This window comes from Bufo gargarizans, chromosome 2, assembly GCF_014858855.1.
Source record: "Bufo gargarizans isolate SCDJY-AF-19 chromosome 2, ASM1485885v1, whole genome shotgun sequence".
NCBI classification, from domain to species: domain Eukaryota; kingdom Metazoa; phylum Chordata; class Amphibia; order Anura; family Bufonidae; genus Bufo; species Bufo gargarizans.
Window position 1 is genome coordinate 323,174,815 of NC_058081.1, and position 288,358 is coordinate 323,463,172.

Below are 288,358 nucleotides of genomic sequence, written 5' to 3' on the forward strand. Positions count from 1 at the left end.
GGGCACAGGTTCAAGCGATCCTGAAAAAGGCCCAGGAGTTTCAGCGTAGACATGCCAATAAGAAACGTTCCAAGGGAGTAAATTTCGTTCTCGGCGATAAAGTATGGTTGTCGACTACGAATCTTTCTTCGAAACATTGTTCTCGAAAATTCTCTCCGCGTTTCATAGGACCATATACCGTATTTTTCGCCCTATAAGACGCACTTTTCCCCCCCAAAAATTGTGGGGGGAAAGGCAGTGCGTCTTATGTGGCGAATACTTGACTTTGTATACCGCCGACCGCATGCTGCGCAGCGCGGTGGCGGGTGTATTAGTGGGCATGGATGAGGGAAGAGGGGCCGGCATCTAGGTCTGTAACTACAGCGGGCCCGGTGCAGTCACTGTATTCTGCTACACCGGGCCCGCTCACTGTAGGAATCCTAACTGCAGGCAATGCTAACAGTCTTTTATCCAGCCTATACTTACGATACTAACTTTCCAGCAGGCAGCGGGCAGGAGGCTGAACTGGTAGGCGGGCGCTTACAACGTAACTCACTATGTCACGCGCCGGCTCCGCCCACTTTATGAATGAAGAAGGGAGAGCCGGCGCGTGACATAGTGAGTTACGTTGTAAGCGCCCGCCCACCAGTTCAGCCTCCTGCCCGCTGCCTGCCGGAAAGTTAGTATCGTAAGTACAGGCTGGATAAAAGACTGTTAGCATTGCCTGCAGTTAGGATTCCTACAGTGAGCGGGCCCGGTGTAGCAGAATACAGTGACTGCACCGGGCCCGCTGTAATTACAGAGCTAGATGCCGGCCCCTCATCCCTATTGGGGGTCATTCTATGGATGGCACTGTTATGGGGGTCTGTGGACACATAGCGTAAAATGCTATTTATGTGTCATTAACAGATCCCCCATAACAGTGCCATCCACAGTGCCCCCCATAACCGTGCCATCCACAGTGCCCCCCATAACCGTGCCATCCACAGTGCCCCCCATTACCGTGCCATCCACAGATCCCCATAACCGTGCCATCCACAGATCCCCATAACCGTGCCATCCACAGATCCCCATAGCCGTGCCATCCACAGATCCCCATAACCGTGCCATCCACAGATCCCCATAACCGTGCCATCCACAGATCCCCATAACCGTGCCATCCACAGATCCCCATAACCGTGCCATCCACAGATCCCCATAACCGTGCCATCCACAGATCCCCATAACCGTGCCATCCACGGACCCCCCATAACAGTGCCATCCACAGACCCCTATAACAGTACCATCCACCGACCCCCCCATAACAGTGCCATCCCCAGATCCCACATAACACCATTAGGCACACCTTTTGGTTCAAATTTTTTTATTTTATTTTTTCCTCCTTAAAAACCTAGGTGCGTCTTATGGGCCGGTGCGTCTTATAGGGCGAAAAATACGGTAATATTATTGAGGTTATTAACCCGGTGTCACCGCCAGTTCTGTGAGAAGGTCTGACAGACATCCTTCTCTACCTCTTGCATGATGTTCTTTGTTTTGGTTTCACTTTCTCATCTCATTTCCTTCTCCCAGGTGTCACCTATTTAGACTAATCCTCTTTCCTTTATATTCCCTCCCATACTGCCTCACTTTGCCGTTTATACTACTTCCTGGATTGAAGTGTTCACTGCTGGAGGCTTCTGCTGCTGCTTGTTTAGATAAGTCCTTTCATGTATTGTGTTTCCTTGCTGGCTTGATTCTAAGCGACCCTGACTCCCTCCATATGAAGTGCAGGTAGTCGGTGGTCGTGTCCCCTCACTATTATAGGGTTTTCAGGTGTCACACAGTCTTAGGTACGTGGGCATACAATCGTCTACCTTTGAGACCCTTGTATGTGCTTAGCAGTCGGGGTGAGCTCTTAGGGTTTTATAGGGGTCACCTATATGCTCATTAGTTTGGGATATTTATTCATAACTTCCAGCTATCTGCAACATCATCCGTGACACCCGGTGTCTTTTAGAGTAAAACTATCCGACTCCCTTCAAATACATAATGTGTTTCATAAGTCTTTACTCAAGAAATATGTGTCGCCAGTGGTTCCTTCTAAAAAACCTCCCCCACCTGTGGAGGTTGAAGGTCAGGAGGAATTCGTCATTTCTAGAATCATGGATGTTAGAAAGGTTAGAAACTCGGTTCAATACCTCGTCCACTGGAAAGATTTTGTACCTGAGGAGAGGTCCTGGGTACCTGTGTCCAGGATGCATGCTTCCAGGTTAATTGCTAAGTTTTACCGGGAACATCATGAGAAGCCCTGTCCGCGATTGTTGGGTCCAGAGGCCCCTCGTGGAAGTGGGGGTACTGTCACGAGAGGCCGGCGGCGGGCTTCTGTTCCCCTGCGCTCTCGATGCTTCCCGATCTCTTTGCAGCCTGGACGCTCACGGCGTCCGGCTGCCCCTCCTGGTTCCCGGCATCTCCGTTGCAATGGTAACGGGGGACGCGGTACGTCCGGCCGCACTCCTCCTGCACGAGCATTCAGCGTTCATCGTCGCCATGGGAACCAGGAGGGGCTGAGCGCCGAGCTGGGCACTCAGTGCTTGGCTACAGTCAGGGAGGATGGGTCATGTGATGCTGGCCATGTCACATGATCCCTCTCCTCCATTATTGAAACAGGCACCCTGCTGGCCACAGGTTGCCTGTGATTTCGTCTCTTGGGCTGTGTGTATTATTATTATCATCCCACTTGACCTCTGGTATTGACCTTGTTCGTTTCCTGACCTTGCTTTTGCCCGTTCCCTCGGATTTGACCTCGGCTCATTCTCGGATTTGACCTTGGCTCATTCTCGGATTTGTCTCCTGCCTCATACCTTGTATTGACGTGACCGCCCGGACCGACCTCGGTTAGTTGACCTGCCATTGCCTTGCCCATCACTGGGTACATTTGTCTTGTCTACCTCCCTGTCTATTCATTGCCTACGTCTTGTGTATTGCCTTCTGCCTTGGTTGTCTGTTCCTCTCTGTCTCTGTTCGCTCTACTCTGCACTTACGTAGGTCAGGGAACGTCCAGTTGCACCTCGTCACCTAGGGCGGGTGGTGCAAGTAGGCAGGGACAGGGTTGAGGGTGGCAGTTAAGGGGGTGCACTTCCTCTCTACCTTCCTTACCCGCGACACGCTGAATGGAGCCTTAGACAAAGCCCCAGGTCCAGACGGCCTCATTTCCAACTATTTGTCACGCCTTGCCCTGTGAATGTGCGGAGGTCTGTCAGATTGGCTGCACATGTCTGGCTTCTCTGTTTTGGGTTTGAGCTGGATCCACCTTCCCTCAAGTGTACTGGGTTTGATTGTTAGTGAGGCTATTTATCCCTCCTTCCCCCAGTGGCCTGTGCAGGTTATAGTTCTTTCCTGTGAGCTCTGGATGTGTGGTGGATCGTCTGCTCCAGCTCTACTCTATATAAGTCCTCCCTGTCATTTTCCATTGTGTCTTTTATCAAGGCCTCTAGGGAGACCATTAGGGTATGCACATGGGCACAGCAGTTTAGGGAAAACTTTTAGGGATTGCTAGGAGGTGACCCTTTTCTCCCTAGCTTTTGGGCCTAGTCAGTTGTTCTGTTTGTTTTCCTGTGTTTGGTTATTTCCCCGCTTACCTACCTATCATGACACTATTATGAAACCTTCCATATACAATTAGCCCCTCATTTGGCCGCTCTGTATAACAGCTTTCTTACCTCAGGTACAATTCCCTCAGAAATGTTAAGGGCCACTGTTATCACACTTCCGAAACCAGGTAAACCCCCTGTTGAACCAGTAAACTTCCGTCCTATATCACTATTGAATACAGATTTAAAACTGTATGCCAAAATTCTGGCTTCTAGCATTAATGCTTTTCTACCCCTGTTAGTAGACCTAGGTTGATTTTGTCCCTGGAAGACAGTGTAGGGATGGTACTAGGCGTATGGTTAACCTTATTCAATTAGCGGATAGATCCAGGACTCCCACATTGTTCACTTCTCTAGATGCTGAAAAAGCGTTCGACAGGGTGCACTGGGGGTTCCTGCATCAGGTCCTTCGAAAGTTTGGCTTTTGTGGTCCCATATTTTCAGCTATTATGGGTTTAAACACCAAACCCTCTGCTAAAGTGTTGGCCTTAGGCTATCTCCAGTGGCGTACATAGAGAACTAAGGGCCCCATAGCAAGAATCAAACCAGGCCCCCCACACAGGACAGAGGGGTTTCTGCTTAAACCCTTTTCAATGAACCATGGGCCATTTTTCCAGTTCTTCATTTGCTAAAAATGTTCCTTTAGAAGGTAGAGTCCTCCAGTAGAAGAGCAGATAATCCTAACTAAGACTGGGCCCTCTTTTGCCCTGGGCCCCATAGCAGTCGCATGGTCTGCCGCTATGGTAGTTACGCCCCTGGCTATCTCTCAGACACCTTCCAAATCACCAATGGCACTCTGATTTTTGCACTGGTTATGGAGCCCTTAGCAGTAATGATTAGGAATTGTCCACAGGCTACAGAAATTTCAGTAGAGGATCTCTCTCATGTTGTTGGCCTCTATGCTGATGATGTAATCCTTGTCCTGACTGACCCAGAGAAGTCTTTAGATGCCGTAATGCTTATTCTCAATTTATATTCACTCTGTTCATATTATACGCTAAATGTTAGGAAGACCAAGGTTTTAGCCATCTATGTGTCAGACGATGCCAGAAACCGAATACAACAGAAACATCAATTCCAATGGGCTGAATCTTCTATCACTTATCTAGGGGTAGAACTAGCTCATTCTGTAGAAGAGACCATATCTATAAATCTGAATCATCTACATTTATCTTGGATAGCCCGCATTAATGCAGCTAAAATGTTATCCCACTCCAATTATCTAAAGGGTCGATTGCACGACTTCAGACTGATCTGGTGAGGTTTATATGGGGTGATAAATGCCCCAGAGTAGCAAAAACAGCTCTGCACCTCCAATAAGATGTGGAGGACTGGGAGTTCCTAATCTTTATAAATATTATTTAGCCAACCTAGCAGAACAGGCACTGGAATGGTGGTCACCAACCACTCCACAGAGATGGATTCAAATTGAGGAGACATACAGTACAGACCAAAAGTTTGGACACACCTTCTCATTCAAAGAGTTTTCTTTATTTTCATGACTATGAAAATTGTAGATTCACACTGAAGGCATCAAAACTATTAATTAACACATATGGAATTATATACATAACAAAAAAGTGTGAAACAACTGAAAATATGTCATATTCTAGGTTCTTCAAAGTAGCCACCTTTTGCTTTGATTACTGCTTTGCACACTCTTGGCATTCTCTTGATGAGCTTCAAGAGGTAGTCACCTGAAATGGTGTTCCAACAGTCTTGAAAGAGTTCCCAGAGATGCTTAGCACTTGTTGGCCCTTTTGCTTTCACTCTGCGGTCCATCTCACCCCAAACCATCTCAATTGGGTTCAGGTCCGGTGACTGTGGAGGCCAGGTCATCTGGAGAAGCACCCCATCACTCTCCTTCATGGTCAAATAGCCCTTACACAGCCTAGAGGTGTGTTTGGGGTCATTGTCCTGTTGAAAAATAAATGATGGTCCAACTAAACGCAAACCGGATGGAATAGCATGCCGCTGCAAGATGCTGTGGTAGCCATGCTGGTTCAGTATGCCTTCAGTTTTGAATAAATCCCCAACAGTGTCACCAGCAAAGCACCCCCACACCATCACTCCTCCATGCTTCACGGTGGGAACCAGGCATGTAGAGTCCATCCATTTACCTTTTCTGTGTCGCACAAAGACACGGTGGTTGGAACCAAAGATCTCAAATTTGGACTCATCAGACCAAAGCACAGATTTCCACTGGTCTAATGTCCATTCCTTGTGTTCTTTAGCCCAAACAAGTCTCTTCTGCTTGTTGTTTGTCCTTAGCAGTGGTTTCCTAGCAGATATTCTACCATGAAGGCCTGATTCACACAGTCTCCTCTTAACAGTTGTTCTAGAGATGTGTCTGCTGCTAGAACTCTGTGTGGCATTGACCTGGTCTCTAATCTGAGCTGCTGTTAACCTGCGATTTCTGAGGCTGGTGACTCGGATGAACATATCCTTCGCAGCAAAGGTGACTCTTGGTCTTCCTTTCCTGGGGCGGTCCGCATGTGAGTCAGTTTCTTTGTAGCGCTTGATGGTTTTTGTGACTGCACTTGGGGACACTTTCAAAGTTTTCCCAATTTTTCGGACTGACTGACCTTCATTTTTTAAAGTAATGATGGCCACTCGTTTTTATTTACTTAGCTGCTTTTTTCTTGCCATAATACAAATTCTAACAGTCTATCCAGTAGGACTATCAGCTGTGTATCCACCTGACTTCTCCACAACGCAACTGATGGTCCCAACCCCATTTATAAGGCAAGAAATCTCACTTATTAAACCTGACAGGGCACACCTGTGAAGTGAAAACCATTTCAGGTGACTACCTCTTGAAGCTCATCAAGAGAATGCCAAGAGTGTGCAAAGCAGTAATCAAAGCAAAAGGTGGCTACTTTGAAGAACCTAGAATATGACATATTTTCAGTTGTTTCACACTTTTTTGTTATGTATATAATTCCACATGTGTTAATTCATAGTTTTGATGCCTTCAGTGTGAATCTACAATTTTCATAGTCATGAAAATAAAGAAAACTCTTTGAATGAAAAGATGTGTCCAAACTTTTGGTCTGTACTGTATGTCAGAGACCAGTCTCTGAAAGCTGTGCTGGCAGCATATAGCATAAAGCACTTCCGGCACAATATGTCGTTACTCACCATGCAGGCCACAATGTTTATTTGGGCTTTATCTTATAGATACCCCAAAAATATCTCATTTTCCCCGTATTAATTTTCCTATCACTGCACTAGAATATCATATTCCTACCATATCTCTCGCAGCATGGGGAACCCATGGCATTCGTTTCATCGGATGCCTATATAACAATTCTACTCTGGTAGATTTTGAATTGTTGCATACTAGGTTCCTACTCCTAAATAAACAATTTTATCAATTTCTTAAGATCCGGCACCTTTTGAACTCCCTGTCACCATCGCCTTTATGTCAAGTAATCGAACCGCTCATTACCTTCCTTGTGGATGATAAGGCCCCTCACCCTAAGTTATCTACCTTTTACTCTACCATAATCCCATCTAACATGGAGTGTAAACAGCCATTTATGTTGAAGTGGGAACAGGAACTGGGGAAACCCTTCTCTGCCTATCAGTGGAGGAAGGCCTTCTTTTGGTCCTTTAAGAGTTCCAAATGTGTTAATCATATAGAGCAGGCAAGGAAGGTACAGCTCCATTGGTATCTGACCCCCAACAGACTAGCTCACCTAGTCTCCGACTATTCACCCTTTTGTTGGAGGGGTTGCGGTGAAATAGGTTCCCCTCTCCATATGTGGTGGTCATGCTCCTCAGTCAGTAAATTTTGGTCTGATATTAATTACCGTCCATTAAAGATGTAGCCACAGACGATTTTATTCTCTCAGCAGAACTAGTGATCTTGGGCATAGGGTTAACAGATGTACCTGCAAACATCCGATGGTCGGTTGCCCACATTCTAAGTGCAGCGCTTAACATTATCGCTCGTCAATGGAAGTTGGCACAAAGCCATTCAGTTGCTGAAGTTGTGCAATCGGTCAATTCACGGTAGCACTGTGAGTTAGTTTTTGCTCCCACTATGTCCTACAGGGTTACAGGGTTAAGGCTCACAACCATTGGATCCCTTGGTTTTACAGCCAATATGCCACCGCTCTACCTCATTATATCCTGTAATTTGCCTTATATATTTGTGCCTATCTGTAACATGTTACACTTGTGATATATTTGTGCCTATCTGTAACATGTTACATTGTGATATATTCGCATACCTTTGTACGTTCATCATAACCCACCTGCAGTATATGGCACAGCCACCTTGTTGTATTCATTTTAAATATGCTGTAATGTAGGCATCCATTCCTGTTCATGGACTAAGTACACCTGCTTTACTTTGTCTATACTGTTGATGTTTTAACTTTTTGAAAAATAATTAAACAATCTACTTTATATATATATATACATATATATATATATATATATATATATATATATATATGGAAGGTGGGGTTTTAGACATGGCGCCTGAACAGGAAGCCTAGCCAGCCAGTGACTATACACATTATTATACAGCAGACACCTGCTGGTAGTGTCCATGATCGGAGATAACCCTCATTACAATCATTTAACCTCTCAGATGGGAGCCTTGTAAAGGTTTATACTTAATCCTGCCCATGGCGACCAAAAAATGTTGAATCGCCCATTTAGATTTTCTTTTTCTGTTTCACCATTTGGGATACATATTTTTAGATTTTATGTTTTCACACATAGTGATGCCCATGATGTTTATTTTTTTTTATTGTTTATTTTGGGGAAGGGGGGTCATTTTAAAAAATATTTTTTTTTTAAATATCTTTAAAAACATATTTTTTTTTTACACTTGATCGCAAACATTAGACCTGGGTGTCTGCTACTTAAGGGTACTTTCACACTTGCGGCAGAGGATTCCGGCAATCCGGATGCAAAAGGATGCATTTGTGAGACGGAAGCGGATCCGTCTCACAAATGCATTGCAATACCGGATCCGTCTTTCCGGTTGTCATCCGGAAAAATTGATCCAGTATTTATTTTTTTCTCATTTTTAAAGGTCCAGAACACTTGGGGCTGGATCCGGCATTAATGCATTTCAATAGAAATTAATGCCGGATCCGGCATTCCCGCAAGTATTCAGTATTTTTGGCCAGAGAGAAAACTCCAGCATGCTGCGTTATTTTCTCCAGCCAAAAAACGTAAGAGGGACTGAACTGATGCATCCTGATGCATACTGAACGGAATGCTCTCCATTCAGAATGCATTAGGATAAAACTGATCAGTTATGTTCCGGTATTGAGCCCCTAGGACGGAACTCAATACCGGAAAACAAAAACTTTACTGTGAAAGTACCCTAAAACAGTAGGCATCCAGCGGCTAAGGCGCCTGCTGAACAGCTCACGAATCCATTGACTTTAATACGTGTATTCACACATCAGTGGTTTTCCACAGATTGGGGGACCGTAGTGCCACCACAGAAACATGTACTATTTCTTATATTGACAGTATCCACCATAACTGTGACCTCTACAGCATCCTGCCCCTTTAACGGGAAACTCCACAGTCCCCCACCCCTTAACACTGCCCCCCCACAGAGCCCCGCCACTTTAAAATGGGACCTTTACAGCAGCCCATCTCCTTAACCGCCTCCGGACCGCCTAACGCAGATCCGCGGTCCGGAGGCGGCAGCTCTGCGCAGAGTGACGCATATACGCGTCATCTCGCCAGAGCCGTGACTTCCTGTGAACGCGCGCACACAGGCGCGCGTGATCACAGGGACGGAAGGTAAGAGACAGGATCTCCAGCCTGCCAGCGGCGATCGTTCGCTGGCAGGCTGGAGATGCGATTTTTTTAACCCCTAACAGGTATATTAGACGCTGTTTTGATAACAGCGTCTAATATACCTGCTACCTGGTCCTCTGGTGGTCCCTTTTGTTTGGATCGACCACCAGAGGACACAGGTAGCTGTGTAAAGTACCACAAAACACCACTACACTACACTACACCCCCCCTGTCACTTATTAACCCCTTATGAACCACTGATCACCCCATATAGACTCCCTGATCACCCCCCTGTCATTGATCACCCCCCTGTCAGGCTCCGTTCAGACGTCCGTATGATTTTTACAGATCCACGGATACATGGATCGGATCCGCAAAACACATACAGACGTCTGAATGGAGCCTTACAGGGGGGTGATCAATGACAGGCAGGTGATTACCCATATAGATTCCCTGATCACCCCCCTGTCATTGATCACCCTCCTGTCATTGATCACCCCCCTGTAAGGCTCCATTCAGACGTCCGTATGATATTTACGGATACACGGATACATGGATCGGATCCGCAAAACACATACGGACGTCTGAATGGAGCCTTACAGGGGGGTGATCAATGACAGGGGGGGTGATCACCCATATAGATTCCCTGATCACCCCCCTGTCATTGATCACCCCCCTGTAAGGCTCCATTCAGACGTCCGTATGTTTTTTACGGATCCACGGATACATGGATCGGATCCGCAAAACACATACGGACGTCTGAATGGAGCCTTACAGGGGGGTGGGTGATCAATGACAGGGGGGTGATCACCCATATAGACTCCCTGATCACCCCCCTGTCATTGATCACCCCCGTCATTGATCACCCCCCTGTAAGGCTCCATTCAGACGTCCGTATGTTTTTTACGGATCCACGGATACATGGATCGGATCTGCAAAACACATACGGACGTCTGAATGGAGCCTTACAGGGGGGTGATCAATGACAGGGGGGTGATCACCCCATACAGACTCACTGATCACCCCCCCGTCATTGATCACCCCCTGTAAGGCTCCATTTAGACATTTTTTTGGCACAAGTTAGCGGAAATAGATATTTTATTTTTATTTAATTTTTTCTTACAAAGTCTCATATTCCACTGACTTGTGTCAAAAAATAAAATCTCACATGAACTCACCATATCCCTCACGGAATCCAAATGCATAAATTCTTTTAGACATTTATATTCCAGACTTCTTCTCACGCTTTAGGGCCCCTAAAATGCCAGGGCAGTATAAATACCCCACATGTGACCCCATTTCGGAAATAAGACACCCCAAGGTATTCCGTGAGGGGCATATTGAGTGCATGAAAGATTGAAATTTTTGTCCCAAGTTAGCGGAAAGGGAGACTTTGTGAGAAAATACAAAAAAAAAATCAATTTCCGCTAACTTGTGCCAAAAAAAAAAAAATTCTATGAACTCGCCATGCCCCTCATTGAATACCTTGGGGTGTCTTCTTTCCAAAATGGGGTCACATGTGGGGTATTTATACGGGATCCAAATGTCTAAAAATGCCCTCCTAAAAGGAATTTGGGCCGCTTTGCGCATCTAGGCTGCAAAAAAGTGTCACACATGTGGTATCGACGTACTCAGGAGAAGTTGTGCAATTTGGGGTGTCATTTTACATATACCCATGCTGGGTGAGATAAATATCTTGGTCAAATGCCAACTTTGTATAAAAAAATGGGAAAAGTTGTCTTTTGCCAAGATATTTCTCTCACCCAGCATGGGTATATGTAAAATAACACCCCAAAACACATTCCCCAACTTCTCCTGAGTACGGCGATACCACATGTGTGACTCTTTTTTGCCGCCTAGGTGGGCAAAGGGGCACACATTCCAAAGAGCACCTTTAGGATTTCACAGGTCATTTTTTACACATTTTGATTTCAAACTACTTAGAATTTTTTATTTTTTGTCACAAGTTAGCGGAAAATGATTTTTTTTTTTTTCTTACAAAGTCTCATATTCCACTAACTTGTGACAAAAAATAAAAATTCTAGGAACTCGCCATGCCCCTCATGGAATACCTTGGGGTGTCTTCTTTCCAAAATGGTGTTACTTGTGGGGTAGTTATACTTCCCTGGCAATTTAGGGGCCCTAATGTGTGTGAAGTAGTTTGAAATCAAAATCTGTAAATAATGGCTGGTGAAATCCTAAAGGTGCTCTTTGGAATATGTGCCCCTTTGCCCACCTAGGCTGCAAAAAAGTGTCACACATCTGGTATCGCCGTACTCAGGAGAAGTTGGGCAATGTGTTTTGGGGTGTCACTTTACATATACCCATGCTGGGTGAGATAAATATCTTGGTCAAATGCCAACTTTGTATAAAAATTTTTTGGAAAAGTTGTCTTTTGCCAAGATATTTCTCTCACCCAGCATGGGTATATGTAAAATAACACCCCAAAACACATTCCCCAACTTCTCCTGAGTACAGGGATACCACATGTGTGACACTTTTTTGCAGCCTAGGTGGGCAAACGGGCACACATTCCAAAGAGCACCTTTTGGATTTCACCGGTAATTTTTTACAGATTTTGATTTCAAACTACTTCTCACGCATCTGGGCCCCTAAAATGCCAGGGCAGTTTAACTACCCCACACGTGACCCCATTTTGGAAAGAAGACACCCCAAGGTATTTTGTGATGGGCATAGTGAGTTCATGGAAGTTTTTATTTTTTGTCACAAGTTAGTGGAATATGAGACTTTGTAAGAAAAAAAAAAAAATCATCATTTTCCGCTAACTTATGACAAAAAATAAAAAGTTCTAGGAACTCACTATGCCCATCAGTGAATACCGTAGGGTGTCTACTTTCTGAAATGGGGTCATTTGTGGGGTGTTTGTACTGTCTGGGCATTATAGAACCTCAGGGAACATGACAGGTGCTCAGAAAGTCAGAGCTGCTTCAAAAAGCGGAAATTCAAATTTTTGTACCATAGTTTGTAAACGCTATAACTTTTACCCAAACATTTTTTTTTAATCAAAGACATGTAGAACAATAAATTTAGTGAAAAATTTATATATGGATGTATTTTTTTTTGCAAAATTTTACAACTGAAAGTGAAAAATGTCATTTTTTTGCAAAAAAATCGTTAGATTTCGATTAATAACAAAAAAAGTAAAAATGTCAGCAGCAATGAAATACCACCAAATGAAAGCTCTATTAGTGAGAAGAAAAGGAGGTAAAATTCATTTGGGTGGTAAGTTGCATGACCGAGCAATAAATGGTGAAAGTAGTGTAGTGCAGAAGTGTAAAAAGTGGCCTGGTCATTAAGGGTGTTTCAGCTAGGGGGGTTGAAGTGGTTAAATTTGACCTTCACAGCAGCCGTCCCCTTTAACAGTGAGTTTCACAGCACCCCACTCCCTTGACAGTGACCTCCTAAGGGGCCCGTCCCCTTAACAGTGACCTCCACAGTACCCTGCTGCCTTAACAGTGACCTCCACAGCAGTTGTCCCTTTAACAGTGACCTCCACAGCGGCCTACCCCTTAAGGCCCCTTTCACACAGGCGTTGCGGGAACATGTGCGGGTGCATTGCGGGAACACCCACGATTTTTCCACGCGAGTGCAAAACATTGTAATGCGTTTTGCACTCGCGTGAGAAATATTGCGCGTGTTTGGTACCCAAACCCGAACTTCTTCACAGAAGTTCGGGCCTGGGATCGATGTTCTGTAGATTGTATTATTTTCCCTTATAACATGGTTATAAGGGAAAATAATAGCATTCTGAATACAGAATGCATAGTAAAATTGCGCTGGAAGGGTTAAAAAAATAAAATAAATTTAACTCATCTTAGTCCACTTGCTTGCGTAGCCGCAAGTGAACGTCTCTTTAACAGTGACCTCCACAGTGCCCGCCCCTTTAATGCTAGGGCTACACGAGGATGTGTCGTGTGACATTTTGTCTTAACAATTTTTATAATGATAGGCTATGGTGTTGCACTGCGACATGTGACATACTGCGACATGACAGATAGGATGCGGACCCATTCATTTTAATGGGTCCGCAAAAAACGCAGACAGCACACCGTGTGCTGTCCGCATCAGTATGTCCGTTCCATTGCCTCGTTTGCAGACAAGGATAGGCATTATTACAACGGATACACAAAAAAAAAAGGATGCCATACGGAACGTCATCCTTTTTTTTGTGAATCCGCAATTTGCGGACCGCAAAACACATACGGTCGTGTTCATGTAGCCTTAGTGGGCTGTTATTTATCAATTAACTCCAGTAATGCCACTCTGGGGTATTACATACCTACAAATCATCTCAGCCATCTAATGTATCTCTAATAATAAACTTGGTAGTTTGTTCAATATACAGTATCTACCCAGTTTTATATGGTCGCATAGGCTGGTTGGGATGCGGCCTATCTATATCTAGTGCAGTCAGCCTACTGTCACTTGTGCTACCCATGTAGGTGCCCACCTTGCTTAGATGCCCACCGGAGGATTCACCTGTTCCCCTGTGGGCCAATCCAAGCCTGAATGTGGTCCATTACAAAGAATGAGATTATGAAGGGTTATGAAGTCTACTCTCTATCTGACTCTATCACTCATTATCCTCATAGGTTGCATAGCTAGAAGAACTAGATGCACCAGATTGCATCAATTTGCACCAGATTTTGGCACAGTTTATGGCAGCGTCTAGGTGCACCAACATAAGTAAATGTTCCCATTGTGATGTAATAGCTTCCGCTATGTGTAACATGCTGCTGGCGTCATTCTCTGTGAAAGGGTGTGACCAGATGTTATGGTCGTGTCCTGACTGCGACATGGTCATGCCGTGGTCTCAGACTTCGTGGCAGTACAGGCCACAGCGGGCTCCTGTTAAACTAATCAGCACTGTTTAGTCGTTCTGCATTGTTAATGGCCATTTGGTATTGTGGGTGTCGTGTGGCCATTAACAGTTCAGACCTGCTACACAGTGCGTTCCTTATTAGTTTACCAGGCGCTCACTGTAGCCTGTACGGCCACGTGGTATGTGACCGCAGCGTACCAACTGCAACAATACCGCACTGTGTAGTTGAACCCTCAGGATACGTTCACACAGAGCTTTCTCGTTTGGATGGGAAGTTAAGATGTGGATTTGATGCAGAATCCGCACCAAGAATGAACGTTGCTTCTTTCTTCCACGCCACTATTTTTATCAAACTGCTTGAGGAGAAGAAAACATACCGTGTAAATTACCAGAAGGTTTTTCCCACTGATATTAATAGGAGATGGATTGCGTGCACTTTCTGTGCAGATTTTATGAGTTTGACGAAAAATCTACGTAGAAAAATCACAGTCTGAACATAATCTCACAGTGCCTTCGCCCTAAGAAAATTTCTGTGACTAAAAATCAGTTCCATTCATCTAAATGGGGTTGTTTAGATGAATGAAACTTCTCAAACAGCTGATCGGTGGGAATCCCGGGTCTCAGGCCCCCACTGATCAGATTCTGATGAGATGTACAGAGAATAGGTCATCAGTTAAAAAGTCTCATAAAAACCCCTTTAAGTAGGTGCAGAAATGCTGCAGTAAGATTTTATTTTATTTTTTTACTAGGAAGTAAGGAAAGAAAATGGGGAAGGAAATCTTTTTATTTTTTTGGGGGGGGGTTGCTGGCAGATGACAGCAGTATAGGACGGTGCTTGACTCTTTGCCTTTCTACTGGCTCTTTTTCCAGAGAATCTTTAGATTTCATGTTTTTCCTCCGGGATTCGAAGATGCTGAAATAATAAAAAAAGACGTATCAGTGATCTGGTTTCTTCTACTGACATGTCAGCCCCGGGTGGAGTTTGTACACAGATCCTATTATCAGTCTCCTGTCATTATAACCTGATGGTTTTTTAGATGCTTCTCTTAATCTATCCCCCACTGGTGACAGATGCCCCAGACCATGCCACTGCTATGAGGCTTAAAGGAGTATCTTGGTTTATTACAAGTTGTCCCCTATCCGGCTCAGCTCCCACAATGGATTGAGCCTTCCGTCCACTGTATAGCTTCTGGCATGGCTGGCCAAAACAGCTGATAATTGTGGATGTTGTTTGTCTCCCCCCCCATGATCTGATACTAATTACCTATCCCGAGGATAAACCCGCAATGTCTAAGTCCTGGAGCACCCCTTTAAGATTCAACATAGTACCAGTGATGATATGTCCTTACTTGCCAGATTGTAGATGATTTTGCTGACTGGCGCCTCAGAGTCCAGGATGGTGGTACACGTGTACTGGCCGTAGTCGTCCATCTGGATTCCCACTGATCTTTAGACAGGGTTCTGGGTGACTTTGGGTACATTTTGATGATGCTGAAGAGATAATATGGAAAATTGTTAGAATCTGATAGGTCAGGAAGATTTCTAATCTGGATTGTTTGCGTCATTGTCATAATCACTGAGGGGTTTTCTGGGATTACTATGGTGTTTAAAAGACATGTTCATATAGTTGCTTACCTCATGTACATCTTCACCATGCTCTCAATCTGGAGTCTCCAGACCCGTTTCCACCATGTAAACCAATCACTTTGGTTTCCATCCTGTATATAGTTCTTCCAGTTGCTATATCCAACCAAACCCATGATGCAGGTGCTTGATGGTTCACCTGTTCTACTATGATCTCCTCCACTGGGATCTTGTCTCTATGATGTAATATAGAGCATCTTCATATCAGGCCAGGCTTTTCATGATGTCTCTATGGCAGGTGATTGATGTTTCTCCACCTGTTCTGGCCATAAGTTTATTCCTCGAGAGGATGTTGTCTCTCCAGATATAACATTCGAAGAGCATGAAGGCATGTACAAGCTAACATGCCGAAGATCGCCAGTCCAATCTTTACAAAATTCAGCATTGACCTGCGATAGATGCCTTTCTCGCTGAAGTCTTTGTACATGATAATTTTGTCTTTCTGTTTGCTTGTTGGCGTCTTTTCAGGGGAAGCGGTGCTCCCTTCCATCTTTCTTCCCCTGGGTATATATGGAGGGTGGGTAAAGTATCCTCTGTCTCTGTTCTTCTTCCGATTCATGATGACTTTGAATCTTGGTCTTGACAGTGGAACTGTGGGGCCGTCCATATTTTCCTCCTCATATCCAGAGCTAAGCAGTTCCTGTGGCTCATCGTTCTCCTGCTTATTTGAAAGCGGCCTGGCCTCTAGGTGACCTCCGAGGAGCAGGCAGAGAACGAGCAGAAAGCAGGCAGTATACATATTGTCTATACTCTGCTCTAGGCAGGAACTGTTATGCACTCCGGAGAGTTTTCGTGCTTTAAGGCAGTAGCACGCAGACTGCAGCGGCAGTTGTGCCGAAATCCAAAAATTTGCTTGAAGATGCTGGACACTGGAACTCTAGAAGAGGCAGCGAACAACTGAGGAGATTATGGTGCAACTATATACTAGTTGTCTTGTGACATCACCTCATTATAATATGTCTATGACATCACCTCATTAGCATATCTCCATGACAGCACCTCAATATAATATTTCTATTGCTCCATCACTTACCTTCTGCTTGCCGGCTTTGACATCACAATGGCCCTATGGATATTACCTTTAGGCAGGGGAGGGCTGGCAGCCTTAGTCCTGGGGGGCAAATCCAGTCAAGTGGCCCATTTTAGCCCCGCCTATTATTTAAAGCCCTACATATAATAGGCCACTCCCAAAAAACACTGTACAGCTGAAATTCTATTGTTGAGGCCAGTCTCTACACATCATAGGGAGAGGGGAGGCCTGTACTATAAACAGCAGGCTACAGCCAGGAAGCTCCTCCCTCCCCAGATCCTGCTCAAGGCTTGTGGTTCCCCCCCCTACCATCTGACACCCACCCGTGGCCTGCTGTCCCCTTTCGCTGTCCTCACCCAGCTCTGAATCCTCCTTCTGCAAATGGCAGGGGAAGGAGCCGGAGCATCTCCTCTCCTACATAGCACCTCATACCTCTTACATCCAGTGATGTCACCTTTGTTGTAGACGTTCTCTTTCTTTATCTTCTCCATTCAGACCAGACCGCCATGATGATTTTTCTGCCATCTCCCGTCTCTGCAGAGATTGACAGACAGTTTCCCACATTTCCATCATCTTCATAACACCCTTTCCTGCCACCCCCAATACTATACTGCAGAAACAGTCCCTCTGGAAATTGCTCTAAAAAATAACTGCGCCCAGACACTAATAGTATGAAGATAATGTCCCCCAAAAATAATTGTGCTAAGCTGATACTATGCCAGGGTGCCCCCAAAAGTAACAGTGCTCCCCAAATTAGTGCCACCAGATGCCCCAATAATGCTCCACTCACCCATAGTGCCCCCAAATAATGCCACATAGTGCCGCTCTTCCCTATAGTGCCTCCCATAATGTGTCAGTAAAAAATGCCCCCTTAGTGCTACTAGATGCCATAGTGCCCCCCATAATGTGCCAATAAAAAAGGACCCTTTAGAGTCCCAACTTCCCAATAGTGCCCCCAAATAATGCCCCTATAGTGCCAACAGATGCCCCATAGTGCTCCTCTCCCCAAAGGTGCCCTTCCATAATGTGCCAGTAAGAAATTCCCCCATAGTGCTCTCCCAAAAAATGGGCAAGAAATAAATGCCCCCAGAGTGCCACCCAAAAAAAATGGGGCTGTAAGAAATGCCAGATGCCCCCATAGTGCCAGCTCCCCCCCGCAAAGAAAAACCAAAAAAACACAAATACTTACCTCCATCAGCAGTGATGTGATGCAGGCATCTTCCGGCCTGTGTCCCTGCTGTGTGCTGCCCGACTGAGCCGGCCTCTGATAAGCTGCAGGCATTAGTGCCTGCAGCCTATCAGAAGAACAGGGAAGGGAGACGCCTCTCCCTCCCCTGCCCCGCCGCAGCACAGCCATCTGTATCGCTGTCCTGAGGCCGGCGATACAGATGAATATGGGGATGAGCGCTTCCACAATGGAAGCACTTATCTCCTACTGCCCCCCAACCGCCGCCAGTAACTAGAACCAGGGCCGCGCTGCCTGTGGTGATCGGCGGTGCGGCCCTGAGGAATAAAAAAAATATAAAATTATTTGTTAAAGATGGCCCAGCAGCCGTTTTTAACATGCTTTAGAGCAGCCTGGGGGGCAATTGCCTCCCTGCCCCCCCTTCCCAGCCCTCCCCTGCCTTTAGGTCTACTAGGTCTGGATGAAATTGTTCAGATAAGCTAAATGTCAAAAGAACAACAGCCTGAAGGCCACCAATACGATTCCAGCTTTCATATTCTTCAGCCAGGAAAGAAAATTGAAGCTGGAATCTGATGAGGAAATACTGCGGTATTGTTTCTGGTAGATCTGATAAACGTGGCCAATGTCAGCCTGGGGTGCCTTCGGCCCACCAGTAAAAGTTGTTCTGGGTTCCCACTGTACAGTTACATGGAAAATCTAACCTGCTAACACAGTGGCAGGCAGCTGCAAGACGCTACATGATGAGTGATTATGGGGTCCCCAAAGAGACTTTGAGAAGATGGATCCCAGGGGAAAGAGCACGCTGACTGATCTGCCTCTGTACCTACAAATCATCTCAGCCATCTAATGTATCTCTAATAATAAACTTGGTAGTTTGTTCAATATATCTACCCAGTTTTATATGGATTCATAGGCTGGTTGGTAGGGATCGACCGATTATCGGTTTTACCGATATTATCGGCCGATATTCAAGATTTTGAACGTTATCGGTATCTATTTTGCCGATATTCCGATAACGAATCGGGAAAACGGATCGCGCTGCTGTCAGCGCTCTCCGTGTTCCCTCGGCAGCACAGGGGAGAAGGAAGCAGTGTCTCCCTCCCCCCTGTGCCGCTGCCACCAATGAGAGGAGGGAGGACAAGAAGAGGGGAGGGGCTGTGGCCACTGCGCCACCAATGAAGATACCTCTCTCATTAACTCATATGCAGGAGGCAGGAGCTGGCTGCAGGATCACATAGCCGGCTCCCGACCTCTATGACAAGTAGCTGCGATCTGCGGTAGTTAACCCCTCTGAGGTCGGGAGCCGGTTATGTGATTCTGCAGCCAGCTCCCACCTCCTGTATATGATTTAATGAGAGAGGTATCTTCATTGGTGGTGCAGTGCACCCCCCCCCCCCCAACCCCAGTATTAACCCTTTCATGACCAAGGGTCATTGATGCCCCAGTGTCCAGGTCAAAATTTACAAATCTGACATGCGTCACTTTATGTGGTAATTGCTTTGGAACACTTATTTATCCAAGCCATTCTGAGATTAATTTCTCGTGACATATTGTACTTCATGATAGTCATAAATTTGAGTCAATGTATTTCACCTTTATTTATGAAAAAATCAAAAATTTACCAAATATTTCGAAAAATTCACAATTTTAAAAATTTCAATTTCTCTGCTTCTAAAACAGAAAGTCATACCTAATAAAATATTTATTACTTAACATTTCCCATATGTCTACTTTATGTTGGCATCATTTTGGAAATATTATATTTTTTTAGAACGTTAGAAGGCTTAGAAGTTTAGAAGCACTATTTAAGGACCAGTTCAGGCCTAAAGTCACTTTGTGGGGCTTACAAAGTGGAAACCCCCCATAAATGACCCCATTGTAAAAACTACACCCCTAAAGCTACTCAAAACTGATTTTACAAACTTTGTTAACCCTTTAGGTGTTCCACAAGAATTAAAGGAAAATGGAGATGAAATTTCTAAATTTCACTTTTTTGGCAGACTTTCCATTTTATTACATTTTTTTTTCTTGAACACATTGAGGGTTAACAGCCAAAGAAAACTCAATATTTATTACCCTGATTCTGCGGTTTACAGAAACACCCCACATGTGGTCGTAAACTGATGTAAGGGTACACGGCAGGGTGCAGAAGGAAAGGAACGCCGTATGGTTTTTGGAAGGCAGATTTTGCTGGACTGGTTTTAGATGTCATGTCCCATTTAATAGTAAATATAAAAAATTACCATAAATCCCTCACGTGGGCACAATAGAACAAGACAACACATCAACATACATGGGCTGGATCAAGGACAGGTGGGAATGATGGTATGGCAAAGGAGCAGGCAGGCCAGAAGGGTCCCTAGTATAACCCTAAGGTGTCCCTTACTCGTGCTCAGCCCAGAGAGGCACCCGTACCTGCCCTGTCTGTCCTTAGCACAGCCCTAAAACACACAATAGACCCTTATGGATGCCCAGGTCATATAATATAACAAGATATATACCAAACAGATTGTCAAGACTTCCCATTTAAAGCCTCCCTGATGCACCCATACAGTAGAAACTCCCAAAAAGCTAGGGGATAAGGTGCCAGTTTTATTGGTACTATTTTGGGGTACATATGATTTTTAATTGCTCTATATTAAGTTTTTTGTGAGGCAAGGTAACTGAAAAATGGCTGTATTGGCACAGTTTTTTTTTTTTTTTTTACAAGATTCATCTGACAGGGTAGATCATGTGCTATTTTTATAAAGCAGGTTGTTTCGGACGCAATGATATCAAATATGTCTCCTTTCTTTGTTTGTTTGTTTCAGTTTTACATAATAAAGCATTTTTGAAAAATAAATTATGTTTTTGTGTGTCCATTTTCTGAACGCCATATGTTTTTTATTTTTCTGCCGATCGTCTTGTGCAGGGGCTCGTTTTTTGCAGAAAGCGTTGAGGTTTTTATTGGTACCATTTTTGGGTACATAGGATTTTTTGATCATTCATTATTACACTTTATGGGGCAAGGTGACCAAAAAATTGTCTGTTTTGGAACAGTTTTTATTTATTTATTTTGACAGTGTTTATCTGAGGGGTTAGCTCATGTGACAGTTTTATAGAGCAGATCGTTACAGACGTGGCAATACATAATATGTATACTTTTTCTTATTTATTTAAGTTTTACACAATAATAGCATTTCTGAAACCAAAAAAGTGATGTTTTAGTGTCTCCATAGTCTGAGAGCCATAGCTTTTTTATTTTTTGGGTGATTGTCTTAAATAGGGTATCGTTTTTTGAGGGATGAGGTGACGGTTTGGTTAATACTATTTTGGGAGTCATAAGCCTTTTTGATCGCTTGCTGTTGCACTTTTTGTGATGTAAGGTGACAAAAATGGCTTTTTTGGCACATTTTTATTATTATTATTTTTTACGGTGTTCACCTGAGGGGTTAGGTCATGTGATATTTTTATCGAGCAGGTTATTACGGATGCGGTGATACCTAATATGTACACTTTTTATTTTATTTCACTTTAACACAATAATAGCATATTTGAAATAAAAAAATGATGTCTTAGTGTCTGAATGTTCTAAGAACTATAGTTTTTTTTTATTTTTGAGTGATTTTCTTATGTAGGGTCAAATTTTTTGCGGGATGAGGTGACAGTTTTATTGGTACCATTTTGTTTGATATACACCTTTTTGATCGCTTGGTGTTGCACTTTTTGTGATGTAAGGTGACAAAAATAGCTTTTTTTACACATTTTTTATTTTTTATGGTGTTTATCGTACGGGGTCTATCATGTGATATATTTATAGAAACGGTCGTTAAGGACGCGGTGATACCTAATATGTGTATTTTTTTATTTATTTTACTTTTTTATTTTTACTTTTATTATTTTTTATTCTTTTTTACATTTTTTTTATCAAGTCCCTCTTGGATCATGAAGATCCAGTGGGGCTGATGGCTGTACTATACTTTGCAATGCTCTTGCATTGCAAAGCATAATACTATCAGATGCCCTGTAGGTGGCAACACTGGACGCTTCTGCCATGGCAACCATCGGGCGCTGCCATCGCAGCGCGGCAGCCCCGATAGTGGGGAGAGGGAGCCCCTTCCCTCTATTAACCCCATGGATGTGTAGTGTCCCACTACGTAAAGGAGGACACTACTAAGGGTCAATTGGATAATGTTGTCCCCCACCTCCTGTGGGAGATTGCTATTGTGTTTTGTATTGTATGACGGCATAATTCCATGTAAATACCTGGGTACCAGGCCTGCTTGGGGTGTAGTTTCTCCTCCTAAGCTGTAGAGGGAGCTAGGGAACCCCCTAGTACAGGGATGTCAAACTCGTGGCCCTCCAGCTGTTGCAAAACTACAACTCCCATCATGCCTGGGCATACTACAGCTATCAGGGAATGATGGGAGTTGTAGTTTTGCAACATCTGGAGGGCCATGAGTTTGACATCCATTCGCCTAGTATATATAGTTAGGCTCAGACAGGAAGGGTTAGTTCAGTCTAGTCCAGGAGGCTAAGTAGTTCAGTCTAGCCTGCCTGAAGTCCTGAGAAAGTGAAGCTCAGAGGTTAGCCCAGGAGAAGAAGTTTCCTCCTGAAGTTATCCTGCATCTTGCAAAGTACAGAGCAGTGCTAATCCTGTCCAGCCAAGTATAAAGCTGAAGGGCAGAAGTTTATTGTCAGCAAAAGGATTTATACCAGAGGAGGTTTCCCTACCCAAGGATAAAGCCAGCTATTAGGCATACGGGCCTTGGAAAAAGCCAGACAGGATTCTGCAGAGAATACAGCCTGATCTGTGAGTTTTATTTCCCTCTGAGTCACCTTGCTAGGATTTTACCTGCCATCTTTGTAAAGCCTGCCTGTTACCAAATAGTCTTCATATGGAACTGTCTGGAGTTTGTACATAGTTGAACTGTTCAGTAAAGAAGAAATCTAGTTCACTACAATCGTGTGTACCTCCATTATTACTCCTAACAATCGGTGTGCCATCGTTACTGGCACTGGCGTCACAAACAGTAAGGTATCTTGCCACAGGCACGCTAAACCTACAACACCTAGGGCACCTCACCTATCACCCGGCCTGGTCCCTATATCCGGAGAGTGCCCCAGAAGATCGATCTAGGTGCCAGCCTCTTCATCACTGCTGTACGCCTGCCCAGGGTATACTACAAACTGTGAGTACTAAGAGCAACCCTCGGTCTGCTAACATTCGCTCACCCTGAAGGACTGGCGTACTGCAGATGCCGCTGCCGCGGCATCTATGGGGTTACAGCAAAGTGTCAGCATAGAGCTGACACTCTCTGTTGATGGCCATCAAACACAGCAGGGGGACCGCATTGGAGGCAGGGGGCACCGTTGGAAGGGGTGGGGGGTGGGTACGGCCAGCATTGAGGGAGGCAGGAGGAATGTATGGGGAGGGGGCGGACTGCATCAGGGCAGGCTGCATGAATATGGAGATGAGCGGAGGAAACTGCTTCAGGGGCAGGCGGACACAAGGGGGGGCTTGGAGGTGCACAGATCGGGGGGCACGAGGACACTACCTGATTTCAGGCTCTGATCTGCAGAGTGCAGATCACAGCCTGAAACTGGCATTTTTTCACTGTCGCGATCCGATTGGTTAGTCTGCATGGACTAACCAATTGGATCGATTACCGTCAAGGGGCCACTCTGATTGGTCCCTTGCTGGCATTACTGCACTGTATGCCCTCCGTGACAGCAGCAGGACAGGGGCAGACTCTTTAATCCAAGCGCTTTTCAGCGCTTGGATTAAAGAGCTGGCTTGACGTTTATACACGTGATAGCTGCATGGGGAATGTGCTAATATCACGTATATAAACGGATTGCAGTCGGGAAGGGGTTAATCATTGGTGGCGCAGTGCGCCCCCCCTTACCCAAGCCCCCCAGTATTAATCATTGGTGGCAGTGGCCACAGGGTACCCTCTCCCCCCTCCTCAGTGGCAGTTCCGATCAGAGCCCCAGCAGTGTAATCCTGGGGCTCTGATCAGTTACCATGGCAGCCAGGACGCTGCTGAAGCCCTGGCTGCTATAGTAAGCTCCCTGCTTCTGTGTGCACTATGCAGGGAGAGTGTGAAGTCCTATTCACGCTAATAGAGATCTATCAGGGTGAATAGGACAAGGGTTCTAGTCCCTAAGGGGGCTAATAGTAAAAATAAAAAAAAACACACCAAAATATAAATTGAAAAAGAAAAGATTGACAAAAATAAACATAAACAATAAACATATTCATTTTCTGCAGATTTATGTAGGAATTTATTTATTTAAAAAAAATGAAAATTCACAGAAAATCTGTATAAATTATCAGCTATCGGCCTGAAAGTTCACAGTATCAGCTTGAAAAAACTGGTTGGGATGCGCCCTACCTATATCTAGTGCAGTCAGTCTACTGTCACTTGTGCTACCTGTGTATAGGGTGGGGATCTAGGGGCCCATCTTGCTTAGGGGCTCACCGGGGGAGTCACCTGTTCCCCTGTGGGACATTTCGAGCCTGGGTTAGGTCAAGAATTTGGCATAGGCGGTGCCGTTTCAATTTTTGCATGAAGGCAATGATATTTTAATTTCACTCCAAACCTGGGTCAAGTTAGGTTGGCTTTAATACATTATGTAACTCAGAACAGGCCACAATTGGATATGCCATAAATGTTTGAGATTGGAATAGCATCACAGCCATTTTTTTTTTTTTTAGATAAATTTGCTACAAATTCCTCATAATTTGGGGGTAAAACACCTTTCTTTTTAGTATATGACCCGCACTGTGGCAGCAGCCTAAAGGGTACTTTCACACTAGTGTTATTCTTTTCCGGCACCGAGTTCCGTCCTAGGGGCTGAATGCCGGAAAATAACTGATCAGGCATATCCCCATGCATTCTGAATGGAGAGTGAGGATGCATCAGGATGTCTTCAGTTCAGTCATTTTGCCTTTTCAGGACGGAGATAATACCCATCATCATGCTGCGGTTTTATCTCCGTCCAAAATCCCGGAACACTTGCTGGAATGCCGGGCATTTTTTCCCATTGAAATGCAATAATGCCGGATCCAGCCCCGAGTGTTCCGCCAAAACGGATCCAGCATTGCTGTCTGCGCATGCTTAGACCGCCAAAAAATTTGAAAAAAATAAATGCCGGATCCATTTTTCCAGATGACACCGGAGAGACGGATCAGGCATTTCAATGCATTTGTCATACAGATCAGGATCCTGATCCGTCTGACAAATGCCATCAGTTTGCATACATTTTGACGGATCCGGCGACGGAACTGCCTGCCGGAATTCTCTGCCCAAGTGTGAAGGAACCCTAAATGTAGGCCTGTGGGCTGTATTACACTAACAGATTATTTCACCAACTTCTGTCCAAATCAAACCAACAGTTGGTGTGTATAACAAAAGATCTGTGTGTAATAGGCCATCTGACCAGATAATCAGTTAGTGTAATATGGGATGCACAAGGTAGGTATAGACCTCTATGGACGGTAGGTCGTCACTAAAAGGAGTGCCCACCCAAGGCAGCCAACGTCCCAGCATTGAGCACTGACGTAACACTGCCATCCTCTATCTGTATCACTAGCAGGAGCGCCCAGCACAATAGACGTGCTCACGTTCTCTCCCCTGCTAGAGTACTCTACTAAGCAGCCTCCTCGCAGGAGCCGCGTTGCTCTCTGGGAAATGTAGTTCCCTGGCAGCCAGTTAGCGTGCTAGCTTCTGTGGTGACATCACTCGCTCAGGACTCCGTTTCCCAGAGTGCCGCGCTGTGTGGCATGGCGGACAGCAATGACTGCGGAGTTTGATGAAGAAGTGGTGTTTGAGGTGGGTGACAATAGCCTCTGTCTCGGTTGCAGTGTGCGGGTGTACTCTGTCCTTGTAGGAGCTGTGCAGTCTGAATGACAGGTGAATGATCTTTGTGTACCTTGTGGACTGCTCGTCACTCATCTGTCATTTCACATGTTAGCAGATCATTACTACAGAGGTCAGTATGTTCACCTATTACTATTGTATACGTGCAGTATACCTTCCTGCCCCACCTGCTAGATAAGTGGAAATCTAGAAATGGACAATTCCTTTAAGCTATGCAGTGATCACAACTGTATTGGGTATTGGAAAGTTCATCTGATGCACAACACATGCAAAATATAGACATGCAACCCCAAAATTGTAGCAGTCATGTCTCTGCATGGACTGATAGCACTAGGCATGGTCCAGTCCTATCAACTGTATGGATGTAGAAGTACCAGATGCTCTGGTTCCCATTGTGACCATAGCTGATGTACATTCTATGACAAGCATACATATGATAATCTCCATGCGGTTACAAAGGGTCAGATCCATGGAGGAAGCATGAGAGATCCTCCAGATCTTGCCCAGAGCCTCATTTGCCTGACAGTCTTCCTAAAGCTTGACGTCATGTTATAGTAGCATGCATAGACCTGTAAGCATGTGTATTGCAGCCTTTGTTAGAGTCTGGAGCTGCATTCAAAGTTCTGCTGAGTGTCATTGCTAACGTTGGATAAGCCTTCGAGCCGACACATCCCTAGCAGCAGCTTGGCCGGGCTCCTGCAATGCAGTGGACAGATTAGTGTTGCCCTAGATTACAGTAGAATGCACATCACCTGTGCAGACAGAGTACAGCTCTGAAGTCAGCAGAACTGTGAATACAACTGTAGACCATAAGGCAGGCTGTAAGATCAGCACAAGATAGGTAATTGTATAAGGTGAGACTTACAACAATTATTGATATTAAAGGGTTTTTCCGGGATTTTAATATTGATTTGATGACCCATCCTCAAGATAGGTCATCAATATCAGATCGGCGGAGGGTCCGACACCCGGTACACCCGCCGATCAGCTGTATGAAGGGAAGGTGCACACAGTGTGCACGCGCCGTCTTCCATCTCTCTTCCTGCTCGCTGCTGCCCTGCCATAGACAGCAGCGTTAAGAAGGGAGACGGCACATTCATACTGCACGCGCCGTCTCCTCATACAGCTGTTTGTGCAGGGTGGTGGACCCCCCGCCGATCTGATATTGATGACCTATCCTGGATAGGTAATCAATAATAAAAGCCGGAGAACCCCTTTAAGTCATTTTTATCTGTGCGCCCCTGTTGTAGCTCTATATCCCAGTATGCTGCAGGTTGTTGGAGAGTACTAAGCTACTTATTGTGACCCTAAAAATCCTATTGTGTACGCCCCCTCCCTCATAGCTCATTTCCAGACTATTGGAACATCTCTGCACACACAGCGCGGGGTACAAGGCCTGTCTTCCTAGCGCCATAGTACAAAGCAGGCAGGGCATTTCCATGGCATTTACATGCCTCAAACATCAGAGCAGGTTTGCGTAAGCTAATGCATTTTTTTTCTTGTGAATGCAAATCACCCTTGCGTACGTTGGGGGTCATTTACTAAGACTGCCTTTTTATGTGATCGATTTCCCCCCTACGCTGCCGTGAGATTTGGCTAATTTGACGGTGTTTGCACCTCGTCGTAAATTAGACGCATCTGTGGCATTCCGTACACCTGGCGCAATAACTACTCCAGGCCCTGCCAGTAGTAGTTCATCACCAACATTTATGTCTGTTTCAAAGTGTACATTGCAAGGACTCCGTTTTAGATGCCAGTCTTACTAAGGCCCTGGACTGGCAGTGGATCTGCAGCAATTACATAGAGGTGCCGGCCTCTCCTCCTCCTCCGCCACTTCTAAATGTAAGCCAGCTTCCAAGCGGTCTTACCTTTAAACCTTTTTCTACTCCTGAAACAGCCCGCCGACCCGTCCCCTTCCCCTTCCCCTTCCCCGCCCACTTTTCTTTAGACCTGGCTTGAGCGGGGAGAATTCGCAGATTGCTCCACACATATGCATAGACTTTTATGCCTCATTCACATGTCGGTGTTTGGTCAGTGATTTCTATCAGTGAATGTGAGCCCAAACCAGGTGCAACTCTAAACACAGAACAGGGGCAGATCTTTCCCTTAGGAACGGAACGGAAGCGGAAAAAAAATACGTTTGTGTGCATGAGCCCTTATAATTTATATCTGTGGAGGCTCTAATCCTGGTTTTGGCTCACAATCACTGATGGAAATCACTGACCAAACACTGAAGTGTGACTGAGGCCTCATGCACACGACCGTTGTGTGTTTTGCGGTACGCAAACCGCGGATCCGCAAAACACAGATGGCGTCCGCGTGCGTTCTGCAATTTGCGGAACGGCACGGACAGACATAAACATAACTGCCTATTCTTGTGCGTAAAATGCGGACAAGAATAGGACATGTTATATTTTTTTTTCGTGGACCACGGAACGGAGCAACGGATGCAGACAGTACACTGGAGTGCTGTCCGCATCTTTTGCGGCTTCATTGAAGTGAAAGGGTCTGCATCCAAGCAGCCAGAACTGCGGCTCAGATGCGGACCAAAACAACGGCCAAGTGCATGAGGCCTGAGGCCTTAGGCTACCTAAACACAATGTGGATTTGTGTGCACAAAATCCACCTGAAATGGGTTGGGTTACCTTAAACAGAAAATCTGCCAGAAAAAACACACCAAAACCTCAAAAAATAATGCGTATTTATGTGTGTTGTTTATGTGGTTTTAGTGCAGATTTTCTGCATACAAATCTTCACTTTGTGCAGGTACAGGTATGCTGAAAAAAACCTGCTGCAGAATCTGCATTACGTTTTTTAGGATGCAGTTTTTAGTTTTTTTCTTACTTAAGGTGTTTTTTTTTATGTCGTTTTTCTCCCGCCCATTTTCAATGGGAATTCTTTACGCAGAATCCGCATCAAGAATGGACAGGGGGGGAGAGAAGCTCTGTATGGTTTAATATGCAGTTTCCCCATTGAAGTCAATCGGGAAGTTCTTCATGTGTTGGTTGGCACAGATTTTAACTTGTGTTTGCTAAATGTCTGACCCAAGCAGAGCCTGAGAATCACAACTTATCTGAAAAACAATGGTGCAGGATGCGCAGTTTAGGCTACATGCACATGAACGTTGTTTGTTTCCATGTCCGTTTTTTTTTTGTTTTTTTTTTTTGCTGATAGGATGCGGACCCATTCATTTTAATGGGTCTGCAAAAAATTGGGACAGCACACTGTGTGCTATCCACATCCGTATGTCCGTTCCGTAGCCCTGCAAAAAAAAATAGAACATGTCCTATTCTTGTCCGTTTTAGGCATTGTTGCAATGGATCTGCAAAAAAATAAATAAACGGATGGCATACTGATGGCATCCGTTTTTTTTTTTTTTGCGGACCGCAAAACACATACGGTCGTGTGCATGTAGCCTGATTGAAATTAGAGAACAATTTATGAACACTTGATTTTTTTCAGAAATAATGTAATCTACATTGATCATCATTTGAAGGATTTTTGTAAGGGGTACACCATGTTTTCCAAAATAACCAAAGTATATCAACATAAAACCTTTATTTTTCAAAAAACCTGATGATGACAATTAGAGCACAGCAATGACTGTAGCACAGAGGACGATTCTGGAGGTTACACCAGTCACCCATCAGTAGAATGACTTGAGCACATCTGCGGCCACAGGACATCACTAGTCCTCACACTGCTCTGGTGGGATTTTGCTCCACTCTTCTTCCAGTCTCCAACAGTTCTGTGACTGTTGTGGGTTTCTTGACCATAACATTGTCACCAAGGATTCCCCAGAGGTTTTCTAATGGGTTTAGATCAGGACTCTGGGCCGGCTATTTAATTGTTTCAATGTTTTCAGTCTCAAGGAACTGCTTTACCCGTTTTGCTGTGTGATGCGGGCATTGTCCTGCATGACAATTTCTGGCTGATTGAGTGATGAACACAAGGAAGGAACCATGTGTGGTTGAAGAAGGTTCTGAGACACACGTGTATTCACTCTGCCATGTAGCTGGATGAGAGGTCCAATTCCTGCTGCAGAAAACATTGCCCACACCATGACCCTTCCTCCTCCACCTCACTTTTTTTTTTACACACTTTGGGTTCAGTCTTTTCCCAGTTTGTCGACAAACATAATGTTTCCTATCAGACCCAAATAAATGAAACTTGCTTTCATCACTAACATGAACTCTGGACCACTTCTTCTCTGTCCACACAACATGCTCCTCAGCAAAGGTGAGCCTAGCCTTCTGATTCTTTCCTCTAATGAGAGGTTTGGTCACCGCAGGGTGGGCTTTCAGTCCAAATGCTCCTGAACGTGGAGACCCTGTATGACGAGACAGATCCTTACCCTGGTCAGTGCTAAACTGGCTAGCAATTCCAACGATGACCCATGGAGATTCTCCGCATTATCCTGACCTCTCTTGCATTTGTCTTTCGAGGGCGACCAGCCTTCTTGGGGGACTTGAATGAGTTTGTGATGTTGTAAAGGGCAATATAGATACATGTTGTACCCTGCATGGTACCGCATCTGGATGTGGTAGGAGTGCCTCCACCAGTTTTAGCTTCTTTTAAATTGTAGTGCCACCTGTCTATGGAGGAGGCAAAACTGTGAAAAGGAACTGGGACGTACACCCTTCTTTAGAGGGCAATGTACTCAGCTGTGTATAGTGTACTATATAGGAGATGGATGTGACATTACTACCACCACCACCATCCTGAGATGTTTTCAATGGGATTACCACCTGTCCGTGGAAGGGATAGTATAGAGAGGGCAATGTACCCAGCTGTGTATAGTGTACTATATAGGAGATGGATGTGACATTACTACCACCACCACCATCCTGAGATGTTTTCAATGGGATTACCACCTGTCCGTGGAAGGGATAGTATAGAGAGGGCAATGTACCCAGCTGTGTATAGTGTACTATATAGGAGATGGATGTGACATTACTACCACCACCACCATCCTGAGATGTTTTCAATGGGATTGCCACCTGTCCGTGGAAGGGCTAACATAGTGTAAGAGAGCTGGGAGTACCACCCTTCTATAGAGGGCAATGTATAGTGTACCATATAGGAAATAGGCTGCTTACAGCTAGTGTTCCCAATGAGCTGCCAGATCATCTATACATGTAAAAGGACCCTTACACCAACCCTGATCACAACTGAAAATACATCATTGGCTGATTACAGAAAATGGATATTTAATTGAAAATTGTGTTATATCTACATCCTAATTGCATAAAAGGGGTTGTCCCCTATCCACAAAATAGGGGTCAAGTGTCTGATGGGTGGGGGTTCGATTGTCAGGGCCTCCATCAGTCCTAAAAGCTTTGGTACTTGTACTCTGTCCATGGCCACCCCACCGGGTTGATTGAAGTGGCAGACACACAGGCATATCTACTGCGTCATTCAGACAGGAACGCCGGACCCTGTTTTATTGATCAGCAGGGGCCACAGCGATAAAATGAGGAATGAAAGTGCTTCAGAACGCTAATGGGACTTGAGGAGAATCTGTAAGTCAGTGCTCATGCGATGCTGTACGCACGGACCTGTTCAGTAAAACATGGAGCAGAAGAAACCTGCTATATGTGAACATACCCTAAGGCCAGCTGTTGGGAAACTATAAATCCTAGCATGCTCCATCCATTTCTATGGGAGGTCCGAAGCCTTAGGGTATGTTCACACTGCTTCTTTTGCTACCCACTCTGAATTTTCACCGATGGTTTGTACCTCGCATTCATTTCAATGGGAGCCAGCCTAATGCCGTGGTCACGCCGAGAAGGGACATGCCACGTGCACACGAGGTGGATTTCACTTTTTCATTGCAAGGGTGAGATCTGCAGAAACTCTGCATCAAATCTGCACCAAAAACAGGTAACACATTGATACCCACACGAAAACACACACCTGTTCTGTTTTGTAACCCGCAGCCGTGTGCAGGTACCCTGCAGCTAGAGGGCTGGAGGTTGGTGATTCCTGCCCTAAGGGCTCATGCATACTGACCTGGGGCCTGTACAGCTGTGCGTACAGGCCATATTGCCATCTGCCACTTTATCTTTGGTTGTCGGTGGGACTTTGTACACTGGAAGCAGATGTTTACTGTTACATTCCTCACAGCCGTCCTAGATCCGGCAGGAAAGTCCTGGATTTCGGTGGCTGTCCCGTGGTCCCAGGAGGACTGGGTCTGTATCCTCAGAGATAGTTGAATGCCCCAGCCTCCTGCTTCACCATTTCCCAGCTTGTGCTTTCCCCCACAGCAGGTCCAATGCAGTGACATCATCGCGCCTGATGTGCTGGGCAGGAGACTGGAGAGTGCACAGACCAAGGATCATTCTCCAGCGCAATGACGTCAGCACATTGTGTCTGCTGCTGGGGGGAGCATGATGTTCTCCATTCACTGTGGGAACAGGACTAGATGAGTATTACATTTTTATTTCACTAACACTAAACTGTGTGGTGGCACTATGGTGGCATTTTACTGTGTGGTGGCACTATGGGGGCATTTTACTGTGTGGTGGCACTATGGGGGCATTTTACTGTGTGGTGGCACTATGGGGGCATTTTACTGTGTGGTGGCACTATGGGGGCATTTTACTGTGTGGTGGCACTATGGGGGCATTTTACTGTGTGGTGGCACTATGGGGACATTTTACTGTGTGGTGGCACTATGGGGGCATTTTACTGTGTGGTGGCACTATGGGGGCATTTTACTGTGTGGGGGCACTATGGGGGCATTTTACTGTGTGGGGGCACTATGGGGGCAGTTTACAGTGTAGGGACACTGTGGGGGCATTTTACTATGTGGGGCATAAGTACTGTGTGGGTCACTAAGGCGGCATAACTACTCTGTGAGGCCCTAACAGGGCATTCTCTCTGTGACGGGGGCACTAAGTGGGCATACCTTGTGTGTGGTGGCATAAGGGGCATTCTACAGTGTGGAAGCAGTAATGGGGCATGATTACTGTATGGGGACACAATGGAGGCATTTTACTGTATAGTGGCCATATGGACGGGATTGGCCGTGTATGGATGAGTATTGCGCAGAGTTAGAGGCATGCCTTAGTGTAAACAAAATGTGCTGGAGGGAGGGATTTTAGGGGGTGTTCTACTGGGCGATAAGTAGGAAAAGTATACTTGATCAAAATCTGGATATGTATAACTGGATTGTTGCTTGCTATACCTATGTGATCATTTGATATTGTATACTGTCTCATGATTGTAAATGCTTACAAAATCTCAATAAAAAGTATATTTAAAAAAAATGTGCTGCGCAGTTGCCCCTCCTTCAGCTTCTCAAGAGTTGGGAGGTATGCGGTTAGGCTAGCATAACACATAGCACACTGACCCATTAATTTCTATTGGGCTGTGCACACATATATATATATTTTTTTTGGGGGGGGGATCCATGGGCTGATCCACAAATCTCAGTTCTGGTCCTATTAGTGTCCATGTTTGTGGATGAGAATAACTCTTTCAATTGATGTAATAACATTTTTCCGCTTTTGCCATATTGATGGCCTATCCCCTGGAAAGGTCATCAATATCCGATTTTCGGGGCCCCTACTGCTGGCACCCCCGCCGATCAGCTCTATGAAGAGAAGGCAGTGCTCTTATGAGCGCTGCCTTCTCTTCATTGTTTGCCTGCTGGCTGGCGACATTGCAGTGATGAGCAGGCGTAATTACAACCCTGCCGTCCCTATTCACTTCAATGGGACAGCTCCTTCCTATTTAAGTGATCACCAGCTGTATGAGGGCAGACGTGCTGGGATCAGAGTAGGCTCGGATTCCAGCATTTACCCTTTCAGTCCTGCGATCATGCCTGATACTGATACATGCCATACTGTCCAATGTAGTATACCGTTTAGAGATTAAATTCTTTGTGAGGCATCGTTCAAGCCCTTGTGAACGCTAATGCCTGTGATTGGCTGCAGTGGTCATGGGACCAAGTCGCACCTTGGTCTTGCAGGATTGGGAGTAGCAAGGGACAGAGGACCTAGGACAGATTAGTGATGTTTTTTTTTTTTTGTTGAGGGGCACAGGTTAGGGCCATACCGGTTATCTGCTGCAAGAACGGACAATCCCTTTAATATTATGATTTTACAGTACAATATTTTAATGAGGACGATCTTTTTTCATCACAAATTAGTACGTAAAAAGTTCATAGAGGGTCCAAATACTGCTGGATGTGCAGATTAATCTGTGCAACCAAAACCAAGTTTAAACTTGCTTTGGGAAATTTCCCTCTATTAAGAGAGAAGTCTCATGCCAAGGAATGTGGCTCCTGGTGATTAATGCATGACGGTATGTAAAATATATACATGGATATTTCTGGGGAAAGGTGCAGAAACGTCTTACCTGTGTGTGAGTCATATAATAGACTGTAGGTTTCAGACTGTTGACTCCGGAAACGGCTCGTATTGCAGGGTAAACAGTGGGTGAGACCGGAGACAAAGAAAACTCTGTCTCTTTCTCTTTTTTTTTTTTTTTTTGGCTTACAAATTGAGCTGAACCTTGGTGAAGAGCAGTCCTGAGGATTTTTTTTACCTAGAAATACCTTTGTCTCTTGGGCACTTGTACATGGTGCAGATTTGTATGCAGGAAATCCACATGAAAAACCCGATAAAAAGCTCACGTACAGTGCCTTGACCTTTTTTTGGTGTTTTGTTACATTAAAGCCTTAAAGGGGTTCTGCACTTTGTTTAAACTGATGATCTATACTCTGGATAGATCATCAGCTTCTGATCGGCGGGGGTCCGCCCAGGCCAGTGATACTAGTCGTGACGTCACTTGGCCAGCGGTAAACAGTGAGAAGGCCACAGTGCTGCAGGAGCGCCGCTGCTTTCTGAAACAGCTAATCGTCGGAGGTCCCGGGTAGGGATTGACCGATTATCGGTTTTACCGATATTATCGGCCGATATGAAGTATTTTGAACGTTATCGGCATCTATTTTGCCGATATACCGATAACGGATGGCGAACACAGATCGCGCTTCTGTCAGCGCTCTCCATGTTCCCTCAGCAGCACAGGGGAGAAGGAAGCAGCTGTTTCCCTCCCCCCTGTACTGCTGCTGCCGCCAATGAGAGGAGGGAGGACAAGAAGAGGGGCGGAGCTGTGGCCACTGCGCCACCAATGAAGATAACTCTCTCTATAATTCATATACCCAAGCCCAGTATTAAATACATTGGTGGTTCAGTGCGCCCCCTCTCCCCCTAACCCCAGTATTAAAGACATTGGTGGTGCAGTGCGCCCCCCCACCCAAGCCCCCTAGTATTAATCATCGGTGGCAGTGGCCACAGGGTCCAAGCCTCCTCAGTGGAAGTTGTGATCGGAGCCCCAGCAGTGTAAGCCTGGGGCTCCGATCGGTTACCATTGCAGCCAGGACGCTATTGAAGCCCTGGCTGCCATGGTAAGCTCCATGCTGCTGTGTGCACAGAGCAACAGGGACAGTGTGATGTCCTATTCGCCCTGATAGAGATCTATCAGGGTGGATAGGACAAGGGTTCTAGTCCCTAAGGGGGCTAATAGTAAAACAAAAAACACACCAAAATATTAATTATAAATAAAAAAGGTTTACAAGAAAAACAACCTACACATTAACAATAAACATATTCATTTTCAGCAGATTTGTGTAGGAAATTGAACTTTTTTTCAAAAATGAAAATTCACAGACTATCGGCATAAATTATCGGCTATCGGCCTGAAAGTTCATAGATTATCGGTATCGGCCCTAAAAAAATCAATATCGGTTGATCCCTAGTCCCGGGTGTCGGACCCCCGCCGATCAGAAGTTGATGATCTATCCAGAGGATAGATCATCAGTTTAAACAAAGTGCAGAACCCCTTCTTCAATGTTTTGTTGATCTGAATTTTATGTGATGGATCAGAACACAATAGTCTAAGTTGGTGAAGTGAAATGAGAAAAATATATAAATAAAACTATTGTTCAGAAATAGAAAACACCCTTTGTTAGGAAGCCCATAAAAAGCTCTGGTGCAACCAATTACCTTCAGAAGTCACATAATTCGTGAAATGATGTCCACCTGTGTGCAATCTAAGTGTCACATGATCTGTAATTACATATACACACCTTTTTTAAAAGGCCCCAGAGGCTGCAACACCGAAGCAATAGGCATCACTAACCAAACACTGCCATGAAGACCAAGGAACACTCCAAACAAGTAAGGGACAATGCTGTTGAGAAGTACAAATCAGGGTTAGGTTATAAAAAAAATATCCAAATCTTTGATGATCCCCAGGAGCACCATAAAATCTATCCTAACCAAATGGAAAGAACATGGCACAACAGAAAACCTGCCAAGAGACGGCCGCCCACCAAAACTCATGGACCGGGCAAGGAGGGCATAAATCAGAGAGGCAGCGCAGAGACCTAAGGTAACCCTGGAGGACCTGCAGAGTTCCACAGCAGAGACTGGAGTATCTGTACATAGGACGACAATAAGCCGTACGCTCCATAGAGTTGGGCTTTATGGCAGAGTGGCCAGAAGAAAGCCATTACTTTCAGCAAAAAACAAAAAGGCCCGTTGTGAGTTTGCAAAAAGGCATGTGGGAGACTCCCAAAATGTATGGAGGAAGGTGCTGTGGTCTGATGAGACCATCAAAGAAAACGCAATGTCTGGCGCAAACCCAACCCATCACATCACCCAAAGAGCACCATCCCCACAGTGAAACATGGTGGTGGCAGCATCATGCTGGGGGGATGGGACTGGAAAACTGGTCAGAGTTGAGGGAAAGATGGATGGTGCTAAATACAGGGATATTCTTGAGCAAAACCTGTACCACTCTGTGCGTGATTTGAGGCTAGGACGGAGGTTCACCTTCCAGCAGGACAATGACCCCAAAAGCACTGCTAAAGCAACACTTGACTGGTTTAAGGAGGACCTTTCACCAATTTTTACTTTATAAAAGTGATGCCTCACACTGTAACTGTTCCCTAGATGTCCTATTGCTAACTTTTTTCATGATATGCTCCTCTATTTCGCCGCTGTGCCCCTTGTTCTGTTTAGGCGCCCTGTATGCTAATTAATAGCCTCGGAACAGGGAGGAGGAGACATCAGCTTTTCTCAGTGGGCGTCTCTTTTATCTGGCCGTGGTGCTGTCCAATCACAGTATTGACTTTAGGGGGGTGAATAGTTATGCACATTGACTTTTTCAGTTATTTTGTCCTATTTGTTGTTTGCTTCACAATAAAAAAAATCTTCAAAGTCGTGGTCATGTTCTGTAAATAAAATAATGCAAATCCCCAAACAATCCATGTTAATTCAAGGTTGTGAGGCACCAAACTACCCAAAAAGCCAAGGGGGGTGAATACTTTTGCAAGGCACTGTAAATCCGCACTGTTTATCTTTTTAGTGCAGATTTTTGGTGGATTTTAGCAATGGGGAAACCATTACATCCACACAAAACAATTGACATGCTGCGAATTTTAACCCTTTCTGGATCTCTACCATACACATAGTGCGGTCTTGGAATAAAAATGGCACCTGCTTACAAACCTAGCGGGCGCCATAGCCACCTGGTTTCTGCTGTTTTTAACAGCAGGCACCCCGGACAGCTGGGGGCCTCCGGTAGGTCAGCTAGAGGACAGTATAGAGTCATGTACGCTTCTATGGGGCATATATGACTGTATGTGGCATTTTGATAAATTGCATTAGAAATTAGCCAACCCCTTTAACAATCAGTTATAAAACCCCACCACTCTACGGTAAAAAAAAAAACGGAACGGACACTGAAAGAAAATACGTTCGTTTTGTATCCCTGTCCTGTCCCCCCCCCCCCCCCATTCATGTTGTTGTTTGTTGAATTTTCCTTTATTTTTATGCTGAGGCCATGTCTTCTTTGGCCCTTTGTTTTTTTTTTTTTGTTTGTTTTTATATGGTTCTTATCAGATGGATCAAGGTGCTTTATTGTCACCATAGGCTGCATATCCAACACAGACTTATGTGTTGTAATTGTTTGTGCATTGTTGGATTATGCTCCAGGATGTCGGTCGGCATAGGTCCGACTATTATTTTCTGATGTATGTGAGTCAGCATGCAATGATTTTGTTTCTTTTGCAAAATAGAAATAAAGAATAAAAAATAAAAAAAATAAGAAAATACATTTGTGTGCAAGAGTCACTGATAGATGTACATGGGGGAGGTGTTGTCAGTGATTAATAGCCTTCTCTAAGTGTGTCTACAGAGATGGGTATGTCACTGATAAGATGGCCCCAAATACAGCTGAACTCAGGAAGAGCAGAGATCTTAATAAATTACAAATTTTACTTAATCTTTTCCCACAAAACTAAATCTGCTCCACTCCGCTCCTCCTGCTTTATAGTGTGCTACATGCGGATTGCTCTTCATTTCATGGCGGTCGGTTTAAATACTTGTTTTTTTTTGTGGTGTTTTCTGTCTCGCCATTACTGCTGCATATAGATTGTCTATATTGCTTGCTGCACCATATACGATAATGCCCATTCATACTTTAATATTTAATTTTTTCAGAATTCACCACTCTACCAGTACCTGCAGGATTTGGGGCACACAGACTTTGAAATATGTCCAGTGGTCTCACAAGAGGAAGAGAGCCTGCTCGAGAATGGCCGTCAATGGCAGGCTTCCAAAATGCCAAAGGTGGGCATGATTTTCTTTAGATCCTTTAGATGACATACTGTAACTTTCATTTGAGGTTGCGCCATTTGCATGCAGCATTTTGTGGTTATTACCATTTATATGGTTTTGTGATAATCTGATTATATCATATTGGATGTTCATACCTTTAATTCATTATTGTAGTAATGTATACAAACAAAACCAAAACCACCAAACCACAAGTCAAATGCCAGTGGTTTTAAGCTTCCGTTTTATGGGTTGTACTTTATGTTGTGTTATCCTTTTGTACAGCTATTCTTGGTACCTGACAAAACACTCTACAAAAGACTTATGTGGTTTCCATGTGCTGCATTTATATGTCAACGTTTGGACCCTTTTTCTTTATGATTTTAAGATTGTAGAATAGTAAAGTCCTTGAAAACCATATAAAAACACATGGAATTATGTAATGAGTCAAAAAATGTTGATTACATATCTTTTCGACGGCTCTACATAGGTGACCGTACACACAGAGACCACATTATGTGTCTGTCCATATAGCCTCCTTCCATTAGCCCAGCAGCTATCTCATGTCTATGGCAGCATTACTTCTCTGCAGAGAGAAAAACCTTAAAACCCATAGAAACATATATATATATATATAATATAGTGCCAGCTGAGTGAGGAAAACGAGTAAATAGGATCTAATTTGTACAACTTGGCTGTGGGATTAGGCGTCTCTTCCAGACCTTCTTTACATCTGGCAATCAATCACTCTGGGCTCAAATCCTAATTCCATGCTTCAGAAAAACTAGGTAGTGTCATCTAATACCTGCAGCATGAACGGAGACGAGCTCCTCTCAGTCAGAGCTTCATCTAGGTCCCTTAGACTTCATGATAAGAAAGCATGGCACAGGGCTTGTTTGCCTTTAATGTGACAACCTAGCTGCTAGGATTTTTCCATCCTTGTTTTATTGACCTAAAACATTTGGGATTATATAGTTTAATGGGGTTATCTAGGATTATGACCCATTTTAATTAGCCTCTATAGCATGTGGCACCTAATGATCATACTCACCTGCCCCCCGCTGCTCCATCCTGGCACCCTGGCTTCATTCAGCAATCTTCTGGTTCCCTGCTTGTGCACTTGTAATCAGGGTACAGACATGGTCACGTGTGCCAATGACTGGCCTCTAGCACATGACTCAGCAGTGGTGTGCTGCTTTGAGAGATGTCACCCCTGTATCCGCAGGCGCCGGAGGATTTACCCTTCACATGCTGCGGTCAGGGCTGACCGCTGCACATTTTGGGTTTACAGAGGAAGGAGCTCATCCTGACTCCTTCGGCCCCCGCTCTGCGGTGACAGGGGGCCAGGCGCTTTGGTGACAGTTACCCAGGCATCGGAACCCACCATCTATGGAAGCCTAGGAGATCCAGCCCTCAAGCTGGGTCTCCTAGGCAACTGTCGGTGTACTACACTGATAGTTCAGTGGAGTACAATACAGCATGTACTGCATTGAAACAGGGATCAAACCCTGAAAAGTTGAAGTCCCACAGTGGGACAAAATTATAATGTTTAAAAAGTGTTTTTTAATAATAAAAAAATGTAATTTTCAAGTAAAAAAATAAATAAAATGCCCTTTCACCTTAAAATCATGTACAATAAAAAATAAATAAAATAAATAAAGACATATTAGGTATTGCTGCGTCCATAACGACCCGCTCTATAAAAATGTCACATGATCTACCCGTCAGGTGAATGCCGTTAAAAATAATAAATAAAAACTGTGCCAAAATAACAATTTTTTTTGTCACCTTGCCTCATAAAAAGCATAATAGCGAAAGATCAAAAAGTCATATGGACCCCAAAATGGTACCAATGAAATGATCATCACATCCGGCAAAAAATAGGCCCCCACATAGGACAATCGCCATAAAAATTAAAAAAATATATGGCTTTCAGGAAATGGCAACGCAAAAACAAGATTTTTTTTTTTCTTTTCAAAAATGCTTTTACTGTGTAAAACAAAAAAAAATTACACATATTACACATCTCAGCGTCTATAACGACTAGCTCTATAAAAATGTCACATGGTCTACCTCATCAGGTGAACTCTGTTAAAAAAGATAAATTAAATCTGTGCCAAAATTGCCAATTTTTTTTGGTCACCTTGCCCCAAAAAAGTGTAAGCCACGAAAAATGAAAGAAATGTAGATTTCAGAAAATGAAGGCACAAAAACATGATTTAAATTTTTTTTTTCAAAAATGCTTTATGTAAAAAAAAAAAAAAAAGACTAATTGGGTATTGTTACGTCTGTATCAGGAGAACGCCGCAAAAAAACTGTGCCCGAACAGCCATTTTGTGATTACCTTGCCTCACAAAAAGCGTAATATCGAGCAATCAAAAATCATATGTACCCCAAAATAGTACCAATAAAACTGTCACCTTTTGGGAGTTTAAACTGTAGGGGTGCATCAGGGGGATTTCAAATGCGACATGGCGACTTACATTTTATCCCAGTGAAATCTGCCCTCCAAAATCCATATGGCGCTCTTTCCTTTCTGTGCCCTGCTGCGTGCCCATCCAACGGTTTACAATCACATATGAGGAGTGTCTGTAAATTGCAGAATCGGGGCAATAAATATTGAGTTTTGTTTGGTTGTTAACCCTTGCTGTATGACCGCCTTCGAAGAGCAGATTGTGAGGGTGTCTATAGTCAGACTCCTACTGATCTGATATTGGATAGGTCAACAATATCAAGTAACTGGACAACCCCTTTACCTTCTCTGTGTTTGACTTGTATCAGGAGCCAGACACCAATGCAGATGGAGAAAGTTCTCTGCTTGTGTCAGAACAGCAAAAGCACAGAACTTTTAGGACCGTCATATGGGTTCTGAAATAGGACTGTGTGCACTGTTCAAATGAAAAGTAGATTAATAAATTTCTTTATTTTACATTTGCAAAACAATAATGTTTTCTGCTGTTGGAAACTCCCAATTAATATTTTTTAAGGCAGGTGAAACTCCTAACTCTCCCATGTTTAGTTGAGATTTTCCTGGCACCAGAGAATTCATCAGGGTGGTGCAGCATGTTTGTCTTCCTATCTATTATCTGGAAAGTACTCGCGCTGTATTTATGCACCCTGTATGTTCCTCCTGCACCATCAGTACCTCCCTCTTGCTCTGAAATACAGGTTTTAACTGGAAAAAAAATACAGGTTTTAACTGGAAAAAAAAAACAAAAAACAGGTTGGAATAAACCAGCGAGTATCTGTGCTGCCATTAAATGGACTCATTTATTTACACGTATTATTCTAACGGCAACAGCATTTTATATGACATCGGAAGTAACATCATTCTTTTTCCTTTCGTATCCGTAGCTGTTTTTTTTGTTTCCCTCGGTAACAGACAACAGTTTGTTGTCCGATTTGGGATCCTAATGCTTGACTCTTGAGCCTCTATAATGCATTGTTTTCTAAAAACTGTTTTGTGCTCGAATGTAAGACAAATACGGTCTTACCCAAGATGCAAAATAAGCTAAGTATTCATAGAGTGACATACATTTGGACACTTCTCGCAAGTTCACACACCAGTACTCATCTGAGAAACTGGGCAACCCCTTTAATTAAAGAGGTTATCCAGTAATTATTGTTGATGACCTATCCTCAACACCAGGGACCCTGCTGATCAGCTGTTAGAAGAGGCCGGGGCTCCATGAGTGCCACAGCCTCTTCCTAGGCTATGATGTCACTGTACATCAGTCACATGGCCTAGTTGAAGCTCATCCCGATTAAAGTGAATAGGGCTGAGCCGCTATACAATGTATGGTGCTGTGCTTGGAGAGCTGCCGGGAGCCATCTGCACTCACCAGAGCTCCAGTGAGATTGGCGGCTCGCTTAAACTGATTGACAAGGGACCTGGGACTCGGACCCCCACCGATGTGATAATGATGACCTGTCCTGAGGATATGTCATCATCATCTTTACCTAGATAACCCCTTTAAATAGAAAATGATTTAAAATGATATTTTTCTGTGATCACTATTGAAAAGGAATTGTGGGTCAGTAACAGTGAATTGACACTATTGTATTATGTTCAGCCAGGCATATACAAGAGGGCACTTGAAATATGGCAGCGCTGGAACCCTTTTATTCAAGAAAAGAAAAAAAATGAAAAGGTCCACTTACTGGTGAGTAAGACATCGGTATCTGTTTTCTAGTGCAGAAAAATTAAAAGATTCAGTGGGATCCTTACTTCCAGGAGATAGAGTGAGGGGCTTGGCTCATTGTAGTAGCTGGACCTGTGCACATGTGTGAACAGGGGCGTAGTAGCTAAAGGCTCACGGGCCCTGGTGCAAAAGCTCAGCTTGGGCCCCCTTCCCTCAGTGCTTTGTGGCCAGGGGCAGGGAAGGACATAGCCTTCATGCTGGCGAGGCAGCCCCCCCATGGCAAATTCTTGACCTAACCCCTTCCCTCCAGTCAGCAGTATAACATGACCAGCATGCACTTTCTATAATACCGCTGCGTTCTTATGATGCACAAGGGTCTTTGGGCCCCCTCAGGCTCCTGGGCCCGGTAGTGACTGCTACCTCTGCACCCCCTATAGCTACGCCCCTGTGTGTGAATATCACATAACCAGTAAAGATTTGTATCAAATTGGAAGTAAAATATATACAGAAATCATGCTGGAAAGTTATATGAACTTTATTTGCTGAAACTGGAATTTCCCTTTAATCTGGATTAAAGGGATAGGCCAATATCTTTAGATGTTTCCTAATGTATTTTTGATATGACATATGTCGCACCAAAACCTACCTCCACTATACAGCAGAAGGCCCCATGGTCCTCATCTTTTTGCCATGTAAACTGCTAATGTCTGTAGGGTGCAAGATGGCGGGTTGACATGAATTACCAACATCAGTGGTTTGTGTGCTTTCCCTGGATAGATCCTCTCCTGCGCTTGCACTGGACATGTTTATTCACTGTTCAGCGCATGCACAGAAGAGGATCTGCCCAAGGACAGCACAGAAAGTGTTGATGTAGTTGAATCATGTCACCACCGCCATCACCACTGTTTTTGACGCAACAGTCTAGCAGTTTACAGAGCCAATAGAGAGGACCCTGGGGTCTTCTGCCGCATAGTGGGGGTACGACTTGCTGTGACGTACAGATGTATTGGCTAGCCCCTCTATATCGATACTGTTTTCACAGTCGCAAAGGGTGGTCTAGAAAGTGAAAAAGGCCACTGATGGTGGGCGACTTAGTGACTTATTCATTCTATACTTATGGCTTAGGCTAAGGGTCAGCAACCTTCGTCATTCCAGCTGTTGTGAAACTACATCTCCCAGCATAGACACTGGCTCAGCTGTTCTTGTATGAATGGAGAATTCTGGGAGTTGTAGTTTGAGAACAGCTGGAGTGTCGGAGGTTTAGTCAGTGTAAATTCTCTTTAGATTTGTAGGAATTAGGGGACTACAATGTTGTCTATCAACGAGCCTCACTAGAGCGTTAAAACAACGTTCTCACCAGGTTCATTCATTCATTGATGATTTGCAGAACGTATATATTTCACTTTAATAATAGTTAATCGTCTACAATGTTGTCTTCCTAATGTCAGCAAATTTACCTGGAATTGAAAACGGGCACACGCCTACATTATGGCTACTGACATTTATTATTTTCACCAGGATCAGACCATGTTTCTAGCTGTAAAATCGCTTTTTTGTGGTGAGGAGGATATAGAATTTATAGGAAAGTACATTTACAAACCAGACTCGCAGCCAAGGCTGATTTCCGTCTCTGATCTGCGCGGCTTAATAGAATGAGTGTCAAAATTTTTCTTTATGAATGCCATCATTGAGAAGTGACGTCGACAGAGTAACACCCCGGCAGTAAAATGACTGCTCGCTCTTGGCGCAGATCTTGCTTGCTGGGGCTGGTGTTGATGGCTTAGGTTTGCGGGATGCAGCTGACTGTGTCTGCCATTGTTTCATTTCTGAGCTCTGCTTTGCTCTAGAAAGTCTCTTGGCTTGATATAATGCTCATTAAATATGTGTAAGCAAACATAACTGGCATCCTTGGCACCCGCAGATGTCTCCTGGTGGTAGCCCACCAACGCTTTCACTGTGCTTCATGGAGATTCTTGGTTTCCTTTGTATTTCAAGCATGCTTTAGATTGTAGTTCGTATGTGCCTGATTTTATAAGCTTGATTTTCAGTTTTGATATTTTTGCATGGATTTTTTTTTTTTTACCAGAACTGGATTAAGAAAAGGTTTCTACAGCTTTCAGTTCTATTTCTCCTGCTTTTAGGCTCCAATGTAGATTATGGTTTACAAATGCATAAAAACCATGTAAAAATAGTTAACCTAGCCTTAAAGGAGTTGTATAGCTTTGGAGGTGTTTCTGCCAGACCCCTGCACCCCACTAAACCTGCCGCTTAGCTGCCTGCTTCCTGCCACTGGGCTCTGGCTCCTTTGGTCCGTCGGTGCCAATAATGCACTCCAGTCCCCACTTGTAAACTTCTAGTTTGACGGGTTACACATGCCACTGCAATGGTGATGTGCCCCCCATGTGTCACATCGCTGGGTCACGTGATGTATGAGGGGGACACATCACTGTTGAGGCCACTTATTGGTTGCAGCGGCACATGTGGCTGTCGTCAAATCGGAAGTTTAAAGCCTCATTCACATGTCAGTGTTCCACGGACGTGTGCTGTACGTGTTCTCCACGGACAGCACACGTCCCCATTCATTTTAATGTGTGTATTCACGCGTCATATTTTTTTTTCCACTGTCCATGTTTTTAGCACGGAATCGGGTTCTATTTTGTCTGTGTTCACGGATCCATCACGCCCATTATAGTCTATGGGTCCCTGAAAACCACGGATGCCATCCGTGTTTCAGCTGTGTTTTACGGATTAATAATTTTTCAGCTGCACGGTGTCCGTGAAACATGGATGGCACACGGGCAGCAAAAAATTGACACATGGACCCAACATGGATCTTTCACAGGCATCTTCACGAAGGCATCATTGACCACTTTTTCACTGATTTAAACATGGACATGTGAATGAGGCTTAAAGTGTAACTGCCATTCTTTTTTTATTTGTGTATTATATAGGGGCAGTGATACTGACCATTTTTGTAATATACTTTAATTACTGAAATCTTACTTTTCTATTACAAAAATAGCTCTAAAGTGGCCCATTTTCAGCCTTAGAAACGCTCCTCTGTCCTCTGTTTACATAACAGTGAAGACTTGCTAACACTGACTGTGTTATGTAAATAGAAGACAGAGGAGTGTTGCTAAGGCTCAAAATGGTCCACTTTAGAGCTATTTTTCTAATAGAAATGTACGATTTCAGTAATTAAAGTATATAACAAAAATGGTCTGTATTACTGCCCCTACACATTAGTCAAATAAAAAAAAGAATGACAGTAACACTTTTAAGAGCGGGGACTGGAGCGCGTGAACAACAACGGGGACCTAAGGAGCTGGAAGCCACCAGTGACAAGCAGGTAAATATGCTTTCCTCCACAGCTCTGGCAAGGTGAGAGGTCTGGCAGGAAGGCCCCCAAAAGCAGGATTCTTTAAAACAAGTATAGTTTTTGAATACTGTAGGTAGAAGGAAGGACATCCTTGTACTGTTTGATATTTGTTGAGTGATGTTTCACTATATTTGCAGTGCATGTGTTCCTGCACATTATTGAAGTGGGGAAGGAGCTGGTGCCTTGTCTTAACACAGAAGAGTGTCTGTTCCAGTGTGAAAAGGATCTGATGCTTGAACTGAATTTGCAATATAAAGAATGAGAACAAGAGTATGATAATTCTGTACTAAGGGAGAGAACAGAGCATGGCAGTAAAGTCTACTGTATAAATCGGGTGCAGCATGGCTGCTATAGGCAATAGCATGCATTGTTGTACTGCAGTATGTGCTCTAGAGCATAGAAAGATTTTTTTCACAATGTTTTTAATTGGTCTTTAAAGGGGTACTCCGGGAATTAGGAAAATTAAAATACTTAAATAATACTTTATTATAAATATATTCCTAAATACCTTTCATTAGTTATAATGGCTCGTTTTGTCTGGGGAGCAATCATTAGGGAAAGTAAAATGGCCGCTGTCCTATTAGTACACACAAATCCTGTCCTAATCACACAGGAGGACAAGTTACTTAAGAGCAGTGAGGTAAAGAGCTGCCTCATCTTCTATGATCCTGAATACAGTTTAATATGATCTTCAGCAAAATCTCTGTAGAAATTGAGTTCATAAGGAGACCTGAAGTAGAGAAGGAGGGTGGGCGTGATGTAGATAATGAGCAGCAGCACTTGTATGCCGTCTTCTCTGTACTTCATGTCTCCTCATGGACTCTATTCCCACAGAGATTCAGTTAAAGTTCTTATAATCTGTATTCAAGATCATAACCCCTGACAAGTAGGAGAGAAGGATGAGGCGGCTCCTTACCTCAGTGCTCAGAAGTAACATGCCCTCCTGTATGATTAGGACAGGTTTTGGGTGTATTAATAGGATGGCTGCCATTTTCATTTTCTAAATTCCCGGAGAACCCCTTTAACATTGGCCAATGGGCTTGCATAGCCAAGCAGATGGTTTACTGTAGTGTAATAAAGTAATCCGTTACTTCTCCTGAGAAGTCTGTTTTAGTAAATTCTTGCATCCCCTGAAATAACAATGCTAGAGTGTCTTGTCTTACAACTCTGAATTGTGACGTCCCTATGTTATTCCTCATAGAAATATATTAATAAATTGCCACCTGTGTGATACCAGTTGGGGGTGTGTCCCTAGACAGTCTGACACTGTCCAATCAGTGCTGACTGTGCCAGACTGGAGGAACACACCAGGGGGAAAGGATAAGATCCAGTTGTTACTTTATTCTGAAATACTCAAGAGGAATAACAGAGGTATGGTGTGAGGAAAAGATTCTCTGGAATTGTTATGGGGAATTTGCTAAAACAGCCATATGCGTGAAGGTAATATCTCCTCTTTAAATGAAATTGTGTAACTGGGTCCTATGGTGACACACAGTCCAGTAGGTTGTCCAACGTTAGAAAAACAATGCTTCTTCCTTCCAGAATCAGACATGGGGTGTGCCCGGTAATAGCAGACACAACCCATGGCCGTGTTTTTCTAGCGTTACCATTACCGTTACAGCTAGGATTATAGACTAATATTTGCTAGCACAAAGGTGCAAGCCGTTTACACCAGTTGTTCAAATTGTACCTCAAGGTGGCTTTTGTGTTTCCCATGAGAGGTGGTGACACTCATGCAGGTGACATGCTATGCCCTTTGCTCTAGTTTTGGCTTGATTTCTTAGCTGGCCACCTATTATTGTATTTTAGACGCTTTACTATTTGATGCCCCAAATGTTGCACAGGAGTGCGGTTACTACATTGTTATCTGGATGGCATTTTTTTATTGCATTATACTCATTTTAGGTTAAAAATAATTTTTCAATTGGTCTTTCTTCAAAAGTTTCACCAGTATGCCCCCCTCCTCCTGATTTTATCGCAGCCATTGACCCCTCCCACTAGATGGTGGCCTCTAAATCCGATGTGGCTGGATGTCCTCCCAGTGGCAAGCAGTTGCTTTGAGACTATGAAACATTACTGGACGGAGAATGAAGGGTCCTCAAACCCTCTGGTAGAATGGGATGCCTTTAAATCTGGGATGAGGGGAGCATTAATTCATGCGATTGCATCATATAGGAAAGAATTACGTATAACGCAGACTAAATTAGAGGTAGCAATCTCTAATAAAGTGCAGGACTTTTTAAAAGATCCAAGTGACGAGAAACGGGGCAACTGGCTGGAAGCACAGCTATTTTGTCTGCATCTCACTGACTGTACTCAGAAAAGGCTTCTGGCTCGGAGACAGTCAGTCTTTTCTGATGGGGATAAAAATGGTAGAGCTCTGGCATACCTGGCTCGCTCCGAACTCCCCCCCCCCCCTTCCCCCCAACGGTAATTGTAGGCATTATGTCCGACCAGGGTGAACTGGTGGTTGAACCCCGAGATGTGTGTCGCCAATTTGCTTTATACTATTTTAATCTATATACTTCTAAAAACGCACTGCAGCGAGTATAATTTTTTTAGCCAGTAATCCACTTCCAACGCTTGCACGAGAAGATGGGGAGTCCTTAGCGGCGCAGATCACAGAGGCAGAGATTGCACTAGCAGTAAGAAAGGCTCCGGGTCCGGATGGCTTCCCGGCTGAACAGTATAAACTTCACCCTAAAGAACATAGTGCCAGGCTTCAGAAGCTCTTTAACTACGCTTTTAAGCATGGCTCTTTACCTCCTTCCTTTTCGGAGGCTACCATTGTGGTAATACACAAGCTGGGAAGACCTCCGGACCAATGTAGCTCATACAGACCTATCTCGCTTCTGAACCTGGATGTCAAAATTTTAGCGAAGATACTAGCACTGAGATTGAGGGAGGTGATCCTCTCTGTAGTGGGGGTTGACCAATTGGGCTTTATGTCAGGGAAAACTACTGATATAAACCTGAGGCACTTGTATACTAACCTCCAGGTTCAACATGATAATAGGGGTATGAGGGTCTTGGCATCATTGGATAATGACAAAGCGCTCAACTCCGTGGAGTGGGACTTTGGGCTACGCTCAAACGGATGTGATTTCCCCAGACTTTCTTGAGTTGGTTACAAATACTTTACAAATCTCCAACAGCTAGGGTTAAGGTAAATGGGTATATCTCTGACTCTTTTCCCCTGGGAAGGGGCACCAGACAGGGTTGCCCTCTTTCCCCCCTACTTTTTGCATTAATAATGGTACCTTTATCTCTACTTATTTCTTCTAGCTCATCTATTGACGGTTGGGAGGTGGCGGGGATAACCGAGAAACTTTCCCTTTATATACAGATGACATGTTGGTATACTTGGCGAACCCAGGTAGCTCTCTGAATGCCCTTTTAGATACTGTAGATAAGTTTGGTACTTTCTCTGGTCTGCGAGTGAATTGGGCTAAGTCGAGCCTCTGTTTGATAGATGATATTGATCCCATTCATAATACAGCGCAGTCTAAACTCCAAGTGGTAGAACAGTTTAAATACTTGGGGATTATTATTCATAGAGAAACAGCAAAGTTTTACCAGCATAATGTTGTTCCCACCATGAGCTATATCACTGGAAAACTTGAAGCATGGGAAAATTTGTCACTGACTCTGGTGGGTTGTGTTAATGTAATAAAAATGATCCTCCTGCCTAAACTGTTATATCTCTATAGAGCGGCACCGCTGGCACTACCGAGGAGGCACTTTGTTCTTATGGATAAGATGCTTACCCTCTTTCTGTGGCGCAAAATGTGTCCTAGAATAGCTAGACATACGCTACAAGTGCCATATGGGCAGGGAGGCCTAGCGCTACCGAATCTTTCCCTTTATTATGCGACGGTACAGTTCAGTTATGTGGCGTGGTGGTTTAGAGCTGATGCTAGTAATCCAGCGGTAGTGTTGGAAGCGGCTTTGGTAGGGTCATTTGAGGCTCTTACGAACTTGGGGGGGCCTATGCAGCACGCTATTATACCTACACTATGGCTGTGACAATGGCAGTATGGGTTAAAAAGGTGACCGTACATACAGTTCAGGATGGTGAAGAGAGGTGGTCACCATATATACCGTTATGGAGGAACAAAGAGTTGCCAGAACCTTTTTCTTTAACAGACTTTTAATTTTGGCCTCAAAAAGGTCTGCGGTATCTCTCACAGTTATATGACAAAGGTCTATTCAGGTCTTTTAATAGTCTAAAACAAGAATTCAGTTTACCCCAACATTGCCTATATAGATACTTCCAACTCAGACATGCCTGCCTTGCCCAGTTTGGCAAAGATCCACTGAAGATGGAATGTGGATCCGTGGAAGCAGTAATAAGAAGAGCTCAATTGACCAAGCCAGTGTCCACTTTGTATGCAGCACTCATGGCAGAACAAGACTCTCTATAATTGATAAATCTTACATGATGTGGTAGATTTGGAGGCCTCTCTTGTGAATGAACTGAGTCACACATGGAGATCCACAGTTGTCAGTGCCAGAGACCAACTTATACATCTGAAATGGTTTCATAGGGTGTACTTTACACCTGGTAGATTATTTAAGATGCATACATAGACCACACCCCAATGTACCCGTTGTGGATGTGAGAGTGGTCATTTCTTTCACATGGCGTGGCTGTGCCTTTTTATTCAGAACTTTTGGTCAGAGGTGCATACATACAGTCATGTGAAAAAATTAGGACACCCTTTGAAAGCATGTGGTTTTTTGTAACATTTTTAATAAAAGGTTATTTCATCTCCGTTTTAACAATACAGAGAGATTAAAGTAATCCGACTAAACAAAGAAAACTGAAGAAAAGTCTTTTCAAGATCTTCTGTAAATGTCATTCTACAAAAATGCCTATTCTAACTGAGGAAAAAGATAGGACACCCTTGCCCCTAATAGCGAGTGTTACCTCCTTTGGCTGAAATAACTGCAGTGAGACGGTTCTTGTAGCCATCTACCAGTCTTCGACATCGGTCTGAGGAAATTTTACCCCACTCCTCAATGCAGAACTTTTTCAGCTGTGAGATGTTTGAGGGGTTTCTTGCACGTACAGCCCTTTTCAAGTCACCCCACAGCATCTCAATGGGATTCAAATCTGGACTTTGACTTGGCCATTCCAGGACTCTCCATTTCTTCTTTTTCAGCCAATCTTTGGTTGATTTACTAGTATGTTTTGGGTCATTGTCATGTTGCATGGTCCAGTTCCGCTTCAGCTTTAATTTTCTAACTGATGGTCTCACATGTTCTTCAAGCACCTTCTGATACACAGTAGAATTCATCGTGGATTCTATGATGGTGAGCTGACCAGGTCCTGCTGCAGCAAAGCAGCCCCAAACCATGACACTTCCACCTCCATGCTTCACAGTTGGTATGAGGTTCTTTTCTTGGAATGCTGTGTTTGGTTTACGCCAAACATGTCCTCTGCTGTTGTGTCCAAATAATTCAATTTTGGACTCATCTGTCCAAAGAACATTATTCCAGAAGTCCTGGTCTTTGTCAACTTTATCTCTGGCAAATGTCAGTCTGGCCTCGATGTTTCTCTTGGAAAGCAAAGGTTTCCTCCTTGCACACCTCCCATGCAAGTTAAACTTGTACAGTCTCTTTCTGATTGTAGAGGCATGTACTTCTACATCAACAGTAGCCAGAGCCTGCTGTAGTTCTCGAGATGACACTTTAGGGTTTTTGGAGACCTCTTTTAGCATCTTGCGGTCTGCTCTTGGGGTGAACTTGCTGGGGCGACCAGTCCTGGGCATGTTGGCAGTTGTTTTGAAAGCCCTCCACTTGTAGACTATCTTCCGGACAGTGGAATGGCTGATTTCAAAATCTTTTGAGATCTTTTTAAATCCCTTCCCAGACTCATAGGCTGCTACAATCTTTTTTCTGAAGTCCTCTGACAGCTCTTTTGCTCTCACCATGGTGCTCACTCTCACTTCAACAGTCAGGAGCACACCAAACTAAATGTCTGAGGTTTAAATAGGGCAAGCCTCATTCAACATGCAGAGTAACGATCTACTAATTATGTGCACCTGGTGTGATATACCTGTGTGAGATCTGAGCCAATTTAAGAGGGAATACATGTGAGGGTGTCCTATCTTTTTCCTCAGTTAGAATAGGCATTTTTGTAGAATGACATTTACAGAAGATCTTGAAAAGACTTTTCTTCAGTTTTCTTTGTTTAGTTGGATTACTTTAATCTCTCTGTATTGTTGAAACGGAGATGAAATAACCTTTTATTAAAAATGTTACAAAAAACCACATGCTTTCAAAGGGTGTCCTAATTTTTTCACATGACTGTACATAAATACTAAAATTGGCTTTCCGTCAGTTTGCACGCCAAAGACGAGTCTTTTGGGATTGGTTAATGATGTTATCCCCACTAAAGACGGTAAGCGATTATACAGATTGCTTTTATATTATTCAAGAAAAACTATACTTCTGAAGAGCCCCAAACGACCCACAAAACAACATTGGATACAACTGGTTAATTCTGATTTGGGGTTATACAAGTTTGTTTATGAACACAGGGGAATCCCTGACCGTTTCCTCAAAATATGGGATCTTTGGATCAACACTCAAACAGTATTACCTTAAGGCTCCATTCACACGTCCGCAAGTGTGGTCCGCATCCGTTCTGCAATTGTGTGGAACGGGTGCTTACCCATTCGTTCTCTATGGGGACGGAATGGATGCGGAGAGCACACTATCTTCTGGTCCGCAGCTCCGCAAGAAAACAGAGCATGTCCTATTCTTGTCTGCAATTGCGGACAAGAATGGGCATTTCTATGGGGGTGCCGGCCGGGTGTATTGCGGATGCGCAATGCACTACGGACGTCTGAATGGAGCCTAACTGAGTAGATTTCTTGTGTCTGTCCCGTGGGGGAGCATGTGTGGTTGTGTGTTTTAATAACTTAACTAAGCACTTTCTATTTCATACTGAAATGTTGATTCCATTTTTCTATCCTTGGAAATAATATCCTATGTTAATCTTACCCTCTACAGTGACTCTGCTCAGAGGAGACTAAAGGACTAACTGTGCTGGTGTGATCGTAGATGCAGTGTTACCTTAAAGGGGTTGTCCAGGTTCAGAGCTGAACCCGGACATACCTTAATTTTCACCCAGGCAGACCCCTGACTTGAGCAATCGGAGCAGTTCATGCTCCGATGCTCTCCTTTGCCCTGTGCCAAATCGTGCAGGGCAAAGGCATTTTTGGGAGATCCGGTGACGTACCGGGGCTCTCCATGGGGCTGCCAGGAAGCCGGCACTGATGGGTGGGATTTAGCGGTGCCCTAGCCAGTAAAACGGTTAGATCAGGGCTAAAGCTTGCCCATCAGAGCCGGCGACGTCACCGAACACACTGCCGGGCGGAAGTTTCCGCCCAGCCGTGTATTATTAAAAACAAAAGAGCCCGTGCCCTGCGCGATCTAACGCAGGGCAAGGGAGCGCATCGGAGCATGAGCTGCTCCGATGCTAGCCTCAGGGGGGCTGTCTCGGTGAAAATAAGGGTATGTCCGGGTTCAGCTCTGAACCCGGACAACCCCTTTAAGAGTTTGTTGTAATTTTCTTTTATTTTTTTTCTTTCCCCTTCCTGAAAATTCAATAAAAAGAGATATACAGACGTGGACAAAATTGTTGGTACCCTTTGGTCAATGAAAGAAAAAGTCACAATGGTCACAGAAATAACTTTAATCTGACAAAAGTAATAATAAATTAAAATTCTATAAATGTTAACCAATGAAAGTCAGACATTGTTTTTCAACCATGCTTCAACAGAATTATGTAAAAAAATAAACTCATGAAACAGGCATGGACAAAAATGATGGTACCCCTAACTTAATATTTTGTTGCGCAACCTTTTGAGGCAATCACTGCAATCAAACGCTTCCTGTAACTGTCAATGAGACATCTGCACCTCTCAGCAGGTATTTTGGCCCACTCCTCATGAGCAAACTGCTCCAGTTGTGTCCGGTTTGAAGGGTGCCTTTTCCAGACTGCATGTTTCAGCTCCTTCCAAAGATGCTCAATAGGATTGAGGTCAGGGCTCATAGAAGGCCACTTTAGAATAGTCCAATTTTTTCCTCTTAGCCATTCTTGGGTGTTTTTAGCGGTGTGTTTTGGGTCATTGTCCTGTTGCAAGACCCATGACCTGCGACTGAGACCAAGCTTTCTGACACTGGCTAGTACATTTCTCTCTAGAATTCCTTGATAGTCTTGAGATTTCATTGTACCCTGCACAGATTCAAGACACCCTGTGCCAGACGCAGCAAAGCAGCCCCAGAACATAACAGAGCCTCCTCCATGTTTCACAGTAGGGACAGTGTTCTTTTCTTGATATGCTTCATTTTTTCGTCTGTGAACATACAGCTGATGTGCCTTGGCAAAAACTTCGATTTTTGTCTCATCTGTCCACAGGACATTCTCCCAGAAGCTTTGTGGCTTGTCAACATGTAGTTTGGCATATTCCAGTCTTGCTTTTTTATGATTCGTTTTCAACAATGGTGTCCTCCTTGGTCGTCTCCCATGTAGTCCACTTTGGCTCAAACAACGACGGATGGTGCGATCTGACACTGATGTTCCTTGAGCATGAAGTTCACCTTGAATCTCTTTAGAAGTCTTTCTAGGCTCTTTTGTTACCATTCGGATTATCCGTCTCTTAGATTTGTCATCAATTTTCCTCCTGCGGCCACGTCCAGGGAGGTTGGCTACAGTCCCATGGATCTTAAACTTATGAATAATATGTGCAACTGTACTCACAGGAACATCTAGTTGCTTGGAGATGGTCTTATAGCCTTTACCTTTAACATGCTTGTCTATAATTTTCTTTCTGATCTCTTGAGACAGCTCTTTCCTTTGCTTCCTCTGGTCCATGTCGAGTGTGGTACACACCATATCACCAAACAACACAGTGATTACCTGGAGCCATATATATAGGCCCAATGGCTGATTACAAGGTTGTAGACACCTGTGATGCTAATTAGTGGACACACCTTGAATTAACATGTCCCTTTGGTCACATTATGTTCTGTGTTTTCTAGGGGTACCATCATTTTTGTCCATGCCTGTTTCATGAGTTTATTTTTTTACATAATTCTGTTGAAGCATGGTTGAAAAACAATGTCTGACTTTCATTGGTTAACATTTATAGAATTTTAATTTATTATTACTTTTGTCAGATTAAAGTTATTTCTGTGACCATTGTGACTTTTTCTTTCATTGACCAAAGGGTACCAACAATTTTGTCCACGTCTGTATATATATATATATATATATATATATATATATATATATATATATATATATATATATTGTAAGGGATTAGGTAGCGGGGCTGTCGTCTCCTGGGTAGACAGGCACAGTTTAGCAGGCACACCGACGAAGTTACAGTCCACATGGCAGGAACTTCGTTTAACTGACCTCAGCCAGTTTTATTGTCAGGTTGAGGTACAGAACATAAAACATAGCAAACAAAAATCCTAAGCCTGTCCGGCTCTAACTATACAGCAGGAAACCTCCCTGACCAAGTGCCGGCCTAATACCAAGCACCCAAACAAAATAGCAAAGTCCGTACCTCTTGTAGTGCTCTCACAGGCTCCATGCAGGTAACCTGTTCCCAGGCTGAGCGAGCTATGTCTGCATTCTCAGCCTTATATCAGGCCAGCACACCTGAGGAGTAATTACCTGACAGCCCAAAAGCCGGACTGTCCGGATGGAGTGGGGCCCACCCTTCTCTCCCCACTCCAGCAACACAGGCCCTAAGAACAGGTTTTATGCAAACCCGAATTGCACAGACCTCTCCTGAACATTTCCCTGGTTGCTTTTAAATGACAGAAGTGAGAAATCTTGGGCACACATAGACCCCATCCACTACTTCTCCAGACACTCTGTCACATATCCTCCCCCCCTGTTTCAGACCCAGGGCTGGAACACATCTGGACATCAGACAATGTACACGGGACAAGGCATCTGCATTTCCCATTTGGGTCCCTGGCCTGTGCTTTACGGTAAACTGGTACTCTTGCAGGGCTAAGAACCATCTTGTTACCCTCCTATTTTTTTCCTTATTCTCACACATCCATTTTAAGGGAGCATGATCCGTGACCAATTCAAAGTGACGGCCAAGCAAATAGTAGCGGAGTGCTTCCAGGGCCCATTTAATAGCGAGGCACTCTTTTTCCACAATTGCATATTTTTGCTCATGGTCATTAAGTTTCCTGCTCAGATACAGTACAGGGTGTTCCTCTCCATCCCTTACCTGTGACAGTACTGCCCCCAGTCCCACCTCAGACGCATCAGTCTGTAGGACAAACCCTTTCTTAAAATCTGGGGTTATCAGCACTGGCTGAGCGCACAGGAGGGTTTTTAAAGTCTGAAATGATTTTTCAGCCTCTTGTGACCACTTGACCATGACAGAGTCCTTCCCTTTTGTCAGGTCCGTTAATGGGGCTGCAAGGGAAGCAAAATTAGGTATAAATCGCCGGTAATAGCCTGTAATCCCCAAGAAGGCACGGACTTGCTTCTTGTTTACCGGTTGAGGCCACCTTTGTATGGCTTCGATTTTGTTTAACTGGGGCTTTACTAGGCCTCGGCCTATGAGGTAACCTAGATACTTAGCATCTTCAAGACCAATGGCAAATTTTTTGGGATTAGCTGTGAAGCCTGCCTCACACAGGGAATTGATAACCGCCTGCACCCTAGATAGATGGGATTCCCAGTCTGGACTTTGGATGATGATGTCATCCAGATATGCGGCTGCGTACTGTCTGTGGGGTCTTAAAATCTTATCCATCGCCCTCTGGAAGGTTGCAGGGGCTCCATGCAAACCAAATGGCAAGACCACATAATGAAACAACCCATCAGGAGTGGCAAAGGCAGTTTTCTCTTTGGCCTCATTTGTCAGGGGAATTTGCCAGTATCCCTTGGTTAGGTCTAGAGTGGTTATATACCTGGCATTTCCGAGCCTGTCAATGAGCTCATCAACACGGGGCATTGGGTAAGCATCAAACTTAGATATGGTGTTCAACTTTCGGAAGTCATTGCAAAACCTCCAGCTGCCATCTGGTTTGGGGATCAGAACTATAGGACTGGACCACTGGCTATGGGACTCTTCAATTACCCCAAGTTCCAACATTTTCCTCACCTCTTCAGAGATAAGCCCTCTCCTGGCCTCTGGTATTCTGTAGGGCCGCAGCTTAACCCTTTTCCCCGGTTCTGTAATGATGTCATGTTTTATGACAGAGGTGCGACCTGGGATCTCTGAGAAAAAATCCCTATTCTTAAAGAGGAATCCCTGCACTTCTACCTTTTGTGTCTTGGCCAGGGAGTCGGGAATTGTTACCTCTGGCAACAGGGGCTTCCCAGAGCACCGCTGCTGTGGTGGGAAGGAGGTGTCAGCTGCAAGTGATAGTCGATCTTTCCACGGTTTTATAAGATTAACGTGGTATATTTGCTCAGGCTTCCTCTTACCTGGTTGACGGATTTTATAGTTTACCTCATTTACTTTCTCTATCACCTCAAAGGGGCCTTGCCACTTAGCCAGGAACTTACTCTCTACTGTAGGGATCAGTACCAGAACCCGGTCACCTGGTGCAAAGGTACGTACTCTGGCACTGCGGTTATACACCCTTTGCTGTGCCCCCTGAGCCTGGGCCATATGTTCTCGTACAATAGGCATCACCGCAGATATACGGTCTTGCATTTGTACCACATGTTCTAGGACACTTCTATAGGGGGTAGGTTCTTCTTCCCAAGTTTCTTTTGCTATATCTAGCAGACCCCTAGGGTGGCGACCATATAGCAACTCAAATGGGGAGTAGCCTGTAGAGGACTGAGGCACCTCACGGATGGCAAACATGAGATAAGGGAGAAGGAAATCCCAGTTTTTCCCATCTTTGTCTACCACTTTTTTAAGCATGGCTTTTAGAGTTTTATTAAATCTCTCTACCAGTCCATCAGTCTGTGGATGGTAGACAGAGGTACGCAGCTGTTTAACTTTGAACAGTTTACATAACTCCTTCATGATGCGTGACATAAAGGGGGTACCCTGATCTGTTAGGATCTCTTTTGGTAGTCCCACGCGACTGAACACCTGCACCAACTCTTTAGCTATGGCCTTCGATGACGTATTACGTAAGGGTATAGCTTCCGGGTAACGAGTAGCGTAGTCCATGATTACGAGAATATGTTGGTGGCCTCGAGCAGATCTTACAAGGGGCCCCACCAGATCCATGGCTATTCTCTCAAATGGTATTTCAATGATTGGTAGAGGTACCAGGGGACTACGATAGTGTGGCCTAGGAGCCGAAATTTGGCACTCGGGGCAGGTGTCACAATAGTCTTTAACATCTTTATGGACCCCAGGCCAAAAGAACCTTTGAAGGACTCTGTCTGTAGTCTTTTCAGCTCCCAAATGCCCCCCCATAAGGTGACCATGAGCAATGTCTAGTACCGTGCGTCGGTACACTTTAGGAACCACCAGTTGTTCCACCAGATCCTCTCCCCTTTTTACCACCTGGTACAACAAGTCATGTTTCACAGCCATATGCGGGAAACAAAGTCTGCCATCCGGTTCCACCAGTTTACCATCAATAGACTTCACATTTTCCCTGGCTCTAGTAAGGGTGGGATCTTTTAATTGCTCAGCACCAAATTGCTCTTTCCGTACTGCCAGGTCTGGCAAATTGTCATTAAGTGAGTCTTCCCTCTCTGGACTGCTCTGACCCTCTTCTAACCTATCACTATGGTCAGAGACCTCAGGCTCCCCTACCATGACAGACAAGGGAAACGATTCACCATCAACAGAAGTCTCTCTTAAATACCCACACCTTTCGGTACCCGGTGGTAGGTCATCTCCTTCCTGACAGGCATTTGAAAGTTTATGTTCCCATAGCTGCCAGAAATGTGGAAAATCCCGCCCCATGATGACATCATGCATTAACTGAGGCACTAAACCAACCATAAATTTTTCTGCCCCGTATCGGGTATTTACATCTACCACAGCAGTGTGATAATTACGGGTGTCTCCATGTATGCAGGTTACCGCCATGGTTTTAGTTTGCCATTTCCTGGGGTTTACCAAATCCGTTTTTACAAGGGTGACCAGACTGCCTGAGTCCAACAAGGCACTCACATCTTTACCTTCCACCGTAATAACACACATTTGTTTCTCCCCCGCAGTATTTAGTAATGCTACACACGCAGGCTGGGCATACAGTGATAAACGGCGGTTTATATATGAGGCATCACATTGCATTGGTTCACCATACATTGGGCAATTGGCAACAACATGACCTGGCATTTGACATCTGAAACATTTTATTAAGTCTCTTATAGGCCACAGATCTCCCTGGCATGGCTTGCCAGCTTCTAGAGCCTGGGCCTCCAGTCTCTCCACTTGCACCCACAGATACATCGCTTCTGCCAGCCCCCTTTTCCCTTAGAACAGTCTTACCAGGTAGTCCCGGAGATCTCCGCTGCAGGGCTGGGGGGCGCTGCGGCAGACTCAGTAGCTCCTCTGCGGATGTGTACCTCTCCACCATCTCCACCATCTGGTCAGCATTCTTGGGGTCACTGTGGCTCACCCACTTGCGCAAGGTAACGGGGAGGGCCCTTAAGTACCGGTCCATCACAACCCGTTCCACCATCTGAGGGCCTGTCAGGAACTCCGGCTGCAACCACTTCTTGGTCAGGTGTATGAGGTCGTGCATTTGGGAACGTGGAGGTTTATCCATACTGTAGTCCCAGTTGTGCACACGCTGAGCACGGACTGAAAGAGTAACCCCAAGGCGTGTAAGGATCTCCTTTTTTAGCATAACATAGTCCATAGCATCCTGATTCTCCAGGTCAAAATATGCCTTTTGGGGTTCTCCTGAAAGGAAGGGGGCCAACAATCCGGCCCACTGTGCCTTTGGCCAACCTTCTCGCTCGGCAGTCCTTTCGAAGGTGGTAAGGTAGGCCTCCACGTCATCTGCGGTTGTCATCTTTTGCAGAAAGTGACTAGCCCTTATGGCGGCATGAGGGGCCTCTGCCATCCCTGGGACCCGTCCAGCGACACTGGTCAGTTGCTGCACCACAACTGCTAAGGTCTCCCGATCTTTTCTTTGCGCCTCTTGTGCAGCCTCCAGTTGGGCCGTCAGCCTGCGGCTGGTTTCCTCAAGCGCCTTTTGCTGTACTAGGGTAGCCTCCCGCTGCACTCGGGTAGCCTCCTGTTGAGATGCAACAGCTTGCAACATAGCTTTAACCACATCCTCCATTTTCCAAGAGGCAGAAAACAGTCTTTGGTGCACCGCACAAAAATGGACTCTGTCCCTTTAAATGTTCAGTTTTTTTTTTTTCTTATGCCAGAATTTGGTGTGCGCGCATTCTCCACCACATGTAAGGGATTAGGTAGCGGGGCTGTCGTCTCCTGGGTAGACAGGCACAGTTTAGCAGGCACACCGACGAAGTTACAGTCCACACGGCAGGAACTTCGTTTAACTGACCTCAGCCAGTTTTATTGTCAGGTTGAGGTACAGAACATAAAACATAGCAAACAAAAATCCTAAGCCTGTCCGGCTCTAACTATACAGCAGGAAACCTCCCTGACCAAGTGCCGGCCTAATACCAAGCACCCAAACAAAATAGCAAAGTCCGTACCTCTTGTAGTGCTCTCACAGGCTCCATGCAGGTAACCTGTTCCCAGGCTGAGCGAGCTATGTCTGCATTCTCAGCCTTATATCAGGCCAGCACACCTGAGGAGTAATTACCTGACAGCCCAAAAGCCGGACTGTCCGGATGGAGTGGGGCCCACCCTTCTCTCCCCACTCCAGCAACACAGGCCCTAAGAACAGGTTTTATGCAAACCCGAATTGCACAGACCTCTCCTGAACATTTCCCTGGTTGCTTTTAAATGACAGAAGTGAGAAATCTTGGGCACACATAGACCCCGTCCACTACTTCTCCAGACACTCTGTCACAATATATATATATAAAATGTTTCACCAGTTTTTCCTCTGCAGACAGTTGCTTCCCTCTTCTCAATCCTTCAAAGCCAGCCATAAGAGCGGCTCTCTGACTGATTCACTGAGAAGAGGGGATTTTTGGAGAAAGGCAAACTGAGAAAGGATTTTTAACCCCAAATAAGTAGAATTTTTTTTTTTTTTTTATTACCCCATAAGTGTCAGTAGCCTTTAACCACTTCACAGCTGCCTAATGTGTTTTAAAGGGGTTCCCTGGGATTTTTATATTGGCGGTCTATCCTCAGGATGGATCACCAGTATGAGATTTGCAGGATTCCTGGACCCTCTGATCCGCTCTATAAAGAGGCTGCTGCGCTCCGTGAGTAGGGCCTTATCCTAGGCCAGAGACGTCATGTTCATCTGTCACATGGCCTAGACGAGGCTCAGTCCCATTCAAGCGCCACAGTTGATTGGTGGCGATGACAGGAATCAGACATCCGCCAATCTCATATTGATGACCTGTCCTGAGAATAGGACATCAATATGAAAATCCCGGAGAACCCCTTTAAAGGGAGTCTGTCACCTGCTTGACATGTGTTAAACTGATTACATAGCCCTGTGGGACACAAATACGTGACACTGAGTTCACCTTTGTTTAGTTTGTGAGAGTCTCCAAAGTACTAAAAACTAAGTTTTAAAGATATGCAAATGAGCCATCGCAAGTGCCCAGGGGCAGTGCATTTTCTGCAAGTGCCGCCCCCCCCCCCCCCCAGCCTTACGCACTCTTACCTCCTCCCCTATGTATCCTCCGGCCAGCCCTGCATCCATGTAGCATCATTCTTTCCTGCAGCCGATATCTGGCGCCTGCGTGCATCACCTTGTACGCACTTCGTATCACTATGCCTCTGCCGCAGTGGAGAGTGTGCTGCACAGGTGCTGGATTTCGGCTACAGGAGAGAATGACACCACGAGGATACAGGGCTGGCCGGAGGAGACTCCCTTTAATGTTACAGCAATAATGGCACAACCTAACCCTACCATAGAATGTCCAGAAGGTGTGGTTGTAGCAAGTAGTCATTCTGGTAGTCAAGTACAAGGCTATAGGTTGTCATTATTGCCTCAATTATTGCAAGACACATTCATCTAAAAAGGTTAATATTCATTTGTTTTTCTCTTCCCCACCCTCTTAGGATATTGGCTTCCGACGTGATAGCCTGCGTGCAATCCTGCTGCAGGAAGTCCTGATACAGGAGGATGTGGAGCTGATTGAGTTGCTTGACCCGGGGATCCTGTCTGCTGGTCAGACCCAGAATCAACAGAAACGACATCTTCCATCTCTATTCTCCCTAGCAACACCTAATATTTGGTATAGTCCCGCATGTGGTTTTAATGAATTGAAAGCTAGTCCTACCATTTTGTCCTTGAAATGATATCAGTTAAAAGTTTGTCCAGTATATTTTTCTGTCAGTTCCTTGTCTTCTGATGATCTCCGCTGGCAGTGTATTCAGTGGGAACCTTTTATTTCTCACTTCCAGAGATAACAGTCTGTCACTGGGCCCATTGACACAGGCTTAGACTCTACCCGATGATATAGCAAGTTGACTGGCGCTCATTCACTACCATTTAAATGGATGCTAAAACCTGAAGAACAAGAACAAAAGCGTAACCATCTAAGGAAAGTTTGTCCTTACCTCTTTCTGCTTGGACATCTTCAAACTGCTACATAAAGCAGTTTTAGGAGATTTCCTGCAGTCAGACAAGCCCCTCAGTCCTCCCTGCCTCTCCATCTTTGGCTGGAGACTGGCTGTTATCAGTATATGTGCACTAACATGACCTCACAGTCACGCAGGAAGTTTGAGAAAGTGGCAATGCTTACACTACATTGGACACTCAGATCACGATGAAAGGGCTGGAAAATACTAAACTTAGCAGCTGTGTGTGAGCAGGGATACTAGACAGTACCAGGGAAGTGACAATACCGAAAGTGCTACCCAGGTGCCTGAATGTAAAGTTTGTCTACATAGGCAGGAAGGATTTCTTACTGTCTGCCCAGGCAAATCTGACATCCATGCATGCACTAGCATCAGAGGGGGAGTGAAGACATGGCTGCAGCCTGAGAGAACAATGTACTGCTTTTCTAGTTTAATTTTAATGGTCTACGATTCTTATTGGCTCTTGTTTTATCAGATATCACAAAGACACCTAACGCTTTGTTGGTTCTTCTTTTTTCTTCATTTGGATTCTGGGTTTATTACAAGGACAATGCAGTCCTCCAGGTTACTATTGGAAATAGTCCATAGGCATGGCATATTAGCTGAGCTCCTGTTTTTACTACATCTAATTACTGTACTGACCCTGGGGCATAGATCATACTTGCCTGAATGCAAATCAACAGGGCATAAAGAAAATTCTGCCAAACCTGCCAACTTATGTGTATTAGTTTATGTCAGCTCTCCCCGACAGATGATGTGGTGGGGGATGGTTATGTTGAATATCAACCCCAAATGTTTTTGTTCTCCTAGCAGATAAGCCTCCACCAGAGCTGTCTGGCAGTAGCTTACTCCCCTTTCTCCGTTCAGTACACATGCACACTTGGCTGGGCTGAGCATGCCAGGGCAAGAGGGGGCCCAGTTTTAGTTGGGATTATCTCCTACTGGAGGTGAATACTTGGTCAGGACTCTACCCTCTAAAGGAACAATTTTTAGCAAATGAGGCAGTGGAAACCCTTCTGTCCTGTGTGGTGGACCTGGTTTAATCCTTGCTATGGGCCCCTTACTTCTCTATGTAGGCCACTGCATGTAGGTGTATGTGCGAGTCAAGAGGAATAGCTACTGCCCGATGATGATTATCATAGCATTAATATGCACGTTATATGGTCATTTAGTATGGGTCTCGGTTACAGTATTAGTATGCTGAGGACTGTTTCCTTTCATCCTGCAGGGAGATGTCTGTAGTGTTTGCGTTTCTCAGTGCCATGGCTGCACTAAGATCTTGGCACTTTCCATCCTTGTTCATTTGGGGGCCCAGCCTTCTTTTCTTTGCCGCTTTTGCCGTCCAGCGTGCGCTGAGAACATGGAGCGCTGCCAGGCTACAGGTCAAACTGAAGAAATACTGTGACCAGTTGGAAATGACTGTAGCAAATAGCCGAGCCTTTACCAACCTTGTGAGAAAATCCCTGCGCTTGATTCAGGAGACGGAAGTCATCTCTCGAGGATTTACCCTGTAAGTGTTTTCAGTTCTTTACTTAAAGGGGTTATCCCATGAATAATATACATAATCTAGTACATGGCAACCTCTAACAAAGCTAGAACCAGCCCTGTACCTCACATGGATCCAGAGATCTCCTCATTCATTGCTCTGCTAGATTAAGATCAAGCTGTCTGCTTAGGGGACATGTCCTTTTCTCGGGGGTGTGTGCTTTCTGCTGCAGCTGGTAGCCGTTAAAGGATGGAACTGAGCATTTGCCTCCGTCTCAGTGAGCAGGACAGAGAAATTAGAAAAAGAGCAAACAGCAGGTGGCGCTATACAGATAGATTTCATTAAATTACTCAGTAGCTAGAATACATTTTTAATTACATGCAATTACAAAAGTATTCAGATCCAGGTGCTGGTTTGAAAACTGTAGAGTATTGTTTTTGGGACAACCCCTTTAATAGCTCAGTGTGCACTATAGCATTATACTGTAATGGTAAAAACATATAGTATAAAAGTTCAGTCACATCCTTGGTTACATAAGACTTTCTGAAGCATCCTCTGCTCAGCTGTTCTTGTACAGTGGCTGTTGGAGCTAAGTCCAAATGGGAGAACCAGCATATGTCAAAGCCTTACGTTACAAATACTGAATATAGACACACAATAACACATCTGTCAGCAGCTATCCTGCTTACTGATGGTTTCCAGTCACTTTTATATACACTACAGTAAAAATTCAAGAATGCCTGTGAAAATGGCAAGAAGGCAATGACACTAAATTGCATACATTCTGGGGTATATTTGATGACTTTGGAGTCAAAGATGGAGCTTCACTTTCAGACTTCTTGAATAAATATTGTATCGTATGTGCATGACTTGCTGAGTAGTTACTGAATTTGATGAATAAAATAAAATGTGTCATTTAAAGGAAGTCTTTCATCTCCATAAATCCCAAATGTTGGGTAGGTGCCCTGAAACATAGCTTTCTTATGAAAATCCAAACCTCTAATCCGTTCAGTGCACCTGTTTTTCTCTGCGCCATTACTTCTGGCTCTGAAATCTTAACGCATACTTGACTTTTCAATAAAGTTTTTTGTTAATAGTACAGTATGTATATGCGGAATAACACTATTTATGGAAAATATATGACTTGTACCTGACACTCTTTAGCAGTTTTCCCCTATGCAAACTGCATGTCTAGTTTGCAGTTCTCCCAGATTCTAGACTATCTACTGCACACAGAAAGTAGAGGAGAATCTGCTTCCTAACCTTCTCTTACTTAGAATCAGCCCTAGGATCAAGGAGGATTTTACAGAGAAGTACTGACCTATACGGTTGTGAATAAAGCACTTTTTGGGTCATTTATCAAACTGGTGTAAAGTAGAACTGGCTTAATTGCCCATAGCAACCAATCAGATTCCACCTTTCATTTTCCAAAGGAGCTGTCAAAAATGAAAGGTGGAATCTGATTGGTTACTATGGGCAACTAAGCTAGTTCTACTTTACACCAGTTTGATAAAGGACCCCGTTTGTGCTGAGCTATAACCTTCCTACTTAGGTGCAGCAGTCTGTGTGTGTGTCTCACTCAGCTCCTGCTCACTCCTCCCTCTCCGTAGACTTGTATTGACCTGTGTAATATGATATTTCAGCAGAGCTGATCCATCCTTGACAGAATTAAGAAATTTTTCAAGAGGTAAACAGCTGACAACATGAGAACTAGACATTTCTCATACATTTCTATACATATTACAAAGTTTCTTATGGTCACTTGTACTATTGATTTATGCAAAGTTAGTGACATTTAAATGAATGTCAGTTAAAGGGGTTGTCCAGGTTCAGAGCTGAACCTGGACATCCCTCCATTTTCACCCCGGCAGCCCCCCTGACATGAGCATCGGAGCAGTTCATGCTCCGATGCTCTCCTTTGCCCTGCGCTAAATCGCGCAGGGCAAAGGCATTTTTCTGAGTTCCGGTGACATACCGGGCTCTCTATGGGGCTGACAGGCAGCCCGGTGACGTCACCGACACTGATGGGCGGGATTTGGCTCTGCCCTAGCCAGTAAAACGGCTAGGGCAGAGCTTAGCTGCCCCTCAGAGCCGGTGACGTCACCGAACACACTGCTGGGCGGAAGTTACCGCCCGGCAGTGTGTTATTGAAAACACAAGAGCCTGTGCCCTGCGCGATCTAGCGCAGGGCACGGGAGTGCATCGGAGCATGAGATGCTCCGATGCTAGGCTCAGGAGGGCTGCCGGGGTGAAAATAAGGGTATGTCCGGGTTCAGCTCTGAACCCGGACAACCCCTTTAAGATGGTATGGAAGGCATTAGGGTGGAGCAGTGTTGCACCAAACACAATGGCCCCACCCATGATGCACTGAAAAACGTACTTGCATAAAAATAAGTATTTATCGGAATTAAAAGATGGGTTTCCCACAAGAAAGGTATGGTTATTTTTCAGAGCACTTACCCTTCATGGAGATACGTATATGTTGAAACCTATTTTGAAGGGAACAGACTTCTTTAATCTCCGCTTTGATAACAAAATGTAGATTCTGATCTTAAAGGGAACCTGTCATTAACTTTATGCTGAGCTCACTGAGGGCAGCATAAAATAGTGACAGAAATGCTGATTTCAGCAGTGTGTCACTCATGAGCTAATAGTAAGTGGTTGCTGAGAACTAACATCATAATCTTTGCAGCCCATGCCTTGGAAAGAGTCAAATCTACCTGAGAAGAATCCTGGTGATACATAATCCCCTGCTCTCTCGCCCATCTGCTGATGACTGGCAGTTCTCCCCTAGAGAGAAAGGGAGAAAACTAGGTAGAAGGCTGTCAGCCATCAGCAGGTGGGCAGGAGAGCAGGAATTCATGAGTAACCAGGACTCTTCTCAGGTGGCCGGGACTCTTTCCCAGGCCCAGTCTGCAATGGTTGTGATGTTGGTTCTCGGCAACCACTTACTTTTTCCTTATAAATGACCGACCGCTGAAATCAACTCACCTGTCTCTACTTTATTCTGCCGTTAGTATGGGCAGCATAAAGTTGATGACAGGTTCCCTTTAACGTGGTTGCCTTATCTGAACAATTTAATTTTGAGAAACTGCAATTAAATGTTTTTTGGGGGGGTAACTAAGATTTTTAGCACATGCCTGCAGCTTACCACCTAAAACAGAAGATTCATACTTGCCTGCTCCACACCACTCTGATCCTCTGCACTGCCCCTGCTGTCTCCATCTTCCGGTCCCCACACAGTTTTCTTCTGGCAGTGCATGGGCATGGTCACATGCTTTACTGCAGCCAATGACTGGCTTCAGTGGTGACATGTTGATTGTGGCCACATCGCCGCTGGAGCGGTACCTGTGACCATGCTAGTGCACCGCCGGAAGAAACCAGAAGATAGAGGCAGCGCAAAGGACTGGGGCGACTTGGAGCAGGTACGTAGCAATCAGATCATGAATAAGGATTCAGCTATCGGAAATGCGCATACCTGACTGGGTTCCTGTTTTTGTATTATGGATTTTATGAAGATTGAAGTAAATTTATACGTATTTCATCAAGAATCTGCATTTTGTGTTGGGCATTTAACTCCTTGTGATGTTCTATGAATCTTCTGTTTCAGGGGGCAGGCTGTGGGCACTTGCTAAAAAATCTTAAAGGAGTTGGCCACCTTCTGGCTACTGTTGACCTATGTGTTTGTAAGATGACTATATGGCACTTACTAATATAGCCTTTGTTGATATTCTGATATGCTCGTAAGCCATGTCCCCTTGTTGGGCAAATCTTCTGTGATTTGCACGTAGAGGTCGCATCCATAAGATGGCTGCTGATGGAGGGTCATGTGACCAAACACATGACTCGGCCTTCTCCAGTCTAGAGTATATGCACGGAGGAGACATCACATGGAGGTGATTTGCCTGGTCACATGACCCTCCATCAGCAGCCATCTTCTGGACAGGACCTCTGTGTGCAGAGCAACAGACTTGGCAAACAAGGGGGCATAGTTTATGAACTATAGAAAATGACGTCGAATTTCAACAAAGGCTATATTAGTACGTACCATATAATAATCTTACGAACACATTAGTCATCAATAACCAGAAAGTGTACAACCCCTTTAATTACCTGAAAACCCTGTTAAGAATTCAACTAATAGTCTAAACGCTGTAAAGAAAATTACTTTCCTATACATAGATGCTTGCAGCACGTCATAAGAAATATAGATTTGTGCCCAGTGAAATTTGTGATAAATATACAATAAAAAGTATTGCTGTTTTTGCTGTGTAATAATAATAACGCAGAGCAGCCGGAAGAAAACATCTCCGCCTTTGCTGCTTCTATACCAATAATAGCGCTGAGAGTCTTACATTTTAGAATGATGCATATAGCAAGATTCTAATAGTGGATGATAGCCCGCTGATGACTAGTTCTAGTAAAAGCCGTGACTTGTCTGTGTTATTGTATGTGGCGTGTGTGGTTTGGGACATCTGTACAGATGTATCACATTTTACTTTTCAAGTTTGCTTGACAGGGTCAGTGCTGCTTGCCCATATGATAAGGTTGGACAACACGCTAACCAGCACCTCCTTGGTTTGCGCAAAGCTGTGTACAAGACCGTCAGAACTAACTTCAGAGTTTCGAGGCTTGCTACGTTGTACATGCTGAAGAGATATCCTTTTCTTAAATGGTTGGATATTTTATAAAAAGGGATAGACGAGTTCTTCTCAAGATAGCCATGCATGTAACCAGAAGATCTGTGATTCTGATGATCGTGTATGTAGGCCTCAGACCATTTCCTGGACCGAATACAGCTGTATCCACTTCTCTGCTGAGAGCAGGACCAGGTATATGTGGCTCAGTGTTTTCATTCACTGACAGCTAACTAATAGCCAGCAAATGGTGAGGAATTAAATACACAAAGTATATTACAAAGGTGTTACATTTTTATTTTCATAGTGTCTAAAGGGGTTTCCGTTTTTTTTTTTCCTCCCCAGCACAGCCGCTCTGTTCTCTCCACCAGGCTTTGTTCTGACTGCACATGCCTGTCTGCTGCAGCCAATCACTGGCCTCCATGGTGTTGTGCCGTATACCACTGAGGCCACTCATTGGCTGCAGCAGCAATGTACGTTATACGGCATGTCATCGCTGCAGTGGTGGGGCAGCAGTTCTGGAATGGAGGAGATTCTTAATGTAACTCCTTTTACTGCTAACATAAGATTGGATTTCATGGTTTTCACTATTCTGCAGCCATTTGTCATGACTCAAGGAAGGTTCTTGAATACGTAAACTCATAGACAATAAAGCCACACACCTATACAGACTGACCTTTCATGTAAGGCTACTTTCACAACATCCAAGTCTAAGGTGTTTTTGCTTGATCCGTCATGGATCAGCAAAAACACTTCCGTCACGATAATACAACCGTCTGCATCCGTTATGAACGGATCCAGATGTATTATTTTTAAAGTAGCCAAGACGTATCCGTCATGAACTCCATTGAAAGTCAATGGGGGACGGATCCGTTTCCGAGAAAACAGATCCGTCCCCATCGACTTACATTGTGAGTCATGACTGAGCCGTCTTGCTCCGCACTACGCTTGCAGCGTTATTCTGTCCACGATGGGGACGCAACCAAACGGAATTCATTCAGTTCAGTTTTGTCCCCATTGACAATGAATGGGGACAAAACTGAAGCGTTTTTCCCCGCTATTGAGATTCTATGACGGATCTCAATAGCGAAAAGGGAAAGTGCAAATGTGAAAGTGGCCTTATGCAAAAAGATCACAAACTGCATGACCAGTCCTGCTCCAATGGGGACAGGGATGGGGTAATCGCCATGTCCAGTGGTATAAGGACCCCTATCTCTCCATCCATGTTGCTTTTTCTCTCTTGTCAGACATGGGGAAGTCCTGTCTTGGTGATATGTAAATGTTATACTTGTATCTAATCTTATTCACCGGTTTTAGTTTTTCTTAACTGTGACTAAACTTATCCCTTAAACTCGGAGATAGACAATGTGACTAACTACATCTGCGTTGTTCCCTTGAAAGACTTGGGCCTGGGCTTAAGTGAAGAGCAGGTTTCTGAGGAGGAAGCCCACAATCTGACAGACGGCTTCAGCCTCCCTGCTTTGAAGGTAAATCGCTATTCGGTATTTACTTGTGATTTTATGTAATTACTATGTGCTTTTCGTACTTGTTATTGGAAGCTTATGTTTTCCTCCAGCGCGTTTCTACATTGCCTGCTGTGCAGCTCTGCCAGAATAAAGGGGCTGGTAATTGTAAGTAGCTAGATTGTCTGTCTGCTCTTCAGTCGATTTTTCTCCACTTTTCTGTAACTAACGTTTTGTTTATTGTATAATGAAATGTTCTACAGCTTTCTAATATCCTTTTGTGTTTCAATGGTTAAAATCTATTTCTTTAGTAAGTGGAAGCATTGGGGCGGATTTACTTATCCTATAGATGGCGGTGTCCCTGCACAGGGTCTATCACAGGGGCTCAGGCTGGATGAGAAATCTGGTGCAGGGATATATATTTTTGTCTAACTTCATATCAACTAATGGTTTACTTTAATATTTTGCCAGAATTGTGGCATAATTTGATGCAAAATGCTGCATTATTAGGTTACCGCCACTTTCCCCTTGTTGGGCTTGGCGTAGATAATGTCTCCAAGCCTAGGTATGCCATATATTACCATATTTGGTTCAATTTAGGCCACAATTTAATTAGTAAATGTAGGCCACTGCCTTTTACATCCAGAGGATGAAGGCCAGTTTCCTGATGCGGGTATAATAAATGTGCCAGGCTGATGATGCCCAGCCTCGTACCACCCACTCCCTGTCCTTCTCCCCTTTTAGGAAAACCCCCAAAAAGCAGGGCATGTCGTGTCGCCAAACTTTACAACTTTTTGATGCCAGAAAACTGGAGTAGAAGAATGATGAAGGTTCCTAAAATTATATTAGGGAGTAGCAATAAATGGCATTTATTATGTATCTACTTACTAATGTATTGTATTGATTATTCATATTGCTTCCTCCGCTGGCTGGATTCATTTTTCCATTACATTATACACGGTTCATATCTAGGGGTTATCACCACTCTGCAGTCCAGCAGCGGTGGCTAAGTGTATAGGAAGTCGCCGACTTCTCTGGTAGTCTGGACCATGAGAGTGCAAATAGGCCAGCGGATTTTACTATATTGTGCAAGCACGACCACAGCTGCTGGATTGCAGGGTGGTCATAACCATGGAAACGAGCCATGTATAATGTGATGGAAAAATAAATCCAGCCAGCAAAGGAAGCAATATGGATAATAACAATACATTAGTAAGTGGCTTGAATTACCTTTCTCTACATGATAAATGCCATTTACTGAAGTGAGACAACTACTTTAAGGTAAGCTTTATATAGACAAAACCTAGAAACCCTCTTTTAGTATGTTCATGGTGATGGAAATGTTTTAAATGACCTAGAAAAAAAAACCTGTAAAGTAAGGAGTCTTGACATCATATGGGGGTCAGGCTCATTAATCATGTAGGACTGCTTGGTATACGCTTGGATCTTAAAGAGGACCAGTGCACATATTTTTGTTAAATATTTTTATTCCCCCCAAAAAAAAAAATCCTGTTTTTATTCCTCCTAGAAATGTATGAATAAATTGACAACTGGGTGTTACCATTTGCCTTTTCCAAGGGAGGTGTCCTTACACAGTCTGACACTGGCAGTACTGATTGGACAGTGTCAGGCTGTGTACAGAAACACCTCTAACTCTCCCCGAGAGCAGACCCACCGGGCAAGGGACCAATCAGAGTGGTCCCTTGCCAGAAAGTACTCCGATTGGTTCGTCTCTGCAGACTATCCAATCAGAGCGCTTTAGTGTTAAAATACTGGTTTCAGGCTGTGATCTCCACTCTGGAGATCACAACCTGAGATCAGACAAGGCCTACTGTGTGCCGCCGTGCCCCTCATTCATGTGCTGCCCCCCATATTGAGCCATTGTTCTGGTAGTCTGGACCATGAGAGTGCAAATAGGCCAACGGAGCCGCTGCCATCAGCAGAGTGTCAACTGTAACGGCCGAAATCTGTGCCGGCACTGTCCGGGCTGCCTTGTACCTTAGGCTGATCAGCCTTAGGGCTCATTCACACGACCGTGGTTTGGTTCCGTATCCGAGCAGCATTTTTTGTGGCTGGGGTGTGGACCCATTCACTTCAATTGGGCCGCAAAATATGTGGACAGCACTCTGTGTGCTGTCCGCATCCGTTGCTTCATTACATTTTGCGGACAAGAATAGGCATTTCTATAAAGGGCTGTCTGTTCCATTTTGCAAATTGTTGAAGGCACACGGGCGGCATCCGTGTTTTGCAGATCCGCAATTTTCTTAAAGTAGACATATGGGGAATGTAAAGTAATAACTATTTTATGAAGTATCACTATCCGTCTTAAAAGCAGAGAAATTCTAATTTTGAAAATGGCAAATTTTTCCAAATTTTCAGCAAATTTGGGATTTTTTTTATGCATAAAGGTAAAATGTATCAACTCCAATTCACCACTAACATGAAGTACAATGTGTCACGAGAAAATGTTCTCAGAATGGCTTGGATAAGTAAAAGTGTTCTAAAGTTATTACCAGATAAACAGACACATGTCAGATTTAAGAAATGGGGCTCAGACATTTGGTCCAAACTGGCTGTCGCTTGAAGGGGTTAATTTATTCATAAATTTGTATAAGGAATTTGTATAAACAGAGGAACAGCACAACACAGAGTTCTAAAACGGATAGCAAAAATGTGATGTGAACCTAGCCTAACGTATACAAAAAATGTATGCATTAAACTGATGCCTCAGACTCATGCCATACAGTGGCATCCGTTCACCATAGAGTAAAAAAAAAAAAAATAACGCTGCAAAATACAAGAACGTGGTGTGCTGCGTTTTTGTATCTCTTTTTTTTTTCTAACGTATACATCAAATGGAGGCATAAAACGTGATGTGAACCCACCCTTAGGCTACTTTCACACTCACGTTTTGGGCGGATCTGTCATGGATCTGCAAAAAAGGATCCAATACAATAAAAAAAACGCATACATCCGTCATGAACGGATCCATTTGTATTATCTGTAACATAGCCAAGACGGATCCGTCATGAACTCCATTGAAAGTCAGCGGGAGACGGATCCGTTTTCTATTGTGCCAGATTGTGTCAGAGAAAACGGATCCGTCCCCATTGACTTACATTGTGTGTCAGGACGGATCCGTTTGGCTACGTTTCGTCAAGCGGACAACAAAACGCTGCAGGCAGCGGTTTAGTGTCCGCCTCCAGAGAATGGAGACTGAGCGGAGACAAACTGATGTATTCTGAGCGGATCCTTTTCCATTCAGAATGCATTAGGGCAAAACTGATCCATCTCGGACCGCTTGTGAGAGCCCTGAACGGATCTCACAAACGAAAAGCCAAAACGCCAGTGTGAAAGTAGCCTTAGAAATGATTTTCCAGAATTATTTCTTGTAGAATACAATTATTTACTAAAACACAGATGTCAGGATTGGTGCAAGTTAATGAATCTAATTATACTGGAAAGGTAAAGAAGTATATGATATTTTCACTGATTTAGCAAAGAAAACCATCCATTGTGCACTTTTTTTATTTTCTTTTATTTTTTATACATAATATGAAGAAAGCTGAGTATGCCTTGCTGTGTTTTGACAGGTTCTGTTCCAGCTTTGGATAGGACAGAGTTCGGAGTTCTTTCGACGCCTAGCCCTACTTCTTTCTCCTGAGAATGCATGCAGCGGTCCACTTACTGGCCCCGAGATGCTCCCACACTACATCTGGTGTGATGTGGCACAGGATCTACCTCATACTCGAGCTGCCTGTTTAGCAGAACTGAAGCGCAGCTATGAATTTTACCGTTACTTTGAAACACAACATCAGTCTGGTTCTGACCACCCCGTAAAGAAGAAGAGAGAGACGGGAGAGCTGAACTGCCTTCATGGAGCTGTCCGCAGTCTGCAGCTACACCTGAAGGCACTACTTAATGAGTAAGTCTGTAACGGCAAGCGCTAGACGTAGCAACACTTAAGCTGCATTTGGCAGCCATTGCTGCTGTGCATTAGCTCCCTTCTAGTATCCAACAAACAGAATCAGCCAGAGCCGCAGTGTATCTACAGGATAGTGTGGACAGTGGTGTATTGAAAGCTGACCGGTTACTCACTCTTGCCTGTAGCACATAAACGACTAACGCTCTATCCCAGCCACCAAAATCTTCTGACCGAGACTGAACCTTAGCAGAAGGTATATTAGCAATTTAAAGCACTGCACCTCCCTTTCTTTTTTTTAACACAGTTTATATATTCCCAGACTGCTTAAGACCCAAATTAAAAACCCTTGTATCCAGTTTCTTTTATGATAAGAACGACCTTATTTTTTTCCAAAGTGGAAGTGAATTATTCATCCGGACACAGATTTGCAGTCCCGTCAAGACAGATAATGCTTTCTTTGAAGCCCCTATTATTTGTCAGCAGGATTTTTAATACTTGTAAATGCTGCAGTGTTCAGATAAAGCCCATCTGTCAGCATGACCAACCCTATTAATTCAGGCATGCTGCATAGTAAGGTTGACCATGCTGATTTGAATAATTCCTTGTTTATGTCTGTATGGTGCACCATTCCACAGGAGGCAGCATTTTTATTAATATGCTAGTTAGCTAGTTGGAGCACTGGGGGGGATGGCCTGAGCCCTTGGAGCACCAGTTTGTGAACAGCCCTGCAGCCTTAGCCACTCCCATTCCCTGGATTGACAGGATTGAATAGCTCAGGGAAAAGGGGAGTGGCTAAGGCTGCAGGGGTGTTTACAAAGTGGTGCTCTGATGGGTCAGACTGGCCCCTCAGTGCTCCAACTCGCTAATTTGCATATTAATAAAAATTCCAACTTTCTCTGAAACAGTGCACCATACAGACATGAGTAAGAGTCACAGGATGTGAAACAGCTGTTGCCGTACACGCTTATCATCTCCCTTAATATATACCTACCTGAGATGAATTGTTGTGGATATTGCTTCTTTATCTGGGTAAAAGTTAAAACCTACTATACATGGTCAGTTTACTGCTGCTGAGTGGAAGATGTTATTTGAATGGTAATTCTCATGATAATAGTCGGTGTAGAATATGGATTACAGCTCTGTTATTTCTCTTGATAGGCCTAGATAAAGATACCCATAGAAGAGAGTTGCATTGATTACTGTAATGTGTGATGCTCTAATTAAGTCACTACGGGGGGGTTCTATCTGGTTGTAGTGTATGTTTTGACTGAAAATGTTAAGCAGGACTGTTCACCATGCTAAAAGTTGAAACAGTGGAGCCAGGACAGGAGCCAGATCGCATGGAGTGACCAGAAAATGATATGCCTGATCTCACAGAAGTACACCAAACAGACAGGTTACATGACCTTATGTACATTGCCGTCCACAAACCGCTGATCGGCAAAATCCGGTGGGCTCAATAGTAGAAATGCCTATTCCTGTCCGCAAAAAGGACATCCATTAAAAAAAAATTGTGGTCACATAGAAATTAATGGGTCTACGTCTGAACCACAAAAAAATGCAGATTGGACGTGGACTAAAAATATGATTGTGTGCATGAGGCCTTGTAGCCTAACTGTACCTTGCTAGCAGATAATCGAAAAGCCACACAGAGAAGTACACATTTTAATCACCATCTCGTCTTTGCCTAGGGTAATTATACTTGAGGATGAGCTAGAAAAACTTACTGCCCTCAAGGAATCACAAGGCATGACACCTGAAGCTTCGCTTATACTGGAAGAAAAGCTTAAGCTGATACAACCACATGTGCAGGCCAGTAACACATGCTGGGAAGAGGCCTTGTGCCAGGTAGAGCGAATGGTTCGAAGACCTCCAGCGAAGAAAGGTACGATAAACTTGGTAACAGTGTTCATGTTCTGTGGGACTACTTGCCTAGCTCATGTATAAATGGGATTTGCAAACCTATAATGCATTATACATGCCATTCACAAATTGTCCTTCACAACACACGTAAAGTATACCATTTTGTTTGTATCCACTGGAAGGTGACTACACTGGCCTCCACGGGAGCATGGGAATCCAGTGTAGTCACCCACTGACTTGCCATCTGTTGGTAGGCAGAAGATGTCAAAAAAAAGTTTTATGTGAAATTCCATCTTTAAAAAAGTTTAAATAAAATGTAAACGTTTTAAAGAAGCTGGCTTTTATATGCACAAGCAATAACAAGAATATTGTAGACATTCAGTTGATGTGTAAATACTTCTCTTCTCTCCACCTATAGATACAGCTAACACAGCCTGCGAAAATTCACATTGCCCTCTAATGCCCAATGTGCCCCCTGCACTACGCATTGAAGATAAAGATCCAGTCCCGGAGGAGCAGGTAATTTATGACCACTTTCATGTTCCCAAGAGCCCCAGGACTGGTACGTTCCTTCACGTTGCAAAGTCCCTGGTTTTTATCAGCAGTACTTACACCAAGCATAGCCTTCACTCAAATGACGACCGTTTTTACTTTCAGGAATTTGAGGCCTATGTTGAAGACATAGCTCCAGATGACGAATTTAGCAGAGATGATGTGTATTTATTTTCTCCAGAGGAGAGAGAGAGACAGAAGCGAGAACGGGAGGAATCTAAGAGAGTATTGCAGGAGCTAAAGGCTGTCCTAGGCTTAAAGGCATCAGAAGCTGAAAGACAAAAATGGAAGCAGTTGCTGTTTAGTGAACATGGTGTGTGTTATTCTCTGTCATACTGCTGCTTAGCCTGTTGGTTCTCATTAGAGATGAGCGAATTTCATATTTTGAAATTCGTTCATGCTTCGTTTACTGGTAAAAGGTGAATTGTGTTATGGATTCCGTTACCACGGACCATAACGCTATTCCATAACGGAATGCCTTTAGAGGCATTCCATTATTCATTCCGTCATAATAGAAGTCTATGGGCTGCAAAACGGATCTGTCCTGTTTCCGTTAGGCAGGGAAATCCTTTCTTGCATAACGGAAATGGGACCGATCCGTTTTGCAGCCCATAGACTTCTATTATGACGGAATGGAATTGCGTTATGGTCCGAGGTAATGGAATCCATAACGCAATTCACCTTTTACCAGTAAACGAAGCGTGAACGAATTTCATAACTTGAAATTCGCTCATCTCTAGTTCTCATGTTCTTTTATCTTCAGAAATGAGCAGAATTAATAATTTCTAAATAATCCTTTATAGGTGAAGAAGAAATGATGACTAAATGCTAATGATGGTTTGTCCTGTTTCGCGAGTCACCTAAGTACAACTAATGCTTTGCTAACCTACTCTATTTTTCTCTAAATAATAGGAAACTCTCTTTAGAGCAATTCCCTAATAGACTTGAATTAGCTGGTATTTGGAATTTTTAGTTATACCAGTTACCTTACACTGGATTCACTGCTCCACGAGTCCCACAGAAGTGAACGGAGCAGTGGACTCACATGTGCACTACTGGTCCAATCCAAAGGTGGACTCAGGGACTCCTTGTTCTGTGAGTCCTGTCTGCGGTCCTTATTAACACCACCCACCGGACTTCCAAGCATAGAAAGAGAAGAGGTTTAAATGAATAAAATACAAGTTAGGCTTCGTTCACATCACTGTTTAGCCTTTCCGTTCTCCTGCTCCGTTTAGGAGTAGGAGAACAGAAAGGACGGAGAAGGCACATACTGAGCCAAACGGAGCCTAAGGACCCCATAGACTATAATGGAATCCGTTATGTTTCTGCTCAGAAGATGATTTTGGAGTGGAGACAAAAGTTGTGCATGCAGGACTTTTGTCTCCGCTTTAAAATCATCTTCTGAGCGGAAACATAACGGACCCCATTATAGTCTATGGGCTCTGTTTGGCTCAGTTACATGCCTTCTCCGTTCTCCTGCTTCTAAACGGAGCAGGAGAACGGAAAGGCTGAACGGTGATGTGAACGTAGCCTAATACTAAAATCTTTCCCAGTCTACTCAGCTCATTCTACTATAGAACGAGACACAATGTTCAATGTGACATGTTTCCTTTAAAAAGAGTTAGCGTTTTGAACGTTTCTGAATAGAACAGCATAAACTTATGATTGTACAGTAACTCCGCTCATTATCGCTCGGTAAACATTAATGTGGCAGTATACTCCGCTATATTCAATCTTATTTATAGCGGAAAATATGCAAATTTATGGAAATATGAATCTTTCCAAGTTTCTGCTCTTTCCACTAGCTTGCCTCAGATGTAGCTGGCCAAGTCTTCAGAGTTTATAGGAACCTAAGATTTGTTTTCCCATTGCAGCATCACAAAAATCACTACCTGTAATAACGCTGCTACTCTGTGAATTGGGGTTTGTGGATTTACAAATGCTACTATGCAGTTGGTTGTTTCATGGCAAGTGGTTACATTAATATTAATGAAGCGACCTTCTCTTTATTAAGGCTCATTTGCCTCAGTACATGTGTGACAGTTACCTTTTTCCAGCTGGTGGTTTATGCTGGTCATACCGTTGATTGTCTGTCCCTCCCAAACATCCCATACACATGCATGGCCTGCGTTGCTTACACAGGCATGTTGAAGTCCAACAGCTCAGTCCTTCTCTTCCCAAACATCTACTATCGGGGGAGAGTCATGAGTTCCCCATACATATCAAATGGTTGGCCAGTTCCACTAAATTCAGAGGGATTTGGCTGCTAATCAAATTTATTTGATTAATCAACATTGCGGTAAGACACAATTCAGATTTCTATTAAAATTGTAAATGTAATATTAACCCTGCCCCAACACAATGGGAGCCTGCTACTTGAAGGCTGGCTCCCACAGTTACAGCCTAGCCCTTTAATCTCCAACCCCCCCCCAGATGTTGTAGTTAATAGCAAGGGTGTTGCCAAGGCAGCTGGAGGTCTAACAAAGACCACAAGCACAGCCTAATAGACAGTCTGTCGGCCTTACAGTGATAGACTATAATGCATTGGGATGCTAGTTGTATCAATGTATTGTAAAAGTGATAAAACTGTTGCATTGTGATTATAATATTTAAAGGTAAAAGAAAAAATTAAACAATTTTTCTATAAAAGCAGATTTCTTTTGTAAAAGTGGTAAATATAAACCCACATATGCACACCCGTATAATAAAAGTATAGTAAAAGTATTATTTAAACCGCCCAGTCAGCAAAGTAAAGAAAAATCTTCAAAAAATAACAATGGCTTTATCCCCATTTTCCCTGATAAAGCAAATGAATGTTAATCAGTAACCCTGGGTTCACACCTGAGCGTTTCTGAGACGCGCGTTTTACGCGCGTATTTGTTGCGCGTTTTTTGCAATAGTAAACGCGCGTTTGACGCGCATTTGTGTGATTGACTGCAGTGTTGTCCAATGAGTCTATGGCCAAAACGAGCGACAAACGCCCCCAAAAAAGCTCAAGAACTTGTTTATGCGTCGGGCGTTTTACAGCGCGTTCAAACGCGCTGTAAAACGCTCAAGTGTGAACCAGGGCCATAGGGAAGCATTGGTTTTCACGTGTTGAGCGTTTTACAGCGCGTTTTGAACGTGCTGTAAAACGCTCAGGTGTGAACTTAGGGTAAGTCCCATGTAACCCAAGATATACCAATGCATACGGTATGGCTTTCGGAATGCAGAGACATAAACTCCTGCTATAATTGTGCAGAGATAGTAAAGAACTAATAAAACCATACGTATTTGGTATCGCTGTAATCATGCTGACCAGGAGAATAAAAGTAACCTGCTAACTTATGGCCCACGGGGGGAATGTTGTAAAGTATTGCAGGTTTTTTTCCCCATTATAGACCCAAAAAAGTTCATCAATAAATGATATGCACTCCAAAATAGTGTCACAAAAAATACATTTTATCATGCAAAAATGTTCTCAATTGGCTATGTAAATGGTAAAATAAAAAGGTATGGCTGTCTGAATGCAACACCACAAAAACAAGATTAATTCCCCTTTAGTTGGGGGTAAAAGGTGCCTATCCAAAGATTAGGGGATACCTAACTGATTGGTGGGGGTCTTACTAATGGAAATCTCACTGATCCAGAGAAAGGGGCTCAGGCATGAGCACTGCTGCTCTATGAGCACTCATTCTCTGAGACTGCCAGAGAATAGAAAAAAAATGAAAATGCAGAATTCTCCTTAAAGGGGTTGTCTCACTCCAGCAAATAGAATTTATATATACTGTAGAGGAAGTTAATACAAGCCACTTACTAATGTAATGTTATTATCCATATTGCTTCCTTTGCTGGCTGGATTTATTTTTCCATCACATTTTTAGCTGCTCTTTTCCATGGTAACGACCACTATGCAATCCATCAGTGGTGGTCGTCCTGTTTGCACACTATAGGAAAAAGCGACGTGGAACCGCACATAGGCTAGTGCTTTTTCCAATAGTAGGAAAAACAAAGAAACTTAAGTTCATAAACGTCCAATGGTGAAAAAAATAATATACTTTATTAATTACTCAAGCAGTGGATGATAAAATGCCATAAAACAAGGGGAGTAGGGAGCACGAGCACCATCCCAGCTTTACAGTGTCGACAAAGAAAGTCACAGCCATAATTAAACATTGATGCAATTAGTAGGAGTCCAAAAATGAAACATGGCAATTACTGAAGTAATGTAAATATGGTGGGTAATGACCAGAAGGGAATCCACACACAAACAACCCGCAACCGAGGCGGTGGTGTGAGCCTGCTGGACCTATGTCCCACCTATGTAGCAGTAAGTCAGAGGAGAGAATGTAAATGAAAAGACTCGCCAAGAGTAACAGCGACCTGGATATCTGGGATGGCGTTACCCCGACGCGGGTTTTTTTTTTTTTTTTTCTTTACTTTTTCCAATAGTGTAGAAGCCGCTGCTGGATTGCAGGGTGGTCCCAACCATGGAAACAAGCAGTGTATAACGTGATGGAAAAATGAATCATACCAGCAAAGCAGGCAATATGTACAATCACAATACATTAGTAAATGGCTTGTATTAACTTTCTCTACATAATAAATGCTATTTGCTGAAGGGAGACAACCCCTTTAAGTTAAGGAAAAAATAAACAAGATTTTATTTTTAGACTATATTGCCCTATCCCTGGTGTATAGCCAGCGTTAATAAACACCGGATCTGAGCAGGCAGAGCTGCAGAGGAAGGGAGACGGCAGCAGCCTGATTCAAAGAAAAAACTGGAGATGTCTCTCAGACTCCATGTAGCTGAACTGTAGTCACAGATCACAGCTCCGCCCTAGTGCAGATGAGCTAAAAAAGTCATGCCGTAAGATCTCAGGAAAAGAAATGATAGGTAATCCTCTCCTGTGAGTACTGCCTTGCATGTCATATTTTAGGTCCTGACTTTTTTTTTTATACTGATGACATATCCTCAGGATAGGTCATCAGTATCTGATTGTCGGGGTAAGACACCCGGGACCCTAGGCCATGTGACCAATGAACGTGACATCACGCCATCGCAATCAGCTGATCGGAAAGGGGTCCTGGAAAACCCCTTTAAGATTCTACTTTAGGATTTCTTATTTATAAGTGAATTTCTTTTTCTGTTGCCCATTGTTTTTTAGAAATGTAGGGTACTATGTCTAAGCTCATGTAAAGCTTGTTTTCTAAATGGATTGCAGGTAGGGGAGGCTACTCTTGCAACAGACATACCGTAGATGCTAAAAGGGATCAGGAGAGCTACAGTAGTGGCTGTAATCTTGCACAGTAGTGGCTGTAATCTTGCACAATAGTGGCTGTAATCTTGCACAATAGTGGCTGTAATCTTGCACAATAGTGGCTGTAATCTTGCACAATAGTGGCTGTAATCTTGCACAATAGTGGCTGTAATCTTGCACAATAGTGGCTGTAATCTTGCACAATAGTGGCTGTAATCTTGCACAGTAGTGGCTGTAATCTTGCACAGTAGTGGCTGTAATCTTGCACAGTAGTGGCTGTAATCTTGCACAGTAGTGGCTGTAATCTTGCACAGTGCTGGCTATAATTTTGAATAATGCTGGCTGTAATCTAGCGCGGTATTGGCTGTAATCTAGCGCAGTATTGGCTGTAATCTAGCGCGGTACTGGCTGTAATCTTGCACAGTACTGGCTGTAATCTAGCGCGGTACTGGCTGTTATCTTGCATAGTACTGGCTGTCATCTTGCACAGTACTTGCTGTCATCTTGCAGCGGTCTTAGTGATACGTTTGATGGAAATATAGTTCAGTGCTGCTAAAAGCTTTTTAACAATGATTGGATTATACTGCATCTCTGCTTCCTAATGTAGTTTATTAAATAGACAGTGTGTATTCAAATCAGTAATTGCTTCTTTTTGTTCTTTTTTTTTTCTCTCCCAAAAGCCGTAATTAAACCTTTCTCACATATTGAGATAGTGGATAGTCCCATCTCTCCTCCAGTCTCTGATCCAGACTCCCAAAGCAAAATGCAAAGGTTTGAAGATGACGTCACCAGAGAGGTAAATGGAGTGGAAGCCTTTCATAAAGATGCCACCATTCATGAGACCTTAGAGGAACCTGATACTGATCAGGATGAAGCAGACAACGAAACGTTTCGGCTGTTGGAAAGGCCTGGACAGGCTCGTGCTAATGAGATTGTTGAACCTCCATGTCCTGCACCCAGGACTGTCCTGCCGGCCTCCATCAAAGAGAGGCTTGCTCGAATCCATCAGGCATCAGATTTACACTTTGCCTCGGGGTTAGCAGCACAAGCAGCTGCCCGCTCACTTACATTTACTTTCCTGCAAGAACAGACTTTTGGTGACGAATGGGGCAATGAAGAAGAGGAGAGCGGCAATGCTTATGTTGGAGATGAAAGCAATGAAGACAGATGTTCTGAAAATGAAGAATGACCAGACGGAGCTAAGAACGGACGAGCCATTGAACTCCTGGAGCGCGTAGACTGGTAGCCTGTTCACTATGTAAGGGCAGACCAGAGGCAAACATTTACTCTTCAAATAACACATGGTGATTTAATATCCTCTGTGCCTGGAAAGTTTGCAGCAATCGACTCTGCAGTGTTTCAATGAACCCTCCTCCATGTTATCCAAATTTGTGTCTTACAAGTTCTTGAATACTGCTAGTCAGTGGAGAAACCCAAGGCTCCGCACAGATTCAGTGATGGTGGGAACTGTAAAGCAATGCAGCTGCCTAGATATCTTTTGGGTTATTTTAATATTTAATGTTATTTATTAAACCGGAGATTCAGTTTGTTTTCAGGTTTTAATATCGTGCCCTCCTGTTTGGCTGTCTTGCTTTCTAGACAGGCTGATCCATTGTTTTACCCAGTGTGGTATGGATGCCACGTTGGCTGTGTCTGTCCAGTGTGCACTGGCTGATGACATTGTTTCTTTGTGACTGTTCTATATTTCTTAAACTATTTCACTTCTTTAAGCTTAGAATGTAATTTTTATAATAAAAAGCAAAACGAGAAACCTTAACGTGTATGTCCATTCAGATTTTTATTATTATAAATATTTTATCTTTTATTTTGCACCTTTATGTATTCTTTAAAGGGGGTTTTCCTGGGATTTACATATTGATCTCCTTGAGGAAGCCACAGAGCAACCGACTGAGCTGCGCCTACACCATGTGACTGACAAACGTGATGTCACTGGCCTAGGAAGAGGCCTACGTGCTCATTGAGTGCTGCAGCCTCTTCATAAAGGAGTACCACCAATCTCCTATTGATGACCTATCCCAAGGATAGATGATCAATATCAAACTCCTGGAAAACCTCTATAAGTGTGCTAGTGTCATTTAGCTTGTCAAGACCGTTAACGCTCTCATTCTCACATTGGCCACTGATAGCGCTCTGGTTGGAGCTGCAGCCTCCTCACAGCACAGTACATTGCATAGTGGCTGTACTTGGTATTGCAGCCCAGGCCCATTCACTTGAATGGGACTCAGCTGTGCCTATGGTATATGTCTAATAAACATAATCAGTGGAGTGCCTAGGGTGTTTGGCACCCGGGGCTGGTCCTTTCTCTCGCACCCCCCGCCCCAATACTTTAAAAAACAATTGTCACTTCACAGTAGTTTTGTACAGATGTGTGCCCCCTCACAGTAGTTATGCCCACATTGTTCCCTCTCACAGTAGTTATGTCCTCTCTGTGCCCTTTCACAGTTGTAATGCCCTGTTTGTGCCCCTTCACAGTAATAATTCTCATTGTGCCCCCTTCACAGTAATAATTCCCATTGTGCCCCCTTGATAGTAATAATCCCCATTGTGTCCCCTTCATAGTAATAATCCCCATTGTGCCCCCTTTATAGTAATAATGCCCACTGTGCTTCCTTTATAGTAATAATGCCCATTGTGCCCCTTTCACAGTAATAATGCCCACTGTTCTAGTAATGCCCTCTATGCCCCCTCCATAGTAGAAATCCCAATTGTGCCCCCTTCACAGTAATAGTGCCCACTGTGCCCCTTCACAGTAATAGTGCCCACTGTGCCCCCTTCACAGTAATAGTGCCCACTGTGCCCCCTTCACAGTAATAGTGCCCACTGTGCCCCCTTCACAGTAATAGTGCCCACTGTGCCCCCTTCACAGTAATAGTGCCCACTGTGCCCCCTTCACAGTAATAGTGCCCACTGTGCCCCCTTCACAGTAACAGTGCCCACTGTGCCCCCCTTCACAGTAACAGTGCCCACTGTGCCCCCCTTCACAGTAACAGTGCCCACTGTGCCCCCTTCACAGTAACAGTGCCCACTGTGCCCCCTTCACAGTAACAGTGCCCACTGTGCCCCCTTCACAGTAACAGTGCCCACTGTGCCCCCTTCACAGTAACAGTGCCCACTGTGCCCCCTTCACAGTAACAGTGCCCTCTGGCTCTGTGCCTCCTTCATAGTAATAGTGCCCTTTGGCTCTGTGCCTCCTCCATAGTAATAGTGCCCTCTGGCTCTGTGCCTCCTCCATAGTAATAGTGCCCTCTGGCTCTGTGCCTCCTCCATAGTAATAGTGACCTCTGGCTCTGTGCCTCCTCCATAGTAGAAATGCCCATTGTGCCTCCTCCATAGTAGAAATGCCCATTGTGCCCCCTCCATAGTAGAAATGCCCATTGTGCCCCCTCCATAGTAGAAATGCCCATTGTGCCCCCTTCACATTAGTAATGCCCTCTGTTCCCCCTCCATAGTAATAAAGCCCTCTGTCTGTGCCCCCCCTGTATTAAAAAAAAACACAGTAACTACTCACCTTGTCCCGTTCCTGAAGCTCACATACCTCTCTGCAGCACTGTGTGGGTGGAGCTTATGCAGATTTTCGTGCTGCAGGCTCCACCCACACAGGCCAGCAGCGCGATCTGTGCCTGCAGGCTGAATGGTGCAGCAGGGAGAAGTCTTTCTGCTTCACCATTCTGTGTGCTGCAGGCCTGAGGGAGTTGGAGGAGTGCTGGGAGCTGAGTGGTGAGTGACAGGACCACAGCTCCCTGTATTGATGGAGGCGCTCATTGGTTCTGGCACCCCCTGAGAGCCGGCACCTGGGGCGGACCGCCCCCCACGCCACACCGTTAGTACGCCACTGAACATAATGTCACTGGCCTAGAAGGGGTTGCAGAGCTCACAGGTTCACCAGGTCCTCTTCAAACTGCTGGTTAGCGGTGATGTTGGGAGTCAGACCCCTACTGATCAGATATTGAGGATCTATTCTGAGGATAGGTCAGCATTATTTTACACCTGGAAAACCCCATTTCAGCTGCTTCCCCTGCAACTAAACCAGAAAGAAAAGAGGAGCTTAAGTGAAATGAGTGTAATAGGCATGCAGCCATGTGATTTGCATGAACAAATATGTAATACTACACAACAGGCATATAGCCAGATAGGAAAACCTTTATCTGTGGGACATTCTCCCCTTTTCAACAACAATGAAGCCCCCTTTTTGATTAGCAGTGCTGCCCCCCTGTAGTATAGGCTGTGACGTGGCTGTGTAAATCTGATCAGCTGCTGAGTTGGATGTTTAAGTTCCATTCAGTTTTAAGGCCTCGTGCACACAACCGTGTTTTTGGTCTGCGTCCAATCGCATGGGGACCCATTTATTTCTATAGGGATGCCAAAAATGCAGACACCACGCGGATGCCATTCGTATGCTGTCTGCATCCGTGCGGCTATATGTCCGTCCTCGAAAAAAAAATAAAATAGAACATGTTCTATTGTCCATTTTTGTGGACAATAATAGGCATTTTTACAATCGGTTTGGATGGGAAAGTGCAGGACACACACGGCCGGTATCCACGTTTTGCGGATCTGCAGTCAGCGGACCACAAAACAGATTTGGTCATGTGCGTGAGGCCAAAAGGGAATATGTCACCAGTTTTATGCTGTCCTGACTGCTAGGTTCTAACAGCTTCAGCACAAGGCGGAGGAGTCCTGATATTCATGAGATCCAACTAAAATTAGTAGTTTGTGGTCAGAACCGGGAGCTCTGGAATATGAGGATCCCAAACACAGGAAAAATAAAGATGCAAAACATTGACCAAATCTTTGCTATGTAAAAGTGGCTTTACTATGAAAATGTGTTAAATTACTGGCAGTTTTTTTTTTTTTTTCTTCTTCTTCTCAAGGATTCTTTGACTATAATCTCATATAATCATGGTTAGAGTATGGGGAAAAAATTTGCTATACCTTAATTTTTTATGCTTAAAACATACCTAACCTTTCAACAAATTTTGCATCAATCAATACTACAGTTTATGGACTAGATGGAGAACCTTTTAGAGACTGAGTGCCCAAACTGCAATCCAAAACCCACTTATTTATCGCAAAGTGCCAAAACGGCAATTTAACCTAAATACTACAGTCCGATACAGTATATCTTCCATGTACTTTATCCTTTAGCTATAATGACCTGCCTACATTCAATGCACCGTTCATAGTGCGCCCTGTGCTGATGAATGGCAGGAAACATCTAAGGGTTGCCCACAGAAAGGGCTATGAGTGCCGCCTCTGGCACCCGTGCCATAGGTTCGCCACCACTGGACTAGACATTTCTCACTCATAAAACATATTTCAAAGTTTCTTGTGGTTGCTTGTACTATTGATTTATGTAAAGTTGTGCAAAAGTACAGTGGTCTTTGCAGTCAAGGTGTCGGTCCTATCAGTGATGACAGGCTTCCCTCTATGACTGTGTATACACAGATAGCTGTCAGTCACTGATAGGACCGTCTCCTGGACTGCAAAGCCCAGAAGGAGCAGAAATATAAATGAGTAAAATACAAGTTTTACTTAATCTTTTCCCATAAAACTATGTATCAATCTTCTCAGCTTCTCCTGCTCTAGAACATGCCGGTGGCACATTACACTTCATTACAATTTTCATGATGACAGGTTCCCTTAAGCCCCATACAGTATAATGTCTCCTTGTGGCCTAATATATAGTATAATGTCTCCTTGTGGCCCCCATGCAGTATACAGGAATTTCTCCTTGTGGCCCCCATGCAGTATACAGGAATTTCTCCTTGTGGCCCCCATGCAGTATACAGGAATTTCTCCTTGTGGCCCCCATACTAAATGGGTATTAATCGCAATATACATTGTTATTGCAATACATTTCCTAATTATCGTTATCGCGGGAATATTTTTGATATCGCCCAACCCTAGTGTGCATGTACACGGGGGAGTCCTGAAGAATAGCTGTTGGACCAATGAGCGATTGGCTGACCGCCATTTAAGCTGTATGGGTACCTTTAAGTCTGCTAGTGGCTAACATTTTAGCCATAGAGAATTTTCACTGGAGGCATTGCTGTATATTTGGAATTATAAAAACTATTGTAGGTAAAAAATGAAAAAGTACACTTGTTTTTTTATGTTTAGGGAAATAATTGAGCACAACCATATTCTTACACATTAGACATGCAAACCTACAGAGATGCGAGTTGAAGGGGGTTTCCGGCCTACTTTTGTGGCAGTACGTTGGGGTAGCACTCAATATTGTTTCTGTTGAGAGGCTTTAACAATGTTCTCTCTTATCGGCTGCTAGGAATGAGAAGCTTTTGTGATGGTAATTATGAAGCTTGCCAGCCCTGCCTAGGAGCTGTACGGGCACAGACTCACAGGGCGAGACATACTGGATCACACCAAACACCATTTCTATAAACACCCTTTCCCCTACCATTTTAGTAAAAAGAAGGAAAACGCAGGATGTGACCTGAATGAAGGGATGTCTTTACGCTGAGGTTGTGTGAGGCGAGCTCATTTAGTAAGGAGAATTAATAGTCTTCTGTTGTCACCATCACCTAAATTATTCTTCTTAGGCGATGTAGGAACAAAGACGAAGTAGCGCAGCCCTGCGTAAAGCTGAAACTTCCTGTGTCCGCGAAAGCCTATTAAACACAACTCTGAAAAGACGAGGATTTAATTACCAGATTGCTATCAAGTAGGTTCCTGGTGATTTTTCACAATGTTCTATGGGGGGAAAATAAGTCATAAATATCTTAAAACACTGAAATAGAGTGTTAAGAGTATTGCTTAGTATAAGCGGCCGTTTGTGCACATGTAAAGAAGTAATAGCTGGCGAGCGAACGAGCGTTCAGTCAACTGGTGTTGAATGTGTATGGGCATATTAAAGGGGTTGTCCCATTACAACAACGTATCCCCTATCCAGAGGTTTAGGGGGATAAGTGTCTATTAGGCGGGGGCCCATTATTCCCCATATTGGAGCAGTGGACACTGCTGCTCCATTCATATCTATAGCGCTACCTGTAATTGGCGCCCCCAAATTAAGGTGTTGCCGAAGCGCGCGTCTGGGTGTGCGGTTCTCCTGAGGTGATAGTCCCACTCATGGGTATGTAAAAACTGATTTTATATATTGTTTGTTGTCTCTTTGAGAGAGGGGTTAAATGCATTTGATTATATAGACACAGGTCTTGACGCTTTTATATACCTCAATATAAGTGATGTATAGCTATTGTACTCCCCTCTGCATTGAGAGCTCTACTATATTTTCCCTCAGGTGTATACCGCACTTTCATTTTTGATGTATATCGTCTTTATTTTTATCATGTTTTATACATGTATTTAATAAAGACTATTATTTTTGAGCCATTTTAGACTCCGCTTTGTTGGTATAGGTTTATTTGCTCTATGTTGAGTTGGCTTCCTTTGAGGGGATTTGATGTTGCCCACTACATTTCTTGGGCCATTATCTGTTTTTGTGTTGCGTAACCTGTATATATTAATAATTACTATTTAGGAAGAATTTAACCCTAGTATGCTCATTTGGATTTCTACAGGATTGTTTTGTTGCAGGAGCATGCAGAAAATCCTGAGATTACTCAACATTCTAAAGATGTGCCACATCTGATGATACATTTGGTGCATCTTTTGTCTGTCTTTACACCATCTATTCGTTTGCTTGCTATACACAAAAACGTTGGCACAGTTTTAATGTGCACTGTTGCATCTTAAAGGGAGTCTGTCACCAGATTGTGACCTTATAGACCACTTACATAGCGCTCTAGCATAGCAGTCTATGATTCTAATGGTACCTTGTTTGGACGCCATTCCACGGACACGTGCACCGCGAATCTAAAGAAGGTAGTGCCGCCCTGCTTCTTACTAGAATCTAATGGTACCTTTGATGTTTGCTTGTGAAGTTCCACCAAGGCAAAAACTGACTTTTATTCAAGGGATCGCACTTTTATTCAAGGGATCGCAAGTGCCCAGGGAGGGGTTCACCTCGTTGGAGCCCAGGCTGTTCTGCCTCTTTGTGGGCACGGCATCGCAGTAGCTACTACGCATGCGCCGGCCAACGGTGAGAAACAGCGGCGGGGAGGCGGACCAGAGACACCCACAATGGGCATCGCAGTGCGCATGCCCCGGCCAAGCAATGGATAGCGCAAGCGCGGGATCTCGCTGCAGAGAAGGAGGACGCAAAGAAAGAGCGGGGCGGGCAGAGGAAGAGGCTGGGGCGGGGATATGGCGAAAAGAGGCAGAACAGCCTGGGCTCCAACGAGGTGAACCCCTCCCTGGGCACTTGCGATCCCTTGAATAAAAGTCTGTTTTTGCCTTGGGGGAACTTCACAAGCAAACATCAAAGGTACCATTAGAATCATAGACTGCTATGCTAGAGCGCTATGTAAGCGGTCTATAAGGTCACAATCTGGTGACAGACTCCATTTAAGTCACGCCCCCTTTCCCGCTAAAACACACCTTTTCTCATTAAACCATACCCTCTTTGTTCAGTTAGGTACAGTGGATCAGGGGCGTAACTACCATAGCAGCAGACCATGTGACTGCTATAGGACCCAGGGCAAGAGGGGGCCCAGTCTTAGTTGGGATTATCTCCTACTGGAAGTGAAAACTTGGTCAGGACTCTATCCTCTAAAGGAACAACTTTTAGGAAGTGAGGCCGTGGTAAAATGGCCCAAGGGTCATTGAAAAGGGTTTAGGCGGAAACCCTTCTGTCCTGTGTGGGGGGCCTGGTTTGATCCTTGCTATGGGGCCCTTACTTCTTTATGTACGCCACTGTAGTGGATTATTCCTTTTTCACATTTGATTTATAATTAGGTATAAAAATAAATGCACAAAAATGCAGAACATTTTAAAATCTGACAAGGTGTAGGCTCATTCACATTAGTAAATGTTGAGCTATTGTATGTGTGTGAAGTAAACATTTAGGATCCATTCACACGTCCGTGTGTGTTTTGTGGACACGAACATCGGCAATGTGCATTCCATATTTTGCGGGCCACTCATCGCCGGCACTTGCAGACAAGAATAGGACATGTTCTATATTTTTTTTCGGGAATGGAATTGCGAACCCAGAAGTGCAGATCCGCAATTCTGTATTTGGGCCGCACATTCTGCGGAACAGAATTGCGGACGTGTAAATCGACCCTTACAAGGTGAAGGAATGATATTCTGTCTGTAAAATGTGAGAGATCAGAAGGATCCTAAAACAATTGCAAATAATTGACATTATGGTATGTTCAGAATCCTACTAGCCCAGTAAGGTCGAATGCATACGGCCGTGGAACACGGACGTGAGCGGTCCGTGGTATCCCGGCCTGGCATCCTGCTGAGAGCAGGCGCGTACGGCGTCATTGGTTGCTATGACGCAGTGCGCTTTGTGCCGCCGCTGCACTACAGTAATACACCGGTATGATCTATATGAGTGTATTATTGTACTGCAGCGGCGGCACGAAGCGCACTGCGTCATAGCAACCAATGACGCCGTACGCGCCTGCTCTCAGCAGGATGCCAGGCCGGGATACCACGGACCGCTCACGTCCGTGTGCATTCGGCCTAAGGCTGCTTTTTACATGGCCGTGTCTGGTCCTTGAAATACAGTCCGTGGGACGGTCACAATTCCTGGAGTGACCGCAGCAGAACTCACAGCATCATAGTGATCTGTGATGTAGGGAGCTCAGGTCAGATGAGCTGCGGCCGTCACAAGGACTACATTTCCTATGACCACACACAGCCGTGTGTCAAGCACACATTACAGTCAACTATGCAGTAACCATTTAGTGCCTTAAATAGAGGAAGTGGAAAGTAGCATTGAGAAACCATTGTACAGGTCATGGCGGAGCGCTCATCTGCACGAGGGCTTAGCAGGCAAGGTTCAAAATTGCTTCCTGCCTACAGTCTGAATGATGACATCAGAAATCTAAGCCTACGCAGACAGGACAGGTTTTCTCTTGTTAAGGCCGGTAGCAGAGATGCCTTATGGTACAGATGGTGCTCTCATTATTCATATTTCTGGCGCACCAACATTTTTATGTAGCATTTTTTTTATGGATTCCTCTATTATGAAGTATCGATATACATCATGTACTATCTTCAATGGGGTAACAACAAAAATGTCCACATTCAGGCTGGGTTCACACGTGACTGATGCACTGAGCATTTTCGTGTAGCAAATCTGCAGCGCCGTACAGAATCAGCAAAGTGAGTTTTTAGCAATTCTCATTTACACGTGGCAGAAAAGATCCGCAGCAGTGCGGATTTAAACCTCTAGCATATCCATTTATACAGTGGATTATCACAGATTTCCCCCTTTCCAATGCAAAGAATGAAAACTGTGTCTCAAAAGCCTGCAGATGTTTCCATTCTAGGGAAATGTTGGAGTTGTTGTGGTCATCCATGAATTAGGGCTCATTCAGACAAGCGGTGTAAAACCCGTCTGTGTCCTATCTTCTAAGGCTACTTTCACACTAGTGGCAGGACGGATCTGACAGGCTGTTCACCCTGTCAGATCCGTCCTGCCGCTATTTCGCCGTGCCGCCGGACTGCAGCTCCGTCCCCATTGACTATAATGGGAACTGGGGGGCGAAGCTCCAGCGCAGCATGGCAGTGCATGGCGAGAGGCTGCCGGACTAAAAGTACTGCATGTCCGACTTTTTAGTCCGGCGGCCTCTCACCGCGAACTGCCATGCTGCGACGGAGCTCCGCCCCCCCGTTCCCATTATAGTCAATGGGGACGGAGCAGCAGTCCAGCGGCACGGCGAAATAACGGAAGGACGGATCTGACGGGGTGAACAGCCTGTCAGATCCGTCCTGCCGCTAGTGTGAAAGTACCCTAAAACTGATGATTTTCTATCCATGTTGAATCAGTTTTTTCTATCTGTCCATTTTAGAAGAATGGGGGCGGCGATTAATGCAATAATGTGCATACTCTTTTATTTGTTTGGTTGATCTTTATAATAAAAATGAGCAATAAGTTAAAGAAAATGTACTGCTCTCCTTCAGCTTATAGCAGGGGTCAGCAACCTCCTGCACTCCAGCTGTTGTGAAACTGCAACCCCCAGCATGCACACTTGGTCAGCAGTTCCTGTAACTTCCATGCTGGGCGTTGTAGTTTCACAGCAGCCGGACTGCTGGAGGTTGCTGACTCTTTGCTATAGTAAGTTTTTTAAACTATCATTAAAGGCAGCCCTTTATAATGTGGTCTTGCATTAAATATTTGATTTCTGCTGGCATAATCCTAGGTATGGTATATGCTGAGTTGCAGTGGTAATCACAGCATTGAGCTGGTTGTCAGTGATGTGAATTGTACCAATTATATATATAGCTGCTAAATTGGATACAAAATTTGTCCATTTCAGAAGTATAAACCAAAACCCATAATATAAAGTTTATTGGATTGTGATAAATCCCCTCGCAATGTACAGAAGCTAGTGATGTTTTCTTATACTTCCAGTCAGTGTCCATTGGTGCTTTGTAGGCTCTTCTTTACCATGTCTACTGCTGACCTAATGGAGCAACCTGTGGGGAGATGACAAAACTGAAGTTAAACTCGTGCCTTATGATTCATGTTCTTGTGCTGTCATTTGAGCAAACTAAAAGACATGCTATAAATATCTATTCCTCAGCCTACTTGTTTCAGTCAGATTATGTATATATATATATATATATATGCAGAGAATCGGACAGCACTCCAAGACTTGAAAAAAGTAAATCTTTATTCACCCATGTGAAAAATAATTGCAACGTTTCAGCTCACAATCGAGCCTTTCTCAAGCAATGAAACTCAAGTGTTTCATTGCTTGAGAAAGGCTCGATTGTGAGCTGAAACGTTGCAATTATTTTTCACATGGGTGAATAAAGATTTACTTTTTTCAAGTCTTGGAGTGCTGTCCGATTCTCTGCATATATTAGAAGGTGAAAAGCTCATTCCTTTGGACATAGCACCTGAGCCAACAGACTGGTGCCGCCAAATCTCCTTTTCTGCTATATATATATATATATATATATATATATATATATATATGTATATATATAGTAATGGAAGTTCAGGGCGGCACACCTTGTTGCAAGTAGTTTGAGTGCCAGCGATGTTTGCACTTTACCAAAGTGTTAAATCCAGATTAAATAAATACACCGCAGCACGTTCAATGGTGAAAAAACTGTGGGATCCTTTATTCACCCAAGCTTGGGTGAATAAAGGATCCCACAGTTTTTTCACTATTGAACGTGCTGCGGTGTATTTATTTAATCTATATATATATATATTGCAGCTATCATAGCCATCATTAGTACCAAGGCAGCACCTGCTTTCATCATTGAACACTATTATTTGCCATTGATGGCCGAATCGCAGTTCACAGGAGGAAAACACTTTCTGCTATCATACATAGTGTGGAGATACACATGACCAACTCTAGCTGTCATGGTCGCCATTAGCTAAAATGTACGTTCCCATCTAGTATTTGCCGATGGAACATTGGTATGTCGAGGCCATCATTGAACCAGTCCTACTTTCTTTCTCTGACTTGGTGCTCCAACAAGATAACACCCACCCACACACTTCCTGCGCTACATAACATGCTCTTTAGTGTATCCGGCAGTTCGATCACCAGATCTCTCCTCATCTAAATGTATGGGGGGATGGGGCGACAGACCTCCCATCAGGGGCACATTGACCATATACCTTACAGCGAAATTTCCTGGGGGGCCGTCTGAGCCCTCCTCATGGCCGGCCAGTGGAAGTTTTTGGGGATGTATTTTGTGATGGACGGTGGTATTTGGCTCTGTTGGGATGGTATAATGTGCCACAATATGGTACTGCTGGCCCGGTCTACTTGTGTTGGCCCTGCCTTCCATAAATTTGGACCCGACTATAAAACAGAGCCGCTTTTAGAATTTTTTCCAGGGCCACTTTACGTTCCCAGTCCGCCCCTGACTCCCATGCACAGCAGCCAACAACCACCTTGGCTGAACTAGGGGTCCAAGGAAAGCGCTAGGAATGACATACCACAGGAGGAGATCCAGCATCTGTATGACCATTACCATGCCAGAGTAGTAGCGTAGCCTATATCACAGCAAGAGCAGATGTCACCCAGTATTAATGTGGCCCTGCCTCATATACCCTGCTGCAGAACCTAAAATAAGGGGTGCACCGCCTTGGTTGTGTGATCATTGACCAAGCACCACAAGCAGTTTATACAAAAATGGAACAGCACCTCCAGAGACAAATCGCAGGTGCAAGCTACCCAGCAATAATACAGCAAACAAATGAAGTAGCAGCACACTACTGAATGCACTAAGACTGAGTGAACAGGTGAATGTGTGAACAGGGTCAAATACATGACGCCAATACTTACTGCTAAGCAGTGAAGAAGCTCTTAGCGCATATTATTGATCAAAAATATGTCAGGCCCACCTACCAGACGACAAGGTAGCTTCTTATCAGGTGGGACCTACTCTAACATGGAGGGTCCAGCTCCATTGTTACTCTGATTAAAAACACCAAGGGGTGAGGGATGGGTGGGGAGTGCTAAGTTCCAAAGAGGAACTTTTTGCTACTTTATTTGTTTGCTGTATTATTGCCGGGTAGCTTGCACCTGCGACTTGTCTCTGGAGGTGCTGTTCCGTTTTTTAGTTATATGTTTATTATAGAGGACTAGGCATCCTCTTTGGAACTTAGCACTCCCTGCCCATCCCCCACCCATTGCTGTTTTTAATCAGAGTAACAATGGAGCTGGACTTTTTGTGTTAGAATAGGTCCCACCTGATAAGAAACTACCTTGTCGTCTGGTAGGTGGGCCCGACATATTTTTGATCAATAATATGCGCTAAGAGCTTCTTCACTGCTTATCAGTAAATATTGGCGTCATGTATTTGACCCTGTTCACACAGTCTTAGTGCATTTAGTGGTGTGCTGCTACTTTTTGTTTGCTGTATATACATATATATATATATATATATATATATATATAGTGCAGGCTGTTTTATAATAGTGTCTATGATGACGTGTAGTACCTGAGAGAAGACTTCCTTAATAGTTGTGCTTGTTGGAGATATATGGAAAGAGGAATAGTCCACGTGTTCTTCATGGCTTTAAAAACAAAAATGAATATAAAATCAGTACAACTGTGTATTTGACCTTACCTAAAAACAAGAGCAGACAATATGTGATTTTACCCATTCATTGTTTTGTACATCTATACATTCAGGTTCATGGAGGTGTTCCTGTATGGAATGAGCTGAATGTCCCGTTGTCTAAACTTGCGTATAACATAGTTTCCATCATTTTAGTAACAGAATTGAGCAGCATGCTGCAACAGGGATATTATTTTAATGTAATTCAACATGAACAAACTCATTACTTTTGTAATCTCTATTGCAAATATGTTCCAGTTACTAGATATTGCCTTTACTTCATTATAATGCTGTCTGAAGGGATTTTTCGGAAGTACAATATTGATGTCCTATCCTCAGTCTGACTCCCGACACCCTGACGAGGTCACGGTGCTCAGGTGACCGCTGTGACCTCCTCACAGAATACCAAGCACAGCTCTGTACATTTTATAGCGGCTGTGCTTGGTATTGTAGCCCAGGCTCATTCACTTAAACGGGATTGAGCTGCAAATAGGCCCATGAAAGTGATGTCAGTGGTCTGGGAAGAGGGCAAAGCACTCCCAGGAGCGCCATGGTCTCTTTAAACACCTGATCTTGAGGACAGGCCATCAGTATTGAACTCCTGGAAAAGCCTTTCAATCTGTATGGTAATGTGTATGTTCACCTACTAAGCTGGATCTGCATTGCTCAGTTCCCTCCTTCAACTGCCACCAGCCATATCTACCGTTACAGGGAGAGAGCTGCGGTAGAAAGGACACACCCCCCTGAGAAAGGACACACCCCCCTGAGAAAGGACACACCCCCCTGAGAAAGGACACACACCCCTGAGAAAGGACACACCCCCTGAGAAAGGACACACCCCCTGAGAAAGGACACACCCCCTGAGAAAGGACACCCCCCCTGAGAAAGGGGACACACCCCTGAGAAAGGACACACCCCCTGAGAAAGGACACTCTGCCTGAGAAAGGACACTCCCCCACCCCAAGCTGTCAGCCTGAAGAGAAACTAGCAGGGTAAATGGAGCAATGAATGGGGAGATCTCTGGATCGATGTAAAGTACAGGTCTGGTTCTAGCCTTGTTAGAAAGCTATTGGCATGTATTATATGATGTCTGATTTTTATTTTTTACATCAATCATGGCAGAGCCCTTCTAAAAATAAGAAAAAAGGGGGAGTTGTCCGAGTTATTAAAAAAAGGTCCCTCCAGGCGGGAATAATCATAAAATAAAAAAGGACATATACTCTCCTATCACACCCAATGGCACTTCTAGCACCGCTGACTAACACTGCTGCAGCCAATCACACGTCAGTGGTATATGGCACATAACTGCAGGGGTCACATGGAGTATGTGTGCTAAACCACGCTTGTCATGTTATTGCTTTATGACCATTCCTGCCTAGAGGGGCCATTATTTTATAACCTGGAGAAGCCCTTTAACTAGGCATTAACCTTCAGTTCTGATTGTCTGTATCGCACAAGTGTGCGCAAATGCAGAGAAGGTTAAAAACATGAAGTTGGTGGCAAAACTGAGCAGGGCTAGTAGTAGTGTTTGTATGTGATTCTTTACCAAGCAGCGTGAACACACTTAAATGTACAAACCACACAACCCCTCTGGCAGGGACTTCACAGGACAATGGCATGTATATAGCACAAAGCTGATATATATGCAGAACCTATTGATTTCCGCCACCAAAGTCTGTAGATGCCTGGACTTTGTGTAATGTGGCCACCTGCTGTTTAGTGGATTGAGTCCCAGTGTGACTGTGCAGTGGGCATTCACATACACCTCCAGGTCATGGACCTACTTCTCTGATCTTCCCACTGCTATTAGAGTGCCTTAGGCACCTAGCAGGTATCAAAGCACAGGATATCCTATTGATGACCTTAACCAAAATAGTGAAGAGACAAGCTGCCCTTCTGTACGGAACGTTTTACATCTGCTGCATCTTCATAACATGACAAATGCAAATGTCCAAGATGGCGAGCCGAGCTATACCATTTCCCCTGCTATATATAGGGAAAGAGATTTTATTTGTAATCATTTATTGTCATTATATGATTATTCATTTTGGCAAACAAAAAATAGGTTTATACTCCCATTGTTAGTGACCCCCCGGCACAAATTTCATTTTCTTGGCGTCAGATCTAATTTTAAGGGAATCTGTCCCCTCCTGCAAGTCCTATTAAAGGGGTTCTCTGGGACCGGGAACCCTCTTTTGATTTTAAAAAGACTCACTTGCCAACAGTACTCTGATTTCAGCACGAACTACCTTCTCCTCCACTTCAGGTCCGCGCTGGACCTCAGTGGTACTAGTGGCCACGTGCCGTGCCTGCACACATCACTGCTGAGGCCACTGACTGGCTGGTAGCAGTGACATGAGTGTAGATGGTAAGTCTTATGCGGGCACCAGAAGCGGAGAAGAAGAGAGCTTTGTGCTGTAGTGTAGTGACGGATTAGCGCTTGCAGTATACTAGACGAAGGCCTGTCGGAATTCATTGTATCTGGCATAGCCGAATACTGCCATTCGCCACCAGAGCCCATGGACTATCATGGGACCTGGCAGGGATTTGGCAATCATTGTATTTTGTCCAGCCAAATCCTGGTACCCATGCTGGAAACTGAACAGATCCCTGCCAGGTCCCATTATGATCAATGGGGTCTGGATGTACACTGACCCTCCGATCCGGCTATGCCAGATCCGACGAACTCCAGAAGGCAGTTCCCCGGCTGGAACTGCATGCCGTATACCTTAGCGCATATGTGAAAGTAGTCTTAATGTGGATTTACACTGCCCAATTGTCGAGCAAATTATCAGGAACGAATGTTCCTGCGAACACTCGTTCCCGACAATCTGCCTGTCTAAATGTGCCGCCGATCACCTGAGGAACGAGCAAAACGCTTGTTTATCGGGTAATCCTGTCATTCGTGCAGGCACCACCAATTATCGTTTCTGGGCAGCAGATTGTGCTAAACAATGCAGCCGTACGAGGACGAGTGATCGCAATTGCGATCACTCATTCTCATACTGTGGAGGTGATGTAAGTGCAGTGCTTCCTCCCACTGAATGAGCAGCCGACTGTCAGGCAGCCCCCCCCCCCCCGACAACTGACTGTGACATCGGAGCATCTAAACCCACCTTTAGTGATGGTATATGCCATGGACAAAATCTTGCCAAAGAGAAAAAAGAAATGTGCACATAAAACATTACACACAAAATATTATATGAATAATGATGAATACCTAAATTTGAAATCCTTGGGTAAACGGCATCCTGCCTGGTAGTCGCTCCTCGTTAGTATTATCTGTTTCTGAAGGTCTTTTATTGATCTGCTGTATCCATTAAAAATGTAGTTTGCAAACACCAGCTTGCCACTAATATACATCTGGGGTAAAATAAAAGAGAAATATAACACATCAATACTGTGAATCCCCTCATTCTTGCACTAATAGGAGCTGAGTAACCCTCTGATTTATGTGGTTGTATGAACAGCCTGTGCCAAAGGGGGGAACCGATCACATCATAAGCCTGCTTTCTCCATGATGTTTTATATGGTTCTGTGACTGAGCCGAAATTAAATTCTGTCCTTAAATAAGATCCAATGCACCAGGGCATGAAGCCTAATTCTTTTACAGACCAATATTTTATTGTGTTTATAGACAAATCCTCTCACTCTGGACCATACTAAGTATTCTTGACATTTAGGCCTCATGCACACGACCGTTGTTATGTCCCGTGTCCGTTGTTCCGTTTTCCGTGATTTTCTGTGGACCCATTGACTTTAAATGGGTCCGTGGAAAACTCTGCTAATGCACCGTTTGTCATCCGCGTCCGTGATCCGTGTTTCCAGTCCGAGAAAAAAATATGACCTGTCCTATTTTTTTCACGGACAACGGTTCGCGGACCTATTCAAGTCAATGGGTCCGTGAAAAAACACGGGAGGCACACAAGATTGTCATCCGCGTCCGCGTCCGTTTTTTTCCTGTAATTTGCATGGCAAACTTGACTTAGATTTTTTTTTACTTTCCTTCATGTCTGGTGATCCTCCAAAAATAAAGGAAAGCACACGGAAACAAAAATGAACGTGGATCACGGAACAACGGAACCCCTTTTTGCGGAATGCAAAAAAATACTGTTGTGTGCATGAGGCCTTTGTCTGACGTCACATCTGCCTTGGAGGCTCCATTAGGGGTTTTCGTCACTGAGTTCATCAAAAGTATTGCAAACAAGTTCTCCGGAATAGAAATCTAATGGATCCCATTATAGTCAATGGGATCTGTTAGCCTCATGTTTCTGTCAGTTATTTGCCAAATCTATAACGGAGCAGAAGAACGGAAATATTAGTGCTGATGTGAAAGTAGCCTAATATGAGCTTCATCTTTGATTAACAGTGGCTATGCAGTCAAGGAATTTTTGAAACAAACTATAAAACAGAATATTTATCTTTTCACTTGTTTTGCAGTGTACTTACACTGAAACCATGAGCAAGTCCCAGTTGATGGATCTGTTATTCTTATTATATGTCTCTATTTAATACTTCTGACGTGGATAAGATAAAAACTGATGGAAAAAGGATACCATTCAAATGAAACAAAGGGTTTTAATGTCCTGATGAAGGGGATTATTCACCCCTGAAACGTGTAGACAAATACAAGCCATTTAAACTATACGCTTCATTTGAATGGTATCCTTGGCAGCACCCGCAGAAGAGGTTCATGTGTTTTTATCTTATCCACGTCCGACTTCTACTCCGGCACCCGTACGTTTTTTGGGCGCAGGCAAGAACCCAGGCTGCAGCCAAGACCCCGTTTGCTAGTCGGGATATACACCAGCAGGAGCCTATACAGCTGTTGTGACTACCTCACAACAGCATCTGGTAAGCCAATCTTTTAAGCATATATAATAATATTGTTAACAATACCACACATGAGGCGCTGTCCTCTCTCTTTTCCTTTTTTCTCTTGTTCTGCATCTATTTAGTACTTACTATATCTGCATAACGATCTTGCCTGGGCAGTGGTATGCTACCATACAAGTAGACCACACAAAGACTATGGTAAGAGGACTCCTAGCACTGAACTGTTTCCCTTAGAGAAGGTCGACACGTGTTTCTCTGCTGGAGTTCAGCAGATTCAGCCTAGCCAGATACTGCCTTCCTCGCCGGACCCCATTGACTGGGATTGTGCCGGTTTTAGGTCGGAAGAAAAAATTGCATGCAGTATCTGACTAGTCCGATAAAAGCAAGTGTGAATCTTGCCTTATTGCTCTTCAAAGTCAGAGTATTTACCTGCATCCTTTACTAAGGGAGCTCACTGTGTGCATATTTATACAGCTACCATTGAGTTACAAGGGTTATCCGACCTTTGAAAAATAATAAAAACAGGAGCAATGTGCTAAAAAAAAACACTACTCACATGTCCAATCTCCAGCTTGCTCTGCAAGCAACCACAGTTCATGCATCACTACTTGGCAATGGGAGCCATGATTGCTGCTAATTAAAAATGTTTCAAAGGTTGGATAACCAAGTACTAGCAGTATACATCCATATGCATTTAGCTCCCCCTAGTGGTTGCTGCATGCAGGCATCATTTTATCACGGAACTCTATGGTGGTGTTAAAGGGTTTCTACCACCAGATTTGGTCCTATTTAGCTGACTGACACTAGCGATGTGCTAGTGTCAGCAGTCCATAACAGTGTTCTTACTTATCATCTGTCTGCTGCCGTTCACCTTAAAAACGTACTTTTATAGATATGCTAATGAGCCTCTAGGTGCTATGTGGACGTCATTGGCACCTAGAGGGCTCCGTCCACTAACCATTTCAGCCGCCCATCGCGTCCCTCCAGCCCGCCCCGCTCCTGTTGATTGACTTGAAACTTTGCAGTATCTCGTACCAATTCCCGTGCCTGCGCCGTGCGCTTCTGTATTCTCCCGGTGCCGGCTTCCTCACTGCGCCTGCGCCAACTACGTTACAGTGAGGAAGCCGGCACCAGGAGCGCGGCATTCACTCACTGCGCCTGCGCCGAATACAGAAGCGCACGGCGCCGGCGTGGGAATTGGTACGAGATACTGAGAAGTTTCACGTCAATTAACAGGAGCAGGGCGGGCTAGAGGGACGCGATGGGCGGCTGAAATGGTTAGTGAACGGAGCCCTCTAGGTGCTAATGACGCCCACATAGCACCTAGAGGCTCATTAGCATATCTATAAAAGTACGTTTTTAAGGTGAACGGCAGCAGACAGATGATAAGTAAGAACACTGTTATGGACTGCTGACACTAGCACATCGCTAGTGTCAGTCAGCTAAATAGGACCAAATCTGGCGGTAGAAACCCTTTAAGGGGGTATTCCGGGAGTAAATTGATGACCTATCCTCAGGGTAGGTCATCAATATCTGATTGGTGGGGTTCTGACTCCTGGCACCCGTGCCAAATAGCTATTTAAGGGAAGCTGGGGATCTGGAGAAACACACAATGACCATACTGTTTTTCTTACAAAAAGGCATGTGATATGCTTCTTTTAAATCCATGCTATGCATGAACACTAAACAGTTAAGTGCATCAGCGGGTACAATAGTGTTTTTGGCTTACACCGAAGTATAGTAATTATGTTTGAGGGATTTGATCTATAGCTGACTTTGGTACACAATGGGCCAGATTTTTCATGACTCTGACAGCTGACTCCACTTTAACATATGGCTAAAGTCAGTTTTAGCCAAGTCAGATTTATGATCGGCCCTTTAAGACTGTAATAAATGTGGTTTGACGGTAGCAGTTTATCCGTCAGTAAGCAGCTTTACAAAAGTCGCACATCTTTACAAAAAAGTTGCACGTTTTATGAAAAAGTCGCATGTTCTATTAAAAAGTCTCATAAGATAAGCATGGTCCTCACTGGAGTGAAATTGCGACTTTTGCGACTTTTTAAATAGTCCCAATAGTAAATCTGTCTAGAGATTAATTTACATAAGAAAACACGCCCACTTTCAGAAAACTGGCGAGCATAGTGCAGAGCAGAAAAAAGTCTCAAATTTGTGCGCAGTTTTAGCGTTTGCGCATTTTTTGAGACTTTTTCACTCCATTATTCTGACCTGAGCTAATGATAAATCTGGCCCAATGAGTTTATATATCCCCTTATCTATTTGGTTCCAGGTATTTTATGGCCATTCTGCGCACGCCTCCCTTGACACAATTCACAGTCAACTAGTTCTGTTCAGTCTCAGAGCATCAGTTTGTAGGTGGGGATTAACAATTATAAAACTTCTTAAATATAAACAATATCAAGTCTCCGCAGGCAACATATTAGTAGGTAGTGCTCACATATTGTTATTTAAATCTTTTATGCTATGTTTTAATGTGTATTATTCTTTGACCTAGGTCTAAACAGTGCAAGTTAAAACAGTGGGAATGAAATGAGGTCAGCACCGCAAAATCTCATTCCTCTGTCTACAGTAAACAATGTTTTCAAGACAATTTCTGCTGGGTCACGGCCAAGCATTAGATCCTTGACTGCACTTAGTAATGCTCATGAATATGTGCTCACTCTGTGTGATGAGCCTGGGAATTTATGGCTGAATTTACACTCTAGGTATGTCTACATCTACATAAAAGTGTTTGGACACTGTGTAATATGTAAATGAAGGTAAATAAAAAACGAAGGCAATGAGTTACAAAACTTGTAGACCCATATTTCTTCACAATTGATCATACAATACATATCAGATGTTGAAAGTGAGACATTATACAATTTCATGGAAAAATAACTATTTTAAAACTTAATGGCATCAACACATCTCAAAAAAGTTGGGACAGGGCCATGTCTACCATTGTGTGGCATCCCCTCTTCTTTTAACAACAGTCTGTAAACATCTGGGAAGTGAGGAGGCCAATTGCTGGAGTTTGGGGGAGGAATGTTGTCCTTTTCTTGTCCGATGTAGGATTCTAGCTGCTCAACAGTCCTTGGTCTTCTTTGCCGGATGTTTCGTTTCATGATGCCAGTTCAGCACCTGGGCTCTTCTTCTACAAAGCCATGCTGTTGTGATGAATGCACTTCAGTTCACAGGACACATTTGAGATTTCCAAAAAGAATTTCAAATTTTGATGGATCTCACTGATCTAGCCCAGCATAGATGGTAGCATTTCTAGATCATGTTGACATATGGCCTCTTCTTCGCATGATACAGCTTTAACTTGCATTTGTGGATAGTACATCGAACTGTGTTCACAAACAATGCTTTCTGGAAGTGTTCCTGAGCCTGTGCAGTGATTTCCAGTACAGAATCATGCCTGGTTTTAATGCAGTGACGCCTGAAGGCCCATAGATCACAAGTAACCAATATTGACCATCAGCCTTGTCTCTTGTGCACATGGATTTCTCCAGAATCTCTGAATCGATTGATGATAATATGTACTGTAGATGTTGGGATGTTCAAAGTCTTTGCAAGTTTACGTTGAGGAATATTTTTCTGTTATTGTTCCACTATTTATAGACGCAAGTTTTTGAGGATTGGTGAAACTCTGGCCAAATTCGCTTCTTGGAGGCTCTGCCTCTCTAATATGCACTTTTTATATCCAGTCATGTGACTTAGTTGCAAATTGCTCCTCCTGCTTTTCTTTTATTAGTACCACTTACTTTTCTAGACTTTTGTTGTCCCTTTCCCAACCTTTTTGAGATATGTTGCTGCTAGTGTTGAGCAAATCAATCCATGAAGTGGAATTTCAGGGAGAATTCAATTCGCCACCAAGCCGAATTTCCTTGTGCTTCATGGTAGGGAATAAATTTTCCCTGAAACGGCAGTAAAAAAAAAAAAAAATCATACCTCAATGACAGGGAGCGGCGATCATGCTGCTCCCCATCACTATACCTCTCAGATGCAGCGTTCATCCCTGATTGCGGCATCTGAAAGTGTAAAAAAATAAAATAAAATCATACTTACCTCATCCATTTAATCGCGAAGAGCCGTCCGCCGCCATCTTGATTGAAGAACCCACGTGAAATCCTGTGTGCAGTGACACCATGCCGGTTGACGTGGTGACGTAGTCATGGGCCATGCGAGATTTTGTGATGGATCTTTAATCAAGATGGTGGCGGCTGGCTCTTCGCGATCAAATGGATGAGGCAAGTATGATTATTATTCTTTTTTTACACTTTAAGATGCCGCAATCAGGGATGAATGCTGCATCTGAGGGGTACAGTGATGGGGAACAGCATAATCGCCGCTCCCTGTCATTGCACCCCCTAATTACAAAGAAATGTGCTTCATAACAAAATAATTTATCACAAAGCAATTTTTTTTGTAAAATTCAGCGAAGCAGCCAAATCGCATTTTCCAATGCTTCGCTCATCTCTAGTTGTTACCATCATGTTCTAAATGAGTTTTTTTTTTCATAAAATGATAAAATGTCTCACATTCAACATCTGATATAGGTTCTATGATTGATTGTGAATAACATGTAGGACTGTAAAATTTGCAAATCGTTGCATTCTGCTGTTATTTTACATTTATTTACATTCTAAACAGCGTCCCAACTTTTTTTGGAATTGAAGTTGTATAAAAAAACTAAAAGAAATGCAGTGTTAATTGAAACATCACAGATGACACGTTAAGTTACCAAGGATTTGGGAAAGCCAACTTACTTTCTCTATTGAGAAAAACAAAAGCATTAAATTCTGTTGTTTTTACCCAGAGCAATAAAAAAAATGTCAAGTGAGTAAAAAAACACTAGGAAATTGAGTTAAACGAAATGTGTTATTAGAAAATGACCTATTTTTTTAAATCACGTTTTTATGTTTAACATACTTTAAAAAAAATTGGGTTATTTTAAAATTTTCCATGTCAGTATCTATATTTAAACAAAAACCATAAAATCCTGCAGTTTTCGAACTGGCCACTATGCTTAATAATAATAGGCACCACTTCTTGGTCTGCACAGATCACTTTACTGCAGTTACCTGCTTATCTATACACGGAGGCGATATCACTACAGGCAGGATTAGAATGACAGATAAGACAGGAGTCACAATAAGTGATTGTCAGAGCTTATTCTTCCCTTGTACAATGACCTCTGCACAGGTCACAGAACATGCCTAGAAAACTCTCCCATAGAAGTGAATGAGGTCCCTTCCTGACCATCATGTCTATGGCCCATGAGGCTACCGTAAAGCAATTTTCTTAATGCTTTCTACATGCCGTTAAGAACAGTTCAGGCAAAATGGCCGCCCTATAATCATGTTCAGGAGATAGAATAAAAAAAATCTACAATCAGAAAAAAGGATATGTGTCGCTATCTGGTTTTAACGAGCTGAAAGAAATTGTGGTGATCAATTTTCTTTAAATGCCAGGAAAACAAATTTGTAGAGATTTTTAGAACCAGGATATAACACCTGACTGCAATGGTTTTTTTTTTTTTGCTAAAAAAAAACCCGTAAAAAAGCAACGTTAAAAAAAATAGATAGTATAAAACCACCCTTTGAATGTTTCACGAGCTGTGATTGATGACAGCTGTGAAGGATTACACTGCCACCCAGTGGACAGTATAAGAAGGGTTCCTTCTTAGATTATGCTTCAGTTCAGTCTCTGAGACTGGGGTCTGTCGGTGTCTGAACTACATGTGCCTGTATACACATACATCTCAGGGGCTGAACCGTAATACAGTAGGGAACTTCTTTAACACAAGTTTTGAAATTAAACACGAGTTTATAGACCACACAAATAAATACTGTAGATGTCCTTACCAGGATCATTCCTGGAGCAACACTGTGTCGCTCAACCAGTAAAGGTTGTTTATGACCTGTAATAATATTGCATGTGTTGATGTCGTACTTTAATAGACGGAAGGAGTCCACCCGACTCTGTAACACATAAGCATGAAAATTATATCATAGCAGGAGAAATCTAATCTGTAATCTCTAATCATGCTCTTTGTTCAAACTTTAAAAGCAATGTTCACCTTTAGGGGCAAAATACACAGGCTGCTACTAGAGCATGTCAGCATGTGCTGTACAGAAAAAAGGGTGTCATATTTTTAATAAATAAAAAATAAATAAAATTTAGCTCAAAATTAGTACAATGCAATAATAAAAATTATTGCATTGTACTAATTTTGAGCTAAATTTATTTTTTATCTATTAAAAATATGACACCCTTTTTTCTGTACAGCACATGCTGACATGCTCTAGTAGCAGCCTGTGTACTTTCTGTCTTTTCCGTCAGACCAGGAGCTGACGGGTAGTGATGAGCGGCATAGGCAATATTCGTTTTCGCGATATTTCGTTAATTTTTTGCATAATATTCGCATCAAATTCACGAATTCTAGAATTCACGATCTCCAGTCATTATTTTCGCGATTGTGCAAATCAGCACTAATAATGCAATTTTTTTTGCATAAAACATGCAACTTCACATTTTATCAGGTCTGAGTAGATATTACTGATTGGTACACTAAGTATTGTTGTGACATCACAGCACTATGTCTGTAGTATGTATGTATGGACAGCAGAGAAACAGTAATTCCTATCACACTACCTAATCCCCTGCACTGGAACCCATCAGCTACACTATATCACTATCTAACTGACACTGACTAAATCCCACAAACTATCTGTATTATATATATAAACTAACTATCTAATGTAATTAAACAGTAAAGCACAGAGCACAACAATGACACTGCTGTCTCTGTCTGAACTCCATAAATCTACAGAAAATGGCTGCTGGGGAGGTTCTTATATAGTAAGGGGTAGGTAGCTTTCCTATTGGTTGCTAGGGATGTTACTAAGCTCAGACAAAGACATTGCAGCCTTCTCATTGGCCCACAAGCAAGAAGCAGTAGTACTGATGGAAAAAAAATCTAGAATATTCGCCATTACGAATATATAGCACTATAGTCTAGATTTTCGCGAATTCTCGAATTAGAGTATAAATTCGATTAGAGTATTCGCGATCAACACTACTGACGGCTCCTTATCTCTGCTCTCTGACCTTATAAACACTCATTATAGCTCAGTTCTTATCTTACTGATAAGAATGTGGCTTAAATAAGTGTTTATCATCTCTCAGTAGTTTGAAAAACAGTTAACCCTTTGTGACAGAACAGCTCAATATTTTTAATAAAGACCAATTGAAAAAATAATTTTTTGCCAAAAATGAATAAAATGCAATCATAAAAAAATTTGCCTCCAAAGCTGTACATAGCCTTTAAACTTTTATAAATCAAGTTTAAGAAGTTTTTTCTTCTTGCCAAACTAAGATATTGAGTGGGCATGTGTAATCTAAACAATTCCATGCCACACTATGTATTCAGGTTTAGGGTAGGCCCACATGGCACGGTCGTGTGGCGCATGTGGTCTATATTCTTAATGGCTGCACAGTATTGTAGGTGCCACGTGACCATTAAGAATAGAGACCCACTGAACAGTGCTGTCTCAATAGTTTAATTAGATCTCGCTGTGGCCATCTTGGTCGCGTCACTAGCGCCACATGACCGTGAAATATGGTTGTACCCTTAGGATTCTGCCAAACCTTAAGGTTTTTTTAATGCAGTTTTTATAGCCAAAATCAGGAGTGGATGATAAAAGGTGAGTACAGATAGGAAGAAAAACTGCATTATAAAACCTGAATGTGTGGCAGCACCTAAATTATCAGTTACATTTTTGGTGAAAAAATGAGTGATAACAGATCTGCAGATGTACGGTCATATATTGTAAACTATTATATCCATTGGACGCTATTTTCACAGCATTAGTTACTATTAATTTAATACATGAACTAAAAGTTTTTGATGTACAGTATGTATAAATCTATAGGAACTAAGAATTATATAGCAACCTTCCTGACTGTTGTGGTGCCAGAGTTGGACACAGACACATTTAGAGGAGCCTTGTGCAGACAACTTGTATAATGAGTCATAGGGCAACTTCTTTATTTCTCAATGCCAGCATAATATTTTTTCTGGCCTTGTCTACAGGGCCCATGGACAGCTACATATATTGTATGATGGCCACTGGTAGGCAGAGTTGCAACTGTATGCAAACACACACATGTCTATTCAGAATAGGAATCAAATTAAATCTGGTCTAATTTGCTATTGCCACTTTTTTAGTCCTGCCCAAGAGGTATTCTTAAAAAAAGGGGCTTTGGAGGAATCTCAAGGTCAGAATGCACACGAAGACATAGTGCAATGCAGTTCACCTCGAGTTGTAAAGAAATAAGTGTTACCTACCTGCATACATGGCATACTTCTATATCGGTTCTTCTTTTCGTACAGCTGGTCTAGCACATCCTTTTTGTCACTTTTCTGAGAGCCCAGGGATGACACCACACACACGACAATGACCTGCTCTAAGGATGACGTCTTGTTTATCAGCTGGTCAAACTCCAGGTCTGTCACATGGGGAATCTGGTGACTACTACACCTACATACACGGCTCTCTTCCCCCAGCAACATTTTCTGTAAGACGACGGGGCAGGTATTATGTGATGTGTGCCAAAGCATCTCTGGGTCTTGTTCTAAGGAAATCAGGGCACCTGAATGGCTTGCTTGGGTTCTATAGGAATTATAGAAGAAAAGTTCAGTTGAAGTGTGAACCCAAAAGTAAAAAATTTGCTACCATACAGTATTATACAGTTTCAAATTATGACATAAAAAAAATCTAACATTATAGTCAACAAGGCCAATAAATGTTAACATTCAGCAATAAAACTCAACATGTATTTGCATATACATGAAGGTATGCAGACCTTTAAACTGGCTATATACGTAAGATAACAAACAGTAATCTGTCTGTGGGATCATTAATACCACAATCCCAAAATGCATTCACATGCAAATGCAGTAAAAAAAAAAAATATCTATTAATTTCGCCAAGTAATGCATACTACTACATGGAAGTGTGAAATAGTAACTTACCCTGATTTATTAACACTTAAATTTTTATTTAAATCTGGATCAGCCGCGGATTGTTCCCTCTTCATGCTTGAGAAAGATGAAGGTCTAAAACATCAAAAAAAAACACAAATGAAGGCAGTTCTCAGACATGGTTATCATTTTGTCTATTTTGTGGTAGTAGGTCCAAAAACTAAACTGAAGGCTGCCATTTGCTTCTTTTTTTTTTGCCAAAGAGAGAGGGGACTAGGTTGCTGTCAGACACTATGATGCTGCTTATTAGGGCACAGTTGGGTTAGTGTAAATGTCTTCAGAAAATGACCTATTGTTTAAATCCCGTCTTAATGTTAAACATAGTTTGTTTCGGGGTTTTTTCTTCAGTTTTTTCATGTCAGTATCTATATTTCACTAGGTCTAATAATAGGTAATGATTTCCTGTTCTGTATAGGTAACTTTTCAGTAGCTATTCTCATCACTACAGGCAGAATTACAATGACAAGTAACACCTCGGTGATACCACAGCTTATCTACTCCCTGCTGAACTTTGCATAGGTCACAGAGCATCCCTAGAAAACTGACCATTGTGTCTATGGCCCATGTAGCTGCTCTCAAAACACAGGAAAGCTTAACATATTTTAGGCCTAGTGGCCAGTGTAAAAATTGCAGAATTATATCCTTTTTTTTAATTATAGAGACATGGAAAAAACTAAAAAAATAAATAAAAAATCACCAAAAATTCTAAAAAAAATTGTTTACCATAAAGATGTTGATTTAGAGAGTTTTTTTTTTTTCATTTTTGGGCATATTAAAATCCTTATTGTACGACTATTCCCTACATAGGGCTCTTACCTTGTTCTGTGGCTTCGTTTCATTAAAAATCAAGCTTTTGAAATATGCTAATTACTTCACCACCAGCAAGTAGGGCGTCTACTTGCTGGTAGCCGCCGCATCCTCCTTTTAAAAAACGCCCCCTCCTCCAGTTGATTGACAGGGCCAGCGAGCGCTCTCCTCCTCCGGCTGGCCCTGTCTATATTTCAAAAACCCAAAAGAGAAGACGTCATCGGCGCAGGCGCACTGAGGAAGTGCTGAGGAAGCGAGCGTCCTTCTCTCAGAGCGCCTGCGCTGAATGAAGACAAGTAAGGCGCGGGATTTGAAATGCTGACAGGGCCAGACGGAGGAGGAGATTGCTCGCTGACCCTGTCAATCAACTGGAGGAGGGGGCGTTTTTTTTAAAAGGAGGATGCGGCGGCTCCCAGTGAAGTAATTTGCATATTTTAAAAGTTTGATTTTTTATGAAACGAAGCCACAGAACAGGGTAAGAGCCCTATATAGGGAATAGTCGTACAATAAGGATTTTAATATGCCCAAAAATGAAAAATGAGTTTTGGGGGGGTGACAGAAGCCCTTTAAAAGGAATCAAGTAAAATATTGAATTTAGTGTTCTTAATGTATGTCTAGATACAATGCCTGATTTCATATGTTGCCTTTAACATATACACTATTACTACATGCAGTATCTCATCACGGACGAGCAAGAAAGACGAGAAGGAGCAATTTTCAACATACATAGGGATACAAAAGTTCATTAGAAGTGTTTGTTTAAAGAAACACTTCTTGAAAAACCCTATAATAAGGGATGGTGTCATGGTCTTACCTTCTTACTACGCTCCTTCGTTTGACATGTGCTGGCGGCCATCTTGGTTTCTGGGTTTCTTGTAGCCTCCCACCCTGCGGCTTCTCCTTCCCACTGGGAGGAGCTGGATGCCTAGCTCACATATATAGGAGGTCTGTGGCTTCAGTTCCTTGCTTGGTCCTCCTGTGTTCACATGCTTCTAAGACTGCTGCTGCTTCTGGTTCCTGATCCTGGCCTCGTCTGACTACCCCGTTGGTTCCTGATCCTGGCTTCGTCTGACTACCCCGTTGGTTCCTGATCCTGGCTTCGTCTGACTACCCTTCTGGTTCCTGACCTCTGTCTCCGCAAGACCCTGCTTCGGTTTAGCCATCCGTTTGGACTTTTGCTTACGGCTTGCTTTTCAATAAAACCTTCTTATTTTCCACTTATCTCTTGTTGTACGTCTGGTTCATGGTTCCATGACATTAGGACCAAGCCATGAATTCTGACGGTACAGGGCCATCCTCGCTACCTACGCTGGTTGCCAGACTTGATCAGCAGGATCACCTGTTGGGTCGGTTCGCTGTGGCGTTGCAAACCCTGCTTGAACGCACGGCTCATTTCGCTTCCGTTGCCGATGGGTCGGTTGTCGCTCCTGGGCCCGTTCCTACTGCCGCTCCGGTTGTTGCGCCAGAGTCTACCCCGACACCTGTTGCTGCGCCTGCGGTGTCTCGGGGTATGACCGGTTCTGCCCCCCTTCCACAGCGCTTTGGGGGAGAGCCAACTCAGTGCCGAGGTTTCCTTAACCAGGTGGGCATTTATTTCGAGTTGCTGCCACATGCCTTTCCTACTGAGAGATCAAAGGTGGGCTTCTTGATCTCGCTGCTCTCGGACAAGGCCTTGGCCTGGGCCAGCCCTTTATGGGAGAACAACAATCCGGTGGTTGCCGAGTTTTCCGGTTTTGTTGCTTCTCTTCGGAAGGTATTAGATGTGCCGGCTCGTGCTGCCTCTGCTGCGAAGCTCCTTATGTCCATCAGACAGGGTTCACGATCCGTAGCTGAATACGCCATTGAGTTTCGTACCCTGGCAGCAGAGGTGGGCTGGAATAATGAGGCTCTGGTCGCTGCTTTCTCTCATGGTCTTTCGGATGCCTTGAAGGATGAGGTTGCAGCTAAGGACCTACCAGTGGAGCTCGAGTCTCTTATTTCTTTCCTGATTTTGATTGACACCAGACTCAGGGAGAGACCTTCCTTTAAGGAGAGCCTGCGGAGGTCTTCTAACAGATTGGCGCCTACGTTTGCTGTCCCACCCGTGCCTCCCTCTCCTCCCACGCCTCCTGGGGATGACTTGTCTGGGGGTGAACCCATGCAGCTGGGGTTTGCTCGCCTGTCCGAGGGGGAGAGGGTACTCCGGAGACGCGAGGGCCGATGCATGTACTGTGGTCTCGGTGGGCATTTTCGGTTGGCATGTCCGAACCGTCCGGGAAACGCTCGCACCTGAGATCCTGTCGGGGGCAGATCTTGGGTGGAGTCTCCTCGTCCCCGGTTTCCCGTGTTGACAAACCACTGATCACTGTTGTCCTCTCCTGGGTCGGGGGCTCGGTGACGACCCAGGCGTTGGTGGACTCTGGTGCTGGTGGTTTGTTCATTGATAGTGTGTTCGCTGCCGCCAATTCCATTCCTCTGCAGCCTCGAGGTTCCCCACTGGCTCTTGAGGCGATAGACGGCAGACCCCTTCTGCCGCCACACGTGACTCATGAGACCCTTCCAGTGGGGATAGCCATTGGTGCCGTTCACAGAGAGTCGGTCTGTTTCCAGGTGATTTCGTCTCCACACTACTCGGTGGTCTTGGGGTACCCCTGGCTCCAGAAGCATAATCCGACTTTCGATTGGAGATCGGCCGAGATCCTCTCGTGGTCACCGCAGTGTGGGGCTAGTTGCATCCATGGGCCTGTCAAGTTGCTGTGTACTTCCTCGGACTCTCTGTTGCCTCCTGAATACGAAGAGTACCGGGATGTATTCGATAAGGTGCGCGCGGTTGCCCTACCTCCGCACCGCCCATACGATTGTGCCATAGAGTTACAATCTGGTGCCGTTCCTCCTCGTGGCAAAGTCTATCCACTGTCGGTAGCGGAGAATGAGGCCATGGAGGAGTACGTGAGGGAGGCGCTTTCACGCGGACACATTCGCAAATCCTCGTCCCCGGCAGGGGCTGGATTTTTCTTTGTGAAAAAGAAGGGCGGTGAGTTGAGGCCTTGCATCGATTACAGGGGTCTCAATCGCATCACGATCAAGAACGCTTACCCGATACCCTTGATTTCCGAGCTGTTCGATCGCCTCAAAGGGGCCACGGTCTTTACCAAACTCGACCTGAGGGCGGCATATAACCTGGTAAGGATCAAGGCGGGCGATGAGTGGAAGATCGCGTTTAACACCAGGACCGGTCATTATGAATCCTTGGTTATGCCCTTTGGGTTGTGCAATGCGCCCGCAGTCTTCCAGGAATTCATCAACGATGTTTTCCGTGACCTGTTGCAGCAGTGTGTGGTGGTCTATTTGGATGACATCTTGGTATATTCTGAATCCATGGAGGCCCACATTATGGATGTCAGACGAGTGTTGCAACGGTTACGAGAGAACAGGCTGTTCGGTAAGCTTGAGAAATGCGAATTTCACCGATCCCAGGTAACCTTCTTAGGTTACATCATTTCCGCTGAGGGGTTCTCCATGGATCCTGAGAAGGTTTCGGCTGTCTTACAGTGGCCCCAGCCCAGTGGTCTCCGTGCCCTGCAGCGCTTTTTGGGCTTCGCCAATTATTATCGGAAGTTCATCAGGGACTTTTCTATGCTAGCCAAGCCGCTCACGGATCTGACCAGGAAGGGCAGTAATTTCCAGGTCTGGCCGCTCGAGGCCATCCGAGCGTTTGAGGCTCTAAAGTCCGCCTTTGTGTCGGCTCCGATTCTGTCGCATCCCAACCCTGGGTTGCCCTTTGTCCTCGAGGTGGACGCGTCTGAGACGGGAGTAGGCGCCCTCCTGTCTCAGCGTAGAACACCAGAGGGTCCTCTGCTTCCTTGTGGGTTTTACTCCCGGAAACTGTCTTCCGCGGAGTGCAACTATCAGATTGGTGACAGGGAGTTATTGGCCATCGTGCAGGCCCTTAAAGAATGGAGGCACTTGCTCGAGGGTTCGGTGGTTCCGGTTCTCATCCTGACAGACCACAAGAATCTGACCTACCTTTCTGAGGCCAAGAGATTGACACCACGTCAGGCCAGATGGGCTCTGTTCTTGTCACGTTTTAATTACGTGGTCTCCTACCTACCCGGTTCCAAGAACATCAGAGCGGATGCCTTATCACGGCAGTACTCCGAGCTGTCCGGGGAGGAGTCGATTCCGACTTCGGTCATACCTCCGAATCAGATCCTGGCCGCCATTCGCACCAGCCTGACCTCTCCCCTGGGTGAGCAGATTTTGGCGGCTCAATCTGGTGCTCCCTCTGGGAGACCCAACGGCAGGTGTTTTGTGCCTGAGGAGTTGCGCATTCGGTTGTTGCGAACCTACCATAACTCCAAGGCCGCGGGGCATCCTGGAAAGAATCAGCTGTCCTGGGCTGTTTCACGTCTGTTCTGGTGGCCTTCTCTACGTTCCGACATCGCCGCATATGTAGCGGCATGCTCCGTTTGTGCCCAGAGTAAGTCCCCTCGGCACCTTCCGTTGGGCCTTTTGCAACCCATAGCCACCGGGGAGCGCCCATGGTCACACCTGGGGATGGATTTCATTGTGGACCTCCCTGCATCCCGAGGCCATACGGTCATTCTCATGATTGTGGATCGGTTTTCCAAAATGTGCCACTGTGTTCCTCTCAAGAAGTTACCCTCTGCACAAGAGTTGGCCACGATTTTCGCCAGGGAGGTCTTCCGGTTGCACGGTTTGCCCAAGGAGATTGTGTCGGATCGGGGGAGTCAGTTTGTGTCCAGGTTCTGGCGCGCCTTTTGCTCCCAGTTGGGGATTCATCTCTCTTTCTCCTCGGCCTACCACCCTCAGTCCAATGGGGCCGCAGAACGATCCAATCAGGCCTTGGAGCAATTCCTTCGTTGCTATGTCTCCGATCACCAAGACAATTGGGTTGACCTCCTGCCTTGGGCTGAGTTTGCCAGGAACACGGCAGTGAACTCTTCCTCTGGGACGTCTCCCTTCATGGCCAATTATGGGTTCCAACCTGCCGTGTTACCGGAGGTATTCTCTCCCCAGGATATTCCGGCTGTGGAGGATCACCTTTCCGTCCTACGTGCTTCTTGGGTACAGATCCAGAGGTCCCTTGAGGTCTCTGCGCAGCGCCAGAGACTCCAGGCTGATCGCAGACGAGCGCCCGCTCCTTCCTACCAGGTCGGAGACCGTGTATGGTTGTCCACCCGCAACCTCAACCTTCGAGTGCCCACTCCCAAGCTGGCGCCTCGTTTTGTTGGTCCCTTCCGAGTGCTTCGCAGGGTAAACCCGGTAGCCTATGCCCTTGCGCTTCCTCCTGGCATGCGGATCTCCAACGTGTTTCATGTCTCCCTGTTGAAGCCATTGGTGTGTAATCGTTTCACTTCCTCGGTTCCTCGGCCCCGTCCGGTCCAAGTGGGCAATCGTGAGGAATATGAGGTGAGCAATATCCTGGACTCACGCCTGGTCCGCGGTCGGTTGCAGTTTTTGGTCCATTGGCGTGGTTATGGTCCAGAGGAGCGTTCCTGGGTTCCCTCCGCAGATGTCCATGCTCCTGCTTTGCTCCGAGCCTTCCACGCACGCTTCCCTCAGAAACCGTTCCTTACTCCGCGGAGGAGGGGCCCTTGAGGGGAAGGTACTGTCATGGTCTTACCTTCTTACTACTCTCCTTCGTTTGACATGTGCTGGCGGCCATCTTGGTTTCTGGGTTTCTTGTAGCCTCCCACCCTGCGGCTTCTCCTTCCCACTGGGAGGAGCTGGATGCCTAGCTCACATATATAGGAGGTCTGTGGCTTCAGTTCCTTGCTTGGTCCTCCTGTGTTCACATGCTTCTAAGACTGCTGCTGCTTCTGGTTCCTGATCCTGGCCTCGTCTGACTACCCCGTTGGTTCCTGATCCTGGCTTCGTCTGACTACCCCGTTGGTTCCTGATCCTGGCTTCGTCTGACTACCCTTCTGGTTCCTGACCTCTGTCTCCGCAAGACCCTGCTTCGGTTTAGCCATCCGTTTGGACTTTTGCTTACGGCTTGCTTTTCAATAAAACCTTCTTATTTTCCACTTATCTCTTGTTGTACGTCTGGTTCATGGTTCCATGACAGATGGGGTGAGACAGGACAACCCCCTAAAAAACCCTACACAAGAAAACCCTGCAATACTAAGTTCTGGTCTAAAAAATAAGTCAACTATGTTCCCAAGGAATGAAATAAGCTGGGAAATGGCAACCTTCCAGAAGAATGTGGAGGAAGATATTAGAAAAATGAAAGCTAGATCCCCTTACCGAGACAACTTAACAAAACAAGAATTTTCTGCATTAAAATTATTACAAAAAAAAAATCAATTACTATAAGCCCTGCAGACAAGGGAGGTGTGGTGGTCATATTAGACACCATAAAATATAATAACGAATGTCTAAGGCAACTTGCGGACAGTAAAACGTACAATAAGTTGAAAAATGACCCCCTAGATAGATTTGATCAAGAGTTGAAAGAATATTGTCAACGAGGTTTGGAACAAAAAATAATATCTCAGCAGGAATGTGAATTTATCTTGGGCACACAGAGGAGACTTCTGGTCTTCTACTGTCTGCCTAAGATTCACAAGGATTTGGAAAATCCCCCTGGCCGACCAATCGTGTTGGGTATTGAATCGATTACATCCAATTTGTCTAGATATATAAACACGCAACTACAATCGATAGTGAAGAAAACTAGTTCATATATCAAAGACACAACCCATATCATTCAGGCTTTAGAGAATATGGATAGTCAACCGGAGTGGATTATGGGGACCCTGGACATACAATCCCTCTATACAGCAATTGCCCATCAGCAGGGGATGGCGGCGGTGAGGCAGCAAATGGAAAGGGAAGGAACAATTGAAGATACACATGCCGATTTCATTATAGACAGCATAGATTACATCCTCAATCATAATTACTTCTATTTTGAGGGTGTTTACTACCTGCAGAAGTGTGGGACTACCATGGGGACCAGATTCGCCCCCAGTTATGCCAATTTATTTTTGGCAGAATGGGAACATCAATATATCAAGCCGAAACTGGGGACGGATCTGGCCCTATGGCTTCGTTACATTGATGATGTGATCTTTGTCTGGAAGGGTGATAGGGGAAATTTAGATATTTTCCTGAAGGAGATTAATAAAAACCAATTGAATCTGGTATTCAGTTCCACTATTAAAGAAGATACTGAATTCCTTGACTTGACAATCAAAAAATGTAATAATAGGTTTGTTTGTAATACATTCTATAAACCAACAAGCAGGAACAGTTTCATTCAGTATTCTAGCTGCCACCTCCCAAGATGACTGAGTAACATCCCAGCCGGCCAGTTCCGTAGGATCAGGAGGAACTGTATGGAGGACCATCTTTTTGAGGAGGAGGCGGCTAGAATGAGGAAGCTGTTCCTGGAGAAAGAATATCCGGACGAGGTAGTGGGGAAGGCCTTAGAAAAGGTTAGAAAATTAGATAGACAGACCTTTTTTGACAATCAGGTGGAAGAGAAACAAGTGGAGAAAAAAATCACAGACAACTGAAGAGATTAACAGTAGGATTATTCTTCCTTTTAATGACGATTATAGAAAAATACAAAAAAATAATAAAAACACATTGGCACCATATACTAAATGATAGGTTGATAGGCCATCTCTTACCTACATCTCCAAAGGTCACGTTTACTAAGGCACCCAATTTGGGCATTAAAATAGCCCCCTCTGTTAAATCCAAAAATAAGAAGAAATCTCATTTGGGGACTTGGATGGACCTAAAGGGGTTCTTCAAATGTGGAAAGTGTATTGCATGTAAAATTAATAACAAACCACATAAGACTATTACAGTCTCTTCGACACAAAACACTTTTGTTTGGCAGATCAAGGACTGCCTCACGTGCAACTCTACCGGCGTGATCTACCTGATCCAGTGTCCATGCAACAGACAGTATATTGGCAGGACCAAACTACTACTAAAGACGAGATTGGCTGAACACATAGCCAATATCAAGAAAGGGTATGAGAAACATTCTCTGTCCAAACACTATAAAGAGGTCCACAATAGTGACCCAGCCAATCTCGTCTTTATGGCACTGGAAAAGGTGGATCAGCACTGGAGAGGAGGGAACTTTATTAAACAGATGTCCAGGAAGGAATCCCGACGAATATCCGAATTTGGGAGTCTGCTACCAGCAGGGTTGAATTCGGAACTGGAGCTCTTTGGCTTTTTGTAGGTGGGTGCCCACGGTCCGATAGGGGGGTCGCATGGCTGGCCGTGTATCGGCACTGCGACCCTCCCTCGGCCTGGGGCCCCCGCCTCCTTCCCCATTGGGCCCCACCCCTGAATCCACCCCTATACGCCTAAATAGGTGAAATATGAAAAATATGTGAAATATGGGAAAGACCACAATCCCTGAATGAGGGGGCATTTTCTCTCTGAGATATGATCTAGCATTACCCCATGTTGATGCCGAAAGAAGCAATCCACATTTATTATTAATTGTGTTTTAATAATGTTTTAATAGTGTTTGAACCATGTTTTTTAAATATTAGAATTGTTGAAAAACCGCTGGGGCAACATATGAAGTACTTGATGAATGAATGTTTTCTTCTTCTTTTTAACGTTTTCTTCTTTTTAATAAAATTGTGAGAAAATTATAAGAAAAATACAACAAGTTCAAAAAATCTAAAGTTTTCTGATAAATTGATGGTTAAAAAATCGATAGACCAAAAAATCGGAAGTCTGAAGAGCTACAAAGTTCAGACTCTAGATCCGGCTTCCATGTTTTGATGACATCTCTACTGAGTATATAAGGTGGATACAGACAGGTGTAGAGTAACAACTGAGGAAGGGATAGTGATATTTCCCGAAACGCGTTTGGTAAACGCCATACACCTGTCGAAATACTCCTAGTCGCATGGCCATGCAGACATCATCATAAAAATTGGAAGATCGAATTTTTAATCGACACACCAGAAACGTAATCGCCGGATGAAAGAGGAAGTCACGTGAGTGTGATCCCGCGAGAGCTTGCTAGTATAGCTATCAAGGAGTGCGACGCAAGACGCCGGAGTTTCCCGATCCACTCGCCTCTTGACAAACACCAGCGGACACATGTGAACTACCCTTTGAAGGAGGAGGTAAGCGGCTGAACAGCCGAGATTACCGCTAGTCATTATCCGACTAAATATTATCTATGCTTTGATAAGAACTTTCGGACTGGATTTGAATACCATTGATTATATTCACAAGTAATATCATCATACAAAGTCGATTGTGATTGCCATTTGTGGACTATAGACCCGCATATGATGTGATTGAATAAAGAGGAAGATTTTATGGGAAGAAAAATGAGGTGCCGGAATCGTTTTTTCTATTTCACTTTGGACTATAGACCAACCTTTTAGCCTTATAAAGGCACCTAAAAAGCAAACAACATTCACAACTGCGACTTGTTGGTTTTGTGCCGAATCTTACTGATTAAGTTGAGGATACAACATTAGTATAAGCGTCATATGGTGGAATAGCTCCTTATCTGTACTGCGGACATTAACAGCAATGCGCACCAGTTTCCCCATCGTGGTTATTGCCAATTTATTGATGCATTTTTATCTATTTTATGTATCTGTTTTTATTTCTATTTGATTGACATTTTATCTTGATTAAATGTGTGCTTTATGTTAGAGTGCTCGCCCAATATATATCTTCATCCGTAGTATCTCATCATGTCTGACATTGCCTGTGTACAAGCAGATCTCTGTGTGCTTTTTTTTTTTTTTTTTTTTTACACAAAATTTTATTAACACATGACAACATCACCTAGAGACAGTCATTTTAGGAATCACCTAGTCCTAGAAGCAGCCACACAGTGATTAGTTACTGTAATATTAGCGATACAAATCAGATCGCCATTCTATTTACTTATCACAGGCATGTGTCCTGTGTGCCGCCACAGGTACGTCATGTAATACTGCTGCTTACTGTAAAGAGTGTCACATGACTGATGCCATGTTTCGGTTAGGCCATGAATGCATCACATACGACTGATACATGGACTTTACCATTCTTCTGCATATAGGGTCACCTTCCTGATATAAGAAAGGTATGCATGCAGAATTTTAAATACATATATATTAGAAAAGTATTTCCTATTATATAAGCAATAAAAAAATAAATTAAATCCCCTAAATGCCTCTGACAAAAAAAAGCATACCCTTTGTTCTAACTGTGGACAGCCCCTTCAACGGGGAAGACACAACAAGCTCTTTTAACCCTTTCAGTACGTCATCATATTTAAACGTTTTCCATACCTAGGTGAAGCAGAGCTCAGTGATGAATCCCATCTCATATTATGATGATACACAGGGGCTGATAGCAGGCGGCCATATAGCAAGGCACTTTCTTTCTGTAGTGCACTCTCTACATCTGTTTCTGTGACAGGCTGGGACTTTATATCAGGCACTGTAACTGGGAATATGGCAGCAGACTGGACTTTCCTTTTTCTTGAAATTTTTGGAGGTGCATCAGACATCCTCTGTATATGCGGTGAATCAATACCTGCAAAATCGCATTGTCTCAGCATCAACTTTCCACACATTACTTATATACACCGACCAAAGCACACCAATACATAGTAATACACAACAGCAAACCAAATGCAATAAAAAGCTAATAAAATATTGATGTCATTAAAGGGGTTTCCAAAATGTTTATATTGATGGCCTTTCCTCAGGATAGGTCACCAGTATCTGATTGGTGGGAGTCTGACTCCCGGCACCCCTGCCAATCAGCTGTTTGAAGAGGCAATGACACTCTCCTAAGCACAGCCGATTCCTCACAGCGCAAAAAGCACAGTGCCATACATTGTATAGTGGCTTTGCTTGGTATTGCAGCTCAGGCCCATTCACTTGAAAGGCACTGAGCTGTGCCTAGGACATGTGACTCAACGGAGCGCCGCAGCCTCTATAAACAATGGACTGGAGGGGGTGCCAGGAATTGGACCCCCACAGATGAGATACTGATGACCTATTCTGAGGATAGGCTATCAATATCAAAATCTCAGACAACCACTTTAATATGCATGTCAAGTAAAATTTTCCACAGCGCCAAAGCTAAAATTAAGCATAATTTCAGTCTCCTTTACTTAGATCTTGATTTTGAAATGTAATGTGGGTCTCCTGGTAATAAAATAATCACTGGATGTCCTGCTGCTTGGACCTAGCAGGCAGTATAGACAGCTGCCTAAGGTACAGCTGCATTCACTGACTGGAGGAGGTGAGATTAAAAAGCCCTTCTTTTCAACTTGATGGACAATAACTCTCACACAGCGATACTGCAGATTATACAGAAAGATACGGCTCTATCCCCGAGGGCCTATGTCCATGGGCTGATACTAAGGAAACTAGGAATTACCGCTCATTCCAGATCATTACCAAATTGTTCAGCTGCAATTTGCATGCTGCCATCATCCCCCTCTATGGGGATGAACAATTGTTATTACGATCATTTGTTCCTATAGAGTTTCGTTGTTTGTTGCCAACCAATACATGTTTACACGGAGCTGCCAAGAAATTGAAATTTTTCTGCCGCAAAAAGAACAGATCACCCAAGTGTTTTGCTTGTCTGTCCGGTGTTTGGCGGCACCTTTACATGGGTCAGTTAGCAGGAACAATAACTGTCTCGATACGATAATTTGCCCATGTGACAAGGCGCTATGAGTTCTGAATAAGAATGGGAAAAGGAATTTACCTGAAGCCAAGCGATAATGCTCCATCCAGTCATCTACAATATTTCTGATTTTTCTATGAAGCTTCCTGAGCTCAACAGCTGCATTGAAGTCATTTGAAGGACTAATATGATCCTCTGGAATTACAAGTGTCTTTGCCAACTCTGATAAAATTGTCTTATTTGGAGAATTAACAGATATTTGGTTAGAAATTATTTACAGTTTCTTATTATTATGTAGAAATTACATATATAATGTCATGTACCAAGGCACGGAGCCAATATTATGGTGGTCGGGCAAATGTCTGCTCAGCCAACAGCCATTCTGCTTGACTCCCCCATACACATGGACACAGTCAAGTGTGCACATGTTCTCAATAGGGAGAAGAGAAGAGAATTAGCATTTTAATATTTTTGTCTGACTAGGATATAATAATACTACATAACTAGGCTACATGTACACGACCATATGTCTATTGTGGGCCACAAACCACGGATCCACAAAATGAAGATACTGGTCGTGTGCATGCCACATTTTCCTAATAGAACTGCCTATTCTTGTCTGCAAAATGGATAACAATAGGATATGTTCTGTTTTGCGGAATGGATTCACATAAATTAATGGTTCTGTGTGCGATGACAATGGTCTGAGGCCTTAGATGAACAAAATTATCCTATCATTAAAACATTTAATACATTCAATTTAAAAAAATACATCTTGGCACATGGGAGAACCATGTGCCATGTGGCTACCATAATTACGCTAAAAGGATTTTAAAGAGAAATATAATTATGATTTGTGGGTAAATTACCTCCAGCTAATATTTGAAACAAAGTTCTGTTCATCATCATTTTTGTCCCCTATCTGCAAGCTTTTTTACCTTGCCAGCATATAAACTATGCTTTATGAACCCCTAGAGAGCAGCAACTGTGTCAGATCTTTAGAAGATAAAGGTCTAATATGGCATTTTTGTAATAATGATACCTCGGAAAGTACTCTGCAAAAGGATGTTGGGAGTAAAGGCTAAGTTTATATCATGAAGATGCATTGTTCTATACAACAACAGTTCGATACATGACAAAGCTGTGATCAATAATGTATCTCACGAGAATAAGGAGTCAGTAATAGTATCTGGTGTCAAGACAAAGGCGCATACATCTGTCATGGAGAAAGTGATATATGGGTGATTACTGATCTTCCATACCCCACACATATTTCAGAAGTCAGGTCTTTATGTTTAGTATAAAGGTCCACATTTACTATGTTGAGTGTGGCCCTTTCTTGGCTTTGTTTGCGCCACCTCATTTATTATTCAGATGCACCCAAAAATAATTTTTCATATATCCTCATCATTTTCTGGTTTTAAACTGGAATGTGGGCATGCACATGCGTTTATCTACCTTTTAGATACAGTTATGAAGCTGAAATCCATGAATATGGCACATAAAAGTGGCACAGATTAGGACAATTTACAACTGGTTTAAAGTTTTTGGTGGACAGCATTTTGGTGAATTGGAACACATTATTAGGACATGTGGGCACATTTTGGAATAAACCAAGCCAAGGAACAGGTGGTATAAACTAGACTAGACTGTCTAAGGAGGCACCAGACTTATCATCCAGCATCAGCCTCTATGATACTTTTGGTGCATTTTCAGACTAGGTTTATTCTGTCTACAAATTAGACAGAATTAGTAAATCTAGACCAAAGTGTTGTAACAGATGTCACTGTTTAGTAATCTAATACCTACCAATATTCTATTCCTTCAGGACTTAACAATTAAAATATGGGAATAGTTTCTAGTTTTATATCCCAAAGTAAAAGGTATAAGTGGCAATATTGTCTAGATGGAAGAACTTTACAAAAACTCATTATTGGCTGGAGACTGGTTTGATTATATCAATTTAACTAAAGACATCTATACATAATGATAATGATTTATAATTTGAATGTGTAAATGTATAAGTGAATGATTATACCATACATGCTATACATTTTTTCTATATTTGCCAATGGGACACATCTTAGTTGGTACCAATCATTTAAAGGCTATGTACACTTTCGGAGGCATTTTTTATGATTGCATTTTACTCATTTTGGGCTAAAAATCTTTTTTTTTAATTGGCCTTTATTAAAAAATATTGAGTTGTTAACAGGTAACGTTTTTTCTAGCTGTGTGACTGTTACGTTCACTTTGGGCCATCTAATAAACCTTATCTCTAAACTACTGAGAGGTCATAAACACTTAAGTCTACTTTCACACTGGTGTTTTGGCTTTCCGTTTGTGAGATCCATTCAGGGCTCTCACAAGCGGTCCAAAATGGATCAGTTTTGCCCTAATTCATTCTGAATGGAAAAAGATCCGCTCAGAATGCATCAGTTTGCCTCCGTTCAGTCACCACGAAACTGAGCCAAACGGATCCGTCAAGTCAATGGGGACGGATCCGTTTTCTCTGACACAATCTGGCACAATAGAAAATGGATCCGTCTCCCATTGACTTTCAATGGAGTTCATGACGGATCCATCTTGGCTATGTTACAGATAATACAATCGGATCTGTTCATGACAGATGCATGCAGTTGTATTATTGTAACGGATCCGTTTTTTTGCAGATCCATGACGGATGTGCCCAAAACACGAGTGTGAAAGTAGCCCAAGCCACATTCTAATCAGTAAGATAAGAACTGAGCTGTAATGAGAGTTTATAAGGTCAGAGAGCAGAGATAAGGAGCCCGTCAGATTAGCTGACTGACAGAGAGAAAATTCAGATCTCTCTATTAGAGCATCTCAGGTCTGTACAGAAAAAAGGTTCCATATTTTTAATAAAGACCAATTTAAAAATAGATTTTTAGCTAAAATGAATACAACGCAAATAATAAAAAAAATGCCCCAAAAGGTCTACATAGCCTTTAATTATGGAAATTATACTGATAAGAATGTGGCTTAAATAAGTGTTTATGACCTCTTAGTAAATTAGAGATTATTAGATGGCACAAAGTGAAAGTAAAAAGTTTCAGTCACTCAGCTAGACAGTTAACCATTTGTGACAGAACAGCTGAATATTTATAATAAAGACCAATAGAAAAAAAAGATTTATAGCCCAAAATGAGTAGAATGCAATCATAAAAAAAATTGCCTCTAAAGGTGTACATAGCCTTTAAGTACCATAGGCATAAAAATTTAAATTTCTGTCATTTACTTTCTTATTCCGGGCCCCAATAAAATAATCGAAGCCAATGCTCTCTATACAATGCATGTGAAAGATGTCATACAAAGAAGTGTCGGAGAAAAGCTGAGATTTTCCACAATTGTCAGCCATCAATTCTATGTAGGCTGATGGCTCAAAACAAATGTGCTGACAATTCAAAATGTCAGTAGCGTCAATGTCATGAAAACTGCATAAGAAATCATCATTTTGCTTACAGTTTTCTTTGGACTCCTCTTTGTGTCCTTGTCCTTTGCTTTCTTCTTGTTTGCTTTAACCATTTCTCTTGCAGTTTTTGAAGAAAAATTCTCATTTGTCATAAGCTGGCCCTAGAACGTCATATAATACATGATATAATGTAATATCTAAACCACTGAGCCCAGAATGATTATAAAGAGTCTCCTCCTGTATTCATATAAGCTTACCAAATCTTCAGTCTGTGGAGGAGGAACATCCAGGACTGGTGAGAGAGATAAACGCACAGTCTCATGCTGCCATCTGAAGATCAAGCTAATAGCATACTGGCCGGCAATCCTAACATAGACATGTTCATTAACCTAGGTAAGAAAGAGTACCCACATAAGGTGTGTAAGGTAAGTAATATAATTCCTACAGGGAGAAGACGCTTGGGGGTGTCACTCATCCCCCTGAAAAAATAAGATCTACCAACAGAACTCTTATGTATAAATATGGTGCAAAAATGGTGAGGTGGAATTAAAGGGGTTTTCCAAGACTTTAATACTAATGACCCATCCTCAGGATAGCTCATCAGTATCTGATCGATGGGGGTCCTAGGTGTTCATCAGCTGTTTGAGCAGGCACCGGTGCTCCTGTGAGTGTGCGCCGCTTGCTTCTCACAGTTTACCAAGCTCAGCGTCGTACACTGTATAGCAGTTGTGCTTGGGATCGCTGCTCAGCCCCATTCACTTCTATGGGGCTGAGCTGCCCTTAGTCCACATGACAGATCAACTTGTCATCACTGGCCTAGGAAAAGCAGAGAGGCGGCCACAAGGCTACTGTGACCACCGCTGCCTTCTTAAACAGCTGATCGACGGAAGTCCTGGGTGTTGGACCCCCACCGATCAGATACTGATGACCTATCCTGAGGATAGGTCATGATGATTTCAAATCTCGGAAAACGACTTTAATCTTAGTTCAACACTGTATTCAAAGCTTCCCTTATAAACGATGCATTTTATGAACTCGTCATGAATTACAGTATCAATCAATGGGCACATTACCTGCACTGTAAAGGGATCAGACAGTTTGCCTTTTTTGGGCCAGTCCCATTCCTTTATTGTCTCTCCCTCTTTATTCTTCACTACTCCTCCAACTTGGTTGTATTGCAATAGGAAAACATTGCTATGAAATATTAAAACTGATAAGTGATGACATAATAAGTTACTAGCAAACTGACGTGGTCATTTTAACTGTATATGTTACAGTAGCTCAAAAAGATAGGTAGACCAGAAGATAAAATTACCAGCCAAAGAAACCATGGAGAATAAACACCATCTACTATACTAACCTCTCTGGAGAATGAATGCTGCCATGTCCAAATGGAGTGAATGTGCCCAGCATGCTCTGCTCCGGAGAAAATATATTTGTATAAAAACCTCCAGATGACAAGCAAGAGTAGCTCTGACACACCGCCAGATGTCCAGAAGGATAGATGGATTGTGCGTTAAGGGAACATGTCCTATAATTTCCAAACTGTTAATATGATCATGATGCATTCTGTATGTGCCAGGATTAGTCTATACTCTATAATCTCTTATTGTTGTCAGTTTTTGTTTTTTTCCAGCTCTCTGGGACCAACCGTTCTTGAGATATTCACAAAAAAATAATAATACAAAAGCAAATAGGGCAACATCACATGGCCTGCATTAACTAATAGAAGCTTGAAGGTCCTTGATGCTTAGCCTTTCTGACATGCACACTCTCACATGACCCCTATTGGCCAATAGAAGCTTGCACATCTCATTCTTAGGGTCCATTCACCCGTCCGCAAGTGTCTTGCGGATCCGCAAAACACGGACACCAGCCATGTGCGATCCGCATTTTGCGGACCGCACATGGCCGGCCTGGTGATAGAAATGCCTATTCTTGTCCATGGCTGTAGACAAGAATAGGACATGCTCTATCTCTTTTGTGGGTTCTTTTGCAGTCCCATTGAAATGAATGGGTCTGCCCCCGTTCCACAAAATTGCGGAACAGATGGGGACCCGTTCATACAGATGTGTGAATAGACCCTTAGCCTTACTGACATACACACAATTTTACACCAGGTTTCTATAACAACTCATTGTTTTCTTCATTGTTATAGGGAAACTGTGGATGTCACTGTTGTCACTACTGCTATGGGGCCCTGTGGATGTCACTGTTATGGGTCACTTTGGATGATACTGTTATGGGGGAGCGGTGCATGTCACTGTTATGGGGCTCTGTGGATATCCCTGTTATGGGAGCGCCATAGATCTCACTGTTATGGGGTCACACTGGATGATACTGTTATGGGGGAGCAGTGCATATCAATGTTATGGGGCTCTGTGAATATCACTGTTATGGGGACTCTGTGGATGACACTGTTATGGGGGCACTGTGTATGTCACTGTTATGGGGCTCTGTGTATGTCACTGTTATGGGGGCTCTGTGGATGACACTGTTATGGGGGCCCTGTGTATGTCACTGTTATGGGGACGTAGTGCATGTCACTGTTATGGGGCTCTGTGGATATCCCTGTTATGGGAGTACCATAGATCTCACTGTTATGGGGTCATACTGGATGATACTGTTATGGGAGAGCAGTGCATAGCACTGTTATGGGGGCTCTGTGTATGTCACTGTTATGGGGCTCTGTGGATATCACTGTTATGGGAGCGCCATAGATCTCACTGTTATGGGGTCACTCTGGATGATACTATTATGGGGGAGCAGTGCATGTCACTGTTATGGGGCTCTGTGGATATCCCTGTTATGGGAGCGCCATAGATCTCACTGTTATGGGGTCACACTGGATGATACTGTTATGGGGGAGCAGTGCATATCAATGTTATGGGGCTCTGTGAATATCACTGTTATGGGGACTCTGTGGATGACACTGTTATGGAGGCACTGTGTATGTCACTGTTATGGGGACGTAGTGCATGTCACTGTTATGGGGCTCTGTGTATGTCACTGTTATGGGGGCTATGTGTATGTCACTGTTATGGGGGCTCTGTGGATGACACTGGTATGGGGGCCCTGTGTATGTCACTGTTATGGGGACGTAGTGCATGTCACTGTTATGGGGCTCTGTGGATATCCCTGTTATGGGAGTACCATAGATCTCACTGTTATGGGGTCATACTGGATGATACTATTATGGGAGAGCAGTGCATAGCACTGTTATGGGGGCTCTGTGTATGTCACTGTTATGGGGCTCTGTGGATATCACTGTTATGGGAGCGCCATAGATCTCACTGTTATGGGGTCACTCTGGATGATACTATTATGGGGGAGCAGTGCATGTCACTGTTATGGGGCTCTGTGGATATTACTGTTATGGGGGCTCTGTGGATGACACTGTTATGGGGGCTCTGTGTATGTCACTGTTATGGGGGCTCTGTGTATGTCACTGTTATGGGGGCACTGTTTTTATCACTGTTATGGGTGCACTGTTTTTATCACTGTTATAGAAGCACAGTGAATGTCACTGTTATGAGAACATTGTGGATGTCTTTTAACCACACACAAGGTTGTAATATTATTTTGTGGATTACAGCAGGCCCAGTCAGTAATATAACTATGTATGTGTTCCAAGACCAGTAGTATACACTGTTCTTTTCCATGGTTACGGACACCCTGCAATCCAGCAGTGGTGGACGCGCTTGCACACTATAGGAAAAAGCTTCAGCCAGTCTGGTCGCCAGGACCATGGAAGCTCACAGAGGGTAGTGCTTTTTTCTATTAAAGCAAAGGAAGCAATATGGACAATCACAATACATTAGTAAGTGCCTTGTATTAACTTTCTCTACATAATAAATGCTATTTGATGAAGTGAGACAAACCCTTTAAATAACTGTGGCCATATTAGACAGTTCTATGACTGTGGTTTTTGTGTGCCAAAAAGAACTGCCAAACAGTTTTGACCTTAAAGAGGACTTTTCATGGGTTCAGACATTACGAAGTAAGTAGCAGCCTATGTAGGGCATAGTCCATGGATGTAAGATCGCATACTATTTTTTCTTGGCGCCGCTCTGTTCGACAACTGTGCCCCTGTTCACTTCTCCCGTCTGGCATGCTAATAAATAGCATTGGTACAGGGAGGAGGAGACTTCCCTGTTTCTCAATGGGCGTCTCCTTCTCCCTGGCTGTAGCGCGGTCCAATCACAACGGAGAGCGTCACATCCAAGGAGAAGGTGAGATTTTTTTCTCCCTGGATGTAACGCTCTCCGTTGTGATTGGACCACGCTACAGCCAGGGAGAAGGAGACGCCCATTGAGAAACAGGGCAGTCTCCTCCTCCCTGTACCGATGCTATTCATTACCATACCTGGCGGGAGAAGTGAACAGGGGCACAGCGGGCGAACGGAGCAGCGCCCAGATAAAATAGTAAGCCATCTTACATCCATGGACTATGCCCTACATAGCCTGCTACTTATTTCATAATGTCTGGACCCATGAAAGGTTCCTTTTTAACTGGAGTCCATACAGCCCCACTCACATGAGGCCAGCCTAACTGCTCACTTCCTGCCTGCAGTCCTCTCTGCCCATAGGGAACCAACCCACATGTGCCCTCTCTGGTTCTCTATGCCAGTGCGTACATCCTAACTAGTCCATAGCCAATGGCTGCCTGTCTTGGGTTATTTAAGACACCTTCCTCTATGGGAGGATGCCTGAGCAATTGGTTCTCTAGTTTGCTAGTCCCTGCAAAGATATGTTGATTTACTATTCTGATTTCCAATGACGGACTTCTGTCTGCTTACTGGATTTGACCCTCTGCTGCCTGGCCTGACATCTGCCTGACTCCTGTATTCACCCCTTTCTGCATGTAATGGCTTGCCAGTTTACTGGATTGTACGAAATCTGCCTCCCATGACCTCACCCTGCCCCCTTGGTGCAACACACCAGTGTCTCTGGACCCACCTGGGTAAGCTGTCAGTAAACAGAGACTACTTCAAGAGGAGGCAGCCTGGTGGTTCCCCTGCTGCATTGTCCATCTCTATGTATAGGAGATAACCTGTGAAGACCAGGGCGCTACTTAGATAATGCCTAGGAAAAGCATAAGAAAAGCATAAGAAATAGTCCCAAGGCAAATATGTACAGTGACACAGTGGGTCCACACCTGCTCCATGGCACCATTATATGATTTCGGCATATGTAGCCACACTAGACCATACATGTTCATTAGAACCCAGTATTCACATTGAGAGGATATTAAACCATTGCAGAACCATCAATGAGTGCATAATGGAGTTTGCGCAAAGAAGAATTTTCCCGTATGATGTCTGGGATGTGTGGTTTTCCATTTGTCAGCACATGTACTGGAGGCTTACAGTGCTTCTTTTGCTTTATGAATGAATCTTTTTTAGTATTTTCATAGTACCGGAGGATAACTGGTTTGCAGAATCCTTTCTCATGTAACACTGATAACTGCTTGTTTCTGTGAAAAAAGTAACGTAAGATCAGAACATGACCATCCAACACAGAACTATGGAACAAGTCAAAGCTCAAGTCAGTTATAGCTTTCATAAATGAGGTTGACAAGGTTCATGAGAACAACATTATGTTTGACACTGCTCAGTTAGGCCTCATGCACACGGCCGTTGTTTGGGTCCGCATCCGAGCCGCCGTTTTGGCGGCTCGGATGCGGACCCATTCACTTCAATGGGGCCGCAAAAGATGCGGACAGCACTCCGTGTGCTGTCCGCATCCGTTGCTCCGTTCCAAGGCCCCGCCCCAAAAAAAAAAAAACGTCCTATTCTTGCCTGTTTTGTGACAAGAATAGGCATTTCTACAATGGGCGTACCGCAAAAAACAGAACGGTTGTGTGCATGAGGCCTTAAAGAGAGTCTTGTCACTAGGAAATTCACTGATAAACAAGACAACACCTTGTAGGTCTATCTCACCTGGATAGAATGATACCTTTCAAGCAATCTGTTGCTTCTTTCTTCTTTCTGCCCTCGCTGCGCTTAACTGCTCATTTGCATATAGTGAAAGGTATTCTCCAGAATGAAACAACAGATCGCTAAGTGAAAGGTATCATCATTTTCAGCTGAGCTTGCTCTACAAGGCCTGGATTATCAGTAAATTTCTTGGTGACAGACTCCCTTTAACTGAGGACTAAACAAGGTAATGTTCTTCTCAACCTTATCAACCTCAATAGAGACCACTTACTTGTGCATTAGCATCAGCTTAACCCTTTGAGGACCAAGGGACGTATTTGTCCCATGTTTTTAATTGCCTGTATCGTCTAATTAAGAACTTAAAATACTTTTATTTTTTTGTTTGAGTCAAAATATTAGTTATTATCAGCAAATGGATCTAGCTTTTTGCCAGTTATTTCATGAAATGGCTTAGTTACAGCAACTGAAGTGTATGAACTTCAGTTGCTGTAACAAAAAATGTTTTGCTTCTTTTGGCCTTCCATTGAAAATAATGTAAAAAGTCACATTTGTCCCGTGTCATAACTCCTCCCCCAAAAATGACACAAGCGTGGAAATGGTTTTATTTATTGTTCAAATACATTCTTAAATGGAAAAAAATATAATTATTTTTATATTGATGACGGTAATCTTATGGTCCTCAAAGGGTTAAGGCCTCTTGCACACAACCGTATGGCTTTTTCTGTATTTTGCAGTCCACAAAAAACATCCTCAAAAAATACGGATGACGTCCGCGTGCATTCCGTTTTTTGGCGGAACGGAACAGCTGGCCCCTCATAGAACAGTACTATCCTTGTCTAATAGGACATGTTCTATCTTTGAACGGAACGCAAATATGGAAACAGAAGGCATACAGAGTACCTTAAATTTTTTTTGCGGATCCATTGAAATGAATGGTTCCGTATACGGTCGGTATACAGAACGCAAAAAACTAAACGGAAAAAAAACGTTCATGTGCAAGAGGCCCAAGGGTCCATTCACACGTCCGTAGTGTATTGCGGATCCGCAAATTGCAATTGCGGACAAGAATAGAACATGTTCTATTTTTTTCGGGGGCCGCGGTCCGGAAGATCGGGGCCGCGCTCTGAAAATGCAGATGCGGACAGCACACTGTGTGCTGTCCGCATCTCTTCCGGCCCCATAGGGAATGAATGGGTCCGGGTTCGTTCCGCAACGTTTTGGAACGGATCTGGACCCATTCTACGGATGTGTAAATGAACCCTAACATGTGAATTTTAATGGTATCTGTCAACTTAGGGATTGTTCACACAACCGTGTCGTTTTTTTGCGTTCCGCAAAACATGGATGCCGCCCGTGTGCCTTCCGCAATTTGGAGTTTGTTTTCTCCCAGGCTGTGAGCTGTGCGCTGCGATTGGCCAGCTCTGCAGCCTAGGAGAAGGAGACGCCCACAGGACAAGGGCAGACACCGCCTACTATAACTTACAGAGCAAAGGTACCGGAGGGCATAACGGGAGAACTGAGCGGCGAGATCCCCGGGCGCCGCTCTCAATGTCAGCTTACTTAGTTCACATTGTTTTTACAAGTGAAAGATCCTCTTTAAAACCACAAGAGTGGTCTACTAAGACTCTATCAAACATGTTACCACTAAGGTCCTACATGAAAGGTCCTAATAAGCCGCCATCATTTCTCTATAGCACCCATATCATTTATTATATGATAGGCCTTACATTTGGATCTGTGCAAGCTGCAGTCTCTCTAGGGCCCAGGAAATCAATCTTCTCCACTCCATATCCTCAGATTTGGATTCATTTGTTTGCGAAACCCATCCTGAATCAGACATGAAAAACTGATGTTTAACGAACAAGTGGAGCTATTACAAAGAATAGTAGTTGCACCTAAAACCACCTTGGACTCAACTGGAAAATGGATGATAGAAGGACAAAAAGCCTTGGGCTACGATGAGGACTCTTTTATGTGATTTACTATAGTTGTAGTAATCATAACGATTAACTGCATAACATACACATATATAGAGCTCTCCTGCATTTCCACCATGTCAAAGTTCTTAATTGTTTCATCGTCTATAGGGTGCACTGTGTATATTATACATGGTTCATGGTCATGATGTGTTCTGGATTTTGCTGAAAAAGTGCAAGTACTGATAAGACTGTTAATATGTCTGAAAAGAACAGAAAGTACTTATGCATTTTAAAGGGGTTTTCTCACAAAGACAAAGGGGGTCATTTATATTAGGCATATTCCGTGTGCAGATTGAGGTACAGAGGTCCTTTGTGCAACAATCTGCAACTTTTCCCCGCTCATGCCAGGTCTAAAAAAAGTGGGCATGGCGTGGAAGAGGACGGGTCGGCAGTCCCCTCTCCTTTCATTTTCTTTGCCTGTTTTAGACATAGAAAATGGTCTAAATGTAAAACAGCTAGGAAGCTGTCATACATTTAGAAGTGTCCGGCGCCTCTACATAACTTCGGCAGATCCACCTCCAGCGCAGGGCCTTATTAAGACCGTAGTCTAAAACGCCGGTCTTAATAAATGTACTCTTTGTAATAAGGGTGACAGAGTTCTGGTACCTAGAGGGATGTCCTGAGCGCAGAATCCGCTCTGTGAAGCTCATATTCCCCAACAGGACATATGGACGGTTGTTTCTGTCATGAGACAACCTCTTTAACATGTGGGTGCAGATTTAGACAACACATCACCATTTCATTTGCAAGTACTATGGCTTATCACTAAATGGTCAAAGTCTACATTTACTCTATAACAGTTTGGGTGACCTTCAAAGTATTCTACTTGTATGATCATATTATTGTTATTATCATTATTATTATCATCATCATCAAGAACTATACAGGCAGGGGCGGACTGGGAACTAAAATTGGCCCTGGAAAAAATACTAAAAGTGGCACCATTTTGTAGTTGGGTCAAAATTAATGGAAGGCAGGGCCAGCAATACCATATTGTGGCACATTATTCCTACCCAACAGAGCCAAATACCACCGTCCATCACAAAATACTGCCAGCAGCACTAAATACATCCCCAAAAACTTCCACTGGCCGGCCATGAGGAGGTCTCAGGCAGCCCCCTGGGCATTGGCCCCCCGGGAAATTTCCCTGTAAGGTCTGTGGCCAATCCGCCCCTGCATACAGGATTAATGTCTACCTTTGTCTTCAGATACTCTAGATGACATTGAGAAACTGATGGTAACTGGTAAATGGGCTGCAAAGTTCTGAGGGGCTAGACAAAGAGAAAAAGCAAATTATCATTCTAAATGTGTGTACAAATGAGCATTATATGAAAAGCAATCAAACATATTGCTCGTAAATATGAAGAAAAAAGACCTATTCATAGAGTCAGATTAGATGCCCAGGAGTCTTGGATAACTGGATTATAACCCATTTGACAGCTCTAATCATGATGAAATTGGTTGTAACCCTGCTTCCCAGAGACAGGTAAAACTAATGAAGGGCTGTTACAATTTTGACAACTAGACAGAAGAGAACAAGAGACTCTTAAGGAGAATGGCGATTTAAAGGGAATCTGTCACTCTGCTACAGTAGTACTGCACATATGGAGTTTTTTGTTTTCCTACTAACCCCCCTCCCCGTTCCACCACTATCACCATTTAGACCTGTACTGAGTCCTCTCCATTATGTCAGAATAGCTCAGCAGTCCTGACCATGTATTTCAGTGCAGCTTTGACTACTGACAGCGGGGGAACAGGGGCAGTAGAAAAATTAAAAATAGTGATCTGGACTCCATATCTGCAGTACTACTCATGTACTACAGTAAATAATAACCAAACATCGGGGTGACAGATTCCCTTTAAACCAACCCATGTTAATCTCCCTAGTACAGCATTCTGAGCTAACAGAATGGGTTCCCATTGTTAGGCAGAGCCAAGAGCCATGCTAGAAAACCACAGGTGTCCACAAATAGTAGTGCACATTCAGCTGTGCTGCCTGTGGTAGAAGCATAATGGGATTAGGATCCTTTTACACAGGCTGAAATTGGAACCATTATTGGGGACAATTGTTCATATGAGGGCTCATTCCTCATAATTGTCCTGTGTAAAGGTGTTGCTGATGAATGAGCAAATGCTTGATTGTCAGGTGATCACATTTGTATCAGTGCATCGCACTGTGTGAATTGGGATGTGCTACTGACAATCAAGGAATCTGTATAAGGATGAACAATTGTAGTAGCGATCATTCATCCCCATACAGAGGTGATGATTGCTGTATATAAATGCAGCTTTACTGCAGTTAAAGGGACTCTGTCACCAGTTTCTAACCCCCACTTTTAAAAATATTGTTCTGTCCATGGAGCCCTTGTGATTACTAAGGTGTTGTTATAAGCTAAATCTGCTGGCTCGTTTTGATAAAAAAAGTTTTATCTAACCTGTCAGTCATATAGATAAGGTGCCCAGGGCGTTTCTCATGGTCTGAAGATGCCGCCCGCCGCCGCCGCCGTTGGTGCCCAGCTCCTCCTCATGTGCGCGCACTTCGCTCAATGAGGCTGAATCGAAAAGTCCGCACGGGCGCATCAGGCACAGGCCTGTGCGCACGCGCGGGATCTTAGAAAAGAAGGAGGGGGGACTGAGTGAGAGCCGGAGGCGTATTTCTTGATATTCAGGCGGCGCTGACCAGAGCAGAGGAGGAGCTGGGCACCAACGGCGGCGGCGGCGGGCGGCATCTTCAGACCATGAGAAACGCCCTGGGCACCTTATCTATATGACTGACAGGTTAGATAAAACGTTTTTTTTATCAAAACGAGCCAGCAGATTTAGCTTATAACAACACCTTAGTAATCACAAGGGCTCCATGGACAGAACAATATTTTTAAAAGTGGGGGTTAGAAACTGGTGACAGAGTCCCTTTAAACAATTAAGCAATAACCATGAATAAACAGTTAGTTTTTGATCCTTGACCTGTGCATTGCCCTATGTAAATGGGTCCTTAGGGTCCTTTTACCTAGACAAATTGCCTACAAGTGCCAATCAACATTATCGCCACTCACTGACCTGCATTGATTTGATATTAATGCAGAGTTTTTGTGTAAATACAGTAGTTTGTGTGATCATTCCTTCTTAGTTTCACTCTGGGACACAGCCGTAATTTTTTGTTACATCAGACAACTCCCTAAACATGTAGATTCCATACAAAATGAAACATTGGTGTGATGCACTAGTACTGGCAGGTGATACACGTACATTTGTTTCCTGTAGGCTTGATGTGGCTGAATTCTTGTCCCGCTTTATCCTTGCTGCCCTCCAGTAGTGTAGCGTTGGCTTTATTTTTATTATTCTTGATATTGTCTCCACTCTCCAGGTTGGCAGGGGTTTTGTACTCGCTCTCCTCTGCAGCTGATTGTTCACTTGTGTCTACTGTCTTCTTGGACGTCAGTGATTGCCACTGCTTTTTTGGGTAAACTGCTCCTTCAATAAGCTCCTTCCAACTATAGTTCAGCACATTCACCACACCTTGAGGGAAAACAATCTCATACCGGGAGAAGAAACGCAATAGCTTCCCAAGCTCATAAAGCAAAGTTGGAGCAACATATTTATAGTCTTCAAATGGGTTCATGAACTGGTCCTCATCATGGACGCCCTGACTGAGCTTCTGGTTATGGATGTCTCCCCCATTCTTGACAAAGCTAGGTGCGGCAATCTCCGGTAGCACGGTATACTTCTCTTTATGCTGCTTCTCTTCTTTAGGTGATATCACATGCTTCTTTTCAGCTTGAGCAGAAATCCCTTTTTTATTTTTGTTCAGGCTGGTGTAAAACACAAAAAATATCAGATATCTGGTGTGCCTAGAGGGTGCTAGGCAGTTATGAGAACGACAGAAAGGTAAGAATTTTACAATACCTGTTAATGAAGCTTGCAAGACGTGGATTGATGTTCAGGTACTTCATATCTGACGGTAATTCCTCTGGCACTTTCTTCATTCTTTTAATTGTCTTTGTTTTCAACTGGAATACAACTCAAGCATTTGAAGATGACAGCCATATATTACTAATACATAATACCACATCATCTAAAGGGCTTGTGTCACAAAACATATTCTTCATTTTTCAAACCAGCACCAGGATCTGAAAAATTTTCTATGGACTTTTCAGTATTTTGCAGTCCACAAAAAACGGATCCGTCAAAAATACGGAAGACGTCCGTGTGCATTCTGATTTTTGCGGAACGGAACAGCTGGCACCTGATAGGACAGTACTATCCTTGTCCGTTATGCAGACAATAATAGGACATGTTCTATCTTTGAACGGAAATACGGAAACAGAATGCATATGGAGTACATTCAGTTTTTTTTGCAGACCCATTGAAATGAATGGTACCGTATACAGAACGCAAAAAACGGAACGTAAACGGAAATAAAAACGGTTGTGTGCAAGAGGCCTAATTGTATTGATTCACAGTTCTAAATTCCTAGCACACACAGATTAAGGCCTCCTGCACACGACCGTATGGCCTTTTCAGTGTTTTGCGGTCCGTTTTTCACGGATCCATTGTTCCGTTTTTGTTTCCGTTGTGCTTCCGTTTCTGTTCTGTTTTTCCGTTCCGTTTTTCTGTATGGCATATACAATATACAGTAATTACATAGATAAAATTGGGCTGGGCATAACATTTTTAATAGATGGTTCTGCAAAAAACGGAACGGAAACGGAAGACATACGGATGCATTTCCGTATGTGTTCCGTTTTTTTGCGGACCCATTGACTTGAATGGAGCCACGGAACGTGATTTGCGGGCAATAATAGGACATGTTCTATCTTTAAACGGAACGGAAATACGGAAACGGAATGCATACAGAGTACATTCTGTTTTTTTTTTTTGCGGAACCATTGAAATGAATGGTTCCGTATACGGAACGCAAAAAAAAACGGCCAGTAAACGGTGGAAAAAACGGTCGTGTGCAGGAGGCCTAAGGCAAATTGACATCATAGAGCCACAGCAGAGGACATGCTTGGTTTGCCACAGCTGCCTTCACCACTAGGGGTACATTGGGCTTTTACTCCCATACTCATTTATTATTAGACTTTATTCTGCACTTGATTTTAGTCCCACTAGGGGAGTTGAAGCTATGATTTGTTGATTGCATCTATAATGCTTTGGAATATTTAGTATAGTTAAACATTAGTGCATATCAGTGTTAGGTGCTAAACCAATTAAAGGGGTTGTCCCACGAAAAATATTCAACAGTTTTCAAACCAGCACCTTGATCTGAATAAATTTATAATTGTGTGTAATTAAATGTTTTGCATAGCCACTGAGTTATTCAATAAAATGTATCTGTATAGCGCCACCTGAGGTTTGTTCTTTTTCTTATTTCTTTGTCCAGCTCACTGAGAAGGCCGCACATGCTCAGTTTCATCCTTCCTCTGCCTCCTGAACTGTGATAGGGAGAGCTGAGACACGCCCCCTGAGCTGCAGCAGAAAAGGCACTGATGACCTTAGGATAAGTAATCAATATCAGGCCAACGGGGGTCTAACTCCTGACACCCCCCAATCAGCTGTTTGAAAAGGCCACAGCTGTACATTGCATAGTGGCTTTGCTTGGTATTGCAGCCCAGACCCATTCACTTGAAAGGGACTGAGCTGCATATAGGCCATGTGACCAATGAACTTGACTTACTGGCCTAGGAGAATGCCGCGGCCTCCAATGGAGCGTTGCAGCCTCTTTAAACATCTGATCTGGATAGACTGGAGGCTTTGGCAGATAAGTGAGAGATGAAGTTTAACACTGACAAATGTAAAGTTATGCACATGGGAAGGAATAATGCAAGTCAACCGTACATACTAAATGGTAAAACACTCGGTAACACTGACATGGAAAAGGATCTAGGGATTTTTATAAACAGCAAACTAAGCTGCAAAAAACAGTGTCAGGCGGCTGCTGCCAAGGCCAATAAGATAATGGGTTGCATCAAAAGGGGCATAGATGCCCGTTATGAGAACATAGTCCTACCACTTTACAAATGGCTAGTCAGACAACACATGGAGTACTGTGTACAGTTCTGGGCTCCTGTGAACAAGGCAGACATACAGTACAGACCAAAAGTTTGGACACACCTTCTCATTCAAAGAGTTTTCTTTATTTTCATGACTATGAAAATTGTAGATTCACACTGAAGGCATCAAAACTATGAATTAACACATGTGGAATTATATACATAACAAAAAAGTGTGAAACAATTGAAAATATGTCATATTCTAGGTTCTTCAAAGTAGTCACCTTTTGCTTTTATTACTGCTTTGCACACTCTTGGCATTCTCTTGATGAGCTTCAAGAAGTAGTCACTTGAAATGGTCTTCCAACAGTCTTGAAAGAGTTCCCAGAGATGCTTAGCACTTCTTGGCCCTTTTGCCTTCACTCTGAGGTCCAGCTCACCCCAAACCATCTCGATTGGGTTCAGGTTCGGTGACTGTGGAGGCCAGGTCATCTGGCACAGCACCCCATCACTCTCCTTCATGGTCAAATAGCCCTTACACAGCCTGGAGGTGTGTTTGGGGTCATTGTCCTGTTGAAAAGTAAATGATGGCCCAACTAAACGCAAACCGGATGGAATAGCATGCTGCTGCAAGATGCTGTAGTAGCCATGCTGGTTCAGTATGCCTTCAATTTTGAATAAATCCCCAACAGTGTCACCAGCAAAGCACCCCCACACCATCACACCTCCTCCTCCATGCTTCACGGTGGGAACCAGGCATGTAGAGTCCATCCGTTCACCTTTTCTGCGTCGAACAAAGACACAGTGGTTGGAACCAAAGATCTCAAATTTGGACTCATCAGACCAAAGAACACAATTCCACTGGTCTAATGTACATTCCTTGTGTTCTTTAGCCCAAACAAGTCTCTTCTGCTTGTTGCCTGTCCTTAGCAGTGGTTTCCTAGCAGATATTCTACCATGAAGGCCTGATTCACACAGTATCCTCTTAACAGTTGTTCTAGAGATGTGTCTGCTGCTCGAACTCTGTGTGGCATTGACCTGGTCTCTAATCTGAGCTGCTGTTAACCTGTGATTTCTGAGGCTGTTGACTCGGATGAACTTATCCTCCGCAGCAGAGGTGACTCTTGGTCTTCCTTTGCTGGGGCGGTCCGCATGTGAGCCAGTTTCTTTGTAGCGCTTGATGGTTTTTGTGACTGCACTTGGGGACACTTTCAAAGTTTTCCCAATTTTTCGGACTGACTGACCTTCATTTCTTAAAGTAATGATGGACACTCGTTTTTCTTTACTTAGCTGCTTTTTTCTTGCCATAATACAAATTCTAACAATCTATTCAGTAGGACTAGCAGCTGTGTATCCACCTGACTTCTCCACAACGCAACTGATGGTCCCAACCCCATTTATAAGGCAAGAAATCCCACTTATTAAACCTGACAGGGCACACCTGTGAAGTGAAAACCATTTCAGGTGACTACCTCTTGAAGCTCATCAAGAGAATGCCAAGAGTGTGCAAAGCAGTAATCAAAGCAAAAGGTGGCTACTTTGAAGAACCTAGAATATGACATATTTTCAGTTGTTTCACACTTTTTTGTTATGTATATAATTCCACATGTGTTAATTCATAGTTTTGATGCCTTCAGTGTGAATCTACAATTTTCATAGTCATGAAAATAAAGAAAACTCTTTGAATGAGAAGGTGTGTCCAAACTTTTGGTCTGTACTGTAGCAGAGCTGGAGAGGGTTCAGAGGAGGGAAACTAAAGTAATAACTGGAATGGGGCAACTACAGTACCCTGAAAGATGATCAAAATTAGGGTTATTCACTTTAGAAAAAAGACGACTGAGGGGAGATCTAATTACTATGTATAAATATATCAGGGGTCAGTACAGAGATCTATCCCATCATCTATTTATCCCCAGGACTGTGACTGTGACGAGGGGACATCCTCTGCGTCTGGAGGAAAGAAGGTTTGTACACAAACATAGAAGAGGATTCTTTACGGTAAGAGCAGTGAGACTATGGAACTCTCTGCCTGAGAAGGTGGTGACGGTGAGTACAATAAAGGAATTCAAGAGGGGCCTGGATGTATTTCTGGAGCGTAATAATATTACAGGTTATAGCTACTAGAGAGGGGTCGTTGATCCAGGAAGTTATTCTGATTGCCTGATTGGAGTCGGGAAGGAATTTTTTTTTCCCCTGAAGTGAGGAAAATTGGCTTCTACCTCACAGTTTTTTTTTTTCCTTCCTCTGGATCAACTTGCAGGATGACAGGCCAAACTGGATGGACAAATGTCTTTTTCCGACCTTATGTACTATGTTACTATGTTACTATGATCAGTGGGAGTGCTGGGAGTCAGACCCCCACCAATCAGATATCGATGACCTATACTTTACTACTGGAAAACCCCTAAAACTTTAGTCTTATTTATAATTTTTACATCTGGGTATGGAAATGTGTCTTTACTGTTATGATATAATGCGTGTATTAGTATAATATGACAAAAAAAAATCATAAGATCATGTAGGTTTGCAAACTTTGAAAGTTTGGATTCTAGCAGTGTGAAATGAAAGAGGGCTATATCATAAACTCCTAAACAATCCATTTTGGTTATACAGTAAATAAAGGAAGAAATATCTGACATTTAAGTGCATCATTTTCTCATAGGATGAGATAATCCCTCTAAATCCTTGTATCAAATACTGCTGACATTGCTGGTAAATGCAGTAAAACACCCCCACTATTTCTGATCAAACAGGTCCTGGCAATTGCAGTTAAGTGGTTAGGTAAATCCTAGGAGCCTTTGTCCTAACATGCTTTCTTAGACCCAGTCACAATGTATATGTTATCATTTCACATATTTGTTAATCTGGTTTAAAGGGGCTAGCTTCACAATATTGATGGCCTATCCTCAGTGCAATTAACTATTGGCCTCTCCCTCCAACTCAGCCAATGTGAAATACATTTTAGGTATTTTAAAACCGGATGAGGACACAAGGAACTGATATATAGGCAGGTGAGCATAGAACGTACCTGGTCGTAGAAATACAGAGGTCCTGTTTTCAGCATCATGGATGACATTAGATCTACGGCACACTAGAAAAGATGTCAAACATTTCATCTTTTTAATGACATGATCCCTAGAAGATTCATAAAATGCCTATTGGCCTGCTACTGCCTAGTTTGAAATTAAAGATTGGAGGGAGACGTTATGCATGCGCAGTATGCATTAGTATTAATATTAAAACTGTGAATTGCAATTACAATTCTGCATTCCCTAACACTAAAATATCCATAATTTCTTGTTGGCTCAATGGTCCAGATTTACTATTAGTTAGATGGGGTAGACATCTACACATGGAGTCTTTAAACGCACCAGAGTCATCACAGTGGATCAGTTTGTATGATAAATCTGGCACATCTATAGATCGCCTGTGTATACGTTTAAAGGGGTTTTTCAGGATTACAATATTGATGACCAATCCTCAGGATAAGTCATCATTGTTGTATCTATTTAAATGGACAGATGATCGGGCCAATTATTGTGAACGAACTGTTTTATGAATGCTCTTTCCAAATAATTGCCCAGTGCGAATGTGCTGCCGATCACCCAACAAATGGTGTTTATGTGGCACATAAAATTATTGCTCATTGCCCTGTATAAATGGATATGCTGACACCAAACAATGAATCTATATGGGGATCAATGATCGCAGTAATGACTTTACATCCCCATACACTGGGGCGGATTGGCCATAGACCCTACAGGGAAATTCCCCAGTGGGCCGATGCCCTAGGGTGCCACCCAAGTCCCTTCTCTGCCACTAACGGGGTACATAATGAGCTATCAGAGGTAATTAACGCTATGAAAATCAGGTACCCATGTATCCAGCCAGCAACCGCACATGTCCTCCTATATTCAACTGCTGTGGCCGCATCTCACCTCCTAAGCCCCCTGCTCCATAGACAACTGGAGGAGGAGGACAGAAGATGGTAGCTATTGATGGTCACCACAGAGGGAAAGCTTTTGGGGCAGTATATTGTGCTACACTGTTATTTGGTTGTGCTATGGTAGTAGTGACCCTGCCTACTTGTGTTGCCCGCCTACAACACGGTGCCACTTTAATTCCCAGACAGCCCCTGCCCATACAGAAGGGATGATTACTGTATGTGAATGCAACTTTAAAGAGTGGGCAATGATTGAGAAGCAACGATTTTTTCTCCAATTATCGCCCTGTGTATCAGCCCATGTAAATGAGCCCTAAGGATGTGTTAATCATCAAGCTTGTTGGCTGTTTCCAATAGATGCTACCAGATTTATGAGTATGTCACTGGCTAAAATAAAGGAACTCGAAATCAGTGCGAAATAAGTAAAGCGATGAATTTACAAAGTTACTCAGCTTTTCTGATCATATTTATACAGTATAATAATGTATTATGAAATGGGGTTACAAAGTGACCTTCATATGTTTGTTTCTCAAGTAGAGGGCATGGCAATACTACATAGTCATCAGTTTTACTACATCTCTGATCTGCTAAACCTGAAGAATGCAGGGACTATTTTATAGGATCAAGGAGTGAAGCAAGAAGAGATGTCAACCACAAACAAAACAGATCAAAGTTACAGCCATGTTTAAGCCTGGAACCGGAGAGGAGACCACACCTGAAGTATTCTGTTATAGGTATTAGCGACTCCCAAAACTATGGCTGATCCATAAATGCGGCTGTAAGCAAACATACTATATATTTATACACTATAATGCAGACACTGAATGCTTCTTGCAGTTCCCCATACTACTTTCCTATACTATCCATGAAGCTTAGCAAACATGACCAGATGGATATAACTCACCCTGAGAAGATCAGCTTGTTAGAAGGTCCAGGGTATGAGCAGTAATGGGTGTGTGGCAGCAGGAGAGCATTCGCTCCCACACGGTGCTTGTCCTGCAGAGTTTGAAGGCTGGTTGCTTGGTTACATACACAATCAAGCTGGTTGTGGATTGAGTGTCTACATTACCTACTGGTTTTTGTGTTTGTGCCTGGTCTCAGATCTCACAGACTTTCTTCCTGGAGAATTAAAGGAACACTTCAGTGAATAAAACTGATCTTGTGTTCATTGGAATATGATAAGACTGTATAAAATATATGTATGGCTAGCCATATACAAATACTTTGCCCGTCACATGCTATACTAAAGAAAGTGCCAGCAACATGCCCCTGTAAGGAGCTTCCAAATGAGCTACTTATACGTTGCAGCTCCATCATACATAGTACCAGCCACATGCCCCACCATAAATGCAGGTGCAGCACCCCAGAATAGGGTACTTGCAAAATTGTTTCTTGTTATTTGGTTCTATGTAATATTCTGATGTATTGTACACAAATATTTTGTTATGGATAGGTCAGAATTAACAATCCTGACTCTTTCCTTGTAGGAAGCTAAGAGATGGTCCTAGGACCGCCCCTAGTTTTAGTGTGTGAAGCTAGTGTCAGCTGAGAAAGAGAGAGGAGCTGCATGTGCTCACTCCTTGGATGAACTAGTCCCAGAGAACCACTATCTCTGAGATATCTGTATCAATAAAGCCATCTCTACTTTACAGCACTCCAGAGTGAGAAAAGGAAGAACTAGCATTGGAGTCAGCCAGTAAGGTATTCACTGTTTAAGGCCTTATTCAGACAGTCAGTAATTGGTCAGTGATTTTCATTAGTGATTGTGAGCTAAAACCAAGTACAAAACCACAGACCAAAATCACGGAAATAAGATAATACTGCACTTAGTAAAGTAGATGAAAGCATTATATATGGACAAAGCCCTCACTCTGATATGATAATATCTGAGACACTTAGCCAATATATTTTGATCAAAACACATCTGAGCCCACCTACCCAGCGCCAAGGGGGTCTCAGGTCAGGCGGGTCCCACGCTAAACCTACCTAAGCCATTGGGCTTCATGTTGAGGAGCGCAAACACCGCACATATGGTGTGCTGCTCCTAGTCACCTCCATGTGCTTTAAAACCAAAACCACAGACCAGGGGCAAATCTTTCCATTATACCTTATATCTGTGGAGGCTCCCCTCCTGGTTTTGGTTAGCACTCACTGATGGAAATCACTGACCAAACACTGACCATGTGAAAGCAGCCTAATGCCGATAAAGACTTTACTGCAGAGAGAGGAACATTGCTAATACACTATTCTACACTTTGACATGGTTTGGCCAACTTTATCTTAATCCTGTACCCCTCAGCATGGAAATTACAGACAAGTTTAGCAAGAACCATACTACCAGCTTTAGATTCTGTAGAGAGAGAGAGAGAGCGATTATATAGGGAAGGAGTACTACAATCCCATCATTGTTTATATCCATAAATTGCTATTAGGGAAGACTTGCACTGTGAATTGTTTGGAACTGAGTTTTGGTATTGTTGGATGTACTACAATTCCCATTCTGCACTTTAGTAAAGAGAGACTTTAAAGAGAGTCTATTTTCTACAACTGGCCTGGTTACGGACTCCTGCAGCATTTGCCAGCCACAGCACCTACATCTCCTGCCTTGCACCCATACAACACTAATAACACCAAGGGCACCTTAACTACCATCAGGCAAGAGCCCCAACATCAGGGTGTGCCCTGAGGAAAGAAAGGGTGCACCCTCCAATCACTGCCCAGTAGTCGGGAGCACTTGCATGAGGATTGCTACTGTGATTTATGTGAATAACCGATGCAGCCACTACTACTCTCATCCTCTGCCCCGCTCCTTCTGGCATAGGCAACATATTTTTCCATATACATGGCCAATCACAAGCCAGATAAGTGGTGCTTGTTTAATGATCACACAAGCAAGGTGGTGCCCCCTTTATTTGGGGTTTTGGAGCATGGTATATAATGAGGCAGGATCATATTAATACTGGGTGGCATCTCCCCTTGCTGAGATAGAGGCTGCCACTCTGGCTTGGACTTGGAGACTAATGGGGACATATAAATATCTACATATCGTTAATCCTGGTGACAGAATCCCTTTAACAGGCAGCCTGCTGGCCACAGGTTGCCTGTGATTGGTCTTACCACATTAGTGCATTGTATATCGTGACTACTGTGCTTTTGACTTTGGCTTGTTTTGGACTTCGTCTCTGCGACTTCCCTGGTACTTACGCGACCTCTTGGCTTCTGACCCCGGCTGGTATCCGACTTCGTTATTGTTATTTCGCTTGTACTGTTGTTACCTCTTGGTTCCTGACCTTGGCTTGTGTTGACTTGGATTTAGTATTTTCCTGTGTCCCAGTAACGCCCCTCTTACAGTGCCCAGCCCGCCTTCCTTCCGACTGCGTAACCTCCCACAGCCTCTCATCCCTCTCCTCCCCCTTCCTCACGGCCGAACAAACTGCGTTCCTCCTGGCTTGGACCTTGGCTCCCTTGATTCTGGTTACGATAGTTTTCTTCTTCCTTAGGCCCCTGCACGTATTTAAGCTAGGAACTGCCGCCCAGTTGTACACCGTCGGTTAGAACGGACCGTGCAAGTAGGTAAGGATAGAGGTGCGGGTGGAGTTCAGGGCTGCACTCATCCCTAAAAAAAAAGCAGTAGGACTAATACCACGATGTTCTGGACATACCAAAGGCTAGTCCATGTTCCCTTTATGAATAAAAGACAGGTATGGCCATGGTAGTTAATGGTGCCCCACACCATGACACCTGGTGTTGGTCCTGTGTATCTCTATACTATGCATGGCAGTAGGCACTCTCAAGCCCTCCTGCAAACTCTTCATCAAGGTGATATGTTCTTGGGTCTGTTTAGGAAGGGGGTCTGTTCTGGGGACTGTAACTGCTCTGCAGACTGCAGCCTCAATTTATTAAGGGGGTCTGATCAGGGTCTGTATTTAGGGGGTCTAGGTCTATATTTAAGGGGTCTGGTTTGGAGCATTTGCCTTAATGTGGCGGTATGTTCTTGGGTCTGTATTTGTCTAGTAGAGTCTGTTCTGGGGACTGTAACTGTCTCTCAACATAGAACATTACAGTTTTTGCTATGGGTTTGCCACAGAAGTCACCGTATGCATTACAAAGCATACAATCCATGGTATAAATTGACATTCTGCAGATTTAATACCTGCCCACAGGTCAGTTCATACTGTAAATGCTGCAGATTTTCCACACAGAAAATTAAGACAGAAAATCTGCAGCATTTCTACCGTATGTGAACATACTTTAAGAGATTAGAGGACTGAGCTCTGTATTTGTTTGGGTGGGGGCTGAAAAAAGGGGCTAATAGACAAAAAATCCCTCTATTGCGCCCCATGCATAACTTTAAAACATAATCTTTATTTAATACTCTTTAATAATCAACTGAAAAAAAACCCACAAACATTTAAGGTCCAGGTCACTGCAATTATTCATTCAAAGTGTGCTAGGTGGATGGCAGGAATATTGTGCAAATACCTGTAGATATGGTAGGCTACACTACCCTAAGGCTAGGGCGACACCTGTCACGGCCAGGATCGCTGAGTAGCGGTGATCTCATAGAAATTAATGGGATTGCCTCAGCAGTCGCAAGAAATTCAGCCGCGAACCCATTAATTTCTATGGAATCACCGCTACTTAGCAATCCTGGCTGCAAGAGGTGTCGCGCAACCAGTGTCGCCGTGTCTAGCCTAATAACTAGCATTGCTGCCTTTGATGTAGCGGTTCCCTGCCTAAAAGACTAACTTAACCCTCCCGACATGTTTCGCAGGCTGAGTGGCTTCGTCAGGAGTTACTGTGAGGAGCTCAGCTGTAGACTGATAAATTCCAGCAACAGCTCAGCTACAGAAGACACAAACTCCAGTGAAGAAAAACTGGGTGCTTAATAAATAGCATAAAAATCTATTAGGTTAGTGTAGCCTACCATACCTACAGACATTTGCACAAATATTACTGCCATCCACCTAGCACACCTTGAAAAATAATTGCAGTGACCAAATATTGTAAAATGTTTGTAGTATTTATTCCAGTTGATTATTAAAGTCTATTATAATTAGGGTTATGTATGGGGGCCCAATAGAGGGATTTTATTGGCTATTAGTCCCTTTTTTTCAGCCTTTTCTGGTTTTATTCTGGGGTCTGAATTTATGTGTGTTGCTATAGAGGTTGCACAAGACTGCAGTAGCAAAGGGCCAAAGATGTCTGAGCAACAAACGCTGCAGCAGTCAGGAGAAGTCATCATGGCAGTCTGGGACACATAGAGAAGAAAAGGAAAGATAAAATGACAACAGTGAGTCTCTAGGTTTATAGAGGATCTCCTGACATAGTAAATACCTGTATTCCACAAAAAGTCTCTGCAGTTCAGGCCATAGTGATAACTGGGTGTTACCATTCTTTATGTCAAGAGGATTTGTCCTAATAAAGTCTGATACCGTCAGTAATGATTGGGCGCTGTCGGTATGTAGGGACACAGCCCTTTGGCAAGGGGAATGTTAACACCCAGTTGTCAATACTAGTACTGAAAGGTGAGTTGACTACAGGGACAGTGTGGCAGGTCATTTGTGAAGAAATGTGGGTGTGCATGTGGGGAGGAAGGTTTTGGGAGCAGCCACCCCGTGTGGTCCACTTATTTTCATCCATGTTTCAGCCTGTAGGGTATACTCACACGACGGATTTTGAAAATCTGCTTACAAAATTCCACACAGAATCCGTGCTGATTTTACCTTGTGTTTTTTGATGCTTTTTTTTTAGTTTTTTTTTTTACTAATGGGTGTTTACTTCAATACAAAACTACATTTTCAGCATTTGTCGTGGATCTGGGCAAAAAAAAGCATGGACACACACGGAGCTGTTTTTTTATGCTTTCCATTCATCTCAATGGGAGACTCAGTGTGGATTCTGTCCCAAGATAGGGCATGCTACTTCTGTTTTCCAAAAGCAAATGCTGCTTCCCACTGAAATGAATAGGAGGCTGTTTTAAGGCGTTTTCGGGGCTGATTTTGAGGCGGAAACAAAATGTGCCAAAAAACAAACAAAACTGTGAACTGGCCCTTACAGCAGAATGACGAAAGTATCAGTAAGGCATGCTGATCATGGCTGCCAAGATCCAGAAATTTCTGGATAGTCAGTAAAAATAGGCAACTTTTCCTGTGTCTGTGAAAAAAAATAGATGTGTCCGTGGCTTTTTGAGGCTGGTGGTACCTGACTAGGTGATTTTGGTGATAATTATTATCATTTTACACCTCACAGTAAATGCCGGTAATGAGGTCTTATCAGTATATTGAGATATAGATCTGTATTACTTGTAATCTTTATAATTTATTGCCATTTTTCAATTTATCCATAAAAATGTTTTCTGGAAGTGATTTTGGGATAAGTTACGCAGAAAAAAAAGAAGAATTCTTGATGGCAACCCTGATGAATCATTTTGGCTGGTCTTGTCAAACTTCCCAGAAAACAGTATCAGTAGAGTATTAGAAGCAGGACAAAATATGAATATTCTAGAGGGAAATGACAATGACATTTTATTTCATCTTGAAATTGTGACACATGATAACAGTGATTGTAGGTGACATCCTGGGCGACACAGCGCCCTCTGCTGGTCATCTCCATCCGCAGCAACCTCCGGTCCGCCAGCCATATCCCAGCATGCACCTCGCCGGCCCTGCTGCATCGCGGAGCAGTCATGTACATGCGCAGCTGACAGCCTTTCCTTCTCTGGTAAGATGGCGAGCGTCGTGGTTGTACGGGAGAGCTCCGGGGTGGAGAACGGGGGTTCGCATGTGAACGGAGAGCTGGAGGAGGATGAAGTGGCGGCTGCAGGGGACAGCACGGCCGCCAAGAAGAAGAGGAAGAAGAAGAAGAAGAAAGCCGGTAGGAGACCGCCTCGGAAGGGGGACATGGTGCGGGTTTGGGCTGGCCTCAGCGGGTGTAGACGGCGGTGACAGGTCCTCCCCGTGTCCTGGACACAGGAGCTTACACTCTGTCTGGACTAAGGTGCTGACCGTGCTCGGATAGGGTCAGTAAACTGGAAACCATCAGCAAGCTGCCACTGGTGGATCAGCATTTAAACTGCTGAGCACATGATGGGGATCAGGTTGGTCCAGTTGACGCCCTGTGTGACTGGTGACATTAGGAATCTCTGTGGAACCATGTTGTGTCTGTAAGGTAGAATATAGCGCCTCCTCCAGGTCCCCATCACTGTGGAACATTTCTGACGTAGGAGCTCACACTCATTACATGTGTATTCTGCAGGACAAGAGCCCGAGAAAGAAGCCGGCGCCGCAGCAGCCCCCATCATTGATGAGGTGACGAAACAGCTGGACAAGCAGACTCTGGAAAACAAGGACGAGGAGGAGGAAGGTAAGTGTCCCTCTAAGAACTGTAAGTATGTGTCCACTGGGGTCTGCGGGTCAGGAAGGGACCTGATGTGAGTAGGGCGGACTTGTAATGCGTTTCTAGGCACCCTACAGGTTATTGTGGTGCATAAGGTCTGAGTCTCATGACCCACGTGTCAGCTGCCTCTCCTGGTCCGATGGCCTCTCCCTGACACATACTCACAGCATCGTAGTAAGATACAGTGAGTTCCGATCTGTCCGCAGGTCTGTTGCACTGTACTCGACAATGTCAGTACAGTACAATGGACCCGCTCTCAGATAGGAACTCGCTGCATAGTAAATCACTGTGATGCAGTGAGTTTGTGTGGTGCATGTGGTCCGCTGCCGACATCCTCCATTGTATGCATTTTTCCTGGGGATTGCTGTTGGCAACGGATCACATGGGCAGGATTTGCTCCCCCGGTTAGAAATGCGTAACAGCATATGTGGTTTTGAGCATCTTCCTGCCTTTAATGACCACTTTATTTTGTTTGTACATGCACGCTTGGAGGTGTGGCAACTCCAGGTTTAAATGTACCTTGATTTTGATCTATGGGTAAGGGCTCTTTCACACGTTCTTTTGTTCCGGCATAGAGTTCCGTCGTCGGGGCTCTATGCCGGAAGAATCCTGATCGGGATTATCCTAATGCATTCTGAATGGAGAGAAATCCGTTCAGGATGCATCAGGATGTCTTCAGTTCAGGACCGGAACGTTTTTTGGCCAGAGAAAATACCGCAGCATGCTGCGCTTTTTGCTCCGGCCAAAAATCCTGAACACTTGCCGCAAGGCCGGATCCGGAATTAATGCCCATTGAAAGGCATTAATCCGGATCCGGCCTTAAGCTAAACGTCGTTTCGGCGCATTGCCGGATCCGACGTTTAGCTTTTTCTGAATGGTTACCATGGCTGCCAGGACGCTAAAGTCCTGGCAGCCATGGTAAAGGGGAGCGGGGGAGCAGTATACTTACCGTCCGTGCGGCTCCCCGGGCGCTCCAGAGTGACGTCAGGGCGCCCCACGCGCATGGATGACGTGATCGCATGGCAAGTCATTCATGCGCATGGGGCGCTCTGACGTCACTCTGGAGCGCCCCGGGAGCCGCACGGACGGCAAGTATACTGCTCCCCACTACTACTATGGCAACCAGGACTTTAATAGCATCCTGGCTGCCATAGTAACACTGAACGCATTTTGAAGACGGATCCGTCTTCAAATGCTTTCAGTTCACTTGCGTTTTTCCGGATCCGGCGTGTAATTCCGGCAAATTGAGTACACGACGGATCCGGACAACTCAAGTGTGAAAGAGGCATAACATTCAGGTACAGCCTGCGTCACATGAGTCAGTTATAGGTGGGACTCGCAGCCTCCTCCCATTGTATGTGTGATTTCACGCTGGAGGTAACTGGGAGCTGCTAGCTGTGTGTCAGACTTTATACCCTTATTTGTCATTTCCCATACGGCATAGGTAGGTTAGCATTAGGTCCCGTGCCACTTTGAGAGACCTTGACGGGTGCACGGGCTCCGGTATGTTCTTGATATAAGAATATATTGGCGAAGTCGCATTTTAATATCTGTGTGAGTATTTAGCCATGTATTGTCAATTGCATTTACCATTGTAGTGCATCATTTTCTGTAAATTTTATGTCAGGGAGAGGACGGCGGACCAGGAGATGCAGCTGACACCTGGGCCGTGTTTCCCAGACGTGTGCATGCAGCCTACGTATAAGGATGTTACATGTTTATGGATTATAGTTATTCTCTCCTTTTTAAGATGGCGAAGGTGAAGGAGATGGTGGGAAGAAGAAGAAGAAAAAGAAGAAGAAGAAAGGAGGTGTGTATTCTCATAAGGGATATGATGCTGTCTTACATTGTCAATTAAAGGGGTTTCCCGCAACTGTAATATTGGGGCCTGTGTTTCGGAAAGATGAAGACCATCAGTATCTATGTGGTGACATCCATGCTGATCAGCAGAATAAGGGGCCCAAGTCTTCTTTATTGTTTATCAGGTATATTTGTGGTACATTGTGGCAGCGCCAGGTGCTACAATTCAGTTTATTGACAGACCATCAATTTATCGTTCCGGAAGACCCCTTAAGCTGAGGGTGAGATCTGTAGGAAGTATACGTCTTATTCCCTGATCTAAGAAGCAGTCTTCCTCTCTGCAATGATAAGTGTCGCCGTGTAACACACAGATTCGTGGTTTCTACAGGATTGTCATGTTGAAGGCAATGAAGGTGTAAAATGGTGGTGCTGTTGAGTATTCTGGATCTTAAGTATCTGTCTATTGTTGTTTTAGCCAAATGTCAAACCGACCCGCCATCTATTCCAATTTGTGATCTCTATACAAATGGTGTGTTCCCCAAAGGACAGGAATGCGAGTATCCTCCGTCTCAGGATGGGTATGTATATGAGAGATTATGTTTTGTATGTAGGGTGCATGTAATGGGCGCTCTTGCATAAGTATCACTGAAAATAAGGGTGCGTTTAAACCAGAAACTGGTGCCGATATTAAAAGTATTTTCTGAGATTTTTAACTGATGACCTATCCTCTGGATAAATAATCAGTATCAGATCGGAGGGGGTCCGACACCCGGGATCCCCCGCTGACCAGCTGTTTGTGAAGGCAGTGGCGCATGCAGTAGTGCCGTGGCCTTCTCACAGCTTAGCCTTGGCCAGTGACATCACATTCATCAGGCTCATGGCCTGGTCACAGTGCAGCACCATTGAAGTGAATGGGGCTGAGCTGCGATACCAAGCCCAGCCGCTATACACTGTACGGCGCTGAGAGACGTCTGCGGACACCCACCCATCAGACACTGATGACCTATTAAATTTCTGGGCCACAGACTGTCAGAAAGTGCCTTTCCATAAATACGTGCAAAAGGGTAACAATGTTTTGGACTTTTGACTTTTAGGCTCCATATCTCACCATCAACTACAGTTTCCAACCTGAGACTACCATCGTTTTATAGACAATCATCTTGGCCATCTCATACATAAATTGGACTTGCAGCTATTTAGCATATGATTAGTTATAGGGCTGCAACGATTAATTGTTATCGATAATATTCGATAACGGGATTCGTTGTCAACGAATTCCGTTATCGAATAATCGTCTGATTCGTTGATATGCGGGCGGTCAGGTCCTTGAACTTTAGATCACTGCATCTTCTTTTACCTTACAATGAAGCTCCAGTAACGGGCAGAGCAGGCGGCGTCACGTCACTTACTCACGTGACGCGCATGCTCCACCTGCTTCATTCATAAAGTAGGTGGAGCAGGCGTGTCACGTGAGTAAGTGACGTTATGCCGCCGCCTGCTCTGCCTGTTACTGGAGCTTCATTGTAAGGTAAAAGAAGATGCAGTGATTTAAAGTAAAAGTTACTGCCAGTTAAGGAATACTGCTGTGAGCGGCGGGGCCAGGGCTGTTATGGGGAGGGGGATCTGTGTATGGCACTGTTATGGAGGGGATCTGTGTATGGCACTGTTATGGAGGGGGGGGGGATCTGTGGATGACACATATAGCATAAGATGCTATATAGTGTCATCCATAGATTCCCCCCCCATAGCATAGTCATCCACAGGTCCCCCTGCCCATAACAGATCCCTCTCCCCATAGCGGTGCCATCCACAGATTCCACCCCCCCCCCCCCCTGTAACGGTGCCATCCACTATTTGTTTTAATATGGCCTTGGAACATAATTTTTCAAGTAAAATCATATAAACCTTTTTTCCCAAATAATCGATAAAATTATCGACAACTAATCGATTATTCAAATCATCGTTAGCTGCAGCCCTAATTAGTTATGCAGATTCTTGTCATGTAACTGCACTGTTGGGGTCCATTCACACGTCCGTAAGTGTTCTGGGGAATCCGCAAAACACGGACACCGGCAATGTGCATTCCGCAATTTGCGGACCGCAGATTGCCGGCACTATAATTAGAAAATGCCTAATCTTGTCCGCAATTGCGGGCAAGAATAGGACATGTTCTATTTTTTGGCGGAAACAAAAGCACGATGCAGAAGTGCGGATCCGCGGAAAAGCACATTCCGGCCCCATTCAAAATGAATGGGTCTGCACCCGTTCTGCAAAATTGCGGAACGGATGCGGACCCATTTTGTGGACGTGTGAATGGACCCTTACTGTTCTGCTCCTGGTGGTGGAATAATCTTTAAATTACAACCTGTTCTCACATTTCCTAATAGCTCAGTGTGGTATTAGGTTGATTCCCAAGCGAAAGGTTACTGGTATGAATCCACAAACTATGAAGATTTCCCAAGAAAAGAGAAACGGCATCATCCAGCTCATCGATAGCGGTATCTCAGCCAACAAAATTGCAAAACTGCATTATGTGAGTGCCATGACAGTTGGAAGATTACAAAATGAAGTCCGTCCATCCTTTCCAAAGCCAACAGGTGGACGGCCAAACAAAATATCGGAGTCAACAAGTCGGCTCATCACCGGGTCTATGAGTTCTGGCGCGACAAACACTGCAGTGGAGGTGGCTCGTTTTTTTTCGTAATGGTGACATCACAGATGTCCATGCAAGCACCATGTGACACACATTACATAAGTCTGTAATGGTGTCCCAAAAAAAGGTGAAGAAGCCTTGACTTAAATATCATCAAGAAAGCGTTTGCAAAATAGAACGAACAGTGGACAGTAGAAGATTGGAAACTGGTAATTCGGATCGATGAGACAAAAGTCAATAGACTGGGCTCTGATGGGTGCAAATGGGTCTGGAAGTAACCAGAGACAAAGGGACTAACTGATAGAGAAATTAAAGGAACTGTCAAGTTCGATGGAGGAAGCCTAATGATATGGGGTTGTTTTATAGCCAATTTGATACTTGACCAGGATTGATTGTGGTCTCACCGCTGAGCTATATGTGAGTATCCTACAAGACTAGTTTCTTCCTACACTCGAGTACTATGGGTATGAAAAGGACAGCATCGTGTTCCAGCAGGACAACGACCTGAGGCTTACGTCGAGATTGGCAAAGAAATTGTTCAATGACCATGAAGTAGAGGTGCTGGATTGGTCATCACAGTCCCCACAGCTCAACCCTATCTAACACTTGTGAGTAGCGTTTAAACACTGTATTCGTACCAAAGTGAGTCGACCAGTATGCACCAGCATTGGGAACTTGTAAAAGAGACCTGGGAACAGATTTCGGTTGAGACATGCTTGAATCTGATCGAGACCATGCCCAGAAGGATTCAGGCAGTGCTGAAAGCCAGAGGTGGATTCACAAAATAATACAAATTTTAATTTAGAATTCTAGGAGCAAAACAGTAACAATGCAGTTACATGACAAGAATCTGCATAACTAACCATATGCTAAATAGTTGCAAGTCCAATTTATGTATGAGCTAGCCAAGATCCTGTCTATAAAATGATGGTAGTCTCGGGTTGGAAGCTGTAGTGGATGGTGAGATATGGAGTCTGAAAGTCAGAGGTAACAATGTTAACCCTTTTGCTTGTCGGTATGTGTGCACATTTTACACCAATGGTAATCAAACTGATTGGTGTATGTAGCACTGGTCTTAGTATAGCTGCCACTACCGGGTTATGAATGATACCTTTGGCTTTGTGTTGTGGTAGATAAATGTGGCACATGTAAAGATCTTCTATTGGGGAAAATGTACTCATCCTAATAGACATAATTAGTAAATCCTAAGGCCTCATGCACACAAGCGTAGTTTTGGTCCACAACCGAACCTAATTTTTTCTGGCTGGGATGTCGACCGATTTATTTTAAAGGGACCGCAAAAGATGATGACCGCACACCATGTGCTGTCCACATCCATATTTCCAATCCATGGCCCACGCAGAAAAAATACATGTCCCATTCTTGTCTATGTTGCTGAGAAAAATTGGCATTTCTAACAGAGGGCAGGATGTACAGATCCTCAAAATGCTGAACGCTCATGGCCAGTATCTGTGATTTGCGGACCGTAAAAACTGATGAGGTCGAGTGCCGAGGCCTAACAGTCTCAACGATGCACCAGATTTATCACAGTGACGTATGCTGGTTGATAAATCTGGTGCCCCTTTTCACTGTCTTGTCTAGGGATGTCTAACTTGCGCAACTCCAGTTGTTGTAAAATTATAACTCCCAGCATGCCCAGACAACCTACAGCAGGGATGTCAAACTCGTGGCCCTCCAGCTGTTGCAAAACTACAACTCCCATCATGCCTGGGCATACTACAGCTATCAGGGAATGATGGGAGTTGTAGTTTTGCAACATCTGGAGGGCCATGAGTTTGACATCCATGACCTACAGCAAGGCATGGTGGGAGTTGTAGCTTTACTACAGCTGGAGGGCTGCAGGTTGGGCATCCTTGGTCTAGTATCAAAACTGCTATAAAGGAAAATTGACTTAGTTGCTAATCAGATTCTTTCATTTTCCAAACGTGTTCTGAAAAATAAAGGCGGAATCCAGTCGTCGCCCCCCCCCCCCCTTCCTTACGGTCTAGTCTTTTCGGCTTACTTTCTTCACAAATATGTCTAAAATGAGATGTCAGATTTTGGTGCAAATTATGCAGGAATTAATCCACAGCCACAAAAGTAACCGTGGGCCATTGTGTCATTTGTAGACGCTCTGCTGCGTGGAGGACAACCAGTGATGAAAAAAAGGCACTAGACCAGGCCAGTGAGGAGATATGGACAGACTTTAGACAAGCTGCTGAAGCTCATAGACAAGTGAGGAAGTATGTCATGAGTTGGATCAAGCCAGGCATGACCATGATTGAAATCTGGTAAGTTCTATTACACTGGTAAGCTTTGTTATTTTTTTCAGTCTTATCGTTCATTACAATTGTGTAATATTAACCCCTTAGTGACCAAGCCAGTGTTTTTTTTTTATTTTTTAATAGTTGCATTACAAGTGCTATTTTTTCCTTTTCCCATCGCTGTAGCCCTACGAGTCCTTTTTTTTTCTTTTCTATTTTGTGTTTTGCGGGACAAGTTGTAGTTTTTAATGCGACCATTTTGGGGTATCCATAACTCATTAACTTTTGTTAACTCTTAGGGGAATGGAAAAAACTGCATTTCTGCCGTTGTTCTTTTTACCTTTTACGCTTTGTGACATTCACTGCTGCATAAATAACAACTGTATTCTCTGGGTCAGTACAATTACCGTAATACCAAATAATATATATTTTTTTTTCTTCCAAAGTTTTACTGCTTTTGCACTACAAAAACACCCCTGTTTTGAAAAAATAGAAAAAGGTTTTAACATCGCCGCATTCAAAGACCCATCATTTTTTATCCTACATAGCTTGATTTTTATTTTATTTTTTTTAAATATATATTTATTTGTTTGTGGGATGATGTGTACTTTCTTTGGTTCTATTTTGTTCACTTTTTATTCATTTTATTTATTTGTGTGGTGCAAAAGCAAAAAACAGCAAGTAGCTTTTTTTTTTAATTTTTTTTAAAGTTATGATATTTATCTCACACAGTAGAGTGTGAGATAAATATCATAACTTAAAAAAATAAAAGCAAATGTTATTGCATTGCTGTGTCCCAAGCCACCAAGACCCATACATTTTACTTTCTACAAAGTTGTTTTTACTAGTACTATTTTGGGTCAGGTAATACACATTTTTATTTTTATTTTTTTGTGGGGTAAATTACAGGATCAGTATAGTTCAGATCCTTGCAGATGCGGCAATACCAAATATGTGGAGGTGTTTTTATTTCTTCCATTACTCTTAGCGAGTGCTGTGTGCATTTTCCGTTCATCAGAATGGGACCCGTTCACTATACTCGACAGGAGTCAGGTCATTGCCTCCCAACTATCCTATAGTTGATGTTTGATCAGGTGGGAGAGTACACCACAGCCACTTTAATATCATGCGGTCAACTTGCAGATCTTGACAACCCTCTGAATGGTAGAGTATTTTTCTATTATCACTGAGTTTCCCTTCAGTACGTTGAGTAGCACTATCCTATGTGTGCATGAAGAACTGGACATGCCAGTATGAAACCTTGCTGCTTTGATTTTATTTCAGTGAAAAGCTGGAAGACTGCTCTCGCAAGCTTATCAAGGAAAATGGACTGTATGCCGGCCTTGCGTTCCCAACAGGCTGCTCCTTAAACAACTGCGCAGCCCACTACACTCCTAATGCTGGTGATACCACCGTCCTGCAATATGATGATGTCTGCAAAATAGATTTTGGAACCCATATCAATGGTAAATATAGCGGCAAAACCGTTATCTGCCTGCATGTGGCTAGGAAAGTGCCTAAAGGTATTTCTTTTGTGCCATCTTTAAAGGTCGTATAATTGACTGTGCTTTCACTGTAACCTTCAATCCAAAGTATGACAAGTTGCTAGAGGCTGTCAAAGATGCAACAAACACTGGGATAAAGGTATGACGTTTAAAGGAACTTCGTTTTTTTTGCATTTAGAGAGAATCTTGCAGTTGAGGGCTTCATTTCATTGTCAGGGCGTTCGCCCCTTCTATTTCCCCCTCGCCATTGCTATATTCATAAGTATTTTAAAGGTGTAAGAATTGTCATGTAATTGTAGGGCATATAGGCAGGAGTTGAGACCATCCCTTTAAGGCATGTAAGTACTTACTGCTAGTTGTGATAAACTCACAATGATAACAGAAAGTGCCAGACAAAATAGCCTGTAATGTGCACATTATAACATAAGCAGGTGTTCCGCTCACATATTCTCCTGTATTGGGCGCCTGTGACCAGCCTCCTCAGTTTCCTTTAAAGGCAAATTCCACCAAAACTAGAGTACATTTTAAAGGGAAGTTCAAGCAGCCATTTTATTATTGCGTCTTCTATCACTGACATTACTGATAATGATTACAGACTATTGCACAGTTAGGCCTTGTGCACATGACCTAGTCATTTTGATCCACAAAATATGGATGCCTTGTGTGTGCAATACACATTTTTCTGTCCCCCTTTACTGAAAATGACTATTCTTGTCAACCTATATAGAAATTAATGAGTCATGTGCAAAAAAATGCAGATTGGACACTGATACAAAATACTGTTGTGTGCATGAGGCCGAATTTAGGGCGGAGTTGTGTAGAGGAGAGGCTACTTGGTGTTTCCCCAGCTGGTAGAGGTGGCACTTGCTCTAGCCCATGTGGTGCTGTGCTGAGGTAGCTTGGGATTGATAGCATAGAGGGTCCGGGTAAAACTCAAGATGGTGTCTGATCAAAAGCATACGTGTCTGATCAAAAGCATACAGAAGACTGAACTGCTGAGAAATTAGTACACTATAAGCTGTTCTGGGCACCTTCCAGCACTAGAAAAAAACTGAGTGTACAGAGCCGGAAGCAGAAGGTGGTGTAGTGGCTGTGTTGGGGTACTGTAGCGCAGTTCACATTCATCTCATATTGATGACCTATCCTAAGTTATTAATATCAGGAAATCGGAGAACCCTTTTAGCCTTTAAAACTAAAGTCACCTACCATCTAGGTCACCAAAGTGTGAAGTCTAACCTAAGGATGTATTTGTTTAGTGTTCTGGCATTGATGTCCGCTTATGTGATGTTGGTGAAGCAGTCCAAGAAGTTATGGAGTCATATGAGGTTGAAATTGAAGGCAAGACTTATCAAGGTGAGTGGCTGATATGTGATTGTGCACACCACAGCCCGTTATAATCTTGGCATAAAAGCAGTGGGTAATAAGGTGTGTTTATACATTTTTCATGAAGAAAAAAATAAATAAAAAATACTAAGGCCAGATCCAGAGTGAGAGCAAGTTCAATGGGAGAAACCCGTATTGTGAGTTCCCGTTCTGAACTGTACTCCTCTAACAGGATAGCACTAAGTTATGATTTATAATGCTGTGTGACCCTGAGAGTCAGCATTATGTCAGTGTAATACAATAGATTTCAGGTCTCCCAGGGTCACACAGCATTATAAATCATTATGAGGCCTCATGCACATAGCCGTTGTGCGGCCATTCCGTGTATTGGGGACTGCAATTTGCTGTCCCCAATGCATGGGCCCCATACGTGCGGCAGCTGCGACTGATCCAAACCCATTCTACTTGAATGCGTCCATGATCCGTCCACACGGTAAAAAAAATTGAATAAGTTCTATTTTTTTGCGGTGCGGAGGCATGGACAAACACCACGGAAGCACGCTGTAGTGCTTCTGTGGTGTTTCTCTCTGTGCCTCCACACCGCAAAAAGGGTTCTGTTTTTATGGTGCGGACGGATCATGGACCCATTCACATTAAATGGGTCTGGATCTGTCACGGCTGCTGCATGGATAGGGCCTGGTGGGTTCCATGCCTCCGCTCTGCACCGCAGCTCCGGATTACGGATCCATTCAAGTGAATGGGTCTGCATCTGTGGTGCCGGGTGCACACGGCCGGTGCCTGTGTATTGCGGACCCGCTGTATGCGGGCTGCAATACGGCAACGGCTGTGTGCATGAGACCTAATGCTGTGTGATCAGAGAAGCAGAGTTAAGAACGGGATCTCACACTGCCACATGAAGGGAGTTTCTCGCATTGAACACCTTCGTCTGTGAGTGGCCTAAAACAACTTGATGACCTATTATTAATAGTTTAAAAAAAAATCATGTGTTTTTTTTTTTTTATACTAATATATTTTTTATAAATGTAATTTCAGTGAAACCAATAAGGAATTTGAATGGCCATTCCATTGGACCTTACAGAATACATGGTGGAAAAACTGTACCCATTGTGAAAGGTGGAGAAGCAACACGAATGGAGGTATGTACTGGTGGTCTATGCAGGTAACATTTTTGTATTTACTGTATCCTGGTATCTATATTGTAGGGTTATGTCTTTTCAGGAAGGTGAGGTGTATGCAATAGAAACATTCGGCAGTACTGGAAAGGGGGTTGTTCATGATGACATGGAATGTTCTCACTACATGAAGAACTTTGATGTGGGACATGTGCCAATTAGGTAAAGTATGAATAAATGTGCTGAAGAACGCTTCATAATTCAAAAAGACTGTCACCAATCTTCAGGCCTAATAATGACGGATCTCATTGTACCCATCTCAAATATGGTGGCACTATTCGTTGCTGGCACTTTTAAAAAAAAATTTTTTTTTAATGTAAGATGGATAGTTGGCTCAGTATGGCCATGGTGAAGGTCTAAAAGGTTCAGATTACACAGTTGCAAATGGAAGTGATATGACTGCTTAGTGTTTCTACTTTAGGCACATTCCTGACCTTCTGGTTTTCTTCCTCATTTCCAGGCTTCCACGAGCAAAACACTTGCTGAATGTCATCAATGAGAATTTTGGCACTCTTGCTTTCTGCCGCAGATGGCTAGATCGTCTTGGAGAGAGTAAATACTTAATGGCACTAAAGAACCTGTGTGATTTGGGTATAGTAGACCCCTACCCACCACTCTGTGACATCAAAGGCTCTTACACAGCACAATTTGAGCACACCATACTATTGCGCCCAACCTGCAAGGAAGTTGTGAGCAGAGGAGATGATTATTAAAGCTATTGTAGAACCTGGTGCTTTAAATACGCTTCTGTCGAAGCCCATTGTGTGATATGCGGAAAGAAAAAAAGGCTTTAATTCTTCTATCTGGAAATGGAATGAATGTGGTATAGCTTTACTAACCAACTGGCAAGATTCCATTTCAGGAGAAATAATTCTCATGGTTTAGCTTACTGGTTTAGGGGAATATGTAATGTTACAGTTTACTTTTAAAACTTTTACATTTAAGAGGCTTTTGAAATATTTATATTCACTTAAATTGCCACAAGTTTCTTGAACTTGATTCTGCAAGTACTAGCATTGCATTTTAATTCCCTGGAAACCATTTTGTAAAAAATAAAGTTGAATTTTCTGTTCTAAACTATTGCATAAACGTTTCATTCTAGTGATGTGTGTGCCTTTTTCTAAAGATTTTCTTGTTTAGAAGGTTAAAATGTTTTATATAAAATGAATATTCTTCAATGACTACGCAAATGAAGCCTTTAGGTGGTTATGTAGAACAGAAAATGCCATGTACATGAGCTGCCAACTTCATAGAGGGTCTTCATTGAAGAATGAAAGTCCATCCAGTTCAGCCTGTTATCCTGCAAGTTGATCCAGAGGAAGGACAAAAAAAAACAGTGAGGCAGAAGCCAATTTTACCCACTTAAGGGGAAAATAATTCCTTTCTGACGCCAACCAGAATAACACCCTGGATCAATGACCCCTCTCTAGAAGCTATAGCCTGTAATATTATTACACTCCGGAAATACATCCAGGTCCCTCTTTAATTCCTTTATTGTACTCACCATCACCACCTCCTCAGGCAGAGAGTTCCATAGTCTCGCTGCTCTTACCGTAAAGAATTATTTTCTAGGTTTGTGTACAAACCTTCTTTCCTCCAGACGCAGAGGATGTCCCCTCGTCACAGTCAGTCCTGGGGATAAATAGCTGATGGGAGAGATCTCCTTACCGACCCCTAATATAATTATACATAGTTATTAGATATCCCCTCAGTTGTCTTTTTCTAAAGTGAATAACCCTAAAGTTGATAATCTTTCAGGGTACTGTAGTTTCCCCATTCCAGTTATTACTTTAGTTGCCCTCCTCTGATCCCTCTCAAGCTTTGCTATGTCTGCCTTGTTCACAGGAGCCCAGAACTGTACACCGTACTCCATGTGTGGTCTCACTAGTGATTTGTAAAGTGGCAGGACTATGTTCTCATCACGGGCCTCTATGCCCCTTTTAATGCGACCCATTATCTTACTGGCCTTGGCAGCAGCTGCCTGACACTGGTTTCTACAGCTTAGTTTGCTGTTCACCAAAATTCCTAGGTCCTTTTCTATGTCAGTGTTACTCGGTGTTGTACCATTTAGTATGTACGGGTGACTTGCATTATTCCTTCCCATGTGCATAACCTTACATTTGTCAGTGTTAAACCTTATCTGCCCAAGCCTCTAATCTATCCAGATCGCTCTGTAGTAGTATACTGTCCTCTTCCGTGTCAATTACTTTACAGTTTAGTGTCATCTGCAAAAAATTTATATTTTACTATGCAAGCCTTCTACAAGATCATTAATAAATATATTGAAGAGAATATGGCCCAATACTGACCCCTAAGGTACCCCACTAGTGACAGTGACCCAATCTGAGTGTGTACCGTTAATAACCACCCTCTGTTTTCAATTACTCAGCCAGTTACTTACCCACATACAGATGTTTTCTCCCAGTCCGAGCATTCTCATTTTTTATATACTAACCTTTTATGTGGTACAGTGTCAAATGCTTTGGAGAAGTCCAGATACACAACATCCATTGATTCACCACTGTCAAGTCTAGAACTTGCCTCCTCAAAGAAACTGATTTGAATTAGTTTGACATGACCGATCCCTCATGAAGCCATGCTGATTATGTTATTTGCTTATTTTCCTTGAGATCCTCCAAGATAGCATCGCTTAGAGAACCTCCAAACAGTTTACCCACGATGGATGTTAAACTTACTTGGTCTATAGTTTCCGGGCTCTGTTTTTGTACCCCTTTTGACTATTGGCACCACTTTTTCTATGTGCCAATCTTGTGGAACACTCCCTGTCAGTATAGAGTCCTTAAATATCAGAAATAAGGGTCTGGCTATGACATTACTCTTAGGATACGGGGGTGTATGCCACCTGGTCCTGCTGATTTTTGTTTATTTTAATCTTTTTAAGACGCTGCTGTACTTCTTCCTGGGTCCGACAGGGCACTTTTAATGGGGAATTTACTTTTACATTCTGCATTTCATCTGACAGTTTATTTTCCTTAGTGAATACAGTGGAGAAAAAAAAATATTTAATAGCTTTGCTTTCTCCTCCTCGCTCTCTGCAACTCCCCCCTCATTGCTCTGTAAAGGGCCGACACCTTTTAGATTTATACTTTTTTACCATTTATATAATTGAAGAACATTTTAGGGTTAGTTTTGCTCTCTTTGGCAATCTCTCGGTCTCTAGTTTTGGCTGCTTTTATTAGTTTTTTACATATTTAATTTTTTCCTTGCAAAACATATGCAAACTGATGGCATTTGTCAGACAGACGTCTGACAAATGCATTGAAATGCCGGATCCGTCTCCGGTGTCATCCGGGAAAAAAAACGGGTCAGGTATAACTTTTTGGGGATTTTATTTTTCGGTCTGCGCAGCCGGATCTGTTTTGCCGGAACACTTAATACCATATCCGGCACTAATATACTTCAATGTAAATTAATGCCGGATCTGGCATTCAGGCAAGTGTTCAGTCTTTTTGGACGGAGATATAACCGTAGCATGCTGCGGTATTAGCTCAGTCCTGAAATGGCAAAAAGACTGAACTGATGCTTCCTGAACGGATTGCTCTCCATTCAGAATGCATTAGGATAAACCATCAGTTCTTTTCCGGTATTGAGCCCCTAGGACGGAACTCAATGCCGGAAAAGACTAACGCTAGTGTGAAAGTACCCTAGTATGAAGGACAGAGATTATTACTACCAAGATGCATAACTTTATATTTATCCACATTGAACCTCATTTGCCAAGTTGATACCCAATCATTCAGAGTGTTCAAGTCAGCTTGTAGTTTATGGACATCTTCCATAGACTGTACATTACTACATAGCCTAGTGTCATCTGCAAAAATAGAAATGGTGCTATTCATCTCATCATCTATCATTTAGAAAATAAATTAAATAATAGGGTATCCAGCACTGAACCTTGGGGTACACCACTTATAACCCGGGACCATTCTGAATAGGAATCATTGACCACAACTCTCTAGACACGGTCCTTCAGCCAATATTCAATCCAATTACAAACTATACTTTCCAAGCCTAGAGACCTTACTTTACCTATTAAACGTCTATGAGGGACCGTATCAAAAGCCTTTGCAAAATCCAGAAACACTATATCCACAGCCGCCCCTCTGTTCACACTAAGGCCTGTAAAAGACCCAAACGTTTCCAACAGAGAAGGACCCTCATCTGCCAGATAGACTAATGTATCATCCATATACATTGATACTTTTTCAAATAGTGAGCCTCAAGTGATGCTATGCAAGAAGGGACAGACCTCATGTGTACCCCCTTTTTAGTGGAAAGGGACCGGATACATCAAACACAAGTTTGTTCAAATGCGTGGAATGCATATAGTAGTTTAACCCAGCTACAGAACTAAGGTCCAATATTAAATCTTGGTAATGGCTACCAGAGATATGGCCACTCAATTGAATCAAAGGCTTTTCAGGTATCTAAGGTTAATACAAAAGCTGGGAATTCAGAGCCTTCCGCAGCAACTAAGTTTAAGTATAGTTCTCTGAATATTTATGTAGGTTGTCCTCCCTGGCATGAAGCCAGTTTGGTTGGGATGGATCAGGGACAATATAACTTTGTTGTGCCTCGTGGTTGGTATTTTAATGAGTGAAATGGGGCGATAAGAATCAGACATCAGTGGATCCTTCCTCGGCTTAAGCAAGATCACAACCAAAGCCTCTCAGTGAGTCCAGTAGGGAACCCTGAGACAATGCGGTATTGTACATTCCACATAAAATTTGAGGGCGATCATATACATAGAAACATAGAATGTGTCGGCAGATAAGAACCATTTGGCCCATCTAGTCTGCCCAATATACTAAATACTATGGATAGCCCCTGGCCCTATCTTATATGAAGGATGGCCTTATGCCTATCCCATGCATGCTTAAACTCCTTCACTGTATTTGCAGCTGCCACTTCTGCAGGAAGGCTATTCCATGCATCCACTACTCTCTCAGTTAAGTAATACTTCCTGATAGTACTTTTAAACCTTTGCCCCTCTAATTTAAAACTATGTCCTCTTGTAGCAGTTTTTCTTCTTTTAAATATTCTCTCCTCTTTACCGTGTTTTCCCTTTATGTATTTAAAAGTTTCTATCATATCCCCTCTGTCTCGTCTTTCTTCCAAGCTATACATATTAAGGTCCTTTAATCTTTCCTGGTAAGTTTTATCCTGCAATCCATCTACTAGTTTAGTAGCTCTTCTCTGAACTCTCTCCAAAGTATCAATATCCTTCTGGAGATATGGTCTCCAGTACTGCGCACAATACTAATCAGTCCATCCAAGACCGGGGTTTTCCCAACTGTAGGTCCTTCTGTGGCATGAATTTGTTGTCAGGTCCCACTGGCCCGACCACCGCACTCTGAGTCTGATTGGTCCCACTGGCCCCTCTCAGTGCCCGTTATTTGAGCCTTCATTGGCCTGAACAGCCTGGCTCATAGTTTCTAACCTGCCAGGCTCTAACTTTCAAGGTTTCAACCTGTTTTGCTCTTAACTGTTGCCTAATTTCTTTTCTTAAACTACAGGCTTGGTTTTGCCTGTTACCCTTAAAGAGGAGGCCCAGAAAAATTTTAAATTCGGAAACTTGGACGGGTTTCAACCGGAAAGACTGGGCATAATAGCTTCCCGGGTTGGCGGCTATAAATTCAGTGGCATATCGGTTTGTTTCTGCCACAACTAAGTCCAAGAGCTCCGCAGTCAAGAACAGCTCAAAAAATCCCAGGGCCGAACCGATCTGAGCTGTCTCAACCCAAACTCCAGACTGGGCGGTGAAAGGGGGAACTAATGGTGCGGCTGAAGTTGGGACTGCCAATCAGGGTTTGCCAGCACCTCAGGGACTCTAGGGGGTCTACGGGCCTGGCTGCGACGGGGTAACTATTGCACGTGCCACCGTACCAGCTTCAACTGCCCTTCTGGTGCTCGCTACTTCACCATGTTGTACGGCAGTGCTGGTACTAGGTCCAGGGAGGGCTGCGCTGCTGGTGTATACCTCACCACGTAATCCGACAGCGCCAGCCCCACTCTGCTGCCCTTGAAGCGGATCCTGCGCAACCTGTGGTCTAGCAACACGGGGCCGGGTACGTCTGGTGCTATCAGGGACCTCAACCTGACTTTGGGTCAGATTGCCTCTGCTTTCTACAGGTTCATATTCTGACCCGCTAGATTCGTCAGATGAGGGTTCCCATTCCTCATCCGACTGTGTCCGAAGCCTGTAGGCCTCTTCAGAAGAATACCCCTTGTTTGCCATTTGGTCAACTAAATTTAGGGGGTATTCCCTGAGACTACCCAAGAAAAAAAAGCAAGCCTGTCTTACAAATGGGAGGCTAGCGAAGTACCGGAGGCCGCTGCGATTGATAAAAAAATATCAAAACTGATTTTTTTTTATCGCCGCAGCGCTTGTAAAGTGATTGTGCAGTGAATAAAAAATTTTTTTTTTGTCACTGCGGCGGGGCGGGCGTGGGTGAACGCACGTGTGGGCGACCGTACAGGCAAACACTGCGTTTTGGGTGGAGGGTGAGCTAAGGTGACACTAATACTATTATAGATCTGACTGTGATCAGCTCTGATCACTTACAGATACTAGAAAAGTACAACTGCTGATTAGCGATACGCTAATCAGCGGATCAGTGGGCTGGGCGCTAAACGATCGCTAACTACATAACCAAGGGGCCTAAACTATCCTAAAACTATCAGTCAATACCAGTGAAAAAGTTTACACTGATCACTTTTTTCCCCTTTCACTAGGTGATTGACAGGGGCGATCAAGGGGTGAATTGGGGTGCTGGGGGGTGATCTGGGGCTAAGTGTAGTGTTTGGTGGCTACTCACTGTGATGCCTGCTCCTCTGCTGAGACCAACCGACGAAAAAGGCCAGCAGAGGAGCAGAGAAGCCATTTAACACCTTATATTTATAAATATAAAGTGTTAGGGCTCTTTCACACCTGCGTTCTTGTCTTCCGGCATAGAGTTCCGTCGTCGGGGCTCTATGCCGGAAGAATCCTGATCAGGATTATCCCCATGCATTCTGAATGGAGTGAAATCCGTTCAGGATGCATCAGGATGTCTTCAGTTCCGGAACGGAACGTTTTTTGGCTGGAGAAAATACCGCAGCATGCTGCGCTTTTTGCTCCGGCCAAAAATCCTGAAGACTTGCCGCAAGGCCGGATCCGGAATTAATGCCCATTGAAAGGCATTGATCCGGATTTGGCCTTAAGCTAAACGTCGTTTCGGCGCATTGCCGGATCCGAAGTTTAGCTTTTTTAGAGTGGTTACCATGGCTGCCGGAACGCTAAAGTCCTGGCAACCATGGTAAAGTGTAGTGGGGAGCAGTATACTTACCATCCGTGCGGCTCCCGGGGCGCTCCAGAGTGACGTCAGGGCGCCCCACGCGCATGGATGACGTGATCGTATGGCACGTCATCCATGCGCATGGGGCGCTCTGACGTCACTCTGGAGCGCCCCGGGAGCCGCGCGGACTGTAAGTATACCGCTCCCCCGCTCCAACTATGGCAACCAGGACTTTAATAGCGTCCTGGGTGCCATAGTAACACTGAAAGCATTTTAAAGACGTATCCGTCTTCAAATGCTTTCAGTACACTTGCGTTTTTCCGGATCCGGCGTGTAATTCCGGCAAGTGGAGTACACGCCGGATCCGGACAACGCAAGTGTGAAAGAGGCCTTAACTGGCTTCTGATTAAATTTTTTAAAAATCATCAGCCTGCCAGCCACGATCATTGGCTGGCAGGCTGATGACAAAATACTCCTCTAACTTTTGCCGGCCCGCGATGCGCATGCGCGGGGCGGTTTTGCCCGAAATCTTGTGTCTCGCGAGATGATGCACCGACGTGTCCACCCAGAATAACAGGGCCGCCGCCAGGACGCAATCCTGCATACGGCGGTCCTGTAGTGGTTAAAGGGAACCTGTCACCGGGATTTTGGGTATAGAGCTGAGGACATGGGTTGCTAGATGGCCGCTAGCACATCTGCAATACCCAGTCCCCATAGCTCTCTGTGCTTTTATTGTGTCAAAAAACCAATTTGATACATATGCAAATTAACCTGAGATGAGTCAGCGCTTGAAAATATGACTCTTCGCTGGTCACACAAGTAAGATATGACTCTTTTATGGTAATTTCATATGTATCAAATCTTTTTTTTACACAATAAAAGCACACAGAGCTATGAGGACTGGGTATTGCGGATGTGCTAGTGGCCATCTAGCAACCCATGTCCTCAGCTCTATACACAAAATCCTGGTGACAGGTTCCCTTTAAGGACCTGACTGACGTGTACAGAGATTAAATTCTCTCCTGGTGGGAGACGCAGAGCCTAGAGAGCTACCTAAAACATAACATTGTCCCACGTGGACTCCGCATCTCGTTGCTGCCCGCGGCGAGATTCAGGAGCCCTGGCTTCCTAAGCAAGTGGGAACAGGAGGCCACAAATAGCTCTCTGCGTTTCATGCGTCTCCTTCTAACCGAGGAAAAGAATAAACTAGAAATTCCGAATAAAAAACTCACTGAGAGTATTGAAACTGCCCAGACTTTCTCGCACGAGGTGGACTTTGCTACTAAGGAGAAACAACTTCAGAATTATCTTGATAAATATCAATATCATCTAAAAGAACGCAAGCACCACCAATTAGTGCAAGATCTGGCAGACTTCAAGGAGAATAGGATCTATTCCTCTATAGCCAACCGAGGGGAGACTGGGGGCGCTCACACCAACCTCTCCTCAACAGAAACTGAAATTTCCGACTCAATTAGCTTACCGAAGGGGAGAGAATCGCTGAGGTCGTCAAAGAGGTGGTTCACGCGGGAGGGATCGCCGTTTTTTAGGGGGTACCCCTTACCCAGGGCAACCCAATCCCCCTCAAGGCTACCCATTACGGAACCGTGCTCAACCACCACCTCAAAACCCCTAGGACCCCAGGTCGTAAATTTGTCCTCACACCCTCTCAGTGCCACGGAAACCCAGGTCCTTCAATTAGGTCTTTCATTTGTACCTACTCCAAACTTCAACAGATTTGATATTATCAAAGACTTAAATCTGTTTGCCCGCAAATTACGTTGGCACAAATTTTTCAGGTTGCAGGAGAGGAAACAGTGCCGTGAACTCGGTATCCCTCTCGAGATCCTGTCAGACGTACATCTGCTCTTTGATCTTGACAGGGAGCTCGATCAGCACGCGGGCCTGGGTCCTTTCACCAACCTAAAAATTAAAAGTAACAAAATGCCACCAGTATCCGCAGACCCATCTTGTGTCGATGTTTTTCTAGACTTAGTCTCACATTAGATAGAGGAGCTTAGACCATCACACTACTCTAATGTTGACCGGGCCCAGGCCACCTTGATCTCTGATCTTGAGAGCGATCGCTCCATTGTCATCAAACCCTCAATATTGATAATCACAATACATTAGTAAGTTCCTTGTATTAACTTTCTCTACATAATAAATGCTATTTGCTGAAGTGACACAACCCCTTTAATGCAGCAGTCAGGGTCACCTATCTGTCTAACTGCTACTCTGATGCCTCCACTCTGTGCCAGTCATTGCACTGGTTGCCCATACAGTACAGGATTCAATTTAAACTGCTTGTTCTCAACTACAAAGCCCTCCACAGTCCTGCACCTCTCCAAATCTCTGTCTACCTTCCTACCTGTGCTATATACTCAGCAAACGATTTACGACTGACATCCATCGTAATTCTATATACACAGTTTTAGGTGCTCCATAAAAACACACCTTTTTAGGGTGGCCTATCACATCCCCTGATCTAACCCCTCTCCAATTATAGTCCCATTTATAATTTCCTGAACCTGATCCTCCACCAAACTCTCCAACCCACCCATGCACCCACAAGCACTACAGATATCGGCTGGTGAGTGGCTCATGCAGCCTTATATCTACTCCCCTATCCCCATCAGATTGTAAGCTCTTGCGAGCAGGGCCCTCATTCCTCTTGTTCTAATTGACTTGTCTGTTCGTACATGAACCCCTGTATTGTATGCTATATATGAGTGACGCCATACTGAACAATGAGATTTAGTAGTGGTGCTGCAGAGAGCCTGACATAGGCAAAGAGCAGATAACTTTTGAAATCATGCATCCACACAAACAAAAATCCCCTTAAAACCTGCGAGAGTAAAACAGGTCTCAAGTTATAGCCCTGTTTGACACTAACTAAACAGAGTACAGACCTATACCTTGAACCTAGCTAACTAATCAAGGACACTTAAAGGGGTTGAACCCGAACGTACCCATATTTTCACCCAGGCAGCTCCCCTGACAAGAGCATCGGAGCAATATTACTGGTTTAGTGCCTAAAAAAATGCCTATCAGACTCTCTATAAGGGCTCTATGTCCCTGCTGCGGACTGCAAATAGCGGTCCACAATGCACAGGCACCAGCCATGAATGGGTCAGCGATGCGCAAAATATGTCAAAAGATAGGACGTGTCCTATGTTTTGAGGTCTGGAAGCACGGACCCAAAAGCCTACGGAAGCACTCTGGAGTGTTTCCATGGGCTTCCAATCCGTGCCTCCGCAAAAGACAGGGCATGTCCTATCTTTAGCCGTATTTTGCAGATCGTGGACCAATTCAAGTCAATGGGTCCGCATCCACAGCTTGGAGACCTTACAGTCGTGTGAATGAGCAGTTTTCATAAATCTGTGGATCATAAGAAATAGATATTCAGCGCTGCCAGCCTGCTGTTGACGGAGGAGCACGGAGCAGCAAGCACCAGAACAGCAGAGTGGAGCGCTTGCAATACGTGGACAGTCTCCTGTTCTGGTCTCCAGTGCGGTGATGAGTCACACGGGGACACCCCAGGTCCATTCAGCGCTGAGTTTCCTTCATTGGGGCTGCCGTGAGAAGGAGAGAGAAAGAGGAGGCGGGGCCAGGAGCTAGGGTCTTCCTGAGAGGGCTGAAGGTGCCGAACCTGAGGCCTTTGCAGGAAGCTTGATAAGATCAACCCTGGCGCCATTAAGACTGTCCCAGTGCTTTGTGATAAAAAGGGCACACAGAGTCCCAACAAGGCCCTTGCCCCCAGGTTCGCCTTCGAGACCGTTTATAATGAAAGTATTAAATTATAGAGACCGGGACGAAATCCTGGCAGCAGCAAGAAAGAAGGGGACTATCTCCTATGAAAATACTAAGATCTCCTTTTACCCGGACTTCACCACAGAAGTACAAAAGAAAAGAAAGCAATTTACCCAAGTGAGAGCCAGGCTTAGAGAACTGGGAATAAAATAGCCATGCTGTACCCGACAAGGCTGCGGATCCAAGCAGACAGGGCGACTCGATTTTTCCTGACGCCGGAGGAGGCCTTGATCTGGCTTGACGCCCATTGTCCACAGGAGAGGAGGCGGTGATTCAATATGCTGGACAAGCTTTGTTTTATTTAATGCTCCCTCTATATTTGTTTGCACTGTAGAAGCAAAAATTCTCAGCAATTGCGCAGTAGAATATGGAGTGCTTACAGGAGGGTGAGGTTTTACAGTGAAGAGGGAGAGCTCTTGTTTCTTCTATTGCTATTACACTTAGCTTACTCTTACAAGTTCAGTAGTTATTTTAGTTCTAGTAAAAGTCAGGGTTAGTTGATATATCAGGGACTTTCATCTAGACATATGGGTGAGGGATTAGAGAGAGAAGGAGAGCAGACTCTAATATATATTAGATGTACCGTATATGCCGGCGTATAAGACGACTGGGCGTATAAGACGACCCCCAACTTTTACACTGAAAATATAGAGTTTGGGATATACTCGCCGTATAAGACTACCCCTTTTTCAACACACAGCAGTACATTACTGCATCCCACCACCATCCCTGGGTACCTCTGCCATCCCTGAATCCCACCACCATCCCTGGGTACCACTGCCATCCCTGCATCCCAGCACCATCCCTGCATCCCACCACCATCCCTAGATACCACTGCCATCCCTGCATCCCACCACCATCCCTAGGTACCACCACCATCCCATGGTATCACCACCATCCCTGCATCCCACCACCTTCCTTGTCCTCCCTCCCTGCCTCCCAGACCCTAAACATGTGCCACCTATACCCTGAACATGTTTTTGTTATGTTATTCTTCATATTCACATATGCACATCTGTGCCGCACTTAGATACGCCGCACGGAGATCTCGCACATGCGCAGGAGCGAGATGCGAGCGGCCGTGAGGATCCCGTGTATCCACGATCGCCGCATGAAATCTCGCACATGCGTAGGAGCGAGATGCGAGCGGCCGGGAGGATGGCGGTACAAGGCGCATACAAGGTACAGAGCAGGGGGAGGCATACAAGGTACAGAGCAGGGGGCGGTATACAAGGTACAGCGCAGGGGGGGGCATATGCCGTGGGTTACATCGCAGCTCTCAGCTGCTGGGAATACAAGGCAATAGCCAGGGCTCTCTCTGTTGATAATTCGGGAATCCCGGCACTGCAGCGCCCGCCATACCCGGCATATAAGACGACCCCCGACTTTTGAGAAGATTTTCATGTGTTAAAAAGTAGTCTTATACGCAGGAATATACAGTACTTGGATAGGTCAAGTTCAAGCTAGGCAAGGGAAGTTTCCTTTACCTATAAGGTTAGTTAGAAGTTCGGGATCTAAGGCCCAGACAGGTTTGGGGGTGTGGGCAGGGAGGGGAAATGGGAATGTTTTAAATGTGTTCCAGTGGGTATGAATGGATGCATGAGTGCTACCACAGCATTGTAGAGGGTCACTACGATGTACACAAAGATAGGATAGACATATGGCGATGATAAACATAATCTCATGGAATGTGAGAGGACTGAACTGTAAAATCAAAAGGTCATTAGTATTTAATTATCTTAAAATTTATGCTCCTGATATCCTTATTTTACAGGAAACACATCTAAGAGATCGGAAGGTTCTGTCTCTTCGAAGTCCATGGGTGGGGCAGACGCATCATGCGACATATACGAACAATGCACGTGGGGTCCCCATCCTGATTAGTAAAGAGTTACCCTGGCAACTGATCAAGGTGCAGGTAGATGCAAATAGTAGATTCATTCTCCTACATGGTCTCATCAGAGGCGAACTCCTGACTATAGTAGGGTTGTATATCCCACAACATTTTGTCCGGTCTCTATTGGACGAGCTCATGGTTAAGATCGCAATACTTCCCCCCTGCTCCCCTTATAATACTGGGAGATTTTAATACGGTTTTAGACAACCAACTAGATAGGTTGAGGCCTCCGCTTAGACATAATATGACTTTAGCTAATTGGGCGAGGGCTCATAATCTGAAATTTGGAGATGGAAAAATTCATCCCTCAGGCAATTTTCCTGTTATGCTGCTTCGGGAGATACCATGTCCCGTATTGATCTAGCCTTTGGGAATAGACTCGATACTCATGTTACGGGGGACGTCATACTTGCCACTGGGTATCTCTGATCATGCCCCGCTACAGGTTATCTTGCCCCAGGCAATAGATAAACCAGAAAGAGTATGGAGGCTAAACCCAGTGTGGCTACAAGTGCTTCCGGTGGAATCGGCTTGTCGCACAGAGTTAGAGGATTACTGGAAGGTGAATGAGAGCTCTTCTAATCCGATAACAGAGTGGGAGGCCTGTAAGGCGGTTTTGAGGGGTGTCTGCATAGCAGCGATAGCCACACACAGGGTGCAACGGCAAATCACCCGTACTGGGATAGAGGCGAGAATGGTGGAGGCAGAAAAGGCATTCACGGGTGACCCGTCTAGGGAACGTCGAGAGGAATGGCTAATGCTTCAAAGAGAATACAAGCTACATCTCACTGAATACACGCAGAAACGGTTGCTTGCGCAGAGGAAGATAGTCTTCTCAGAAGGAGATAAGAACGGGAAGGCTTTGGCATATTTAGCTAGGGTTGAGAACCCCGGCGATTAGCACAGAATCGGGACAGGTGGTCTCCAGGTCTAATGAGACTTGCGCTCAATTTGCTGAGTACTATACGAAATTATATACCTCTACATTGACGTATACTTCTGAGGAGGTTAAGAGTTACCTGGGGAGGCTGACCTTCCCTCAGTTGGCCAGGACAGAGAGAGTGATGTTGGATTCCCCTATCACTCCCTTGGAGATTCAGTCAGCTATAAATGCCATGGCCCCGCATAAAACCCCAGGTCCTGATGGTTTTCCGTCAGAGTGGTATAAATTATATGCAGAGAGCTTTAGTGCTAGGCTGAGTAAGCTGTTTGCATATTCATTAGAGGTATCTATGCTACCCCCCACATTCTCTGAGGCCATAATAGTGGTGATCCACAAAATTGGGAAACCACCAGAAAAGTGTAGCTCCTATCGCCCTATCTCTCTCATAAATCTAGATGCTAAGATTTTGGCAAAGGTCCTGGCATCGCGTTTATCAGAGATCATACTATCGATAGTGGGACCAGATCAATCGGGATTCATGCCTGGTAAATCTACGGACATAAACCTTAGGAGACTTTATACTACTTTACAGATAAAGCATGATAATGCGGGAAATAGGGCGATAGCTTCACTAGACAATGAAAAGGCTTTTGATTCAGTAGAGTGGACATTTTTATGGGAAATACTGGGAAAGTTTGGATTCCCTGATAATTTACTGAAATGGTTGCATCTCCTATATGCACGACCTACGGCAAGAGTGCCGGTGAACGGGACTTTATCTAAATCTCTCCCATTGCAAAGGGGCACTAGACAGGGGTGTCCCCTATCCCGGTTACTCTTTGCCCTTGCAATGGAACCGATTTCTCTCCTCATAAATAGCGGTCAAAGAATAGAGGGCTGGAATATTGCAGGGATAACAGAAAAATGATCGCTATACGCTGATGACATGCTGGTGTACCTGGGTGACACAGAAGTTTATAGACACACTCCTAGAAGTAGTAGATGACTATAGGAGATACTCGGGACAAAGTCAACTGGACCAAATCAGTCTTGTATATGGTCGATGAAGTGGATAGGTTATGTATCTCGGCTGGGTCAAAACTGCTAGTAGTAGACAAATTTAAATATTTCGGGGTCCCTTATGAACCTAAACTGTTTGTCTCTCTTAACCTGATCCCAACCATGGAATAGATAATGCAAAAATTGAAAGCATGGGTGACTCTTCCCCTTTCGTTGGTGGGGCGGATAAATATTTTTAAAATGACGTTACTGCCCAAATTATTGTATATGTACAGGGCAGCTCCAGAATTGTTGAAGAGGCCTCACTTCGAGGCTATTAACAAGTTACTTACTCCCTTTTTATGGCCTAACACCCAGCCTAGGATTGCCAGAGACACGTTTAAGTACTACCAGGCAGTGCAACTGACATATGCTAGCTGGTGGATCAGAGCAGATGCCAATAACCAAGCCACAGTATTGGACGCAGCACTGTTGGGCTCTTATGGGACAGGCTCATATACCGAGAGGGCAAATATCCAGTCAAATACCTTACTTCCAATATGTTAGCGGTGTTAAATATATGGAAGAAGACCACACGGGGGTATAGAGAGAAATACTGATACTGAGGGGTGGTCTCCAGTGATGCCTCTATGGCAAAACCCTAAACTATCTGAGATGTACAACCTGCAGGATTTTGAATTCTGGCAGCAACACGGTGTTAAATACATTACTCAATTATACCTGAATGGTAACTTTAAAACCTTCAGATATCTTAGGCTAGATTGTGGGATCTGAAACTCCTCTCTATTTAGATACTTCCAACTCAGGCACGCATGTAAAACACAATTCGGCAAGGATCCGATTCAGCTTGAATATAGCTCTATTGAAAAGATTGCAAGACAAAAAGGTGTGTATAAACCAGTGTCTTCTTTTTACATGGAGCTTACGTTGCAGGCTCTACCACCATTATCTAAATCTTTGATTAGATGGAAGGTACACATACTGCAACTAGAGGATAGACATGAAAAAGAACTAACATATAATTGGAGAAATACGGTAATTAGTGCCAGAGATCAATTTATTCAGACTAAATGGCTGTATCGCACATATTTGACACCTGTCAGACTGGAACGGATGCATAGGTTAGATAGTGCTCAATGTACTAGATGTGGTAATGATAGGGGAACCCTGATTCATATGATTTGGAATTGCCCAGTGATAGAGTATTGGTCAGGAATTCATGGGTTCCTCAATGAAAAATTGGGTCTACCAGCAGTCTACTCCCCAAAGAATAGTCTGTTAGGGTTGGTAAATTATCTGATCCAAACAAAATACGCTAGGATACTTTATCGATTCTTGATGTTTTATGCCAGGAAATCCATTCTGCTGCATTGGAAGCCTCCGGCAGTCCCATCAGTTCGACACTGGACTCCGATTATAGATGCGGCTCTACCAATGTACAAATTGACCTTTATAGCGATGGGAAATGCCGAAAAATTTGAGAAAATCTTGGGGCCTTGGTTGAGAACTAGATCATTTAGGGAGACAATCAGTTAATGGATGGGGGTGGGAGGTGTAGGTCCGACCGCTCAACATATGGTAGTTGCTGAGCTGATCCCATTAGCAATAGACCGTATTTGGGAGCGGAGAAGAGATTGACCATTTACAATAACTAGTTGAAGGAAGAGGAACTGCAGCGCTGTGGTGTGTGTGTGTGTGTGTGAGTGGATGGGGCATCACTTCTGGAGTTGATGAAGATGAATAACAATCCATAAACTGATATGTACTAATGTTGTTGAACAAGAGTATGTAACAAAGTATCATTATGATGTACACAAATATTGAGCATGTACAAGGGATGCTGTTGACTCTAGTCTTGAAACCATGCTGTAAGTCGGTTTTATATGTTTTTTTGGGGAAAAAATGAAAAGCTTTAAATAAAGACTATAAAAAAAGAAAATAAATAGATGTTCACTGGATATGTAGACACTAGCATATGGACATGTACTTTATAATGGCACCATTTACTATTGCATACAATGTAGTGGGAAGCTAGAAAAATATTCCAAATGGGTTGGAATTAGAAAAAAAATAAACAATTCCACCCTAGTTTTAGGAGTTTGTTTTTAGGCCTTATGCACACGACCATATGTATTTTGCGGAACGGAACAGCTGGCCCTAATAAAACCGTACTATCCTTGTCTGTAATGTGGACAATAATAGGACATGTTCTATTTTTTTGCGGAAATACAGACCTATAGAAACAGAATGCACACGGACCACCTTCTGTTTTTTTTTGCGGACCCATTGAAAGTAATTACAGGGATACCACCCTTTGTATAGTTTTTCTTGTGTTTTAATACTTATATATATATATATATTATTATTTTTTTTCTTCTTTTCTCTGCATATCCTGACCCCATACCTTTGTTATATTTACGTCTTTGGCACTTTTGGGGGGGGGGGAGAAAAGTGCGTCTTATGGGGCGAAAAATACGGTAAACTCCCCTAGGGGACCTAAACACGTGATATTTAGAACACTTCTCCCATACAGTAAGTGTATGGGAAATTCAATATATTATTATGGAGCACTGCCACCTGCATGCATCTTCCTCAATCTCAGCACTGGCAAACCATTTGGCCCCTGGAACACAGTGCTCCTGGTAAAATCTGTCTCAGATGCCATGGTCATAAATGAGGGTTTAAATGGTTCACAGAGATTAGCCACGGCTATGCCATCTTTAAAGTGCCAACATCCGCTGTACTTCGGTTTGGGGTTATTTTACTTACGGAATCCAATTTCTGGGAAACCACCTCCATGTGGCATGGTATAATTCATAGGTATAAGGCTGAGTTCACACGGGCGAGATTTCCGCGCGGGTGCAATGCAGTAGGTGAACGCATTGCACCTGCACTGAATCCTGACCCATTCATTTCAATGGGGCTGTGCACATGAGCATTTTTTTTCACGCATCACTTCTGCAATGCTTTAAAATCGCAGCATGTTCTATATTCTGCGTTTTTAACGCAGCCCTGGCTCCATAGAAGTGAATGGGGCTGCGTTAATAACGCATTGCATCTGCAAGCAAGTGCGGATGCAATGCGTTTTTCACTGATGGTTGCTAGGAGATGTTGTTTGTAAACCTTCAGTTTTTTATCACGCGCGTGAAAAACGCATCAAAACGCATTGCACCCGCGCGGAAAAAACTGAACAACTAAACGCAACCGCAGACAAAACTGACTGAACTTGCTTGCAAAATGGTGCGAGTTTAACTGAACGCACCCTGAACGCATCCGGACCAAATCTGTCACGCTCGTGTGAACTCAGCCTTAGTGGTCCATAGCATCCAGTGGCACAATAGCATAGATCTGTAACCTGTCAAGAGTGCATTAGGCAAAGGACAGTAAAACTGCAATCTGAAATAGGATTTAAAACTTTTTTTTCTTAGCTGGAGATTTCTGTGAAACAATGAATAACCAGATTGGATTTCAGCAGGCAAGAACAGACAGCAGCACAGGAATTGTAAAAATACAATGCATGATGTATTAGAATGAAAAGGAGAAATAAAATTTCTAAAACCAGAAAATGACATTCATAAATCACAAAGTGAAAAATGCAGCCTGAGGTAAGAGCTAAAAAATATACACGGGAACCGTAAAAAATAGTTTGATAGAAAGTTATACATTGCCAATATACAAATGTTAAAATCATTTTATTCTATTTTTGAGTGCTTAATACCATACAAAACTGTATAAACATAATGTACATGAGAAATATCACATTTTTACGTTGTGGTGCTGACACCTTCTGCTTAGGTGGTTTGGTGACGTTTAGCAACCTACTCAAAAACATCAAAATTCATACAAATTTGTTCAGCCCAGATCATACTGGGCAATCTTGTTCACTTTATAAACTTTGCTTCTCCCAAGTGACTGGGGAATAGAGTCCGTTACACACGGACTGTAAGCTGCCATTATGTTCAGTTTCCTGTATCTCAGCAGGGTGTGGACGGCGGACTGCTAGATGGGGTACCGCGAGCCAAAAGCCTATTAGACAAGTGTCCATTCTCCTGAGTGACACGCTGGGTGTAGAATATGATATAAGCTTGTGCCTTGCAGACCTCTTCAGCTGTGCAAGTGTGCAACTTGGAGTCATTACAATGTACCCAGAACCCTAATAGAAAAATAAAAGAGAACACTGGCATTAGCGATCACTGTAATAAAAGGATTAGGCTAGTCGTACACTAGCGTTCACCGATCCGGCAGCCTGCCGGGTCTGCCATTGCTGTACACTGCCGGAATGTCGTCCGGCAGCATTAACTATAATGGGGTCCGGCCACAATCCGGCAAATATGCAGAGAAATGGCTGCACGCTGTGGTTTTTGTCTGGCCGATTCCCAGCATTCTATCTCGGAAAAGCCTGCCAGAAGGCTGTATCGGCGGTGTGAAACAGGCCTTAGATGTGTAATCTATACGTATATGTTATTACTCAAACTAGTCACACATGGCTATGAACACATCCGAACAGGTCAGGGGATATAGTCCAATGAGCTCCAACAAATGTACCGGTCCTTTAAAACCAGTGGCCACCATTCTGCTTTATTTAGAAAAGTCTGTGCCGATTAATATTCTGAAATAATCTTCATAGGGATCATAGGCAGTGCTATTTGGCACACTTGATGAACAATATTCTGACTACATGTGGCCACCACTAGGGGGTGCCAACAGCATATGGATTTATACAGCTAGAATGTATGTAGAGTTACCCCTAATGGTGGCAATGGGTAGCCACTTATTACAGCTTCAGTCCCAGGCCTCTCCCACCACACAGCAGTCACGGGCCCTGCCTCTAAAGCTCTCAAGCAGGACTTGGTGAGACACCTACCTTTAGTTATTTAGCCATTAAACCACTTAGTTTTCACTTCCTTGGACTCCAGAGGAATTGTATATACTTCCAGCAAATGCATGCACAAGGTTTATGTAGCTTTTTGTGTTTCTTCGTAGTGATTGTATGAATACAGCAAAATCATTTTACCACTAGGCTTTTGTAAGAATTTCCAGTCTCTGTGACAAAGCATCCCTGAACAGGAGACTTCCAACTACCCCACATTTAATGCCTCATTCGCACAGTCAGTGTTCGGTCAGTGATTTCCATCAGTGATTGTGAGCCAAAACCAGGGACGGCTCTAAACACAGAACAGGCGCAGATCTTTCCATTATACCTTATGTCTGTGGAGGCTCCAATACTGATTTTGGCTCCCAATCACTGATGGAAATCACTGACTGAAAACTGACGTGTGAATGAGGCTTTAAAGGCGTGTAGTAGACAGGACATGCCACAGTGTCTGACACATGTAGGTCCTCTGGGACCTGTACCTATCTCCAGAACATGGGTCTGCGTCCTCCATCCACCTTGGGGCAAGTTGGCTGTTGGCCATCACAGCCAGACGGAGATGTGGCTGTGCATGACTCTTTCTATTTACTGCTATGGAGTCACAGAGAGCCACATGCTCCCCCATTCTGGACAGAAGTGCGGTCCCAGAGGTGGGAAGGTCTTGTATCACTACAATAATGAACATGACATATATGACATATCTTTCCTGCCCACAAGAAGTTTTCAGATCATTACTTTTCTACAGAGAGGTCATGAAAGCAATCATGTCATGGATGTAATGCATGCAGTAGACGCTACAGGACATGTGTGTGAATGTAACAAAATCCTGCCAAATACACTGGTGTATGGGACATGATGAGAAGTAGAAAACGGAGCACATTCATTACCTCCTTCTGGGTTGTAGCAGAAGGCTGTATAATGCCCAGAACCAAATCCCTTCCCATGATGCATCACTACAGCAGACAAATCATAAATGAAAGAATCTGGCTTCAGGTTTGCAGTAGATTCTCTACAGCAATATGGCTCCATGCTTAGCATCTGGTCAAACTGGACATGCACCCCGATTTTCTCACGATGATTGCGACCTGACCACCTAAGGAAAAATAAAACCACAACATCAATTGTGTTGCTCTTCATACACATTTTCTATCGTGCAAGAATGAAAATGGTGTTTTATGTTGCCTAAAAATTAAAATAAGCATGGCCCCTGGATGAAGGCAGTAAAACCTAAGCATGATGAGAGTTCTTATGACATACTCCTTTACCTGAACCTCTTGAGGTGCAGTCTCAGAACTTGAGGTAGGCCACACACCATCAGTTGCTTCTGGGCTTCTGTAAGGACAACTGGTTTTGATGAAAATTTCCTGCGTTTTGCTGGAAATTACAGAAAATATGTGAACATTTTATGTTACATTACTTATCTAGAAACATTTTGCTCCCAGAAGACATGAACCTGTGGCAGGGGATCTGATGTTTGAAATGGCTGTGCGTCTTGCTTGGCCGGCGAGATCATGTCCATCAATCACATTGCATTTGTTCAGCTCAATCCTATTCAAGTAAATGGGGCTGAGCTGCAATAGCAAGCAGAGCCACTATACGATGTACAGCACTGTGCCTGGTATACTATAACGAGGCCGCAGCGCCTGGACGAGTGCCACTGTCCCTTCAAAACTCTGATTCTGGAGGTGTCTGGAGTTGGACCCCCCACAGGTAGGTCATCATTGTTTAATTCCTCTTTAATATTGGTCAAATTATTTGTCACTCAGCTTTCCCAGTCAGATATAACAAGGAAACAACTGAACAGAAGTTTTTAAAAACTTGACAGATTGATTTCTATTTTAGGGGCAAATACACTTTAAGGAGTCTTTCGACTTTTGGATAGGTCATTGGGTGTCCGACACCCAGGAGCATTGTCTGACACCCAGGTCATCAGTATAAAAAAAGTCAGAAAACCCATTTAATGCTGGAGCTACATTTCAGTAATGCAAAAGAGATGCAGAGAAGGCTAGGGCAAAGTGACAACTGGCTGTATGACACCAAGATTACAGTGTAACACAGGGCTCGACAAATCCCAGGTGCCAGGTTGCCATGGCGATCAGGAATTTTGTCCTCGTGCCTGGGTATTTGCCCCTGCTTGAAAATAGGCCCAGCACACCAGCAGCCGGGCGCAGTAGTACTTTAGGTTTAGAGTAGACGCGGCGTCATGCAGGAGTCCGTGTCTACTAGGCCCACCCCTCACACTTTCCGCCCCAGACTACAGTGAGGAGGACCGCTACTGGCTCAGGCTCGTCTGCTTCTCAGAACTGTGGCGAGTGGCGGTACGATAGGGGGCGGCCTTCCCCCATCATTGGTGGGCAGTGCGTCCCCCCCATCATTGGTGGCAGCTGCAGTTCCGATCGGAGTCCCAGCAGTGTAATGCTGGGGCTCCGATCGGTTACCATGGCAGCCAGGACGCTACTGAAGTCCTGGCTGCCATGGCCAGTTACTCTGCAGAAATATACTTACATGCGCTGTGGCCGCCCGACGCTCCTTCTTCTTGTAACTCGTTACAGGTCTGTGCAGTGAATTGCTATAAGCATAAGCAATGCGCCGCACAGACCTGTGAGTTACAAGAAGAAGGAGTGTCGGGCGGCCACAGTGCATGTAAGTATATTGCTGCAGAGTAACTGGCCATGGCAGCCAGGACTTCAGTAGCGTCCTGGCTGCCACCAATGATGGGCGGGGGAGGGTGCACTGCCCACCAATGATTTTAATACAGGGGGAGGGGGTAAGAGGGCGCACTGCCCACCAATGATTTTAATACAGGGGAAGGGGGCGCACTGTCCAACAATAATTTTAATACCGGGGGGGGTCCACTGCCCCCCAATGATTTTAATACCGGGGGTAGGGGGCGCAATGCCCACCAATGATTTTAATACCGGGAAGGGGGGCTCCTAACTTTCTTAGCTGGCTCCTAGATTCCAAGGAAATTTGTCAGGCCCTGGTGTAACATCTCAAGTAAGGGTCCATTCACACCTCCGTATGGGTTTTGCGGATCCGCAAAACACGGACACCGGCAATGTGCGTTCCACATTTTGCGGACAGCACATCGCCGGCACTCTCATAGAAAATGCCTTTTCTTGTCCGACAATTGCGGACAAGAATAGGACATGTTCCATTTTGTTGCGAAATGGAAGTGCGGATCCGCAAATGCGGATGCGGACAGCACATTCCAGCCTCATTTAAAATGAATGGGTCTGCAAATTGCGGAACGGATGCGGCCCCATTTTGTGGACGTGTGAATAACTGTGAACATGCTACATGCAAAGCGATGCAAACGTGAAACCTTACATTCCAAGCAAATTTTTCAGCATGAAACGAAGTAAATGACATGTGAATGCAACTCGCTTGTGCTATACAAAGATTTTTCTTTAGTGTCTATTAGATGTAGCAAAGCCTAAATCGTATATAACAGTGCAACAAGTCACAGACAAATTGTGCACGTTTTTGGTCACACGAACGAAGTCGCCATGTAGCCCTAGCCTAAAGCCGAACAGCTATGGTATTCCTGGAAGAGCGTCTGCTGTAGAGCGTTAAATCAGAATATCCTTGTGAATACATACTGCATCTACTCACTGTTGCACTGATCACAGGCGTAGATCTTTCCTTCTAATGCCTCCGTCTCGGTGAACTTGGCCAACATCTCAGTCAGTAGGCAAGGTCGCTGGGAGGCAGTCTCCTTGCCATTGCAGTGATACCTCTCCGGAAACTCCAGTGACAAGTCCCAGAAGGGTTCTATTGTATTAGATTTATTATCACAGGCAAGACAAGTTACCTATAAAAAAATAAAGTAACGCATATAGATTTCTGATATTGCTAATTAAGTATTCCCCAATGCCTAATAGAGAAGTTCATAGATACCCATGTGTTAGACATGCCCTGAGCATTGTTTTCTGTCACTGGGTCCTCTGGTGATTAAAGGAATCTCAGGCTTTTATGACTTCCCTCTGATGTCTCCTGACTCTCAGAAACCACCCTACAAATACATTCACACGACCGTGTGGTAGGCTTCCTTCACATCACCGGTCAGCCTTTGCATTCTCCTGCAGGAAAACGGAAAGGACGGATTCGGCACATAACTGGCGGGCCCCATAGACTATAATGGGGTCCGTTAGGTTTCCCCTCAGAAGAAGATTTTTGAAGCGGAGACAAAAGTCCTGCATGCTCTACTTTTGTCTCCGCTCCAAAATCTTCTTCTGAGTGGAAACCTAACGGACCCCATTATAGTCTAAGGGGCCCGTGGGCTCCGTTCGGCTCAGTTATGTGCTGAATCCGCCCTATACGTTTTCTTGCCGCTAAACGGGGCAGGAGAATGGAAAGGCTGAACGGTGATGTGAACGAAGCCTAATTCTTTTCCATTATGTGGTCCGCAAATAATGGAACCGTGTGTCCGCACGAAAAAAAAAAAAAAGGATTACATACGGAATGGTTTCTGTATGTCTTTCCGCAATTTGCAGATCCATTGACTTGAATGGGCTGCGGACCCATCTGTGCGGGCAATAGTAGTACAAGCTTCATATTTTTGCGGACGAGAAATGCGGACACACGGATGCGGACAACATACTGAACGTCCGCACATTTTATTCACCCATAGGAATGAATGAATCCGCATCTATTCCGCAAAATGTAGAACGGATGCGGATAAAACACTACGGTCGTGTGAATGTACCCTAAGGCCTTATGCACACGACCATATGTATATTGCGGACCACAAAAAAACTGATCATCTGGCCCCTAATAGAACAGTCCTATCCTTGTCCGTAATGCGGACAATAATAAGACATATTCTATTTTTTTGCAGAACGGAAATATGGACATACGGAAACGGAATGCACACTGAGTAGCTTCCTTTTTTTTTGGGCGGACCCATTCAAATGAATGGTTCTGTATACGGTCCCCCCCCCCCCCCCCCCGGGAACGGACACAGAATAAATACATTATGATGGCGAGGCTGTAAAGAATCTGGTGGCACTGCCCTATAGAAAATTTCAGAGGGGTCTTCCAGCCTTTTCAAAGTGATGGCATATCCTCAGCTAATTGGCAGGGAGCCGGACCCATGCCGATCAGCTTGTGATGGCGTATCCTGAGGATGGACAACACATTTAACAGTATCTCAACTATTGCTAACTAGGGCTGGACAATTAAATCACATTAATTCGATTAATTCACCCTTTTACAGCCAGACGATTTAAAAAAAATAATCATATCAATTATTATTTTTTTGATACAACACTTCAGAACGCAGTAAGAGCCCAGCACTTAAAGGGGGTTGTCTCATCTCGCCGTTACACTGCAGATTTCATCATAATTTTCCATCAGTATTGTGTATATATATGGATGGCATAGATTTCATTTTTTTGGGCGCACGGACAAGCAAATAAATTTTTGGCACGAAGCCTGTCTCTCTTAAAAAATCTGTAACAATGTATTCCACAGCACTTAAGACTAAGACCAGTGTACAAAACCAGAGAAGATGGAGCGTAGAAAGAAATTTTTAGAAAGAGACTTCAGCTGTCTATCCAGGAGAGAGACATCTGAAGACATCAAGTACGATTAGACAACCTCAACACTGCTGACCTATAGCACTTCAGTCTTATCTGAGCCGCACAACACCAGCTGCTACTTTCCAAGTAGATTACTGAGAAGAGACCCCTCTGATAACAGAACATGAAATGTCACACAAGCCACCATGGGGGAGGGAGACGCTCAATATTCCAGCACACTACCAGTTCAAGAAATAAGTAACAAAGACTCAACAGAAATGGTTCTGCCCTGTCCCCAATATGCCATGCCAAATGTCCTGTAAAACATATGCACCTTGGAAAAGCATCCATATTGTCTACAAGCACTGCCATCACAGAAACCAACAAATGCACACACAAAATGTAACTACCAGTAGTTTGTAACTAAGTTGTGCTCCAAAGCTTGGAACAGGGGCATAGTGCAACTTTTAAGATAAATAACCTCTTTCAGGTACTGCGGTGCCCCCTCCGTCTGTAATCATTCAAAAGCCACAGTCGCTGTTGACTGTGGCATCTAAGGGTTTAAATGGGCAGGACTGGAGTGATTTTTATCCCATTTAAACAGAGCTTGCCACGTCTTGAGAGCAGTCCAAGAGATTTCAGATTAGTTACATCAGAAAACCAGCGTAAATTACACCAGCAACCTATGCCAGCTACTAGCTAGAACTGATTTCGGCTTCTGACGCACAGGCCTCCAGAGATGTGCCAAAGTTATTAAGAAGCGTGCAACAAATAAATCTGGCACATTTTACGGCAGCGTAAACGTCAGTCTCGATAAACTCCCCCCAATATTTTTCCTGATGGCTGAATATTTATCTTTAACGGCTCCCTTCCCAAGTGAAATCCTAGTTGAAGCAGATGGCGCCAAATGTTATGTAGATGGACAGGATACAATGCTGGGATCTACAAGCAAGGCCTCATATTTACAGCACAGCATGGTGACATAAAGCAGATCTGTCAGCTTAAAGGGGTTCTCCGGCAATATAAGAAAATAAATTTACTGAAAATACTTAAATATTACTTTATTACAAATACATTACCAAATACCCTTCAATAGTTACAATGGCTTTTTGTCTGGGGAGTAATCATCAGGGGAAATAAAATGGCCACCGTCCTATTAGTACACACAAAACCTGTCCTAATCACACAGCAGCACAGGTTACATCAGGACACTGAGCTAAAGAACTGCTTCATCCTCATCTCTGCTTGTCAGGGATTATGATCCTATATACAGCTGATAAAATGAATCTCTGTAGGAAGAGGGCTCATGAGTAGAGATGAGCGAACTTCTGTTTTAAGTTCGGCGTCTAAAGTTCGGGGGCGGGTTAGCGGAGAATCCCGATCTGGAACCGGATATGGATTCCGACTTCCGTTGTGGTCCGTGGTAGCGGAATCAATAATCGGCCATTATTGATTCCGCTACCACGGACCACAACGGAAGTCGGAATCCATATCCGGTTCCAGATCGGGATTCTCCGCTAACCCGCCCCCGAACTTTAGACGCCGAACTTAAAACAGAAGTTCGCTCATCTCTACTCATGAGGAGACATGAAGTACAGAGAGAAGGTGGGGATGTAGTAATGTGGAGCAACACTTGCAGTCTCCATTACCACAGTCTGTTCTCTCTGTACTTCATGTCTCCTCATGAACTCTATTCCTACAGAAGTTCACCTGAAGATCATATTAAACTGTATTCAGGACATGACCCCTGACAAGCAGAGCAAAGAGGAGGATGAGGCAGCTCTTTAGGTCAGTGTAACTTGTCCTGCTGTTTGATTGGGAAAGGTTGTGTGTGCACTAATAGGATGCGGACATTTTATTTTTCCTAATTATTTCTCCCCAGACAAAACGAGCCATTATAACTAAAGTTATTTGGGAATCGAAAATTTTAGAAAAATTTATATTTAAGTATTTTCATTTTCTTCATTCCCAGAGAGCTCCTTTAATATGCTTCAGCGTACTAAACCTACAGGTCTGTAATACTACAGAGTTGATGTAGATTTCTGTTTTAGCGCAAGGCCTGGCAGAGGATGCACCTAATTTATGACTAGGCCTGTGCCTCATCATAAATTAAGCGCATCCTCTGGCAGCACAGGGGCTATCACAGGCTGGCATAAAACACCCGTTTATGATAAATCCACCCTATACCCCCCAAAACGATTGACATGCTGCTGTGTATCCACTTACATACAGCAGCCTGTCAGTCACTGATCTAAGAGGTCTAGCATACAGCTGGCGTATTCTTTTAGCCCTTACAGCAGCCAAGCGTTACAACCGAAAAATCTCCGGTCTACAGTGGTACAGGAGAGCTTCACTGAAGTCCATGCATAGTGTAGTATGGCTCCATACCTCTTGTATATGTTGTAATTGTACAAAGCCTGTGTACATGATGCCTAAATCCTTGTTCACATTTCTGTGTCTGTGATAAGATGGTCAGTGTTTCATCTGTGAAGATGTTTGGTTCACGTATCAGTTTTTTTGCCCTCCGTATGTCATCGGTATTCCACGTGCACTGCTAAGGGTACTTTCACACTAGTGGCAGGACGGATCCAACAGGCTGTTCACCCTGTCGGATCCATCCTGCTGCTCCGTCCCCGTTGACCATAATGGGGACGGGGGCGGAGTTCCGATGCAGTACGGCAGTTCGCGGTGAGAGGCCGCCGGACTAAAAAGTCGGACATTTCCATACTTTTAGTCCGATGGCCTTTCGCTAGCGGCAGGACGGATCCGACAGGGTGAACAGCCTGTCGGAACCGTCCTGCCGCTAGTGTGAAAATAGCCTTAGCTGTAAATTAACTCCCAGAGCCATCTCCTACTAATGTTCCGTGAAAACCACTGATAAAATAAGGATGCTGTCCGTATTCTGTCAGCGTTTTTTCACAGATCCATAGACTTCAATGGGCGTGTTCAGGCTGCAACAAGGACCAAGGCAGAGCGTGTCTCTGTAGTTTTTCTTCTGATCCACTGAGAGCGGACCGTGGAAACCCGGCCGGGATTCCTCCTGACAGCATGAGCACACGGCGTCATTGGTTGCTGTGACGCCGTGCGCTTCATGCAGCCGCTGCTGTACAGTAATACAGTGTGCGTGAGGCCTTAGGCTAAGTTTCCATTTCCATAACCTCATCAGACAGGCTTTTTTGGCACAGAACTGCCTGCCATGGTTCACCAAATCTGGTCCTGCCAGATTCTGAACCCCATAGACTATTATGGGATCCGACCACTTTCTGATATGAGAGCTGGGTTTTGGCTGGACAAAAACCATTGCAAGTAACGTTTTTTTGTCCTGCCGAAATCCAGCACTCATTCCGGAAAGCAGCTGGATCCCATTATAGCCTATGGAATCCAGCAGTAAACGGCAATATCCAACAATGCCGGATCCGGTGATCTCCGGAAGGCAGTTCTCTGGCAAAACAATCTGCCCGATTAGGCTACAGAAATGTGTGCGTAGCCTTGCACACTTACAGAGGAAAATGGGTGTGTCGAAAAGACCCAAAATATAAAGATCAGATATACAATATTTCTGACTGCTCTTCATCGCAGGTCTAAGGAGGGACTGTGATTATGTTTTGTAGTGACAAGTATTCCTGTACTGTACTGCTATACAATACACTGTGTGAACATTCCAGGTCAATCACTATTAGGGGCAGTTCACACAGTGTTTTTAACCGCAGAATTTTGGCGTCAACAAACGCAATCCAGGCAGCAGCCATGTCCTTTTTGCCTCCCATTCTTTGCATCAGAAGGCAGCACTAAAGATCGCGGAATGGCTGCCACTTCTCGGCACAGCCGCAGCTTCAAACTGCTGCTCCGATCTACAGTGCTGCATCCCCCTGCAAAAAATGGGAGGCAGAAAGGACTCGGCAGCAGCCTTCCATGCCAAAATTCTACAGTAAAAAAAAAAAGCAGTTTGTTTTAGGGCTGAAACGATTACTCGAACGAATTGAGTAGCTCCACACAAAAAAAATCCTCAATGCAATTTTTTGCATTGACGATTCGCTTGTCTCATGTGACCACGGAGCATGAGTGAAACGCTTGCTATTACTCACTGCTCTGTGGTCACCCGCTGGCCCGTACCGTGCTGCACTGTATCCTGACGCTGTGTGACGTGTGAGGACATGGCTAGGAGGGGGAGATGCTGGCACTGAGGGGGCAGCTGATGGCACAGCTGAGTGCCACAGAGGGGGCCGCTGAGTGGCACTGAGGGGCCCGCCTGATGGCACTGAGGGGGCTGATGAGTTTTTATAAAGAAAAACATTCTTTTAATTAGTTTTTTGTTATTAGAATACTCGATTAATCGGTAGAATACTCTATTACAAAAATAGTCAATTTGCAGCCCTAGTTTGAACGGCCTCTTAGGCTATGTTCACATGGACAAAATCTGCTACTGATTCAGTAGCAGAAAATTGACTTTGGTTTCAAATCTGCTTCAGAGGCGGCATATCACTTCTTTAAATGGAACCTGCCACATTGAACATGGTGTCTAAGCTGCAGGCAGCATATCATAGAGCAGGAGGAGCTGAGCAGATTGATATATCGTTTTATGGGGAGAGATTAAGTAAAACTTGTAAGTTCACTTTCACACTCACATTTTGGCTTTCCGTTTGTGAGCTCCGTTCAGGGCTCTCACAAGTGGTCCAAAACTGATTAGTTTGCATTCTAATGCGTTCTGAATGGAAAAGGATCCGCTCAGAATGCATCAGTTCAGTCTCCATTCCACTTTGGAGGCGGACACAAACACTGCTTGCAGAGTTTTGGTGTCCGTCTGACGAAACTGAGCCAAACGGATCCGTCCTGGCACACAGTGTAAGTCAATGGGGACGGATCCGTCTTGGCTATGTTAAAGATAATACAAACGGATGCAGATGGTTGTATTATCTGAACAAAACGCGAGTGTGAAAGTATTTTAATTTATACATTTATATTCCTGCTCATTCTGGGCTTTGCAGTCCAGGAGACGGTCCTATCAGTGACTGACAGCTATCTGTGTATACACAGCCATAGAGGGAAGGCTGTCATCACTGATAGGGCTGCCTCATTGACTTCACAGCCCAGAACGAGCAGGAATGTAAATGCATACAAGTTTTCCCATAAAACTACATACCAACCTGCTCAGCTCCTCCTAACAGGCTGTCTGCAGACTGCATAGCATTTTCATGGTGACAGGTTCTCTTTAAAGGGGTTCTGCACTTTCATTTAACTGATGATCTATCCTCTGGAATGCATAGTACAATAGCGCTGGAGGGGTTAAAAAAAATAAAATATATATATTTACCTCACCTTAACCACCTCCGGACCGCCTAACGCAGATTCGCGTTCCGGAGGTGGCAGCCCTGCGCACAGTCACGCATATATGCGTCATCTCGCGAGACGCGAGATTTCCTGTGAACGTGCGCACACAGGTGCGCGCGCTCACAGGAACGGAAGGTAAGCGAGTGGATCTCCAGCCTGCCAGCGGCGATCGCTCGCTGGCAGGCTGGAAATCCGAATTTTTTAACCCCTAACAGGTATATTAGACGCTGTTTTCATAACAGCGTCTAATATACCTCCTACCTGGTCCTCTGGTGGTCCCTTTTGTTAGGATCGACCACCAGAGGACTCAGGTAGGTCAGTACAGTCGCACCAAACACCACACTACACTACACCCCCCCAGTCACTTATTAACCCCTTATAAACCCCTGATCACCCATGATCACCCCATATAAACTCCCTGATCACCCCCCTGTCATTGATCACCCCCCTGTCATTGATCACCCCCCTGTCATTGATCACCCCCCTGTCATTGATCACCCCCCTGTCAGGCTCCGTTCAGACGTCCGTATGATTTTTACGGATCCACGGATACATGGATCGGATCCGCAAAACGCATACGGACGTCTAAATGGAGCCTTACAGGGGGGTGATCAATGACAGGCGGGTGATCACCCATATACACTCCCTGATCACCCCCCTGTCATTGATCACCCCCCTGTAAGGCTCCATTCAGACGTCCGCATGTGTTTTGTGGATCCGATCCATGTATCCATGGATCCGTAAAAAATCATGCGGATGTCTGAATGGAGCCTTACAGGGGGGGTGATCAGTGACAGGGGGGTGATCACCCTGATCACCCCCTGTCATTGATAACCCCCCTGTAAGGCTCCATTCAGACGTCCGCATGTGTTTTGTGGATCCGATCCATGTATCCATGGATCCGTAAAAAATCATGCGGATGTCTGAATGGAGCCTTACAGGGGGGGGTGATCAGTGACAGGGGGGTGATCACCCTGATCACCCCCTGTCATTGATAACCCCCCTGTAAGGCTCCATTCAGACGTCCGCATGTGTTTTGTGGATCCGATCCATGTATCCATGGATCCGTAAAAAATCATGCGGATGTCTGAATGGATCCTTACCGGGGGGGTGATCAGTGACAGGGGGGTGATCACCCTGATCACCCCCTGTCATTGATAACCCCCCTGTAAGGCTCCATTCAGACGTCCGCATGTGTTTTGTGGATCCGATCCATGTATCCATGGATCCGTAAAAAATCATGCGGATGTCTGAATGGAGCCTTACAGGGGGGGTGATCAGTGACAGGGGGGTGATCACCCTGATCACCCCCTGTCATTGATAACCCCCCTGTAAGGCTCCATTCAGACGTCCGCATGTGTTTTGTGGATCCGATCCATGTATCCATGGATCCGTAAAAAATCATGCGGATGTCTGAATGGATCCTTACAGGGGGGGTGATCAGTGACAGGGGGGTGATCACCCTGATCACCCCCTGTCATTGATAACCCCCCTGTAAGGCTCCATTCAGACGTCCGCATGTGTTTTGTGGATCCGATCCATGTATCCATGGATCCGTAAAAAATCATGCGGATGTCTGAATGGAGCCTTACAGGGGGGGTGATCAGTGACAGGGGGGTGTATCCGGGAGTCTATATGGGTGATTACCCCCCTGTCATTGATCACCCCCCTGTCATTGATCACCCCCCCCCCCCCCTGTAAGGCTCCATTCAGACATTTTTTTTGGCACAAGTTAGCGGAAATTTTTTGTTTGTTTTTGTTTTTTCTTACTAAGTCTCATATTCTACTAACTTGTGTCAAACAATAAAATCTCACATGGACGCACCATACCCCTCACGGAATCCAAATGCGTAAACATTTTTAGACATTTATATTCCAGACTTCTTCTCACGCTTTAGGGCCCCTAAAAAGCCAGGGCAGTATAAATACCCCACATGTGACCCCATTTCGGAAAGAAGACACCCCAAGGTATTCGCTGAGGGGCATATTGAGTCCATGAAAGATTGAAATTTTTGTCCTAAGTTAGCGGAAAGTGAGACTTTGTGAGAAAAAAACAAAAAAAATCAATTTCCGCTAACTTATGCAAAAAATAAAAAATTTCTAGGAACTCGCCAGGCCCCTCATTGAATACCTTGGGGTGTCTTCTTTCCAAAGTGGGGTCACATGTGGGGTATTTATACTGCCCTGGCTTTTTAGGGGCCCGAAAGTGTGAGAAGAAGTCTGGGATCCAAATGTCTAAAAATGCCCTCCTAAAAGGAATTTGGGCCCCTTTGCGCATCTAGGCTGCAAAAAAGTGTCACACATCTGGAATCGCCGTACTCAGGAGAAGTTGGGGAATGTGTTTTGGGGTGTCATTTTACATATACCCATGCTGGGTGAGAAAAATATCTTGGTCAAATGCCAACTTTGTATAAAAAAATAGGAAAAGTTGTCTTTTGCCAAGATATTTCTCTCACCCAGCATGGTTATATGTAAAATGGCACCCCAAAACACATTCCCCAACTTCTCCTGAGTACGGCGATACCAGATGTGTCACACTTTTTTGCTGCCAAGGTGGGCAAAGGGGCACATATTCCAAAGTGCACCTTTCAGATTTTGCAGGCCATTTTTTACACATTTTGATTGCAAGGTACTTCTCACACATTTGGGCCCCTAAATTGCCAGGGCAGTATAACTACGCCACAAGTGACCCCATTTTGGAAAGAAGACACCCCAAGGTATTCCGTGAGGGGCACGGCGAGTTCCTAGAATTTTTAATTTTTTGTCGCAAGTTTGTGGAATATGAGACTTTGTAAGAAAAAAAAAATTAAATAAAATCATCATCATTTTCCGCTAACTTGTGACAAAAAATAAAAAGTTCTATGAACTCACTATGCCCATCAGCGAATACCTTAGGGTGTCTACTTTCCGAAATGGGGTCATTTGTGGGGGTTTTCTACTGTTTGGGCATTGTAGAACCTCAGGAATCATGACAGGTGCTCAGAAAGTCAGAGCTGCTTCAAAAAGCGGAAATTCACATTTTTGTACCATAGTTTGTAAATGCTATAACTTTTACCCAAACCATTTTTTTTTTTTGCCCAAACATTTTTTTTTTATCAAAGACATGTAGAACAATAAATTTCGCGAAAAATTTCTATATGGATGTCGTTTTTTTTGCAAAATTTTACAGCTGAAAGTGAAAAATGTCATTCTTTTGCAAAAAAATCGTTACATTTTGATTAATAACAAAAAAAGTAAAAATGTCAGCAGCAATAAAATACCACCAAATGAAAGCTCCATTAGTGAGAAGAAAAGGAGGTAAAATTCATTTGGGTGGTAAGTTGCATGACCGAGCGATAAACGGTGAAAGGAGTGTAGTGCCGAAGTGTAAAAAGTGCTCTGGTCATGAAGGGGGTTTCACCTAGCGGGGCTGAAGTGGTTAATCCACTTCCTTGCGCAGCCCGGCTTCTCTTTTTTGCTGTGTGCAGGAACAGGACCTGGCATGTGATCACTCCGGTCATCACATGATCCATCACCATGGTAAAAGATCATGTGACGGACCATGTGATGACCGGAGTGACGTTACCACAGGTCCTTTTCCTGCACACAGCAAAAAAGAAGGCAGAAGAGAAGCCGGGCTGCGTGATCAAGTGGATTAAGGCGAGTTTAATTATTTTTAAACCCCTCCAGCGCTATTGTACTATGCATTCTGTATTCAGAATGCTATTATTTTCCCTTATAACCATGTTATAAGAGAAAATAATAATGATCGGGTCTTCATCCCGATCGCCTCCTAGCAACCGTGCGTGAAATTCGCACAGCATCCGCACTTGCTTGCGACTTTCACGCAACCCCATTCACTTCTATGGGGCCTGCGTTGTGTGAAAAACGCAGAATATAGAACATGCTGCGATTTTCATGCAACGCACAAGTGATGCGTGAAAATCACCGCTCGTGTGCACAGCCCCATAGAAATGAATAGGTTAGGATTTAGTGTGGGTGCAATGCGTTCAACTCGCGCATCGCATCCGCGCGGAATACTCGCCCTGTGTGATAGGGGCCTAAGGCTCCATTCTCACGTCCGCAAATCGGTGTCACAACCAGACAGCTGAGAAGCTCTGACAGAAGCCTTTCAGAACCTCCTCCTTGAGTTTCTTTGTTGTGATGTTCAGTTCCTCATCTCGTTAGCCTCTCTTAGCTGTCATGGTTGGACTGATTGCATCCCTTTAAATCCCTCCCCATGGTGCATTGCTGGGCGGCTTATACTTCCTCCTGGAGTGTGTGTGCATGCTGATCTTGTTTTCCAGTCTGCTACAAAGTTAAGTGCTGAACATTTATCTGTTATTTTCTGTTTGCTGGATCCTAGGTGACCCTGACTCCCTCCGTGTCTGGTGTAGGGAGCCGGTGGTCGTGTCCCCTCACTATTGTAGGGTGTTCAGGGGTTATATAGTCGAGGTACGTGGATATGCAACCATCCACCTCTGGGATCGTTGCATAGGCTGAGCAGCCAGGGAAAGTCTCAGGTGTTGTGCAGGGGTCTCCCTTATGGTTCCTTAGCTTTGGATCCAGTGAGTCATATATGCATGTTGCTTTGTCTTGTTTCCTGTACACCGTCCGTGACAATGGGTCCACATCCGTTCCGCAATTTTGTGGAACGGGTGCAGACCCCTTTATTCTCTATGGGGACGGAATGGATGCGGAGAGCACACTATGTGCTCTTCGAATTCACATTACCGGAGCGCGCCCCCATTCTTCCAGTCCGCAGCTCCGGACAATAATAAGCATTTCTATGGGGGTGCCGGCCGGGTGTATTGCGGATCCGCAAATTGTGTATCCGCAATACACTACGGACGTGTGAATGGACCCTAAATGCTTGTATAAACTCCACTAAAATCAACAACAAATTACAAAATCACTACCAAAAATGACCTGCTTTCTGCAACTGCTACTTCTGCTGTGGATTTTGCAGTGTGAACGCAGCCTTACATGCCAATCCACAGTAATTAAAATGAATCTTTAGCAGTAGAGGACTGCAATCTGCCAGCTTGCTCCAGGCCCATATCCAAGAACGCCGTAATGAGCGGTTATCCATAATTAATAGTGATAGCTCTGGAAGTAGTCATCCAGCACTTTTGCTTGTGAAGCCGAGAAATAAAATTCTTCTTCAGGTGCAGGTTTCCTAAAAAGCTGCCCGATTATCTGCCCACTAGGGAGTAATTTCACATGATCAGGACAGTAGCAGACAATGTACATTTTACATTTAGCCATGCGTGCAGTGCCAACTAGGACAAGATCTGCCCGTCTGGTTGAACACAACTGCGATCCGCTGAGATGATACATGTAGAGTGGTCACCTGTTTCACCACATCAGGCTCCAGCTGTCAGTGCTCGGCAGCAAATTCTCCACTTTGCTCTGGCCTTTCACAACCGTACCCATGTAAACAGCTTCTCATATGCCAATCGTGATAGGTTTCACAGAAGCTACTTACATCACTGCTAGCGTGGAGCAAATCGAGCTTCGGATCAGAGATCCAAAGTCCATTTATTCAAACACTGGTTTTAATGCTGTCTCCACGTACAGAATTAAAATGTATTGCCTCCGCGTACGCAAAATTCGTTTCAGCCGAAGTGGCGAGAGACTTCGGTGGATTAATTCGGTAATTACATCTGTGTCTTTAACCCTTTCACATCTGCAATCTGTATATATACGTGATAGCTGCACATACCCCGTGCAGCTACCACGTATATATACGTTCTGGCAGCTCTTTAATCCAAGCGCTGCAAAGCGCTTGGATTAAAGCTTCTGCCCCTGCCCTGTATGCTGTCACGGACAGCATACAGTGCAGTAATGCCGGCAAGGGACCAATCAGAGTGGCCCCTTGCCGGCAATCGATCCAATTGGTTAGTCTGTGCAGACTAACCAATCGGATCGCGGCAGCGTTAAAATGCCGGTTTCTGGCTCTGATCTGCGCTCTGCAGATCAGAGCCTGAAATCGGTAAGGTGTCCTCGTGCCCCCCGATCCTCCAAGCCTTTGGTGCCCGCCTTTGGTGCCCCTCTGTGGTCCCCCCCATCTGTGCCCTGCTGACCTGTGCCACCTCTGCCACGCCGATCTGTGCCTGCTGCGCAGCTGCGCTGATGTCCTTCCTGCCCTGATGCGGTCCGCCCCTTCCCCGCCCCCTGCATTAATTTTCTGTCCGCCCCCCCCTCCCAGCGCTGCCCCCGATTCCCCATTCTGTGTGCGATGGCGGCGGCTCCATTCCTGAGCCGCCGCCATCAGCAGAGAGTGTCAGCTCTATGCTGACACTCTCCTGTAACCCGATAGATGCTGCGGTTGCGGCATCCATCGGGTTAACAGAGGGAGGGGGCTCCCTCTCTCCACCATCGGGGCTGCAGCGCTGTGATTGCAGCACCCGATGGTTGCCATGGCAAAGGCGTCCAGTGCTGCCACCTACAGGCAGTCTGGAAGTATTATACTTTGCAATGCAAGAGCATTGCAAAGTATAGTACAACTATCAGCCCCACTGGATCTTCAAGATCCAAGAGGGAACTGATAAAAAAAAAGTGAAAATAATAAAAGTAAAAATAAATCAATAAATAAATAAAAATGTAAATAAAAAAAAAGACATTGCCTTTTCCTATAAAAAAATGAAAAAATAGCGGGCTTCAAACTCATGTCACGTTGGTACAGGGTCCCAACTAGGCTCAACTCCATTTTCCCATCTGCCTCGCCCATGTGCTGGCGTTGTGGCTCTGAGAGGGGTACATTATTACATGTATTCTGGTCTTGTCCCCTTCTCTCGGCTTTCTGGGACTCTGTGTGGGGGATCACATCGAAGTTTTCTACATACGCTCTCCCGAAGACGCCGGCCTTTTTCCTGCTCCATCAGTGCGAGATTCCTCTGGCATCCTACAACAAATCTGTGGTAAGACATTTGGTGAACGCGGCGAGAGCTTGCATCCCAGGCCTATGGAGGCAGTCTTCTGCTCCCTCCATATCAATGTGGATCAGTAGAGTCCAGGAGATTATGCGAATGGAGGATCTCACTTCTTCTCTGAGACACACTGAGAAAAGATTCTCCAAAACGTGGAGTCATTGGTTGATCTTTTATGATTCGGCTGATTGTAAGGCACTACTGGCACCTGAGTGAGAGTCAAGGTTTGCGAATACTGTCCCCCCCTTTCCTTTATCCCTCCTCCCCTTTCTTCCTCTTCCCTCCCCTGTTTCCCCCTCTCCGTGTCTACATAATGTTTGTATTCAGGTTGCATATTACTGTTCCACAGTCGGTGGTGGTTCTCCCGAGTAGGGTTTTATGAGTTTATGACCTGTCGATTGTCATTTATTTTGCCTATGCTTTGTTACTGAGATGTATTCGCCATCAGTCTCATTGCCTGTCGGGCTTTGAGGTGTTTATTTTTACCTATGCTTTGACGCTGAGATGTATTCTGCATCAGCCTCATTGCTCGCTATGCTTTGCTCTATTGAAAATTGAAAATTTAAATAAAGAATTTACAAAAAAAAAAAAAATATGAAAAAATAAAATAAAATACACATATTAGGTGTCACCGCGTCCGTAACGACCGTCTCTATAAATATATCACGTGATGGACCCCGTCCGATAAACACCATAAAAATAAATTTTAAAAAAACTGTGCCAAAAAAGCTATTTTTGTCACCTTACATCACAAAAAGTGCAACAGCAAGGGATCAAAAAGGCTTATGACCCCCAAAATAGTACCAATCAAACCATCACTTCGTCTCGCAAAAAATGATACCCTATTTAAGACAATCGCCCAGAAAATAAAAAAGCTATGGCTCTCAGACTATAGAGACACTAAAACATCATTTTTTTGGTTTCAGAAATGCTATTATTGTGTAAAACTTAAATAAATAAGAAAAAGTATACATATTAGGTATTGCCACGTCCGTAACGATCTTCTCTATAAAACTATCACATGACCTAACTCCTCAGATGAACGCTGTGAAAATAAATAAATGAAAACTATTCCAAAACAGCCAATTTTTGGGTCACCTTGCCCCATAAAGTGTAATAAAGAATGATCAAAAAATCCTATGTACCCAAAAATGATACCAATAAAAACCTCAACACTTTCTGCAAAAAACGAGCCCCTGCACAAGACGATCGGCAGAAAAATAAAAAACATATGGCGTTCAGAAAACCAATCCAGCACAATCTGCCTTCCAAAAACCGTATGGCATTCCTTTCCTTCTGCGCCCTGCCGTGTGCCCGTACAGCAGTTTACGACCACATGTGGGGTGTTTCTGTAAACCGCGGAATCAGGGTAATAAATATTGAGTTTTGTTTGGCTGTTAACCCTCAATGTGTTAAAGAAAAAAAATATATAAAATGGAAAATCTGCCAAAAAAGTGAAATTTTTAAATTTCATCTCCATTTTCCTTTAATTCTTGTGGAACGCCTAAAGGGTTAACAAAGTTTGTAAAATCAGTTTTGAGTAACTTGAGGGGTGTAGTTTCTATAATTGGGTCATTTATGGGGGTTTCCACTATGTAAGCCCCACAAAGGGACTTCAGACCTGAACTGGTCCTTAAAAAGTGGGTTTTGGAAATTTTCTTAAAAATTGTAAGAATTGCTTCTAAACTTCTAAGCCTTCTAACGCCCTAAAAAAATAAAATTACATTTCCAAAATGATGCCAACATAAAGTAGACATATGGGGAATGTTAAGTAATAAATATTTTATTAGGTATCACTTTCTGTTTTAGACGCAGAGAAATGGAAATTTGGAAAATTGTGAATTTTTCCAAATTTTTGGTAAATTTGGGATTTTTTCATAAATAAAGGTGAAATATATTGACTCAAATATATGACTATCATGAAGTACAATGTGTCACGAGAAAACAATCTCAGAATGGCGTGGATAAGTAAAAGTGTTCCAAAGCTATTACCACATAAAGTGACGCATGTCAGATTAGTAAATTTTGACCTGGACACTGGGGCATCAATGACCCTTGGTCATGAAAGGGTTAAAAACATTTTAAAATAGCAAACCAAAAGTTGGGTTTGGTACTGGCTGGTACCTCAGTACCAAACTTGACTTCAGATTGCTATTTTAAATGTTTTTCAAGATGCAGAAATGATTAATGAATTCATTCACAGCGTGATTTAGGCCGAAACTAATTTTGGCTACAGCAAGTTTGTATGTGACCTGAGGGAATGCAGTTTTGGCCTCAGAGAACTGGCAAAGGAGCCATCTTGAGAAGATCCTCATAATGTAGGATTCAAAACAGTCATAACTAAGGGGAAAACTCAATGAAAACTGTGGTAAGTGAAGAAACTAAAGATTGCTTTATGCATAATGCTGCTGCAGCAGTAACAAATGCTAAAAAAATTTTTTTTTTATGAAAATATGACAGTTATCCTTTAAAACCGAAGTGTTTGACCGAATCGACTCCAGATATATGATGCAAGATCTCAATTCGCTCAACTCTGGTCGCGGCATTAGCGACCTCATTACTTGGCCAAGTATCATTTGTACAATGTGCTAGTCCTATTCAACTTGCTCGTATAGACTGCCCAGTGTCAGAGGGCAGGCACATTCGCCTCCGCAGTGTATTCGCTGCAACAGATCTGCAGATCCTGTATGCTTCACAACACAAGTCACCGTTGTATCTGAAGGTCAGTATCACTTAAAGTGCACTTAAATGTGCCGACTGAGCAGGCAACGATCGAGATGGAAATGTTCCTTACCGATAATTGCCTGCTCGTCAGTGGAGGAGAGAGCTGCGATTACATGTAGCAATCACCTCCACTGTATGGGGACGAGTGATAGCTACTGGAATCACTGATCACACAGCACGATCTGCTGCCCATAACTGATGATTTAGGAGTCCACATCAATGATGACTTCACCTGCTGAACAAGCGTTTCGCTCGTTTATCAGGTGATCGGTGGCACCTTTACACGGGCTGATTATCAGGAACGAGCGTTTGTCCGAACATTTAGTCCTAATAATAGTCCTGTGTAATTCCGCCATTAGACGTGTTTGTGTCTGCGCTCATTTCTCCTCATTTACACTACACACACAGACTACGCAAATGAATATAAATGGCCTACTTATCAATTCACTAAAGAGGACGATGCGCATAGTTAATTTATATGCAAATAAGACAATTTTCTATGCCTATTCTCATGCAATGAGCAATGGTTCTGCCATGAAAGCGGCTGAGGTTGATAGACTTCTTCATCTTATGCCTGAAGAAGTGGACATAAGAGCGAGCCGGTCAAATAAACACAGGGGGCCATTTATCAGGCTGATGTAAAGTAGAATTGGCTTAGTTGCCCATAGCAACAAATCAGATTCCACCTTTCATTTTTCACAGCTCCTCTGGAAAATGAAAGGTGGATTCTGATTGGTTGCTATGGGCAACTAAGCCAATTCTACTTTACACCAGTTTGAATACCGTGCCTTTAATGTTTTTCTTTTCACTGGTACCTGGCATATACCCTCAATGGCTATACCAGTAAGATAAGTAACTGTTTGGAACCCAAAGGGTCTGGAATTCTTGCAAAGAGTGGGTTCACGCATGGCGTTTTTTGGAAACACACCACAATGGTTTTACAGCTCTTGGATCCAGCAGGCAGGAGAAGTAGAAGTCTTTTCTATATATTTCCCATTCCTTGTGAATATGCTTCTGCACTTCAACATTTTTCAAAAAACTGCCTTGTGTGAAACCATCCTAATCTCAAAGAAACCAACAGGTCCAAGTCTGGGGTGGCAGGAATGTCACTTCAGGGCCCAAACATGAAAGTAAAAGATGCAAGAGCATCAGGGTCCTGTGTGACATGTTCACAGATGACCGGTGACCGTTTATTTGATTCTTACACATCGTTCAATTGTCTTCACACCGGTATGACTAGTTATGCAACCTTTTTCTTGCTTTTGTTTTTTCACCAAGGTCATGCTGTATTCCCTGTATACATTATAACCATATATGAAAAGTTACTAAATGGTGACAAGATCATTTCTCGCATAGATCGGCACAGAGCGATCAGATGGCCCCAATCGCTCCAGCGTAATATGTACATAAGATAGAGCAAGATCCTGCAGCAATATCTAAGGGTTAAAAAAATCAAAGTGGCGCTCACACGTCCCTTCAGCGGCATTTCAATCAGAAGGCACAATGTGGCGGCAGAGTCCAGAAAATGTGCATGTGAAAAGGGTTCTTCCCAATGACCACTGACACAAAAGAGAAGGCTCCACTGAGCCTATTGTCAAGGAAAAGCTAGGAGGGGGGAGAACGGCCGGAGCTGTGCATATGCAAGGCACATTTGTCACCCATCAGTGCCATGTAAAACCTTTACATTCTGGAGCCCATTCTGCATTACTGGAGACCTGGAAACACCACTGTGACATGGATATCCTCCCGAAAGTGAATACCAGGAGCCAGCCTTACATGCTGTCCAAACAGATGGGGGGGGGGGGGGGCGAACAAGAACCAGACCGCTGTTAAATATCCTGATGTCTTAAACCAGATCACAGAAAAGGAAAGGAGGAATTGACCTCGCACAGCAGGCAGTGAGCAGAGACAAAACATAACCTGTCTACTAAGGAGGCCGCACATTCCAATTTGTCAGCACCGTGATAAATACAAAGGAAGGCATCTTACGTGTGAATCATAGAAACCAGCAGAGCAGCAGTCACACCACACATGATAAGCATTTTCAAGGTAAGGACTGGCTCAGGAAACGCTGCTGACTGTGCTTCCCTTTAAATGGGATTTTCAGGAACTTTGATATTGGCCTATTCTTAGGATAGGCCATCAATATCAGATTAGTGTGGGTTCGACTCCAGGCACCACAACAATCAGCTGACTAAAAAGGCCATGGCACTCAGCTAATTGGCGGGTCCCCGTACCAGACATAGCCACTATCAAGTGCATGGCGCTATGCCTAGTGAACAATGCAGGGAGTCACACCAACCCCATTGATCAGATATTGATGGCATATTCTGGACAGGTTAACTTTGGTCTTGGTTCACCAGCTCCTTGTCATTGCATATTGTGTAAGGTCAACTCATACTTGCCTTTTCTATCTGGTGAATGAATGCCATGGTTAATCGGTAGTGCCCCTGGTTCTAAGTCCCAGAAAGCACTTTTAGGTTTCCTGACCGTATGTATTTTGCAGTCCGCAAACTGCAGATCTGCAAAATATGGATGCCGCATTTTCCACATTTTTTTGATTTGATTCCAATTCTTTTCCTAATTGCATTTGCCTACTCTTGCAAAACAGACAAAAATAGGACATTTTCTATAATTTGTCTAACAGCACACGGATGACATCTGTGTGCTGTCCACATTTTTTATAGACCCATAGAAATGAATGGTTCTATGTGCAATCCGCAAAAAATGTAGATCAGACAGGGACCCAAACAACAGTCATGTGCAAGAGGCCTTAAGCAGGATTCACATATAGTATATTTCTGTACCAACCTCCAATAGTTCTACTGACCCAAACTGCAGGGGAGAAGGCACCACTCAAACAATGATAAATGGGACCATACCAAAGCTGTGTGATACCTAAAGGGACCATACAGCCCAAAGGGATACTCTGGATTCAGTAAATGAGGTTTCTTCAATGTAAAATAATACAATTATTCATTTTCTAAAACACCTAAAAGAAGCTGAAATGGATTTTCCCAGGCTTAGTCCATCAATATCAGAAAGGTGGATAAACAACTTCACAGTACCCCAACAATCAGCCATTTTCACAAGCTCCAACACTGGAACTATACAGCTCTGTGCACTGTAGAGTGGCCGCTGCTCCCATTTATCAATAGGCAAGTCCTGGAAAATTCCTTTTAGGCTAGTTTCACACACCTCTATTCAATCTGGGAAACATGCTCTATGTGCCAGCTGTATCAATGATGCTGTGAATTCCTATCTCACCGCGGGTCTACTGAACTTTACTCTCATAATGCTGTGACTACAGTTCAGTAGATCTGCAGTGAGATGGAAATTCTTAGCATCCTAAATTATTAAGATGCTGCAAGTTCTCCCCAGAAGAGCAGTGTTCAGTTTGGGAAATACAGTGGGGCAAAAAAGTATTTAGTCAGCCACCAATTGTGCAAGTTCTCCCACTTAAAAAGATAAGAGGCCTGTAATTTTCATCATAGGTACACTTTATCTATGAGAGACAGAATGGGGGGAAAGAATACAGGAAATCACATTGCAGGATTTCTAATGAATTGGTAAATTCCTCGGTAAAAAGTATTTGGTCAACTACAAACAAGCAAGATTTCTGGCTCTCACAGACCTAAAACTTCCAGAGGTTCCTCTGTCCTCCACTCGTTACCTATATTAATGGCACCTGTTTGAACTTGTTATCAGTATAAAAGACACCTGTCCACAACCTCAAACAAACACTCCAAACTCCACTATGGCCAAGACCAAAATGCTATTGAAGGACACCAGAAACAAAATTGTAGACCTGCACCAGGCTGGGAAGACTGAATATGCAATATGCAAGCAGCTTGGTGTGAAGAAATCAACTATGGCAGCAATTAGAAAATGGAAGACATACAAGACCATTGATAATCTCCCTCGAGCCTGGGGCTCCATGCAAGATCCCACCCCGTGGGGTCAAAATGATCACAAGAACGGTGATCAAAAATCCCAGAACCACACGGGGGGACCTAGTGAATGACCTGCAGAGAGCTGGGACCAAAGTAACAAAGGCTACCATCAGTAACACACTACGCCGCCAGGGACTCAAATCCTGCAGTGACAGAAGTTTTCCCCAAGCCAGTACATGTCTGGGCCCGTCTGAAGTTTGCTAGAGAGCATTTGGATGATCCAGAAGAGGATTGGGAGAATGCCATATAGTCAGATGAAACCAAAGTAGAACTTTTTGGTAAAAACTCAACTCGTCGTGTTTGGAGGAGAAAGAATGCTGAGTTGCATCCAAAGAACACCATACCTACTGTGAAGCATGGGGGTGGAAACATCATGCTTTGGGGCTGTTTTTCTGCAAAGTGACAAGGACGAGTGATCCGTGTAAAGGAAAGAATGAATGGGGCCATGTATCGTGAGATTTTGAGTGAAAACCTCCTTCCATCAGCAAGGGCATTGAAAATGAAACATGGCTGTGTCTTTCAGCATGACAATGATCCCAAACACACCGCCCGGGCAACAAAGGAGTGGCTTCGTAAGAAGCATTTCAAGGTCCTGGAGTGGCCTAGCCAGTGTCCAGATCTCAACTCCATAGAAAACCTTTGGAGGGAGTTGAAAGTCCATGTTGCCCAGCGACAGCCCCAAAACATCACTGCTCTACATTAGATCTGCATGGAGGAATGGGCCAAAATACCAGCAAAAGTGTGTGAAAACCTTGTGAAGACTTAAAGAAAACATTGCCAACAAAGGGTATATAACAAAGTATTGAGATGAACTTTTGTTATTGACCAAATACTTATTTTCCCACCATAATTTGCTAATAAATTCTTTTAAAAAAAAATCAGACAGGCAATGTGATTATCTGTTTTTTTTTCTCATTATGTCTTTCATAGTTGAGGTACAGCCAGGTCCATAAATATTGGGACATCGACACAATTCTAACATTTTTGGCTCTATACACCACCACAATGGATTGTGAAAATGAAATGAAACAAACTAGACGTGCTTTAACTGCAAACTGTCAGCTTTAATTTGAGGGTATTTACAATTTTACATCCAAATCAGGTGAACGCTGTAGGAATTACAACAGTTTGTATATGTGCCTCCCACTTGTTAAGGGATGAAAAGTAATGGGACAATTGGCTTCTCAGCTGTTCCATGGCCAGGTGTGTGTTATTCCCTCATTATCCCAATTACAATGAGCAGATAAAAGGTCCAGAGTTCATTTCAAGTGTGCTATTTGCATTTGGAATCTGTTGCTGTCAACTCTCAAGATGAGATCCAAAGAGCTGTCACTATCAGTGAAGCAAGCCATCATTAGGCTGAAAAAACAAAAAACAAACCCATCAGAGAAATAGCAAAAACATTAGGCGTGGCCAAAACAACTGTTTGGAACATTCTTAAAAAGAAGGAACGCATCGTGAGCTCAGCAACACCAAAAGACCCGGAAGACCACAGAAAACAACTGTGGTGGATGAATTATTTCCCTGGTGAAGAAAACACCCTTCACAACAGTTGGCCAGATCAAGAACAGGAGGTAGGTGTATGTGTGTCAAAGTCAACAATCAAGAGAAGACTTCACCAGAGTGAATATAGAGGGTTTACCGCAAGATGTAAACCATTGGTGAGCATCAAAAACAGAAAGGCCAGATTAGAGTTTGCCAAACGACATCTAGAAAAGCCTTCACAGTTCTGGAACAACATCCTATGGACAGATGAGACGAAGATCAACTTGTACCAGAGTCATGGGAAGAGAAGAGTATGTAGAAGGAAAGGAACTGCTCGTGATCCTAAGCATACCACCTCATCAGTGAAGCATGGTGGTGGTAGTGTCATGGCGTGGGTGTGTATGGCTGCCAATGGAACTGGTTCTCTTGTATTTATTGATGATGTGACTGCTGACAAAAGCAGCAGGATAAATTCTGAAGTGTTTCGGGCAATATTATCTGCACCTATTCAGCCAAATGCTTCAGAACTCATTGGACGGCGCTTCACAGTGCAGATGGACCAAGACCCAACGCATACTGCAAAAGCAACAAAGAGTTTTTTAAGGGAAAGAAGTGGAATGCTATGCAATGGCCAAGTCAATCACCTGACCTGAATCCGATTGAGCATGCATTTCACTTGCTGAAGACAAAACCGAAGGGAAAATGCCCCAAGAACAAGCAGGAACTGAAGACAGTTGCAGTAGAGGCCTGGCAGAGCATCACCAGGGATGAAACCGAGCGTTTGGGTATGTCTATGCGTTCCAGACTTCAGGCTGTAACTGACTGCAAATGATTTGCAACCAAGTATTAAAAAGCGAAAGTTTGATTTATGATTATTATTCTGTCCCATTACTTTTGGTCCCTTAACAAGTAGGAGGCACATATGCAAACTGTTGTAATTCCTACACCGTTCACCTGATTTGGATGTAAATACCCTCAAAATTCATTTCAAATCCATTGTGGTGGTGTATAGAGCCAAAAATTGTAGAATTGTGTCGATGTCCCAATATTTATGGACCCGACTGTATACCTATGATGAAAATGACAGGCCTCTCATCTTTTCAAGTGGGAGAACTTGCACAATTTGTGGCTGACTAAATACTTTTTTGCCCCACTATACTGCACCCACACAGAGGATGATTCCCACACTGAATCCGCTCATGTGAAACTGGCCTGAATGTTCCAGAGGATGGAAATCTGAGATAGGCTGTGTATCTACCACATGGGCTTTCTACCTTAAACATTAACAATGACAGTAAACAGATATCTTGAGAGTTGTGAGAAACTGATAAATAGTACAGGAGAAAAATCTACAACATATATCCTATATTATTATTATACACTGGATATGCTTGATTTGCTGAAAACAAAATACCCCTTAAGTTCTTAAAAACCATAAGTACTAAGACAAGATCTGTGACATTCTTTAAAAAAAACTAGACATCACATGGACTGCCCGTGACAGATCACACCTTCATCTGTGTTCACCTCACGCTGCCAATTACGATACTAGGAATTAACATACCTGGCTGAGAAGCTGCCCATGAAAAATGTTGTTGACCACATTCAGGACTTGTTTAATGAGTTTCCTCTCAGAGCTGGGAATCAGGGTTGGGTACCTGGTCCCAGTTGTCTCCAGTTCTTGTTGTACTTTATCCAAAAGTTCACAAAGGAATTCCTGAGCATCTTGCTGTGCGTATCCACGAAAGGCTGGTATCAGCCTCCAGACTGAATGGAGCATGGCAAAGGGGGAGACCAGTGCCCATTTACCCGACCACATGACTTGGAAGAGAGTATGTAACTCATGACAAAGAGAAATGTGTGCTGAGCTAGGTTTAGGTTGAATGAGTTCCATGTTTCGACTCTTTGATGCTCCGCCACTAAGGCCAGATGAAGAGCCTTGGCGCTTTACCAAAGACCTCTCCACGTTTGTGTGCTTTTTTGCTATGCTAGCTAAATCTGCAGCAGGAGGGATTTGGCTGGAGGATCTGATTTTTCCATTGGCTGCAGCTGTCAATAACTCCTGAGTTTGAGTGAGATCAAGCTGTAAGAAACACTCCCGGAACACGTGCAAGTGACTCAAAATTTGAAGAATAGAGTTCATATAGCAAGTGTTCCCCAGGTTCCTCAGTCCTGTCACCCCAGGGATCACAGTGGGTTTCCTTTTTATTGGAGAATCGCCCAATTTTTTCTTACGTACTTCGTTAGAGGTAGGCTGTGATGTTTTTCGTTTTGCGGTAGGTACAGTTTTTTGGTAGGGTTTCTGCATTGTTGGTGGCACAATCTGTGGAGGAGTTTGTATTTGCTGTTGCAAGCGGAAACTCTTTCTTGGGGGGGTACTTTCTAACTCTTCTTTTAATTTGTGCTTCTGGAGCTGGCGCCTTTTCCTAGCTTCCTCCCGCTTTCTTTCAGCCTCCTCCCTGAGGCGTTCTTCTTCGTACCTTTGTTTACCTCTTGGCGTCAAAGCCAACCATGATCTAAACACTTTTCCCAACAGAGCATGTCTTCGATGCCACAGAGCTGTAAACGTCAGGTCTTCAGTTTGAAGAAGTGCTTTAGCACCTTGATGAGCGCTATACGAGTCATCAACAGCTACCATTGACCGTAATGTCCGACCGCTACGTGTTGTGCAGTCATAGTTTTGACTTTTGATCGCACTCAATGTGCTACGTAAAAGTTTAAGGTCACCAGTGGCATTGTCATTGAGAACATAATCATCGCAAAGGTAACAAAATACATAAAGTTCATTCACCTCCAGTGCCATAGGATGCTTACTTTCCTGGAAGTGTTGCAGTGCATGCTCTTCGATGTATCGACCACATGCCACATGTGCGCAGCTCAGGCAAGCCCACACAGATTCTGTAGTGTTACAATCCACACAGTGCCATTTTTGAGGATTTAATATTGAATGGTCCTGAGCCAGCCGTAACCGGCCCACATGCCTACATTTATCCATCTTGAACTGTCAGATCTATGGGTCAGCTCCGCTGCAACTGGTCTGTGTTTTTTTGCATGTACATTCTGGCCTACAAAACAACGAAGACAAGTTATAATGACGCAGATATATACTACTACATCCTGTACACCAATAACGTTTAAAAGGACTGCATGCATATTTCAGTATTAACCACAAAAGAAGGGTATGGGGTGTTAGCCTGGAAACATGAAGGACCACTGACAGACGAAACGTGTAAACAGATTCACATGATGATCCCTGAAGGAAGGTTCAGCTGTAGATCCCAAAAGCCTATTGATATTTTGATATAAGGACTTTGTTGTCTTCTGTCTGAGTGACATGTTTCACATCTTGGATAAAACAGAATCGTTTGCATGTGCTTAATATACTTCCCATTGCTGGGTATGATGAAGCGCATTTAGCGTGAAACGGCTGTACCTTTACTGATCTATGTGCACAGACCTGCTTGTACCCGATTTTAACAAGTTTAATAAACTGGACGTTTTACTTTGGAATTGGTGAGTGCCGCTGTTTCTTCTCATCTCTCCTTTAAATATACCACTGTGTCTGCCTCAGCAGAGCACCACCGTATCCATTCACTGAATCGCACTACCTGTGTCTTCCTACCAATCCTGCATATTGGTCAGGTGTAGCAGTGCCGGCAGCGCTTTCTTCTCCTGATTGTTTTCAACATTTTAGTAAGCATTCAGTATTAAGAACGCTATTTTTTTCCCTTATAAACCATGTTATAAGGGAAAATAATAAAATCTGCAGAACACCTAACCCAAACCCGAACTTCAGTGAAGAAGTCCGGGTTTAGGTCTGGTTACCACATTCAGTTTTTTCTCACGCACGTGCAAAATGCATTGCACTCGCGCGGAAAAAACTGAACCACACGACGCAATCGCAGTAAAAACTGACTGAAATTTCTCTCAATGCACACGCAACGCATCCAGAGAAAATACGGAACGCCCGTGTGAAAGAGGCCTAAATCCTTTTTTTATATTTCCAATTCTTTTCAGATCTTCTTCTGTCTACGTCCCGTTCACATGGCGGCTTTCTAAGCGGAACTTTTGCACAGACAGCTGCATCGATGGCTGGGTCATTTCTGCCTCCCACCGCTCCGCAATCCTCAACACAGCCTCCCATTGAGATGTATAGGAGGCAGAAAGGACCCAGCCATCAGCTGATTTTTTTATGAACTTTGGTGCGGCTCTCCATGCCAAAATTCTGTTTTAAAAGCCGCCGTGTGAACATCCCCTTCAGCTCCTGGGAAAATATACAGAAGCATTTATTTTGAAAACATTAGTGAAGCCAAAAACTGCCCATACAACATGATAAAAGTTGCCTAAAACCGGCAAGTAAAAATTTTACATAAATGATTATATATGTTTGATCTGTTGCCGTAAATGTCCAATAGGTGTGGGACCCACCCTTGGAACCCGCTCCTATCGCCAGAACTGAGCATGCTCAGCAATTTCCAAAAGTCCATTAGCAGTTAAAGGAGGGAGATGCACACGCTTGACCTCCTCTCCATTTGTGGCGGCACAAGACAGGGTTCTGTTATTGAGACAGGTACAGGGTCTAGAGGTGGGACCCACACCTATCAGACATTTAAGTCCATTTATGTTTGTGGATTTAGGTCTGGTATGTTGCTGGTGGGATCCACTGGACAACTAACTGGTCACATTCTGGGCGATCAAACTCTTAGTTGTTCGGTCGGCTGTAAAGTGTACCCTGCAGGGTGAGGTTATCTGTCTATAACTGATTACTAGGGTTGAGCAAACTTGTGTTTCAAATTTGGCGTACAAAGGTCGGGATATCTAAGAGTTCCGTTATCTACAAACCGGATTCCTAAAAAGTTGGGACACTATACAAATCGTGAATAAAAACTGAATGCAATGATGCACCTTCACTTCTAAATGTAAGACCGCTTCCTAGCTTTCTTACATTTAGACCATTTTCTACCTGTTTCAGGATTGTCCCCTTCCCGCCCACTTTTTAGACCTGGCTTGAGCAGGGAAAAGTTGCCGATAGGCGTGTGTGTGGGAAGGGACGGTGACAGATTTAGCCTCTTCTCACAAATACTGCAACATACTTATATGTACAGGAAGACAAGAAACATGTGAGCAGAACCAAAGATCCCTTACTCAGGCATGAGTGCATTAGAAGTAAGACCTCGTGCACATAAACCATGGTTTTTTTCCATGTGCTATCCTCATTTTTTGCGAGTCAGATGCGGACCCATTCACTTCAAAGGGGTCTCAAAAAATGCAGACAGCACACCGTGTGCTAGCCACATCTGTATGTCCGTTCTGTGGCGTCTGCAAAAATACTGAACATGTCCTATTCTTGTCCACATTACGGACAAGGATAGGTCTGTTCTATTGAGGGCTGGATGATCGCTTCTGCAAAATGAAGAATGCACAAGGCCTGTATCTGTGTTTTGCAGATCCGCAAAACGGACTCGGTTGCGTGCATGAGGGCTAAGGACTGTTTCATACATGATCTGCCAGGGAAAATGGGCCGTGTGCGAGCCGGATCTCCTGGGCCGACCACTGCTCTCCTCAACTGACTGTATCATAGTGTTTTATAATGCAGCCAGTTCATATCTGATCGCTGATCTCTTATACTGTACTCACATGATGATGGTGATGTGGGTTTAGTACAAGTGATCAGCGATCAGATATGAACTGAGTGCATCATAAAACACTATAATACAGTCATTCGGGGCAGCCCGGGAGATATGGCTGACACAAGGTCCCTTTTTCCCAGGCTGATCACGTTCAGACTTGCAGCCTGGACGTCCAGCACTACTGGGGTCACATAGAATTTTATTGATTTATGATGCTATGAAACCCTTAGAGGTCTGGAATGTATTAGATAACACTGACTTAATGCCGTCGATTGTATGGCGCCATGTACACATCTACATCTTTTGCACATCCAGGTGGCTGTTCTGTAAATGACAGAACATGTCCTATTCTGGTCCACACTGCGGAGGAGAATAGACTTTTTGTTTGATGGAAGTGAGAAAAACGCAGAGCGCACACGGAAGGTGTCTGCTTTTTGTGCATCCGTTATTTGTGGACTGAAATAAAGACACAGCCGTGTGCATGAAGCCTAAGGGCATGTTCACATGGCGGATATTCCCAGCAGATTTTGGTGTGTATCCCAAGCTATATTCCATGGGAACTCCGTATATTCCACCGCCGATTCATTCCCAAATGACATGTACATTCTTGCAGTTTCTGCTCAGAAACCATGGCAGGCCACTGAAGGGGGGTAAATCCATGGCTGGATCCACAGCATAACCACCTGAAAGTATGCCGGTCAGCCTCGGATTTCTCCCGCAAATTCAGCAGTGGAAAACTGTGAAAATACCCTGAGGGCTCATGCACGCGACCATGCTGTTTTTTGTGGTACGCAAAATACGGAAGCCGCCCATGTGCCTTCCGCAATTTTTGGAACGGAAAAGGCAGCTCATTGTAGAGATGCCTAGTCTTATCCGCAAAACGGACAAGAATAGGACATATCTCATAATTTTTGCGGGGTCACAGAACGGAGCAACGGATGCGGACAGCACACAGAGTGCTGTCCGTATCTTTTGCGGACCCATTGAAATGAATGGTTCCGTACACTGGATCAAAATACGGTCCGGAAACGGAAAGCAAAAACCGTTCGTGTACATGAGCCCTTATACAATGGTGATAATTCTACTGGTCATGGAAGCTAAGAAGGCGGAGGTTATCTGCTGGACCCAGGGACATTCACATCTCCTACTCCCTTTACACATAAGAGTGATGAACTGTACTGTGGAGGTGTATTTCTATCCCTCACAAGATCTCTTCTTACCGTCACTGAATGAAAACTCCTTTACTTAGAGACGTGTACAAAAAGAATAGTTCTCAGCCGCTCACACGTCAGTCTTTGGTCAAAATTGCAGAACGGATGCGGACGTGTGAATGGACCCTTATACCTTTATGTCTGTGGAGGCTCCAGTCCTGGTTTTGGCTCACAATCACTGATAGAAATCACGGACCAAACATTGACGTGTGGAAGCAGGAAACATACAGGACGTCAGTTGTGTTCGGCTAGTTTTTGTTTTTCTGTGAGGAGCTGGACACAACTGATAGATAAGGACGTTCACAGGTCCAGCATCCATAGACAGAAAAGTACAGCATGCAGCATTCTGCTGTCTGGCGCTATTTTACATCCAGCATCACAACGGATACACTGGATGTACATGACCGATCCCACAGAAAACTATAGCGTCAGTTCTGGCTTCACTTTCCTTCTGGTCAGCTGAACCCGCTGTTCTCGGTAGGTTTGGCCAGCAGTACACAAATGTGGATGGTGACGGTTTCTCAGGGATTTTCATGGCTTATCCTCAGGTCATCAATATGAGATTGGCGGCGGTCTGACTTCCTGTGTACAATCAGTTGTCTGAGGAGGCCGCAACGCTCACAAGACCACCGGTGAGCAGGGTGGCCTCTTCACAGCTTACCAAGCACAGTGCCATCCACTGTATTGTGGCTGAGAGAGAAAGAATATATATGTGTTGTCTGGTGGGTACTCTTTCTCATTATGGAGAGCGCTTGGTAGGCACAGTATATATGTTTGGAGTATTATATGCCGGGCAATGCCCCTATGGGTTTCTAGGAAAGATATTCAAATTAGGTTTTCTAAGTCTATCTGATGGCAGCAGATGCAAGATGTGCTAATTTTCAGATATTTTTTTCCCAGAAACCCATAGGAATGGTGCCTACCCTACAATAGTCTCCATAATAGAAATATTACCCACTCAGAGGTCCCCCAAAGCCTCTCAACTAGTAAAGCTGATTCTAGAAATCTGCTTTGAGGCTCATGCAAATCCACAAAATATGGATACCGGAGTGCACGCTGCCATTTTTTTTTTACACTCCTGCAGAAATGTCCTATCCTAGTCCACAAAACGGACAAATATCGGACATGTTCTATTTTTTTTGCGGGGCCACAGAATGGACTTACAGCTGTACTGTCTGTATCTTTTCAGATGAACGGGTATGCATCTGATCTACAAATAACCCGGATGTGAAGCTGGCTTGGCGCTTTTCCTAGTTTTGCCACATACCAGGGGCTGCAGGGGATATGGGGCCCTCGTTCTCATGATCTATGGGGGGCCCAATGATAGGACCCACACATCTCTGATAAAGGGGACAACTTCTAACAACGGAATACCCCTTCAAGGCTTTGCCATAGTGATATATCGGATGTATACAACAATGTTCCTAAATAAAATGTAAAGACAAAGGCATTTAGAAATCCGTATAACTTTTTTTTGTCATAAAACTGAACAGTCCGGTTAACCCTTACACGGACTGCCTGATTTTACTGATGAGCTACTGAAGTTATAGATGATGGATCTTGCAGTGACCCTCATATTAACTCCTTAAAATCAGCTTCTGAGGGGCACATCAGGGTGACCCAAGCATTGTTACCCCCCAAGCAGTACCATGTAAAGCCTGAAACACAAGGGTTTAATGTGCCCTACGATGACGTCAGACCCCAGTTAAGGACAGGGTGCCCACTGAGATCGGGCACATCAATCTCTGCTAATTGGCAGGGCACCGGACTATGACCCGGGGTGACAATGGCTGCACCATCCCTATCACCAGCAACTTTATTCTCACCGGGCTCAATACATGCTCCCCTGCCCCGGTGCGAGGGGGACCCCGCCGGGTGACATGTGCCTGCCTCGGCCGCACTAGCCGGGAGGACATCTGTCCCATTGTCCGGTGGAGCCGCTGCCTGAAGACGAGAATCACTCACCGCGCGGACGAGTTTCCGCTCCCCGGGGAGGGAGAAGCGGAGCAGAGACAACAATAACAACAAAGTGGGGTTTTCACTCAGCCCGCCGCTCTGCTCTTTCTCGACGGTGACGACGAGGATGACGTCTGGGGACGGCCGAGGAGAGGGGAAGGAGGAAGAGGGAATCCAGCACAGAGCAGCGCTGCCGCCGGGCCTGGGCGGGGCTTGTGGCCGAGCAACAACACTGGGGCCTTCTGATTGGCGCAGTGGGCAAAAGGGGGTGTGGTAAATGTAAAGCTCAGCGCCATGTTAGCTGAGGGCACTGGATACTGTGCAGTGCTGATGAGCAGAAGACGGGTACCTCTTGTACAAAGCGGAGCAGACCGGCGATTCCATCCACTGCCCCATATATGACTGTCACTGTGTGTCAGTTTCTTCATGTGTTGCGATGTGTATGCAGAGGTAGGGGCATGTTATAGCGGTATAAGCTACTCTGAGGTTGTTGCTGTCTATCCCTGATCTTTTCCTATGTGTGCCCTGGGGGTTTCCAGTGAGGTTGGCAGGTAGCTGGGGACTCTCCATGATTTAGGCTAGGGCTACATGGCGACTTTGGCCATGCCACTATGCAAGATTGCAACATAATGGCAGTGAAGTTGCCCCAACCGCCAAACAAGTCAGGAATAAAACCCGCTAGATGAGCCTCTCTTAGGCCTCTTTCACACAAGCGAGTTTTCCGCGTGAGTGCAATGCGTGACGTGAACGCATAGCACCCGCACTGAATCCTGACCCATTCATTACAATGGGGCTGTGCACATGAGCGATTTTCATGCATCAGTTCTGCATTGCGTGAGAATCGCAGCATGCTCTATATTCTGTGTTTTTCACACAGCCCTGGCCCCATAGAAGTGATAGAGGGGCTTCAGTAAAAAAAAAAAAAAAAAAAAAACGTAACCTGTATGCAGTCGGGGTGCAATGCGTTTTTAACTGATGGTTGCTAGGAGATGTTGTTTGTAAACCTTGCAAAATGCATTGCCCCCGGAACAACTCAATTGGAACAACAAAACGGACTGAACTTAGGCTACTTTCACACTTGCGTTCAGGGCTATGCTTGTGAGTTCCGTTCAAAGGCTCTCACAAGCGGCCCCGAACGGATCCGTACTGCCCCAATGCATTCTGAATGGATAAGGATCCGCTCAGAATGCATCAGTCTGTCAGCGTTTGGCCTCCGTTCCGCTCAGCAGGCGGACACCCGAACGCAGCTTGCAGCGTTTTGGTGTCCGTCTGGCCGTGCGGATCCGTTCATAGTTACAATGGAAGTCAATGGGGACGGATCCGTCTGTCCTGACTCCGCTTTGACACGGATCCGTTCGAAAACGTTCATGTTTCTGCGCATGCCCAGTAACTTCCTGTCCCTCCCCCTCATCGTCGGCCATTTTGGATAATCGACTTGGTGAGACTGGTAAGTGTATGAAGTTTTGTCTGTTTGTCTATCTTTCTTTTTTTACTATCTATCTATCTATCTCTCTATTTCTAGGGTGGGGGGGCTGCTGGCACTTGGGAAGGGGTGTGTGTGTCTGGAACAGTGGGAGCCGCTGGCACTGGTGGTGTGGGCTGCCTTTATGGGGGGCTTCTGGCACTGGGGGGGGGGGCGTGTGTGGCTGGAACTGTGGTTGCTGCTGGCACTGCGGGGGTGTTTGTGGCTAGAACTGTGCGGTTTGCTGGCATTGCAGGGGTGTTTGTGGCTGGAACTGTGCGGTTTGCTGGCATTGCAGGGGTGTTTGTGGCTGGAACTGTGCGATTTGCTGGCATTGCAGGGGTGTTTGTGGCTGGAACTGTGCGATTTGCTGGCATTGCAGGGGTGTTTGTGGCTAGAACTGTGCGGTGCTTCTGGAACTGCAGGGGTGTTTATGGCTGGAACTGTGCGGTGCTTCTGGCACTGCGGGGGTGTTTGTGGCTTGAACTGTGCGATTTGCTGGCATTGCAGGGGTGTTTGTGGCTGGAACTGTGCGGTGCTTCTGGAACTGCAGGGGTGTTTATGGCTGGAACTGTGCGATTTGCTGGCATTGCAGGGGTGTTTGTGGCTAGAACTGTGCGGTGCTTCTGGAACTGCAGGGGTGTTTATGGCTGGAACTGTGCGGTGCTTCTGGCACTGCGGGGGTGTTTGTGGCTAGAACTGTGCGGTTTGCTGGCATTGCAGGGGTGTTTGTGGCTGGAACTGTGGTTGCTGCTGGCACTGCGGGGGTGTTTGTGGCTGGAACTGTGCGGTTTGCTGGCATTGCAGGGGTGTTTGTGGCTGGAACTGTGCGGTGCTTCTGGAACTGCAGGTTTTTTTGTGGCTGGAACTGTGCGGTGCTTATGGCACTGCGGGGGTGTTTGTGGCTGGAACTGTGCGGTGCTTATGGCACTGCGGGGGTGTTTGTGGCTAGAACTTTGTTTGCTGCTGGCACTGCGGGGGTGTTTGTGGCTGGAACTGTGGGGGCTGCTGGCATTGGGGGGGCTGAGGGCACTGTGGGAAAGTTGTTTGGAACTGGGGGCCTGATGTCATTGTGGGGGGCTGCTGGCACTATGCGGGGCTGCTGTCTCTCGGGGTGTTTCTGTCACTTGGGGGGATTATGGCTCCTGTCGGATTAATTTTTTTAATCATTTTATTATTAGGGTCGTTCCAAAAAAAAAAAAAAAAGAGAAAGAGACATCTGCGGTGGGGAAGCCCATATCTATATTTTAAAAAGTAAGTATAAAAAAAAGAAAGAAAAATGTTGATATATGAGGAGATCGTGCTCTACAAGTTCCTTTAACGTTATCTGCTTTTTTTCTGGTATTCTGTTGCGTACAGATGTCATCAAAGAAGATAGACTGGAGTAACCCACCCAGAAGGCGCCGCCGTATCCAGTGGCCGGTAAGTATAAAATCAACACTTGGAGTTTTTACTGTTTGATTCGTTGCATTAATCAGTATGTGCTCTTATTATAGATTTCTTCATCATCTTCTGCGGAGGGCTCTCCCGAAGTGGCTGCCGGGGCCAGCTCACCAGCGTCCAGGGGAGGTGGACCAAGCCCGGACCGGGGCTGTCAAGAAGTAAGTATATATATATATATATATATATATATATATAAAAATATATATATATAGATTTCGTAAAAATTGTTTTTATTTAAGTACAGTCTTCTAAAAAAAAAAATATTTGTATTAGCAATCTGCACCTAGAGCCGCCAGCGAGGATCCCCCAGTCGCCTCCAGAGTCCGCGGGAATGAGCGTGGCGGTCGTAGACGTGTAAGTATTGAATTTAGTAGTTTTAATTAGCATTTTGTATTAGGATTTACATTAAATTTTGTATTTCCTTTTTTTCAGGGTTCCCTAGGCTCCACCAGGGAAGATGAGGAGTTCGGGGTTCCGAGCATCGATAACCTGCTCCTCATCCGACTGGTGGAGGCGCGTCCAGCATTATGGGACCACTCCGACCGCCACCACGCCGATCATCGCCATACCCAGCGGCTCTGGAGGGACATCTCTGCTGCAGGTTTTGAGACCTGGGGGGATCTAGATGCGGCGGCTCAGGAGAAATATGGTAAGTAAAACAATATGTATTTTAATACATTAAAATATTGTTGTTTTCCTTTCATCATGCTGATTTTAGTTTTTATTGTTTTTTTTCGATAGTCAAACTGGTTATAAAGCGTTGGCGATCTATCCGGGACCGCTTCAGGAGGGATTACAACAAGGAGGTTCAGGCCCCGAGTGGCTCCGGAGGAACCTCAGGGGCCACATACATCCATACAGCGGCCCTGGGGTTCCTACAAAAGGCAATGGCACCAAAAAGGTAAATATTTATAACAACTGTTTAAAAAATAAATTGTAAAGGGGCTGTCTGAGACAGTGGAGCGTTTGGCTCCCCTGTTTTGGACAGCCCCCCACAGTCAGATGGACAACTGTTCTCTCCGTCTGAGTGTAAGGGGCTGTCTGAGACAGGGTAGCGTTTGGCTCCCCTGTTTTGGACAGCCCCCCACAGTCAGATGGACAACTGTCCTCTCCGTCTGAGTGTAAGTGGCTGTCTGAGACAGTGGAGCGTTTGGCTCCCCTGTTTTGGACAGCCCCCCACAGTCAGATGGACAACTGTTCTCTCCGTCTGAGTATAAGGGGCTGTCTGAGACAGGGTAGCGTTTGGCTCCCCTGTTTTGGACAGCCCCCCACAGTCAGATGGACAACTGTTCTCTCCGTCTGAGTGTAAGGGGCTGTCTGAGACAGCGGAGCGTTTGGCTGCCCTGTTTTGGACAGCCCCCCACAGTCAAATGGGCAACTGTTCTCTCCGTCTGAGTGTAAGGGGCTGTCTGAGACAGTGGAGCGTTTGGCTCCCCTGTTTTGGACAGCCCCCCACAGTCAGATGGAAAACTTTTTCTACAGAAGTGCCAGCAGCACTCGGGAGCCTGACCAACCTCCTGAGGCGGAACCGGAACAGATCGCCAGCCCTCCTGTCCCTCATGCATCTTCTCAGGATAATCTGGGTCCCCTACCGGGTCCCTCCGCTCAACAGTGGCTCTTAGGTTTCCGTCAAAATTTGAGAGCCCTGGTGAGCGGGCAGAGATCTGGTAGGCCAAGTCGAGCCGATTATGCGAACCTTGTAGAGGTCGTTTCCGACACTCTAGAAGGTTTTGCCCGACATCAGATGGAGTTTGGTGCAGACTTGATTCGCCGCTGGGAGGGGGCGGAGTCGGCGATTCAACGCAGCCCAAACTACCATTATGGGCTAAACATGATCGGTTTGATGGACTCAATGACGCCCGAGCAGTTGCATGAATTTAAAATCATGGTAGAGAACGGGTCATGGGAAATCATGCACCGCCCCCAACCCCCATCCCACACCTACCCCCCATCCCACACCAGTGACCAGTACCGCCAACCTTTCCCTTCCCACCCCCCCGAGCATGTGTTTCCTTCTTCTTCTTTTTCTTCTCCTGCCCCTTATTTGCCTCCTACTTCTTTTCAAACTCCCTCCACCTCTACACATGCTCGGGTCCCCTCCTCCTCCTCAGACCCTTCCTTTCTCCACACCCCACAATTACGCCCTGCATCCTTTCCTATGGCCCGTAGTTTAACCTCAGTGGCTCGCCAGGACAGGGGGGCTACCATTGCCAGCCCCAGCGCATCGAGTCCACGACAGTCCACCTCCCCTACAACTTATGAACAGTTATAAAAAATAAATAAATAAAAAGTTTATATTTATTTTATTTATTTACAGTAAAAAATAAATAAAAAAAATTATACTTTACTGCACTGTATCTGTGTTTTTATTGTCCTGTATAGGGTAACCTTGGCACTACAGCTGTGTTGAAATAAAAACTACCCTAGTCTCACTACTGTGCGTTTATTACAACACCCTTGGTAGTTTTTATATCAAAACAGCATTAGTGCCAATGTCGTAAGATCCATTAATACCTGACCATCAATAATGAGCTAAATTTTGGCTCTTTATTGATCGTAGACCCTATGATTGGCACATGAACAGCAAATGCTTGTTCATTGTTCAATCTTGTGCCCTTTCATATGAGCCCTTGTGGTAGTCACGGTCTGTCAGCATCATCAGGAATTCATTAATAAAGTGTGATTTTAACGTTTAATGATTTCCCGATGACGCGAATATAACTAGTGTGATTACCACAAGGGACACGCAAGGGACATACAGTTTTTAAAGGGGTATTCACATAGACAATGGGGGGATTTCACTTGAATATGCCCCCATTGTCTGATAGGTGTAGTTAACATTGGTAGGACCCGCACCTATATTGAGAACGGAGCGGGGAGCACTGTTGCTGTAGGACACATTTTCCATGGTATGTCCACCGCCAAACGCTAATCCCCGCCTCTCCCATAGAAATGAATGGAGGGCGGCAGCGCAGTGCGACCTCATCTACTTTCTTGGCTTCGTTCTCAATATATGTGAGGGTACCAGCCGTGGGACCCGCACCTATAAGACAATGTAGGTATATCTTAAAGTGGTATGCCCCCATTGTATGAGATGAGAAAACCCCTTTAAGGCCTCTTGCACACGACTGTATGCCACAAGAGACATATGGTCCGTGAGCGGGCCATATGTCCCGTAGTGGCATTGATCGTGCACACGAGAGTACACAGCATCATAGTGTACAATCATCCTGTGCAAGTTGAGCTGCCCGCGGGGATATAGTCTTGCACTAATAGATCATATGAGTGCAGGACAATAGCCCAGTTTGCGGCACAACATGGTCAGCGTCATGATGCTCTGTACTCCCGTACGTACTATCAATGACCATCAGGGACATATGGCCCGCTAACGAACACTATACATCTTTAAGTGCATGTAGTCGTGTACAAGAGTCCGAAAGGTGTGGTCCATTATCAAAGTCGGACCAGCTTTGGAACTTCAACAAGATAGCCATGGAGAAATATAGGAGCATTACAACCCTATAGATCTCAATACATGAAGATGGAACCTAGAGATGCTTTTCCTTTCAAAACGGATCCGCTAAACGGAAACCAAAGTGACAAACGGATCCGTAATACAGACGGATCCATACAAACGGATCCGTCTGAATTGCTTCCGTTTGGCTCCGTTTAGTCAGTTTATTGACGGATCCGTTTGAAATGCCCTTCAAACGGATCCGTGAAACGCTAGTGTCAAAGTAGCCTTACTTGCAAAATGGTGCGAGTTTCACTGAACACTTCCTGACACAGTCCGTGTTGTTCCTGTGAAAGGGGCCTTACAGATGCCGTAAAAATGGCAGACAAAGTAGCGCAGCTCAGTCAGGCACTGTTGGTGACCGTCGTAACCGATCCAGCACTGCCATTATTTTATTGTTCTTCTGTGACAGAGCAGAACAACAGAAATAACAAAGCAGATGTGAATAAAGCCTAAGACAGTGATGGCTAACCTCCGGCACTCCAGCTGTGCTGGAACTACGACTCCCAGCATGCTTCTTTCGTTTCTGTGGAGTTCTGAGAACAGGCAAACAAGTGTACATCTTGGAAATGTAGTTTTACCACAGCTGGAGTGCCGGAGGTTAGCCATCACAGGCCTAAGGCCTGCCCCAAGTTGTGGTGGTCTCCCTAAAACCTGCTTTCACTACTACCTTCAGTCTCTCACCTGAGCGTTTTACAGCACATACGATCGCGCTGTAAAACACCCTACGCCCCAAGAAGTACCGGAGCTTCTTTGGGGCGTAATGTCGCGCGTTCCCGCACATAGACTTCCGGGGGCGCGCAACAGTGGGCGTTTGCTTGTTTCCGGAGCCGCGTATGTAAACGCCCGATAAAATCGCGCATACAGAGTACGCTCAGGTGTGAACCCAGCGTTAGAGGTTAGCAAATCTGTAGTTGCGCTTATACTGTATTAAAGGGTTGTCTGAGTTCATTAAAAACTTGTGCAGCCCCTGTAAATATGTTAAAATAACCAAAAATTTCATACTCCCCACTTTTCTCCACTACCTGCAATGCTCCCCAGTACTACCGCTGCTGTTTGTTTTCCTGGCTGCAGCAGTGATGTTCCATGCACACAGGTCTCCACTGCAGCCAATCAGTGGCCTTGGCAGTGACGTCTCCTGGCTGCAGCAGTGATGTTCCATGCACACAGGTCTCCACTGCAGCCAATCACTGGCCTTGGCAGTGACGTCCTGTGTATTGCAGTGTCTAGAGTCACACAACCTGGAATCGATAATGGAAATAGACTCAGCAGAAGATGCGGGATGCAATTTCTTACACAAACACATTAGTGTCTTCCTCTTTTTATTCTTCTATATAAACCACAGCTGACATACGGTTACCTCCCTATCTACTGGGACTTGCTCTAGTGGAATGAATGAATTAGGATATGTTCACACGGCTAAAATGTGCCACTGATCCACCGTTTTCTGCTGCAAAACTAACCAAAAGTTTCCCCATTTACTTTCATGTTAAAAACTCCACCTTGTGCACACAGTGTAAAATGGTAGAGTTTTTTTTCAGTAGCTGATTTGAAAAACACTTGATAAGGGCTAATACTCGCGACTGTTGCCTGTTTTGTGGTCCGCGGATACGTAAAACACGGATACCGGCCGTCAGTTCTAAAAAATCCATCCAAGTTTGATTTTTTGCGACTGATGTGTCGCAGTCACAGCATATCTCAATGCGATATCATTGACTGTTATTACAAAAAATGTTGCGCGACTTTTATGTGACATATGTCACCGTGTGTGATATGCGGCAGCTGAGGGGGTTAACTACCGCGGATCACAGCTACCGCTCATAGAGGTCGGGAGCCGGCTATGTGATCCTGCAGCTCCCGCCTCCTGTATATAAATTAATGAGAGAGGTATCTTCATTGGTGACGCAGTGGCCACAGCCCCGCCCCTCCTCTTGTCCTCCCCCTCTCATTGGCGGCAGCGGCAGTACAGGGGGGAGGGAAACAGTGCTTCCTTCTCCCCATGGCTGCTGAGGGAACACGGAGAGCGCAGACAGCAGCGCGATCTGTGTTCGCCATACATTATCGGAATATCAGCAAAATAGATGCCGATACCGATAGTGTTCAAAATCCTGGATATCGGCCGATAATATCGGTAAAACCGATAATCGGTCGACCCCTAGTTAAAATACAAAAAGACTAATAATAATTAATGAAATATGATAACATAAATATACTATAAACTCCCAAATCAATAATCAGGGTGGATAAAAATCAATGATTTTTTTTTTTTAAATTGAAAAAATCTGATTTTTTTTATTTAAATCGGATTTTTTTTATTTAAATCAGATTTTTTTTACTACTTATGATATCAATAAAATATTTCTAAATATTGATTTGTGACATATTGTTTCCATAATGATCAGATTATTACATCACATAGTATACTTATCCTCTGTATAATTTTAACCCCTTACTGACTAGCCTGTTTTGGGCCTTACTGACCAAGCGTTTTTCTTCCTTTTTTGATCGTCGCGTTCCAAGAGCTATAACTTTTTTGTTTTTCCATCTATATAGCTTTACGAGGGCTTGTTTTTTGCGGGACAAGTTGTTGTTTTTAATGGCGCCATTTTGGGGTACACTTTCTGATTAACTTTGATTAACTCTTTTGGGGAGGGAGATGGAAAAAACAGCAATACTGCCACTGCGTTTTTACGTTATAAATTTTACGGCGTTTATTTTTCAGTATAAATAACATAATATATTTATTCTCTGGGTCAGTACAATTATAGTGATACCAAATACATATAGTTTTTTATGTTTGACAACTTTTTTTGCAATAAAACCCCTTTTTTTAAAAAAAGAAAAAAATGTTTTTACATTGCCGATGCCCAAGACCCATAACTTTTTATTTTTCTTTCTATGGAGTTGTGTGAGGGCTTGATTTTTGTGGGATGACTTTTATTTTTTATTGGGTATCATTTTGGAGTAAATTGCGCTTTTTGATCGCTTGTTATTACGTTTTTTCGGTGACCACTAAGAATAAATTAGCAATTCTGTTTTTTTTTGTTACGGCGTTCACCTTTGGGGATAATTTACATATTTATGTAGTCTGGGTCATTCTGAATGCAGCGATACCAAACATATGGGGGAGATTTTATTTTTTTTTTGCAATTTTTTTCATTGAAGAGAAGTCGGGCTGTGCGAACAAGTGGATGTGGTGAGTTAATTATTTTTTTTTTAACCCCTCCATCCATTTTCGATTGTGTCAGATTGTGTCAGAGAAAACGGATCTGTCCCCATTGACTTACATTGTGTGCCAGGACGGATCCGTTTGGCTCAGTTTCGTCAAGCGGACAGCAAACTGCTACAGGCATCGTTTTAGTGTCTGCCTCCAGAGCAGAATAGAGACTGATCGGGGGCAAACTGTTGCATTCTGAGCGGATCCTTTTCCATTCCGAATGCATTAGGGCAAAACTGATCCGTTTTGGACCGCTTGTAAGAGCCCTAAACGGAAAGCCAAAATGCAAGTGTGAAAGTAGCCTAAGTCGCGCGACACATAGGCAATAATGCCGAGCGCGGTAATTAAGTGCTTTAGATGCCGTGATCAAGTGAGATCACGGCACCTGAATGCGCAAGAACTGAATCGGGACTTCAGTACATATGCTGAATGCTCTGAATCTCTATAAAGAAATTCAGAGCATTAATGCTGCAATTCTTATTTTGGCCACCAGATGGCAGGCCAACATAAGAAATGAGCAAAATGCAAAGAACTTGTCATTTTTTTTATCGCTTATAGATCAAAATTAAAAATTAAAAAACATCATTTATAAGGTCATTTATGAGCCTTAAAATGATGATAAAATTTTTTAAAAGTTTAAAAATATATAAAAGTTTAAATCACCCCCCCCTTTCTGTATAATAAAAATGCCTAATAACAATAAATATAAACATCCTGGGTATTACCTTAACCGAAAACGCCCATAATATTAAAATCTAAAAAAAAGAAATCTAATACGGTGAATGACGTAACAGAAAAAAGGGTCAAAATGGACGATTTGCCATTTTTTCATTGCTTCTCATACACAAAAAAAATTAAATAAAATGTGATCCAAAAGTCATGTACTCTCCAAAATGGTATCAATAAAAACTATGAATTGTCCCGCAAAAAATGAGCCCCTAAACAGTTCGGTAGACATAAGTATAAAAAAGTTATGGGGGTCAGAATATGGTGATGTAAAAGAATATATATATACCATATATATATATATATATATCAAAGTTTAAATTTATTTTTACACAATTTACACATAAAAAACCTATACATATTGGGTATCGTTGTAATTGTACTGACCCAGAGAATGAGGGGCAGTTTTGCTGTAAACAAAGTGCTGTGGGAACAAAACCCATAAAACAGTAGTGGGATTGCTTTTTTTTTCCAATTCCACCCCATTTGGAATTCCCCCCCCCCCCCGCTTCCTACTACATTGTATGCCATAATTAATGGTGGTATTAGAAAGTACAACTTGTCCCACAAAAAATAAGCCCTCATACAGCTGTGTGACCGGAAATATAAAAAAGTTATGGCTCACGGAAAATAGGAAAGAAAAATGAAAACGGAAAAAACCTCCGGTATTCTAAGGGTTAAGTTAAGCCTTGTGGGTGTAATGTGCCTCCATGTACTGGTTGCGATAAACCTACTAAATGCACACATCAAATAAAATACAATGACTAGCTCTCGGGCTTGATGGTCCTCAGTGATGGAGATGGACCTATGTTGGCTAGTACTCATGATCAGTAGTTACCAGTAGCGGTATAACCGATAGCACTTGTTCAGTACGCCATTTTCCGTATCTCGTGTTCATGCTATTTGCACGTGGGCACAAGTCTTTATAAGCCTTGTAACAGCTGTGTTTTACAAATGCTCCTCCATCGCTGTTTAAGGTGAAATACATCCTTTGTTACTAGTTGCGATATAATCAGGGTTAGTGACCCTTCAATGATTTCTGTGTTCACTGTATCTTGCCGAATTACCTCTGCTTGCACATGCGCCTGGGTTGATATGAAACTTGTAGTTTGAACACCTCGATTGTGCTACACAAGTGCCTATAAAGGGGACCAATGACTGGCTGCAGAGGTGACGTATCCCCCATGTACCAACTTTTTGCTGGCCGTTGGCACACGTTAAGGCACCTCTATACTTTAATTATTTACAAATGGTCATAAGACCAATAACGCCTTTTTGCTTCATGTACCAATTCCTACTTTTAAAATGTAAAATTTATTAGATCCATGATGTAAAATATCTATAACCTAAATAAAAGTGTTTAAAATATCAGCTGTGTCGCCTAGTTGCTTTGTATCTATTTGGAATACTGTTTTTAACTCGCAGTGTAATTTCACCAGCTAAGGGCTCTTTCACATCTGCATTATAGTCTTCCGGCATAGAGTTCCGTCGTCGGGGCTCTATGCCGGAAGAATACTGATCAGGATTTTCCTAATGCATTCTGAATGGACAGTCCGTCCTTCAGGATGCATCAGGATGTCTTCCATTCCGGAACGGAACGTTTTTTGGCCGCAGCAAATAGCGCAGCATGCTGCGCTTTTTGCTCCGGCCAAAAATCCGGAACACTTGCCGCAAGCCCGGATCCGGAATGAATGCCCATTGAAAGGCATTGATCCGGATCCGGCCTTAAGCTAAACGTCGTTTCGGCGCATTGCCGGATGCAACGTTTAGCTTTTTCTCAATGGTTACCATGGCTGCCGGGACGCTAAAGTCCTGGCAGCCATGGTAAAGTGCAGTGGGGAGTGGGGAGCAGCATACTTACCATCCGTGCGGCTCCCGGGGTGCTCCAGAGTTACGTCAGGGCGCCCCAAGCGCATGGATCACGTGATCGCATGGACACGTCATCCATGCGCATGGGGCGCTCTGACGTCATTCTGGAGCGCCCCGGGAGCCGCACGGATGGTAAGTATGCTGCTCCCCTGCTCCCCGCTCCTACTATGGCAACCAGGACTTTAATAGCGTCCTGGCTGCCATAGTAACACTGAAAGCATTTTGAAGACGGATCCGTCTTCAAATGCTTTCAGTACACTTGCGTTTTTACGGATCCGGCGTGTAATTCCGGATCTGATCAGAACCATTATCATTATTCTATGCGATTACTTGTCCCTGCGAAAAAATTTATATTGGTCGAACGAAGAGACTCCTCAAAAAGAGACTAGGAGAACATATATATAATATTGAAAGAAAATATGAGAGGCACCCTTTATCGCAACATTATAGGGATAAACACCTTGGGAAATTCACAGGATCAAATTTCTGTGGGATAGAAATTGTTAGAAAAAACAGTAGAGGTGGGGATTATATTAAGGAGATGTCAAGATCAGAAACGGGATGGATCTTTAATATGGACACACTGGCCCCATCAGGTTTAAATATGGAAATAGAACTTTTCGCATTTAAATGAAAATAAAGAATACATGTTTAACCACTTAAGGACCACAGGTTTATACCCCCCTTAGTGACCAGGCCCTTTTTTACAAATCGGCACTCCACAACTTTAGCGGTTTATTGCTCGGTCATGCAACTTACCACCCAAATGAATTTTACCTCCTTTTCTTCTCACTAATAGAGCTTTCATTTGGTGGTATTTCATTGCCGCTGACATTTTTACTTTTTTTGTTATTAATCGAAATTTAACGATTTTTTTGCAAAAAAATGACATTTTTCACTTTCAGCTGTAAAATTTTGCAAAAAAAAAAAACGACATCCATATATACATTTTTCGCCAAATTTATTGTTCTACATGTCTTTGATAAAAAAAAAATGTTTGGGCAAAAAAAAAATGGTTTGGGTAAAAGTTATAGCATTTACAAACTATGGTACAAAAATGTGAATTTCCGCTTTTTGAAACAGCTCTGACTTTCTGAGCACCTGTCATGATTCCTGAGGTTCTACAATGCCCAAACAGTCGAAAACCCCCACAAATGACCCCATTTCGGAAAGTAGACACCCTAAGGTATTCGCTGATGGGCATAGTGAGTTCATAGAACTTTTTATTTTTTGTCACAAGTTAGCGGAAAATGATGATGATTTTATTTTTTTTATTTTTTCTTACAAAGTCTCATATTCCACTAACTTGCGACAAAAAATAAAAAATTCTAAAAACTTGCCATGCCCCTCACGGAATACCTTGGGGTGTCTTCTTTCCAAAATGGGGTCACTTGTGGGGTAGTTATACTGCCCTGGCAATTTAGGGGCCCAAATGTGTGAGAAGAAGTTTGCAATCAAAATGTGTAAAAAATGATCGGTGAAATCCGAAAGGTGCACTTTGGAATATGTGCCCCTTTGCCCACCTTGGCAGCAAAAAAGTGTGACACATCTGGTATCGCCGTACTCAGGAGAAGTTGGGGAATGTGTTTTGGGGTGTCATTTTACATATACCCATGCTGGGTGAGAAAAATATCTTGGTCAAATGCCAACTTTGTATAAAAAAAATGGGAAAAGTTGTCTTTTGCCAAGATATTTCTCTCACCCAGCATGGGTATATGTAAAATGACACCCCAAAACACATTCCCCAACTTCTCCTGAGTACGGCGATACCAGATGTGTCACACTTTTTTGCTGCCAAGGTGGGCAAAGGGGCACATATTCCAAAGTGCACCTTTCAGATTTTGCAGGCCATTTTTTACACATTTTGATTGCAAGGTACTTCTCACACATTTGGGCCCCTAAATTGCCAGGGCAGTATAACTACGCCACAAGTGACCCCATTTTGGAAAGAAGACACCCCAAGGTATTCCGTGAGGGGCATGGCGAGTTCCTAGAATTTTTTATTTTTTGTCGCAAGTTAGTGGAATATGAGACTTTGTAAGGAAAAAAGAAAAAAAAAGAAAAATCATCATTTTCCGCTAACTTGTGACAAAAAATAAAACATTCTAGGAACTCGCCGTGCCCCTCACGGAATACCTTGGGGTGTCTTCTTTCCAAAATGGGGTCACTTGTGGCGTAGTTATACTGCCCTGGCAATTTAGGGGCCCAAATGTGTAAGAAGTACCTTGCAATCAAAATGTGTAAAAAATGGCCGGGGAAATCCGAAAGGTGCACTTTGGAATATGTGCCCCTTTGCCCACCTTGGCTGCAAAAAAGTGTCACACATCTGGTATCGCCGTACTCAGGAGAAGTTGGGGAATGTGTTTTGGGGTGTCATTTTACATATACCCATGCTGGGTGAGAGAAATATCTTGGCAAAAGACAACTTTTCCAATTCTTTTATACAAAGTTGGCATTTGACCAAGATATTTCTCTCACCCAGCATGGGTATATGTAAAATGACACCCCAAAACACATTCCCCAACTTCTCCTGAGTACGGCGATACCACATGTGTGACACTTTTTTGCAGCCTAGATGCGCAAAGGGGCCCAAATTCCTTTTAGGAGGGCATTTTTAGACATTTGGATCCCAGACTTCTTCTCACACTTTCGGGCCCCTAAAAAGCCAGGGTAGTATAAATACCCCACATGTGACCCCACTTTGGAAAGAAGACACCCCAAGGTATTCAATGAGGGGCCTGGCAAGTTCCTAGAATTTTTTTTTTTTTTGCATAAGTTAGCGGATATTGATTTTTTTTTGTTTTTTTCTCACAAAGTCTCACTTTCCGCTAACTTAGGACAAAAATTTCAATCTTTCATGGACTCAATACGCCCCTCACGGAATACCTTGGGGTGTCTTCTTTCCGAAATGGGGTCACATGTGGGGTATTTATACTGCCCTGGCTTTTTAGGGGCCCTAAAGCGTGAGAAGAAGTCTGGAATATAAATGTCTAAAAATGTTTACGCATTTGGATTCCGTGAGGGGTATGGTGCGTCCATGTGAGATTTTATTTTTTGACACAAGTTAGTAGAATATGAGACTTAGTAAGAAAAAACAAAAACAAAAACAAACAAAAAATTTCCGCTAACTTGTGCCAAAAAAATGTCTGAATGGAGCCTTACCAGGGGGGGAGGGGTGATCAATGACAGGGGGGTGATCAATGACAGGGGGGTGATCACCCATATAGACTCCCTGATCACCCCCCTGTCATTGATCACCCCCCCTGTAAGGCTCCATTCAGACATCCGCATGATTTTTTACGGATCCATGGATACATGGATCGGATCCACAAAACGCATGCGGACGTCTGAATGGAGCCTTACAGGGGGGTTATCAATGACAGGGGGTGATCAGGGTAATCAGGGTGATCACCCCCCTGTCACTGATCACCCCCCCTGTAAGGCTCCATTCAGACATCCGCATGATTTTTTACGGATCCATGGATACATGGATCGGATCCACAAAACGCATGCGGATGTCTGAATGGAGCCTTACAGGGGGGTTATCAATGACAGGGGTGATCAGGGTAATCACCCCCCTGTCACTGATCACCCCCCCTGTAAGGCTCCATTCAGACATCCGCATGATTTTTTACGGATCCATGGATACATGGATCGGATCCACAAAACGCATGCTGACGTCTGAATGGAGCCTTACAGGGGGGTTATCAATGACAGGGGGGTGATCAGGGAGTGTATATGGGTGATCACCCGCCTGTCATTGATCACCCCCCTGTAAGGCTCCATTCAGACGTCCGTATGCTTTTTGCGGATCCGATCCATGTATCCGTGGATCCGTAAAAATCATACGGACGTCTGAACGGAGCCTGACAGGGGGGTGATCAATGACAGGGCGGTGATCAATGACAGGGGGGTGATCAGGGAGTTTATATGGGGTGATCATGGGTGATCAGGGGTTTATAAGGGGTTAATAAGTGACGGGGGGGTGTAGTGTAGTGTAGTGTGGTGTTTGGTGCGACTGTACTGACCTACCTGAGTCCTCTGGTGGTCGATCCTAACAAAAGGGACCACCAGAGGACCAGGTAGGAGGTATATTAGACGCTGTTATGAAAACAGCGTCTAATATACCTGTTAGGGGTTAAAAAATTCGGATCTCCAGCCTGCCAGCGAGCGATCGCCGCTGGCAGGCTGGAGATCCACTCGCTTACCTTCCGTTCCTGTGAGCGCGCGCGCCTGTGTGCGCGCGTTCACAGGAAATCTCGGCTCACGCGAGATGACGCCAATCGGCGTTAGCGTAGCCTGGGAGCGCCGTGGAGATGACGCCTTTCGGCGTTAGCGTGGCGCCAAGTGGTTAACAGATGTCAAAAGAGGAAACATAACACTTGTAGGGTTAAATCAGCGAGGGTATAGCAGGCACATATAAGGAAGGGGGAATATGCAGGAACAGCCATCCATCTTTCCTGACGAAGGATAGCAAATCTATCCGAAATGCGTAGAGAGGTCTTGTGGTACATGTGACTCTCCGTAGTCATAGTAGTGACGTCACGCTCGCTCCGTGCGAGCGCGAACCACTGTAGGGTTTCAAGAGCCGCGCCACCGTCCGGGGCGCGACTCTGTGTTCTATAGCACCCGACCTGTGCCTGCAAGATCCGAGGATTACCCACCGTGCAGAATACCCTGTGTTACATGAAGCTCATCCACTAGGTATCGCAAAGTCTACTGAGTTTGTGGAGTGCTTTTAAACTAGGGGGCGGGGGTATTAGGTCTTGCGATTTATATAATTTAGAGCGCAGTATCATCAAATTTATCATTATCATTAACACATACCTGTATTTGCTGCTTGAAAATAACACACCAATCAAAAATGATCTCATACATTTGTTTAAACCTATAAATATGACCTATTATTCATAGACATATTGTTTCAGATATATCCCAAATAATTAGTTTCATCTGTTTGTATGGTATCTTACAGAATACAGGGTAATGGTGACAAACCCCATCTGACACATTGTTACTAGGACATACATTGATGTATCCATTCTGTTAAACCTATGAATGTAGGATTAATTTGATAGATCTGCAAGATATAAATAATGCATATCAAAGAGCTTCCATGGTGTGAGTGATGCGTCACAGGAGCCACCTAAGCACTGGTATACAGGCCTCATGCACACAACCGTTGTTGTGTAAGTTGTTCAGTTTTCCGTGATTTTTTGCGGACCCATTGACCTTCAATGGGTCCGTGGAAAACTCGGCTAATGCACCGTTTGTCATCCGCGTCCGTGATCCGTGTTTCCAGTCCGTGAAAAAAATATGACCTGTCCTATTTTTTTCACGGACAATGGTTCGCGGACCCATTCAAGTCAATGAAAAAGCAGATTGTCCAGCTTCACCTCGTAGTGCGTATTTTTTTTAGGAAAAGTGCTTAAAACCAAACAACAGGCTCATTCCATCTAGGTGTTTCGGATCAATATAAATTACAGATCCTTCCTCATGTAATTTATATTGATCCGAAACGCGTAGATGGAATGAGCCTGTTGTTTGGTTTTAAGCACTTTTCCTAAAAAAATACACACTACGAGGTGAAGCTGGACAATCTGCTTTTTTTTTATACTTCTCAGCCCTGGTTCCGGTTTTGTGCCCATGCTCCTCGGTGGTGTATGGTGAGGGCTCCAACCCGGTGTTTTCACATTCAAGTCAATGGGTCCGTGAAAAAACACGGAGACACACAAGATTGTCATCCGCGTCCGTTTTTTTCCTATCATTTGCATGGCAAACTTGACTTAGATTTTTGTTTTACTTTCCTTCATATCTGGTGATCCTCCAAAAATAAAGGAAGACACACGGAAAAAAAAACGGACACGGAACAATAGAACCCCTTTTTGCGGACCGCAAAAAAATACTGTCGTGTGCATGAGGCCTAACTTTGGATGGGTCATAGGATGGATCCACTAAATCCCTGTATTCTTGTAAAAAAAGAATCTCTATTTCTGAATTTAACCCTTTCGGGATTAGGGATTCCATGTGATAAACTTTTCTTGATTCCACCCTTGACATTTTGTGACATAATCCCCTCCTCCCCAGTCATCTTTGACAGAATGTATTGCTGTGAAGATTAGGCCTTCTACACTGCAATTTTGTGTTTCCTTAACCCCTTAGTGACCAGACAGTTTTGGGCTTTACTGACCAAGCGTTTTTCTTCCTTTTTCGATCGTCGCGTTCAAAGAGCTATAACTTTCTTATTTTTTCCTTCTATATAGCTTTATGAGTGCTTGTTTTTTGCGGGACAAGTTGTAGTTTTTAATGGCACCATTTTGGGGTACAAATCACAGTGGTATTTATAGGGTTACGAAAAAGTATCAATATATAAATCACAGAAATAAATAACTTTTCATCTAAAACATAACTTTTACTATCGTTGGTTGAAATAATACCCCATCTAATATGTATGTTAGGCTACGTCTACTTTGGACGTATCAGGATAGTGCAGTCCGATGTATAGAGAAATTAACGGCAACTTACAGTTAGATGACTGCGGACCTGGCCAAACGGTGAAAGAGAGGTGGTAGATAAGGGGGAAGGAACAATATCCCTAATACATCCCTCAATGTACCCCTGCCTACAGGTGGAGCACCCGCCCCGAAAGGGGGCGACCCCACCTCTCGGTGGCTAAGCCCTCGCTGTCGCCTAATGTTACCCTGCCTGTAAGGATTGATTATGTTCGTCCCTTCTTTAGCAGTTTGTCCCGACGCGTTTCCCCAGACGTTGCAAAGACTGGTTCATCAGGGGACTCAGGATAGTTGATAAATACTTGCAGGTTTCATTAGATAAATGCCCATCTGATATTAGTGGGCAAACTTCTGATAATTGCATAGCAGACCTCTTGGTGTCATAAGGTGCCTTATGACACCAGGAGGTCTGCTATGCAATTATCAGAAGTTTGCCCACTAATATCAGATGGGCATTTATCTAATGAAACCTGCAAGTATTTATCAACTATCCTGAGTCCCCTGATGAACGAGTCTTTGCAACGTCTGGGGAAACGCGTCAGGACAAACTGCTAAATAAGGGACGAACATAATCAACCATTTTGGGGTACACAACTTTCTGATTAACTTTTATTAACTCTTTTATTGTTTTTTTTTCACGGCGTTTATCGTGTGGGATATTTTACATATTTATGTAGTCCAGTCCGGGTCATTCCGAATGCGGTAATACCAAAAATATGGGGGAGATTTTTTTTGGCATATTTTTTCATTGAAAAGCGTATTTTCAATGGAAAAAAAGTGCAATTTTTTCTAATGAAATTTTTTAATTGTTTGTTTATTTTTTATACCACTTAATATTCCCACAAGGGGACAATAACAGACAGCTTTTTGATTGATTTTAAAATGCAATGCACTATCCCTATAGTACAAACCGGATTCCAAAAAAGACTTTGCATCTATCATCATCAACTGTGCATAACATCATCCGAAGATTCAGAGAATCTGGAACAATCTGTGCGTAAGGGTCAAGGCCGTAAAACCATACTGGATGCCCGTGATCTCCGGGCCCTTAAACGACACTGCACCACAAACAGGAATGCTACTGTAAAGGAAATCACAGAATGGGCTCAGGAATACTTCCAGAAACCAGTGAACACAATCCACCGTGCCATCCGCCGTTGCCAGCTGAAACTCTACAGTGCAAACTCTACAGGGGCCTGATGGGATACACCCAAAGCTATTAAAAGAGCTCAGCGGTGAACTAGTAAAACCATTAACAGATTTATTTAACCAATCACTGGCAACAGAAGTCGTCCCAGAAGATTGGAAATTAGCAAATGTTGTGCCGATTCACAAGAAAGGTAGTAGGGAGGAATCGGGCAACTATAGGCCAGTAAGCCTGACATCAATAGTGGGGAAATTAATGGAAACCATACTTAAGGAGAGGATTGTGGAACATCTAAAATCCCATGGATTGAAAGATGAAAACCAGCATGGGTTTACTTCAGGGAGATCATGTCAAACTAATCTTATAGATTTTTTTGATTGGGTGACTAAAACAATAGATGGCGGAGGTGCAGTAGACATCGCTTATCTAGACTTTAGTAAGGCTTTCGATACTGTCCCACATAGAAGACTTATCAATAAAGTGCAGTCATTGGGCTTGGACTCCCATATTGTTGAATGGATTAGGCAGTGGCTGAGGGACAGGCAACAGAGGGTTGTAGTCAATGGAGTATATTCAGACCAAGGTCTTGTTACCAGTGGGGTACCTCAGGGATCTGTTCTGGGACCCATATTGTTTATTATCTTTATCAGCGAAATTGCAGAAGGCCTCGATGGTGTCTTTTTGCTGATGACACAAAGATTTGTAACAGGGTTGATGTTCCTGGAGGGATACACCAAATGGAAAAGGATTTAGGAAAACTAGAGGAATGGTCAAAAATCTGGCAACTAAAATTTAATGTGGATAAGTGCAAAATAATGCACCTGGGGCGTAAAAACCCAAGAGCAGAATATAAAATCAGTGATACAGTCCTAACCTCAGTATAAAGGGATTTAGGGGTCATTATTTCAGAAGACTTAAAGGTAGGCAGACAATGTCATAGAGCAGCAGGAAATGCTAGCAGAATGCTTGGGTGTATAGGGAGAGGCATTACTAGTAGAAAGAGGGAGGTGCTCATGCCGCTCTACAGAGCACTAGTGAGACCTCATCTGGAGTATTGTGCTCAGTACTGGAGACCATATCTCCAGAAGGATATTGATACTTTGGAGAGAGTTCAGAGAAGAGCTACTAAACTGGTACATGGATTGCAGGATAAAACTTACCAGCAAAGATTAAAGGACCTTAACATGTATAGCCTGGAAGAAAGACGAGACAGAGGGGATATGATAGAAACTTTTAAATACATAAAGGGAATCAACAAGGTAAAAGAGGAGAGAATATTTAAAAGAAGAAAAACGGCTACAAGAGGACATAGTTTTAAATTAGCGGGGCAGAGGTTTAAAAGTAATATCAGGAAGTATTACTTTACTGAGAGAGTAGTGGATGCATGGAATAGCCTTCCTGCAGAAGTGGTAGCTGCAAATACAGTGAAGGAGTTTAAGCATGCATGGGATAGGCATAAGGCCATCCTTCATATAAGATAGGGCCAGGGGCTATCCATAGTATTCAGTATGAAGAAAGTGAGGAAGCAGCACACTGTATAAACAGGGGGTGCACGTCCGGCCAGTGTGGACCAGCACCTAGGTCCAATGTACTAGAAGAGAAAAATAGCCAGCAGCACTCCAAATCAATTCAAAGGTTGATGATTTATTGGACCCAAAATCAGGCGACGTCGCCTGATTTTGAGTCCAATAAATCATCAACCTTTGAATTGATTTGGAGTGCTGCTGGCTATTTTTCTCTTCTTCCCATAGTATTCAGTATATTAGGGCAGACTAGATGGGCCTAATTGTTCTTACCTGCCGACACATTCTATGTTTCTATGAAGCCATTTCTAAGCAAGATCCACAAGCTAAGGCGTTTTCACTGGGCCAGGGATCATTTAAAATGGAGTGTGGCAAAATGGAAGACTGTTCTGTGGTCAGACGAGTCACGATTCGAAGTTGTTTTTGAAATCTGTGACGCCATGTCATCCGGACCAAAGAGGACAAGGACAACCCAAGTTATCAACGCTCAGTTCAGAAGCCTGCATCTCTGATGGTACGGGGTTGCATGAGTGCGTGTGGCATGGGCAGCTTGCATGTCTGGAAAGGCACCATCAATGCAGAAAAATATATTCAGGTTCTAGAACAACATATGCTCCCATCCAGACATCATCTCTTTCAGGGAAGACCCTGCATTTTTCAACAAGATAATGCCAGACTACATTCTGCATCAATCACAACACCATGGCTGCGTAGGAGAAGGAGCCGGGTACTGAAATGGCCAGTCTGCAGTCCAGATCTTTCACCTATAGAGAACATTTGGCACATCATAAAGAGGAAGGTGCAGTTAGAGGCCTGTATTAGACAAGAATGGGAGAGCATTCCTATTTCTAAACTTGAGAAACTGGTCTCCTCGGTCCCCAGACGTCTGATGAGTGTTGTAAGAAGAAGGGGAGATGCCACACAGTGGTGAAAATGGCCTTGTCCCAACTTTTTGGGGATTTGTTGACACCATGAAATTCTGATTCAACATATTTTTCCCTAATGGTACATTTTCTCAGTTTAAACTTTTGTTCCGTGATTTATGTTCTATTCTGAATAAAATATTAGAAGTTGGCACCTCCACATCATTGCATTCAGTTTTTATTCACGATTTGTATAGTGTCCCAACTTTTTTGGAATCCGGTTTGTACATTGCTATTCTGACATTGACCAGCAGGCTGCGCCAGAGAGGCGCAGCCTGCTGGAAATCACTCAAGGCTGGTCTGGGGCCTACATCAGACCCCTCCTAGCCTTCACACACATCTGCACCCCGCAATCGCATTTGCGGGATGCCGATGGGAGACAGGGGGAGTCTGCTCCCTCTGTCAGCACTTTACATGCGGCGAGCGCCATTGCCTGCGGCATGTAAAGTGTTAAAAAGCCCGGATTGGCACTCCTGCCGGTCTGGGCTATTAGAGCAGGGTCGCGGCTCTCATGTGAGAGCCGGGCCCCCGCTGGAACCATGCAGCGCTTAGACTGGGGCGCCATGAGAAAAGCGCCGGCCTAGGCTAAGGTGACAGGTCCCTTAGTGACCACCATAAAAAGGTGTATGGGTGGTCACTAAGAGGTTAAACTGTAAGGACAAGGCATGTTCTTCTACTCTGCAAATACAAAATTGAACTTCTTTCAGGAAAAATCCAAAGTTTTATCTTTTTAATGTTATATTGTATCCTAATGCTTGCTAAGGGTTTGTAGTATCAAACACAACTCTTATGTGTGCTGAACTAACAGCCCTGTTTTAGCTTTGTAATGTTATATTACGAAACTACTATTTATGCAACAATACATATTTTCTATAAAGTTCCCCAAAGACTTTTAAAAGATGTAACAAAAGTGCCTAATTTGGATATTATATAAAAGAACAAGAACATACACAATATGAATGTCTAAGTAGGAAATCTTTGTAAGACATAAGCAGTCTGATTTATTGCAAAACCACTAGCAGACACCAGGTGGCGTGATAACCTAACCAGCTGTAGCTCACTTTCATTGTTAGGACAATTAATTATTATAAACTCTTGTTGAGATATATAAAATATCATGAAATTCAATTGTCAGGGTGTGCACAGAATAAATCTTTATATGGTTTGGACCTGTGGTGTTGTTCACACTGAGAGCTCAAAATCTCCAGCTAACTTTCAAACATTCACAGAATGATATGATAAAATTCTGACTGCATGCAGCCACCACCATCGAAAGTTGAATGTGTACAGATTTAGAATGGGTTTCCACGTAATGGCCCACTGGGCAATAGCATACCATGCAGCATGGCAAAAATCATGTGTTACACCTTTACTTGCCAAGAAAATAGCAGTTTTGCAGAGCAGTCCTGGACTGCGTGGCATATTACCACCTAGCAGTAGTGGCCCAGACTAACACAGCTGATCTTAAACTCAATGGGAGATGTAAAAATCTGAATGTAGTGCTCTCCCCCTAGTGGTGACTGCAGGCAAACAATGTGGCTGTGTTACAAGAAGCAGGGGAAGCATTCGGTGCCAAGCACCCCTTTCACCATTAGCACCTACGTAGGTGTTGATTTCCTCTTTCGTATAGAAAAATGCTTTCAGTCACAATTAAAACTTGAAGATCATGCAATTAAACAAAAGTGCAAAGATGGAAGGGTGTTGTTCTTGGCAACTATACTGACACTTATCACACAATATTGTATTTGGTTGCTGTGAGCAATGCTCTTGTTTTTTCTCCACCATGTTTTTGATACATTGCCTACATTTTTCAGCCTGTTTTGTCACATCAATTAAGGTTAAATTAATATATCCATCCGTCTACATATTACATCAGTTCTACTGAATATTCAACTATAATAGAAAAAAAAAGACCATGGCTAACCATAGCGGATGCAGAGAATGCCAATACAACCCGAGAAGTTCCTTAACAGCGTCCATTCACACAATGCAAAAACCTCGACATGACTGCACCATGTGCATATAAGGTCTATCTTCATGTCATTTATCCATTTGGAAATTAAATTATTCCATTTCAAATCTTTCGGCAGGTTCCTCAGTGGCTCAGTGGTTAGCACTGGGGTCCTGGGTTCGATTCCGACCAAGGACAACATCTGAATGGAGTTTGTATGTTCTCCCCGTGTTTGCGTAGGGTTCCTCCAGGTTCTCCGGTTTCCTCCCACACTGCAAAGACATACTGATAGGGAACAGATTATGACCTCCATTGGGGACAGTTGGTTGCTAATGTCTGTAAAGCGCTGTGGAATATAGTAGCGCTATATAAGTGCATAAAATAATAATGGAGCACATCACAAATATTTGGCTTCCTCTCCATGTGGCTGTTGTTGGTCACCTAGTAAGAAGAGGTCTCACAGATGGGACCTCCGTCTTTATGGCACATAAGAGTGTAACCACAATTCACAGTACCCCATAGCAATATGAGGTGCCCACCACCTGTTGATAGAAAGCTGAAATAGTAGCATAAGTAGCAATAAAAGTATGGATAATGGCACCATATATCATAGAACACACATATTACTGCTAGAGAGCAGAAAGCCACCAACAGCCTCTCCTTACAAAAAGGAACAATGGGACAGGTTTACTATTGCAAACACACCAAAATTATGTCTGATTGGGCCAGAATTTTGGTATAACATTCTGCCACAAAATAACCACTTAAAAGGTGGTATAAATTTATACTACACAGTCTAAAGATGCACCAAACGTATCCTCCAGCATCAGCCGCTCTAATAAATCTGGCGCATATTTACACTTTTAAGTATAAAGGCTCATGCACACAGCCGTTAGTGTTTTGTGGTCTGTAAATCACGGATCCGCAAAACACGGATCCTGGCCGAGCGCACCATTTTTTTTATTTCTGTAACAATGTCCTATCCTTATCCGCAAAATGGAAAAGAATAGGACATGTTCTATTTTTTTGCCAAGCCGCGGAACGCAGACATGCAGATGCGGACAGCATCTTTTACAACCTCATTCAGATGACTGAGTCCGCATCCAATCCGCGAAAAAACTCGGATCAGATGCGGACTGAAACTACGGCCGTGTGCATGAGGCCTAAATTTGCATTGTCTAAATCTTAGGATTAGTAGATCTGCCCCAATGTTATTGCACCTGGGTGGACCCCCCTTAACCCCTGGGCCCCCTAGCAGCTGCTATAGCTGCTAGGCCTATAGTTACGCCCATGTACATTGTAAATCTCCTTTAAAAAGGACCTGTTCAGAGACAGGAATTTTTACTTTGTGGTAGCCGTTTTACTGTTTTGCTTGTTTGTTTGTTTTTAGCATATTTCCCTACCTACTAAGCAAATTGTAAAAGGCAAATGACTTTCTGACAGGTACATTTTGATGTACTTTTTCAGTTTTTGTATCTGAAGATCAAGGCATGAAGATAGGATGCACTTACAAAATGATTTTCTCATTTCATCAGTATTACAGGAAAGCAGATGTTATGTTTGTTGAGTTAATTCTATTTAAAAGCTAAATATAGAAAGTGGATAATGTGACATGCAACAGTACAGTCCAATCACCAGAGCAATTCTACAAGGGCTAGATTACAGGAGAGATGGCATACACAGAAGTATTCCCAGGAGCTGTAGAAGGGAGCACATACATAGAGCTGCAGAAGGGAGCACATACAAAGAGCTGCAGAAGGGAGCACATACAAAGAGCTGTAGAAGGGAGCACATACAAAGAGCTGCAGAAGGGAGCACATACAAAGAGCTGTAGAAGGGAGCACATACAAAGAGCTGTAGAAGGGAGCACATACAAAGGGCTGTAGAAGGGAGCACATACAAAGGGCTGTAGAAGGGAGCACATACAAAGAGCTGCAGAAGGGAGCACATACAAAGAGCTGCAGAAGGGAGCACATACAAAGGGCTGTAGAAGGGAGCACATACAAAGAGCTGCAGAAGGGAGCACATACATAGAGCTGCAGAAGGGAGCACATACAAAGAGCTGCAGAAGGGAGCACATACAAAGAGCTGCAGAAGGGAGCACATACAAAGGGCTGCAGAAGGGAGCACATACAAAGAGCTGCAGAAGGGAGCACATACAAAGGGCTGCAGAAGGGAGCACATACAAAGGGCTGCAGAAGGGAGCACATACAAAGGGCTGCAGAAGGGAGCACATACAAAGGGCTGCAGAAGGGAGCACATACAAAGGGCTGTAGAAGGGAGCACATATATAGGGCTGCAGAAGGGAGCACATACAAAGAGCTGCAGAAGGGAGCACATACAAAGGGCTGCAGAAGGGAGCACATACAAAGGGCTGCAGAAGGGAGCACATACAAAGAGCTGCAGAAGGGAGCACATACATAGAGCTGCAGAAGGGAGCACATACAAAGAGCTGCAGAAGGGAGCACATACAAAGGGCTGCAGAAGGGAGCACATACAAAGAGCTGTAGAAGGGAGCACATACAAAGGGCTGCAGAAGGGAGCACATACAAAGGGCTGTAGAAGGGAGCACATACAAAGGGCTGCAGAAGGGAGCACATACAAAGGGCTGCAGAAGGGAGCACATACAAAGAGCTGCAGAAGGGAGCACATACATAGAGCTGCAGAAGGGAGCACATACAAAGGGCTGTAGAAGGGAGCACATACAAAGGGCTGCAGAAGGGAGCACATACAAAGGGCTGTAGAAGGGAGCACATACAAAGAGCTGCAGAAGGGAGCACATACAAAGAGCTGCAGAAGGGAGCACATACAAAGAGCTGCAGAAGGGAGCACATACAAAGGGCTGCAGAAGGGAGCACATACAAAGGGCTGTAGAAGGGAGCACATACAAAGGGCTGCAGAAGGGAGCACATACAAAGGGCTGTAGAAGGGAGCACATACAAAGAGCTGTAGAAGGGAGCACATACAAAGAGCTGCAGAAGGGAGCACATACAAAGGGCTGCAGAAGGGAGCACATACAAAGAGCCGCAGAAGGGAGCACATACAAAGAGCCGCAGAAGGGAGCACATACAAAGAGCTGCAGAAGGGAGCACATACAAAGAGCTGCAGAAGGGAGCACATACAAAGGGCTGTAGAAGGGAGCACATACAAAGGGCTGCAGAAGGGAGCACATACAAAGAGCTGCAGAAGGGAGCACATACATAGAGCTGCAGAAGGGAGCACATACAAAGGGCTGCAGAAGGGAGCACATACAAAGAGCTGCAGAAGGGAGCACATACAAAGGGCTGCAGAAGGGAGCACATACAAAGAGCTGCAGAAGGGAGCACATACAAAGGGCTTTAGAAGGGAGCACATACAAAGGGCTGCGGAAGGGAGCACATACAAAGAGCTGCAGAAGGGAGCACATACAAAGAGCTGCAGAAGGGAGCACATACAAAGAGCTGTAGAAGGGAGCACATACAAAGAGCTGTAGAAGGGAGCACATACAAAGGGCTGTAGAAGGGAGCACATACAAAGAGCTGCAGAAGGGAGCACATACAAAGGGCTTTAGAAGGGAGCACATACAAAGGGCTGCAGAAGGGAGCACATACAAAGGGCTTTAGAAGGGAGCACATACAAAGGGCTTTAGAAGGGAGCACATACAAAGAGCTGCAGAAGGGAGCACATACAAAGGGCTTTAGAAGGGAGCACATACAAAGGGCTGCAGAAGGGAGCACATACAAAGGGCTTTAGAAGGGAGCACATACAAAGGGCTGCAGAAGGGAGCACATACAAAGAGCTGCAGAAGGGAGCACATACAAAGGGCTGCAGAAGGGAGCACATACAAAGGGCTGCAGAAGGGAGCACATACAAAGAGCTGTAGAAGGGAGCACATACAACGAGCTGTAGAAGGGAGCACATACAAAGAGCTGTAGAAGGGAGCACATACAACGAGCTGTAGAAGGGAGCACATACAAAGAGCTGTAGAAGGGAGCACATACAAAGAGCTGCAGAAGGGAGCACATACAAAGGGCTGCAGAAGGGAGCACATACAAAGAGCTGCAGAAGGGAGCACATACAAAGGGCTGCAGAAGGGAGCACATACAAAGAGCTGTAGAAGGGAGCACATACAAAGGGCTGCAGAAGGGAGCACATACAAAGAGCTGCAGAAGGGAGCACATACAAAGGGCTGCAGAAGGGAGCACATACAAAGAGCTGCAGAAGGGAGCACATACAAAGGGCTGCAGAAGGGAGCACATACAAAGAGCTGCAGAAGGGAGCACATACAAAGAGCTGCAGAAGGGAGCACATACAAAGAGCTGCAGAAGGGAGCACATACAAAGGGCTGCAGAAGGGAGCACATACAAAGGGCCGCAGAAGGGAGCACATACATAGAGCCGCAGAAGGGAGCACATACATAGAGCCGCAGAAGGGAGCACATACAAAGGGCTGCAGAAGGGAGCACATACAAAGAGCTGCAGAAGGGAGCACATACAAAGGGCTGCAGAAGGGAGCACATACAAAGAGCTGCAGAAGGGAGCACATACAAAGGGCTGCAGAAGGGAGCACATACATAGAGCCGCAGAAGGGAGCACATACAAAGAGCTGCAGAAGGGAGCACATACAAAGAGCTGCAGAAGGGAGCACATACAAAGGGCCGCAGAAGAGAGCACATACAAAGGGCCGCAGAAGGGAGCACATACATAGAGCCGCAGAAGGGAGCACATACATAGAGCCGCAGAAGGGAGCACATACAAAGAGCCGTAGAAGGGAGCACATACAAAGGGCTGTAGAAGGGAGCACATACAAAGAGCTGTAGAATGGAGCACATACAAAGGGCTTTAGAAGGGAGCACATACAAAGGGCTGCAGAAGGGAGCACATACAAAGGGCTGCAGAAGGGAGCACATACAAAGGGCTGCAGAAGGGGGCACATACAAAGGGCTGTAGAAGGGGGCACATACAAAGGGCTGTAGAAGGGGGCACATACAAAGAGCTGTAGAAGGGAGCACATACAAAGAGCTGTAGAATGTGCATCTTGTTGCAGCAAGTAACATATGAAAGAAGATACTGTGAACACAAGAACCATGTGAAATTGCAGATGAACAGGCAACAGACACTCCTGAACCAAGCAGACTGACAGTTATCACTGCCTGGTATTGACTTCTGCATGCAACATTCCTGGCACTGGCTCCTTACAGGTGGAGGAGGAGGGAACTCCGACCCTATTATAACCTGTAAGAGTTCTCTTGTTTAACTCCTTTAGAACCGAGAAGATTTTTGTTGACCAGATCAAGCCTACGCTCTTCATACTGCATTGGTTTTATTTAGAGCAGAGTTAATTTCTTTACTTTTATTTTCTGTGGCCTTAGGCCTCCTGCACCCAGTTGCCGTATTGCAGACCGCATTCACTTCAATGGGTCCGCAAATCGGAAGATGCGGAATGGTGTGGGACAGAAGCACGGAACAGAATTCTACGGGAGCACTACGGAGTGCTTCCGTGGGGTTTCGTCCCGTACTTCCGTTCCGCAAAAAGATAGAACATGTCCTATCTTTTTGCGGAACAGCCAGATTGTGGACCCATTAAAGTGAATGGGTCCGCGATCCGCTGCGGCTGCCCGCGGACGGTGTTCATGCATTGCGGCCCGCAATTTGCGGGCTGCAGCACGACTACGAGGCGCACACGTTTGTGTGCAGGAGGCCTTAGGGTGCATTAGTCTTCCCCCTCTAGCCGAATGCAGAAAGTGTGTATACGGTATATATACACTGTGTGTATACTGTTGTGATTTATTTGAAAGTGTTCTAACTTTCCACTTTTGGCGCAGCACAGGCTGTATATAAAGTTGTCCTTCACTGCCTGAATATAATGTATAAGGCTACTTTCACACTAGCGTTTTTTCTGGATCCGGCTGGGTTCAGCAAAAACACTTCTGTTACTCATAATACAACCATCTGCATCCGTTATAAACGGATCCGATTTTATTATCTGTAACATAGCCAAGACGCATCTGTCATGAACTCCATTGAAAGTCAACAGGAGACGGATCCATTTTCGATTGTGTCGGAGAAAACGCAGCATGCTGCGGTTTTCTCTCCGGTATGGGAACGCAACCAAACGGAACAAAACGCATTTTGGAGCATTCTGTTCTGTTCAGTTATGTTTCGTCCCCATTGACAATGAATAGGGACAAAACTGAAGCTTTTTTTTCCGGTATTGAGATCCAATGACCGATCTCAATAGCGGAAAACATTAACGCTAGTGTGAAAGTACCCTAATCTAGCCTTCTACAGCCAGCAATCATCACCTAAATTACCTCCATTATGTAGCTGAAGCCAAAACAGCATGTTCAATTATAGGGAGTGGGATGATAAGCAGCTGCTAGACAACTTTATTCAGGATGGACCCCTACTACACTCCAAAATCTCAGGCATCGGGAGCTTAACATAGCTTCAATCGATGTAATATGTTATAGAAATAAGAGGGATACAGGCTTGGAAGTGTCCCTTTGGTTGTTCTAAGCTTTGACACAATAATTGAACCCTAAGAAAACAGGGCCCCTAAGGTCCAGCAGAAGTTAAAGCTGTCCTTGGTTGGAACTATGGGGGGAGTTTATCATTGTAGGTGTGTTTTAAAGGGGTTATCCCGGAAAAGATAATAATAACTTTTATCCTCAGGATAGGTCTTCATCATCCAAGTCTCAGCATCCCCGCCGGTCAGCTGTTTCAGGGAGCCGCTGCACTCATGGAAGCTCTGGTGAGTGATGCAGGCTCCCGCCAGCTTTCCATGCACAGCGCCGTACATTGTATAGTGGCAGTGCTTGGTATTGCAGCTCCGCCCCATTCACTTGAATGGGGCTGAGCTTCAACAAGGCCACGTGACCAATATACAGTAATGTCAGTGGCCTAAGAGGAGGCTGATCTGTGGGGGTCCTGAGTGTCGCTCCCCCACAGATCTGATACTGATGACCTTATCCTGGATAACCCCCTTAAGGCTATCTTTTAGACTGGTGCTGCTTTGCACACCTGCACCAAATTTATGAATGGGACGAGCAGCTGTAATTACTTTTCACCACCTCTACAAAGGAGATGATTTGCAGTTAATCTTGACGCGAAAGCAGTGATCCTGTGGGAGTCACTATCCCTTCAAGCAGCTGATAGGCAGACCCCGTCAATCTTATATTGATGACCCCTTTATAATGTTCCACTTGGAGAAATCATCCAGGCAAAAAGGAATTACTCTACCACAGAAACTCTTTTTTACAGGAACCAGAAAACATCTCTAATCATCTCCTTGAACAGAGATTTCCCCCCTAGACAATACAAAGAGCTAAAAATATATGCATTGAAAACGATAGAGAAAGTCTATTTCACAAATCAGATCAAATATGTCTTATTGTCTTTTCCACCCCATTTAGTTAGAAATATAAAGCATTTGTGAACCATTTTTTACACTTTGGGCAGATTTATGAATCTGGCAAAAAGAGAAACTGTCTTTGTTGGCCATATCAACCAATCACAGCACTGGTTTAATGTTTCAAGAGCAGAATATAAAGTGAAAGCCGTGCTGTGATTGGCTTCTATGGAAAACAAAGTCAGCTTCTTCATGCATCTCTCTTTATATATTCTGATTAAAGGGTTTCTACCACCAGAAATACTGTTATGTAGCTGACTGACGTTAGCTATGCACTAATGTCAGCACTACATAACAGTATGTTTTTTTTGTTTTTTACATTTCTCCCTTCAGCCGTTTTGGTAAAATAAGCACTTGTATAATATGTTATTGAGCCTCTAGGTGCTATGTGGGCGTAAAATCAGCACCTAGAGGCTCCGTCTACTCACCCTTTATCCCGCCCAGGTCTCCCGTTCTGCCCGCCCCGCTCCTCTTGATTGATGTGACGGTTCGCAGCATCGCTTACGAAATCCCACGCCTGCGTCATTCACTTCTGTATTCGGCGCAGGCTCAGTGAGTGAATGATCTGCTCCTTGTGTCGGATTCCTCACTGCGCCTGCGCCGACTACGTCACAGTGAGGAAGCCGACATCAGGAGAGCGGCCTTCACTCATTGCGCCTACGCCGAATACAGAAGTGAACGGTGCAGGCGCAGGGTTTCGTAAGCGATGCTGCGAACCGTCACATCAATCAAGAGGAGCGGGGGACCTGGGCTCATTAGCATATTATAAAGGTCAGCTACATAACAGTATTTCTGTTGGTAGAAACCCTTTAAGCACATCCTATCCTGTATACAATTCTAGAGTCAGGCTATAAATGTGTAGCAAGAAACCCCCCTACAATTTGGTAGATTTTGCCTCTGAGTTTCTGCATGTAATTTGCAATATGTTGGGTGAATCACAGTAAACCTTGAAGTCAGAATAAGGAGACATTTCTGTGACATGACTAAAGGTACGTTCACACAACAGCTTTTTCTGAGGAAAAAGTACAACAGCAAGCGATCAAAAAGGCGTTTGCCCACCAAAATAGTACCAATCTAACCATCACCTCATTCCGCAAAAAAAGAGCCCCTACCTGAGACAATCGGCTCAGAATATGGAGACACTAAAACATGATTTTTTATTTGTTTCAAAAATGATAATATTGTGTAAAACTTACATTAAAAAAAAAGTATACATATTAGGTATCGCCGCGTCTGTATCGACCGACTCTATAAAAATATCACATGACCTAACCCCTCAGGTGAACACCGTAAAAAATAAAAAATAAAAGCTGTGCTAAATAAACCATTTTTTGTCACCTTACATCACAAAAAGTGTAATAGCAAGTGATCAAAAGGTCACACACACACCAAAATAGTGCCAATAAAACCGTCATCTCATCCCGCAAAAATCATACCCTACCCAAAGTAATCGCCCCAAAAGCTGAAAAAATTATGGCTCTCAGACTATAGAAACACTAAAACATGAATTTTTGTTTAAAAAAAGAAATCATTGTGTAAAACTTACATAAATAAAAAAAGTATACATATTAGGTATCGCCGCATCCGTGACAACCTGGTCTATAAAAATATCACATGATCTAACCTGTCAGATGAATGTTGTAAATAACAAAAATAAAATCGGTGCCAAAACAGCTATTTCTTGTTACCTTGCCTCACAAAAAGTGTAATATAGAGCAACCAAAAATCATATGTACCCTAAACTAGTACCAACAAAACTGCCACCCTATCCCGTAGTTTCTAAAATGGGGTCACTTTTTTGGAGTTTCTACTCTAGGGGTGCATCAGGGGGGCTTCAAATGGGACATGGTGTAAAAAAAAAACAGTCCAGCAAAATCTGCCTTCCAGAAACCGTATGGCATTCCTTTCCTTCTGCGCCCTGCCATGTGCCCGTACAGCAGGTTACAACCACATATGGGGTGTTTCTGTAAACTACAGAATCAGGGCCATAAATATTCAGTTTTGTTTAGCTGTTAACCCTTGCTTTGTTACTGGCAAAAATGGATTAAAATGGAAAATTTGCCCCAAAATTTAAATTCTGTAATTTCATCTCTATTTTCCATTAATTCTTGTGGAACATCTAAAGGGTAAACAACTTTTGTAAAAATCAGTTTTGAATACCTTGAGGGGTGTAGTTTCTTAGATGGGGTCACTTTTATGGAGTTTCTACTCTAGGGGTGCATCAGGGGGGCTTCAATTGGGATATGGTGTCAAAAAAAACAGTCCAGCAAAACCTGCCTTCCAAAAACTGTATGGCGTTCCTTTCCTTCTGCGCCCTGCCGTGTGCCCATACAGCGGTTTACGACCACATATGGGGTGTTTCTGTAAACTACAGAATCGGGGCCATAAATATTGAGTTTGGTTTGGCTGTTAACCCTTGCTTTGTAACTGGAAAAAAATTATTAAAATAGGAAATCTGCCAAAAAAGTGAAATCTTGAAATTGTATCTCTATTTTCCATTAATTCTTGTGGAACACCTAAAGGGTTAACAAAGTTTGTAAAATCAGTTTTGAATACCTTGAGGGGTGTAGTTTATAGAATGGGGTAATTTTTGGGTGGTTTATATTATGTAAGCCTCGCAAAGTGACTTCAGACCTGAACTGGTCCCTAAAAATTGGGTTTTTGAAAATTTCTGAAAAATTTCAAGATTTGCTTCTAAACTTCTAAGCCTTGTAACATCCCCAAAAAATAAAATATCATTCCAAAAATGATCCAAACATGAAGTAGACATATGGGGAATGTACAGTAATAACTATTTTTGTAGGTATTACTATGTATTATAGAAGTAGAGAAATTAAAACTTGGAAATTAGATTTTTTTTTTACAAATTTTGGGTAAATTTTGTATTTTTTAATAAATAAAAATGATTTTTTTTTTAACTTCATTTTACCAGTGTCATGAAGTACAATATGTGACAAAAAACTATCTCAGAATGGCCTGAATAAGTCAAAGCGTTTTAAAGTGATCAGCACTTAAAGTGACACTGGTCAGATTTGCAAAAAGTCCTTAAGGTGAAATAGGGGTTAGAGTCCTTAAGGGGTTAAGGGAGTGCGCTTTCTCCTTCTTGAGATGGGAGCCATGTTTAATGAAAATTCCGCGCAGGACGCATTTCAGGGCCTCCCACTTTATTGGGAGAGGAGTGGTGTCCTCACTGCACTCTAGGAATTTTTAAGGGTTATAGCGAGCACTTCACTCAACAAGTAATTTGAGTGTGAGAATTAAAATTATTATTTTAATTTTTTTTTTACAAGAAAATTGTGCTTTAGAACCAAATTTTTTTTTCCACAAAAGATAACAGGAGAATATCCCTCCCCAATTTGCTACCCACTTTCTCCTGAATACAGTAACACCCCAATTGTGGTCATAAACTGTTATTTGGGGATACGCCAGGGCTCAGAAAGGAAGGAGCATCATGTGGATTTTCTAACATGGAATTTTCTGTCATGGTTTTTAAGAGCGATAACTTTTTTTTATTTTTTGTTGAATGAGCTATGTGAGGGCTTAGGGTACTTCTCACACTAGCTTTTTTCTTTTCCGGCATTGAGTTCCGTCATAGGGGCATAATACCGGAAAATAACTGAACAGTTTTATTCCTATGCATTCTGAATAGAGAGAAATCCTTTCAGGATGCATCAGCATGTCATCCATTCAGTCACTAAACGGCGTTTTGGACAGAGGAAACACCGCAGCATGCTGTCCAAAATTCCGTCCAAAATTCCGATTCAGTTGCCGGAATGCCGGAACATTACATTAAAATGTATTAGTGCAGGATCCGGCGTTAAAAATACTGCAATGCGGATCCGTCCTTCCAGTCTGCGCATGCGCAGACCAGTAAAAATGTGAAAAAAATATTTAACGGATCCGTTTCTCCGGAGAGACGGATCCATTCTTGCAATGCATTTGTAAGACGGATCCGCATCTGGATCCGTCTACAAATGCTGTCCGTTTGCATGCAGATTGCCGGAGACAGAACTGCTTGCCATATCACTCTGCCGCAAGTGTGAAAGTAGACTTATTTTGTGCGAGACAAGCTGTAGTTTTTATTGGCCCCAATTTAGGGCACATTTGGCTTTCTGGATGCTTTTTATCTCATTTTTGGAAGGTGAAGTCACAAAAAAAGCAGTTTGGGGTAATTATTTTTTTTGCACCGTTCACTTGATGGGGTAGATCATGTGGTATTTTTATAGAACTGGTCATTACGATACCAAATATGTCTATTTTTATTTTTTTTACGTTTTACACAATAAAAACATTTTTAGAAAAAAAATAAGTTTTATTGCTACCATTTAGGGGTATATACCGGTACACCTTTTTGATTAATTGATATTATCTTTTTTGTGAGGTGAGGTGACTAAAAAAGGCTGTTTTGGCATCATTTTTATTAGCTTTTTTTACACCGTTCACTTGATGGGGTAGATCATGTGATATTTTTGTAGAGCCAATTGTTACAGACGCGGTGATACCAAATATTATTTTCTTTTTTACATTTTACACAATAAGAGCATTTTTAGAAAAAAATAATGTTTTTGTGTTTTTTGTGCAATTTTCATAGAGCCATATTTATTTTTATTTTTTTGGCTATGGTCTTGTGTGGGGGCTCATTTTTTGAGAGATGAGGTGACGCTTTTATTGCTACCATTTTGGGGTACATATGACTTTTTGATTAATTAACATTGTGTTTTTTGGGAGGCGAGCTCACAAAAAAATCTGTTTTGGCGCAATGTTTATTTATTTTAGTTTTTTACGGCATTTACCTGATGGGGTAGGTCATATGATATTATTATAAAGCCGGTCAAGGCGATACCAAATATCTCTAGTTAATTTTTTTCTTCTATTTTTTAAATAACGGATTTTTAGGCTGAAATGCATATATTTTTTTAAATGTGAAACTGAAATTTTTTTCAAAACACTTTATTTTTTTATGTTTTATTTTACTCTTTGAGTCCACCATAAGGTCATACAAGACCTGTGGGGGACATTTTAGCTTCAGCGCTGTGTATACAGCCATTTAAAAGGCAGGGACACCCAAGAACGGTCCCTGCCTTCTCTCTGGGTTGCCCTGCTGTCACTGACAGCAGGCCCTCCGCTCGGCAGCTGCACAAATAGCGTGCAGCTGCCATCTCTGAAAGGACGTTCTAGAATATCCATTCAGGGATAAACCCGACCGCCCAGGACGTTTCTAGTCAATGGGAGGTCGGGAAGTGGTTAAACCAACACCCCGTGATCCTTAGCACTACCTCCTATTGAGATGTATGGGAGGCACAAAGGATGCGACTGCCGGCGGGTTTCCAGCAAAATTTCGGTGCAGCTGAAATAGCCATCGTGTGACAGCCCCCTCACAAAAACTAAAAATGTGTCAGTGGTCTTGCATCCTTTGTTGTGTTGTACAAGGTATTGAATGTATCAACACACCTCCCACAGTGGTAATGATCGCCAAAAACATCTTAATAGGGGGCATTTTAGATCTTTTATTTGACACAATGGTGCCATAAGTAATACCCAAAAATGAATGTGGTGTATTTATATGCGGTTTAAACACCAAGTTAACTGGCTGCTGCAGTCTTTCCTATTATGTTGTACGTCATCTCATCCTTCTGCTATTTTCTCATGCTATATTTTAGGACACCCCGGACTGCAGTAAGAAATGTTTGCAGTTGGGTGCTGTTCTACACCTTTTTATACTCCAAATTTGCATGCTTTGTTGACTTTTAGTGAACACTTGGGAGAATACCTTTTCCAGCAACAAAAGGGCCTCAATAAAACTGTTTCAGTTGCCCATAGCAACCAGAGCTCTGAAAAAATTAAAGCTGAGCTGTGACTGGTTGCTATGGGCAACTAAGGACTGTTTTACTGTTAGACAGTTTTAATAAATGAGGATCTTTCCCATACATAGTGCCCCATGGATCTGTGAGTCTTATACCAAATATTTGATGGGTCCTTGTAGAATGGGGAAACAAAGGACAAATTAGGATTTGTACATTTTACCTTAAAATTAAATGAATAGTTCCTGGTCAAAGGACCTATGGGATGACTACTGGACAGCTGAGAGCTGACAGGTGAGAATGGGCCTCTTTTTGGGCACATTTGTATTACCAATTTGGATGTGGATCCACTGTGCTACTGAACTGATTTAGCTTGGGGTACTCCTAAGGGCATTATCCTGGCAGCCCCTTGGTGTTCACTTTTTGACCCCTATACAGGGATCTGGACTCCGTGGCAGTGACACCACCAGGCCACTACCTCTTGGAGTAATCTCAATTCAGAGGCTGCTGACCCACAGGGGTCAAGAGACACTAGTGCAGAGCACTGAGGGATCAGGCCAAGGACAGACAGAGGTCAGGGCAGGCCGAGTACAAGCAAGTCAGTAAACAGTCCAAAGGTTAGGGCAGTAACACAGGGTTAGAATAAGGTACAGGCAGAGGTCGGTCAGGCAGCAGTCTGTAAAATCTGGAAACAGGCAGAGCTTGATACACAAGCAGGCAAACGCAACAATAACACATGTTTGCAGGAAACAAGCTAGTGAGAATCTGTTGCTCAGGTACACTTCCACGGGGAAGGTACTTTAAATAACCTGTGGTGGTGAGTCATTGGATAGGGAAGATTAAGGTGCACATGTGGGCCCTTTAAGATGAGGAATGGTAGCGCACACCCTACAGGCACAGAGAGGCAGAGGCGGATGAGAAACAGGCCTCAGCCTATGTGGAGTGGATGGAGCAGGGTTACCCGGCTACTCTGCCAGAAGGAAGCAGACGGACCACCGGGAGACCCGAGGAGCATTCTGGCAGGGGGAGGGATATGGCGGCAGGTACAGTCCACCGGTGTAACTATTTGCCTGTGCCACCAACAGTAGTGCCACCTATATAGCCATGATGGCCAGCCTGAGTCACCCCTCTATTCCCATCAGATTTATTTTCAACAGTCACGTAAAACAGCAGTGGTGATGTATGATAAATCGGATACATTGTGTGGACAATACTATAGCAACTATTAATATTATCATATCACGGTATATTTGTACCACATAGTTCAGGGCATGCAAACACCTCAAAACACTTGTAATTTCTCATTTCTTGCTATGAACATAAAACACTGGTCTATGAGTTTGTGTTTTTAAGTCATTCTGTTCTTTCAGCTACTTCCTTTTGTAAGCATATTAAGATATGAGGGAGTCTAAAATAATATTTCAGCATGGATATTGTCTGCATTCTCGCAGAGTCTTAGGAATGCATGCCTGCTACTCATTTACATGGAAAACAAACAAATACAAAAATAACCCCGTTTAAAGCTATTCTATGCCTTCTCATGACAGAGTGCTTCAAGAATGAGCGCCCATACCTCCCAGCTTTCTCTGAAGATAATCATGTAGACAAATGCATAACAAAACAAAATCTACTTTAATTAAAGGATAACTGTCATATTTTTATTTAAAATTCTATTTTCATATATGTTGTTGCTGCCGTGGTGATAATCCATAATCACTAATTATTGTGTTCGCATACCACTTATTTAATAAGATTCCGTCCATAGCAACCGCTCCTCACAAGACTTCTTTCTGATTATCTTCTCAAGATGGCCGCCAATGCCCTTACCCTGAGGCTAAGACCTCCCTCCCTAACTACCAAACTAATCGGCTTTCTCCAGACTTAAACACACCCTCTTCCTCCTGAGTAGTTAATCGTGAATTTTTATCCCGAATATCGGCACTATCCCGGTCCGACAGGAGCGCGCACGCAGCTTTCGGGGCTGCCCACTACTACATCCTCCGTCTTCTGTATATAGAAGATAGGAGACGGAGGACACCTAGCAACGCTGTTTTAGCCGCACCACTGTAATGCCTGGGGGAGGAAAAAACATGCTGCAATTACTAGGTAAGTCAATACCTATACAAAAGTATTAACTAGGGAACTAACGTAAACTTAGTCAGACCAATCCAATTACATAAAAAAAAAAAATATGACAGTTACCCTAAGGGTTTTTTGGGGACTTAACTATGGATGACTTATCCATCAGTATCAGGTTGGTGGGGGTCTGAATCCTGGCTCTTCAAGAGATGTCGGCCAAGGATGGCAGTATTTCTGAAACTGCACCATTTGTGAACTGTTCGCCTGCTGCTGTGGTGAAAGTGAATGGTGAGGAGACAAACAGCACCATTGTGAATAAGCAACATGGAGACTGCAGAGCACCATGTGCCAGTGATGTGAGAGGTAAACGTCAGCTTCAACGATGTGTTAGGCAAACCGAAGCGCTACAGTGTAACAACTCGCATCCAAAATGAACCAGGGGGCTACTAGACGTGAGTCTAAAACAACAGTTCAGTGACCCCTACTGTGTATGGGGCTCTGAAGCAGACGATGGTCATTGCACTTCTGCTAACAAAGTTGCATCAGCAGAAAGGACTTCAATTTTCGCATCAGTATCGAAATTTGACCTCCGCTGATTGGCAAAGGGTTGTCTTCTCCGATGAATTACGTTTTCTGCTTTACTGATCAGATGGACTTTGGCATGCCAGGTGAGAAACATCAGAGAGCAAACACCATGCGTCCATTGCTAGAAGAACACAAGCTAGCGGTGGCAATATTATGGTCTAGGGAATGTTTTCACTGCATTCTCTGGGCCCAATCATCCATATGGAAGACTTTCTCAACCAATTTGGGTATGAATCCATCCTTGCAGATCACGTACATCCACATATATTGATTATCTCACCTGGGGCAGATGGGATCTTCCAAGAAGGCAATTTGACATGTCTAATAGCTATGCACACCAAATTATGAGCCAGGGCATCAATGAGTGTATGAGTAGGAAGAGATCAAGTCTATCTATCAATTGACTTTCTATCCTGCCCTGATATACAGGGCCGGCGTTAGCACCCGGGCAAGTGCCGGGGCCCACTGTTCCTTAGGGGGCCCACTCGTTTCCGCGGCCCCTTTAAACATTTTGACGTACTTTAACTTTATGCTGCTGCTGCGCTGCGCTGCCATATCACAGGATCTCCAGCAGATTGGAAGAGGACTGGAGGAACAAGCACATGATCACAGCAGGGGCGGAGCTGATCAGCAGCGGGAGTGCAGCTGAAGACACAGCCGAGCGCCGAAGAAACCAGGACTTCTGGTACAGTACACCTGTGCATACTGTGACAGGAAATGTGGTTTACATCGCAAACTCTGATCTACAGTCCCTGTTATATGGACAGATCCAAGAATCGTTCCTTCAGTTGTGGTTCCTAAGATGGAGCTGACTTGTAAGAGTTTCTTTAATATCGGCATTACCAGATTGTACTACATGCAGTACATTATAGGTCAGACACACAGTGACTTCCCACTCCCTATTCTTCACCCAGGGCAGCAGTCAGTGTGAGATGTGAGTCCTGTGATGTGTGACCACTGACACCACACACCAGTAACATGAGGGGGTGGCTGCAGGGCTAATGCATGGTGTAGACCCCCCCAGTACACCCAACCTCAGGCTACCACATCTAATGTAATGTATATGGATGAGAAATGCACAGCAAGCAGTAAAGCAAATATTCCTAAAGGCATAGCAGCATGTCCAGCCTCAGTCAGCAGTGAGTTACTGATAACTTATCACGGAAGTTATCAGTAATGACAGCCTCACTCACTGCTGACTGAGGCTGGACATGCTGCTGACTGAGCCTTTAGGAAAATGTGCTTTACTGCTTGCTGTGCATTTCTTTTCCTCATCCATACACATGTATATACATAATGGGGCAGCCCCACTCACTATGCGGTGCTGAGACAATGGATAGAGCGGACTGTGGCGGTGAGCCTATCCCATACACAGCAGGTGCTGTGACGATCTTACCATCATAGAAGTGTCTGCCCCTGTGTGTGTCTGTATCTCCCTGTGTGTGTCACCATCACCATGCCCACAGTGTTCCTATATCTTGACGCAGCTGCATCGGGACGTTCTGTGCGGGGCAAGAAGAAGGAAGAAGAGGCAGCGCCACCAGCATGGAGTCCCATGGGAGAGGTACAGGGAGGCACACTATGGACGTAGGTAACACTACCGCATGATCTACACTAGTGTTATCTGTGGTTTTACATAAGACTGCAGGTAATACTACCACATTATCAGAACTAGTGTTATCTGTGGTTTTACATCGGACTGCAAGTAACACTACTACATCTCTGTACTCAGGTAGCCATCACTGTGTTATTTGTGGTTTTACATAGGACTGCAGGTGATATCTACTACTTTATTTGTACTCAAATAGTTATCACTATGTAAGGGGGCCCACTGAGACTTTATCGCCCAAGGGCCCACATGAACCTGGAGCCGGCCCTGCTGATATAGGTATTGTAAATGACCCATATGTGGCCATTGTGCCCTGGGTGCTAGCAATGTTTTCTGCGGGCATGTTGTGCTAGTGTCTTCATTGCTGGATTACATTCTGAGGCTGACGGACTCTGCAGTTTCCTCTTTGCCCTCTCTTGGGGTCTCACCTGCTGCTATTGTATTTACATGTTTTGTAAGTACTGTATGAATTCAATAAAGTATATATTTTTTCAATTTTGATGGAAGAAATTTTTCTTTGGTGGTGATGTCTAATAGCTAGAAATGTCCGACATTGGAAGAGCATAACCAAGACTTCCAAGTACTATCCTCCCTCCATAATTTTCCAGACTTGAACCCAATTGAGCATTTGTGAGACCACCTTGACTGTCATGTTCGCTCTATGGATCCTCCCCCACACACCCTCCAGCAGCGGTGGGATGCACTGCAGGCAGCATGGCTCTAGTACCTGTGACAACCAGGACCTCACTGAGTCACTCCCATCGCATCTAGCTGCTGTCCGTGCTGCACACGGCGGTTACTGTGGCTATGACTGTGGTCATTATGATGTGACTCAACTGTGTATATTTATTCTGAAAACCAAGGCAACTGGAATTTTCTGAAATTTAATTTCATGTGAATGTTATTTTTCAGACGGTTATAAATAACTCTCACTAGCAGTCTGTTTTGTTTCAGTTCTGCAAGTCAGTACCTGCTGTACAGTGTCAGGCAAATATCCTAAAGGGGCTGCCCTTGAAGTTGGAATTCCAGTCACTTGCATGACAAGCTAACATTACACGGTAGATGCCGCAAACACCTGATCTTCCCCACGCACATCTCCACATTTTATTTTCAACTTTTATTACAATGTAAATGAGTCATACCACTCATTAAGTGATCTAGCTAATTACCTTTCTATCACGCAATAATGGGACTTATTGTCACAGCCGTGATACTTAAAGAGTACCTGTCAGCTCTTCTCACATGTCCGTTTTAGTAAAATACTTCTCCATGAAAAAATCTGGTGCATCTATTCCTATGATGTTGTATCATTCTTCTGTTATTACTAATACAAATGTATGATATTTATATATATTTATATTAACTGATTGTTACCAGTTTGGAGTGCGTCCATACACATTTTGACACTGTCCAATCACTGCTGACTGTGTCAGACTGTATGACAAAACCTTTTGACAAGGGAAATGGTGACACCCGATTGTTAATTTCATGAATTTTAAGTCGGAATAATTGGAATGGCACAAGGCAGTAAAGATGCTCCAGGAATTGTATTTTTTAGGGAATTCAATTATTTACTAAAACAGACACAGAGGGAATTTTTTTTATATATTATACTCATTTATATAGCGCTGACATATTCCACAGCGCTTTACAGACATTAGCATCGCCAATGGGGCTCACAATCTAAGGTCCCTATCATGTTGAAAGGTCCTTTTTAAGGAGAACCTGTTAAATGCAGATTGATATATAGTTTTATGGGTAAAGATTCAGTAAAACTTATAGGGGGTCATTTACTAACTGATATACGCCAGTTTTCTGGTGTTTGCACCGTGATCTGTGACTTTTCCCTGCTCACGCCAGGTCTACAAAAGGGGGCATGGCAGCGGAGGGGCGGAACACTTTCATAAATTTTTACGTGTAAAACACCAGTCTCAATAAATAACTACCATATTTTTTTACATTTACAGTATAGCTCTGTTTTCTGACCTTAAGACCTCCACTGTGAACAGCTTTCTGTGACTGACAGCTCTCTTTGTATACCCACTTATACATAGAATGCTACCAATCACTGGTATCACCTACACTGTGTACAACTATCAGTGACTAACAGCTATCTATGTATACACACTTACACAGAGAATGCTATCAATCACTGATAGCACAACCGCTGTGTACAGCTATCAGTGACTAACAGCTATCTCTGTATACACACTTACACAGAAAATGCTATTAATCACTGGTAACACCTCCCCATGTACAACTATGAGTGACTGACAGCTATCTCTGTATACACACTTACACAGAGAATGCTATCAATCACTGATAACACCTCCCCCATGTACAACTATCAGTGACTGGCAGCTATCTATGTATACACACTTACACATAGAATGCTATCAATCACTGATAAACCCCCTCCCCCATGTACAACTATCAGTGACTGGCAGCTATCTATGTATACACACTTACACATAGAATGCTATCAATCACTGATAAACCCCCTCCCCCATGTACAACTATCAGTGACTGGCAGCTATCTATGTATACACACCTACACAGAGAATGCTACCAATCACTGATAACACCTCCCCTGTGTACAACTATCAGTGACTGACAGCTATCTATGTATACACACCTACACAGAGAATGCAATTAATCAGTGATAACACCTCCCCATGTACAGAAATCAGTGACTGACAGCTATTTATATACACACTTACACAGAGAATGCTATCAATAACAGATAACACCTCCCCGTGTACAGATATGTTACTGACAGCTATTTCTGTATACACACTTACACAGGAAATGCTATCAATCACTGATAACACCTCCCAGTGTACAACTATTAGTGACTGGCAGCTATCTCTGTGTACACACTTACACAGGAAATGCTATCAATCACTGATAATACCTCCCCCGTGTACAGTGACTGACAGCTATCTCTTTAGACACACTTACACAGAGAATGCTATCAATCACTGATAGCACCTCCCCATGTACAACTATCAGTGACTGATAGCTATCTCTGTATTTATCTGCACCAGTGTGTATTAGGTTAGAATAAGGCCATAACTAATGTGCCGATGATATTATGCAGCTGTTTTTAGAAAAGAATAGGCGTTTTCTTTTCAACTGAAAACTATTCAATTACTTCACCTTCAATTCTGCTCCACTCTGGATTCAGGTAAAACACTTCAATTCCACTAATTATATCTTCATGTGGAATACCTTTATCCCATGTGAAAGAGGTCAAACATTTGATTAAAATGTGCATTGTTAGGTCCAAGCCTAAACCAGGCTCTCTATTAGCATGTAGCTCTCCCCACGCACTCACCTAAAAGATTTTCTGAGACTCTGCTTGCAGACCTCACCCTAAGGCCTCATGCACACGACTGTACCATGTTTTGCGGTCCAAACATGCATACAAGCAGTGTGCGTCCCGCATTTTGTGGAACGGAAGGTGTGGCCATCAATAGACCAGTCCTATATTTTTCCATGATCGGGACAAGAAAAGAACTTGTGGGACCGCGGAGGAGAAAAAAACCCAGCAGTCTGGTTTGAAGTTGTTTGGGAGCAGCAGGCAGCACCTATACAAGCAGACAAAAACGCAAGTTTGTGAGCGTCTTTGACTTTAGATTGAGGGACCTTAGGAGGGGACTACAGTAAGTCAGTTGCTTATCACTGCACTGTATTGTATTTTTTCTCTCTCTTTTCTTGGAAAGGTGTAGGGTAAAAATATTCATAAACCTCTCATTTGTATGTACACTAATGCCAGAAGCCTGACTAATAAAACTGGTGAACTGGGATTAGTGATGTGTGAGGAGGACTATGACATAGTGGGAATAACCGAGACATGGCTGGATGATTGCTATGACTGGGCGGTTAGGAGGAGGGGTTTGCCTTTATGTAAAGTCATGTCTAAAGCCAACACTCCAGGGAGATATAAGTGAGGGACATGAAAAAAACATTTCCAAAACTCGGGTTCGGTTCCAAGGTAGCACTTGGAACCGAACCAGAGTTTGGGAAATGTTTTTTTTTACAGTAGAAATTAATTTATGAAGTTATTATGTGAAGTCTCGCAAGGCTTTGAGAAGTAATAACTTCGGCTCATAGGAGCCAATACATTCTAATACTGTACGGAGCACTCGCTCCGTACATTATTCAAACTAAGTATTATGTGAATCAACTTTAGATGTTTCATCCAAAGTCAATTTGCTCATCCCTAGTAGAAATACATAGAGGCAAAAACAATAATAAAATACTAATACGAGTTCATTATAAGCCACCTAATATACCAGAGTCCACAGAAAATCTACTACTAAAGGAGAGATGAGGCGGCAAATCATAATGAGGTCATTATTATGGGGGACTTCAACTACCCAGATATAGACTGGGAAACTAAAACCTGTAAAACTCATAAAGGAAAAAGGTTCTTGGCAATAACCAAAGGCAATTACCTTTCCCAACTGGTTCAGGACCCGACTAGAGGGACAGCCATACTGGACATAGTACTAAGCAAATAGACCTGACAGAACAACAGAGGTGCAGGTCGAGGGACACCTGGGAAATAGTGTTAAGCGTGAAATTACAAGCGTCAAATTACGAATATTTATCTCGAATATCGCAACTTTGAGAATTCACAAATATTTTGAATATAGTGCTATATATTCGCTATATTGAATATTCATCATTTTTTTAACATCTGAAAACATGATTCCTCCCTGCTTCTTGCTTGTGGACCAATGAGTCATTGGCCCACAAGCAACTTAAGCAGGGAGGAATCATGACTTTAGATGGGAAAAATGACGAATATTCTAAAAGAACAAATATATAGCACTATTTCGAATATATTTGTTTTTTAGAATATTCGTCTTTTTTTTTTTCAATCTGTACAGTTGTTCCACTTCGGCATACTCCTCCCCGACAAGCGTCCCCGTCACAGATTGAAAAAATAAAAAGACGAATATTCTAAAAAACAAATATATTCGAAATAGTGCTATATATTTGTTTTTTAGAATATTCGTAATATTCTAAAACAAGAATATATAGCAATATAGCGAATATTTGAAAAAAACTAATATAGAGCAATTTAGCTAATATAGTGCTATAATCTTCTTTGTCTAATAGTTATTTAAAAAAGCACTATATTAGCTAAATTGCTCTATATTTGTTTTTTTTTTGAATATTTGCTATATATTCTTGTTTTAGAATATTACGAATATTCTGAAGAACAAATATAGCACTATATTAGCTATACTGCTCTATATATTAATTTTTTTGAATATTGGTCATTTTTTTCCATCTGAAGTCATGATTCCTCCCTGCTTAAGTAACTTAAGCAGGGAGGAATCATGACTTCCGATGGAAAAAAATTACAAATATTCTAAAAAACGAATATATAGCACTAAATTCTATAGTACTAATAATAGATTGCGTAATATTTGCATATTACGCGATCATTACCTTGCCTATTTTTCGAGTAAAAAAATGTAGAATATAACGAATATTCAAATGTGCAAATATTATATGAATATTCAACGAAATATCGCAAATTTGAATATGACCCCTGCCGCTCATCACTAGTGGGAAATAGTGACCATAAAATAATAACTTTCCAATTGTCATGTGTTTCTTCAGGGAGGCAGAAAAATACCAAACTTCGGGTTAGTACAGAGATCTCTCCCATCATCTATTTATCCCCAGGACTGTGACAAGGGGACATCCTCTGCGTCTGGCGGAAAGAAGGTTTGTACACAAACATAGAAGAATATTCTTTACAGTAAGAGCAGTGGAACTCTCTGCCTGAGGAGGTGGTGATGGTGAGTACAATAAAAGAGTTCAAGAGGGGCCTGGACGTATTTTCTGGAGTGTAATAATATTACAGATTATAGTTACTAGATTACTGGAGGGGTCGTCGATTCAGGGAGTTATTGTGATTGCGGGAAGGAAGTTTTTTCCCCCTAAAATTGGCAAAATTGGCTTCTACCTCACAGGCTTTTTTTTGCCTTCCTCTGGATCAACTTGCAGAATAAGAGGCCGAACTGGATGGACAAATGTCTTTTTTCAGCCTTACAAACTATGTTACTATGTAATCCTTAACTTTCTATGAGAAGCTATATCGCACTTCTCCTGACTGTTGAATTGATGCAGACTTCACTAATGAAAAGGATTTTGTCTGTTGTCAAATCCCTTAACTCCTTAGTGACCAGCCTGTTTGGGGCCTTACTGATCAAGTAATTTTCTTCATTTTATCATTGTCGCCTTCCAAGAGCTATAACTTTTTTTTATTTTTCCATCTATGTAGCTGTATGAAGGCTAGTTTTCAATGGTGCCATAAAAAAACACATAACTTTCCAATTAACTTTTATTTTCTGGGAGGGAGATGGGGAAAAACAGCAATACTGCCACTGAGTTTTTACATTATAAATGTTGTGGCATTCATTTTTCAGCATAAATAACATGATATCTTTATTGTATTTTTTACATTTTACTACTTTTGTGCAGTAAACCCCCTTTTTTGTTAAAAGAAGAAAATCTTTTTGCATCGCTGCATCCCAAGACCCACAACTTTTTTTTATTTTTCTTTCTATGGAGTTATGTGAGGGCTTGATTTTTGCGGTATAACTTGTATTTTCCATTTGTACCATTCTGGGTTAAATAACACTTTTTCATTGATTGTTATGAAGTTTTTTTATATGGTGGTTTTTTTTTTTTAATGGCATTCATCAGAGGTAATAATTTACATGATACTTGTATAGTGCAGGTTGTTACGAACACAGCGATACCAAACATGTGGGGTAGACTTTATTTTTGCATTTTTTTTATTGTAAAGTGTTTTTTCAATGGAAAAAAGTGTACTTTTTATTGGAATTTTTTAATAAATTTTTTATCCACTTAAGGGGACTATAACAGGCAATAGTTTGATTGCTTCTAAATACAATGCACTATTCCTATAGTGCATTGCATTTTAATACCAGAGGGGCACGGCCTGCTGGAGAACACTCAAGGCAGGCTTGGGACCTACATCAGGTCCCAGCCCGCTATAGAGAGCTCCTTCTGTCACCGCTTACATACAGCGGGCACCATTGCTCGCTGTACGAAAGGGGTTAAACAGCCCAGATAAACACTCCTGCTGGTCTGGGCTGTTACAGCAGTAGCATGGCTCTAACATGAAAAGGCTCCGGCCCAGCCTAAGGCCCCTTAGTGAATTCCATAAAAAGGCGTATGGGTAGTGTCACGGCTGAGGATGGGGGAAACCCTCAGCCGTGTGATGCCAGATGATGTTGTGGCTACTCGGCCAGGAGAACAGGATAGGGAGCAGGTCACCTCCTCAAGCATCCCTAACCTGACCCTAACTCCTACCTGCATGGGCCAACCTTTAAGGTAGGAGGACCCATGCGCAGGAACCTCGGAGCCCTGACTTACCCTCCGCAGATCCCTGAGCTAGGAGCTGGGTAAGACGACCTACTCCTCCAAAGTACGGAGGAGCAGGAGTCTCCATGGCCAAGCTGCTGGGACAAGGGGAACACAAACAGCTTTACGGGTATGGCAGGCGAACTAATAGTTCCACCAACCTGCCACAGCCTTGCTGACTGGATCCCTGTGCAAACAGGAATCCAGAACCGTAAACTGCACCAAAACACATAGGAAGGTTCCAACAGAACATAACATACAACATCAACATACAGCAAGACATAAACATAACGACAATATCTTTTTATGACCACAGGGGTGGCTCTCACTGGCAGGTAATATGCACAGGAGGCTGCTCCAGCCAAGCATGACTGAAGCAACCTACTGAGCCATGCCAAACACCAAGGCTATATAGGCCAAGAAGCCACACCCCACAGTCGGACACACCCAGTGACATCACACACACACTGGGAAGGGAGTTAACCCTTCCAGCACCACAGAAGGGAAACAAACATAAAGGGGAAGTGACCAAACTTAAGATCACACTGTGGCTGTTGCCGCAGGCAACGACATGGGTGGCAGCCGTCCTGGGAGACAGCCCAAAGGCCGGGACACTGTCACCACATGTACAACATACCAAACGTTGCCACGGGCAGCCACAGTGAAGGGAAAGTGTCAAAGTGCACACCAGACAACACAAAGTGCACACCAGACATACAAACGTTCATACAGGAACGCACACAACTCCAAGGGAACCGCACACATCACTGTTGTCCGCGGCAACCGCACTTGAGGCAAACAACATCATGCCTCAAGCTGCGGTTGAAACAACTACCCAAACCGCGGGCAACTGTATGCGGCTCCCAAGGAATCACGGCCATAACCGTGGCCGTGACAGGTAGTCACTAAGGGCTAAAACCATCCCCAATTATATTACCAACTCTATGTATGGTAGTATTCTGGCTGAAAGATTTTGGCAAAAAGTGGCTATGTATATGTATTTATACAGTATACAGGTGAAACTAAAAAAATTTGAATATCGTGCAAAAGTCCATTTATTTCAGTAATGGCAATCAAAAGAAATTGCATTAATGCAGCTTAAAATTAGAATTTTGTGAAAAGGTTCAATATTCTAGGCTCAAAGTGTCACACTCTAGTCAGCTAATTAATCCATGCCCCCTGAGCAAAGGGGACCTCAAAATTGTGACTTTGGGGTTTCATAAGCGGTAAGCCATAATCATCCAAACTATAACAAATAAAGGCGTGAAATATCTCACTTTGCATGTAATGAGTCTATCTCATATATTAGTTTCACCTTTTAAGTTTTATTACTGAAATAAATGAACTTTGCACGATATTCAAATTTTTTGAGTTTCACCTGTATGCAGGTTTTGAAATTATGAGTAAAACTGAATAAAATTGCTGTTTGTGTGGTGCTCTACCTTGCTTTTTGCAAGGTAGAACCCCACCACTGGAAACCTGCCAACGTTATGCCAGACTGAGAAAAGCTAGTCAACAGTATTTCTTTGCTTCTGAACTTAGGGTGGATAACAAAGCAATAGTTCATACCTTTTGGCATGGGACTTCAGACAAGATCAAATGAACTGGCATATGATGATCGGCCACTTTTCTTTGATAAACTATTTACCTCAGTAGTAAAATGAGATGTTGGTCTCAGGGAGCATATAATATGGAAATAGTCTACATCTCTAATTCTTTTTTTCATCTGAAGAGTTGTGTATCCACAAGCAAGTGAAAGCTCGTACTCAGCTAGTTAGGCTATGTTCACATCTTCATTGGAGGCTCTGTTATTAGCAGATTCTAGCAAAACAATAGAAAGCTCACCTGACAAATGTCATTACAGCTCAGTGGTTCTGTCAGGGGCGACTGTTGTCCATCGTGGAGCATACCCCGAACTTGTCGTAGTGTCCATTTATAACATAAAACCACAATGCAGGGTGAACAGAGAGCTATATAGTAATTAACAAATGGACTTTATGATGCAGCACAAAATGAAGAGCCATTTGGCTGTACACATTTGAGGAAAGCTGGCTGCCCATCTGATGTGTGTGTGTGTTTGTGGGGGGTCTCACAGCTATCTCCTGACAGTAGATGTTCGAGAAAAAAGGATAACACCTTTTAGATTCAATATGACCAACCCATTGTTCCCACAGAAGATAATCTTCTGTAAGGTTCTCACAGCGACTTAGGCTACTTTCACACTGCCGTTTCTGGGTCCGCCTGTGAGATCCGTTTCAGGGCTCTCACAAGCGGCCCAAAACGGAGCAGTTCAGCCCCAATGCATTCTGAATGGATAAGGATCTGTTCAGAATGCATCAGTTTGGCTCCATTCCGCCTGCATTCTGCTCTGGAGGCGGACACCAAAACGCAGCTTGCAGCGTTTTGGTGTCTGCCTGACGATGCAGAGCCAAACGGATCCATCCTGACTTACAATGTAAGTCAATGGGGACGGATCCGTATCCACTGACACAATATGGTGCAATTAAAAACATTGACTTTCAATGTAAGTCAGGACGGATCCGTTCTGAACATATACAAGCGTTTGCATTATCGGTCTGGATCCGTCTGTGCAGATACAAGACGGATCCTCACCGAACGCAGGTGTGAAAGTAGCTTCTCTTCTCTCTACTGAAATACAAGTGCCATGCTTCTCTTACAAAAGAATGATTCCCAGATTGAATTCGAAGTCTTATGGTTCTCAAGCCTTCTCACACTCAGCACCAAAGGTGTAGAACTTGCTCATCAAATCAGTCAATAAGGATCAATCTGTGGATTTACTTATAGGGTTTCTGTCACCTGAAAAATGGGTATTAAGCTGGCTGACATTAGCGATGTGCTCATGTCACCTGAACATAACTAAATTAGTGCCATCTCACTGCCTGCCGCCGTTATTGAGAAAAACAAACTTGTATAATATGCTAATTAGCCTCTAGGAGCGGAGGGGGGGGGGGGGGGGGCGTTGCACCTGCTCCTAGATGCTCCGTTTGCCCACCTCTTTTCACGCCTTTCTTCTCCTGATTGACAGGACCAGGCAGCGCTGCTCTCCTCCCGCTGGCCGTGTCTGCAGTGTAAATCTCGTGCCGTTCAGTATACTGAATGGCGCGAGATTTACACTGCAGACACGGTCGGCAAGAGGAGAGCAGCGCTGCCTGGTCCTGTCAATCAAGAGAAGAAGGGCCTTCAAAGAGGTGGGAGAACGGAGCCTCTAGGAGCAGGTGCAACGCCCCCCCCCGCTCCTAGAGGCGAATTAGCATATTATACAAGTTTGTTTTTCTCAATAACGGCGGCAGGCAGTGAGATGGCACTAATTTAGTTATGTTCAGGTGACATGAGCACATCGCTAATGTCAGCCAGCTTAATGCCCATTTTTCAGGTGACAGAAACCCTTTAAAAGGAGACTGACGGCATATATTTTTTATGTAGGCTTATGGGAATGAGTAGGAGCTCCCTTCTATATTTGCTAGTTTCATATTATTTACAGGGTTTTGATATTATATTGTACTGTATGTAAGGACTATAGCAGGGTGGTAATTTGAGAAAACCCTGTAAATGCCTTGGTCCACATTCCGCCATGATCTAACTCTAAATATGTCCATGCCCATTGCAGAGTAAACCATTTCACTGATGGCTGTTTACATGGAATATATGGGAATCTTAGATAATCTGAAATATGGATGATGTATTTTGTCTTAAAATAACGCTGTTTATAGCTCTTAAAACAAGCGTATTTTTCAAGCTTGTGTTCAATGAGTGAAGAATGGGATTGTGTATTTTTTAAGCGCCAAGTATGTAAAAAGCCAGTGTTTCCTAGCTTAAAAGAAATATGTTGTTTGTTTAGAAAGCTTTCACATAGGAGCTTTGTGTTCTAAGCACATAGCGAGAAGAAAATGCACAACAGCATGTTTTTGGTAGGAGTTTCACGACTCTCATGAAAATGCTAATAAGGTCTCAGCCTTGAACTGTGTTTGCTCTTTTTGGGAAATCCTCAACACCAGCGTTCAATAATTCATTGCACAATAAGGCAGTTCCAATAAATACAAATCAAGAGGCTGCTTCCTTTGAGTAGAACTCGTTTTAGAAAAAGCACAAGAAAACATTTGTTTCAGGGTCATAACTATTGCAAGTGCTGCTGTAACTGGGCCCAGTGGGGTTGGTGGAACCTGTCTTGCTGCCAGCCTGGATCAAGACAACAGCAACTGCACTTGCAAACACTTGCACTGTGCTGTGCCAGTGCTGTGCTTAATTCTTTCTCTCCCAGTCCTCACATCAGGACACTTGCTACAGGTGAAGGATTGGCCCAGGAAGCTGTGGAGCTGGAGAAGGAGTAAAGCAGCTCCTGGCAGCTCCCTTTGCAATTGTTGACCAATGACATCCCAGATGTACTCTATGGGAGATGAGACTGGAGATGCTGCAGACCACGGTGGCATGTTTAGGCCATGCACGCAGCTTACAGTAGTACAGGCGACATCTGGCCTGGCGTTGTCCTGTTGAAAAACTTCTCCTGGGAAACTTTGGAGAAGTGACTGTACCACTGGTCCCTCGACCAAATCAATGTACGCTGAGCTGTTAGTGTACCTGAAATGATGACTAGAGGGCTCCAGCTACCATACATTATGCCATCCCATACCATAATCCAGGGAGTAGGATTCTTCTGTGACATTCTCTTGTCAAGACCTCTTTGTGGTGTTGCCTATATTGTCTCCAGCCCAGTCTCCGACTATGATTGTATCGGAGACAAAGCAAGACTCACTGCTGAAGAGGACAGACCTACATTCCAGCCTCCATTGCCGTCTTGCTCTGCAGAATGATAGCCTTCTAGAGTGGTAATGTGAGGACAAAAGAACACCTGTAGCTGGACATCTGGCTGGTAGCCCAGTGTTATGCAGATGCCTTCTGATGGTTGTGTAAACACTGTTTGCCTCCCTAGCCTTGCAATGACGTCCATCTTCACTTGCAGTACAGAATGGATCACTACACACCATTCCTCTAATCAGATGATGCGTCCATGCAGAGATTTGCCTTTGTGCACCTCTTGCTGTCAGTTCAGTTTGTCATTGTTCTCCTAACTACCAGAAGACTCCACGTTGAACAATGCTGACATTTAGGCCTAGGCGTGTAAAGATGAGTGATTAACCAAGGTCTCTCAATTCAAGTATTCTCTTCCTCTGAGTTTGCGTTGTGTGGTGATAACTGGCATGTCAACCAACAGGAGGCATCACACAGTCATCTCACACAACTTGATCTGATTTTTGAGGTTCCATGTGGCTAAAAAACGTTGCTTTCAATCTGGCTTGTATGCTATTCCTACTGTACATGCCTGAAAATGTCATCATTATATAATTATGTATGTATTGCAGAGTAAGCATGCTGTTTATTTTATCAATTAACAAAATGCAAAGATAATGAACAAAAGAAAAATCTAAATCAAATAAATATTTGATGGGACTACCCTTTGCCTTCAAAACAGCATCAATTTTAGGTACACTTGTACAAAGTCAGGGATTTTGTAGGATTATAGTCAGGAGCATGATTAACCAATTATACCAAACAGTTGATCTTCATTATAAGTTAAAACACAGTCATTAACAGATACAGCTTTAGCTGTGTCGGAGGCTTAAACCTGGCAAAGATTTCAAGGCAGACTGGGGCTTCAAGATGTGTTCAAGCTCTTTTGAAGAAGCACAAAGAAACAGGCAACGCTGAAGACCATAGATACAGTGGTTGGCCATGGAAACTTAGTGAAGCAGATGAACAAATCCTGCTTACTTACCTTTAGAAATCAGATGTCCAGCAGTGCCATTTGCTTAGAATCAGGGGCGTAACTATCAATAGCGGCAGACCATGCGACTGCTATGGGGCCCAGGGCAAGATGGGGCCCAGGATTACCTGGGATTAACTCCTCTTCTACTGGAGGTGAAAACTTGGTCAGGATTCTACCCTCTAAAGCAGGGGTGCACAACGTTTCCTGGTTGGGGGCCACATTGCCAGACTGAACCAATGACGAGGGCCGAAATAAAATTTAAAGGTGTATTAACAACTGAAATTTTGTACTTATGGCATATTGAACACACATTATATAACATTAATGTCTAGTTAAACTTCCAGGACTCCCATCTAATGGGAGAAATACATGAAAAATGCATGTGAGCAGCCACAAGACATAGGCATACATGTCTATTACCAGATGGTTGGGGGCCGCACAGAATGGTATCAAGGGCCGCATGAGGCCCCCGGGCCGCAGGTTGTGCACCCCTGCTCTAAAGGAACAACTTTTAGCAAATAAGGAAGTAGAAAAATGGCCCAAGGGTCATTGAAAAGGGTTTAGGCAGAAACTTTTCTGTCCTGTGTGGGGGGCCTGGTTTGATCCTTGCTATGGGGCCCTTACTTCTCTAAGTATGCCACTGCTCAGTATGGCAGAAACCAGTGTTACCAAGGTACACCTATCTACTCTTCAGAGAGGTTTGGTCAGAAGTGGTTTTCATGGAAGAACTGCAGCCAAAAAGCCATACTTTTCATGTAGAAACAAGTAACTGGGGTGCAGGAAAATAGCAGCAAATGCTCAGGAATTATGAGTCAAAATTGAAAATGTTTGGCTATAACAGAAGGCAGTTTGTTTTTCATAGGGCTGAAAAGCAGTATAATAATGTATGCTTAATTGTATGCTTCCAAATTTGTAGGAACAGTGCCTACAAATTTGCCTTTTTTGTTCCAATATGCACGTGCCCTAGTGCACAAAGCAATGGTTGGGTGAGTTTGCTGTAGAAGAACTTGACTGGCCTGCACAGAGCCATACCTCAACCCAATTGAGCACCTTTGGATGAACTAGAATGCAGATTGAGAGCCAGAACCTCTTGTCCAACATCAGTGTCTGAGCTCACAAATGCTTTTCTGGGTGAATGGAAATAATTCCCACACATTCCAAAATCTTATAGACCTCCTTCCCAGAAGAGTGAAAGCTATTTTAGCTGCAAAAGTGTTACCAACTCTATATTAATGCCTGTGGGTTTAGGTCAGGCAAAAAGGCAAGGGTGACAAGGACCCTGACAAGCTCACTTATTCTGGAGCAGAGAGTCAGAGGGGGGCTTGGCTTGAGAGACAATAAATGAGATCTGTGCTGTACTTAAAGGGGTTGTCCGGGTTCAGAGCTGAACCCAGACATACCCATATTTTCACCCAGAAATCCCCCCTGATGTTAGCATCGGAGCATTTCATGCTCTGATGTGCTCTCTTGCCCTGCCCTAGATTGAGCAGGACAAGGGCTCTTTTGTTTACAATAACACACTGCCGGGCGAAAGCTTCCGCCCGGCAGTGTGTTCGGTGACGTCACCGGCTCTGATGGGCGTGCTTTAGAGCTGCCCTAGCCGTTTTACTGGCTAGGACAGCACTAAAGCCCGCCCATCAGTGCCAGTGACATCACTGGGCTTCCTGGCAGCCCCATGGAGAGCCCGGTTCATCAACGGAACTCCTGAAAATGCCTTTGCCCTGCGCAAATTAGCGCAGGGCAAAGTAGAGCATCGGAGAATGAACTGCTCCGATGCTCACGTCAGGGGGCTGCCGGGGTGAAAATGGAGGTATGTCCGGGGTCAGCTCTGAACCCAGACAACCCCTTTAAACCCTGCTGTGGGATTACTTAATTACAGTCATTGTATTTTCAACCTGTTTCCTTGTGTCGCTGTACCCTTTGCATCTCTTGGTTCTGACCCAGCTTGTTTCTGTTATTTCTAATGGATACTGTTTTGGCCTTGACATGTTTCTACACAGTTTTTGACCCCAGCTGGTATAACTACTACTACTACTTGAGCTGTGGCCACTCCACCTGCTAGCAGCCACCCGGTGAAGGCAAGATAGGATTTGTTACCACCCACAGAGACCGCTCAGGGTTAACTAGTTAGATTACTGAGTGGAATCACCCTTATTGGGGTAGCTATTCCACTGTAGGCAGGACCCCTGTAGCTATTGGGTTGTTACAGAGCAAATTTACAGGCCTCTGCTGAATTTGGTAAATCTAGCAGTGGGTGCACAGTTTACTCGACAGGTTAGGCTAGTCTCATATTACATTTGTGTCTTACGTTTAACGTGTAAAAAAAAATGTATATGTTAAACAGATGCCTCAGATGGATGCCATACAGTGGCATCTGTCACCATAGAGTTCCATTGTAAAAAAAAAAAAACATATAAGTTAACATATACATTTTTTTGCCGTGCCCTGCAAAATTGAAAACTGTAGTATAATGCGCTTTTGCATTTCCCCCCCCCAAAGTATGTATATGTTAAACATGGGGCAAAAACGTGATGGGAAATCAGCCTTACCTGTATTCCATCAGTCGCACCACCGTGCCTATACTAAAGATAAATTTAATCTGGAATGCAGCTAAATTAAGTTTCCGTGAACCTAAAGGGTTATTCTCATCTCATAAAATGCCATCACTTTGGATCTCTTGGGGTCTGACCTCCTGGACCCTTATGATCTGGTTTAGAGGCGCAGCAGTGCTGTTCACCGTCTGTGCAGTGAGCTGCAGCATCGTTCTCTGAGATGAGAATAACCCTTTAAAAGCCAGCTTGATAGACCTAGTCCTAATTTTTTATATTGTTATTTTCATGGTTAGGATAGTAGGGTGCATGTAGTGGATATTTGGTCTAATAAACATAGGTTCATTAATATTGAACTTTCACACTCAACATATAATGTATTCAACCTTTTTGTCCTTAGCAGGCTGCTTGGTTAACATCAAACTGCCTGAAATAGCAATCATACCTACAGGCTAATGTAGTCAGCAGGAATGTATTGTTCTGCATTGTTTGTTTCACCTTTTGAACATTGCTGTTTCAAGAGGCAGGAAAGCATTCATCAGTACAGCTTTCCTGTAGAGTATGTGCAAAATGCTTCACTGCCAGCAGGCAACGAGTGTGTCTCAGTATAAACTGCAGAGAGAAAGAATTTTTATTGATTCTCTATATGCAAATTGAAAAACATATTTTACCCCCTACAAAGCACCGTGGACAGAATAATTAGGATCATTTACTATTAAGGCTTTAACAATGTGCAAATGTCTTTGTTATTACATTATGGAGAGTATGTGTTTGCAGCTGCTTTACATACTGAAAAGAGCATGACCTTCAGTTTGGGTCCCAGATACTGTATATTGTTCATAAAATTTAAAAGCTAAATAAAAAAGGTAAAAAAATTTGCAGGTTAACGATAAGACCAGGCAGATGAAATATTAGCAGAAAGAATCTAAAATTCTTGTATACAAGTGAAAACATCCGCTGTGCTGGGGAACTGAGGAGACTGGGGCTGAGGATAATGATCTAAACTTGCCAAAGTACATATATCCCTCCGAGGGAAGGGTGCAAAAAACGACAAGAATGTACAGAGATTCTTCTACATGTTGTCTCTGACTTAGGCGATTATTTCAAGTATTTTCTAAATGAACTTTGTGTGGTTTGTGGGAGTACAGATGATGTACGTTGTACATTATTGAGGAAAACAACATAGAAAAGGCTATATAAGGTTTGCATGAGCAACTACGGTATATTCTCTTTAATCTGAACACTGTAAAAGACATAAAATAGAAATGGAATCTTGCAAAAGTTAGGACCACATCATATGTCTAGACTGAGTGGGGGGCTACATATTACGCTCCATGATATTTCTATAGCAATTAGCATTTTGCATAATATCTGTAAACTGAAAATTTTCTATTTTTTAAGTTCTGTAAATAACAACATATCAATAAACTAAACATTTTCATTCCACAATTGATGTGTAGATCTACTACATTATGGATTGGTATGCAAATTCTGATATGTAAGCTACAGTATCTCCATGTGTTTCGAGCCTATAAAGAGGTCCCCACATTACAAAGTGGAGCTCTATATAGTACAGTACAGCACAAACTTTTTACCATGTATGAAAACACCTGAGGGCTTCTGGGTAACATTAAAGGAGTTGTCTTATCTCATACATTGATGGAGTTTTGCTAGGATACACCATTAATGGCAGATATGTATGGATCCCACCTTTGGGAACTGCTCCTATGCTCTCCTTCACCTTGGAAGCTATGTGTAGCTCCCAGAAGTAGGACCTAAAAAATAATTGGTACTAATAAAATTACTTAAGAACAGATTACCATACCATACCTGGTAGGGTTCAACCTCATGTTGTAATTCAACATTTTGAAAGTAGAAAAATGTTAGAAAGCCTTGATAAATGAGTCACTCTCGATGTACCCTCTTGTCTCAACACATTCATATGTGTGTGAAAAATTGTACCATGGGTTCATACAGACTATAGTATAGTGATTGGCCAAAATGCACATATTTATTAATGTATTAATAAATTGATAAATATGCCCTAATTTTTCAACTCTCCAGAGCCACAATTACTTAAGGAAATGTATTAAGTTAAGAAATGTACTACTAACTAGCTATGATCTTGAGCTTTCCATAAGAGGATCATGACAAACAAATCCCAAGCATGAATTTTCAATTTTGAGTAGAGTTTTTTTAATGACCAAATACAAAATAATAAACAAAAATCACAGAAAAGAGATAAAAAAAACAAAGTTAAAAAAGATCCTGCACGATATGATAGATAAATATGCGGAGGTCCCTGGCTACATTTATGAAAAAAAAATCACAGAAAAAAAGATAATGCACTAACAAAATAGATGCAAGCATTATATATGGACTAAGCCCTCATTCTGATGTAATAAAATCTGAGACTCTTAGCCAATATATTTTGATCAAAACACATCTGTGCCCGCCTACCAAGCGCCAAGGTGGTCTCAGGTCAGGCGGGTCCTACGCTAAACCGTTGAGCTTCTATGTTCAGGAGCGCATACACCGCACATATGGTGCTGCTCCTAGTCACCTAGGAGCAAGCACACCTATATGTACCACCTAATCAGTATATACAATATACTATGACAACCAATGCAGTCTGAATATTTTCAGTAAACATTTAAAGTACAGTGGTGTACCTGTATGTATAAGTGGCAGACAATCTAAAGCTACTTCTCTCCTAACTTAAATGCTTTATATTAGTGGGTTGGCATCTGGACTATGTTGCTCAATAAACATTCTTGGCTGATGATTGCTTTGGCATGTTATGACAGTGAATAGACTGTTAGAATGATTCATGTGTAAGTGCTCAAGTACACAGGCATTGTTTGTACCAAAATTGCCAACGTGTATTCTCAGAAAAACAAGTGTAGCTTCCAATGAGAGCCTAATTTTGATTCCCTTGAAATACCTGCTTGGAAATATCTTCTATATAGCCCTAGGATTTAAAGGGAATCTATCAGCTCAAACACCCCCCCCAAATTAGTAAGTGATGTAAGTGACAAGAGTTTGGTTATGTAATTTTTATCTTCATATTTACTCGCAATCACCGATGCTGTGTTCCGAAGAACCCTGTTACTGTTGGTTCGTTGGGGCACAGCATCAGAATGCAAGTGAGTATGAAGATAAAAGTTATATAACCAAACTCGGCATCATTTACAATGTGCATTGCTTACTCTAGTTTGGAGCTGACAGATTCCCTTTAAGAAGCCTATGATTTCTAATGGAGGAAATCAGAAATATACAGTCGAGTAACATTGCTATAGAAAATAACGACTGCTGTAATCCACTATGCTGCAGAACAATGTTTCACTCTTTATTGTGTGGATCCCAGTACATACATCAATTTGAATGTTTTTAGCCAAAAGGCCTTCATCAGAGTGCCACACAGAGGAATTAGAATGTTGGAAGTTATGGCGTAGGCAGTGCACATAAAAAAAGGGCCTTCTACTCATAGAGGAATGGCGCCATTAGAGCAAATGGATCCAGAGCGGAAACTATGATGGAGATGGTCCCACAGATGCTCAATTGGGTTCAAGTCTGGGGAATTTGAGGGCCATGGTAGTACTTGGAAGTCTTGGTCTTGGTCATGCTCTTGCAATCAATGTAGGACATTTCTAGCCGTGTGACACATCGCATTGTTTTGCTGGAAGATCCCATCCATCTCAGGGAAGATAACCAGCATATATGGATGTAAATAATCTGCAAGACTCTGGGGATGCTCTAGTGGAATTTGCCACCTTGCACACCAAGTATGCCCTACCAAACTTCTGTTTTTATCAATTTTTGCAAATCCGACATTTTCTAAACTCATTGCCTGACCGTCACCCCCCACCTCCTAACTCCTTCCAGCTCTTTATTAGGAAGTCTTGCCCCCTTAGACCTAAAATCTCTACATTCTATGCTGCCATACTCCCTGCGGAATTAAAGGTTAAGCAACCCTTCGCCCACAGATGGGAATTGGAACTGGGGAAAATATTCTCTGTAAGAGAATGGAACGCAGCCTTACACTGGTCCTACAAGTCCACCAGATGTATTAATCATGTGGAGCAGGCTAGGAGGATTCAATTACGCTGGTACCTGACGCCCAATAGACTGGCCCACCTGGTTCCGGGTTACTCCCCCCTCTGCTGGAGAGGTTGCGGGATGGTGGGTACTCCCTTGCACATGTGGTGGTCATGTCCCTCAGTTACCCCTTTTTGGTCAAGTGTCGGATCTCTCCTCAGAGAAATTACCGCCACACAAATAATTCTCTCTCCTGAACTGTCAATTCTAGGCATCGGATTAGATAACTCCCCTCCCAAGATAAGGGGGATTTTAGCACATGTACTCAGCGCCTCCAGGAATGTTATAGCCCGCCAGTGGAAGTTGGCGCAGTCCCCGGAGGTAGCCGCGGTAGTGCAATCTGTTAATGAGCATATGCATTGTGAAATGGTTTTTGCGGAGAATGTACGCTCCAGAATACACATACATAATCAGTGGGTCATGTGGCTGTCTAGCCGTTATGCCACCCCCCTACTGTTTTCTATACTCTGATAGAGTTGCATTGTCATTGTAGTTCTCACTGGATGTGCTGCTTCATATATGTGAACTCAGGATGTGCTGCACTTGCTTTCCAATGTACGCCTTTTCTTTTCTTTTGCACTCTGTTGTTATTACTTGTAATGCTGTGAATGCGCTATTCGCGCCTCTGTAAACTGTGCTGTCCTCAATTGTTATAACTCAATAAAAATCTATTGAACACCGTAAATAATCTGCAAGAATGGATTCATACCCACATTGGTTGAGAGTGCCTTCCAAATGGCTGACTGGGCCCAGGGAATGCCACCAAAACACTCCCCAGACCATAACACTGCCACCACCAGCCATTTCGGCTGATGCCACTCCGTAATAAGAGGTGCAGTGATATCTGTCTGCTTTGGAACTCCATATGCAAGAGAATTCATTGAACTGTTGTTTTAGATACACGTCTGGTTGTTCCTGGTTCATTTCGGAGGCGAGCTGCTCCACTGCAGCGTGTTGGTCCATACTCGCGTACCTTCAAAGCTGACGCTCAACTCTCACATCAATGGCCGGTAGTGTTTTGCAATTTCCATGTCACTTATTCGCAATGGTGCCATTTGTCCCCTCACCATGCACTTTCACCATAGCAGCACGCAAACAATTCACAAACTGCACAGTTTCAGAAATACTGCCATCCTTGGCCCAAAAGCAAATAATCATCCCTTTTTGAAACTCTGATAAATCTCTCCTTTTACCCATGACAGCAATTAGGGATATATGTGCAGATAGCCTATTGCACACCTTATATACCCACCAAGCCAGCTCACATGTGACTTTCTTTATAAGCTACGGGCTGGCAACTTCAAAAGTAGGAAGTGGTCATAATAATGTGACTGTGTATATCAAAATGTTGTTATTAAAGTGTAATATATAATAATGGGGGTGAACAAATAATTTAGCAAAATAAATATGTTGGCATTGTTGCAAATTTGCTTGTATCCATATTTAAAATAATATTTCTATATTAGGCATTTATGGCACATCCTCAGACTTCAGTGCTGGACTCTTTTCATAACTCCTATAAACTTCAATGGGAGTGCAGTGGCCGGCAATCAGCAAATTAGGTCTCCAGAGGTGGGACATGCACACATCAGGCATTTATGGCTATCGTGTGGATGTGTCGCACATGCCTAAGATGGGGATGCAGTCTAGAGTATTGGGTACAAGGTACCTTCAGCCCATAATCTCAATTGTTCATGGTTTTGTGCCTAAGTCAACTAAGGCAGTCATTCTTTCTTAAACTAATGGCTGCCATATTTAATTGCTCCCCTCACACAAAGGTCAAATTAAGCACCCTCTTTTTGTCCCTTGATCGCTTGGAAGATTGAGCACAGCTGTCCTTCCTTTTGTGAGCACAGGCACAACTTTGGTGCCCATGTGATCACTATGCCTTGCATTTTACTGTGCTGGTCCAAAACTGGGGTGGTGCCAAGGTGTTGAAAATCTTTGTATGCCAACCACAATTATCATCAGAATTGTAGCATATAATAAACAGCTTTAGAAAGGCAACTCCATTGTAGGGAATGAGAAAGTTTTAGTTTTCAAAGATCAAAAAAGTTGAAGTAGGTTGTCTACTTTTGCTTCATCATATAGCATGCATGCATCACTGCAAATGCTTACCTTCTAGATTTCTACTCAGTCTGTTTATCAACTAAATGAAATGGGCAGATTCTGATGTAAACCAAACATACCAGGATAACCATATCAGGAAGTTTATATTACTGTTATTTTTTTTTTTTTTAGTTTAGTTTGAATTTCTGGCAAAGATTCCCATTATTTTCTGGTTAATCATCTTTAGCACTTTTACCACTCATCTGTTAAGGATATGACTCATCAGATGTCCTTAATGCTTAATCTCCGGATATAATTAGACATTCTACAGACAAGCATTTTCGTAACACATGATCAAGATCAAGAGATGGTGTTCAGATGTGTAATGACATACAACTGACCTCTGCATTCTCCCTGACGGTGTCTTAGAGTTAGGCGATGTTCTCATCTGTGTTGGAGGCACCATTAAGGGGTCTCTGTCGCAGATTCTATTAAAATATTCCACACAAAATATGGCAGCACAGAAGCAAGTGATCCCATAAAAAGCTTCAGAGGGCCACTGGTGGTCCAGTCCTACCTTGCCCCCATATTATACTTGAAAGAGCCCAGAAAGCTGAGGTCTGGACTGCTGTTTACAGGGACCATGCACTAAATGACTGCTTCAGCTGGGCATCCCTGTGATTATCCTAATCCTGTAGAGACATTCATTTGTTAATCCATCTGTTTATTTTCGCAAATTATAAAAGCAATAAATGGAACACTAATCTGAAACGCAAATACATATTCTTAACATTTTTCTGGCAAGATTATATATATTGGGGCTTATGAGGAGTACAAAAGTTTAGACAAACATATAGTTCATTTTGCTGATTTTCTTTCTATGACCTGATGTTTTAATAGGGTTCTCTGGGAATGATTTAAAATGGCTGCCAACAACCTGTCTTAGAATGTGAGCAGGACTGGTTGCCACTACTTGCAGAGCTGCTTAGGAAGGTGAAGGGGCAGGACCTCACTACACACTACACTGCTCTACAATATATGGTAATGGTGGGATCCTGCATATGATATGCCATCATGGCTGAGCAGCCTGACAGGAACACTCACCAATATGTAGTATATGTAAGTATAGTGAGGCTCCTCCCCCTCACACCCCAGGCACCTCTGCAAGTGGAGGCATTCTAGGACAGGTTGCTGGTGGCCATTTGAAATAATCCTGGAGGCCTTTAAGGCCTGGGCTGCACAGAAATCTTTTATAATGCTTCTAATCTGTCCCTGCCATGTTGGACTTTGTATGACCTGATGGACTAACAAACCTAGCACAACTTCTACCAATTTCTTCACACTGCAGAGAGCCTTCCCTATCTGCTACAGACAGCAGATTTCTGAGATTGTGGACCCCATCCTTATCTAAGTTTCAATGCTTTTTTTTAAACTTTCTTTTCAGTTCCCATCTCACCCATCATAAATTACCATCTCTCCACTTATATAGGGCTGGACGATATAAGCGTGATCTTCATCCATGATCTAATTTTGCCAAACCCTAGAAGGTGTCCTATGAAAGTATTCAACTCCCCCTTGGTGTTTTTCCTGTTTTGTTGCATTAAAACCTGTAATTGAAATAAGCAAGAAAGATAGTCCAGCTCAGCTCAGGTGAAAAAGTTTTACTTCTTTATTCCAGCGGTTATAAAATTTTCATATAACAAGATGTGTACAGTGACACGTTTCAGACTCTAAGACATATGGGTCCTTCTTCATGACAAACACAAAAATGTAAAGGGAGCTCCCTCCGATAAATACCTGCCAGGCCACAGATTGATAAGCATCACCTGGGGATGGGAGGTGTCGGGGGGAGGTCCTGCATTATCCTCAATTAAAAATACCAACAAGCCAAAAGAAAGAAAAAAGAGAAAAGGAAAGAAAGATTGACGGTATGGCTCTATTATTAAAATAACATATGGAGCAATGTGTTCATAGATAGCAGAGCAGATTAATATAAAGACAGAGAGCAAACATGTTGACATATTCAGTACTGCAAAATGAGGTCATGTTGTTTATTTAAACCCTCTGGCTGATGAGATCCAAGTTGAAAGATCCAGAAGGCTTCTCTATTTAGAAGCTTTCTTCTATGGTCTCCCCCTCTTGGTGGTAGAAAGACTCTCTCTATACACTGTACTCTTAGGCTAGATACATCCCCCGCATGTATAACCGCAAAATGTAAGCTGGCTGCTGAGACATTGCGGTTCTTGTAATGCGGTATGTCTGATATGTGTTTTCGTATCCTGTTTTTTTAGCGGATTTATTGTACAGCCTACATATTGCAAAGAACATATCTCACAGGTAATCAGGTACACCACATATTTAGTATTACAATTAATATACAAATGCATGTTATATACTCTGTTATTTGTGGTGGACCCGAGGGTCCTGTCAATGATCATATGTTCACAGCAAATACACTTTTTATGTCCGCACTTAAACTTATCTCTAAAGTGAAGCCATGACGGTTGTGCGTTTTTTTCTTCTTAGAAAATACTTGGACTAATTAAATTGCCCAGAGTCGGAGCTCTCTTAGCAACACATCTCATGCCATCAGATATGATTTTTGACCACTGCACATCAAAATTCAAAACATGAAAATATTTCTTCATGATTTTGCAAATTGCAGGAAATTCCTGACTGTCCTGCGTAATAAAATAGGTGGCTCATCTTTCCGAAATAGAAGGAATAGCACATCCATTATCATAGGGGGACTTTGGAAACCCTAAAAGGTGTCTATCCATATCAAAAACTGTTTTCTTTGCCCGCTCTATGTTATTGGATGTATATGCCCTGCATAGTAATCTGTTTTTTAGATTGGAAGCTTCCCTGTCATAGGTATCATTCTCAGAGCAGTTTCGGCGGGCCCGAATCAGTTCTCCCTTTGGAATATTCTGAATGGTATAAAGTGGATGGCATGAGTGTGCAAATAGCGTGGTATTGCCAGGCAGTTTTTTGCGATAGGTGGATGTATTAACCCTGTGGGTGGAAGTGCTCCCCTCCAGACACAAATCCAAAAATTGTATCTCTGTAGTATCAAAATGAAAAACAAATTGTGTGGAATCTAAGCAAGAATTGAAAAAAGCAGCCAGCTCTGGTATGGACGCCACACCATCAGACCAAACCATCAGCAAGTCATCGATGTAACGTCCATACCAGAGCAAGCGATCCAAAAAAGGAGAGGTGTTGATGAGGAGAAAATAACCCTCCCACCATGCCATAAAAATATTGGCAATGGAGAGAGAGAATCTAGCCCCCATGACACCCCCGATAAGTGCAGAAAAAATGAATAATCAAATAAAAAATAATTGTGTCTGAGGAGGAAGTCCACCACCAGGGTAATATATTCCCTGAGTTCCAAGGTATATTTACTGTACTGGTTTAAAAACCAACGTAGATTGTGTGGAATATTGGTATATAAGGATTTAATATCTGCTGTTATCCACACAAAATCCTCCTTCCATTCAAATCCCGAAAAAGCCTGGAGTACAGACCAGGGGTTGGAGGAGGGAATCCACCCATTCTGAAAAGCGTTCAGAATAGGAGCCAATTCCAGCCACAATGGGTCTGAGGGGTGGGGGTGGGGGAAGTATTCTTGTGGACCTTCGGCAGCGCATGAAAAATAGGGGTTACCGGATGTTCCACGAAAATATAATCTTTTTCCCTGTAATTGAAATGTATTTTAACTTGGATTTTATATAGGCCTGAAACAATAGTCAAGTTTGTGACAGTAGAATAAAAAAAAAGCTTTGTTTAACCCTTAGAGGACCCACACGCATTCCCATAGCTCCCGCTTCCTACCTGCTCAGATGCCTTGGTCACATTTGACCATGGCATCTGAGGGGTGAAATGTATGCGATCAACCTCATGGCTATGGCAGCTATAGCGCCCGCTGCATGTGTGAGCGGGCATCATGTTTAGAGTCTTGGCTAGTGCCGTATATGTATAGCACAGGTCAGGAAGGGGTTAAGAATAACTGAATAAAAACACAAATATTCTGAATGTACATGTATTCACAGTTTGCAATGAACCCCTAAATAAGCTCTGGTCAACCAAAACATTTCTGAGGTCACATAATTAGTTGAATAAGGTACACTGTATACAAAGTGTCACATGAACTGTCACAGGATGTGAGTATAAATGCACCTGTTATGAAAGGCCCCTTAGTTTGCAACATGCTAAGCAAGCAACATGAAGACCAAGTACCTCCCAAACATATCAGAGACAAAGTTGTAGAGAAGTATAGATTACAGTTTGGTAAAAAAAATAAAAAAAATTTGAACATCCCATGGAGCGTCTTACATTATAACAAAATGTAAAAAATATGGCACAGCTACAAGCCTGAGAAGTGAAGGTCCCCAAACAAAACTGACAGACCAGGCAACGAAGCCATTAATCAGAGACTCAACAAAGGCACCAACAGTAACACAAATGGAGCTACAAAGATCCACAGTGGATAAAAGGCCTTTTCTGTCAGGTGAATGTCTAATTTTTGGGGCCTGTACTCCAGTGGCCTACAGTAAAAACATTTGCAAGTGACCGCCTAATTTACCTCCAGCCACTTCATCACAAGTTATTTTCTGCCACGTGAATGCCTAATTTTTGGGGCCTGTACTGGCCTACAGTAAAATTTGTATCAAGTGACCACCTAATGTACCTCCAGACACATCATCACAAGTTATTTTCTGTCAGGTGAATGCCTAATTTTTGGGGCCTGTACTCCAGTGGCCTACAGTAAAATTTTTAGCCAGTGACCACCTAATGTAGCTCCAGCCACATAATCACAAGTTCTTTTCTGTTAGGTGAATACCAAATTTTTGGGGCCTGTACTCCTGTGGCCTAAAATAAAAATGCTCTAGGCTCCACCAGGGCACATTTTTGAGAGTTTCCCTTTAAGACGCATAAAAATGGCCCCTGATTAAAATAAAAAAAAATTGTGGGAATTTTTGCCAATGATCCCCCTCTGGTATGTCACTGGCCATGTTGTGGGACTATTTGTGCACTTCTAGTAAGTATTTGGTGGCTGCAAATATGACCTGAAGGTTTTTCAGGTTCACCTGGCATTAAAGTCAATGGGGCCCGCAACGAACGCGCGGTTTGCAAACATTTGATCGCGAACGCACGTTCGCGAACTGCCCGGCCGATGTTCGTCCATCACTACTCCTCAAGAGGGGGTAATTTTTGGCCTTATTTTTTTACTTTAAAAAGCATAAAAAAATTATAAAGCAGTGCGTTTTAACTAGGCTGTTGGACTCAACTGGTATCTGAGGACCAATTCATGCGAATCAGACCTGAAACTAATCGGAAGACATTTGCTCATCTCTAGTGAATACTTTTGCATGACACTGTACAAACAATTGCAGTTCAACAGTTCTGCTCACCACAGTAGTCTAGATTTTTTTTTTCATTATGTGTGAACTTCCCTCAGGAAAGAAGGAAAGGAATTCCTTGGTATCTCTCGTTGACTGTAGTTGATTGTTACCTCTTCGCTCTGTCGTGACAAGTCTGCAGTTATGTGCAGAGATCTGTTGACAGTTAAACAGGTATGTAACAATGACTGTCTGACATATGCAATTTAAACAAAATTACCATAAATGTTTATGCCCCGCCATGTATTGGAGAGGAGCACAGATCAAGAGCTTGGAATCCTCATAACAAGGTAGTGAAAGTTAATGACATGTGAGACGTTGGTGCTGTTAGAGAACAAGTGACTGAATTTCTTCCTGTTTTTGCATTCATATGAAGTGCTCAATTTTCAAGTGAATGTTACTTGTGGTGGCCTCACATATAAGAGCATTTTCCTCTAGCTGGCACGTGCTATACATAGCTCATCAGGGGACCTCAATATGAAATAAGTAGCTGGAACCCTATATACAGAAGGACAGGGGGGGGAATTTGCTAAGGGTATGTTCACATCAAGTATTAGCCCAACAGTATATCTATAGGGCTCCATTCACTCGAATGTCTTTTTGGCATCCATTTCGCTGGTATTTGTTGTTATACCTATTTTTCTGTATAGAATAACATAGTAGACTATGCCTTTCTTTGCAGAGGTATGCGTCAGTAAATCCTGCAATATGTCGTACCATGTGTCACATCTCCATAGAGGTATGACACCAGGTGTACCAAGAGTTGCCAATTTCTAATAACCTGTCTTGAAGTTCTTCTATTAACATTTTTGTTTAAGGGATGATTTGTTAGCATTTTTTTATTTCAGCAATGTTATATTCCATTTTGCTGTTCTACAGAATTTGTTCATCCTTTCATGTTGATTGGATCACTATTCAAGTTAAATGGGTTGTCCCACTTCAGGAAAAGGCATTTATCATGTAGATAAAGTTAATACAAGCCCCTTAGGCCTCTTTCACACGGGCGTCGTGTTTTTTGCCCGGATAAGATGCGGGTGCGTTGCGGGAAAATGCGCAATTTTTTAGCGCAAGGAAAAATCGGCATGTTTGGTACCCAAACCCGAGAAAAAATAATAGCATTCTTAATGCAGAATGCATAGTACAATAGGGCTGGAGGGGTTAAAAAATAAAATGTAACTCGCCTTAATCCACTTGATCGTGCAGCCCTTCTCTTCTGTCTTCTTTCTTCAGGACCTGGGTAAAGGACCTGTGATGACGTCACTGCGCTCATCACATGGTCCGTCACATGATCCATCGTCATGATAAAAGATCATGTGATGGACCATATGATTAGCGCAGTGACGTCACCACAGCTCCTTTACCCAGGTCCTGAAGAAAGAAGACAGAAGAGAAGTCGGGCTGCGCGATCAAGTGGATTAAGGTGAGTTAATTATTATTATTATTTTTTAACCCCTCCAGCCCTATTGTACTATGCATTCTGCTATTATTTCCCCTTATAACTATGTTATAAGTGAAAATAATACAATCTACAGAACACCGATCCCAAACCCGAACTTCTGTGAAGAAGTTCGGGTTTGGGATCAGTGTTCTGTAGATTGTATTATTTTCCCTTATAACATGGTTATAAGGGAAAATAATAGCAGAATGCATAGTACAATAGGGCTGGAGGGGTTAAGAAAAATTTAAAACATTTTAACTCACCTTAATTCACTTGATCACGCAGCCCGACTTCTCTTCTGTCTTCTTTCTTCAGGACCTGGGTAAAGGAGCTGTGGTGACGTCACTGCGCTCATCACATGGTCCATCACATGATCTTTTACCACCTCAAGTGCCAACCCCCCATGTGCCAGTATCAAGTGCCAACCCTCATGTGCCAGTATCGAGTGCTAAAATCGGCCCTGGAAACTCCTGTGAGTTGACCATATAGACACAAAGTGGCCTACGTTTCCTATTGTGGCTGTGCCGGAATTCTTTGTCACAAAGTAAGCCAACTAATTAGTTATACAGTTGGGGCCCCTTTACATGAGCCAATGATCGGAGCAAGGAGTGCTCCTAGGAATGCTCCTTCCAAATAATTGCCCTGTGTAAAGGTGCAGCCGATCACCTGGTAAATGAGCAAATGGTTGTTCTTCATGTGAAAGTATCGATGGTGCGGTCACCTAAATTATAATTTTTGGGCAGCAGCAAATCAATGTCCCCATACAGCAGAGGTGATTGCTGCATGTAAATGCAGCTCTCATCTCCTGTAACGAAGAGGCAATTACTGGGGGAACGGTTCCCAATAATTGCCTGCTGTGTCAGCCTGTGTAAAGGGGCTTTAGACTAGACAGTCTAAAGGTGTCATAGGTTTATCATCCTGTATTGGCCACTGTGATAAATCTGGCAGATCTTTAAAGTTTATTCACTCTACATTTTAGACATGATTAGTAAATCTTCCCCAGTGTGCTTTTCTATATTTAATGGGGTTGTGCCATTTCAAACTAGCACCTGGATCCGAATACCTTTCTAATTGGATGCAATTAAAAATTTTGCTTAGCCACTAAGCTAGTCAATAAAACGAATCTGTATAGCGCCACCTGCTGTTTGCTCTATACCTTACTTCTTTTACACCTCACTGTGGTGGTCGCACGCGCTCAATTTAAATTTTCAACTGCTACCAGCCGTATCTTCTGTTAGACACTGTGACAGTTACAGGGAAAGAGCAAAGCATAAAGGACACAGCCCCTGAGCTGCCAGCCGGAAATAAATCTAGCAATGAATGGGGAGGTCTCTGGATCCATGTGAGGTACACGGCTGTTTCTATCTTTGTTAGAACGAGATGTCACGTATACTATGATGTCTGATTTAAATTTTTTACATCAATCATGGCACAACCCCTTTAAGTTCTATTAATTATATTAAGTTAGGAAGAGGCACAGAAAGCACCTACCCTTTATTACAACTTACATTCTTTTCAAGAA

The 288,358-nt window shown here is 43.7% G+C and overlaps 5 protein-coding genes across 12 annotated transcripts; 2 read left to right on the plus strand and 3 right to left on the minus strand.

Moving 5' to 3' along the window:
* Nucleotides 1-25,719: 25,719 nt before the first annotated feature.
* On the plus strand, nt 25,720-83,711 carry VEZT (vezatin, adherens junctions transmembrane protein). 7 transcript variants are annotated; one of them, XM_044280534.1, is made up of 14 exons: nt 25,720-25,906; nt 38,470-38,598; nt 42,661-42,746; nt 49,390-49,480; nt 62,247-62,422; nt 63,997-64,278; nt 68,762-68,911; nt 70,231-70,378; nt 73,948-74,279; nt 75,971-76,164; nt 76,561-76,661; nt 76,800-77,007; nt 77,498-77,531; nt 82,615-82,752. In XM_044280534.1, the coding sequence occupies exons 1-13, from the start codon at nt 25,871-25,873 to the stop codon at nt 77,524-77,526; spliced, it is 1,962 nt and encodes a 653-aa protein (XP_044136469.1). In that variant the 5' UTR covers nt 25,720-25,870; the 3' UTR covers nt 77,527-77,531; nt 82,615-82,752. The 7 variants fall into 7 exon arrangements, with proteins under 7 accessions (XP_044136469.1, XP_044136463.1, XP_044136464.1 ...); XM_044280528.1 differs by lacking the exon at nt 77,498-77,531 and having other exon boundaries at nt 25,721-25,906; nt 82,615-83,711; XM_044280529.1 differs by lacking the exon at nt 77,498-77,531 and having other exon boundaries at nt 25,721-25,906; nt 68,774-68,911; nt 82,615-83,711.
* Nucleotides 83,712-93,246: 9,535 nt separating this feature from the next.
* On the minus strand, nt 93,247-127,354 carry C2H3orf20 (chromosome 2 C3orf20 homolog). The gene is made up of 12 exons (XM_044277236.1): nt 127,217-127,354; nt 126,930-127,050; nt 126,114-126,245; nt 125,907-126,017; nt 122,505-122,658; nt 121,067-121,313; nt 109,965-110,048; nt 109,278-109,602; nt 106,792-106,908; nt 99,306-99,448; nt 95,966-96,041; nt 93,247-93,469 (listed from the first exon to the last, which is right to left on the minus strand). Exons 1-12 carry the CDS (start codon nt 127,267-127,269, stop codon nt 93,446-93,448), a joined length of 1,587 nt encoding a protein of 528 aa, XP_044133171.1. The 5' UTR covers nt 127,270-127,354; the 3' UTR covers nt 93,247-93,445.
* Nucleotides 127,355-131,105: 3,751 nt separating this feature from the next.
* LOC122925871 lies at nt 131,106-144,690 on the minus strand. The gene is made up of 7 exons (XM_044277220.1): nt 144,614-144,690; nt 142,795-142,857; nt 137,677-137,780; nt 137,020-137,582; nt 134,970-135,044; nt 133,522-133,621; nt 131,106-131,331 (listed from the first exon to the last, which is right to left on the minus strand). The coding sequence occupies exons 2-7, from the start codon at nt 142,840-142,842 to the stop codon at nt 131,106-131,108; spliced, it is 1,116 nt and encodes a 371-aa protein (XP_044133155.1). The 5' UTR covers nt 142,843-142,857; nt 144,614-144,690.
* Nucleotides 144,691-150,398: 5,708 nt separating this feature from the next.
* Nucleotides 150,399-162,922, plus strand: METAP2 (methionyl aminopeptidase 2). The gene is made up of 11 exons (XM_044280535.1): nt 150,399-150,585; nt 150,967-151,074; nt 152,858-152,917; nt 153,383-153,485; nt 157,690-157,851; nt 159,109-159,290; nt 159,374-159,468; nt 160,586-160,682; nt 161,706-161,809; nt 161,892-162,007; nt 162,306-162,922. Exons 1-11 carry the CDS (start codon nt 150,438-150,440, stop codon nt 162,556-162,558), a joined length of 1,428 nt encoding a protein of 475 aa, XP_044136470.1. The 5' UTR covers nt 150,399-150,437; the 3' UTR covers nt 162,559-162,922.
* A 17,509-nt stretch (nt 162,923-180,431) lies between these two features.
* Nucleotides 180,432-216,538, minus strand: USP44 (ubiquitin specific peptidase 44). Of its 2 annotated transcripts, none has more exons than XM_044280537.1 (6): nt 216,359-216,538; nt 209,117-210,617; nt 185,245-185,443; nt 182,895-182,961; nt 182,517-182,722; nt 180,432-180,909 (listed from the first exon to the last, which is right to left on the minus strand). In XM_044280537.1, exons 2-6 carry the CDS (start codon nt 210,545-210,547, stop codon nt 180,731-180,733), a joined length of 2,082 nt encoding a protein of 693 aa, XP_044136472.1. In that variant the 5' UTR covers nt 210,548-210,617; nt 216,359-216,538; the 3' UTR covers nt 180,432-180,730. The 2 variants fall into 2 exon arrangements, with proteins under 2 accessions (XP_044136472.1, XP_044136471.1); XM_044280536.1 differs by having other exon boundaries at nt 182,895-183,003.
* Between the last annotated feature and the right edge of the window lie 71,820 nt (nt 216,539-288,358).

Bases quoted from the DNA above. Each gene is read 5' to 3' on its own strand.
- VEZT (XM_044280528.1), top strand. From the start codon at position 25,871: ATGACTGCGGAGTTTGATGAAGAAGTGGTGTTTGAG. The intron at 74,280-75,970 runs GTAAGTCTGTAA...GTCTTTGCCTAG, and splicing joins CTGAAGGCACTACTTAATGA to GGTAATTATACTTGAGGATG. The intron at 76,662-76,799 runs GTAATTTATGAC...TTTTACTTTCAG, and splicing joins ATCCAGTCCCGGAGGAGCAG to GAATTTGAGGCCTATGTTGA.
- METAP2 (XM_044280535.1), top strand. From the start codon at position 150,438: ATGGCGAGCGTCGTGGTTGTACGGGAGAGCTCCGGGGTGGAGAACGGG. The intron at 161,810-161,891 runs GTATGTACTGGT...ATGTCTTTTCAG, and splicing joins GAGAAGCAACACGAATGGAG to GAAGGTGAGGTGTATGCAAT. The intron at 162,008-162,305 runs GTAAAGTATGAA...CCTCATTTCCAG, and splicing joins GTGGGACATGTGCCAATTAG to GCTTCCACGAGCAAAACACT.
- C2H3orf20 (XM_044277236.1), bottom strand. From the start codon at position 127,269: ATGCTGGGCACATTCACTCCATTTGGACATGGCAGCATTCATTCTCCA. The intron at 126,018-126,113 runs GTAAGCTTATAT...ATGACGTTCTAG, and splicing joins CTCCACAGACTGAAGATTTG to GGCCAGCTTATGACAAATGA. The intron at 99,449-106,791 runs GTAAGGACATCT...ATTTTACCCCAG, and splicing joins TTGCTCCAGGAATGATCCTG to ATGTATATTAGTGGCAAGCT.
- LOC122925871 (XM_044277220.1), bottom strand. From the start codon at position 142,842: ATGTCATCCATGATGCTGAAAACAGGACCTCTGTATTTCTACGACCAG. The intron at 137,781-142,794 runs GTACGTTCTATG...GTTGTATTCCAG, and splicing joins CTCTGTATTTCTACGACCAG to TTGAAAACAAAGACAATTAA. The intron at 135,045-137,019 runs GTACGTGTATCA...CTCTTTGTCTAG, and splicing joins CAAGCCTACAGGAAACAAAT to CCCCTCAGAACTTTGCAGCC.
- USP44 (XM_044280536.1), bottom strand. From the start codon at position 210,547: ATGGATAAATGTAGGCATGTGGGCCGGTTACGGCTGGCTCAGGACCAT. The intron at 183,004-185,244 runs GTGAGTAGATGC...TGTAATTTCCAG, and splicing joins CGCCTGTGATCAGTGCAACA to CAAAACGCAGGAAATTTTCA. The intron at 180,910-182,516 runs GTAATGAATGTG...TTTTTCTATTAG, and splicing joins CTGCTACAACCCAGAAGGAG to GGTTCTGGGTACATTGTAAT.